This window comes from Manacus candei, unplaced genomic scaffold (assembly GCF_025592945.1).
Source record: "Manacus candei isolate 608988 ecotype Guabito, Panama unplaced genomic scaffold, ASM2559294v1 h1tg000027l, whole genome shotgun sequence".
NCBI classification, from domain to species: Eukaryota; Metazoa; Chordata; class Aves; order Passeriformes; family Pipridae; genus Manacus; species Manacus candei.
The window spans coordinates 231347-503749 of record NW_026138075.1 but is presented as its reverse complement, the minus strand read 5'-3'; the positions used below and the strand labels follow the sequence as shown (position 1 = coordinate 503749).

At 41.7% G+C, this 272403-nt stretch overlaps 2 protein-coding genes and 1 long non-coding RNA gene across 3 annotated transcripts; 2 read left to right on the top strand and 1 right to left on the bottom strand.

The window, feature by feature from the left end:
* Positions 1 to 28864: 28864 nt before the first annotated feature.
* On the bottom strand, positions 28865 to 151756 carry SVEP1 (sushi, von Willebrand factor type A, EGF and pentraxin domain containing 1). The gene is made up of 50 exons (XM_051789247.1): positions 151114 to 151756; positions 134899 to 135154; positions 133520 to 133696; positions 110312 to 110470; positions 109889 to 110068; positions 103880 to 104059; positions 99628 to 99825; positions 97068 to 97186; positions 95524 to 95653; positions 94752 to 94859; positions 94405 to 94536; positions 92917 to 93111; positions 91760 to 91881; positions 89695 to 89803; positions 87603 to 87791; positions 87059 to 87292; positions 86398 to 86559; positions 85541 to 85702; positions 84566 to 84727; positions 83890 to 83984; positions 82656 to 82752; positions 81938 to 82051; positions 80957 to 81070; positions 79939 to 80140; positions 78984 to 79141; positions 77646 to 77847; positions 76797 to 76972; positions 75362 to 75486; positions 70814 to 70937; positions 70112 to 70282; positions 67810 to 67983; positions 64703 to 64822; positions 63764 to 63940; positions 62890 to 62974; positions 62382 to 62573; positions 59892 to 60059; positions 57180 to 57852; positions 52987 to 55766; positions 51580 to 51805; positions 50310 to 50465; positions 48578 to 48641; positions 47715 to 47888; positions 46625 to 46798; positions 45996 to 46169; positions 45454 to 45630; positions 43779 to 43949; positions 38652 to 38747; positions 35869 to 35964; positions 33048 to 33141; positions 28865 to 31424 (listed from the first exon to the last, which is right to left on the bottom strand). The coding sequence occupies exons 1-50, from the start codon at positions 151630 to 151632 to the stop codon at positions 31394 to 31396; spliced, it is 11073 nt and encodes a 3690-aa protein (XP_051645207.1). The 5' UTR covers positions 151633 to 151756; the 3' UTR covers positions 28865 to 31393.
* Positions 39388 to 43768, top strand: LOC127471857 (uncharacterized). Its single transcript, XR_007904779.1, has 3 exons — positions 39388 to 40924; positions 41068 to 41163; positions 43425 to 43768. It is a non-coding gene; the product is annotated as an uncharacterized LOC127471857 (long non-coding RNA).
* A 47463-nt stretch (positions 151757 to 199219) lies between the features above and the next one.
* On the top strand, positions 199220 to 256486 carry MUSK (muscle associated receptor tyrosine kinase). Its single transcript, XM_051789260.1, has 17 exons — positions 199220 to 199403; positions 203410 to 203536; positions 206706 to 206857; positions 208267 to 208394; positions 208840 to 208981; positions 222691 to 222815; positions 226654 to 226813; positions 228343 to 228349; positions 231084 to 231350; positions 237325 to 237500; positions 237913 to 237936; positions 240858 to 240946; positions 241282 to 241441; positions 242672 to 242861; positions 243198 to 243389; positions 249736 to 249884; positions 251969 to 256486. The coding sequence occupies exons 1-17, from the start codon at positions 199307 to 199309 to the stop codon at positions 252643 to 252645; spliced, it is 2862 nt and encodes a 953-aa protein (XP_051645220.1). The 5' UTR covers positions 199220 to 199306; the 3' UTR covers positions 252646 to 256486.
* The last annotated feature ends 15917 nt before the right edge of the window (positions 256487 to 272403 follow it).

Sequence of the window (272403 nt, the reverse complement as noted above, 5' to 3'; positions counted from 1 at the left end):
GGAGCAGTTTCCCTTGCAGCCCATGGTGAAGACCTGCATGTCTGTCCCACTGTAGTCCATGGATTTGCCCCTGTAGCCCTGGAGACCTTGCAGTGGAGCAGGTGGATGCCCAAAAAAGCATCCACAGGCTGTGACCCTGTGGGAAGCCTGCACTGGAAGCAGGTTCCTGGCAGAGACATGAAGACCCATGGAGGTAGGACTCCATGCTGGAGCAGGTTTACTGGCAGGACTTGTGACCCTGTGAGGGACCCACGCTGGAGCAGTTCATGAAGAACTGCAGCCCGTGTGAGGGTCTCACACTGGAGAAGTTAATGGAGGACTGTCTCCTGTGGAAGGAACACTATGGTGGAGCAGGAAAAGGACTCCTCTCCCTGAGGAGGAAGCAGCAACAGAAAGAGTATGTGAGGAACTGACCATAACCCCCATTCCTTCTCTCTCTGTGCCACTGTGGGGTAGGAGGTAGAGAATCAATAATAAAATTAAATCTAGGAAGGAGAGAGGGGTAAGGGGAAGATGTTTTTTAGGATTTGTTTTGCCTCTGATTCTCCTACTCTGATTTTGATTAGTAATAAATTTCAGTAATTTCTCTGAGTCAAGTCTGTTTTGCCCATAATGGCAACTGATGAATGATCTATTCCTGTCCTTTTCTTGACTCATGAACCTTTTGTTGTACTTTCCCTCCCCTGTCCAGGTGAGGAGGGCAGTGATAGAGTGGTGTCATGGTTTGAGATAGCCCAAAATCCAATCCCCTAGCTCCATTCCCCCTCCCACATCTCAACCTAATGTGAGATGGGTTTTTCCAGACAAAACACACCAGACTCAAAGTGGGGGAAAGGGAATATATTACAATGACTATACAAATAAATACCATATCACATTATACACACGATCACAAACTATCTCTACCACGACATATAGTATTTACAGTGGACCAGATCTCTTCTCCCCTCCAAATAAAAGTCCAGGAGGGAAAGAAGGACAGATCCCTTCCAGTCTCTGAACAGCAGCATCTTCTGAGGCAGCAGTCTGTCTTCTTCTCCACATGCAGCAGCTGATAGCTGGATTTCTGCCAGCACTCACGAGGGAGGTATTCAAGCCTCTCTCGGCCCCATCGCCTCACAACCAAGGGGTCTTCCGTGGGCTTCGTAACCCCAGACAAGGTCGTATCACCACGTCATATCACGAAGACACAGGGGGGTCTTCGTGACGGTCTGGTATCTCCAGGAGACTCAGCTCCTTGCAGGGCCTCTGTGCCCTGTCTCTCAGGCTGCCACCGTGGCAGCAGTGCGAGGGGGGGGAGCCAAGGTCAACTCCCCCCGCATTCCTCTGGCCGTCCCGGTCCAGCTCCAGGACGCTCTGAGCTTCTCAGCTCCTCTCTCTCTCTGGTGCTGCATACTCCAAGGCTCCTCTAAAATAGGAGTCCATCTACTCCTCTTTTCTCAGAGGGATCTCAAAGGAGTTTTGGGGGGGCTGGTACAGTCTTACCCCCAGAACTCTGTCTCTCAGGCTGCTGGCTCTCTTTGTCTCGGCTCTCCTTCCAGGAGTCCTTTCTCTGGTGCTGCATGTTGCTTCTGCTGCTCCTTCAGTTCAGGTCTTATCTCTGGCTCTCTGCCACCGTTTCTCTGGTCAGTGCCGGCTGCTGCTCTGTGCCCATGAAGAAAACATCTCCCGACATAACTACAGGCACCTACCCCAGCTTTATGCTGTCCCAGGTCCCCGCAGCCCACCAGCCAGGGGCTGGGAGGCCCCAGAGGGCCCAAGGGGCTCAGAGCCCCTTCCTCGTGGCTCTACAACATGGCCACCACTCTTCAACAACCAAACTACAACTCATCTCTTCCAGTGAGCTTGTGAGATGTTTACATTTTTGCAGGAGCGCCCATTGGGCAGAACTTCAAAACTTCCAGGGGTTTCCACCCCTTGGGGTCTACCACTTTTCTTAGCCTCAGGGGGAAAACAAGATTCAAACCACGACAAGTGGCTTTTTTGGGCACCTGGTGTCCAGCCAAGGTGAACCCGCCACACTCTCTGAGTGGGATGACTCTTGGAGCTCACCAGCTCTCATTTGTGATTCTCAGAGGACCATTGCCAGAAGCTGACCTTGGGGCCTAGGCTGATACCCCCAACTCCTTGAGGCTAGACGCTTTGCCCGTGGAGAAAGGCAAAGGCATTTGATGTATTTCATTGAACTCGAGGGGAATTTTTAACAGGCATAGATACCTTTGTACATACTTCTATGCGTATGCATGCATGTTCACACAACCTACACCCTATAGGAAGTGTAGGTTGACTGTTGCCATCTCAGATCTACAGCTAAATTTCTGTTGTGCTTATAGTAAATACTATCGAATAATTTTTAAAGTATTAAATTAGTCAGTGATTAAGAGATGTTAAATCATTTAGATATAAACCATTCTAGGGCTGAGTTTGGACTCACTCACACCTATATTAAACCTGCTTTTCCAGATACCTTTGATGGTGATTTGTTAAGCACTCTAAATTACTGATTCATGACTATAAATTTTGAGTTTCTGTCTTATGTCCATTCAAAATGCTTCTGCCCTTTTCTCCCATGGCCTGTCTATCTTGGGCCCTCAGGACTGATATATTAGCAGAAGTGTGTCTGAGCTGCATGCACTTTTCTGTCAAGAGAGCCACGTCCAGGCCTGGAGAAGTTGAGACTCCAGTTACTCATTGGCACAGGTGAAAATAAGTGCCAATTAAATACAGAGACCATGAAAGGTTGCTGTGAAGCATATTTTGGAAAGAGTGTACCACCTTCCTGCAGTACAAGATGTGTCCACTTCCAATCCTGTAAAGTCTGTTTCCCCACTCTCAGACTTGCTTTTTCCTGATTTTTCCCCCCCAATTTCTTTTTCCTCATTTCTTTTCTGTTTCATGTGTTTGTCACAATTAAGAGATTTGCTCATGATGAGAAGGAGCCACCTCTCCAAGGTGTATACCTAGGTGGAAATTAAAACAGTGATAAAAGATCAGGCTTTGAAATAAGAAACTCCCAGCTAATCCTACATTATTTTCCTGGCAGATGGTCAGAAACCTTCTCCTATTTTTGATAATAAAACATGATGGCCTGTGTTTGATTTGGACTTGTTCAGCCCTCTTTATCAGCTGGCATGGATCTGGTGGCTTCAGTAGAACAGAGTTGTTTTCCAGAAACTAAGGATCCTTGCCAGAAGACCAAAGGAAAAGATGTGATTCATATTTGATATATATTGATATATATATTACCTGTTTAGTTGCTGTATACCACTAAACAAAAGGGTCAAATATTGGCAAATATAAAATAAAATAAATAAAACAAGTGCACATTGAACCCCCCCTTTCTTGTGCATATCTGTACCAGGAAATATCTCTACTGAGTAGGACCTAACTCTGATGTAACTTCCAGGACATGAAACAAGAACTGCATTAGTTTCCCAGTATATACTTCCAACAAACCTGAATCAGTGGGTATTTTGTGGTGTTTAGTATCTGAGTGTATCTGAGGTTTTGGTTGTGCATGAATCAAACATAGGAGAAGTTTGATTCCTTTTTCATTCTATAGCAAAGCTCAGTCGTTGGAGACTTTGGGAAGGGGAAGTAACCCATGGAAATGTCTCTTTCTTCACACCTTTACATCTCCTTTATACCCAAGTTGCTAAATGTTACATGCAGAAATCAGTTTGCTTATTAGTCTGACACTTGAAAGGCAGCTGATTGCAATCAATGGGACCACTTTACCTGGATAAGTTGGTGATATTTTAAGTTCTTACAGTCTGAGGAGATGGTCTTAGTAGTTTGTATTTTATGCTCTAGATCTAATGTTGTTGGACTTTATAAATAGAGGTGACTCAGTCTTTGTTTTCCAGCCTTTAACTAGTACCAAACTGACTTCAAAAGTACAGAACATTGTGTTGTTCATTCCTTTTGGAGTAGGTAGAATAAGTGGATTTGCCACAGTCAGAAGTAACAAGTCCAGCACTGCAGCACAGAAGCTGTGCTATTTTATCTGAGCACACTGTCTTCAGTCCGTAGACTTGTAAGAAGAGAAGAGCTGCAGGATGTCCTTGAATGTGGATGATTTGGGATGTGCTGCTCTGCTGCAATTAAAGTACAGCACTTATAAACCAGTCATTTCTCCGAAGTGTGTTTTCTTGATTTGCTCAGAGCTGAGAGCTGAACTTTATTTCCTCCCTAGAAGAGATATGATTGCAGCAGTTTATTGCTAAAGCCAGCTACTGAGACAGAGTCAGGAAGCTTCTTTAGACATGTGCTGTGCTTGCTAAAGGTAGAGGACCTTTTCAGATCTATGGTACTGCCAGTAAGGGGTTTTCTTTGTGAGCAATACACCAGAGTCCATACAAATGCTTGTCCTGCTTTTGGCTGGGGAAAACATCTTAGACCAAATCTTCCCAAGCTTTGGGGAACTTCAGAGTTTGCTTCTGAGTCCAGATGCTGCATTTCCCCCTGCATTTCCCCTTATCTGATCCTGTAGCCCCACAGGTGGCATGGCCTGACCTGCTCACGGTTTAGGGTTTGCTTCAAGATCAGAGAAGCTGCCTGTGAGTGAGACCCACATGGTGCTGAGGCCTGACTCACACTGGGGTGGCTTGCACAGCTGACACCATGAGCAGTAACCCTGGTTGCCTCTGCCAGAATCAGGGTTCCCGCTGCTGCTGGGCTGAGAACTGCAGCACAGTGCTCTTCCCCTTTGTCCTCCAGAACAGAAAATGCTGCTGCCTCCACGTGACCCCACCTTTTATCTGTTGTGTACTGTGCATTAGCAGGTCTCTGCCTGATCCTGCAGCAACAGCAGAACACAGTGCACCACAGCACCCCAGCACCAGGTGGTGCTCCCAGGGGTCTGGGTTGTTTGCCCAGTGCCCCCCGACGTCCTGCAAGGTGAGCAGAACCCAAACCTCCCCTCCAGCTATGGGATGCTTGGAGGGGAGCCTCCTTCTTCATGGAGGTGTAGCATAGCACAGTGATATACAGGCACAGAGAGACAAGGATGAAGTTGTTTTGTCTGTTTCCTCTGGAGCATCTATTTTATGTTCTTCTCTCCAGCATGCCTTCGCACCATATTCCCCAAGTTGTCTCTCTTCTTAAGAGACAGAGGGTATTTTTTGCAAATATGCATCAACCCCTTCCCCAAATCTTTGAACCCTTTTTACAGCCTTCGTATCTTAGGCATGAGAACAATTTTCAGCCAAACCACCCAGAGGGACTTGGTTCACATGAGATATTTCCACTCTGGGCATTGCTTTAATTGCTCTGCTGAAAGCCCATCATTGTGCTTTGAAGCAGGGCTGGAAAAATATCCATTAGTGACATTCTCAGCCTAACTGATGGTTGTTTTACTATTTTGTAGCCTTAGCTGTCTTTATGGCAGATGGTTATTAACCCCCAAGAGCTGAGACTCTGCTTTGCTTTCATCCTAAGAAGCAAGAGCAGTGTCTGGCTAATTCCCTGAAATGGATGGTTCTCTGCTTCTGCAGGCAGAGGGGCTCTGCTGGGTGCCTCTCTGCTACAGTTCAGCTCTCTAATCCTAGAGCACAAGCCAGCAGGTCATTCTGAGCCAGAAACCTTCATGTTCACCGGGAAATGAGCATTCCTTGCAAGAGGAAAAAGAATGCTAAAAGCCAATGTTACTTCTTGGCTAAAGATGGCTGTCAAATTCACACTAGATGAACAAAACACTGGTCTGGGAGAAACTGAGTAGTACATAGATAGGGACACAGACATCCTCTCCCATCCATCTCCATTTCTACACTTGAGCACACAAATCCACAAGCCTGGCCAGTGCAGATACAGTCCTGGCAGTTGCCTTAGCTGTTGTCTTACTTCCTACAAGCCTTGATTAAACATTATACCCTGCAATGCCCTATCAACTCAAAATCATCCCATAACCTGGATAAAACTACTTCATCCCTGTCAGTGACCTACCTGACAGGCTCATGGGTTCACCCTATGCCTTGTTGCTACCCAGAGGCAAGTGGCAAATCAGGGAAAACACAAACAAAATGCATTATGAGGAAAGATCATTTGACAATAGGTGATGGGGAAGTGCTCATAAAAGTTTGCATAGGAAAATCCTTGCTGCTCATTCACAGATGTCCAGGACATGTATGACTAGTATCCATGTGACAGTGCTGCCCATTTGCCCTTGAGGGGCAAAGGAGCCTCTCAGACATGGGGTGAAATCATTCAGGATGGCTCTCCAGCCTCTACCCGTTTCCCGCATCAGTAACCTCAGGTTTTTGGCTCCTGGGGAAATTGCTGTATTTGCAAGTTGAGTTTGCTCTTACCAAGAAGTAGCATATTCCTAGGACAATGCCCCAGATCTGAAAAAAGTGCCCTGGTACAAAATCTTTTGTGCTAGCTGGGCTTTGCAAAATCCTAGGCATCTGGCTCTATTCATACCCGACTTTTATACCAACTCAGCTTTATTGTCAGTGTAGTGGCACTCCTCCTTTGTCAACGAGTGAGATAAGGAGAGCTTGTGTAAACTCATAGAAACAATGTGCAGCACACGCCCATCTACCAGGCAGTCTGTGTATTCCCAACAGCCTTCCTGAGTTTGGCAATCTGTAAAACTACTGAGTGTTTGCTGTTTAAGTAATTTGATATCAGCAGAATTAAGAAATAGTCAAAGGATTGTGATTTTATCAGATGACTCAAAATTGGGAGTGTTTATTCCTTTCAAGCACCTTTACATCATCCTGACTCAGCAAAACAAGTCCAGTTCAACTTTTTTTTTTTTCCTCATTTAGCAAGTTTCCTGGGAATGTTAGCTATAATGAAAACCCCATGCTCCAGATCCTGACAGTCACGCTCAAGAAAGCTCCTGCTGCAGGCGAGACATTTTGTCCAGGTCTTGACATCAAAAAAGGGAGTCCCAGTTTGACAACAAGACTTGGCACAGAATTGTTAGGAGCCTCCTTGCACCAGTGTCGTGGTTTGGACTTTGTTTTCCCCCAGAGGCTAAGAAAAGTGGTAGACCCCAAGGGGTGGAAACCCCTGGAAGTTTTGAAGTTCTGCCCAATGGGCGCTCCTGCAAAAAATGTAAACATATCACAAGCTCACTGGAAGAGATGAGTTGTAGTTTGGTTGTTGAGGAGAGGTGGCCATGTTGTAGAGCCACGAGGAAGGGGCTCTGAGCCCCACAGGGGGGCTTTGGCCCCCAGCGGGGGCTGCTGGGACCTGGAACAGCATAAAGCTGGGCTGGGTGCCTGTGGTTATGCTGGGAGATGTTTTCTCCATGGGCGCAGAGCAGCAGCCGGCACTGACCAGAGAAACGGTGGCAGAGAGCCAGGAGATAAGGACCTGAACTGAAGGAGCAGCAGAAGCAACATGCAGCACCAGAGAAAGGACTCCTGGAAGGAGAGCCGAGGAGAAAGAGAGCCAGCAGCCTGAGAGACAAAGTTCTGGGGGTAAGACTGTACCAGATCCCCTAAAACTCCCTTGAGACCCCTCTTAGAGAAGAGGGACATGGACTCCTATTTTAGAGAGCAGTTTTGGACATGCAGCACCGGAGAGAGAGAGGAGCTGAGAAGCTCAAAAGATGTCCCGGAGCTAGACCGGGACGGCCAGATGGAATGCGGGGGGAGCTGACCTTGGCTCCCCCCCCTTGCACTGCTGCCACGGTGGCAGCCTGAGAGACAGGGCACAGAGGCCCTGCAAGGAGCTGAGTCTCCTGGAGATACCAGACCGTCACGAAGACCCCCCTGTGTCTTCATGATATGACGTGGTGATACGACCTTGTCTGGGGTTACGAAGCCCATGGAAGACCCCTTTGCCTGCATCAAGGGGGCCGAGGGAGCCTGGATACCTCCCTCGTGAGTGCTGGTAGAAATCCAGTTATCAGCTGCCGCATGTGAAGAAGACAGACTGCTGCCTCAGAAGATGCTGCTGCTTAAGGGCTGGAAGGGATCTGTCCTTCTTTCCCTCCTGGACTTTTATTTGGAGGGGAGAAGAGATCTGATCATTGTAAATACATATGTCATGGTAGAGATAGTTTGTGATCGTGTGTATCATGTGATATGGTATTTATTTGTACAGTCATTTTAATATATTCCCTTTCCCCCACTTTGAGTCTGGTGTGTTTTGTCTGGAAAAGCCCATCTCACATTAGGTTGAGATGTGGGAGGGGGAATGGAGCTAGGGAATTGGATTTTGGGGCTATCTCAAACCATGACAACCAGCAGCACATGCCCTATGCATAGGTGTGCCTCCATGCATGTCTGTTCACTGGATAACATACAGGGTATCCAGTATGTGGTGATGTGTGCCACAAATACCACTTTACTAGCACCATAGGAAGACCTCAGAGCTGGGACATTGGACTTAACAAGTTTTTTTTTCAATTGTCACAGCTGGCCATCATTTACTAGCAAAAGAATTTCTGATCTGTGGTGAGACATTTATTTTTGCCTTACTTTAAAGGCTCCTTGATAACAATTTATTCATTGTTTGTTTCTTCCCCTGTTGGGTCAACAATAAATTATTCAGACTCTTTTTATGTTGTGCCCCACCTGACATGAAGGTCAGGACCAGTGATATAAAATATGACAAGGTACCAGAGGAGTTTGCAACAGCCACAGGGAAGTACAGACCTGCAGAGAAATAAGGTTGGTCTTTCTCCCCCTTATTCTGGTTTTAACACCACTAAAATATCTTGTGACTGACAGCCTGAGAAATCAGCTCAGTTGTTAAAAAAAGCTCTTTTCTGAGGGCTTTAGGGTAAAGTGTTTGTATGCTGACACATGCAATCTTCAATCATCACATCCTTCAATCACACTGATTCTGTGGACACATCTCTCAGTCTAGGGGCCACCCTGCCCCATGTGCTGGGAGCTGGCTGCATTTAGGGTGTGGCAGGCAAATCTCTGGGTTTGTTGGAAGGTATTTTTCCCTAGAGTCCTTGCAACCTCAGGAGGGACCCCCTGAAGCATCTAGGGTTCTGGTACCAGCCTTTCTGGGTCATATGTTCTCATTTGCAGCACAGCAAGATGTACTCCTGATAACACCCACCAGGCCTGGGACATGAGGCTGTGAAGTCTCCAGGTCTGGGTTGTCTTTCTGAATTGCAGGCTTGGGAAGGCCAGGGCTCTTCAGCTAGGGATCTGTCCACATCCTTGTCTGACCACACCTATGTGTGTGTGTGTGTATGTGTATGGGCACAGGTATGTATGGCTGCATGCATGTAATCAAATTTACAGGAGAGGAAATGTAAAACTGAGCATGGTACTGGCTGGAGAGAGGCCAGGAAAGGCTTTTTAGACTCGAGCATCTCCTCTAGCACTGCATCAGTGTAACAGGGCTTCCTCACCTGGAAATCCAATTTGATTGTGAAAGGGAAAGAAAATGGCATTCAGAAACTGAATCCAGTACAAATCAAAAGAAAAGCTGATATCATCAGCAACCAGCGCAGAGCTGGAGTTAGGTAGGCTTGCTCTTTGATTAAGGCTCCTGAATGCATGATCAAAATCTCTGGCAAGCAGGATATAACAATGAGAAAGGCTCCTTAAATGCAGAGTCACAGAGTGATGGGAAAGCTATGAACGGAAAAGAGCTAAAGAATGGAAAATTACTCTGACTCAGAAGACAGAGGTGATCAGTTAATATTTTTGCTTATACTTGGGTCTTTGATGTCTTTTTCAGCAAAAGACAGGTATTTTCCATGCTGTCATGCACTAAGAGTATTACATAGGGTAATACAAAAGGCAAACAGGGAACAAGCATGAGATTGTTTTTGCTAAAAAAACTGTTTGGGGCTCCTTCATCCCTAGGAGTTCCTTGAAGGATACTTAAAACAGGGAGCCACACGAGTGACTTTGTATCTGCAGCAATCCTTTGCCTGAGGTTGGAGCACGGGGAAGGCCATGCTGAGCCAGACCAGAGGTCCAGCTACTGCAAGCTCTTATTGCCAGTGGTGTCGAGGGATTTTTGCAGACAGAGACATGCAATGATACCTCAGCAGGTCAGAATGGGGCCATGCTGGTGCTGGAGCCAGGAATGGGAGGCAGGAATACCTTTGCAGTTACAGCTATTTCTGTGAGTTTCTGTAGAACCTCGAGGTTGCTGTTGCAACAAAGTGGCAGCTGTGGAAATGATTTTTTCATTGCTCAGCTGGATTAGCTATTGCTGCTTCAGCTGTCATCCTGGAAGAGGCTGGATTCCCAGTACCGCCTAGCCAGCCGTGGTGTGCACCTCAGAGGCAGATGAAAAATCAGCTTAAATCAAGTCCTCCAAGTGCAGAATGAGATGAGTTTCATTGCTCTAACTGCTGCAGCCTGGCTGGCTTTCCCCTCCCCACATACCTGCAGCACCAAAGGCTTTAGCTGAAGACTAATTTATAACCCCAACCTCTCAAGATCCAACAGATGTGGGAGTGTGATACAGGATGGTTTGCCTGAGACTGCAGGCAGCAAACCTGCTGTTGACCACCCAGCTGAAATTCACTTCACAGTGGAGACTTGAAAGTCATGCAGCAGAGAGATACCAAAAGACCATCCCCCCCCAAAAAAAACCCCAAGAAAACATGAGAAATTAATTACAACCAAGAAGGACTCCATCTGATTGTTTTCACAACCAAAGTCACAGGGACTCAGCTTCTCCACCAAAGGCTCTAAGCCTTGTGCTGCTGGAGGTGTCTGCACACCACCCTCCTCCCATTGGTGCTCCCACTGCCTGGGATGGGGCAAGATAAGTCAACCCAAAGGTGCAGTTCAAGCCATGGCTTCACTTTAGGAAAAAAATATCTGCCCTGCCCCATGGAGAGGAGTTCTGTCTTTTGCAGGAGCTTTTCTGCATGAGGTTTTGGTGTGTGAGTACCCCCTTGCTTGGGGTTGAGTTGCTGACAACACCTGAAGTCCACTTCTTTTTTTTTTTAACTCCACTTGCCAACAAAGGACAATGCTTTTCAATGCCTTCAGACCAACTGTTGGGTCCCAATGGCCATATACATCAGGGAAGGAGAGCAGTGCCAGGATTTGTCCTTGCAGATGATCCCATCCACTTTTGGCAGGGGAACAGTAGTCCATCAGGGATGGGTGGTGATGCTGGAGTTTCTTGTACTGCTTGGTGGGCCTGTTGGTGGTGTCTGATTGGAGATGTCCAGCACCTTTGCTTTTAGTAGAAATTGAATATCCTTCTTGGCATTTTTATGCTTAAGGTGTCGTGACCCTTGTTGAGATGCCTAGGGGGGAACAGGGCCAATTCACTTGTGTTAGGAGGAAAGTGCCCCACATTATGAAAACTGGCAATGAAAACAATCTCTTTTCATGATATAGCCGCAAAACCAGGGCATTATACAAAATTGGGCATTGGGTAAACAGGGCATGCAAAAGGAAAGGTGGAACCTTTTGTTTCTCAATGTTTGGGATGCTTTTCAACATCATTCCCTTTTACTCAGTAAAAGATTCCCCAGGTTAAAGCCAAGATGGTGAACATTTCTCATTGCCCTTCTGTGATCCATATTCACCTGCATTTCTTGCTGTTCTGCTGCCAAAAAAAATAAGAAAGGCAAGTCTCTTCTCTTTTACAAACACCACTTTGTGCTAACTTCAAAGATACTTGATGGCACAAGAAATGGTTGCCATCACCATGGTTACACAATCTCAATATTTTCATGTAGTTACCTGGATATGTCTGCCCAGTATATCAACGTGTCATTACCCTTCAATGACAAATTCCTTATAAACCTGTGTCTCCTTACCCTACCTGTACATTCATGAGCTAACAAGGCAGTGCCTTTGTGTGAGTAAAACCAAGTTCTGAGAATCTCTATTTTTTTACAGCTGAATGGATTTTGGACATGTGCCTCTGCTGTGAATGCTTCTGAGCAACCCTTTCTCTGGCAGAGTGGTTTACAAAATTGGAAGACAACATCCCAGCTGCACTGTGCAGGTTAAATCCTTGGGTTAAATCCTTGTCACTGGGTTTAAACAAGACCATGTATTTGACCTGGCTGGTAGGGAGCAATTGCTGGCTGGCATCTCAGAAAAACATGGAGTGCACCCTGAGGGGCTTTATGGGAGAGTTCTGCCTTCCAATGGCTGGGCAGACTGGAGACAATGCTCTGAATGTTTTAAAAGAAACAAAGCTGCTTCTTTCCCAGGTGGATGGCCTTGATTATGCAACATCTCTCTAAATGCAGGGAGTGTTTTTAGGTAGACCTCAGCAGTGGCCAGCAGTCACAATCAGCTCAAACAACTGGATTAGAGCAGGGCCCCAGGCAGTGCAAGAGATGAATTAGCCTTGTATTTTAAAACCATTTCCTTTGAAGTATGAGTGGCTAAAAAATGCAGCTTGATAGGACAAACACTTTTTAAATGAGGCACAGAGTTATTTTTTGAAATGCGTCACCTCCACTGCTTTGTCACCAACAACAGGTCCAGAAGCTCAGTTAACAGCTTCATGAAGAGCTTTATCAGGCAAAACACAGAGCTACTTTAGAGCCCACAGCTTTTCTGTTGCTTTGACATCACTCCTGTTTGTAAGAAGCACTGACAAACTTCAATAATGGGAGGAGCTGTGCCGAAGCTCCTTGAAATGGGCAGATACAGGGTTCATCAAGATGCATCCCAGCCCTCACCACAAACTGGGCTTTGAGGATGCACCTTGATGCCTCTGGTGGTGGAGACTCTGAGGGAAAAGCATTCCCTGAAGGTCTCGGGCAGATGATGGGCATTTAGGATCCCATAACCTTTCCATGCTAGTACTGACATTTGTCAGGAAAAGGAAAAAAACAGAGCTTCCTATGGAGTCACAGCCTCCTTTGGACATCCACCTGCTCTGCAGGGCTACAGGATAATCTCTGCTCTGGCACCTGGAGCACCCCCTGCCCCTCCCTCTCTGCAGAGCTGTTCCTCTGAGATATTCTCACTCCTCTTTTCAGCTGCTGTTGAGCAGCGGTTTTTCCTCCTTCTATAATACGTTATCCCAGAGGTGCTACCACCATCACTAGTGGGCTTGGGCTTGGCCAGTGGCAGATCTGTGTTGGAGCCAACTGACATCAGCTCCATCAGACACAGGGGTAACTTCTGGCATATCCTTATAGAAGCCACCCTTGTAACCAGGCTGCTACCAAAAAGCTGGTCAAAAGAGAGGTAGATGAAGCTTTCTGTCCACTGGCTAAGACATTGCTGAATATGATGGTGGTGATGACCTGCTAAAAAGGGCATTCTGCAAATGTCTTACTCATCCCGCTTGACTACTTTGGTGGTACCACACAATTGAAGTGCTTTTGCCTGTCTGACAAATCCCAGAGCTATCCATTGAGTCTGGCATTCACATCCTGTCCTGCTCCATTAAAAGCATGTTGCACACAGTGCCTTCTCTTACAGAAATGCAGCAGCATGATGGTTTTGATCTTGCCCAGCTTGGTGTGGAAAGGCTAATTAATGAAACTCATACCTGCATCTTGTCTGAGGGAAAAAGTACCAGCAGGATATTTATGCATTGGGGGAGCATTGGTAAATTAATGTCTCTTACCAAACACACTTTTTTGGTAAAGACTGAGGTCTGCTTTTTGCAGCATCCTGTCCTTGCTGTATTGCCAGTGTAAGGCATTAGTTCTGGCACTCTCATTCTCATTAACAAAGCCAAATAGCTGAACTTTCCACTAGGTTGTCTTGTTTGCAGTTGGCCATTTAAATCAAACAGGAGCCAGATGAATGAAAATGGGAAGGTAGAGGTAAAGGCAATGTCTGGAGTTTACAACCTGCACATCCACATAAGCAGAGTTTGAAAGCAAAATATATGTTCATAGTATATGAACAGGTATGTGACACTTCTGAGGCTGTTTCATTATGCAATGCCTCAGGAAGATCCGAAACTTAAATTTGTGCTTTCTGTGCAATTTAGGGGTTCATGAGCATGCCAAGAAAAGACCAGATTGTTGCTGCTTATTAAAAGTATATTTTCCATATAGAAAATCAGTTTATAAGAAAAGAGTGGAAGCTCTTTCTCTTTCTTTTTTGTCTTATTTTCATGTTTACTCCATGCAAGGTTTCAGTACCACAGCATAAGCAGGTATACTGCCAGTCCCAGTAAATATATACAGTGCTAACTGCCCATGAGACTCAAAGAGGGAAAACAGGCAGCAACTTTTGGCACTGGATGGGCTAAATTGATTAATGTTGTATTTGCATCAGTTCATTTTGAGGTGCAGGCTGCATTTTTGATCTAGCTGTTAAACAGTAATAGCAACCAATGAGATCTCAGTCAAGAGGAGGAGAGGAAGAAACCACAGCTGTTAGACATTTACAGGTCATCACGACCTGACAAAATCAATCTTCAAACTATGCAAGACTTGGCTCAGTCAATCCCAGAACTATTTGTAATTACCACTGATTATTTGATGAAGGCAGGAAATGTAACAAAAACTTGAAAAGTGCATCATGGCACCTGGACAGCAGATTGTAATACACCAACCTGTAACAAGGTAAGAGGTGATGCTGACGTGCAGCAACAGGACACCTGGAACATGTCTTGGGACTGCCAAGGCTTTTTACAGCTTCTCCTATGAGGTTCTCCAGATCATTGTTTAAATGAGACTACTAGAAGGTGAGTGCAGACTTTGTTGACTGATTGCATCTGGTGCCAATGGTTTCTGGCCACACTGAAGAGATACTTCAAGCAAGGTTTGGATTGCTTCTTCCCCCCCCGCCCCAGTCTGATCCCAATTAGTATTTTTGTTATTGACCTGAATGCTGGACTGTGGCATGTGCTTCTGACATCTGCAGATGACGTCAACTGGGACACACTGCCCTGGAGCAGAGGGTAGGACTGAACATGATCTTGGCAAACTGGAAAAGTGGTTTGGTTAATAAAAGGAATTACTCTGAAAAAGAACAGGCACAAACACTTATTTGTGCAAACAATTAATTTGCATTCCTGCAGTATGTCTGGGAAACTTCTTTCCCCTTCTGATGGTTGACAAGCTGCTCCTGGGCACACGGAGCAGAAAAGGAAAAATATAAAACCCAAACTTATCAGCTCAGGACATGAAAACATGGTATGTCATCCTGCTCGTATGTGCTGACCAGAGATGTCCCAGAGGTGGCTGGGGCAGAGGAGGCAGGGGTCATGAGGGTGCCCGTTAGGAATCCTCATCCATGAAAATGGTAGACACAAGAATGCCTTTGGATGTCAAGTCCTTGGGTGCTGGGTAGCCCTGAAACCATCTGAACATATAGAGGTGGCCTTGGAGATGTTTGGATTTGGAGGCAAGCAGTGTGGAGGGGAAGAGCAGAGACGTTTCCCTTCTCCCTGTCTTGTTATCTCTCCTCCTCCTTCCTTTCGCCTTGTTTCTGTATGAATAAAATTAAGATAAACAGGAACCCAAACACTTGGGAGACCATAAACATGTGATAAAAATGTAGCAAACAGAGATTATTTTGGAAGTCTGCCATCCTCTCCACAGAGACCAGGGCACTGGGTAGGACTATGGGACTGGGGTGTCTTCCTCCTGTACTGTGCAGGGGCTTTGAGGCTCTTAAGCAGCAGCCTCCTGGGTACCGCTAAGAAAAAAAAACAAACCACAAACCAAAACCACTAGAAAGTGGAAAAGTATGTTTTACAGCTGCTTTTAAGGACAAGTTGGTATGTCCAAACCTGGGCTTGTGTGTTTTGAGCATGGCAGCCATGGAGACACACTATCGACACAGGCAACTGCCTGAGGTGGTGGGAGAGATGGAGCTGCAGACTGGCTTTAGCTTTCAGCTGGGGCTGGAAAATACTTTTCCCTCAGTGCAAGCCCCTGTGGAACCCATATTTTGGTGTGGATCTGGCTGTGCATGCTCGGCAAAGGTGTCTCATGTCCAAGGTCTGCAAGGAAACTGATGGTGGATGATGTGTTTGTCCAGGAGCACATCATGAGCCCAAAGCAGGGCTGGCAGGAGCCCCAGTTCAGCTCACTGGGCTGCATCATTGCCCTGAACAGCAATTGTTGAAGCACTTAGTTGGAATGCACAACTGCTGATACCACATGTATAAAGGCAAAATGCTCTGTTTGGACATGGTTGCTGGGGCTCCTGGGAAAAGAAAAGCAGAAGCAGGATAAAGGTAGGGGGAAAAAGACGAAAAACCTGTATGAGATGTTATAGAGAGCACAGAATCACAGAAAATGCCAAGTTGGAAGGGACCCACAAGGATCATCAAGTCCAGCTCCTGGCCCTGCACAGGATCATCCCCAAGAGTAACACCATGTGTCCAAGAGTATCATCCAAACACTTCTTGAACTCTGTAAGGCTTGGTGCTGTGACCACTTCCCTGGGGACCCTCTTCCAGAGCCCAACCACCCTCTGGGTGAAGAACCTCATTCTAATATCCAACCTAAACCTCCCCTGACGCAACTTCAGGCCATTCTCTTGGGTCCTGCCACTGGTCACCACAGAGAAGAGATCAGTGTCTGCCCCTTCTCTTTCCCTCACAAGGAATTTGTAACTGCAGTGAGGTCTCCTCTCAGTCTCTTCTTCTCCAGGCTGAACAGATCAAGTGCCCTCAGCTACTCCTCATGCAGCTTCCCCTCAAGGCCCTTCACCATCTTCATTGCCCTCCTTTGGACACTCTCCAATAGCTTAATATCTTTCTTATATTGTGGCACCCAAAACTGCACACAATATCCAGAGTGAGGCTACTCCAGTGCAGAGCAAAGCAGGACAATCCCCTCCCTTGACTGCCTGGTGATGCTTTGCCTGATGCTCCCCAGGATGTGGTTGTCCCTCCTGGCTGCCAGGGCACTGCTAACTCAGATTCAACTTGCCTTCAGCCAGGACCCCCAAGTCCCTTTTCACAGCACTGCTTTCCAGCATCTCATTCCCCAGACTGTATGTACATCTGGGGTTGCCCCATTCCAGATGCAGAATGCAGCACTTTTCCTTGTTAAACTTCATACAGTTGGTGATTGCCCAGCCCTTTAATGTCCAAGTCTCTCTGCAGGGCCTCCCTGCCTTTGAGGGAGTCAACAGCTCCTCCCAGTTTTGTTTTGTCTGCGAACTTGCTTAGTATCCCTTCCAGTCCTGTGTCCAAGTCATTTATGAAGAGGCTGAAGAGCACAGGGCCCCATATGGAGCCCTGTGGGGCCCCTCTAGTGACAGGTCACCGGTCTGATGTCACCCCACTCACTATCACCCTCTGTGCTCAACCCGTGAGCCAATTGCCCACTCAGCCCATGCTGTGTTTATCCAGCTGTGGGCTGGACAGTTTGCCCAGAAGGATCCTGTGAGACAGTATCAAAATCCTTACTGAAATCCAGAAAGATTCCATTAACTGGTTTCCCTTGATCAACTAGGTGATCCTTGTCATAAAAGGAAACCAGGTTTGGTAAGCAGGATTTTTCTCTCATGAAACTGTGCTGGCTGTGATCAATGACTGTCTTACAGGTGTTTTTCAACTTCCCAGAAAAATCTTCTCCATAACTGGAGGGTCAGGCCCAGAGAGTGGTGGTGAATGGTGCTGCATCCAGGTGGTGATCAGTCACTAGTGGTGTCCCCCGGGGATCAGTGTTGGGCCCAGTTCTGTTTAATATCTTTACTGATGATTTAGATGAGGAGATTGAGTCCACCATCAGCAAATTTGCAGATGACACCAAGCTGGGGGGGAGTGTTAATCAGCTGGAAGGCAGGAGGGCTCTGCAGAGGGACCTGGACAGGCTGGACAGTTGGGCTGATTCCAACAGGATGAGGTTCAACAAGGCCAGTGCCTGGTCCTGCACTTTGGCCACAACAACCCCCTGCAGCGCTACAGGCTGGGGGCAGAGTGGCTGGAGAGCAGCCAGGCAGAGAGGGACCTGGGAGTTTGGATTGACAGGAAGCTGAACATGAGCCAGCAGTGTGCCCAGGTGGCCAAGAAGGCCAATGGCATCCTGGCCTGGATCAGGAACAGTGTGGCCAGCAGGTCCAGGGAAGTGATTCTTCCCCTGTATTCAGCATTGATGAGGCCACACCTCGAGTGCTGTGTCCAGTTCAGGAAGGATATTGAGGTGCTGGAGCAGGTCCAGAGAAGAGCAACAAGGCTGGTGAAGGGACCTGAGCACAAGTCTATGAGGAGAGGCTGAAGAAGCTGGGGCTGTTCAGCCTGGAGAAGAGGAGGCTCAGGGGAGACCTCATCACTCTCTGCAACTCCCTGACAGGAGGTTGTAACCAGGTGGGAGTTGGTCTCTTCTCCCAGGCAACTATCAGTAAGACAAGAGGGCATGGTCTTAAGCTGTGCCAGGGGAGGTTTAGGTTAGATATTAGGAAGAAATTCTTTACAGAGAGGGTAATCAGACTGGATGTGGCACTTGGTGCCATGGTCTAGTAACCACAGTAGTGGATCAAGGGTTGGACTTGATGATCTTGGAGGTCCTTTCCAACCCGGCTGATTCTATGATTCTATGATTTACCAGGCACTGAAGTGAGACTGACAGGCCTGGATTTTCTGGGGTACTCCTTCTTGCCCTTCTTGAAAATCAGGATGACATTCACCAGCTTCCAGTTAGCTGGGACCTCCCCAGATTCCCAAGACCACTCAAAAATCATCAAGAGAGGTTTTGTGATGACATCAACCAGCTCTTTGAGGATTCTGATATGAATCCTATCAGGCCCCATAGAATTGCAGGGATCCAGCTGGAGCAGCAGATCCCACACAATTTCAGGGTCAATTGGGAGTTGATGATTCTGAGGAGAAAGGTACAGCCGCAGTTATGCACAGCACAGAGGAAGCCAAACTGTGTCTTGGGCATCCCCTTTATGTCTGCCACTTCAGCTTGGGCATGGACAGACCCAAGGTGGGAGGGTTTGGGGGCAAAGAGGGTTCTGTGGAGAGTGGCAGGGCACTGGCAGCAGTTTTGGACTCCCAGGAGAGTCGCTGTCCTACTGAGATTGAAGGTAGAGTCCAAGAATATGACCAGTTCATGGGAGAATTTTATTTGGACATATCAGTCAGATTGCATCAAATTCTGGCTGAAACATTACAGGGTTGGCAGGGAAACAGTTATCTTCATCTGACCTTTTTTGGTCAAGCTGGAGCAGTTACACTTGCTTTGCTCATATGTTAAAAGCAGTCCTTCCTCCCAAAGATGCTTTGAAGCAAGATCAGTGAAAAAGAAAAAAACAACAGCTAAATGAAAAAGACAATGGCTAAATGTCAGACAGTTTTCACCAAGAGCAGAGCAAAATTCCCTCAGAAAAGGATCCTCAAGAACTGTTTTACCCATGATAGCAAAGCTCTTCAGGGTCCCCTTTCATACGGGGAGGACCCAGCCCAGCCCTGGTGTTCCTCTTTTGGCCTCTCCAGGGTCAGCCACTAGGGCTGCAGGCAGAGAATGCTTCGGTGTCTGCCCTTGGGATGCTGGTTTGCTGGTACTCACCCCAAAACTGCAAGCAATGGGTGCACACCCAGGGGCACATGCAACTCAGCCTAGACTGCTGTAACTGCTAACTGCAGCCTAGCAGTTCCTTGGGGAACCTGTTTGCAAATGGTGCCTAGATGCAAGCACCATTTTCTGTGGTAGGGCAGAGGAACTTCTCACTGGACACCTCTTTTCTGCACTGGCATGGAAGCAGTGCTTTGCTCAGTGAGGATGCAGGGTCCAATAACTCCCTAAAAATATCCCATGAGCTAAGTGGGGGGCCCTCTGTTGTGGGGCCGCCAGGCTGGTCTGAGTCAAGAGCTGAACCCGTAGGCAAAATACAGGCTACTGGGACCCCAGATAGACAGGCTGTGTGGCTATGGAAAATATCAGCAGGGCTAAAAGTCTGTTCTCAGGCCTGCCACTCTCTCTCCTGAGGCAGGCAGTTAGAGGCAAGGGCGGCTGATGCCCAGTGTCTCCTCCCAGCAAGCAGGAATACACCAGGTCTCACCTGGATCTTTCCAGACAAGCCTGAACATCACAAAATAAACTTATGATGCAGCTGGCTTCGAGTTTAAGGGTATTTTTTGTTCCTCTGTCCCAACAGGCATCTTCTTCAGCAGTAGATATGCAGCTGCAGTACTTAACATCTGGTTGCATCAGTCTCACAAACTGATCTGGTGAGCAGTGCTGCTGACGCACTGGCTAATGAGCCGGAGGGAACCTGAAATCCTGCCACTTTCTAGAGAAACTTTGTGAGGACTCAGCAGCCCAGAGCCTGTCCTGTCTGTCAGTCTGCAGAGCTGCACCAGAGGAGGATCTGCAACCAATCGCAAAAAACAAATGTTAACCTGAAAGCTCAAACCCACTCCATCTCAAACCTCAGTTTTGTTATCCACTGCAGATCTTTTTTATTTCTCACTGCTGCCAGTTGTTTGCTGCTTTTATGGTCCTGGAAATCCCCTATATGACTGGACATGTGGCCCCCCCCGGGTTTCTCGTATACTCTGTCTGCCTTTGAGGCAGAGGTACGTGGTAGTGGTGACGTGGCATCTTCCCTCCTGCATCCTCAGACCTCCCAGCACACCTCTGAGTGCCCCAGCAGCCACTGAGTGCAAACTATGCTTGGCAGTCATGGGTTAGCAGCAGTACAGCCTGGGAGAAGAGCTGGAAAGTCCCAGATCCAGCCCAACTGTATCTCTCCATCTCCTCTGCATGGCTGGGCAGATTACCTGATGCCTGTGCTTTAGTTTCCCCATCTTCGTAGATGACATCAATACCTGCAAGTCTTGCTATGGAAATTAGTTACACGTGTCTGTGGGCTGCAAACAGGCCAAGTTCACGCCCACCTGTAGAGGATCTGACCTGTAATATTCAGGACAGCAGCCTAGCATCACATCAATTGACATCCATGCTTAGTGTTTGCATAAGAGGAGTGTCAAACCAAACCAGCTGCAGCAACACATCAGTTCCAGGAGGAACTGAGAGTGGCAGCAGTATCCATCCCATCTACCTACCATATCTAAGCAGGGATGGCAGAAGAGCTGGAGCTTCTTGCACCCTTATGTAAAAGCCCGAGCTGCTGTCCTGGCAGCCAACTCTGCCTCTGAGTGCAGGAGACTGAACAGTTCTGTAGCCCCACCATGGTACAACAGGATGTGACAAAGGACAAAGTATTGGTTTTGGAGGCCAACCCTGGATTTCAACATAACAGCCACATGCTATTTTGAGAAATAGGGGCCAGTGCAGTTTCCTGTCAGTCTGCAGAGGGACAACAGCTTTGTTGCCCTAGGGAGGCTCTTGACTTTCCCCACTAGACCCACTAGGTTGTCTGCTCAGGGTCCCATTTGCTCTGCTCCCCACCAGGTGAAAGCACCCCTGCTCCCTGCAGGTGGTGTGGCCTCACTTTTGGCCTTAAAACACCTCTCTGTGAGGCTGGTTGCACTGTGGACATAGGCACCCCAAATACAGATCCTCCAAAGTAGCTGAGACAACACAATGGGCATTGCTTCTCCACGATGTGGAGTAGTGCTGCCTCTGCAAGGGGTCTTACTGTGGGGCAGGGCAAGGCTGCAGGGCACTGGCTAATGTGGGTCTGGCTCAGTGGTTTGTAGCCCAGAAGATGCCCTGCCTGCACAGGCAGGGCACGACTAAACATCTCACCAATAGGCTTTTGATGCTTAAATTAGGAGAAGTCACTTTAACCATGGGCAGCTGATCTGGGTTGTGCCTTGCAGCCCCACTCTCCATCCATGCCTTGGTACAGAGCAGGAAGATGTGGAACTGGCAGGAGTTGCCACTACTTCCCCACACATGGCACCCCTGTGCACGTGTATGTGCATGAGGAAGGTATAGAATGTGATGGGGATATCAGCCATGAAGGTTTTCTAATAGCAGAGATTTTCTGGATTAAGTGCCATCCAAGTCACCTTATTTCCCCTTGGAAATTTTTGAGGTGTTGGACTATGTGGAAAATCCAGTTGTGCTCTTGTTGTCCTTTGACAGGTATTCACCCTGGCTGTTATTTCGTGCTCTGGCCTACTGATGCCTCAGATAGATCCTGATCCTTGATTTGATTTGAATTTCATTAAACGACACAGAAGGAAGGGCCTTTGCCCAACTGTGAACACTGATTACTGGGGATATCTGCAGCTGCTTTTGAGTCCAAAGACATCTGCTGGTGATGAGAACAGACCTGAGGGAGACAGGGCACCCAACCACATCTCAAATGTGACAGAGTCCTTTTCGGATCTGAAAAGGAGAGCCTGACTTGACACCTGTGAAGGCAAGTTCTAGTACCAGCCTGAACCTCCACCTGCACCTGAACAGAGAGCTTTGGCTGGAACTCAGGAGAAAAAGGAGAGTTTACGACCTTTGGAAGAAGGGGTAGGCAACTCTGAAGGATGACAAGGATGTCACGAGGTTATGCAGGGAGAAAATAGAATGGCCAAGGCCCAACTGCTACTGCTGTAAAAGACAATAAAATGTTTATATAACATATTGGCAACCAGAGGAGAGCTAAGGAGAATCTCAATACTTTATTGGATGCAGGGGAAATATAGGGACAAAAAATGAGGAAAAGGCTGAACCACTTCAGGTATTCTTTTCCTCGGTCTTTAATAGTAAGATCAGCTGTCCTCATGGTAGCTGAGCTGGAAGACAGGGATGTGGAGTAGAATGAAGCCTCTATAATTCGAGGGGAAATGGTTCCTAGTGGTGTTCCCCAGGGCTCAGTATTGGGCTCAGTCCTGTTCAAAGTCTTTATCGATGATCTGGATGAGAGGACCAAGTGCACCCTCAGTGGTCCATAAATGACACCAAGTTGGGTGGGAGAGTTGGTCTGCTGGAGGGCAGAAAGACTGTGCAGAGGGATCTGGACAGGTCGGATCAATGGGTTGAGGCCAGCTGTATGAGATTCAACAAGGCCAAATGCTGGGTCCTGCATTTGGGTCACAACAATCCCAGACAGCATTACAGGCTGGGGGAAGAGTGTCTGGAAAGCTGCCCAGTGGAAAAGGACCTTGGGGTGCTGGTTGACAGCAGCTGAATATGAGCCAGCAGTGTGCCCAGGTGGCCAAGAAGGCCAATCCTGGCCTGTATCAGCAATAGCATGGCCAGCAGGAAAGGGACTGTACTACTCTACTTGGCACTGGTGTGGCCATACCTTGAGTCCTGTGTGCAGTTCTAGGCCTACCACTTCAAGAAAGACATTCAGGAGCCTCTGTCCAGAGAAGAATGATGAAGGTGGGAAGGGGTCTAGAGCACAAGTCTTATCAGGTGCAGCCGAGGGAGCTGGGGTTGTTTAGCCTGGTGAAAAGGAGGCTCAGGGGAGACCATATCACTTTCTCCAACTATGTGAGAGGGGGTTGTACCCAGGTGGGGATCAGTCTCTGCTCCCAGGTAACAAGTGACAGGACAAGTGGAAATGACCTCAAGTTGCACCAGGGGATGTTTAGATTGGATATTCGAAAATTTTTTTCACAGACAGGGTTGCCAAGCACTGGATCAGGCTGCCCAGGGAAGTGGTGGAGTCACCATCCCTGAAGTATTTAAAAGACGTGTAAATGTGGCACTTGGTTTAGTGGTGGTCTTGGTAGTGCAAAGTTAACAACTGGACTCAAATATCTTAAAGCTATTTTCCATCTTAACAATCCTATGATTCTATGCTTCACTTTTGCTGCTCAGCTTTTATCTCTATTGCCCCAAGGCCCAATTATAGATCTTCTTGGCAATGTAGGTAGAGGGACAGGGCTCCTCCTTCTAATCCTCAGTGCTTAACTGCTTGATGGTTTTTTAAGTGCCAGTCCGTGTAACAAGTCATGCATCCCCAGCCAGACTGCATCCTCTACCACTTTTGCATTTTTTCATGAATACCCTGAAAGTCTGAAAAAACCCGGAAGCTTCTTGAAAGCAGAAATATAAGAAATCTACTGCTTTGAGCTCTCTGACTTTATGGTGTGTTTACCATGTCATATCATGTCTAGTTTTAAACTAACTGAACTGATGAAGTCCAGTGTTTTCTCAGAGAAAGCCCATCCCATATGCTTTTTGGTGCAATGGGATATCTGCTCTACTTATTTTCAATCCTTTTTTTTATATATCTCCACAGCCACACTCAGTGACTCCTCTCTGAAGTGTCCTCAGACACGGTATTTATACACAGCAGCCACTTGTGTCTGGCTTATGTAGTCTTACCAGGGATGAAATCAGGAGAACCCTATACTTTTAGAACATTTAGGCTGCAAAATCACACTCTGAGAAGGAGAGCTGGGCTGACCCTGTTGTGCTTTGCAATGTCATCCTTGGTGGCACAATCACGGTCTGCTTCCTCCTGCCTGGTTGTGTTTATCTTCCCTTATTTATCTGCTGTTTCAGAGTGTCATGATTCCAACCCTTGAGACATTCCTTATCCTCCCATGTGGACAGGAGCTGCCAGAAGTTGCTAGCTTCATATGCCAGCGTACACAGAACTGGCGGCAACATTATCTCACTGGTGCTAGCCAGAGAGAAATCATGACCTTGTGGCACCAAAACTGAGATTAAACAAAAATCACAGAAGCTCCGTTGTTGCATCCCCCTTGTGCTGTGGGCTGGTCTTTGTTTTGCTCTTCTCTCTCCTGCCTAGGACTCCGCCAGTGTTGCTTCTTCCCAAGCATGAAGCCCAAAGCAGGTGTGGGTGGGAATAGCCAGGACATCAGCCTGCCTTCACACTCACCTCACTCTCCAGGGGTACGTTAATTTTTTTTTACCTCAGGAAGAACTGACTTGTCATTTCTAACTTTAATTTCACATCACTTCCCTTTAATATGATTATCCTTCATGTAATTTATTCTCATAGGTGCTTATAGCACTTCCCTGAAATAAACAGATTAATGAGCTGTTTATCCCTTACACCAGATTGTTAACCAAGCTATTTAATAAAATCAAACCAGACATCTGGTCTGACTGGGTAGCCATCTCTTTTATCAGCCTTCTGCATTCAGCTGACAGCAAATATTCAGTGCCAGGCACTTAGCAGCATCTCACCAGTGTCTGTAGGGCAGACACAGTTTTTCACATTTATTATAATCCCATAATGACTAAGGCTGCAGTCCAGAAGAAAGCTTAAACTTGTTTTTAACTGCATAGGTGCAGCTAAGTACCCTTAATGGTTGTATGACATGACTATATACTTAAGTGCTTTCTAAACTGCAGCTTTATTGAGGTTTTGATCTACATAACTGGTCTACTCTGGCCTCCAGTTGGGAGGTCTGGAGACACACCATCTATAACGCTGCTGATGCCTTTGAGAACACACGCAGGATCACTCTTGAGGAGAAAAGACAACGCAGAAAGAATCGTGTCTTGCAGAATATACCATCTAAGGAGTCTTTCTGTTGTGCCTTTTGCAACTGGATGTGTCTATCTCGTATTTGCCTCTGTAGCCACCAACGCGTTTGTGACAAACGTGAGTTGTGCCCTTCCCAAAACTTTGTTCGCGAAGACTAGCCATGATGATTGAGGTTTCTCTTCTTGTCATACCACACAGTCTCCCATTTTGCCATCCCCTTTTTGCCAGCATGGAAAAACTTTCCCTTACTGGAATTCCCCTAATGCCCCATGCCAGGTGACACGGGTCTGGAGTCATGCCCAGGTTCTCCCTGGGCAGAGCTGCAAGGCTGTCCCTGTTCAACACTGCCAGTAATGACTGCAGGCACTTTTGCCCATATTCTACTCCCTGGGATGGACTATGGCCCTTCCTGGGCTCCCATGCCTGGTGCCTGGTGTTAGTGCCTGGCTCCACTCCTCTTCTACCAGAGCAGACATGCGGCAGCAGAGCCAGGATAAGGTCCAACTGAGAGGTTTTGGTTTTTGTAGAGCATGTTGTGAATCAACCTTTTGCTTGGGGAATCATTCATCTCCCTGGCTGAGCTGGGGATGGTCATGTAGCCTGGCTTTGGTGCTTTGTGTGGCTCGGAGGCTCCCAGCTGACATTAGAGCGCTCCAGGAACAGCCAAGGACAGTAATTCCCTTTATAATTCCCTTGGCACTGAGCAATATTTTGGACCTGCCTACTCTGCACAGAGGTAGATGGGATCTCTGCACATCGCTGGACTCCTGTGTCTTGTGTACCATCCCAGGACACTGCTCATGACATTGTCTATCAAGCTGCAGCCCCACGGACAATGCTGCACAAATCAGTTGTGAGCCACAGCAATGGGGCAGGTGCCCACTGGATGAACCCAGACTGCTGCAGAGCAGGGGGAGAAGGGAGCAGCATCTTCTTCCCAGCTACTGCAAGCCCATCTGGATGTGCCTCAGATCCATACTTTTAGTGTCTGCCTGGAAAATGCAGACACTCCCCCCCCTACAGCTGCAAACATAGCCTGTATCTGTAAAATGAAAAGGATGCCCAGGGAGTGCAAGAGGAAGGCAAGGCAAGGCAAGGCAAGGCAAGGTATGGCAGCAACAGCTGGAGGAGAGCTCAGCTCCTCAGGGCTGTTGCTGTGTGTTGCAGAGCCTGCCAGCCTGCCTGCACCATCAGTTGGACAGCTTCATCACCCCTCCCACTGTGCCTCCCTCCAAGCCAGTGAGGCTGCTGCTTTCATATCCAATGAATCCTGGTCAATTCTGAGTAAGCTGCCAGAAATCATGCCACTCCCAACTGTGAAGGAAGCACTATAGCCAGGACATTGAACACAAAGCAAAATAAACGGACTGTGCTGTGGAAGCAGTTAGGAGGGGAAAGGAGGTGAAGGCATGACTAAGAGCCAACTGGGAAAGCCCTGGGTTTGTTTGCAGAGCATAGATGAGCAGGGAGTGGCAGACTGCTGTGATTGTTCTTTACCACCTGGTTGCATAAGGACAGACTGATTTCCTGAGACTGCTGGGAAAAGCACAGTAAATCGTCATCAAGGAGAGAAGAGTGCTGAGTGGAGATGCAGGCTCAGTCCTTACCATGTTCCTGGCCTGCTAGGTAGTGCAGGACTGGAGCATCACAGTGACAACCTGTCCCTGCACAGCAGCCTCCTTTTCTGGCCTTTGCCATGAACACAAGCTCTGGGTGCAAACAGAACTGGTGCTGGTCTGGGCCGAATGACATTGTCATAGCTTCAAAGTTTCAGGAGATAGAGAACTTGAGTTTTCAGGAGAATCTGTTCAGCAGATGTTGGTTGCAAGTGAAAATTTGAAAGAGGAAGATTTACATTCAGCAAAAACTGGAAAGATTAAGGTGAGTGGTGGTCCACTGAGCTAGGAATGAGGTGTGCGAATGACACCTGCAGAACACCTACCATAAGTAAAGATGATAATCATGCTTAAATCTCATCTGTCTTTTTAAAATCTGTAGCACCTTAGTGGAGAAGGAGGGGCTCATTTCACCCATAAAATGGGAAGACTTGAAGTGACTTTCTTGTCATGACACAGCCTCTCCACTGGAAGAAACTCAAGTGTCTGTTTCATTAGACCATGCATGGTGCTTCTTGTAGCACAAAGTGGTCACGCTGTCCACCTACATGAGTGACATCTGGCAGGATGGACCAGCTTGCACTGAAGAACCACCTCAATCAGCTTATGAAGAGTATCAGCTTTTTTAGTGCTTCAGGCTCAGCAGGGAGAGGTGGCAAGCATGCAGACTTTGATATTGGTACTGGCGACACGTCTGCCTACAAAGCAAGGCTAATGGAAGTGCAGCCTGGCTCCTGGGAGAGGAGCTTGCCATAAATGGGACGGATACGTGAAGAAGTGCTCTGCATCACGCGCATGAATGGAAATAACCTTGGAGAACAGATCAATAATGGTACTGCATATTCTACCTGGCCTGCCTCTGGGTACTGCAATGCCCATCTCTCGCTGCAGGAAATGTGTGGTCAGGGTATGCTCTCCCAGAAAAGAATCTGCAGTGCGGTAAAAGCACCAGGGATCCTTTCTGCAGTGAGGATCCAAACTGCTCTAAAACAATTCAGAGATGCACAAACTGTCCTGTGCTGAGGTGCAAAAGAGATCACTGCTCAATCTGCTAAGGTAGAAAGGTAACTCCTCACAGTAACAATCGCTGGCACACATTAACCCTGTCCAGTGCCCCACTGTGAGATCAGAGCCAACACTCAAACCTTTTCCAATGTATTTCCAAGCAGAGAGACATAGGTGTCAGTAGACTCCCTTCAGCATTTTAGCTTGTTGAATTTTCATAACAAAGAGAACAGGGCCAGGGAAAGAGGCTGTTCTTACCACACCTCCTTTTAAATAAGGCAGTGCTCTGTATTTCTACAGCATGCACAAGATATGAGTCCACATGCAAAGGCAGCCCAGCTGTTCCCACTCGGGATTATCACCAGTATTTAAAGTACTGCAAATTTGAGATGTAAATTTCTATCTTTTCTATAAGATCCACATCAAGTTTCAGGGCTTCTTTAACAGCACTGTCTGTAACCTCACATCACCTTTTGGGCTGCTGGCTTTGAAACACTGACCGCCTTCTGCACTTCCAAGTCTCCACTGATGCCTGTGTATCAAAACATCAAAAGGCTTACAATATTACCTCCAAAAACTCCACACCCTAAATCTTTTGAGTATTATATCATATGCAGTCCTTGTTTGGAGGAGTGGTGTTTGAGTTACAAAGTTTTCTTTCTGCTACAGTACAAATTTACCTCATCTCTCCATGAATATGGTGCCCCCATAGCTTTAAAAATTCCAGTACTGGTGCAGTACAAAACAAGCCATATCTCCATCAACTGTAAGCAGTGAGCGAAGCAAGTATTAATCCATCTCTTTATGCCAGTGGTAAATTTGGCCCTTACAGGTTTTAAAATATGCCCTAGCAACAGATAGGATTTGAAAAATTAGCTGCCAAGTGCATTTTTATCTGAAGATCACATCTGGACTAATTCAGCACATCCTTTTAAGATTGCTGACAATTATTTTGTCTTTTCCCTTGAGTGGAGTTGCATTTCCTTGATACCTGGGCTTTGCCAGAAGGTCCTAAAGAGTAGGTTAATATTGTTGTTGTGAGGCATTAAGAAAAGAATGCAATGTTGTCTCCATATGGGTACTAAACAGGGTGCAACTTTATTTACAGTGTAAAGTGCATCACATGGAAGTTGTTTAAAACACACAACAAGCAGTGACATAAATGACAATACAGTACTGGGTAGGGAGGGGAAAGTATTCCAGCAAGTATCAAAACATCATCAATAACACTAATATAACAGCCTCTAGTTTCAGCTACTCTGTCCTAACACCACATCTCCTTATGAAACTTGTTGACTGGGTTGATCTCGGGACTCCATGTACTAGTCACTATTGTGAAGCTGGGGTGCTAAAAGCCATCCTGCAGCCCTAACTCTCCAACAATGTCCTGCCACCTCTAAGCTCTCTCCTCACCACTGCTGTTCTGCTCTGGAGATGACCAGGGCAGAGTCAGGGGACATACCAGAGAAACACACTGGAAAAGAGACAAAACCATGAGAATGACATATAAATAAAGATCTGCTTTTCTCACTTGTACACTCTTTCCCTTGAGAAGTCCTGTGTGGCTCACTGCAGCTTCCCTTCATCTGCTGTTAAGGCGGCAAGGAGTTTAAGGAACAAAGTGCCTACAAATGGTGGTGATTATGGGTTGAAATGCGGACATTACTTACTGAACACTAACTTCAGTTGAAGCTGTAAACATCGGTGGCTGTGGAGCTGGGAGACAGAAGATTTTTGCTACGTGCTAGCAGAGTCCACTAGAAAAAGAAGGTTGTAGGAGCTAAAAACACAACTCTTCAGCTGGTTGCAGCTCCCACTGAGAAGGAATCTACATTCACATTAATCTGATCCCCTAATGACTCCTATTCTTTCCTCTCTGTTTTTCTTTTAATTGGCTGAAAGCTCTTACTGGCTCACAAATTCACTTGTTTGTTTCTTCCCCATTTCTGGTGTTGGGCTAACAGCCATCAGTTATGTGTCAGTATTTACTAGAGCCCTGTTACTGTGAGCTCATTTTGGCGTAGTATCACTTTCCTGTATACAAGTTCATGCATAAAAGGAAGGTACATCTATAAAGGGGGGAGGAGTGGGGCAGTTGTGCACACTCTTATTCGGGGGGGGGTGGTAACTAAGCAGGAATGCTACAGAAGGTGAAATTTATTTCTCCTTTTTCTTTCCCAATGCTGACTGTAAGTTACACTTTTCTATTATTACTGGGAAAAATGGAGCTCCTGATGAATGACTCTCAGGTTCTGACTCTTAATGACTTCTTTCATAGATCAGACTTTTTGCTAACTGACAACAATTACCAAACATGTGACTTTGAAAAATGCATGTGATTTCTGCCTTGTAATTCCACCACCCTACTTAATCACAGGTAAATCTTAGCATCTCAGTTCAACAGAGCATGACTTAATGATGGCATTCAGGTGTGTGCTATCTTCAGATGCAATGGGATCAACAGTCTGAGAATAAGAAATCTGACAGCATGTGTGCTCTCAGTATTTCTCAGCCAGCTGAGCATTTGTGTGTACTCAAGAGAGGCCTTTTCCAGTTTTCTGAGGGTTCTGCATAACAAAAATACAGCCTTTTGGCAAGGAAATAGTGAAGTTTCACCTGTAAATGCAACTGGTGCCTTCTCCCTCCATCTTAAGGGCAGTCGAACTTTGGGACCCAAACCCCAGGTATTATTAAATCATTCACCTGGCAGATAGCTGCTAGATATGTACTTCATTACACAGGAAAGGGATGGTGGTTACAAGCCAGTGGTGAATCCCATGGCAAATGGAAAGTGCAAGTTTCAGTGGTCCACCTGCTTCCCACTGCTGGATCCTAGATTTTCCAGCTTTAGAGCTACACCTGAACTGCCTGTAGGCCAAAAAGCTTCAAAGGCTCTTGTTGGCTAGGCTTGGTCCATCTTTTGCTGAATGACATGATATTCTCTTGTCTCTTTTACATTTTACCAAAACATCTCAGGTAAAATTCATGCCGATGCCTCCCATTAAATAACTCTCCAACTAAGCTGATGTCACACAAAATACTTTACAAAATCTTCTTCTTACGCTCACCGGAAACTGTGGTTACAATATAGACTTCATCACATGTAGTTATAATTTATATCAACTTAACTTCAGAAACAGGCCCAATGCACAGTTTGGTGGCTCAGTTAGCCCTGTGTAACACTTCTTTACTGTTGAGTTGCTGGACAGTAGTATGCTTTGGCAGCTGGTAAACAGAATTGCCACATTCCGTTTAATCATAGTTGGCAGTATAAGACAGTTTAATTAGCTCACTGTATGTAAGAAATGGGAGGGACTTCACTTTACACAACCCTTCAGTGGACTGTAGGAATCTTTACATTTGTATGTGTATGTGTGTATGATGTCTGTGTAGCAGCATATATTTGATAATACTTTTGTAAATGAAAAATACAGAGGAGTTCTTTAAAAATTCAAAGGTATTGTAAAAACGTATCACAAAATAAAATACAAAACAAGGGAGATGGGGGTGGGGAAGGGAAGCAATGGACTTGATTTACAATGCATTAGATTCCAATGGTGCCTAGCCTGAAGAAAGATATCTGAATGTAGAACTGCTGCTCTGATGTTAAAAGGGATAGAATCCAGCCTTCCGTTTCCTGCATCAAAAAACCCAAACAAAATAAAATCAGTGCTGTACTGAACATACCAAACGAGATGATCAGTGAGGCACAAGAGGATGGTGTCTTAACTTATATCGGGGATTTGAGTGTCACAGCTTATTGAAAGGGGAAGAGACTGGGCATGGGAAACAGAGATATCTGACATTTAATTTAAGTCATGGCTCATCACAGGGTGGTTTAGAGCTAATCTTGTCCTGGATGCTGATAAAAGCTTTTAGCCCTTTTAGCTTTCCCTTACAAATCATACCTTGTTAACTTGCAACAGCAAATCTTTGCTCTCATGGCATTTACTCCTGTTCTGCCTGTATGGTTTTTGAGTCCTCAGAATGCTATCATACCCCATGAAGAGCCACAAGCAGATGAGGCCAAAGTTTAACAAATTATGAAACACATCTCAGTGCTTGTTTCTGTCCTAATTCCCTTCACTCATCTAGCTCTGTTTGGGAAACTTCCTCTCAGACAGCTCTTGAAGGGACAAGCTGCTAGACTGCAAACCTGCAGGACTAACGACCCTTCTTCTCTCAGACTTCACAATACTGCACAGAGCTATGGACTTGGACAAAAAACCCCAACAAAATGACAAAACAAGAAGAATCCAGTCTGGTAATAGCCTGAGCCTTTGCTTTGCCTCAGAAATAAAATCCATTATTTTCGGCTGCTATATCCACTGGATATGGGCTTCTCTGCTTCATGTCCTAAATGGAAATACTATTAAACTTCAGATGTGTACCTTTCAGTCTAAAGCTGGATACTATTTGTTGGCAATACATTTAAGTTGCTTCACTAAGGCACATATAAGCACAGCTGACAAATGAAAACTATTCATTTTGGACAATACAGTTACTCAAGCAAGCATCTCTTCTATAGCTTTAAGATAAACTGCATATCAGAGAGATAGGGAGGAACATCTGTCACTATCTGTCCAGAAAGAAGACTAGAAAAACATTACAATGTCACAGGCTTCGTCTGTCTCCTGGAGCAAAATATTAATATTCATCTGGTTCTTATTTAGCTCTCCAGAATAATGACCAATGTGCTCAGCAGCAGCCTGTGTGAGTTGAAGTATAAGCATTTTTGCTTGCACATGTTTCATGGCCTTAGCCCTGCCAGGTGATTAGAACTGGGACTTGCCTCAGGGGCACAGAGCTGTACTCTTTAGATGATTACATCACTAAACACTGGGTATAAGAAGACCTACTATTTATAACATCTGTTTGCATGACCCTAGTCCTAAACATGGACCCAGCTGAGGCACATACAGCTCAAAATGAACATTAGTAAACAGTAGGCCACCAAAATTTCCTGAAGAACGTTCTGTATTACATTTCAAAAACCCACTTACATTTATACTATGAAAAATCAGTCTCAACATTGTAGGTGTGCCTGTCTGCTTACAAGTAAACCTTTCTGGAAGGTTAGCAATTATTTTGCAGAGTACTTTCTAAGGTCTTTCCAGACTGCCCATAAATCATGAGCCATCTAAAGGTCACTGATTCACAGGATCTAGAGATGCTCAACATTAATAGCACATTCTTCATACTTAGAGTTCAGTAGGGTGTGATTCAGCCTACCTATGGGATAGTGCTCAGCAACACTTACCTAGAGCAGTCATGTCCGGTCCATGATGGGGGACAATAGCACCGATTTGGTCGTATGCACTTCCCACCATTTAAGCAAGGCAACTGGCAAACAGCTGCATACAAATACACACACACAAAGTTGCATTAATGAGCACTGAAAATCCATCTGACATTATTCTGTTAAGAACGGACTGCTCTCAAAACTGCAACATTAAACATTGGCTGTCAGTCTGTTGTGAAAGATGTTTTGCTCTGGAAAGGGCAGCCTTAGAAGAACACCTTTGCTGAATGTGATTTCACTACTTCCACTACTTTTCCTATCTGCTGGAGTGCATGACTTGGATGAAACAGACAGTGTATAATTTTACATTGGCTTAAAAATTCTGTTATTTTTGCTGCAAATTAAAGCAAAAAAAAAAGAATGCAAGTGGAAGCAGGAGGAGGGACTACAAGAGTCTGAAGATGAACAGGAGAATTTCTAGGAATAAAATGTCTTTTTTGAAAGGAATGTGACAGCTAAACAGCTGCCAGGGCAAGCAGATACTAGACATGGTAAAGAAGTATAGAAATAGACGGAATAAGTAGAAGAAGCTAAAGGTCAGAAAGTCTTTTGCAGATCACAGCACACAAGGAGTAAGACTTCACAAAATGGCACCTGCATGGAGACAAGGAAAGGAAGCAGAGAATGACAGTAAGTTCCTGAAAGACACTGGATAGCCCGAAGAGGTGATATTAGGTATTACAAGGCACTTGAATTAGAGACCAAACACTAGTCTGCCCTACAGGTCGTGCTGACCCAGCAGTGAAATGTCTGCACATGCTTTTGTGTGACAGTCAAACCCAAGGATACCAAGTAACCAAACAAAAGTCAAAGCTTCAAGTCTTCCTATCAATTTTGAGACTGAAAGATAAAGAAGCACACAATTTACAGAATAGATTTGGAGACTCACTTAACGAGGTCCTTCAAATGCAGTTTTTGTCTTGCACAAAAACTGAAAGAATTTTAAGCCAATAATGGCATATGTAGAGGACAATCCTAAAGATACCAGTGAGGACAAACGCAGGGTAATATTTTTGCTAGGAATATGCATCAGAAAACACTGATTAATACGGAATTACAGGAAATGGAAATGAGTAATCACAGGAATGCAAAAGGAGATAGAAATACAATACTCTAATTTCTCTGGGCCAAACAAGAACAGCGGTAGGAGGTTATAGAGATAGATCATGCCTATGCAGTTAAGTGCACCAAGCATGTCATGTTGAAAATTACTTCTGATTCTGGAATGAAGCATAGGATTGAAACATCTTTAGCTCTCATTTTATGCACATAATTATTCCTGTGAGACCATCAGTTAATCAAAATATTTCTCTGTTATGGCAAAATGTCAATACCAGTAGCTAAACCACGAATTGATTTAAAAATGTCATAAGCAGTGGTTATGAGCTTTTATGAATGGGCCTTGACGCAGATGCAGTTGTTCATTACAATTTTTCCTTCCGCTGCTGAAAAACAAGTCGAGCCTGAAGAGATCTGAATTGGTGACCCAAAAGCTAAGAAGCCATCTATCCTCCTTAAGCACCTATTATAGCTGCAAAGCTTGTGAAATATGAGAGGAAATGATGCATTATGTTCTAGGAAAGAGTCCCTTCAAAAGACAGTAGTTCAGAGTTAAAATGTTCACTTTGGAACTTTAATTTGCTGAAGGATAGTCGTGTTTGCAGTGCATCACACAGCTTACCCACCAGACTCACTGTTCTTACCCGTTAAACAAATAATACAAACATTCATTAACAGGCATTAATTCCTCCTCCAGCTCACCCTATCAGCCACTTCAAAGTCTTGCAGGAAAGCAAAACTAGGCTTTCATGTTAAGTCTCTGCTAAAAATCAGTTAAAGTGCACCTGGACGATAAAAATACAGTGAAGAAAATGTAAAATAATTTTTTGAGAAGAGCTAATATTTACTGATTTACTGGTGTTTTAGATTTAATAACGATTGAAAGACATTTCAGTGATCACTCAGTTGCTGAATTTTATGTCTGTTTTCACAGGCACAAATGTTTTAAAAACTGACACTTGTTCAGTCTTGATATGGAACCACATATTCCAAACTTGAGTTCAAATATTATCCATAATTGCAGTCAGCCTCATCTCACAGAAGCTGACTTGCTAGGGCACAAATCTGGACCCTAGAATCACTCCTCTCGCTACCCTTCACTATTTCGGTGTGTTCCATGCCCTTCAGACTTGGTTTAGGTGCAAGGAAGATCTCTAGTAAAATGCAGCACATGTTAAATTTGTTCAGAGAACTTAGATGATACCTAAAGTAAAGTACCTAGGTACCAAGTACCCATTAAACTGAACCACCCTCAAATCCTTGCTTTGCTGTGCTCTATTCCCTGGATCAGTACTCAGGCAATAAGTGGGAATCCACCAAACCAGACAGCTATGTGGTGAAAAACCTCTGTAGTATCTGCAGCTTGTCTGTGAGTTTAATGGTGACCTGTATGTGCTGAAGATGAAAATGAAATTCAAATACATTTTGGAATGGACAGTCTAGTTTTATTCTTTTTCTTGGAAATCCTCTGCTGTCTGCACTGCTTGTGAATGCTATCTGTCCTTTTTGGAAGCAAGATTTTCTGAGCATTTTAAAGAATCATCAGGGACTTCCTAGAAAGTAGTTTACAGCTGGGGACAGCAAATCCTCCAGGAATGTTATTGCAGGCCTGGGTTTTCCTGTAAGAAGCTTGGGAGTTCTGTAAGTCCTTAGTGAACTGTGCTAATTATTGCTAGTAGAGTTACAAAAAGCAAAAAAAAAACACGGTAAAAAGTTTTACCCATATGGCAGCGTGATCCAGTCCATCCAAGGGGGCAGTCACACTGGTAAGGGGCCACACAGCGACCTCCATTGAGACATGGCAGAATACATATTGCTAAGGAGAAGAGACAGAATTACCTCCCATGAAAATAAAGAACAAAGTGTTCGAGAAAACAACTTATGTTTAATTAGAGACTGTACTACCCCTCAAAGTGTTTGCATGCAGTATCAGTAGAGTTGAGCACGATCTACCCACAAGGCAGAAGTAAATATGTCTGGCATGGCAACCAGATATGAGAAAGAGTAATGACAAAGAAATGGACAGAGTGGGGAAATTGCTAGAGTCCTTCAGATGCTTCTAGGCTCTGTGTTCACAGGAAATGAGCCAGGGCTGTTTGCTTGTTTCTCTCTTGTAATATCCATAGACATTGCCCACTTCTGTGATGGTGGCAAACAAAATCAGTTAGGATTCTCTGGGCTCCCACAATGTAATATCCAAAACAAGTTAATCTATGCCTTGCCCACAGAAAAGCACTTGGTCTGGGCCAGTGAAAATGTGCTGAGACAGGTGACACCACAAGATCCCCAGGGAAAGATGGCTTTGACATAAGGCATTTTGGGTGAAACAGGCTATAGCTGGAAGCTCCAGGGAAAAAACAAAGTATATACCAAGCAGCTGATGGCCTCTGGACTGAGCACCAATCAAGCTATGCTGCTCCTGTGAGCACATCTGCAAAACTGTTCAATGTGTTTATGATTTAAGTACCTTCACAAAACTATCATCTCCAATACCCTAAATGAATGAAGTACTTGTGTGAAAATGCTCTACTAAGAGCAAGAGTTGAGCTGGGTCTCAAATTTGGATCCTTGAGTGGCACTTTCAGTAGAGTTTTATACTGGGAGGGTGGGTGGGAGCTGCAGAGCACTGATGCAGAGTTCTTCCTCTTCTGCTGCACAGCAGAGGACCAGCTGAGCAGATGCAGTCAGCCTGGACAAGAAAATAATAGCGAACTCCCATGGAGCTCACAGGACTAACCTGTATCACCGAGACATACTTGTATGAGTTATTAAACTAGTAGTGCTCTGTGTATTTTTTTAGAGTGGTCAGGACTCTCTCAGGAAGATTAATCTATCTTGTTTTCTGTGAAATTTACTGTGAATTACAAGATGACTGAATTCTGTCAGAACTCACTGTGGCCTTGTCCTAAGAGATCAGTGCTCAAAATCCCTTTGACTTCCAGAACTCAACACCAAAGACTAAACCTATCTTATCTGTTCACTGGTACACCTTGCTTGACAAGCAATGCTGCAAAATTGAGGTGGCACTAACCAGTTGTAGGAATTCTCTTCCCTTCTCTTAATTGCCCATGCCAAAGTAAAAACTAGAAGAGAGCTAGCACCTGTACCTGCATGAAGTGTGATGTTGGTTAATCAGCTGTCAAGGTCTGAGTTGGGACAACAGATCAAAATAACTGGGACAAAAAATTTGCCCTCTAGTCCTGGAGAATGCTTCAAGCATCACTACTGATGGTAAGCTAATAAACTCAATTGTGGGATACCAAACACAGTTTTGTCAGACAAGTCTCAATCCTCTTCTGCTGAAACTGAAACATGCAGGGCTGAGCTTGCATGTGTGGCTATGGTGATACTGACAGACAACACAGGCACAGAAAAAGAGGGGCTGTGTGAATGCACCACATAGCTGGAGTTTCTGTAACTGTAGAAAGACAAAACTTGGTGAACATCTTCTCCTCATTCTGTATCTACCTGTATCATATCATACCTGTATTTTGTGCCATGTGGAACTGACACTGCCACAGAGAAGACTTGAAAACTTCAGAGGCAGATTCAGAGGACCATTTTAAGATGTGATACATCTTAAATCCTTGAACCACATTCTTCTCCAAGAACTACACGAGAATCTGCACATGTTTTTGTAGGTCTCCATGTATACTCAGAGTCAGGGACAGTGACACCAACCCTGCTGCAGATGTTCTTAGATATGCTAAAGCTTTATGTCAGGGTCATACCAAATACTACACACAGTAAGGGTACTTTCCCTTTTTATCCACAGAGACCCATACCTTACTATATGTACAGCAATAAGGCTTCTAATGCAGCAGCTATGCCAACACGAAAGGGCTAAACCTCCCAAATTCCTTGTGCTAAGACCACCATGAAGAAAATGGGAAACATGGCTCAAACTGGTATTCCCAATGTCACTCAGGGAATCTTTGACAGAGCTAAGTCAGATTTTACTCTTTTAGCCAGAACAGATCCACTTCTCTAACCATGACATGAAAAGCCAGCCCAGAATTTGTAGGGTACAGGTACACAGACCAGGAAGGACAGTGTGGAAAAGGGGACATGTTGCATTATTTGAACATTAATGATCAGATTCAGAATCACAGACTGATAGAAAAAGAAGCCAAGAGAGTAATGCAGCAATCAGTAGAACACTCACATCTCTTTCATTCTTGTCCCTGTTCCCCAAAACTATCATGTATTGCTACTAAAAACAGACTTTGGAAAACTGAAGCAATCTGTTCTTCAACCATAGTGAAAGAGCACCCACAAACAAAATCACATCAATTAAAAAAGTGCTTATTTTGGTTTGGAGATGTCAAGGGATGGAAGCAAGCCACCAGTTTCTCTTTCTTTCATTTGTCAAGGAGAATATAGTAATGATTTTTCCGGTTTCGGCTCTTACGCCTTTATTTTTTTCCAGCTGGTTCACTGCACTGAATTCACTTGTCTTACCTACAACATCCTTAAAATTACACTTAGGGATGATATACGTACGCTCCTCACAGAGACGACCCATCCAGCCATCTGGGCACGAGCAGGCGTTTGGTCGCTCACAGACGCCACCATTCTGACACGGGAACCGGCAGACAGCTGAAAACAATACAATTTCACCACAAACGCAACACGGTGAATTAGAAGCTTAGTCATTCAGCATCTTGCACAGATCTTTGCAGTTGTAAAGCTTAGAGCAGAGCAAAACAAGTGCATTTGCATTTCCCAAAGAAGCATTATTTGATTTTGATTTCAAGGGCTACTTCTGTCTCTGTGTGTCTGATTAGGTACTGTAAGCCAGAGTGTGGGGACCACTGAGACAATCAAAAATTGTCCAAGACAAGAATGCAAACGTAGATGTTTTTAGCAAAATTGGGTGAATTACTTAGACAATGTTTCAAGGCTGATGCTACGCTTTATCTGCTTTCCCCACTAATCTTTGTAAAACAAGAAAAATATCCTATCTCATAAAAAACTATTACCCTCCTCTCCCCTCCCCCCATGCCTTCTAATTTAACTCTAGAATAGAATCACGCTTTCTTCTGACTTTGGTATGAAACACCAAGATAATGCTATCTGGCATAATATAAGGCTTGTTGAAAGTAAAATTAAACACTGTAGCAGAACAAGCAATTTTTATTGCACTATCATCCAGCATAATGAGAAGTGACCAAAACGGGTGCAGCAGTGGCACAGTAAGTGTTTAATGCTGGAACCCGAAGTGTGACTGCTTGGCTTGCATACCTATTAATAAGCACATGATCATAAAAGTGAGGAATCTGGGGTGGACTCCATCATGATAGCCTAGTAGGCTGCCTGGATGGAACAGACTTTGGACTTCATCATCTTTTCTATAACATTTCACCGTATCTTGGCTCACATATCCAGGGAAACCAGGACTACTTTACAAAATCAGGTGACAAGCTATGTACAAACATGTTAGACATAAAGATCATTGGAGGAAGTACAATCCTTTTTGTGCTGGTGTACATACTATGAAGATCAAAAACTGTGGCTTCAAGATGATGCTACAGAACAAATAAGTAATCAGACTGACATCTAATTAGTGGTAGTTATGAGCACAGAGTAATCTCAGGAAACTCAATCTGAACTGCTAATTGCATCATATCTTTAATTAGTTACTAGGTGAGCAAAATATGCATTTAGGCTTTGAGTGTTTCAGATCACGTTCAGTATTAGTATTAAATACAGACAGTGGATTAGCACACTGAAACACTGTTCAGATCTGAAATTCACACTGGAAAAAATGCAAATCTTCTCCTCATAGAGCCAAACTTGAGTTACTCTTGGACCTAAGCCATGCCAAGCTACAAGCTACATCTTGGATTTTGTTGAAATGAGGCCAAAGCTCTGCCATTTTACTTTTCAATCTCAAGAGCCTTCCCATCAAGTGTCAGCTGATAATGAGAATGGGAAGAGACCTTGGGCTCTGGTAGGTTAGCAGAAGTTGCAATATCTTAACGGTGATTTTGAAAATTTTTTTTGTAAAAATATCTATTACTACACAGACAGCTTGTCGCTGGGTGTTGACTAAAGCAGAATAATGTGCCAAACAGATTTCTTTTGTGCAATGAAACACCACTTAAAGCTTTGTGTGATCCACACCACTTAAACAATATCCCATGAATGTATAAAGGGTTATGAGATAAAAGATTTGTGTAGAAATTATATCCCACAATAAATGCAAAGCCCAGGAAAAACGGTCTCTAAAATGTATTTTCTCTCTCTGTCAATGGAGAAGATGCAAATATTCCAAGAGTTACAGAAACTGCTGTACAGAAATTTTTATGAATTACAGAAACTCCATGCCACTGCGCAATCCAGGATCTCAGGCAGAGATAGGCTATTCCTGGATTTCTGCTGAGGTCCTGGTTGTGAAACTGAATGAGACAGTATCATCCCTAGGTGTGCACTTGTTATACATCAATTAAGGCAAGCAGAGACTATTTGTCTGGACTATTTGTCTGTAGCTGTGGGGATTATTCTTAACTCGACAGACAAGACTAGAGAAAGGCACAGGACCGGAAGTTAAGCTGGGATCTCATTATCTTTTTTTTGGCTATTGTAAAAGCAAGCAGGGCAAATGCAGTCCTGATGTGCTGTGGAGAGAATAGGAACCATGAATTGTGACTTCAGTTACTGGCAGTAGATCTCACATCCATGGTATCAATCTTTTGAGATCTCCTTGTAAGTCCATGCCTGTGAGTTATCTTCACAGGACACAGAAGCATTGCACTGCTGCAAGACAAACATGGGTAAGAATGGGGAAAAAAGTTCTCTTATCTGTTCTCAGCTTTGCCAAAAAGATTCCCTGCAAGTTAACAATTTCCTCCAGGCCTCAGCTTCCCTCTCATAATGCTCTTGTTTGCTGATGGGGTATGAACTTTTTGGTTGGCAGCTCCACACTGACCACTCCTGGTCAGCAAGATGTTTGCAGAGGGCAAACAGACAAGACAGATTCTAGAGCACTTCAGAAAGAAAAAACTGGAGTCAGGTAAGCTGTGTGCATCTGTGCAGCCTGCTGAGTCCTGCAGGTATTTACAATCAGGAGATCCAGGCTAATACTTCCACCCCTGAAACTCAGATCAGAATCTGGCCTGCAACCTCTAACCAGTGGTGATTCAGGCAAGTGCAGCTGTGGTGAGAGCCTTTCCAAAGAAGTTAACGAAGTCTGCTTTTAATTATAATATTTATGTTAACTAACCTGTTCAACCAGGACAGAACATTCCAAGCAGGCTCAGGACACATTAATAATCAACTCATACAGCCATAAACAAGAAATGCAGCATGAGTCATTACAAAGAGCGCTTTCATGTTGCTTCTGATGTAGACCACAAAGGCTTGGGTCCTGTAGGACTTTTGTTAGGCAAATCACTCACATGAACTAAAAAGCAGTTGAAAGATTATTTTGCCATGTGTCATGAAAATGCAGGACAGTCCTCTCAGAAACACTTTTAGTTCTTTTTAGTTCCCCCCTTTAGTTCTTTTTAGTTCCCCTTTCAGGTGAAAAGAGGGGGCAAATTGTTATTCCCCTCCCTTAATACACAGGTTATTCTGCTTTGTTTTCCACCCTCATCTTCTATCCACCTCATCACTTTGTTTGAAATAATTTTCCCTAATACATATTTCTCTGAACAGCCCAAGTAGACTTCACACTACTGCAAACAGGACAATGCTTTGCAGATCAGCCCTTCTTGGTTGTTGATACCCACTGTCAAGAACCTCTCTTAGCACAAAATTACATTCCTTGGCATAACGTAGGTGGGTTCTGTGTAACTAATAGATATTAAATAAAAACAAAAAGTAATGCTGGCGATAATAAAGGGGCAGTTGAAGAATCTGAAGTGCCACAATCTTAAAGAGATAATATCCAAATAATTTTGCTAGTGAATTCTATCTTAGGCAGAGTAGCTATTATGCAGAGATCCCTTGAATTCTGTAGCCATCACAGTTTAGAAAGAAATTAAGACATACTTTTCAAACTTGACAAACTTTTAAAAAATGGCCTGGTGCTTTGAGAATGTAAATTTCTAACAGGACTTTTGGATACCTCATGACATCTGAAATAACTCTAGTGTTTTTACTGTAGATCTTCTCTACTTGGCTACTCAGTGGGTGATTCTTAATGGCAATGGCAAGCCCTGTTTACAAAAACAAGAGAAAACAGTTTTCCAGGAGCAGCTTCTCGATTCCTGAAATGTTCAGGAGTTACAAGCCCACTTCTTTGGCTCTGGGTCTCCTCAAAATGGTCTACTGATCAGTGATTTTTAGGCATAATCAGATACAGAATTTTAACAGAGTGCCTGCTTTCATAGGAGTAGGGCAACTCAATTAGCTTAGGTCTTAGCATTCATAACATTTTGCTGTCAGAATTTGTACAAAAAAAAAGAAACTGACGAGGGGTTCTTGATTAGTCAGGCTTAGCACAGTATAGAATCCTCCACCTCCAAAGGGCTTCTGACCTAAACAGAAAATCACTGAGGGAGGAAGAATTGTTGCTTCTATTTTGACATGGGGAGCTGAGACTTGCAGGAGGAGATACAAAACTGACAACTCGGATAATGGCTCCACTGTTCCCAGGTGAGGGTCCTGGAACCTTTTCTCTTCTGTGTGAGTTCTCAAGCCTAGAGAATGGGGCTTCTTGTGACTGGCTACTGATGTGTCCTAAGGTTTTTTGCTTTCTAAACAAAATACCTAAAGGTCAGTTTGCCATATGGTGGCTGTTCCCCAAAAAGACTCCATGGTGGAGCTAACTCATCAGCAGAAGGCTAGTCAAGCTTCTGATTTGGATATGGTAGATGGCAATATCTCTTCCACCAATGCCCTATAAGCCCGGAACCCTTTTGCTACACCTTCTCCATGGTTTTAAGTTAGTATTTGAATACGCTTATATCTATTTTTAAGTGTTGCGTTTATTGTCTCATATGTTTTGTGTTTGTTTCCCCCATTTTGTGTTCAAAACTTTTTATTTATTTGAATCTTCTGTACTGAAGAGTTAATTCTGTAACTTAAACAAGTGAATGTTTTAGCTCAATAGACCAAAAGATTACATATACCTGCTGGTATGTCAAGGGTAGACAGGCTAGACATTGTTTTTGGTATTTTGTTAAACTCATGGATTTTCTATCAGTACTTAGTGTGTATTATTTAGTGAGCTGTATCAATCTGTCTTCGTTTTATTGCAAATCAATTTTTAGAGCTGTCACACTTTAGTGAGGGACTAAGCACCCATTTGTTCTATTTTGTTTTCTGCAGTGCTTGATTTTTGACTGTGGAAAAACTGACTGGCAGCGCTTATCTGAAACAGCTCAGCTTGTCAAAAAGATGGCTGATTCTGTCATTTTCTTACAAATGATGACAGTATAAAAGATCCTCCCTCTGTGATACAATACTGTAGTGAAAGAAACTATAAGATTACCATGGACTAAGAGCAAAACTGTAGAAGCCCTCTCTCACTTGGAAATAAAGCAACAACCTGGACTTTAAATGCCCCGAGTGAAACTATGACTGCACTGAAACTAGCAAAAATTTCAATCTGATTTTTATTGCAGCTAAGCTCTGTGCTTACGGAAAGTTAAAATATGCTTCTATTCATTAAAAAAGGCTTACCTTTGCAGGTAGGTGGTGTTGTCCATGTTCCATTTTCTAAGCAAATGCTCCGCAGGGGCCCCTCCAGCATGTACCCACTGTAGCATGAATAGGTGATCATGTCTCCATACTGATAGAAGCTACCACGAATCAGAGCATTCTCTATGTGAGTTGGGGGACCGCAAGATATCTCTAAACAAAAGAAATAATCCACAGGTAGGTGAGCTGCAATGCCTACATGATACAGTTTCTAAACCTGGACACAATGCTGTCCAGGGCAGGAGCCAGAGACACACCTGTGATGATAAATCAGTAAAAGGGTGTCCAGGGACCTGGACAAACTCGAGAAGTGGGCCCATGACAACCCCATGAAGTTCAACAAGTCCAAGTGCAAAGCACTGCACGTGCTTTCCCTCACAGACCGAGAGAAGAAGTCATCAAGGGCAGTCTTGTGGAGAAGGACTTTGGGGTTCTCATGGATGAGAAGTTGGACATGAGCCAGCAGTGTGCACTTGCAGCCCAGAAAGCCAATTGTATCCCAGGCTGCATGACTAGAGGAGTGGCCAGCAGATCAAGGGAGGTGATTATCTCACTCTACTCTGGCCTTGTGAGACCCCATCTGGAGCAGAGTCCAGGTCTGGGGTCCTCAGCATAAGAAAGACATTGACTTCTTAGAGCGGGTCCAGAAGAGGGCCAAGAAGATGATGAGAGGGATGGACCATCTCTCCTATGAGGACAGGCTGAGGGTGCTGGGGTTATTCAGCATGGCTAAGAGAAGGCTTCAGAGAGACCTCATTGCAGCCTTCCCGTATCTTAAGGAATCATAAAAATCGAGGGAGAGGGACTTTCTGCAAATGCAGATAGATATGGGACAAGGGGCAACGCTTTAAAACTGAAAGAGGGCAGGTTTACATTAGATGTTAGGAAGAAATTATTTACTCAGAGGGTTGTGAAGCACTGCAACAAGTTGCCCTGAGAAGCTCTGGATGCCTCACCCCTGAAAGTGTTGAAGGCCAGGTTGCATGGGGCCCTGAGCAACCTGATCTAGTGAACAGCACCCTCGCTCACGGCAGGGGAGTTGGAACTAGATGATCATTAAGGTCCCTTCCAACACAGACCATTCTATGATTCCACAAATCTAAACAATATTGCCTGCAAGAAGCCAAAAGACTTTCAGACGTGCTTGCAAAAGGACACGATGTCTTCTGTCAGTATCAGTAAATAAAATAAAAGGCAGCACCTTCGCTACAACTCTTGTCTCGTCACTCATAATCTCCCAGGAATCATTCTTAGGATATTTATGGTATCCAACAACAAATCCTAGCTCCAGGGCTTGCAAAAGGTAAATTGAGAAGAAATTTACAGAAGGGCCTAGTAGATAGTAGGATGAATGCTCTTGGGGCACCAACCCACACAGATGTAGTCTGGATCCTTTTAAAGAAATAACTCTGTTGCAAAGAAAGAAAACATAACTCTTCCATAGAGCTTCTTAGGTAATCTTTATGTGCCTGGATCTCTCAGAGTGACTCATCTCTCAATAGGGCAATGGTAGACAAAAGCTTTTTCCAGAATGCCTGCATCTGGGTGGAGAGCTCTCCTGACAGGTCTGTGTTGCCAAGCTCCTGTGTGATACAGCTGTGGTCACAAACTCTCTGGAAAGTACCAACCCCTGCGGAACTGCATGTCTTGTACTTACTTTCACACTTAGCTGTTGCTGGAGTCCAGGTCTCATCAGCATTACAGGTGATCACAGACTGCCCTTTCAGCTGGTAGCCTTCCCTGCACCTGATGGATACATTCTGACCAACATAAAAATCCACCTCGGACAGAAGGGCATTCTCTGGGATTATGAAAGGCACAGGACAAGGGTTTGCTGTTCAAAGAAAGGGTGTGAGGGAAAAGGAGAAGGGAAGAAAAAGGGATGGAAGGAAGAGAACACTTCAGAACAGTTTCTGTGGATTTCAAAACCAAATCATATGAAAAGCAATAGAAATAGAAGGTGTTCCCTTTGTTCCTCTGCAAAAATGGGATGCACACCAACTAATCTCCCAATTTAGGCCCAACCTATTTTTTAAACTACAAGAATAAATGCTGCTCATGGCTGGTCCAGAACAAAATTACACTGCATTTCCACAAAGATCTGTAAAAGTTGCTTTGATTTACTGTCAGTTTAAAGGAAGAGTAGCCTGTAATGCTTACAAATGAAGACCCCTTTTCCATTACAAAGTGAACACATACGTTTACAGAGAGGTAAGGGATTACTCCATCTTCCATCTCTTGTGCACTCTGCTGCAGATTCTCCTTCCAAGCTGTATCCCCTCTCACAGAGATATGTTACTGTACTGCCAACTGTATTGTTTTCATAAATTGCCTTCCCGTTCATCAAGGAAACTGGAACTTTACATCTGGTCTCTGCAAAGACAGAGGTCTCATTAATTCAGCTTGACATTAGACCCGGATTTCCAACAATTCCTAAATTAGTCATACAATATGTTTAAAGCAGCCACAGACTAATAAGTCATGAAGAACATTAAGGGAGAGTTCAGTAGCCCAGGGAAGGAAATGCAGCCAAGCCAGAGAAGGAGCTCCTCCCAGTAATGGTGAAAAGCCGCAGCCTTATGTTTTTTCAGGTCAGTAAAATGTGTCAGTGATGGGGAAGAGAGGACACATTTATGACTTCATACAGGGTCAGTAGGGCAGAACATGTAAAATGTTCTTTCTTGATACTGACAGATAATCCAGAAACCCTACATTACAGAGTAGTTTCTAGAAACATAATCCCTGGATCATATGTTATGCATGAATAAGGGAGGAGCTGTTGCTTATCCCAGATCGGAATGCGCAAGGACATGAAACCGAACAGTTACCTTCACACAATGGCAAGGGTTTGCTCCAGCTCCCATTTGCAAGACATGTGATATTCTGGGGCCCAACAAGATGGTATCCGGAGTTGCACACGAAGGTTACATTACTTCTGTATGTGCTTCCTGTAGAAATGGCCTCTGCTTTTTCTATGGAAGGATGCAGCCCACAAGTAATTTCTAGGAGAGAAGAAAACTTTTGGGGTTTATACACACAATGAAGGCTATTCTGTCTGTCAGTTACACACTGTCTGACAGCTCTGTTCGCACACTGAATTGATGGAAAGGCAGGAAGCAAGAAGCTGTGAACTATTATGTGGAGAAGGGTTATACAATGCCTTCCCTGTTCTTTCTCCTGGGGTTCACATTGCAGACATATGAGAATGTGCCCAAATGTATCTGAAGGTGTTGCAAGCTCTGAGGTGTTCAATCCAACAGAGCTATGTGGAATATTTCTGAGTAGGCCAGATGCTGCATTTGCGGTCTCCTTTGCTCCCCTACAGTAGAAGATCATCTCAAGATGTGCTTAAGAAAAATGACATTAGTTAAGAAGGATCTTGACCCCTTGTCCCACACTGTGGAGACCAGGCAAATTCATCAAAGGTGAGAGAGAAGAATGCAAGGGATAGGACTATGATACCACCTTGAGAAGATGGAAAATCATTTATTTGTAAAGACTATAACTGGCATTTTATTTATAAGCTGTATGAAATAAGTAATAAATCCTTCTTTCCTTGTTCCCACAATTAGCCATCTTCTATTGCACAGTGAGCCAAGATTTGATCCTATGGAGCACAGTCGTGGTCTTCAGAAGTGGTCAGAATATATTAGCTTTGGCATGGCAGGGACAAGCATGATGTCCAAGGCTCCGCAGAATACTCCCACTCTACTGACCTGAGCACGACCCTATGCCATTTTAATGTGCCAGAAGGAGCTTCCTTCAGATCAGTGAGGAGCTGCCAATGATAACTTCTCTGCTGGCTTTTCTCCTGGCTCCTCCTTTTACAGCCCCCCCCTGCTGCAGGGGAAGACAGAGGAAGCCAGCCAAAGCACTCTTAAATTTCCTGGACATCATGTTGCGCTGCTTGCTACTTACGGATGCATATAGGGGCAGAAGGGTTCCACTTTTTGTCAACATGGCAAATCCTTCGGCTTGGTCCCTGTAGCTCAAAGCCAGGGTCACAGCTGTAAAAAACTTCACTGCCAAACAGGAACTCCTCTCCCTGAACAGATCCATTTTCTATCATGTCTGGGGGTCCACATGATACTCCTGTAATGTAAGCAATACTTTCCAATCAAACATAACATACATGGCCTGTCTTGTTCACAGCTTCTCCACAGGTTTTACTCTGAGAAATAGGGAAAGAGCACAGCAGTTGTCTGGTCATTGCCAGATATTTGATACTGAGTGGCAGAATAGAATCGTGCTTGGTGTTTCCAGTTCTTGCTGAACAGAAAATCTATTGTGGCTGTGCTGGCAGGAAGCCTCAAGGAACTGTTGCCACTTTCAGCCAACAGCTGAAGTCCATATAAACATTTACGTAGAAACTCCTATTTTGGCACTGCAGCCAGTGACATCTCACAGAAGTGAAGTACCTTTGAGAATTAATAGAGTTACACTTGAGGATGCTAAGTACCTGTGACTGCTGGCAACTAATGTGTTCAGAGGCCCTCAGTGACCCCAAAAATCATGATCTCAAGCATCAAAACTATTTGAACCTGGAAGCTGTCTGCAGAGCAGACAGCAGGAGCAAGGCAGAAAGGTGATTTCCTTCACACTACTACCTGCACATACCAGTAATTCTGCAACTCTTCCAGGTTGTTAACAGTGGTACTTACCACAAATTTTTAGGTAAATGCAGACAGTATGAGTTATAAAGCAAAACATGCATTAGTGTTTTCTGTTGTGTAATATCACCCTTGACCAACATTAAGTGATAAGACTCAGGTGGAACGTACTTCTGCACACCGGCACTGTGCCACTCCAAAGCTTGTCTTCCTGGCAAGTCCGTTCTGCATCACCCTGTGAAAGAAAAGAAAACACTCAAAGAACAGCTTTACTTAGTTAACTCTTTTCTCCCATCAAATTTAGTATCCAGCAAGGTGAGGAGGTTTTTCTCTTCACATGTAGCCCATGTAAAGAGAAAGTTAAATGCTACAGCTCAAGTCTACTTGGGTAGAACTTCCTGCAAAGTGATTCTAAATCAAACTTTTGTAGGACCAGTTAGTTTTCTTGTCCTTCTTCCTGAAGTATCATCTTTATTTGTCAGTTTTACCATTCTTGTTCCCAGGCATGTGGCATGATGACAAATTTTCTCCTTCCAGTAGTCACAGGAAATCTAATTAGCAATTTTTTCAACAACAGTACAAGCTCATGTTTTATAAATGTGATGTGATGATTTGAACACATCCCAAGCGCTCATTTGTTAAATTTGCCTATAAATGACATTATTTCTGTTGTTGTAAGACTACTGTTGTATGATATCACACCCAATGGATTTTGCTTCACAAAGGAAAAAACAGAACTTCTCTTAAACAGCAGGGAGACAGATTGACACTAGATGGCGAAACTGGAATAGAAAACTTGGAAGAACTTGCTACTGTATGAAAGTACAGGCTTATTACCTCCAAAAATTACTTGAAACAGCAACTCTACCTTTCTGTCCAAATACCAACACCTCCATCCCTAGGGATATTGCATATTTGGCAAGATAATGAAAAATAAATGCATTGTTAGCTAAGCATTCTCCAAATTCTTCTTATTCTTATACCAAGTGACTGAGTGAATTAAATTCTCAGTGAATTCACATGTGTGAAGTTCTCAATTTATTACTGGTGTTATGATAGTACAAAGGAAGCAATATCTTGCATTCTGCTTGGTGCTCACAAAACCAGTGTTAAGACCCGGCCTCTGTCCTAAGAACACCTCACCACCTCATGACTGCCATCACCTGGGGATGGTGGAGGTCATGCTCAGCATTTCTAAATTCACTGCAGCTTTTGAAAACACACCTGAGGCAGCTCTGAACTCGCTAGCCTGACTCCTGATACCAGGAAAGCAGTGCTCCTCCAAAGCTCAGGTACGGATAAAAGCCATAATAAAAACACTGGAAAGAACTTTGATTCATTCTCCATCAGGGAATAAAGCTGCCATTAAACAAACTGGAATCTCTTTGATATATCACTTTAATACTATCTAGCAATGTCATAGAACTGAGGGCAGTGGAGTTTATCAGGAGCTTTAAGTCTGAAAGGCACAATGCAGCAGACATAATGCTTATGAGATTATGAAATGGAAGGAAGAATGCAATCTCACTCTGTCCCGAGAACCAGGTAAATGGAGCAATACATGAGAAATTAACTCTTCCATCACTTATGGTCACAAGCATGTATAATGCTGTATTTGCAGAGGGCTTCTGTTAAAAAAAAAAGCCCAACACTGAAAGATATCTGCTGGACATGTATCCCTGAATAGGATTCTTATATTTGCTTCAATTATACTCTTAAGTCATTCAAGACCATTCCAGTCATACCAGGAGCATTCCACTGGCAATAACAAAACCAGCAGATATCCAGCTTCTGTGCCAGTTAAGGGAATACATCAATGAGGACCAGACAGTCCACAGCCATCATACAGGAACTGAAAATGACAACTACAGGTTTAAAGTGCTGGAGATTTGAGCTTACTTACCTGTAATTCATAGCCAGAGTCACATTTATAAAGAGACACATCTTTGTAATTGTATTTAGTGCCAACCACGAATCCATGCTCTGGAGACTCTGGGGTTCCACAGGACACAGGAATGCAGATATCATCAGAAAATGGTGGCACCCACATACCAGTCTCCTGAAAAATGAATGTAATGAGAATTGTAAAGGCCCCACTTTATATGCTTAAGTCATATATAAATGAAAATGAAAAATTATAGTAGAAGCATCCAATTGCCTTGGGTTACAGATGTGGTTAATGTAATTCTATCTATGAAATTCTTAATAAAACTCAGTAATTTAAATAACGCTTTTAAGATGTCAACATAGACTGGATCTTAACCTTGGCAGGAATGCTTAGCTTAAGACTTAAAAGACAGAAGGAACAAAAAGTAAAATGCGAAAAAGCAGCTTGGAAAAGCAAGTTCATTTGTACAAGGTCACCTAATTGCTCAGGGAACACATTAGGAGAAAGAAAACTACATCTGCCTGATTTCAAGTTTCGTATTTCTCTCCTGGCTGAACGTCTAACACCACGACTAAGTGCTTCAGCTGCCTTCCCTGACTTGCTAAGGGAAGTCTGATACCTAAATAAATACTTCTCAAAGATACCTAATCCTACTTCCAGAGATGTTTGAAACAAACAGATCTTCCCCAAAATAAGGGGAAAACCTTTCCTTGTGAAGTGCTTACTCTGCAAAAACACGCATGCTTAGCTTTTCTCATTTAAGCATACTTACTGACTTTAAAAGTCTATTTACAAGCTTAAGACAAAGTTGTCTGCAACTAATGTAACAAGAGATTAACAGTGGAACTGATGAGGATGTTTGTTCTTTAGCATACAGAGGATTCAAGTTTCTACAGGTGTGCAGTGGATTCAAATGTGTGTTGCCTGGTAGTCTGAACAAAAAGCTCTGTATACAATCCTCAAAATACATTAGAAATCTTGGATGTAATTTTTTAAAATCACAGACATGATTTAATGCCTGAAATGTGATAACACAAATGCTTTACAAGAGGACAGCATTAGCTTTTGATAGAAGAAGAAATCATTAATTTCTAGTTTTGAGGGTCTATACATAGAAAACTAATAATTGTTCTTACTGGGTAACAAGTAAGCATATTATATTTTACAGGATACGCTTTGAATTTTTTTGTTGTGTCCAATTAAAGGCCAAAAGGTTACTATGCTATAAGAAGGACTCCTAATTCAATAATGCCATCAAAATAAAACAGTGCTCAAAAACCTATACCTTGCATGTAGATGTGCTTGCTCCCACCAGAACATAGCCTTCTACACATGACAAAGTGATGCTTGTGTTCACAGTGAAGTTGTTCCCAAGTACCATCACATTAGTGATATTTCCTGGGAGGGGACACTTCCTGGGCCAACAGGAAATACTTTGAGGAGACCACTGTCCATCTTCCTGGCAAATGCATACATCCACCTCTGTCACCATTGTGTAGCCTTCCAGGCATCTGCAACACAGCATGAAGACTTGACCACAGAGACACAGCTAGGAATGAGCTAACCCATAAATTAGAAAGTCAGGACAGTAATTTTTCAGCATTAGTTGTTAATAAGCATACCTTGAGATTTCTCTACTATTTCAAGGTAAGCCTGTAAGGACCATGTCTGTACTGGGTTCATTCTGTTGCAAGAGCTGGAGACTTTAGACTTCATCTCCGGTTGCTTCATGCTGCTGCAGCATCACAATGGGAAGTGAGCCTGTGGCTTTAGTGCTTGAAGGGTACTGAATGCCTTAGTACAGCTCCTACACTGCCCCTCCTTTTGCATGGAGAGTCTTTGGTGAGCTAAACAGTATGTGGGAACACCATGTAATTCTAAAGATGATCTCACTTTTTTCCAAGAACAAACCAAGCCTCAGGCCATTTATTTAGACATTTAAGGCTGATTTGTTCTATTCCACATGGTGTTTTACCAAGAGCTATCACAAGTGGGTTCACTTGTAGAATGGCAGTGACAAGTAACCCATTCACCTTGTCAAAGCTTCATAGAAATAACTGATACTGTTAAATTCATCCACTTGCCATCTCCTAGTTCTGTCCCATTCCATTATTTGCTTTTTCTGTCAGAAAACCATCTTTCTTCTGATAAGGCATTCCTCCTGTTGGAGGAAAGAGCTCTGCAGCATACACACTTCAGGACATTAACCAAAAAACCCTCACTCTTGTATCTGACAAAGGACTGCTGACAGCAGTATCTGACTTACTGACAGCACAGTGTTGCAGCAGAGAAAATGGGACAAGAGAGAGATGAGCCCATGTGTATTACAACAGGCACCTGAAACAGATGGAAAGCATGAATACAGTGCCAAAAGGGGAGAAAAATTGCATACCCTGCTGGCTGTTGCTGTTACCTGCTAACAAAACCTGTATGTTGAGACCAGTGTTTCAGAGGAGAAGATGAGGAAAGCAAATGGGAAATTAAAGTCAGTGGAGAAGTGCGGCTCAACAGGCTGAAATACCTTTCTGGAGTTTTCACAAGTCATCCAAATAATATTTCATAGAGTGCATGGGAACATGAGATTTGTCAATCTGAGCATGTGAAAACTGGCACTAACTGAGGATACATTAACCTTTCATCTTCATTCCTTCAGCGACTTTTTATGAAAACAGAATAGCAGCATCATGCTTACCTGTACTGGACCTTACTCCCATAGGTGTAAGTGTTCCCAAGAATCTCTGCATTTGGGACAGGTGGTGGTGGGCCACAACTTAACAGCTCACAGCTCGGGTATGGCTTCTTCCATACACCAGTCTCCACACAAGTCAGTTCCGGACTCCCCTTCATGATAAAACCTGTCAAGCAGGTATAGATGATGGTGTTCTCATCTTCAGAGCTGCTCCCATTGATAAATGTGTTGGGGATGACGGGTGGAGAGCCGCAGGAAATCTGCCCACAGCGAGGAAACCCAGAACTCCACTTGCCAGGTGCCTCACAGGTGACTTCTGAAGGCCCCAGCAGTTTGAAGCCCTCCAGGCATTGAAACTGAGCACTTATCCCACAGCTGAAATCTGTACCAAGAACGACCCCATTCTGAATCTGTGGTGTAGGACACAGGCAGGGTAGGCAAGATGGAAGGCTCCCACTCCAGGAACCATTGGACAGACATTGCCGTAAAGGATTGCCATGCAGCTCATAACTGGGGAAGCACACATACTGGACAAACTGCCCATAGGTAAAGCCTGAGCCATTCAGAAAGCCATGGGAGATGTCTTCAGGGGGTCCACAAATAACCGGTTCACAATGTGGAGCTTCTGAATTCCAAGTACCATCACTCTGGCAGGTAAGCGTAGACACTCCTTGCAGGCTATATCCTTCATTGCAGCGATAGTGCACTTCTTTCTTAAAGCTAAAATCTGAGCCAATAGTTCTTCCATTGGGAAGAGGCAGGAGCATGGGGCAGGTTACAGCTCTGCAAACTGGAGTGATTCCACTCCAGCTTCCATTTGCAAGGCAGACTCTACTCCTGTCCCCATCTAACAGGAAACCTTCATTGCAGCTATACTCTGTGTGTTTCTGGAATGTGTACTCCTCTCCAGTCACCTGACCATTTTCCAAAACTGGTGGTGGGCTGCAGGAAACAGGAATGCAGATCGGTTCATTGCCATCCCATTTCTGGTTCTCTAGGCATCTCCTCTCTGTGGGGCCATTTAACTGGTAACCAGGATCACACTCATAGTAGACAACACTACCATATGTGTAGTTTCCCCCTCTTATCTTCCCGTTCATGAGCTGGGCGGGTGAATTGCACGCGATTGCTTTGCAGTAAGGAGCAGTGTTACTCCACTGCCGACTTGGCAAACACAGTCGTGTGTCAGAGCCAATGAGTGTGAATCCTGGCCTACAGCTGTATTGCACGGCACTGCCGAGCGTGTTCTCAGTGACATGTAAAAAACCATTCTCTGGGGGTGACAACAAGGTGCACTCTATTGAAACACAGGCGGGGGCAGTACCGTTCCAAGCCCCATCTTCTTGGCAAGCTAGAACAGGGTTTCCTAGCAGCTCGTAGCCAGAGTAACATGTGTATAAAATGACAGTTCCAAATAAGAAAGTGGTGAGCTGCATTGCACTGTCCTCCTTCAAGGAACTTCGGAAGTCTTTCAAATTGTCGGCCAACAACGTAAGAGAAAGGGAGGGACTCTCTGTGACACCCTCCTGGTCAGAACGTCTTTCCCCATGTTTCAGCTGCACGTACTCCCCAAAGTCAATGTGAGGAGGCAGGCCACAGTCTGTTGGAAGGCAGGCTGGTGTGGAGCTAGACCAGCCCGATTCTTCACAAGTCTGCATGGCAAGGCCAGACAGCTGGAAGCCTGGCACACAGCTGTAAATGACCATGGCCCCGTAGCTATAATCTGCACCCTCCACAAAACCATTCTCAATGGGCTGAGGGGGTTGGCAACTTATGGCTTTGCAAGAGGGAACCTCTGTACTCCACTCTCCTGTTTCTAGGCACCTCAGCGTTTCCTCCCCTTGGAGCTGGAAACCTCTGTCACAGAAATACCTAACCGTCTGCCCGTAATGGAAGTTTGTGAATGAATATTTGCCATTGAGGATCTTCTTAGGCCTTGGGCATTGAATAGGTTTGCAAACTGGCCTTCCTCCAAGCCACTGTCCATCTTCTCCGCAGAGGACAGTTGTGTTCCCTAGCAATTCAAAGCCTGGTTTACATGTATAGAGGGCTGTGCTTAGGAAGGTGAGGCCCTGCACATCAACTATGCCGTTCTGAATTTCTTCTGGCTGGGGGCACTCCACAGGAATACATTCTGGCAAAGGCAAGCTCCATGAGCCATCAGCCTGGCATCTGATGGTGGACTCACCCTTCAGTAAAAACCCATCCACACAGATGTATTTCACAGTGCTACCAAAATGAAGGGATGAAGTCAAGGGGTCACCAAAGGGGATATAGGGAGGTGCAGAACACTGTACAACCTTGCAGAAGGGGAAGGAATCATTCCACTGCTGGGAGGGCAAGCATTTTAGTACAGAGGAGCCATGCAAAACATAACCTTCCTTGCAGGAGAACTGTACAACACCAACTTGGTAGGTCACTTCCCTCAAGACCAGCTGATTTTCTGTCAAGGGTGGTTCTGGACATTTTGTTGGCACACACTTGGGGCTTCGCTTTTTGCTCCATTTCCCAGACTTCTGACATGTCCAGGAAACATCTCCAATCAGCTCATAGCCTTCATCACAGAAAAACTCCACTTTGGAGCCCATATCAAAAGTTTCTCCCTTGGAGTAGCCATGCTGGATGGGTGGTGGTTTTCCACAGCTGAGGGGAGCACAGTAAGGAGGTGACTCACTGTACCACTGCCGATTTGCTTGGCAGATAAACACTGAGCTCCCAACCATCTGGTAACCAGACTCACACTGATAATTTGCCTGATTCTCAAAGAAGTGTCCAGTTGTTTCCTGTAAAACAGACAAGACAGGGACACATCTGAAACGAAGATATACGATTAGGGCAAATCAGGAGACTGATTTAATTTCTTGTGTTCTCCTGGTCTAGCTTCTAGCTGAATCCTTGGCAGCCGTAAAGGATGTCTGAAAAGGAATGAAGGCAAATAACTGACAAAGAATGTCTCACCTCAAATGATGCACTCTGCTGTCAGGAAATCTGAGAGCACTACCAGAAGAAAACAGAAAATTCAAGGCTTAAAAAGCAAAAGCTAGAAAATAATTCCCCTGCTTTCTCCCTTCCTGACCCATGAAGCCAAAAAATGCGTGGACAGGAAGATGGAAAAGAAATGGGTCAGGAGAAGCTGCCATGAAATGGCCTATTGTTGTCATGATTCTTTAGCTTACAGCTGTACCTAAGGTTGGAGCCCTCAACTGTACAGCTACAAGGAGATGTTTATAAATGCCATACACGCAGGTGCAGGGCCTTGAGCAGGCAACTGAGAAGCACCTCAAAGATGCAGGCTGAGCTCTGACTGAGGTATTAAAAAATTTCTCTAATTGTAAAAAAATATATGAAGGAGTGATCCTACATAAGGAAGACAAAACAGAATGATATGCATTAATTAGAGGACATATCTCTGTGAGAGTCTGAACAGAAATTGTTGCTATGACTACTGGGAACCCACATAGGAACTGGGATGCCAATTGCTCCCCTTCCAACTTTTAGCAAATCTGGTAGTTAGATTTAAAGAAGGATGAGGGATGGTCAGTAGAAAAATGATTAAAAAATTCAAAGTTCAATCTTTATAATAGTGTTTTTGATCTTCCTTACCACAATATTATCCTTGTACATCAAAGCAAAACACAGGTTAAGCAGTTGTTACTGGTTTGGGCTGCCACAAGGAGATTTTTTACTTCAGGCTTTGTTGCAATGTAATTTGATAAGGAAAGGGAAATTCTGACTTCAGTAAAGAAGTATTCTCACACTGAAAGATGAGAAATCCCAAGGTGATTTACCTATTGCAAATCAGACTTTTTTTCCTAGCAGTTAAAAGAGCAAGGCTTGTGAACTGGCAACAGTTCAAGTGCCTCTAGAAGGTACTGGAAAGCTATCTGTGAACCAAATAAATGAAGAATAAGACATTAAGGAAATCAATTGAATGTCACAGGGCATCTTGAGTCTCCTAACTGAAATCCCACTTTATTACAGGAAATGTCATGGAAGTCTCCATGCTTTTCAGATATGATTCTGCCGCAAATCCACCCACTTTCCCCTGTTTTTATTCCATTCATTCATGTGCTTTCTCAATTTTATAATGAGAGTAAAACAGAAAAAAGAAAACCTCAACAGCAGCAGTTGTGAAAGTGTATTCAGTGTATTCAGTTTGCCATGGTACCAGGCAGATGAAAAAACTCATTCTGTACCTTAATAAAGCCATTCTCAAGCTGTGGTGGTTCTCCACAGGACACTGGGTGGCATGTGGGCAAAGTGCCACTCCAGTTGCCAGTGGCCTCACAGGTCCGCTTCTTCTCTCCCTTGATGTAGAACCCCTTGTTGCAGCTGTAAGCCACCACTGCTCCAAAACTGTAGTTGGACCCACTGGCATAACCATTGGTAATGTGGGGAGGCTCTCCGCAACGAACGGGGATGCACTGGATGCTCAAAGGAGAAGGATTCCACTGGCCCCCTCGAAGGCATTCGATCTTCGCCGAAGTGTTCAGAACAAAGCCTTCCATGCACTTGAAGCTCACGATGGAGCCAGCTGCAAACTTGGCTTTACTAATGGATTCTAGGATGCTATATGAGACGGTGGATGGCTTTTCACAGAAATCAGCTATGCAGTGGGGCATGTCCCTGCCCTCTGGAGGCACCCACTTCCCTTCTGCATTGCAGAGCAGCTGAGAGTTGTCAGCCAGGCTGTAACCATCCAAGCAGAAGTAATAAGCTATGTCACCAAAGAGACGGTGGCCACTCTCTGGTGATGCATTTTCCACATGGGGTGGTTCATCACAGGATACTGCCAAGCACTGCTGGTGGCTCACACTCCACTTGCCGCTGGCTAAGCACTCTATGGTTGCAGGGCCAACTAGTGTGTAACTGTGGATAGGAAGTCAAAAAGACAAACATTGTCAAACACTACTTACGGTTTCCTGAAGCCCCTGCAGTATGAGCTTGTTTGCTAGCACCTCAGAAGAACAGGAGCCTTTAAAAAAGCTATGATCAACTTCAAAAGGAAAATCTTAAAACCCACATATCTATGAGTGAGATATCACAACGATGGATATCCTGGCACATCTTGTATATACTGCTTCTCTCTCATCTGTCCATATGATTACCATTTCTGAACTTCCATTTGGGTTGGAACTGCCATAAAAACCCTAGCATTGTGCTGCAACAGTCCATACAATCCTCAAAGAAATAATCCTACCAAGAAATTACTTCTGTTTAGCAAAACTGAATGGAGAAGAAAGAGATCAAAAGCCCATAAAGGCCTTTTGGGTTCCTGTACCAGCCCTATCAATCTATTATCACACTTGTCAGCAAAGAGAAGCCCTTCAGTGAGTTACCCAGAGATACTCTTTCCAATAATACACAAGGGAATTGCATAATAGCTTCTTCCTAAAAACTCTCTGTAAAAATTGTAATAAAAGTTAATTAAAAAATTAATGCTGAGTAGAAAAAACCTCATCTTTTACAATGAAATTCTATTACATGAATACTGTTAGTGTAGTAGTTCTCTAATCTGTCTCTGGGATGCAGTGACAGGCCTTACTCCATGTTCCTCATCAGAGCATTTAAAACTGTTGCTTAAACGTGCACCAGGCAATAGTGTAGTACCTTTGACAGCTATTTCCTTTAGTTTTGAGATCTCTGTGGTGTGCTTTCACAGAAAGCAAAGAAACAATAACTACTGTAATGCTCCCAGTGACTTTCCAACTGCAGGTTGGAAACTAGTTGTTCAGATTTTGGTGGCAACATCTGTAAAAGCAGTTTGTCTTGTTTGCAGGATTTGTTTTCCACACCTCATGACTGTACTCCAGAAAAAGAGCCTACTATATGCCAATGTTTAATATGATCCACTGTCACAGACAGACAGCTGTGATAGTCTTTAAACGCTGCTATCCTATCCCATTTAAAATGCTTCCACACGAAAGAGAAGCAGCTTTTAAAACCACAGTACGGGCTAGAAAACAGAATAAGGATACTTTGCTTCAATTATCACAGAATATTCTGAGTTGGAAGGGACCCACAAGGATCATCGTATCTAACTCTTAAGTGAATGGCCCATACAGGGATTGAACCCACAACCTTGGTGTCATTAACACCATGCTCTAACCAACTGAGCTAATCTCAGGGTACATGTTTCAAATAATACTGCAAAGCAAATTTATAAGAAAAATGCTGGCTTGTCAATATAACCTTTAACACCAAGAAGGAGTAGAAAATCCTCCAGTCACTTCAGGCTTAAAAAGTTCTGCATACGTGATCTGCCTTTGAGGCAGAGCAGTTTCAGGAAATTCAGTGGAACTGCTCACAAGCCGTAAAGATAACCACGTACAAAGGTTCTTGCAAGATCAGAGTCCAGCAATACATTCATCCTCAATAGCATCAAAATTGAGCCTCATCATTGATGATATGGTCTGAAAAGGTCACTGCACCGAGTAGACAGAAATAAATGAAAAACAGTGCACCTCAATAAACAAGGAGTCATAATTTTAAGGAAGCAGAATTTTAGAACACCACAACAAATAGTTGTTAAACTGCACCACTGCACCAAACAGTGGTCTTACAGCCTAATGAGACATAAGGGACTTGTTATGATCAGGGCCTTGGGTTTACTGAAGAAGTACTAGTTCTGTAGTAACTCCAAGGAAAAGAGCTTCCTAGTGAATTGATCTATCATTCCCCATGACCACTCTCCATTTTCCTCTTCCAGAGTGTATTCAGCTACCCTGAAACAACTTTAAAAAAATCATACCAACTTGACAGCCCTCAAAAAAAATCTCCATCACATTTAACTTCCAGAAAGTTAAGACAGAAGTAGTAAAAATGAATTAGTGTGCGGTTATACAGGATTTGTGAAACAGTGCACCAGTTCTCCTCGTCCCGACTCTTAGTAGTGCTAATCTACATACCCTTCCTTACACGTGTAAGAGACCGTGTTTCCGAAAGTAAAGTTGTCTCCGTTGATGACCGCATCTTTGATGGCAGGAGGGGATCCACAAGACACAATGTTGCAAGCTGGTGGTGTGCTGTTCCAGTTCCCTGAAGATGCACAGACAAGTACAGAAGGTCCCTGAAGGCTGAGACACAAAGATCATTATTAAGGCTGCCATTCCATTCCAAGTGAGGAACAGAGAGCAAGAGAGGTGTTTTGCTTCCTGGCCCCAGTGAAACCAAGGAGTCTCTCTCACTGACTTCAGCAGAGGCCAGAATCTCACCCTCTGTTTATGAAAAAGCACTCTGACGCTTTAAAAAAAAAGCTTGTCTCCAGATTACTTTGAAGAGAAAGCTGGTGGATTTCATGTGGGCCATCAATGCTCTGTGCAGACATACATAAGTCTTGCTGTAGCCTTCCCCATCTTTGAGCACAAAAGAAATAAATATTTGTTTTATCCGAAAAATTTACTTGTATGCCATCAGCACCATGCCAGGCTTTAAACTTACAACTAGGCCTCCATCTGAGACCCTGTTCACTCAAGGACTTATATCACTATCTTCACCCAGAAAACCATAAGAAATTCTCCAGCTCAGATTTGTTCAAAAAAACCCAAACCTTCAGGAGGTAAAGGATTTTGCTTGAGTGAATGGCCACAACATTTGAAGTTGATAGTCTTTTTTTGTTTCCTTAGCTGAGGAAATAGCAATGCATTGGTTCAAGAGGTGTGATACAGTTGTCTGAACAGAGGTGTGCAACACCACTCTGAGATGTCCTGGGTGAAATCCTTGGCCTCCAACTGCTATGTCAGCTGGCTATGGGTTCCTCATAGGTCCCACATCATACTAGGGAGCCCTTCACAGGAGTGTCTGATTCCCTACAGCTTGGTCTCAAATGGTATTAGACCCCCATGTTTAGTTGACTGAAATCACAGAATCACAGAATATGCTGAGTTAGAAGGGCTCCCTTCTAACATAACTTAACCAACTCTTAACCCTGCAAAGGACCACCCCAAGAGTCACACCATGTACCTGACGTATCATCCAAACAATTCTTGAACTCTGTCAGGCTTGGTGCTGTGACCACTTCCCTGGGGAGCCTCTTCCAGGGCTCAACCACCCTCTGGGTGAAGAACCCTTTTCCAATATCCTATCCTATCCAACACTGACACAACTTCAGGCCATTCCCTCGGGTTCTGTCACTGGCCACCACTGAGAAGAGATCAGTGCCTGTGCCTCTTCTTCCCCTCATGAGGAAGCTGTAAACTGTGATGAGGTCTCCTTTCAGTCTCCTCTTCTCCAGGATGAACAGTTAATGGAAAAGAGCAACACTGACCTGTGTGACCCTTACAGCTTTGGCATAGGCCCTTGTCAGGGAAGTGGGCTCTGCCTACCTGTGGCAATATGTTTAAGACTGAAAACACCTAAGAGGTGCAGGAAGGAAGAGACATACAGAAATAACGCATAAGACAGACACTGTCTGGGAGGGCTTCCTCTGGAATGGTGACCACAGTAGAGAAGACCTCTCTCATCAAGCTGTGTTAGACAAGTAAAGGAAAAGAGTCAAAACTGATGTGGTATTTTCTTCCTATATGTCCACAGTCCACAGTCAAAAAACCTCTTTCGTATTGTTAAAAACACTGCCTGGTTTAGAGGGATACACATAAGCTCACAATGTGAATCTATGACAACACTACACTCAACTGCAGCTGAGGTATCCATTTGTTTTAACATGATTAAAACATTTGCTGAAAGAACACACCTCACCTACCTGCCTGCATCAGGACAAGGAAATGTTTGCAGCAGGAAAGCACAGAAAAAATCAAACCTAAACAGGTTTGTGTGAGACCACTTTTGTCAGGGTGTATCTGCTAGAGGTACAAGAAGATATCAGGGGAGGCAGAAACCCATACTTAAGAGTTACATCCTTGGATATAGCATTACTGTATTAATTTTTAATTGCAGCATATTAAAAAAGTGTTTCCAATATAACTGCTTACAAATGTAAAACAGAATAAAAGCCTAGAATAAATGACTACTACTATGAGTTCAAGGAGTGAATTAGCTTCCAGAAGGTTCCTTCATAAAAGGCATTGTAAAAGAATATCAAAAATAATATTGGATGTGCACTACAGCTGTAGGAGTATGACGATCTTTAAAGACAAATGAGAACTTTCAAGAGTTATGACAACTATTTTTCTGAATATTCAAAATATTTTTCTGAGTTTGATGATAAAATGTAAGCATCCCATATATATGCATATAGCAATTCCTGAGTGACTTTTCTGAATTGCACCAATTCGGGATAAAATACAGAAAGTACCTTCAAGATATAAAGAAGTCTTTTTCAATTCTGTTTTAGTATTTTATCTTCCTGAGCAATTCCAGTTTTGTCTCTCTCAGACATAAGATAGAGCTTCTTGCAAGCATGCTGCCTGAATATGGCTCAGGAATGTTCCTGCATTTACCTGTATCCATTGTCACAGGTGTATGACACAGAGGAAAGGTAGGTTGTGCCACTGAGAATGTATTTTCCATTGCTGATATCCTGGGGACTAGGGCACGTCACCATTTCACAGGAGGGGGGAGGATGATTCCAAACGCCACTAGCAAGGCACAGAATTTCCTTCTCGCCCACTAAGTTGTACCCATCATTGCATCTGAGTTAGGAAAAAAAAAAGTGCTATCAAACACAGAGCCTTTTATGCACAACATTATCAGTCATTCCTTTTCTCTCTTCATCCACACCTGCATAAACCGCCTTGCTCCACAGGACATAGAAAAGTAGTACTAGAGTAAACATTTAGCTCTGCTAATGAACAGGCACAGCTATAACCAAATGTCTTTCTATTACTTTAATCCCATCTTGCTCCTCTCCTTCATTTTGATCCTTCTCTCAATTCAGCCATACTCGTATTTGCTGCCACATTCTCAATCAGTTATTAACACAGCACTTCAAACATAGTGAATTCCTACCTGTACACCACTTTACTGTGGTATGTAAAATTTGAGCCGAAAATGGCACTGTTCTCTGGAATAACTGGAGCACCACAGGAGATAGCTTTAAAAAGATGGGAATACAAGAGAGGTTGATACAATACAAATACAAAAGAACAGAAAATCAGGATCTGCTTTGTTTTCCATAAGTAGGTTTGAAGAGGGGTAAAGCCCTAGGCAACACTGAGTTCTTGATTAAGCTATAAACAACATTTAGGACTCTTTATCTGACTTCACCTTACTGAGAGATTGAACTAATTGGAAGCAGCTAGTTATAACTGCTTTACAAATCATATGCTTGACTCTCAAGAGGACTCCATATCCCCCCCTCTCTATTGACAAAGTAACCAATTGGGTTTGTTTGTTTTTTTTTTTTTTGACATAGTGTCTGTCACCTCTTCATTTTACCCTATTGCTTTACCTCATTTATTCTGGTTTTCTAAAAAAACAATTTCTGCAATTACACCATGAATATGTACATGCACCATCCTGTCCTTTCTGAATGCTTTTTATCCACTGAAAAAGAGGTAATGATCTTTAAGTCATTAAGTTCCCTCAAGTTCCTTGAAAATGGGAGGCTGGGTGGAGAAGAAATACACTTTTAACGCTTGCATTAAAATGAGTCTATAACTTTGTCACAATGGTGAATCTGCATAAGAGAGTACCACTACAAATATGACAACTGTGCTTACACCTCTTAAGACAACAGAGACTTCAACACTGAGACCCCGATCCCCTAAGACAGGGTTTCTCATAAGCTGCCATGGTCTCTAAAGGCTCTACACAACTACTTTCCCTCTTCCATCTTTCTAAAGAGTCACATTACAATATGCATTCTCCCCAGGAACTACACCTTCACAATATGGTATTGGGTGGCTCCACTCTCCGGACTCCAGGCATGTAAGTTTTGTCACTCCTGTCAGCTGAAATCCTTCTTTGCAGGAAAATGTTACTTCACTGCCAACACTGTGAGTGTCCCCATATAAATGGCCATGCTCCGGATTTCCTGGATTATGGCACTTTATTGGTTCTGCGGAAGAGAGAAACTATGATTAATATAACTAAGTGTCAGGTTTTATAAACAAATTGCAGGAGATATCCTTGGGAATTTTCTAAAAGTAGGAAGGCAAAGCGCATGGAAAACACTCATAAGTAGTTTACAGCCTTACCAGCTTTTCTCTGTTCTATATGTAAGTGACAAACACTGAAGACTCATGCAAGTAAGCTGATCTTGACATGGAAGAGCCCTCTGTAACTCAGTTTACATTCACTGTTAGAAGCAAACACATCTCACAGCAATTTTTCCCTCTGCGAGGGGAAGCCCATTTCAGCATGTCCATTTCTAAACAAGAAATCAGCTCAGCTACCTTTTACTTCAACCCATGCTACTGTCTTGTTGTCTTCATCCAAATTATCTTGTTTAATATTTTCACAAGCAGCTCTAGACCTACTCAGATGCCTGTATTAAAACATTTCTTCACTGCACAGGTCTGCTCTTGAGAAGTGACATAATGTGGCCTTCCCAAGTCTCGTGCTCCATGAGCAAGAACATTTAGCAGGTGTGTATGTCTTGGAGCAGAATCCCAGTGACATCTCTGTCTGTATGGAGAGATGAGTTCTCAAAAAAACAAAAGGAGACACTTCATCACAGCCTCATCCAGCACAAAGTGACCTGGACATGAGAGCATGTCCTAGACATCAACTACTGGCAACTGTCTTCCATAGCGGGAGGCAGGATACTGGCCTATACAGAACCTTGGAAAGGTTAGCCTGACGTTTTTCTTTCCCATACCTGCACACTTTTTACCATCTCCTGTGTAAGGAGGGATGCAAGTGCAAATATAGGATCCATTTGTGTTGAGACAAGATGCGTGCTCGTCGCAGTCTGATCCAACAGCGCATTCATCAACATCTAAAGAAAACCCCAAAACAAACCCACAACAAAAAAGATGTGTGTTATTTGTAATAAGTATTTGCTTTAAATTTGTCTCACTATCAAAAGGAATTAATTTAGTATAATTAAAAATCATTCATACTGCAATCACATTTTTTTATCCATTGGTAAAAAGATTTAATATTTAAATAAATATTTATAACTTACTATAGTTACATTATAACTTTAATTATAACTTACTATACAGTATCATCAAACATGACAACATCAAAGATAAAACTTATTAACTTTCAGTAAGCACTTCCACAAAAAGTATCTAGTTTCCAAACTGCAAAAGAACAGGTATTGTAACTATTGTTACTAGTAGTCTGGACAGACACTATGAGGGAGGATTTCTGCATTAAACACTTGCTTGGGAAATCCTGTATATATCAACATTCTGAACAGAAAATATTAGAGCTCCATCTTTGCTGAAGGGCATTGCATTAGACTAGGCATAAGAAGTGCCTGCAGTTGCCAGAAAAGTTAAAATGAGTTCAAAATATATTAGTTATTATAAATAATTATTTACATGATAGTAGTGCCTAAAAATGACAATTGATGATTAATGATCCATGTGGTTTGATATGGTACAGAAAAAAAAACCAAATCAAAACAAAACCAACAACCAAAAAAACCCTCTCTCCAGAATACCTCATATCAGCTTTTGATCTTAACTGTAAAGAAAGGTCCTTAGTATGTAAACTATGTAAACATTGGGTCAACATTGCAAAGAGTCAGTTTCAAAGTATCTAACTGAAAAGTGCTGGCAACAGGGATTACTGTTTATATATATTAGACTGTTAGAACAATTCTTCATCTACGTGACCTGCTAGAGGACACCTGTTGATATAAGTATACCATGCAGACATACAGCCCGGGTTCTTTGCCAATTTGCAGCAAAAACAGGCAACTTGGTTAAAAAAGTGGCACAACTGCTGAATTGGTGTGTTTATTCTTTACTGCTGAATGAATCTGACCAGCATGAAAAGAGCACAACAATGTTCTGAAAAGAAAAGGAGTTTCTTTCTGACATGCAGGATGACAACTGCACATTAATATCAATTGCCAATTACACAAGCACCAGGAGAATGCAAAGTGCTACCACAGCAGAACTGGAATGACTGCTTCTTCTGTAATGTCTTCTAAGGCAATGAAGTAGAAATACACTGTGAATCAGACCCATAACAGAGCAAAAGGAACGCTCCAGGGCATAGGTGTACTAGGCTTCGTTAGCACCTGCCTGAAGTGTGAATCAGAAGGGTAAAAGAGTGGATCAGGGTGCCAAAGCCACTCTTGTTTTCATTTTCTCATTATGCTTTATGAGAGACAAGGCAAGCTGGAAGGTGGGGCACAGGCCTTTTCCTTCTGAACATGCTGCCTCCTACTGTATAGAGGCTGAACTATTCTGACAGCCTTGTGGCACCTGATCTGAACTTGCTCTTCTTTAGGCCCTGGGATAAAGTGAAAAGGAGAAAAGCAGAGAGGAACAACAGTCTGGATGATCTGTTTGCAAGTTCTGAAGGAGTGCCAGTGGACAGGATGCTATGAAACCAGATGGAACCTACTCTAAAGTGAATTTTGACAGAATAAACCCTGTTGACATTTTTCTTTCTCTTGTCAAGACTGAAAAAATTAGGTGCTATACCTATACAGAATTAAGTCAAATCAAACACACATTTGATTTTTTACTGTGGTTTTTCACACAGACTTTTACTGTGCAACTCCCATCTCAGGCATGACTAAGACAGCAGCAATTCAAGCACAACTAGCTAGAGGATTCCAGCAAGGATGTGCTGGAGACATGGCCCTGCAAGACCAGTGACACCAAATCCACTGTACACAGTACCATGCCAGTCTGTCTCACCTTTCAGCTTGTGCCACTGCACCTGGTACGTCAGACCCGGCTCACCAGCAGGTTAAGTTACAGAGTGGCAACTATGTGACCTGTGTCCATGAGGGCACTCCCAGCCCTCTCAATGCTGCAGCTGCTTCCTGACAGGCGTGTGTGACTGACCGAAAAACCCCCACAATGGAAAGAAGGCTCAGAGGACTTCAGCAAAGGTGATCTGCCCATGAAGCTCAGGGACTAAGGGGACAGGAAGGTGGCCTTTCTTTTAGCTAAACAGCTATCATCAGTTGAGTGCATCAACTGGTGGTGTAAGTGCTTCTCCTTGAGACCATGAAAAGAGAGTGACTGTCTTCCTGAGTCAGCCAGATATGCATTGCGGGGGCAACTGAATATGCGGCTCAGGTCAACATGAAATGTAAATGCCAGACAACTAGCAATGAGCTTGAATTGACTTTAACCCACACATTCATTCCCAGCTACTGGTGATGTGCAATGTCATGATAGTGAATATATTATAGAGCTTGATAGTGGGAAACACACTGGAATTGTGACTGAACTGTGTATTGCAATTACTGTATTATGTCAAGCGTAACTTGCATTTATTTCCATTATGTTATACAGTACATTTAGTATCACTCCCTTTAATCACAAATCCTATCATCAACTATCCTAGTATCAACTATCTTCAAGTGAGTAAATTTGATACTAAATACTACAACTTCCATATGTGAAACATCTAAAAGAACCTGTTCAAAGAGCACGGGACACTGACAACATGCTGAAGCATGGTGAAATGCACAGGTCAGAAGCACAGAATGCAAGGACTGCAAGATCCGTAAGGAGAGAGGCTAGGAGTGCAGGGCTGGCTTACTAAGTATATATTTCATACATGTAGGGTATGTGGCATACAAAAGGATGGACAAAGGTGTCAGAATACAGTTTTGGTTTCACATAATGCTGAGCATGGCATTTCAGAAAAGTCAGTATTTTGGAGTATGATTCTGTGACTCTGGTAAGTCTTCACAATTTCAGAATGAATTCCCACTCAAACCTAATGGCACAGGAGAAGTGTAAGATCATCACTGCATGCAGCCAAATGTATGGCACATCTCACCAAGGCAAGATGGCGAAATGCTGTTCCAGCTTCCATTATCCAGGCACAACATTCTGGAGTCACCCAACAAATAGTAGCCACTGTTGCAGTGATAGGTAACAGTACTGCCAGCAAAAAAGTCCTCAGCTGAATAAAATCCGTTTTCTAAAGTTGGAGGCACTCCACAGCTGATTCCTGCAACACGAGGGAAAAGAGAGCACAGATATTAGCACAGTAAACACAGATCAACTTCAGAATAATTCCACATGAGAGCCACTGCTGGATTTTTTTCTCTGTAGCTATGGAATCCCATTGGCAAGAGGCCCCAGTCCTTTCCTGAGGTAGCTAATTGGTTCCAAGTCTGGTGGAGGGTCTTGTTTTGTGGGCACTTGTCAATAAGAGACTTAGCAGGACTCTTTAGCTCCTGCTAAGAGAGTTTTGATAGCTCTGGAGGAAACATTTGTGACTGAGGTCTGAGCAGATGCTGTTCAGATATAGGACAGTTCTAATAGTCATTGATGGTTGGTGAGTTTTAAGGGAAAATGAAAAGTAAGTTAGCCTTCATGGAGATTGCTGTTATTTCCCTTCATTGAAAAGCAAGCTTAGTGTTACTGTGTCCGAAAGTTGCAAAAGTAGCTATCAGTAGGTGAGAGGTTACAGTACTGGCCTGAGACCAGGTAATCCATGAACGATGGAGAGACTGGAACTGACCTCACATACAACCCTCGGCATCACTTTGATTGACTATAGTAAATAAGCCCTTCTGATCTCAGTTGTGCCAGCAGAAGACACTCCCGTACCTGCCTGCCAGAGGCTGCTACTTGTTCTAGCAGAGTTGCTGCTATGCATCCCAATTGAGATGATAGAATTTATTCCAACAGCTACACTACTCATCTTTGTAACTAAATGGATTATAGTAACTTGTTGTTCCCTAGCTGTGTGCAAAGACACTGTGAATAATTTAAAGCCCGTGGTAATGGAAGCCAAGTGCTTGCTGCAGAGGAATAGAGCTGAAAAGCCTGTAATGAAGATGGGCTGTCAGGAATCTGTGGTTTTGGGAGCCTTTGGTAGCAGGAAGAGGAGAAGGATCCTGGTGGGTGAAGACAGTGATTACACTGAGCCTGATTTAGTCAGTACTTTTTCAGTACCACACAGTCCACCATAAAGCCTGTAGTTGCTTGTGAAGGAAATAGGTATCTTCAACCAACTTTCATTCATCAGGTACTTGTGGAAAGGAAAGGCTGAAAGGAAAGGCCAGTGGGTGAGTCTGGCCTTCATTCCCTCAGCATGTTTGTGGCATGTCAACCCCCTGAGCTCAACTGTCTGCCCCAATACAGAGAAAACAGAAACACTAACAGGATTCTGGTGGCTTGGCCTTGATCACACACCAAGAAAGTGCAAAGCTGTCTCTGCCAGTGAACTTTCCTTCTGCCCAGCAGGACTTGTTTTTGGGTAAATCCTCACAGGCACACTATTCTTTATGCAGAACATGAGAAAGAGCATGGACTTGTGCTATAAACAACTGAATAAAGAAGAAGACATTAAAATCACATCAAATTTAGATCAAACTAATTTAAAGGCCTTTTTAACAGATTTGATGATTTTCTCCAAACCGTGTATAAATTCTGGGATCATGCAATACCTACTTCTAGAGGTAATTTATTATTCTGCTGAAATGAAAAATGTAATCAGGTGCAACACATGCAACTGCAGTCACAAGTGCAGTCACAGCAGAGGAGAACCAAGGGAAAGGAGAAGACAGGAGCAGGAACCATAGAATCAAAAGAAACTTGGCAAACTGAATGCACACAGCCCAGTTCCTTAGAAGAAATACTGTAAGTCCTGGAGTACTTCTAAGTCTGCTGCCTTTACAGAAATGAGTTCATAACATACTAAAGTCAAGGCTTCTACTTCAAATCAGATATTCTCAGTGAGATTTAAAAATTCCATAGAAATTCTAGCACTTCCTGTGCATCTTCCACATCCTGATGCCACTGGGGAGGAAAGCTGTGAGTACCAGACTGCTGATGCAAATGCACTCATTTCTGTCCTGAGCATTAGAAATTGACTGAAAAACATGTATGAATCTGATTGTGATATAGCTTCTGCTCAGTAAAACATGAGTTTAGTTTTAAGCATATATGTATATGATGTAACATGGATGATTCAACATGTATATATATGTACATATATGTATGTATACATATATATATGTATATGATGTAACATGGATAGCTGCAGAAATAAACAGGCCATGAATAATGACAGGGTCTAAATAAAAGTTAGGGTTACTTAATCCTGTCAACCCACTGAGACAACTCACTTTCACAGCGGGGAAAAGGCCGTGTCCACTGTCCCAGGTTAAGGCAGTATTGAACAGAGTTTCCCACTATTTGGAAGCCTGGATCACAGGAAAGGCTCACTTTTGACCCTGGCTTTAAATCAGCAGAAGAGGCCCGCAGATGTGGTATGGATCCTTGCAAAGATGGACAGTCTGTGGATAAAATATATGCATACAGTGAGAGATACAGATATGTGCTGAATGAATAAATTTGTTATCTGATTGTTTGATCCTGTATAAGTTTATCAAGGAAAGAGCTCTGGGAAGTATTAGGCATGCTACATTCTGCTTGGGTCCAAAGGGTTTTGGGTATCATCAACATTCAACATCAGAAAAGGAATCTGCAGGAAAAGAAGGGAGGAGGCAGTAGGTATTTTAATATAATCCAATTATTTTTAGAATAAAAGGCATGAAAAACTTTTTTTCTGACCCAACACCATCTTCACTCTTTCCTCATCTCAATTCAGGAAGCAATAAATCTCCATCAGAGATTTCAATGAACTTTTGTTACAAAACCCTGGAATTTGAGGAATGAAAAACTGCATGTTCTAACTGTCAAATTATCAAAGTAATTTATTGAAGGCTAGGGCAAAGGCTTCAAGCTAGCATACTGGACGTCTTTTATAGAAGAGTCTTATAATATTGTTTGGAAAAAGAAAGGGTTCTAGGAAGTAAAGTTCTAACCAGCACAAAATATACTCTTGTAATCTATCTTCACTCTTCCAACAACTCCTGGCAGGAAATCTGGCCAGGCTAGTACATTTCCTTTTTGCAGTTCTTCTGGACAGGATGTAGCCAGAGATTTTACCTATGGATTTAAAACAGTTGATTAGGTGATGTTTAAGGACAGCATAGCAAAGAAAAGTAAAAAAATATTCCTTTCATGTGTGCATGCAACACTAGAACAAATCATGAGTAATGCTCATCCTTTCTAGCACAAGAGGTTCCTGGCTGAAGTACTTATTATTCGTACTTATAAGCCATCCAGCTGTGGCCATACTGAGTCACTACCTTAAGCACTACTTGACATACGAGCAAGGAATGCAACTCAGTTCTTGAGACACAATTGCATCTGTTAGCGTAAAAGAAAAACACGTCTACGTCACAGAAACAGACAGATATGAGAATGCAACCTGAAGAGAACACTTATCTATTTGAAGGAAAATGTCAAATAGGAGCCAAAAGGAACTTAATGGGAAGATATCCATTCTGAAGACTCTGCTAGCACTGCACCACGTTTAAGGAACAGAAACACAAAAAGGAACAGCTTGATAAAGTAATTTGTTGTTTCCAAATTTTGTGAATTGAATGCATTAGGCTCTCTAAAATACTGCAGGCAAGGCCTGCTCACACCTAACGGCAGCACTGGCACTGACTTCAATCAAAGCATAACAGGGCCATAACTAACCAGGAACTATATAGGCAAACTAAGGCTAGGAGAAGAAAAAGAACATCCTGTTAAGCAGATTAATATCTTGAGAGATGTGGTCATATGCTTCGATGGAAAAGTTTTCCATTTAAAACAGAACTCCTTCAATGGCACCACAAGGGGTTTCTTTTGCATTCTTATTACAAGAAACTGAAATGTTAATGGGAATTCTTCAGCTGTTTCATTACTATATTTTGATGAAAACAAAAAAAAAACTAGTAAGGTAAAAATATTTCTACTTCACAGTGACTCTGATAATCTATTAAACATAGTAACATCATTATATTTCTATTTGGCCACCAACAGAAGAAACTTGGGGACTACAATCCCAGGTGGCACAGCACTTTAAAATTATTCAGAAACTAGTTTAAGCTATATGCAATAGTAAAAACATGCAGAGAGACTCCTAATGTTGGGATGTCATAGAAATATTCCATAGTAGTCCCTCAAAAAGAACTCAGGTGTCCAAACTCCAACATTTATAAAATAGAAGGCTGTTTAGTTCCATTGTATGCTCAGGGAGATTTTTGCTACATAGAAGTATTTTAAAACTGCAAATGAAAGACCAGGGCTTGGAATTCACTCTGCATTGCCTTTGTTCAGTGTAACTTCAGGAACAGAAAGGAAAAATAGCCCCATAAGGTTACTGGGACTACGGTGTATGTATTACTGGCACAGTGCTTCCCATTATGTTTCTTCCTAACAGGGCAGACACAGTCATACCTCAGCTAAGGAACTGCTGAAAAAACCCCATACATGCCCTGAGGAAGAAAAATGTGCACTGAAGGGATAATTAAGAATTTCCTCTTCTTTTAAAATATCAAAGAGAGAAGTGGTCTACGGAGAAGAGATGGTTATTCAGTTAAGAGAACACATTACTAATTAGGCTACTGAGAATACTTCCTTCTCTTTGGCTCTTTTCCCCTGGAAGGTCGTTCCTGTAACTTTCTGGCAGGGAGAAAGGAATGTTTCCCTCAATAGTGTGAAAAAATGAATTAAGAAGAGCAAAGATGAGCAGTCCAGTGGACTGTGTATATCTCAGCACAGCCAGGCTACTCAGACAATATATGCAGCATGGCTTCAGGGCATAGCCAGCTGGTTAGAAAGCACAGATGTGCTCAGTTCAGTTGGGAAACTGCCTTTCTCAGATGGGTGACTGGCTTCTGTCAAGTTTCCAGTGGATGAAATCAACTACCAAGAATAATGGGCTATACTGTCTATCCTTGTGAAAAAGGACGGTAAATCATGAACTTCAGAGTGATTTGTTCTCGTGTTGCCCCTACTCTGAACTCAGTGAGGTAGATCAGACTCTTCTAGAGCTAGCATAGCTGGAGAAGAAACCAATGTGCTCTGTTTATTCTGAGGCCATTTCAAAGATCTCACTACAGCCATATGTGCTGATGGAAACCACTTAAGCCAAGGGCTGCAAACAAACTGCAAGGAATCCACATGGAAAAATTTACAGCATGGGAAAAGCAAGTCTGGGAATCAGCCCTTCCAAGGCATATGATGGAGGGCCAGAAAGGACCTTACAGTCCCCTATAGACAAACCGTGTTTCTATTTCTGTCTATTCAACAACAAAACAACCAGACTGCTGGTTTACCCATAAAGAATTAATGTGCTAGTGGATGAGCAACTCATGACACAATGGTGGTGCTACTGGATGAGCAACAAAATTACACAATGAAAAATCTTAACGACTGGATTCCGCCTCCACTTCATTCATTAGGCAACATACTGTCACCCTGCTTTCCCTTATGACTGAAAATAGGAAGGTAAGACTTAGTGAACAGTTCCAGCTGACCAGAATAAAACTGATGATAACAGATAATGATAGTGATTTACTATCCCAATCTCTGAAATGAATGAGGTAAAAATTTTATAGGAAGTTTATTTGGCTCGGCTTCCTGTTTGGTGTCACATCTGTCTTTTTAGATGAGTAATATGGATAACATAAATGAAGGGCAGGATTTTCTTTCTCATCCTAACTGTATTGCATCTGAAGCAAATGGGAATTTAATCAAGTCTGTCATTAAAGACAGGTGACTACTGAGAAAGTCTCAGAAAATCATACTTAAAACTCTTCACTGGTGTGTCCTGTAAAGTCACATGTATGCTTATCAGCTTCAAAACTGCTGGTGAACTTAAAGACCTGACTTGGCAATGCAACAGTTGGTGACCCCAAAAGCAAAGCACGTAGAAGATGGTAGGGTAGTTCTGAACTTAGCAGAGAGTCAAAGTAGCAAAGAAAAAGAGAGAAAAAGAGAGGAGACATCTGGATGCTGGAAGCCGAGATTCTGCTTTACTTCTGTTTTCTGTTCACGTTATTATTTCTTGTTTGGAGCACGGATAACAAAGAGCTATAAACCACCAAATAGTGGTAAAACCTTTAAAAAAACACCAGGAGAAGAGCAAAACCTTTTTAATCAAAGATCCTTCTCCCAAGAAATGCCTCCAACTTCGAACGCTAGTCCTTGCTGTTCAAGTGTTATCAACAGTTTAACACCCCTGACCTTCAGGACTGAGATACTAATGACCAGGAAGTGGTGATGGAGCACACTGCCATCAGGTTTGCACGTAATATCAAACTGAGAGGCCCAGCCAGCTCAAGGACAGAGTTGCATCTGTAGGGACTTTGACAGGTTGGAGTAAAGGGCCAATCCAGACTTTAGGAAATTCAACAACAAAAAATGGGAAGGAAAAACCTCTGAACAATATAGGCTGGGGAAAGACAAGAGCAGGAGCAGCTCTGTGGAAAAGGACTTAGGGCCTCTGGCAGACAGTGAGCTGAGAACTGGCCAGCTGTGGACCAACAGTATGCTTGGCTGTGTGAACGTGGTTACAATCAGAAAACCAAGAAAGTGATTATTCCTTCTCAGTACTTATTAGACCACATTTGGAGTACTACATTACATTTTGGGCTCTGCACTGCAAGAAAGCCATGGATGGGATGGAACATTTGCTCTGTGAGGGGAGGCTAGTTCAGCCTAGAGCAGAAACTGCTGTGGAGACACCTCACAGCAACCCCTCCCCGTACACAGAGAAAGGTAATCAGGTCAGATAGATTAGAGTCAGGCTCTTCACAGCAGTGCAGTGTGGGAAACAACCAGCACTCATAAATGCAAGTGAGAGGTGCCAACTAGATATAAAGAAACAAATCCCACTATGGGGAAAACTGAACACTGAAGCTTATCTCCCAGAAAAGTTGAGGGATAACTGTCCTTGCAGACATCTTTTGATCTATACTAATTTCTTAACTCAGTGGAAGTTTAGTGCTGCCATGCCTTTATTTTTGGTACCTGAATAAATGTAGCCCAGTATTCAGTTATCCTGCCCATTCAGACTTTCCTGGTACTAAATAGCTCAGATTTTTAGTGTCTAATAAATAATAGTGTCTAATGCACTGACAGAAATTCTGATGTCTCCCCTCTGAAGTTTTACCACTGCCTTCACAAAGCAGGATTAGGGAACTGTAATCTGTAAAACAAGCACTTAGCTTGTTTCATTAAGTTTTTCTCTCTCTTCTAGCAGGACTGTTGGATTTTGTGCATGTCTTGCTTTCTGTTTCAAAGCCACATACTACAGAAAGGCTCAGTCAAAATAGAAGGCAACTCAGATCTAGTTTTGCTCAAAGCTACTCTACTTACTACACTAATCTTACTACTCTAAGGCAGAGTTCCATCTGGTCCCCACTGACTTCTGTGGGTGCAGGGGTCTATCCAATATGCTAACTTGCAATGCTTTTTCAAATATTCACCCACACTCAGGGCCCTGAACTCGAACACTGCGGTTAAGGGTTTACCTGCTGTGGAGAAAGTACATGGTCCCAAATGTTGAGCTGGCTGATAGAGCCCACAAAAGATTCGGCTGGGTTGAATCCTTCTCCTTTCTGATCTTGCTCTTGACCCAGTACAAGTGCACCACCACCTAAATTCAGAATTTAAACAGGGATAGGAAATGAAGACTTATAGCAGGGATCTCACAGGAAGATTAAAAACTAAGCAAAACAAACTTTTGCTACTCTGTATTACTAGGATTTTGCAATGAAGAAGACCAGCCACCTTCAACAAACTCTCTCAGCAAACCTCTGGGAAGCCTTATACTAGACTGAGGAAAGTGAATATAATTTGGAAGTGACTCTGAAATACATGTGAGAGCAGAAACTTCCCATGGCTGCTTTGGGAAAGATACTGGCTCTAAGACAGCATTTCTAGCTCAGCATTTGAAACATACTACACAGCAATGCAAAATGCAGTTTGGAGCAGGTGGGGGCATACTTTACAGTGCTACCTTGCACTTTCTGCTTTGAACAAAAACTTACAAATCATACAGATCAAATGCGATTACATGCCCTCAGAAGCACACTAGTGATTAGACAGTCAGCGCTCTGACATGACACACAAGCTATATTTCCTCTCCTCGACCAGTAGCATGTGGACATGCATTTTGTATATCGTAGGGAATGTGGACATGGTCAAAAAGTAACAGAGACAGCACACTTCCTCAGGTATTGTCTCTGAAGATAATGCCAATGTAATTGTGAAGGACAAGAGGAAGTATAAGGTACATGGACAAAATGCTTCAATATTTTATTTTTTATTTGAATATGGATAGTTTTTTGAAACTATATGTAAATTTGGGTGGTGGCAGCATGCAAACACTATGAAAACAAAATCTCTTTGCAACCATAGGATGCCAGGCCTTCTACAGCTCTTCAATGCTGAAGGTACTCCTTTTCATGTCTTCTGATATTACCATAAAGACCACTGACCACAAGAAACAATAAAATAGCAAAACTGCCTTGATAGGAAAAAATGCAAACATAACTTTAAATAGATGTGTGAAAGGAACAGGAGAAGGCAAAATTGAATAACTCTGCACACACATTTGTAAGGGAGATTCCAGTTAAATTGAATTTTACTGTGTGAGAAACTTTTTCTCACAAAGCCACTCCAGAACCAGCTCAGCACAGGTTCCTCTGTGGACTAAACTCTGTCATCCATAAAACAAGTCACCTACTAGTTTACCCTAGAAATGTGCACTTTGTCTTCAGTGATGCTCAGTGAGGGGAACTGTCCTCACAGACAAGAACAGCAAACATGAGCCCTGCATAAATGCTGAAAATGTGAAGATATAAAAAACCCCACCAAAATAAACATTTTCTTGCAAGCATGGCAAATTCTGCAACAAAAAAAGAATGAAGGCAACAGATCTGCTATAATATAAATAAAGCATACCAGGGATTTTTGATCCAACAGAGAGTCCACTGCCTCCATCGGACAGTTTTCCATCGATGTACACCTTCCATGCCCCGTCCCTGCATGTCCATGTGACCGCAATGTGATGCCAGTTACCATCATTCACTGAAGGACAGTCTGTTATCTTCTCTTTCCCATTCACATAAAGAACCCAGCTGCATGGAAGGCAGATGAAGGCATACTCAGTTGCATGCAGCAACTTTAAAAGCATGGTCTGTCTCACATGACTCAAAGAAATGTTAGTTGCCTAACAAGGTAACTGAGTCTATACCATATAAGAAATCTCTCTTGAAAGATCATCGTACAAGATATCTCTGTCTCAGAGGACTTGGAAGGTATGGTTACCACACGTAAAGCGTGATGATATAAGTAATGCGCTTTTGTACCAAATACTAAGACTCAAGTCATGGCTGCACAGTGGATTATTGAACCATCTGGTTGAGTTTGGAGTCATGCTACAAGTCATACTCTGCTTTTGTACAAATACAAGTCATGCTCAGAGTCATGCTACAAGTACTCTGAGTGTTGAGCTCCAATTCAATCCATTAATTGTCTCAATGAGTCATTTAAATATGATGTGAATGTAGTTCAGACAAAAGAATATCATGTTTTCTGAATTCACTGCTTTCTCACCATTAGTCTTCTATTGGACAAAAAGTAAAGGAAACAAAGTGAGGAGAAAAACAAAATAAAGAGACAACTTCAGCTATGGAGTTTGGATGCAGATTTTTCTACGCCAAAGTAGGCAAAGCTGATATTCAGACTTCTGTATTTTCTTTATCAATTCAAGACATCTGTAAGATACAGAAAAGCAGAAATGTGATTTACCCATTGTAATCAGTCAGAAGAAATGCATTATCACTTCCATTCTCCACTGCATAAGAAATGGGAGTCCCATAGTTTGTGGTGTCAGTGGATTTCATCCAGAATGTACAGGTGATGTCACCAAGAGATGGTAAAACACCATCAAGCATGACGTATCCATAGATACCAGAGACTTCAAAATCAAGATTGAAACCAGAGGACTGTTCTGCAACAGACAAAGAGTTTTCAGAGCAACATTCCTGCAAATCTGGAAAGATAATCAAATGGAGTCTAAGAAAACGCAATAAAATGGAACACAGTCCATCTACAAAAACTATTCACTTTAAATTGATCAGAGCTAGAAAGAATGTTTGGCAGTCTAACATCAGCCAGCATACAGAGCTTTCCAAGGCTAGAAAACACAGTGTTTGAAGATAAACAACTGGAAAAGAAGCTGACTATCTAACAATGAACATGAAACTTGCTTTCCTCTATCAAAGAAATGACACATTCCACTACCATCCAATAACCTAAAGAGATCAGCTGGTTCCATTTAATTCATGAGAGTCAAGATTCAAAAAAAAAAAAAAATCCAACAAAACAACCCAAGATTTTTCCTGTTCTGAACTTACTGGAACAGCACTTTCTGCTGCTGTTCAGTGCAGAGTGACACCCTTTACAAGGATGCTACATGTAAAAGCTGTCAAGTGGAGCTCTACTGAAAGTTGGGTGTTAAACTCTGACATAGGATGGCAGCTGTAAATGACCTGAGTGTCCTCTACTATCTCCGTAAAATCAACATGGCTTCTTCCACTTTTGTTTAAAGACTCACCAGCAACTATTATAACTATTTATAATTTTCATGGCGTGGCTAGAAGACAAATGGATTTGAGCTTTGTAGTTCAAATGCCTCCGGCATCCCCCAGGAAGTTTCACTAGGTGTGACCCATTTTGTCTAACCACAGGGAATTTTTTGCCTATAGGGAACTTGATGCCTTTGGGACTTCTAAAGCTAAAACTACCACACACTAACTCTGTGATGCAAAGCCCTACACAAAATACAAGAATCAGAAAGAGATAATTAACTCAGATATACACAGCAAATACAAATTAAATTTGACGGACCTACTGGGTATTAAAATGATAAAGCCAAGCCTTAGAAAAGAGAAATGACACTGCACACATGCTGTTACTTGTCTGCAATTACACTTAACACTGCAGTCACACAGGCTTCACTCAGCCCCTCAGTCCCACCATCTTAGCTGCTTTTTGGGGGAAGCTGTATGAAATCAGCCCAGCCAGTGCAAGTCTTGTGCAGAGACTTAGTCAAGCCACCTTTGTCTGAGACTTAGTCCTTTGTACCTGTTTCACACCTGCTGCCTGTAAAGCCAGGGGGACATTTACAAACGTACGAGTTCAAGGCATCCACACAGGTGGCTTGGTTTAAGCAGGGACTGGAGTCACAGTCGTTGATGTTCACTTCACAGTTCACTCCTGTGTACCCTGTCACACACAGACACCTACAGAGGAAGAGAAGCACACTTCAAAGGTGGCAGCCATCATAACAAGGAATTCTGGCCATGAGGCCAGATCTGCCAATGGGAGTGGCATATAATGAAAAAAAAATCAACCAGTATTTGACTTTTCAGGTAGATACACAAGGCAGTATAAAAGGGCACCGAAACCTCCGCTACTTTGAAAACCAAGGCGCTTAAAAAGCACCAAAACTTCTGGGGATATGGGGAGGGAAAGAGTTACTTAACCCAGACATTAACAGCTGGACCACCTATCTATACAGTGATCTAGGATATGACACTGCTATTGGTATTTGCCACTTCTGATCTGAGTTCAGGTGCCCTAAAACATAAAAATAAATATTTGGAAGTTACCATTGGTGTTTGTACTTTAACCTGTATAGTCTTAACATGTACAGGTCTTCCCAAGCTATAGAAATGTAGTATTACCAGATACACAACTGGTCATCTGGTCATCACCTATTATTCTCATGGAAAGCAAAATAAGCCCTTGAAGTTTAGGAACGTGGAATTCTTTTGGAAGATCAATATTAAAACCATGCAGTCCTATCATGCTCACATTCCAAACTCTGTATATTTTCTTTGCCGTCTACCTTGGAATTTTTTAAGAGTGAGGACACTATGATATATTTTCTTGTCTTTTAAAATCTCTTTTAGTATTCATAAGTGGACCACTTATATTGGATCAGGCTACCAAAAAGCTTGCTGAAATCTAAGAAGTCTGAACCACCACAATCTGTCTGACTTTCCACATTGTATTACATTAATCATCTGTTTTTCACCTGAAGCTGTTGATACCATCTCTGCATGTAGCTCCATTCCTACAGGGTCTGCTGAGACACTCATCAATGTTTCTTTCACACAAGACACCAGTAAAACCTGGGAGGCACTTGCAGGAGAAACTCCCAACTCGATCTTCACAAATAGCCCTATTAAGACATGGGTTTGAAAGGCATTCATTGACCTCCATTTCACAGTGAGCACCTGAGAAAAAAAGAATAAAGTGATAGCTTTGGTTTGAATCAATTTAAGAAAGAAAATTACTAAGCCATCTCTCATTTTCAAGGACTGTTAAGTGGACATAGAAGAATTCCAGAACTATCTTTGCAGTTATAGAAATTAACACATAGCAAATTGTCAGGAATTTAAATGTATCTTGACCATTACGTGAGTAATTTGAGCTGAATTAGAAAATCACCTGAAGAATTATTTGGAGCAACTAAATCTGCTACAGAAGATATTTGGCGGAAACATTAACTCTAAGGAGAGATGTGAAGGCCAGAATTCTGGGATTTCTGATGTGAAAGAAGCTCTATGTTACAATGACTGAAGAATGAAGAAACTGAGCTCTTTGGCAACATGATAACAGATACATGTATTTGCTACAGGAATGTATGAAAGCAGAAGGAAGCCAAGTATGGGGATTGGGAGTAGTTTTAATACAGACCATCTTGTCTATTGTTATAATATTTTTCTTTTAAAGTAAAATTAAAACCAACAATTAGAACCCATGTGAATGTCCTTATTCTTTCCTAAACATCTCACATCACGTTCACGGCAAAATCAGTAATAGAAGACCCAGCACTTAGTAAATCCTTCTGAAGCCACTTTTACACTACAGAAACTCTGACAGATTAGATGGACGTAAGGAATCTAGTACATCCATATCAACATATTTTATATATATATATATAAAATAAATATATTGCTATATAGCAATGAGATGGAAATAGTTTGGGCAGGGTAGGAAGACGTTTTATCAGAAAGAGCAAAGGCTGATTTAAACAAAACAAGGTGTACCTGTGAATCCTTTTGCACAAGTGCAGTGGTAACTGTTCTTGCCATCAACACAGTGGGCTCCATTCAAACACGGACTGGAGCTACATTCATTTATGTCTTCCTCACACAAGAGACCTTCAAACAGCAAGGATTACAAGGCATGATCAAGACATAGTCACTGTCTGCATGCTGCAGTGACTGGATGTGGAAAACAGAACAACACCATACTGCTGGCATAACAAAGGCCACTGAGAGCAGATGAAAAAATTCCATCATTGACTGCTTTACTGCAAACACCTACAGAGATTCTCTGTGTTATTTAGATGCTGGGATGCGAAAGAGGCAAAGTCCATGGTATGTCTTTATAAAGTTTAAAAAACAATCCAGCTGGTGCTGCTGTTAATAAATATATAGCCATAAACGTGGACAATGAGGGAGACTATTTCTGGTGGAAAACAGAAAGCCTTTTTTTTTTTCAATCACACAAAATTATCTCCTTGATAGTTTATTTCAAGATTTAAAAAATTAGGTGCTGTTTTGGCAAAGTACTCAAGCATATTAGTTTCACCATAGATTTCAATACCTTCAATGTGCATGCAGATGACAGTTAAAAACACTGAGAAAAAATATAAGCAAAAGCCCCCTCACTTATTCATAGGAAGCAGTAAAGCAACTGCAAAAATGTTTTGTCTAGTCAGGCCACACTCAGTCTCACAAGCACTTTCCCTGTGAGTGTTAACTATCTCTCTAAATTTTATTCCTTTTTTCAGACCTAAAATGCCACAAAAGAGAAGCATACATACATCCCCCCCCAGCCTCAAATGCTCATCCTTTTATTTCAAAATCTATTCACATGCAGTAGAACCTTACTCTAACCTGTAGATCAGATTGTTTTCCTGTTATAATTCCATGGGTGTGGAATTATACAGCACTTGTGTTTTGTGTTATCTACGTGGCACAGAAACAATGCCTGTTCGAAGAAAAGCTATGAAGTGAAATTACCTGAATAACCTGGTTGACAATGGCAAACAAAGGTCCCAATGCCATCTTTACACATTCCATTGTTTCGACAAGGAGATGATTTACACTCATCAACTTGTGTTTCACATTTCAAGCCTAGAACACAAAATAAAGGATTCAGAATAGGGAGGCAAAATTTGAAATTGTTCAGAAACGGAGATGTCATGACTACTTAATGTTTATTATCTTCTTATTAGTTTGTGTTTTAACAGACCCGAGGAAAAATGTTATTAGAAAGGTGTGATGCATGTTTGGCAACAGATTGATCAGTTCCAGAGAGTGGCACTTAATATCTATCACAAGTAGGCTTGATAACAGCCGAATTATGAGACATCTGTTTGCTTTGAAGAAACTGGGAAGCCAACACCAAAAAGAAGTAGAGGCACAGTACAAGTACAAGTGGAGATTTCCATCTAGAGTGCAAATTTCCAGCTTTTGTTAATCACAAATATTGGCAAGTGATAGGATTTTCAAATGCACTAACTCCATTCAAAGAAATCCCATTCAAAATCATTTCTGCTAAATACAAGATAATTCAGCAAGAACATGAAGAAGTATTTACTTTCTTAATACGTATTCTAAATATATGATGGACATTCCAATTTGTTAGGCTATATTGAAATGTTTTGCTCCTTTACACTTGCTCATGTTAAAGGCATTGAGACATATTAGGTACTCCACCTGCTTCTCAATTTTTTACCTGTATATCCAAGTGGGCATATGCAGATATATCCACTTCCCAGTTGCTTGCATGTCCCATTATTGTGGCATGGTTCCAGAAAACATTCATGAAAGACCTGCCAGAGGCATGAATGATATAATTACAGCAAAGGTGGCACAAAATTAAACTGTACACCCTATAGTCACTTTGGAAAGATGGGATAAAAAAGTCACCAGCATTAACTTCTAGTTCTTCCTCTTTGTCTCTGCAGCACACCAACTATTCTTTTTTATTCATACAGAAAAATGCCACACATCTGAAACATTCTTTTAAAATTACCTTTTAACCAGCAAAATGTGACTGTCACAGTTATTTCCTCATAACTTTCTTAGCTATGATTCTTAATATTTTATGTTAAGATATCCTTTATTTGTGAATTCTCCACTTTGCCTCCTTTGACATCAGCTAGTCACTTCCTGCTACTGACCATCAGGTCAGCTGGCACAGAACTTCACTGTGTGGCATTATTTCTTCTATTGTAGCAAACCTGAATGCATCAAAACCCTTGAATAAATGATCAACTAAAACCACAGGAGATAAGTTTGTCATCTGTCCCTATGTTATATAATGGTTCAGGCCAAACTTATCATGAGTCAACTTTGCTCCTGTTTACACAATATCCCAGTTTTAGACTCAATCAAAGCAGCCTTGTCAAGGGTTACACACTGGGGGTGAGATGGTGGGAGGCATCTCTGGTAAACATTGTCATTAGAGTAGTTTCACACAAGGATTTGCCTGTGTTTCAAAAGGGGTACTCACAGTAGAAGGGAGCTCTCTGTTTGCCTCCTCTCAAGTGTATGTTAGTATATAACTCAAGACTTTACAACTGAGATTTAGATGATTGGTAGCAGTTTCTGGAATTCAGCATATGGAAGACCTCAGATGATTGAGTATAGTCAATCTACTTTTTATATATTGGCTGAACGTCTTCTGTGTAGTTTACAAGTGTAATAAATATTTCACTCATCAGGTAAAGGCTTTAATTCCAAAATTAAATACTGTCAACAGCTGATGCCACCTCCCCTGTTCAATGAAAGTATTGCTATGATTATGAAGAGAGTTTGAGTGTTCCCCCCTAAACCACTGCTTCCATCTCTTCAGGAAATATTGTCAGCAAAACAATGACATTAGAAAAGGTCTTAGTCATTCACTGCTGCATAAAGCACTTTTTCTTTCATTTGAGATAGTACTGATAAATAACACTTGTCCTTACCTGACTGCTGACTTTGTACTGTTTGCTGATATTTTCTGGAAAGGCTGGTACCATCATTACACTTTCCTCAGCTGCTGAAAAAGTAGAGCCAAAACCTAAAGAAGAAAGATATGAAAGTACTGTTAATGACACTGCAGGGCAAGGTCCCTATTCCATGAGGGCATTATAACTGCATGTTAGAAATGCATCTAAAGGTATGCTGCAAAAAGTGAATTTGTGGGAATAAAAAGCAAACTTTACAGTACTGTTACACAAATTCGTATTTGTAAGGACATACATTTCTAAAACATATATGTGTTTATATATAAACACATGTGTGTACATATGAAAAAAATTATATGTTTTATAAACAGATACATGCATGTATACAGATATTAGTGTATATTTATATATATCTCTACAGCATATACATATATATATATATACACAGCGTACACATACACTCACTCTCTGCATATGTATACTCTGTTTATTGAGCCTGGGTATGATTCACACAGTCACTCCTGTGACTGTAAGGCCACATCAGTAGGCAGAACCAGTTGTGAACTTCACTGGTTGGAATCAAAGGTCTACTTTTGTGAAGAGAGTAAGTGGGATGCTTTCTGTTAAGACCACTGATGGCTCTCCTTATATTATCCCTTTATTCACTTTATCCAGCAGAGATAATTTGGCTTACTTGAACAATCTGTGATGGATCTGGCACCAATGACAGTAGTTGTTCCATAAAAGGGGCAAGACAAGCAGTAGGACTTTCCTGGGTCTGGTTGATAGTAGTCTCTGGGACAAGGGTGGCAAGGTGTCAAACCTGTACGAGAGAACTCGCCTGCAAGACATGGTACTGCAAGAAAAAAAGGCCAATTTTTTGAGTGATCTGATCTCTTGCATCTCCACCCTACCTTCCCTCACCTCTTTTTGATCACTTTCCCCCCCTCATAGTCCCTCCTTAAACTTAAAAGGAACAGGATGAAACCTGCCAGGAAATGCCTATTTAAATTCTTCTGTGAGGTGACATGTCTTTCGCAAAGGACTATGGATATATCAGGGAAGTATTTAATTCTACTACTTTTGCTGCTCTGGGGGCAGCTTTCAAATGGAACTTCCTTTCTCTTTTATCTCTCACACCTCTTTTAATTTTTTTCCTTTGAGAAGGAGTAATGATGAAGAAAAGGTTTTTTTGTACCATCAATCCCTGCAGATTATTTACCCTGGGAATCCTTCTGGCGAAGCTTGTCCAAAACAGATGATGAGAATTTCTTGGAAAGCATTATGGAACAAACTCTGTTAAAATTCAGTATTTTTTACAGAAAATGTGAAAGCTGTTCCAGAAATAACAGTGACAAATATCATTCCCTTTCTCTTCTGTAAGGAAGAAGGTTTTATTTTCATTTAGGTACCCATCATGTATCTCATTTTATTTATCTTTAGATAAGAGTCCACTTTGGAAATCAGGAGGAGGGCAACTGAAATTATCAGGGTATCAGGAAATGACCTATCATTTTGCTGGGAAATGTTGCTTGGTCCACACTCAACCACAAGAGGAATTCAATCTCAGGCAGATGTATTGAATTACATTAGCTGATGTTCAAACAACAACTTGGAAATTTTTAGTATTTAGTTTAAAAAAAGTCTCATTGCTCCTTTTGTTACAAACCTCCACAAGCTGAGACATCTACTGCGCCTCTTTTTACTGTTGATGTGTTTTCTGGGCAAGAGATACAATTCCTGGATCCAAATGCCGGCTGATATGTTCCAAGTGGACATGTTTCACAGGTCTCAAGACCATTAGATGAATACGTTCCCTGCTTGCACTGAGCTGCAAGGCAGAAGAATTTGGAAATATTAAGCAAATCTCCAACATGGTTTCCGATCTCTGAAAATAATGCTGAAATCACACTACATGTCACAAGGACTTTTATTTCTGGAGTTTACTCTACTCTGAAGGACTTCATGGGTACAAAGAGCAAAAAAAAAAGACAATTGTGGTAAGCTACTGATAGTGCATTTGTGAATTATTAACCAGTGAATTCTCCTCCAATCAGCTTCACAGATAATCTACTGCAACTCATTTCAATCAAAAAAATTAATGATAAGACAACAAAAAGGAAATAAAACTACCAACTTCTTTTTCAGAACAAGTCACGGAGAGATAATGGTTCTGAGTTGTTCAATGCCTCAGCACTGTAGTGGAGTGGGGCTGGCAATGACAAAAATGATATTATTTTAAGTTTATTAGTCACTGCAAAATGGGATCACATTCTCAGAAATGAAAGACAGAAATGAAGCAAATCTTCAAGGGCCAACTCTTCTTAAAACATCTACTCAGGCATCCTGCAAGCTACAGCAGTGGTGAAAACTTGGATTTTTCTCTATACATGTGCACCAAGGTACAATTAGGAATGCTCCTCATTTCACACCAGTATGAAGTACCCCCGTACTTCCACCATGGGGATCAAAAGGATATCACCAAGCGTTCAGAAGTGGCTGTCTGAATAAGACAAAAGTTCTCACCTTTGCATTCAGAGATGCTCCTAGAGTGTAGATACTCAGTATAGCTACCAGATGGACAACTTTTGCATTCCAGCTGCCCTTCCTCATCTTGGTAGGATCCAGTCCAGCAGCTTTCACAGGTAAGATGCTCCAGGGAGTAATAGGTACCCAAAGGGCAGTTGACTGTAATGTTGGAAACATAAGTTTCCTTCAGAGTGAAAAATCTTGCCCCTGGAAGTTCCCATTTAGTCAAACTGTTTATATGAAATGTGACTCTGTTCCTCAGCAGATGGGGTATCTCTCCGGAACACTGCAAAAATTTAACTATGCACAGGAAATGGAATCCAATTCCCTATCTTAGCTACGCATCACTCACAAGACTAACAGGGTTGAAAGACGGCATACCAAGCTCTGTTTTCTGTGTGTGACCAAGCATGGATATGCCTGATTTCCCCATGGGAGTGGAATCCTGGGTACAAAAGCATCCTTTTTTCCACAGGCCTTAGTTAGGAACATAAACATTCTCTGGAAGTCAAACTGTGCAAAGCATTTTTGCAGTTTATTGTTATGAGAGACACAATCTCTGGACTGTGTCAAATCATAACCCTCTGCAAACATCCTCTAAAACCTTGCTTTGCAAAAAGATTCCAAATACATGTAAGAAACAAGTCATCTGGCTTACCACACATTCTCCCTCTCAGCACAGAACCAGGCCTGCAGAAAAGAAAGGCCTTCTCCGTCTCCAGTGAGTTGGTGTCAGCTACAATGAGTTCAGATGCAAATTGAAAAGAATACATGGGTTCCTTATGGAGAGTTCTATTCAGCCTGTTCGTGATTGTTTCCAGAGTTTTAAGGAGCCGTCTCTGGTTTTCCAGTTCCAATGTATCATTCCTTTCATCAGGCAGTGGCACGCTAGCTGGAATATAAACAGCAAACACGAAAACACACAGATTTTACAGTCAGCACTTCCACTGTACTCTGGAATATATCGAGGGCATCACTCAAGCTTGTCAGTGGAAAGTGGAAAGCACAAAGCCCTCCATGAATATGAGGCTGTGATCTTTCCCTCAAGCAGAAAGTCTGTGATGAAATGGGGCTATGACTGTGTCCAGAAAACTGTCATCTGCATCTTCACCAGGCTTCTGTGAACTGAAGAAGTTTTACTGAATGTATTGAAACACTATTTTTAAAAAGGAAGCGGAGGACAATATTTTCACTTCTCTCACCTGTGATATTAAATATTAACTTGATTTTTTGGTCAGTCAGTGGAACATTCAGCTTATGCCTTTTGATGCGAGCAGGTGCTGCTTTTACGGAGGCAGAGAGATGCTTGGATAAGTCTTCTTCTTGTGCTGCATCAACAAAATCACCATACGAATAATCCAGGTGGTTTGCTGTCCCCCAGCCAGCTGGTCCTGTGGGACATTAAGAAAGAACAAAAAGAGAAACAACATCATGTGGAAAATAAATACCTCTACTGATTCCTAAAATACAACCCCAAGAGAATGGGGTCTGTTTGAAACTTCAGATGATGACTGTTGACTTTGTCTCCTCACAAGTGCCTATTGTACCCTCATTTTGACTAATAAAAAGGAAAAACCAATCTCATTCCTAACTGATATGGTAGAGATCTTTGTGCAGTTAGCCAAGCTTTAGAGAAATAGTTACAAAAGTTACATATTGCAATTCTTTCTTCCTCTGTCTTGCATTCACTCTCACCTGCCAGCAACATCTTAAACAATTCCATACTGCTCTTTCTTCCTCTTCCTGCTTAATTACAGACAGCACAGCCTATGCCATGTCTCCTTTGCATCTTCTCACAACTCCTGAACAGTTGTAACATTGTCTGGCCTCTCAAAAAAGGCATCACCTTATGTGCTCATTACCTCCAGACAGGCATTTTCTGTTATACAGAGAGCCAAATTCAGCCCCTGTATAATATCCTTCACCTGCAACATGCTTTAAATCAGAAACAAACAATTCTTTCTGTGTATAATCTACTTCTTCATATTGACTAATTGTAGAGAGGCACGGTCTATTTCATTGATCTAGTTTATTTTTAGAAAACATAAACATAGGAAAAAAAATCTGCCAATTACCTCTTAGCAGTGAACTAAATTTGGCTTAATTTACAGTGAAAACTAGGACAAGTTGACCCCACAACTTTGAGGGTAATACTGTATGAGTATTCCACAACTAATTTTCTAAACTGCTGTCTCTTATGACCTGAGGAGACAGGTTCTCCTGTCCTGCCTCCCCAGTGTAAATCATGACAAATTCCTGAAAAACAGCAACAATGTTACTCTGGTAAGAGGTTGAAATGAACCAGAAGAGAATAGGACCCCACATTCCATGTCCTTAACACTGTTTCTTCCAAATGCCCTTACAGGTTAGTTCCAGCTGTCATCAGTATTCGTCCTTACTCTGATGACAACTGCAGACTCAACATCCAGCCCTGCCCCACGTCTGAACACAAACAAATGTGCTCTCAGACTGAGTGAAGCATGTCTAAAAGGTGAGCACAAGCAGGAAACTCTACCAACTAACTCCACTATAAACCTGCAAAAGAAACACAGTCCTGTGACAGAGTACACATTGTGATGTGGACCTGACAAAATGCCTTCTGCTCAGATAGGTACTATAAGTTACCCATTTTCAGCTTTTCTGCTCTGAGCACCCCCATGGGACTCAGAAAGGCCAAGGACAACAGCAGTACAACATGGACACTAACCAGTTTGAAAATGGACTGAAAATGACAACTTACTTGTCATAAAACAATCACTGCCACAAGACACAAGGACTGTCACTCTCTTCACTCTGATATAGCTGCAGTCATGGTGCAAAACCTGCCCTTGCACACAGGATGTAATTTCACAATTACTGGGCAAACTTAAGGTTGTATAACTTTACACAGTGAGGGTTCTGTGCAGATTCAAACCAGCATCATAGATGTTCCTCATTTTCATAACAATCTCCAAAACAATTTATTGTACCTTTTCTGTCTTTTGGTTTGAAACTGCACATTTTTAAAAAGTTTCTTTCTTGTAGGCTAACCAAGCAGGTTTCTAAGACTCTGTGTGTGTGTCCTTCTCTCCCCTCCCCACCATGAGGCACCTCAGCAAACCTCTACACTGTATAGCAAGCAGCATCAATACCAGACATCAGTTACAGGATATTTTTATAAAACCCACGATATAATTGCTTATTACATTACAAGTGCCACAGTTATTTTAAAAAAGTATCTTGTAGAAGACATTTTTGCAGGAATTATGCTGTATTAAACCTGGATGGCTATAAATCTATGGAATCCATAATTACCAATGGCAAACCCATTTTCATAATCGTAATTATATTCCAAGCAATGTTTCTGTGTCTGATCTTCCAATCTGCAGTCAATATCATCAACGTCATTACAGAATGATGGGACCTTCCAAGATAAAGAAGAATAACATTAAAAAACATAAAACCACATAGCCCTCTCCACTAACTTAAAAAAAATTAGTTACAATGTAAAGCACTGCTTCTGCCACTGACACCAGATTTCCCCTTTCATGTCTCTTACAACCTTGGTAAGGTCAGTTGAAAGAAGCATGTTCTATTGATAAAACTGGGAAATAAGAGGGCAACTTGCAGGTGTGCAAACTTTTTGTTATAGGAGATCTTTTATTTTTAAGAGATGTCAATTCAGTTAACCACTCTTGCATGTGAAATCCCAGAATACAGAAATAAATTCAGGCTTGTTTCTCCCTACAAAAGATGACAGGTGAGCTCACGTGTTTAAAAGCATCTGTGGTTTTTCCAACTATGTTACTTGTAATTGTGTCATGTTGACAACAATGCTGGGACTTTTTTCTAGCTTTCAATCTTATTTCTTCATGTCCACCTCTCCCTATCCATGGAAAAGGACCCATGCACCAAAAAACCTCAGAGGACAGAGAAAATAATCTCAGGAGGACAGAAATCACAAAACAGAAAACTCAATAGAAACCTTTGTGGTATCATTTATTTCTTCCCTCCATAAAAGCAGTGGAGATTAGAAATGAATAGATGACTGCATGACTTTTGATAAAGTATGTATTTCTTGCTTTTTCCAGAAAGGTTTGAAGCAAGTTGGCCCTAGGCCATGTTTTGAAATTGTTCTGTTTTTTCCATATCAACTTTCATTGGAAAGATGGCTCCTGCCCATTCCTTCCCCCCCTTTCAGATCTCTGCTAGAGTTTCAAATTCTTGAGAATAGGAATAAGCATATTCAAAACAGCCTTTTTGAATGTTTTCCCAGGCTGTTGCATTTTGATGTAATTGCTTGGAAGCTCACTATGTATTTTTTCCTTTTTATTTTCTACTTCCCAATAGTAACTGTCTAAGTACTGGAAACTGGTTGTATTGGGCTCTTAGGGGAAAGAAACAGAAATTAAACCAGTCAAGATTTCTCTACTGGAAGAGAATAAACCTGAAGCAAGGCAGGAGATTAACAGACATTTAGGTCCAAGCATCAGACATTGTCTGACGTGTTATGTAAGGTTCCAGCCATTTGACAGGGGTTACTGGCATATATTCCAAAATTGAAGGAATTTGCCAATTAGCTGTATGTGCTAACAATGTTTTTTAGTTACAAGGAAAGCTTTTATTTGCATATGAGCCATGTTCTGCAAAAAGCCCGTGTTCTCTACTGGAACAATGCTGTCACACTTGGCCTGGACACCCACTCCTGAGACCACAACTAAAAGTTCTGCTGTTTCTGCTTTTCAGCTGAGGACAGATTTGTGGTTTAAGAAGGGAGATTGTGATATTGAAGTGGAAAGCAAGAGACATGGTAGAGAAGTAACATGGTACCTCTTCAAATTCAGGGCCATGCAGCTCTGAATGACAAGACTGAGAACTCGTAACCTCAAGAAACCCAAGCAAATCACTACTACTGGATTTAAGTGCCTGGACATACACACCAAATGTGGAATTATCCATTTGTATATGTATGTTCATTCACATTATATGGATATATATCACACATATGCTATATAAAATGCATTTATTTTACTATCACATCCAACTTTCAAAAACAACACTGAGGTTAGGGGACAACTGACTGGGGTTTTCAAAACTGCACAGGTTCTATTTGGAAGCCTACTGAAAATCTACCTGCAGATCCCTAAGCTACTTGGACATATATGCTGTCCCATATAATTCCACACTGAAGACTAAGCTGAATTACATTAAAATGCCAGGGAATCATCTTTATTTTTAAAGATGACTTGTCATCATCTGAAAAAGCACAGATCTCATTTATGAGTTACTTTCCTTGTACAAAATCAGTTAACTGGAAAAAATAACAATTATGTATATTTTTTAAGAAGTATATAAAGGGAAGGAGTATTTACTAACCTACCATTTTACCAAGTGCACTCTGGAATGCGTCAGTAAATCTGTTTAGAAGATTGTTGTCATCACATCGTGTTGCTTTGTAGAGCATCTCAAAGGATTTGAACCCATGGTTTGCAAAACGATTTACTGAAAAATTTTGGAGAAATAAATTTTTACTGATCAGTGCAAAAGCTTTATAACCAAAATCAAGATAATTCAGGCTGAAACTGGAATACAATAAGGTAAGAAGCACTGTCTTTAAATCAGCAGCCTAAGTGGATCACTCATATCTCAGCCAATGCAGTTAATACAACCCTTTGGCAGGCATCAAATTTACTGGAAAAGCTAGAAGACATTAAAAGAAAGGTCATTTATGTACTTCAGCATTTTCTTAAGGGAAGAAACCTGTAAGCTGTCAACAAACTCCATACTTACTTTTTACTGAGAGAGAAGCAATAAATATTAAAACTCTTATTACTAATGCTGCTAGGCTAAATATAGAAAATTATCAGCCAGAATTCAATCAGAGTTAAGTTCCTAAGTGTCCAAGTTACAGATTTTGAATTGATAAATAGCTCTGAAACATAACTCTTGCTTGTTCACAGCTGAAACACTGTTCTTTTTTTGCTGAAACCAAGAAATCAACTTTGATGGAAATGGATGCAACATGGTACCAAGACTGGTTTCCAATGTAATTCTAATATATTCATCTTAAAAATATCACCAAAGGTGGAAAATTCCACAGCTGAAGTTTTGATGTGTCCAGCTCAAAGAAAACACATGAACTCTTCTGATCCGGTGGTAATTAGATATGTAAATAGAGCGCACACTATACATTTGGATCAATAAGTTGCAAATACTCTGGTTATTCTTACTGAAAAGACTCTGTTAGTGTTTGTAAAAAAACTGTTTCAATTAACCTGTCTGCTTTGCGTCTTTGCTGTTTTGTGATTCCTAGGATTCAAATTCACTGCTATACTTGGGTTTCAGACAGCTTCTGAAGTAACACATTTACAGACTTCCAAGCATTATTTCATAATATTTGTAACAATTCAGAGGCAGTGGACGGACATTTGTTATAATGAAATAGAAGTCAAAATTTCTAAAACATTTTTATTTACTTTATCATTAAACATAGTGTTTGGTGAGTTGCAGATTTATTTTAGTAACAGTAAGACTTACAAGAGCAGCTAGGCCACTCTGGAGAGTAGGGTGGCTTCCAGAGACCATCTTCATATGCACAATAGTAGTTTTCACTTGATCCTTCTGAAAAGCTGTAACCCTCTGCGCAGTGCAATGTGCAATTAACTCCTGCTTCATCTGATGTGCATATAAAATCCCCATTCACAGGCTCAAAGGATATTTCACAGGGAGAACCTGTAAACAATGCAAAGATTTATATATTGATGAATGTGGTGAAATATGTGATCCTGCAGGAAAATGGCACTGAGAGGGTTTCCAAAAGTACCTAGTATTAACCTGATCTTGCCTCTGTTGAAGTATTATTTGTTACTTCCACAAAGTCAGGATCAGGCTACTGCTAAATAATTCTCAAATTCTGCCACTGGAATTTGAAATCCAGAAACACAGAGACGGTAAAAAAAGTTGTGATACATATGAGAAACTATTTACTAAAATAACATGAAATGTTAATCTAAATTTTAACATGAATTACATACAATGAATTCTAGTAAACTAAATTACATCTTGAATTCTGAAACTAAACATTATCCATCCTGCACCATTGCAACAACACATGAACTTGTCAAAATAATCTTAGGGGGAACTGACTATTCAATTTTTTGCTTATATTTCCTACTGTGAAGGAGGTTGTGAACATCTGAAAACATTATGTGACAAATACTGAACCACAAAAAGTCTAAGGTGGTATAGAACCTGAAATAATGCCAATTCTAAGCACTGGTTTGTTCTTTCTAAGATTTAGAGCAAACCAGAGACTAGCACATCAATTTGCAACTTATGGTTTCTAAAAGCTATAACCAAAATGCCAGTCTGCATGATTTTAAATTCTCTCTTCACTAACTGATCTTTTTATACAGATATCCAGCTGAGACAAAAACTAGAAAGTAGAATTTTCATCCTTAATACTTTATCTACCAAATTATTGTTTGGACTTTAAAGAAGAAAGTGAACTGTGAGGAAAATATGTCTACACAGCACACAAAATGCAGTAGTATATCTATAGGTACAGACAGATTCTAAAATCCAAAGAATGTTCTATTATCTGCTACAATACTTGTAGGTGACTAAAGAAAATTTGGCAGAAAGTTTTCCTTTTTAATTACAGATTTGAAACAAGACTGGAGTAACTACGTATTAATACAGCTCACATGGTATCTGTCATATAAAAAAAGAAAAAAAATCCATTTCTATAAGTTTTACTGTTTAATGAATCGTAATTTTAATGCTTTTACATTCAAATTTGAATTTATAAGGCCAAATTCACTATTGTGCTGTTTCAGTCTTAGACAATTTATTTGTTGATACTAACAAATATCCTGACTGCCTTCAAGTGACTCCAATATAAAATGGAAATAACTAAATGAAAAAGTGGAGACTAAATGAAAAAGTGGAGCATTCCTGCATCCTTTATGATATTCAATTAGATCAATGACATACGGTCTTGAGCAGGAGATGAAGACAACAAACCTTTGATGACAATGTGGATCTCACATGTCCTGTTATTTCCAGAAGGATCCACGGCTGTGTACTGAACTGTTGTTTCTCCTTTGGGAAAGAGATCTCCAGGTGCATGACTCCTAGTGACAGTCAATGGACCACCTAGAAGAGTCAAAAGACAATCTAAAACATCAGTAAGTAAAAAAGGGTTACTGACACCCAATCTTGATGAACGGAAAAGCAAACGGCAACACATCTTCAAAATTAAGTGTTCTTGAAAATAAATAAATAAAAGAAACATAAAAAAATCTCAAACAAGTGAACAGGTTCTCTAGCCTTCTACTGTTGCATGCTTGTTTTGGGGTGCACTATCTCACCTGAATTGTCTGAAAATTCTGGTTCTTCCCATGTTGCTGGGTAATCATTCTCTGCTGCTTGCATGGGTGGTGGAGATCTGCATCTGTCAACTACAGGAGGTTCTACATCTGCAGAATTTGAAAGGATGGTATGACATTAGCTTACAGAACTACTGCCAAACTCAAATGGCATCTATCATCAGAAGAAGTTAGGTAAGTAGCAGTTTTAAGCTCATATCAGAAGATAAAATAAAGGTGCACACCTGGAAGCTTCTGCAATTGGAAGATGCTGAGTGAATGGACAAGACTAATTCCTCTACTGAACTCATGGTTTCTGCAGTGTTTGCTTTCTACAGAGCAAACCTTGGACTACCTGCAGGACTGCTGAATAACACAACTGTCTGATAGAAACACTTTAGCAATGATTTGCATCAGCAGCGTGTGCAAACCTTGGAAATCCTGTTGGAGTATTTCAAGAATTAAATACAGATATATGATGAAGGCAGTAAGTGACAATACAATAAAGCATTTAATATACTAGTGTGAGGAGAAATCTTTACATTCAGAATGAATGGCAGAATGAAACACAACCCAAACCAAACATTGTGAGCAACGACTGCACACTATGCAAACAGTGACCGAAGATCAGCAAAGGATTTGCGGAGATGATAACGCTCCTGGGCTTATGACTGTGCATATAAGGGCCACAGTGACTCCCAGTCTCTTTCTGCACTAATCAGAAGGTTTCAAACATGACAGGCAGATTTCCTCATTGACTTTTAACAGCACTTACCAATAACCTTGACACTGAACGTACAGCTTGCCTCATTGCCCGACTTATCAGTTGCTGTGTAAGTAATGTCAACTTTGCCAATTGGGAGAAGAAATGGTGGTATGAAAGCTGGGGTAACACGAACTGAGACCTGTTACAGGAAAACAGGTGTTATTTAAAAACCAAAGCTGGTTACTAATCATGATATTCATGTTTTGAAAAATTGACAGAATAGTATCCTTCAATGTTAAGCCTACTCATTCTTAATACAAATAGCCTCTGAAAGTAATGAGGATGGACTTTGCAACAGAGTACTCTATGCCCTTTCTTAAGTCTGCCTTCTGTATAGCAACAGGAATTTACTCAGTCAGGATTTGGACCCTGACCTGCTGCAGTTTACAGCAGTGTGCATTAAAAAACTTTGTTTGCCTAATTGCACTGAACACAAACTACATCAACTCAGAACCAGTCTGCAGTTCAGTTCTCCAGCTGCAAGGGCAGCAGACCTGGGAAATTAGTGGAGGAGACAATTGTGGGCTATAAGTACTTACATATCCAGTTTTGATCTAAATACGTGTATGAGTCATTAGCCCACAGATGCTTCAATATGTTCTGGCACAGCAAAGGAACTTTACATTTGGAGTAAATGACACATATACTGTCTGTGGTTTTTTCATATGGCTTAGAATGTCTTAAGGAATTTGTCTTTAAAAGAAATGGTTTCACGTGTAAAACAGCAGTTAGTTCACCTGACAGCCACGATTTTGACAAACTTCTTACAACTAAGAGCTAAGGCACTTGACTTCTACATTTCAAAGAATGACTCTGTACCAGCAGACCTACAGTACCTGACCATGACTATGCTACAGAAAAAGAAAGTGTGAACTTAAATTTACTGGGACAGCTCAACTTCTTAGTGCAAAAAACTCCTGTGTTTGCAGTAAATTAAAAGCACACATAGACTCATTGTCCCTCTGCTGACTACTGATAAAGCATTCAGTTGCTGTAAATGGATCATGTCTGAGCCTGTAAGAAATGTTACTCTTTATGAAACAGCTCTGGAGCAAGTTTTCCTTGTAACTCCATTTCCAGATCTCTGATACCCATAGTAGCCAAAGGCCCACTTCTGAACTTGCACAGGAAAATGAGGTTTCTCTTTCTCACTCAGAAAGCTGAAATGAGTTTTTACTTATCACACTGTGTACTTGTTAACCTTTTAGATTAATGAACTGGTTTGCTTCTTTCTGAGAAGAGTTTATTAAACTTCTTGACATTCTAAGCGTTCATTTTTAAAGCAGATGTCTCCATCTTGTAAACAAGGGCACATTCTTTCTTTTGACCACATAAATTAACCATATGAGGTTTTATGCACTGAAATTCCATGCAGTGTCCTGTACCTCATAATTCCAATCAAGACAGAAAATGCTAAATTTTTAAGATACAAACTTTCTAGCAGGTTTTTTTTCTACTCCTGTTTATCAGAACAAAGAAATTCTAGTGAATCATAAAATTAATTGAAATCAGAAAGACTGCCTCCAGTCAAACAGATACAGATTTTAACTTGCCTCATCTCCAGAGTTATCCTCAGCTGTTGGTACCTGCCAGCTGATATTAGCAGAGTTATGATGTTCCAGAGTCACAGTCTCAATATTGTCTGGACAGTGGATCCGAGGCGCTTCAATATCTGACCCAGAAAAAGACAAAATAGTTTTATATGCGGGATCACAGAAGTAAAATGTCTGTAATGGTTAGACTGAAACTTGTTAAAACCACTGTTTTTCATACTGCCCGGAATATAAATGTACGTATTTTTGCAAACTTCCTATCTCTGCCCCTTCTTAATTCTTGCCTATTGGCTCCTACCTCAATAGTAAATTTTCCTGGGGAAAGGACTTATTTTTGTTGTATTTTTTCACATCACTGAGCACAATGAGACTTACTCTTACACAGAATCAAAAAACAAGGAATAAATAAGAGTTAATTTGTTTCTTTTATTATTCATCCCTTCCTTCTCTATCCTTTCACTGTTCACACACATGACACATACATACAAAAATACTTGCTTCAGGTAATCGGTGACTCAAAAAAACTCTTAAGTATTTGTGACATGATATACATACTATGAACAAGACATTAGTGACTCAAATTCTCTGGAGCATGGTGTGGAACTGACTCGAAAGAACCAATGGCAAGAATTTGGGCAGCAGCTGGAAATGCTCCTTAATAAACTCCTGTTATATGGCATTATGTAGGACAAATGGAGTCTTCTGGTGACAGGTGACAATGCTGGATGGTTTCGAAGGAGTGGTGATACAATATGGGTAACCTCACCACCAACATCTAAGCCTCAAGTTTCTCTGACAAATTCAAAGTACTTCTTCAGTTTCCTGGCACAGGGCCTCCCAAAACATTTGTGGTCAGGTTATTTCATTGCTGTAGTGCTGCTTGATAAATGGTTTCTAGACCCATGAGACAAGGACACATTTGGCTCTGAACTCATCTATGCCCAATAGACTTTAAAACAACTCAGAACTGATATCACTTACACTTTTATTACTAAATAATTCCAGTAAAGACATAACTCAGGCAATTAAATTCCATAGTTAAGAATGCAAAGCAATAAATACAAGTGATTTTGTCTTCCTCTGAACTGATTCAGATGAAAGTTTTATTACAAATGCACTCTTATAAGTAACTAGCAGTTATGGTTCACACTCCCTTGACCACAGCCTCCAGGCTGGGGCAAATTCCATCTAAAAGTGAAATTCTGTAAAAAGACTAATAATAAATAAATCATAAAGAAAATGGCTACTTTGAACTGGCCAACTATGTTGGCAGCAAAACAGAGAAAGATAATAACAAGAATGAAAGCAATTGAAATGCAACTGTTCATTTTTACTAAAAAAGAATAACCTTCATAGTTTCTCAGTGCCTCCTACTTCATTCATTGGCTTTATTCATTGGTAATATGTAAAAACTTGAACCCAAGCCATGCTGCTTTACCTTTATCTGAACACTTCAGCTTGTAATCTTATGCTAGGATCCCATCAAATATTAAAAGCTGTGGTTTGGCACAGGTTTACACAAAAGATTCAGAAAAACAATGTGGTACATCACAGAGTGGAAAATAGTACGTTTAAAGAGGGGGATAAAATCTTCCTGGCCTTTATAGGGAAAAAAAGCCTCAGTTTCTGTAGTGACCTGGCATGATGACTGCTATAACTGTTTTCTGTACTGTTCTTTCACCCAGTGGCTGTCGAGGTCCTCAGCCGGAAGAGAAAATAATAATTCTAGGAGAACAACATTTCAGGAAGAGGTGAATACCATATTCCCTGACAAACTGCACTTCTGGTTTTATTCTGCTATAATCCAAAACCGGAATCCTTCCAATCCAGTTGTGCATGTGTGAAAGGGAATAAACAGCCTAACATTTCTAAAAGAGGTGGGTAAACATGGCAGAATCATTCCAAAATGCATGTAACCATCTTCAACCTATCTTTATACTCCCTGCTCAACCAATACACTTGTGTCAGCCAATACACTTGTGTTAGACAATTTTGGCCTTAACTCTTGTGCACCGTGGCTTGGGACATGTCAACATGTCAACATGTCAACAAGACAACTGAAATGAACATTCCTCTATAGTCTATCAGCCAGGGTTTACAAGGTGTTCACAGTTTTGCTCTGACTAGAGGGTTTACATAAACTTGTGCTAAACCAGTAGTAATATTATTATCACTGTTATTTTACTAGAAGTGTGGGTTCCACTTTGACTATTTTTAAGCTAAGAGCTTTTACTTCTACTTTGAAATTTGAAACTTCCCTGCAGATCAGGCCTTTTATCAGGCAGCTTCCCAACAATGGACTCATGAGATGGATCCCAGAAAAGGCAGCTGATGATGAGCACTATAAGGTGACACTTGAGTGACCTCTGAACTCCACATTTTTGTTACAAACTACAATTAAATCTGACAGCCAAGCTATAGAGGTACAGACAACACTTGTTATACACTGTTTAAATCACACTTTCCCCAGTTCAAACCTGTCCTCACTCAGTTATCTGCTGTGTGCTTCCTTTCAATTCTGCACACGTGTACACAGACATGATTTTGTGCTGGTCTCTACCTTTACACAGAGCCTCCTGGATGTTTGCACTCCATCTCCCAAATGAAATGCACCTTAGTTCTTCTCTAGCTCCAGACAAGATGAATCCTTGGGGACAGCTCAGCCGGCACACAGTCCCAGAAACAGCAGGCTCCAGCCCACATCTGGGAGGGAGAACTGTCACACCTGCTGGTTTCTGGAGGATGGGACAACGCTTTTCTGCAAAAGAACAGTAGGACATGACTTGTAACTCACACAAAGTACACAATCAAAAAAATCTGCAAATAAAGTCATACGGAAACTTAGCGGGAACACAAAATACACAGTCTTTTTAAGTCTGTACGTGTATGAGTGCATCAAAACAGTAAGACCCAACAAAACTTTTTACTCCAGCGTTGACTGAAGTAAACAGCACCTGGGATATTAGTTCCTCTGTTTTCTTGCTCATGCTCTTCACTGGAAGAGAAACATGGTATTTTTCATGTAGATCCACTATATGTTACCCTCTGGGTTTGGTTTTTTTTTCCTTTTTCCCTGCATTCCCTTGCCTTCTATGAAAACCAGATCATAGCAAGACTGAGGGAATGTATCTGCAGCTTTCTACAGCTTCTGCATTCTATCTTGAAATAAGAATGAGGGAAGAAAGACACCCTGCCGTGAACTCTCTACAGGTTCTCTCTATAATCAGGAAGGGCTGATGGTTCCTTAAAGGTTTAAAATGGAAGTTTCATTCTTGAGGTTTAATTCTTCATTCATACTGTGTGACATCATTTTTTCTTCAAACACGGAGGCATTAACAAAGAGGGCAAAATGAATGCAGTTCATAGACTTTCAGCAGTGTTTCTTACAATGCATAGTAGACAAACACACAAGAAGAATTCTCCATTATTCAGAGTCAATGACAAGACTTGTAACTCTTTATAGCTTGTCAGTGAAGAGAGCAGACCAAGGGCACACAAAAAACAACTCAACCCAGCTATACAGAAGGGAAGCTCTGCTCATCTCTTACCAATGGTTTAATGACAGAGAAGTGATTCACATTCAAAACACCTCCCTCCCCTCCCCTCCCCTTCCCTTCCCTCCCTCCCCTCCTCTGTTCTCCCATTCTGTCCCCTCCCCTCCCTCTCTCTCCTCTCCTTTCCCAAAATATGTAGCAAGTAACTGAAAACTGGTTCTTCTGCATGAAACAAAATTTAAAGATTGGAAGAGTTCTATGTAATTCCTGAAATTTAAACCCTCAATACTGAAATTGTGTTTAAAGTCCAAGCAATTAAAAACTGCGCTTCTTTTTAATAGGGTGTAAAGGTCACAAATGATAACATATTTGTCCAGTTCAGGCAGACACTGTCGGCTCTGCAAGGTGGAACAACTTCACGAGAAAAACAAAAAAAACCCAACAAACCCTATCTTTTGGTTGCTTACCACAGGAAGGTAACTGACAAATGGCAAAAAGATCACAAATTAGAAAAGCAGTATTTGAAAGCACACGCTAGAAGTATTAAAATGTATACTACTCAGGGAACTAGTACAAGAAACTCTGTGAAAGGTGTAAGCATGAAAACCAGAGGAAACTGCAGCTCTTTGGGAAGAAATAACAGTCCTATCTCTTGCTTGAGACACCTCCAGGTACACTAGCAAAATCCTAGTACAGCACAATCCTGAAACGATTGATAAACATTCAGGATAAACTTTAGTAAATCTAGCCCAAGGGAATCTCTTTTAAGTGGGGCAGGTTTTTACCAGAAAAACAACTGTAATAGTGTTGTTTAGCTTTTCTATCTGTGCTCAATTCCAAAATTTGATCGAGCTGAGCCAGAAGTCTGGAATTAATGAGAAGCAGAGTGATATCCAAGATATTAGTCATATTGATAGGGAATTAATAAAGAGAAAAGTACTTCTAAGGAGAGACAAGAATCTGTTTTCACCTGCAACCACCCGTGATGAAACAAAACACTGTATTATAAGTCTTAACATCAAAAGAAACTTCAATATTGCGACAAATAAGAAGGTTACAAAGTAAATCATGCCTCTTTCCTTCAATTGCTTTGCAGGCACTGTTTCAGGGTAAAAAATTGGCCAGCTTCAATTAGAAGTGTGGGGCAGTAATTCTTTCAACGCTAGGTGGCATCAACACTCTGGATGCCATCTGTATTTTTACTTCACTAAACATTGAACAAAGCAAACAGAACAGCATCTTGCAAAATTCACTAATTTTAACATGATGGATATTCAATTTCTGCCAATGGGAAGGAAACACAAGAACATGACTGTGGATTTTTTTTCTCCAGATTGGACAAATGACAAAGCTTCCCTTTTCAGCAGATATTTTGTTTGTCAGCCACCTATAATATATGTAGCCTACTCAATAGTAGCTCATTGCTAACAGTAATTTTAATGACAAAGACAAAAATTTAAAACATATGTAATATCCATACTTGCTGAACTAGCTTCTAGTCTCTTGGAAAAAGATGCATGAGAACAGACTTCACAGAAGTGACTGTAAACAATCCAGGCAATGTTATGGTACAGTGTCAATTATGGCTACAGATGGCTGTGGTACAGTCTCAGTGAATAACTTGCAAATATGGCAAACTTTGCAGAGAGGAGAAGTCAAACTGAAAGGCATTCAGAAAACGAGCTAGAGTACCCTGAAGTCCAAGAAATTTGGTTCAAGATAACAGACTGAAGGCAATTCCATTTCATTTTTCTAACAGAAAGATCTGAAATTAATAAATTATCAATTACAAAGGCCTAAATACAGCAGTATTTCTGGTACCCTTTATGTAGCAGATGATAATAGGAGCTGTTCAGACTAAAAATAAACAGACAAACCTCCATGATAACGGTGATCATTCAGAAAATGAGTATAAAGAGTAATTTTTGAGGAGGACACAATATTAGCCCTCTGATTTGCATCCTTCCCTGAATAAAACTCCACACATTACTATTGAACCAGAATCTCAGCAAGCTTGTCCTAAACACCAGTCACAAGAAGAAGCAGAGGAGATGCTTTCCAGCTAACACTCTTCCCTCTGTGACAATCAAAAGTAACTTTTATACTAGACTTTTAGACTCAGCAAAAAAAAGATATTTCCATGTGTAATCCAGGAATGGAGGCGATATTGCGTGGTGTGAACAAATCTCCTGATACAAAGTAGAGATGGATTTTATTAATCAAAATGCTAAGCTAGGAAGGATGAATTCAACTGATGAATACAGTTAATCTTCCAATTATAATATTCCAACAGGATTTCAGGGTCCCTTCCTTTTGAAGTTAATTGAAGTTTTTCCACTGACTTTAACAGAAGAAAGATTAGGATCTCTTAAAAAACTGTCTTGATAAATTAATTCTTGTGGATTATTTTCATCATTTTAAAGAATGTGCCTACAGTTAGAAATTTATTCTTGCCTAGTGCAAAGTCCACATTTTTGAAACTGAAAAAAAAGTAAAAAATTAGGCACAATTCAAGCGAAGTCATCCTCCCAGCATCACATTTACTGGACCCAGGTGACATATACTACACCTACTACACCCTGACTAGTCAGTACCAGATCACCTTCTGAATTACTGCACTTCGAGCCTGTGCCTTTTTTTTTTTTTTGTCTACCCTTGAAGGTGTTTCAACTGTATTTCATCATCTTACTTTTCTAAGTTAATTTAATACCTGTCCCTAGTCTAAATGTGTACTTCTGCCTACAGTCCTTTATTTCTGGAACAGCAATATGTGCTTACCTACCCCTGCACAACTGGTGTGACCTCTGAATCCTGACTTATAGGTGCTTAGTTCCTAACTTGTCTAAACTCTTACTTCCTGCTGGGAGTTCAGCAGAAGTGACAACCGCCTCACCTTTACTCTGCATTCACAGTGTCTAGCTAACACAAATCAGTCCTTGCTTGGAGATCAACTTCAGCTTTAAGGTGGTAACTCAAACCCCCGTTTGTTCACATTTAATCCACAGTATAAACCTACAATTCATGTGTTTCCTGCAACACCATGTGTGATAGTGCCTTTACACTAACCAAATACAACAACAACAACCTTTCAGTTATCACCAGTCCATGTTGGATTTAAATGATAATCTGTCCACTTTCTCCATTTACAAATTCCTTTGTCCTTCCCCAACTTCAAAGACCTGCATAAAACATCCATAAACAAATTCTCCTTCCTATCTCAGCTTCACCAGTTATCAAAAAATGGAGAATTTCTCACCCATGACAGCACATCAGAAAAGGCTGCACTCCGACATGAACAGAGTCAGATCAGATACCTACCCACACACTTTGGCTCCTTTGAATCCCACTGTGAGGTTCCCTGGCAGGTGAGTTTGCTGTTTCCTTCAATTTCATAGCCTTCATTGCAGGTCACAAAACATACTGTCTTGTAAGAGATATCAGCTGTTGAACAATTGATGTGTCCGTTTTCAGGAGACCGAAGTCTGGGACATGTTCGAACTGCAAAGAGAAAAAACCCACCAGTTCACTCTGCAGCACTGAGAATTACTGGAGTTACACTAGTTTGCCCAGGTTTTTATGGGTGGGAAAGTACTGGCTTGTACACTAGTTACAGTAGTTTGTAAAAATTTAGGGAATAGAGCTAGAACAGAGTGGATTTTTTTCAAAGGTTTGATGCCTTCCTCTTCCTGGAACAGTCTTACGTAGAATATATGAGATTTGGCACACATCTCCAAGCTCATCAGAGTTCTGACATAAGTCCAGTCTAACAAACCAAGTGTGCACCTGGAACACAGTGTGTGACCTGTGCTAGTAATGTCTATGAGCCTTCAAAATGGGACAGCTGCAATCAAATGGAATCCTGTGGAAAAGTCTGTGTCTTTGGAAGTTTCTAGTCTCCAACAATGTCTGAGAGTTCTTTGGGGGATTTCCATCTGGCAGGCTGGTATGGGCTGACTGCACACCAGGGAAGAAACTAAGAGCCTATTAACAGGTCGGATGACAGTGTCCCAGTGCCCAGGAACATTCTCAGGCACTCCAGGAGTGTTTTTATAGACACAGACACATGTAAGTCTCTGCAAATCAGAGGAGAAGACATTCATCATGCTGGAGGACACAGAAAGAGGAAGAAGGAATACAAACCATTTATATACACCAGGTCCATAAGAGATGAAAAGGAACAAATCAGGCTGTTGCTGAGACGGAAGAGACCCTTCCAGGTGTTGAGCACAGGGACAGTCCTGTCTGCTGCTCAGCACAGAAGCTTTTCTCCTGTAATGTCTTGCAAACACTGAAAGTAGTGTGATGCCAAGAAGAATGGAGTCCTGTGCAGTATGTATGTGCAGAAAAGGAATGTGATCCTCAGGTTGTCTTATGCGTTTACTACTGAATTCTGATGCTGCCATTTAGCACAAAGCTACACTGTAGTTAAGATTGATGACAAAACAGCTGAATGACTGTAGTAAGAAAAAAGTAGTACAGGTATGACCTAGACTTACGTTCTTTGTTTCAGTGTCATAATCTAAACCTCCTTCCTTTGCACCGCCTCCTTCTTTTCATCTAGGATCTCATATTCCAGCATTTGTCCCCTTGCTCCCTGCTGGACAAGACTCTGAGCTACACACCCTGCCTGGCCCTTGGGTCCCTCAGACAACTAAGCTGTTGGGCCTGACTATGTGATGATGATACATCAATAGTCAGCTACTGATTTTCCAAAATGAGTAGGAAACTCTAGTTGAAAACTCTGCTTTCAGCTGAAGTTGGTAGATACTGCTCAGTATGTTCAGAAATTATTGAAGGGAGAAAAACATACAAGGGTAAACTGTGTGACTGCTCAAAATATAGCCAAGAAGACTGCAGTTCCCTAAACTCACAGAATCCCAGAATGGTTGAGGCTGGGAGGGACCACTGGAGCACATCTAGTCTGATCTCCCTGCTCTACCAGGGTCATCCTAGAACACGTCGTACAGGATTTTTTCCAGACAGCTTTTGAAGATCTCCAGTGAGGGAGACTGCACAATCTCTCTGGGCAGCCTGTTACAGTGCTCAGGTCATACTCACAGTAAACATATTCTTCCTCATACTCAGGTGGAACTTTCTGAGCATCAGTTTCTTCCCATTGCCTCTTGTCCTATTGCTTGGCACCACCGAGAAGAACCTGACTCCATCCTCTTCAGACACTTATACACTTTAACAAGATGCCCTCTCAGTCTTCTCCAGGTTAAACAGGTCCAGCTCCCTCAGCCTCTCATCTCTTCCTCACAAGAGGAACTCTGTTCTCACTTGATTGTTTTCCACAGCTTCTACTGACCTTGCTGGCAGGAGGGCAAGCTCAAGTGATGGGTGGTTTCAGAGAGCTGGATAACTTCCCTGCTGTGATTTGGGAAGCTGATTTTACCAATTAACCCATTCTTGCTGCTATCAGGCAGGAGGCAAAACATTATCTCTATGCACCCAAAGGTAAGCCACCTTGGCAACCTCTCCTCTACCCAGTAATTATTTACTCTGCACACTGATGAAACAGAACAATGCCTACAAGTGGACACGACTGCACACCCTCAAAAATAATAAATGGGCATGTAGCCTGAGTGCTCCTTCAAATGAGAGCCAGCTGTATAAATGTCAGTAACTACATCGTAGTTTTAGTAGCCTTTGAAAGCTACAAACAATACACACTAAATAATGTTTCTTCTGAAAACAGCTGTGGTGGCACCTGAGTGTAAAAAAAGTCCATAGCAAAACCTATAGGATATAGGATAAGAAAGAAGGGAAAAAAGCCATTCAGATGCACCCAGTATATCTTTACATTACCATGGTCTCGTGTTTACTCATGTTAACTCTCTTAAAGTACTACTACTTTTGTGCTTGCACATACCTGGGCATCCTCTAGGGAGTGTGTTTAAGAGTTAAAAAAAGGTCTTAAAATGTCCATCTTGTGAGAGGCACTCTGAGCTTCAGAGAAGCTTCATAACATGCTGTATCTTAACTTTGGTAGAGGGTGCAAGAAAAACATTTTTACATGCTTTACACACAAGAAAGCATGCTTTCTCTTTTAAAGTTCCTACAGAAGTCTTTAATACCCAATCTGCAGCAAAAAGAAGCAAATGCTACCAAACTCTACTACTGAGGAAGCCTGAATGAATTAAGAGCACTGAGGAGGCTCTTGGCAATGTTAATGTACCTACAGAGAAGGCATTGCCTTCCACCACCTGGGAAGTCTAGCCATTTCTTCTGGAAGAGCTGTAGTGCTCTTGCCTCCTCAGTCGTTTCAATGTTCATGCTTACTCAGTGCCTCAGCACGGCTCTGGCAGAAACCTGTAACTGAGCCCACCTTGGTAATGCTTCCAGGCACTAAACACCAACCCATCCTCTTATCAACAAGACATTTTCCACGACCAAGGAATATTCTCATAAAGGCAGTGGAAACAACAAAAACAATAACAGTATATTTTGTTTGCTTTGGGTTTTCTCCTGATACATTTTTCTGGATTAAATACACGCTTTGTAGTTTTTTTCATGGGTCACCCATAATGACATGACTGCATTAATCAGTTTCCAATAGCCCAGCAGATTTTAGCTAGCAGAAGAACTGAGGAGTATTTAATGTCAAAATCCAAAGCACCGTAAAGGGATTTTCCTTCACTCTCCCTTCCTAATTTATGTGATAAAATACTCCTGGGATTAACAAGACAGCTATAAACTGTGCCTTTGATCTTGGTCCCTTTCATAGTCTGAGTGAATCAAGACTAGCAGATCCAGCACATGTAACAGTGGGATTTCTTAATTTTTTTTTTCAATTGGAAGTCTTCAGTATGATGGACAACGACATACAAAAAGCAAAAATATATCCTTTCAGTGCTTCAAAGGATATTAACTCAATATCAAGACAGGATCTCAATGCAGTCTTTCCTCTTCCCCCATCTTCCAAATTCCTTATTAAAGGAAGATCACCAACACCAAATAGGTGAATTTCGTGAAATGCTCCATCAAGATTTTCAAGTATTAGAATCTTCCACTTCTCTGTAGAAAATAAGATGAAGGATCCTTTCTTTGTGGCTGACTGCAGCTTTCCCCAGATTTTTTGTTACACACATATTGTCTGACAGAAACTTTGACAGGTGGGTGCTCTTTCCCAGTATCCCAGTCTACCTGAAGTAGTATGCATCTTCAGTTTATGTTTGGACTGCTAGAAAGTCCACAGCTCTAAGTCCTTCTCAAGACATCCTCATGGTACTGGACAACAATTTATTTTCTATTGAAAGCTTCTCCTACCTGCCTTCTGCCACTGGAAGCTAAAAGGGAAAACTAAGTTTTCTAGGATTATCTGAAGAAGAGTTCTAAAATCGAAGTAGAAGTGAACTACTACAGGAAGAATGTCCTGAGAAACTGTTCTCTAGATATGATCTCCCCTTTTAGAACCATGACTTGCTGTATCTTTAAGGGCTGCTGTGTTTGCTGTACTGGCATGAAGTGCTAATGCCTCCAAGGATCTACCCTGCCTTTTTCCCCAAACACAAGGCCAGGGCAAGAGTTACAGAATGTGCTGATGACTTTGTATTTACTAGCTTCCTGTGCAGCATGCTAATGTCAAGTGTATTCAAGTCAAGTTAAAAATGCTGAACTACATCCTGTAGCTGTTGAGGACATAAGGGCTGCTATCTGTTTTTTTCAGGGTCTCCTTGGAAAACATACCAGACAAATATACATATATGGGATTGTAGCTTCTGTTCTAAATCATCAAGAACCCAACCTCAGGCAGACACAAGTGACCCTACGGTATGTATTACTTTGCATAGCATCCTCCACCACATTAGACATAACATGCATGTAGGAAAATCTGACATAATATTATTGCAAATCCATCCAAATATTTCATACTATCTCCCATACAACCCAAAACTTGTCATCAACAGACCTAGGCACATTCCCACACAAGGACATAACATGTCATGTTCTAGGAATAACACCGCTAACCGAACTAAAACCTAAAACTGCCAATTTTCGCATAAAATTCCCATCAATACGAGGAACGCCACAGGACCTAGAATCCATGGCCCATGGACCACTCACCACTTAACCTTGCTCTATGTACCAACCAAGAAGTGCTGGGTTATTTATTAGTCGTACTCCTCACGAGAAACCAGCAACCCGGCGTTAGTAATGTCCATCATGTCCAGCTTCAGGTGTATTCTTTCCCTCTCCACCAATAACCCACTCTCATAACTTGCTCTTTGTCGCCTCTGGTTCCTCGGTCAGGGCCATAACTTGCTTAATTTTCCTAAACTTGCGCTCCGTTACTAATGGTTGGGGATGCTCGGCCAATTTGGACCTCGTGATCGCGGCATTTTCCCTCTTCTAAACTTTTGGGTTTTTTTTTTTGAGTAGATCTCAATAAGCCCTTCAGAGTGCTCCGCCAGGGGGCTCCCATATATGGTTGACATGTACCCCTTATGGTCGGCGAGCGGTTTTCTCACTTTCGCGTGAAAATTAATGATATGGTTTCCAAGTGTGCTATTCGGTCTCATACTGTTGTACTGATGCACCGTCACATGCTGTTGGCTTGGTTTTTCCATTACGTCTCTCATCAAGTTGCAGTTTAATTAATGCACGCCAGACAAAACAAAACTCTGTTCCTATCAGAAAATTTAGAAATAATGTTTCTCAGGATGTTCTTTCCCATGTCTTCTCCCTTTCACACCTTCTGTTTATTTCTTTTATAGCTGACATTGTTTTATACTGAAGGTATACTTCAGTATAAAACTTCTAAGATACTGTCAATTGTTCCCTAGTGAAACTCCACTCAAAATTCTTTGGAAAACTATGCTCAAGGTTGCAGATTTCCTATTGTTTGTAAGAAAAGAAACTGTAAGAAAACAAAATGGAATTCTTCTATGCCTAATGTCTCCCAATGCTATTCTATGCCAAGAGTCTGGTGGATGTTCTAAAACAGCCACGTGGCAAGGTCTAAATATGGTTACATATTTAAACACTTACTAGGTTCACTGGGTTTACATAATGTAGATACAAAATTCGTAGAAATTAAGTGGAGAGAGGTGAAGAGGGGTGTAAGGAAGGAGAATGTAGATTCACTTGCAAAAGATTGTCTGCCTAGTAAATCCTGCTCCGCATTTTCTATTGTAGATGTCCTTCTTCCATTTTAGGAAGGAGGGGAAATGGAGTGATTGGAGTGGGATTTTACATATGGAACTTTCTTTCACCCAAGTGGTAACAGGATCAGATCTGCGCGCCCAACTAGTGAGTAAAGAAAACCACTGTTAAGAACAAACTAAACCAACAGAAAAATACCTTTCAAACACATGACATCCATACCTCTACAAGTAGCTTCTGATCCAGACCACTGGCCATTTGGCTGACAAAGTCGGATGCTGCTTCCCACGAGATCAAATCCTGCTTTGCATCGGATCCCACACGCAGCATTGAAGTAATTGTTGCAGACATTCTGGACAAAGTAACCATTTTCCGGGGGCTTCAGTTCAGGGCAGTGAACAACTAAACAATTAAACAACCACAACAGTGTTATGATACCAGCCGGAATGCAACAGGCTACTGAAGGAAAAGAATCTTTTAAAATTTCTAACTCAAACTGTGGCTTGGTATTGTTGCTGTTTTGGAATGACACAGGGAATTTGCAATTTGACATGTCCTTCACAGTGCAAAACCACATAATGAAATTGTCCCAGCATTGCACCTGTGCATTCCAGGACTATTCTGTTCCTGAATGGCAACACTTACCTTCACAGGTTTGTCCTACAGCACGATATCCCTCCTGGCATGTACAATCCTCAATGGAGGTACTTCCTGGTGGAGAAGTATGATTCTCATCGGGACATGAGATGCAAGTGCCAATTCCACCTGGTGAACCTTCAGGCTTGTATGTTCCTGGTGGACAAGCTTTGAGCAAAACAAAACATGGTATAAAGGAGTTCAGGATATTAACCTTTCACCTAGCATATTTTTTCAGGTGTGTTCATATTTTTTCAGGTGTGTTGCTTTATGGTTTTACATTACTTTTTTCCTTCCTAATATATCCAGTGTCACTCAGGATAGAAGCATTTTCCACTTAAAGTAGTGCAGAGTTCTTAAAAGGTGTGATCTAATGCCTACCAGACTTGGTGGACTTCTCTACAGTGACTCTCTGGGGACTGATATTAAGTCCATGACTAATCACCTTGAAAAGAAACTCAAGTCTCAGAAGACACACCAGATTTTCACTGACAAAACCTGTGCAGACCTCATGAAGACATTCTTGATTTAGAAGTGTAAGAAATTAGTTCAGACTAAATCCTTGCCATTCAAGACTACACAGAAGTGTAATGCATACAGATTGGTAGTAACGAGCTAACATAAGCCAGCAAAACTTCCCTGCCTTTGATTTACACATTATGATTATATATGATCTATATACTATATGTGCTAAAATGCATGAGGCACAAACAACGAAGCAATTAATCAAAGCAACTGCTCCCTGAAGCTTTTGCACTCATTTATGTTGCATTTCATATTTTTAATTTTGTGCACCTACACACACAAGCCTTAAAAAAATTCAGGAGATGTCTTCAAAGGCAGAGATTTGGTGAAATAGGATCTTTTTGCTCTCTGCCTTGAATTCTACTCTTCAGGAAATAACCACAATTATTTTAATCCATTTCACAAGGATGATATGTGAAATACGGGAGTGACTAATCAACAGGTACTGCTAAAGCAAAGTTTTGATTGATCAGATTACCACTTGAAACAGAACTCAAGGACACTTGTGCTAAAAAACCTAATTCCTAATGAAAAGTTCAGAAAATATTCTGAGAAAGTTACATAATATTAACACTGAAACACAGCCAAAAAAGCTCTCCATTAATTTCACTGTCAACAAAATGGCCACACTTTCTCTTGCAGACTGCAAGTCAGGCTGTCATATTCTCCCCTCACTACAATCAGTTTGTATCATTTAATGTAGCTCTGAATGGTATAAAGAATGTTACAACCACAAACACCCTCAAGTGCCTTCCTCCTTACATAATTAGGTGTGCCCTGCTTCTGGACCTACTCTCTCCTATTGAGCTATATTTTCTGCATTTTGGAGATTCTGTCAGCATCAGTCTCTTCTTGGTAGTTATTAGACCAGCTCTGTCTGTTTTGCAAGTTAGGTGCTAAGATACTCTGACTCTGTCATGAGAGAATTTATTTTTATAAGCCAAATTTTATGGAATATACCTCAAAAAAATCTGCCCATATTAAGAGCTGGCACTCTTTCCAGAAGAATTACGATTCTTTTCCAAAGAAAATACTTTTGTTCACTTTTCAGAAAACTTTGCAGATTTATTTTGAAAAAAGCAACTGAGTGGCTTATTGTTAAGAGGCAATTTTGTGTGCTGTAAATTGAATTCACAAATTTGTATTTTAAACACAGTTTTAAGAAGACAATGAAAATGCCTATGCAGTAAAGGATATAAATACAAAACAAAGTATATAAGGAAGGAAGTAGGGAAGAAAAATCCAATCAAATTTATCTGGGAATTTGTCATTTTGTTTTGGGACTTTCAGAAAAGCATTTGGAAAAAAAATCCCATTCCTATAATTCACCTGCTCTTCCCACGCAAGACATTCCTCTCGGTCTGTTACTGCTTCTTTCATCTCTTCTGCGTAGAAACTCCCACCTTGGACATTACATCTCTCTGAAATATTCTTTCATGCTTCAGATGATCACCTCCAAAATGGCAAAGTATCAGAGGTATTACTCTGAAATCTCTGAAACACTTCCATATGGCACTTCATGGAAGTCTCTGTGCATCCTTTTTAAAACTGTATGCAGCACAAAGTGATGAAGTGCATCCAAAAGGATACAGGAAAGAGTGAAAATTAAGCATCACAGGGGACCTGCTGTATGACAAAGCTGCCCTCCATATGCCAGTTGAAGTAAATTAGTCTCTTCTGTTCCTTGTGTGGCATATAAAATGACATCTAAACTGTGTTTCATTCCAAAAAAACCCACACCACAAACCAACAAATCCCCAACCTAACTTCTCTCTTTCTTGCAACCTCAGCTTAGATAAAGAAGCAGCAGCAATTTTCTGCTTCTGTTTCGAGAGCTCTGGTATGAAAATAATCACCCATTTTCTGATGTGAGCATTTTTAACAATAAACCCAGTAATTTGCTTAGGGCTTTGAATCAGTTTGGCTTTGAAGAAAATTATTAATTCTGAAATCACACTTACAATTTGCTCTTTCCACTGAAGCAGCAGGAGGTAAATAACACTGTTAACATGGTTATTAATGTCTATACTGAGAAAAACATGTTTTCCCAAATGTCTTGATTCTTTTTGAATGCTTCAAATGCTTATCACTGTCGTTACAGGAAGTTGAGCTATATTCTATCTCAGCTTTTTATGTAGAATTTCCTTCAAGTCTGAGTCCCTGAACTGCTCATTGATCCCACATATTCCCTAGACATATTCAACTACAAAACTCCATATGAGTTACATTCAGAATTTTCACAAGAAAACAAACACTAGGTTACAGAGCTATTTTCAAGTGTGTGAGACTACACAGTCTATCCTGTTATGCCAAAGAGATGGTTTAAGAATGGAGCATAAGCATGCTGTGAATTTCCATCACAGTCACAAAGGTTAGCCTGGCCAGAGATCATGTTAAAACAATCCAAAATCAGTTGTGGATGAGCAGAGCTTCGGCCATCTGCTCTGAACTGTCCATACTCGACCCAGCTAGACTGCAGACCCATCCTCTCCTGCTCCAGAGAGCAATACAGCATGGCCCAAGTCTACACACAGTGATGCATTCCAAGCTAAGCAAGAGATCGAGGGGCAAGGACATTTGAGGAGTACATGTGGCTCCGTCCATGACTGATCGTACAGGTGTCTCTCTGGGCTTTCCTCCAAGAATCAAGCAATGTCAAATTTTTGTTGCATTCTAGTCCACCAGTATGCACCCACTAACTCTACACAGTCAAAAACTGACTGTAGGGAGGCACCATATTCTCCAGTGCTAATCTGTAAAAATAATTTAAACTTTCTTTTCAAGGTTTGATTCTCCTTTCCAACAACATCATGGTACAAGAAGCCTCAAAACAGTGTGTGAATGAACCCCAGTGTAAATAAGCACCAATCTGGCACTCTCAAGAGTGACAAAAAAGGCAAGAATTTAAAAAATGGGGAAAAAAATTTAACAGTATTAGCTTTAAACAGAAAGGAAACTTATGTGCTCATCTCCATACATGATTTGCTCAACAAAAGATTTAACTACTTTCTATATCTGAACCATGTTGTTCTTTGTCCAGAAGCAAAGGGAGGGGCAAGGAAATTCTTTTTGTTCAATATAATTCTCCTCTTGAGAATAGTGAATGCTGACTTACACCAGAGGGTTACTTCCTCATTACAGGATATCTGGAAGCAGGGATTAGTGTGCTAACTCAAACAAGCACAAGGCCCAAACTCTCCAAGTATACAAAGACAGCGCACATTGAAGTTGTCACCAATAACAATCTGCTTTCATAAAATGGTAGCTAATCAACACTTCACATGCAGATTCTATTATCTGTGGTAATGACAGTGCAATAACCTTCTGACCAGAAATGATAATGAAATAACACATGCTTACTTCAGCATGCCTCCTGCATTTTCCTCCTCAGTTATGTTCTCCTAGGAATACAACTAACTGAAAAACTCTAAGAAAATCCAACATGTGTCTTCTGGTTTTGAACATTAATGGGCTTCATGACACCTTAGGCCACCAGTGGAACACACTTCCTTACCTATGCATAAGTTGCACATAGAAAAGAAATCACTAGAAAGGAAATATGACATGGGTTTGCAGAAAACAAAGACCCATGGGCAGACTTAAAAACATTTCAGTCAACTAACTGTATTGACAGCATAACTATATGTCAAGATGTTGCTTCAAGGTGAACAATGAACACGGAATGATAGGGAAGTCCACTAAAAAATTAAAAGACAGACTTATAAATTCAGTAGGAATCCTGCCCTGCCTGCCTACAATAAGGAAACATCTGACATTTTAATCTTCACACATGAAGAATTTAACATGGTAAAAGTGACAACACAAACAAAGGTATATTTCAGAGATTCACCAAACAATTATTACCCAGTCTGGCTTTTTTAAAACTGCAAATACCAAAGCCAGTGGCAAAGCTAAGTCAACCAGTATTGAACCCCCATGATAGCAATAAAGACTCCAGTCTGGATTTAAATAGTTGGAGATCATGTGTCAAAGGATTCTACTCTGTGATACAGGATACAATTCTTCCTCTGAAGGTACAAGTACAAATTTTAGGATAAACAATGCTGCCTTAAAAATGTAAGACTTTTAAAATCCTGGGAGAGCAGGCAAACTCAATTTCCTCTCCAACTACACTAGCGCACTAAGTCACTGAAATGGAATTATTCTTCAATTATCCCAGTGTTAAGAGAGAGGAGAGTCAAACTCCATGTATTTCAAAGATTAATTTGAGGGATTTTGTATTTTCTTCAATGCATAATTTCTCCCACTAACTACATTTACTAAGTAATCCCTGACACGAGCCGTTTTTTCCACACTTTATGCTAATGAAGGATCCGATTAAGAGTTTATCTTTTGCGGGATACAGCAGGAATCAGCGAGGCAATATTCTGCTCTCTCCTGCAGCGACCTGAGCTCTATTCATACACAGTTACTCTGATGACTGTAGTCTGTAATTCTCATTTTTCCCCATAAGTGCAAAGCCTAAATGAAATGACACCTTGATGCAAATCACAAATAGTCTTTATAACTTAGCCTCCAAACTTCTGAGGAAAGAGGAAAGAAAGCCTAGTTTTCCATTTAATCAAACTGGTTTTATGCTATGGTAATTACTTTTATGACACTGATTACATGCATACATATTCAACAGATCTATCCCAGAATCAGAGTATTCCATGGACACCTGTTCTTACTTCGTTTGCTGTTGTTCACAAAAAATGATGCAACTCATAGGTTACAGAATTTCTAAGTGATGAGCACTGGATGTTTGTATTCAATTATTTCCCTGTTTCCTTAGTTTTTGTTACTGGACATAAAGAGACAGGAGATTTTTGGTTGTGTAAATCTTTGACCTGACATATACTGCCTTGTATTTTTATTCATTTATTGGAAGTTATGTAGAAGATCCACAACCAAAACATCAAGCTAACTCACATTTATGTCCTTGGGGGAGAATCGTAGTCTGAAGCTGTGGGGTCTGTACCCCACTGCCTTACTTCATCTAAGAATCTTATGGCTTGGCAACAGCAAAAAAACCCCCACCAAAAACCCAAACAAAACCCCCAAACCCACAAAAAAACCTCCCCAAAAAACAACCAAAAACCCTGAAAATTAGAAAATATGTCAGCCTGACCTTCATGTGCGTGAAACAAGTGCTCTGGTAGCTGTATCTGCCATTAGTCATGTTTTACATTTGCCACAATGAATATATGCTTTACAAGAATAAGGCAAGCTATCACGGGGAAAATGGAGATCCCTGTTCCACACCACGCAGCCACAGACTTTCACACCTGCTGCTGCAGAAGATGAGTCTGGCATGTCCTCTAGTACTAGCATGCAGTACTGCTCGAACTTCCCTCCTGTCTCCAAAAATCATCCTGCTGCTGCTTCATTGTTCCTTTGTGTATGGCCTCTGCAAGGGAAGATGAATAACACGGGACACATACTGACAGAAGCCATGACTGCACGATAGTCCCCAGTCCTCTGCCATCTCCATGTATTTCACAGGGATATCTCTTGGCTGTTGTTCTAACTATTTTACGAGCCACCCCTGGCTTAGGCTAGCAGAAAAACAGGCCTCTGAAATATATCTTACTGGACCTACACATGAAGGCCTGCTTCTCAAAGACTTTTGGGTCTCTATCCTAGACACCACCTCCAGAAACTACAGCTATTGTTGTCACATTTCATTATCTGGGAAGGTGGTTTTACTTAAGATCTTCTATATGGTAGGTTTGTCAGGTTTGCCACATTCTGCACATGAAATGCCTTTAGGAAGCTAAGGAGAAAGAAATCTAAACCTTTGGCAGATACTGTAATTCACCATTCTGCAAAATGTACATTTGCAAAATGTACGATGCTATAAAAAAAACCCAAAACAACAACGCAGGAGCATGCTATGATTACAAAAATACGCAAGGAAGTGGCTTTAGCTAAACATTTGACATGTGTGACTTGTACAAAGACTGTGAAGGAAAATGAGTAGCTTGTGTTTACGTGTACGGATCAGGGAAAGATTTCTGCTAAGTCTCAGCATGTTCTCCAACTCTTTAATATCTCCTGTTATCCCCAGCATGTGCTCTGCATTAATTTCAGACAGCATTGAACCTGCTCACTCATCTGCTCTTTGTCAGTATTCCTTAAGCATCCTTCTCACAGCAACATGATTAACAATTTTACAAGTTAGATGTCGTCTCTGTTCCCATTAGATGTGTTTTAATCCATCTCTTTATTAGATTTACAAATTTCCTCTCAACCAGGGACAGCAGTCTGAAACAACTCAGAAGTTTAGGTACTTCTATATATGATATATAGGGAGGGGTTCATTCAAACCCTTTAATTGAGTTTACAGACATTCAAACTGCAATATTCCAATACCAAGTAGAATTTGCAGAATTTGCAAGGACACTACCTCTAGATCTCTAAGCACTTTAAACAGTCATAACAAACTGAAACTCTTTCCTCTGAAAAGAAGAAAAAGCTTACTCCTGATAAAAATAAGGATCTTGGGTCCTCTCCCATGGGGCAGAAGAATTGTAAAGTAGCCTGGAAGGAGATGCAGTCCCTTGGGTGAACATCCTGTCCCAGTACCACAAGCATCCGCAATGTGGAGAACAATCTGCCTGCTTGAAGAATGGTAAGCCCAAGAGCTACCACTGCTTGTAAAAGTTAGGAAGCCTACATGGACATTCTCCACAGGGAGGTCCGGCTGTGAGCCACAACTGTGCTGAGCATCCCCGGGTAGGCCTGGGGCCAGCACATTCAGAAAGGATTACTGCAAAGCTATGATTCTGACTGTAAAATATCCTCTTCGGTCACAGCAGTACTGAGAATTTATAGAAAATCCATTTATGCCCAGTTTTAAGACTCTTTTTTAAAAAGCAGACCAACTATTACCCATTGGAAGCATGGTGAGTGCCTTAAACAGATTCATACTTGAGCCACACTTGCACTGTAAGGACACAGAGCTGTTAGATGTATTTTAAATGTTTTACAATGATAGAAACAAAGACTACTATATATGCATTTACAGAAGGTACCATCTCGTTTTGTTTCAAAGCATGTGGCTTACTCAAGAATAGAAAAGGAAAATCCTGATTCCATGCATGGTATCGTAACTTTAGAAGAAGCCTACCCATGTTTCATTCAAGCTACATGTTCACAAGACAGATCCTGACAACTTGTGCAATATATATATATACACAGAAATGGCATTCATGTATTGAAATGAAGCTCTTTTTGTTTAAGTCTTAGTGGCATTTTAGACAGTTCACAGGTTTGCTGTTTGCACAGACATAAAATCCAGCCTTGGTGATATATTTGGTGGGGATACCCAAAGCAAACATATACATGCCTATCAGCTGAGGGTATCAGCTCATGCCAGCATTTTTGATTTTTAGAGCTTGAATACTGATTTCTGTCCTCATCTTACTCAGTATTTCTAAAAGTACAAAACAAATTTCAAAACTACAAAAAGGTCTTTCTGGGAAACTAATTCAGTTAACTGTGTAAAGTTTGCTATGCAAATAGAGATTATTTATGAATTTACTTATGTGCAAATGAAGGTTTTGTGTTTAAAACCTCACATACAATTGGACCCTTACTTAAAAGGGAAAATAAATTCTGAAAATGCTTTGCTCAGAGCAGCACTACTATATAGTAGGCTCCTCTGGGCATGGCGTTTATCATGATCACAGGCACACATTCCTCAGCAAACCCTGATCACTGCTGATATGATAGCCCATGCTACACTATTCCAAGAGTTCTGTGTAGCTTCCTGCTATTTAGGAAATACTGGTTCTTGAACAACTCCTAATGTACTGCACCCAGAGGAATCCGGACAGAAGTGAGAATCTACTCCACTGCCCGTGACTCTTGGGACATGCTGAAATCACAACACAGCCAGCAATTGCTCAGTATAGCCCACTCTTTCTTCCAGAAGCAGGGAGTAAGAGGCTCATGTTACAGCTAACTCTACACATCACCTTCTCCTGGGATTCCTCAATTTAAACAAAATAAGGGACTGGGGTTTAGAAGTCGGCAAAGCATGCACCCGAAACTTCACAGCACTGGGAGGTTTATGCAGTGAAGAACGTGCCTGGTGGTTCAAGATTCATTTCTGCTGTGTTCACCAATTCAGCAACTTGAATAGTTTTGTGTTCAGTGATTCTTGGGACTTAATGTAACTAAAAATTACTCTCTGATCAAACTGAATGACCAAACTGGTTTTCCTGAGAGCAGGAAGTTGTGGGAGGAATCCTGGAGTAGTTGAGAGATTCCATATCCTCAGATTTTCCCCTTCTCATTCAGGCAAAAATTGTGAATTTTCTCTCTGGTAAAATATTAATAGAGCCCTGTATGTTCCTGAATCCTTTTACTAGTCTAATGTGAAATGCTCCCTTTCTGCTGTTGCCTCCAACACCCATTCCTTGCAGCTGCTGGTTCATATGATCATGGAGATAAAAAACCCCCAACAAACCAGATACCTATTTCTGCCTCTTTTCTCTGCAGATCAGAGCAGCTCCCGTTGCTTAATCACAGATGGGGAATGCAGCAAGTAAAAGTTATTATAAACAGGAAAGTGAAGCCATTTCTGCCAGACCCTTAATAAACTGTCACTACTGCATTAGGTGCCAAACTTGGCCTGTTTTCCACATCCCTTATTTTTATCATCAAATATACTTTTCAACAACACTGATTATATGTCTATTAAGTAACATTTCTGAGCACTGAAGATATACCACATGACTGTGCAGATGGAGAACATATGTCACTATTTCCATGTTTATTTACTTAGTAGCCCAGGGTAGGAAACACAGCTTTTGGTTAACTTAAGATGGCTGAAGCACATGCAGTGGCTCAGGTCCATAACCAGGCAATAAAAAGTGGTGGTTTTGCCAATTATTTTTTTTAGATATTGTGAAACTAGCCCAGTTATCCCTGTGTAGAGTTCAGCAAACTGTTGTAATCTTGATGTTATAGTTTCTGCTTAATTCTTGGAATCACTCCTGATACCCATGATTTACTGTGAAAAATGCCATAAATCCCATTCTCCATTCCTCAAGCAAAACTCTTATGGAAATTGATGGGGTCCTCTGAATTATTTTAATATTATCTAAATATGTAGATCAAAAAAAGGTCTTGTTTGTGGAACGCAAGAGCACTGAGATAACTAAATCATTATGCTCGCTATTAACTGCTCAAGAAACATTTGGAAAAATGACTGCTTCTCACTTCATTTTCCCCATTTTGCCTTGCCCTCCCCTCTCATTTCTTTGCAAGATACAAAGGAAGTCCTTAAGAACATATCTGACTCTTTCTAAGGCAATGTGTGCTGCAAGGAAAAGGGTCACCTCAGATCTGAATTGAAGAAATGGTTTTTGAGTACTAAGTCTTGTGACTGCCAACAAAGTGAATTTCACCACTGCGAAAACTATATTAAAAAAGCTGAAGATAAAAAAGATTATGTTGCAGTATTTCAATCGAACACACACCCTGAGACCTTAGTCTTCAGATCTCAGACTGCAGACCACAGAAGCTTCCTTCTGTGAAGAACTTTCATTAAAACATTTCTGAACAATACTTTTGCATCCCCCACTAGACAGCCAAAAACCTGGTCTCCATCCCTTCTGCAAAGGCCTGATTTTCTGCAATGCACGAGTTCTCCTATAAAGAAGGAATCCCTGGGTAGCAAGTCATGTGTTTCTAAGGCCCCTTCTTGTTGTCAGTATTGACCAAATGTGCTAAAGTAGCAACCTGTAACATCCAAGGTCTTTACTGAGGGGCAGCTGTTTAAATTAGAATGAAATACCCCACTGCTGTTGTCAGAAAGGGAGGAGGAAAACAGCAGAGCGAGATTGTCTCAAGAACTGTCAGGGGCTCAACCTCTCTGCACATCTAAGTGAAACTTTGCTGTGGGCCCTACTTCTCCATCCTCTTCTCAGCTTCAAAGGTAATTTTTCCACCTTTAAGAGGCAGAATCACTTGTTCTCTTTCTAAAGGGCAGCAAGATTCTTTGCATGTTTAGGGAGATAAAAGGTCTGCCACACTTCTGGTCCTACCCTCTCCTTTAATTGCATGCCCTTTTTCTAAGCTCTTTTGTCATAAATAAGACCATCTACGTCTGCAGAGATGGAGAATAAGAAGGAGGGAACACTCTTAACTGCAATCTGAAGCAAAAAGGAAAAACAAAGGTAAGCAGCAATAATTATTAAATCACTGCTTAACAGAATCAAGGCTTAACCCAAGGTGATTATTAAACCACAGATATTTAGCTAGAAAATCTATTTCTAAACAGTACTTGATTCCAATTAGGTAGTTATCACAAGATAATTAATTCTGTCTAAAAGTATCCCAGTTTTTCATGAGTTGGAGCCAAGTTCTTGGCTAGTTGCTTTTGCAGACTGTGAACCAGTGAGGGATGCAAGTGACAAATTATAAACTCTCTGATGTAGGAATGTATGAGGCACTGCACTTTCTATTTCAATGTAGGAGGCCTCCCAAAATTACTTTAAAAGTAATGAGAATAAATCAATCTCTAACATCATTTGGGGTGAAATTTAAGATGTTACAGACAGCTTTTGGGAGCATTGCATTCACAGACCTTCAACTTACTACCTTTAGTAGTTGTCTGTGCTTCATCCTTGAAGAAAAAACCAGACAAGTAACAGCTGTAATCCATCACCTCCATCTGTTACAGGGGAGGGATAGGTAGTTGAAAAGAAACAAGGGAACAAGACAGCAATAAGGAGCTTCTCACATGCTCTCAGGGTGCAAAGTTGCCTTCTTGACTGTGACAGAGTGGAAAATTCCCAGGCAGCACCTGAAGAAATCCTGGTGAAGGTGAAGTGCTATCAAGAGAGTGAAGACAACAGAATCCTGGAGGCTAGCAGAGCATGAGACCTCATTTTTCAGCTGGAATTGAGGGCCAGGCAAACCACATTCGTGGGGCCACAGTGTAGCTTAGTACTGCATCTAGGCCAAACTCCTCTGGCACCTAGTCTAGGAGAGCCATTATCATGGATGAGCTTCGGGTCTCTCACTACAAGAAGGACACTGAGGAGCTAGTGTAATGAAGGGTAATGAAGATGGAAAAGGCTCTGGAGCACAAGTGTTATGAGGAGCATCTGAGAGAGCTTGGGGGTGTTTAGCCTCGAGAAAAGGAGGTTTGGAAGGAACCTTATCACTCTCTACAGCTACCTGAAAGGAAGCTGTAGTGAAGTGGGGGTTAGTCTCTTTTTCTAGGTTGCAAGTGAGAGGGCAAAAGGAAAAGGCCTGAAGTGGCACGAGGGGAGGTTTAGGTTGGATATTATGAAAATTTTTTCACCAAAAGGAACAGGCTGCCCAGGCAAGTGGCGGAGTCATCAAACCCAGAAGTATTTAAAAGATATGTAGACATGGTACTTAGGGAAATGGTTTAGTGCTGGACTTGGCAGTGCTATGTTAATTGTCAGAATTTTGTTATCTTAATGGTCTTATCTGATCTGAATGGTTTTATGATTTTATGAGTACTGAAAAGGAGTATCACCGCTAAGTAGTGAAAAGGTAGAAAAGAAGGTAAACCTCAGCTACTGTTACATTAAAGAGATACTGCCACAGGGTGCCTCAGTGTCTGAGGCTGGTATGGTCCTTCTCAGTCCAATTTTTTGTGATCACATTACTTCTGTTCTCATGGGTTTGGACTGTGGACACAAGGTGGGCTACTGGTCCACCTAAAAAGCTACACATGAATACAGCCTGGCTACTGCCATTGCTGAAATCAAGTCACTAATGAAGACCAAGTGCCCTTGCCTTTGTGTATTCCTGTGCCATGACCTAACCTGCATCTCTGTGCTGCTACTGTGACAGTTCTTTGAAGTGTTTTTGGCCAATCAGGAAGAATATGAATGCACACAGAAGTACCATGTTTTAAAAATGGTGTTGCATTTCATAAGGCATTGCATTTTGAATTTCCATTCAGAAATAACAGAAGAAAAAAATATATGTTTTACTCCTGTACAATTCACAGTTCAAGTGAAGAGATTTGCAAGTGACAGCATATTCTGATTCTCACAAAGTTGAGGCAAAGGCTTAGACTGTCAAAAGAGGGAAATTCAACATTTGCATTTCATGCGATATTCTTTGCCAAGCTTACAGCAGCAATAGGGCTAAAGGACTAGAGTATATTCAGGTACACATACTAATGTCTCTATGAGACAGACAATAATAGAAGTCTAAAAGAAACACCACCTTCACTACATGTAGCTCTTCTGTTGTATAACCATGAAGCTTGTCAAGCATTCCTTATGTTCTGTGTTGACGCCATGACTTCTCAGAATACGGCTACTCAGCCCCCCGCCCCCCTCCTTGTATTTAGAAAAACTTAGTCCTATGAACTGAGTTACCTGAGTGACTTTTGAAGCACTTCATATTCCTGCAAGAAAACTCCTCTTCATACCTGCTGTCTTGAGACTCATGGTACTGCTGTGTCACACAGGAAACAGATCCAGAAGATTTAAACAGTTATCTCCTGCATTTAAAATTACTAGAGCTCCTCCAAACTGGACTGGACCAGAAAACTTGTATTTCCTGTCTCTATCTTGATACAGTTTTAAATATTACTTATGTGTACTTTCAAATGAAGAGTTTTTTTTTAGGGGAATATAGAGAGAATGTAGCAAGCACTTTTCTACCATAAAACTAAAAACTGGAGCTGAAGTGAAGACTGACAATAGTCATAGAAATGTTATACTCTTAACTAATCTGTGAAGATCTAACCAAAAAACAGGCTAGAATTAATGGCAATAGCCTGTGGAAAAAGACATGCAGCTTTAGTAGCCACAGTGTAGAAAAGTTCTTGTATTTTATCTTCCGGCAATTTTGTTTGAGAAACAAACTATATGCCACAAGGACATGGAAACTTTGTATGGGTATTTACTAGCATTTACAAGGGAGCACTCTTTCTTTGAACTTTTTGGGGCAAAACTCCACTTTTTTTTTTTTAGCTATCCTCAGAATGTTTCTTTTGATGCCATGGAAAAAAAAAACAACCCAGCAGATTTTTGTAATGGTCAGGAGAAGGAGCCAGATCTTAGGTTGTTACAATGGGTGCAGCTCTGTGTAGAATCAGTCACACAGATGGAGATTTTTGCTATTCCTCTATGCTTTACACTGCTAAAAACCTGCAATTTAGTGCTTAATTTTACTGGGTTTTGTTTCAAATCTGTCAGGTCCAAATTATATCTAATGACACGACTAAAATTAGGCTAGATGTTTAACTACGTTATACACACTTAGAAAAATAAATGTTCCTCAACTCCCCACCCACCCCAAGGTCCATTAATTCTTCCCGCTCTCGCCGACTAAAATACTTCCTATTCAATAAATTTCAGGCTAGGGAGAAAAAAATGAACTTCTCAAACTGTATTGGAAGAGTGAGTTGCTGTTCTGGCTTTGTTTTGCATGGTAACAAATTAAACTCTAGGGTTTTGGCCTGAAGAGGTTCCCATTTATGTGCACAGTCCTGATTCTCTTTTCATCAAAACACGAATAGAACCAGGAGAAGCCAATTTCCTGTTCGATGAAACTGATCTGTGCTGCTGCCTTCTCATTCCCAAGGGACCAGACCACACTCTGCTATGCAATTAGTATTGTTTCTGGGAGAGAAGTTTTTAGAGCGATAGAAGAAAAGAAGGCTGCTTACAAGACAGTCAACCAAAGTGCTCCATTCTGGCTGTTGAGTACTTGGCAGATATATTAAGCTTATAACAGAATATCTGAAACTCACATGACCTAATTCTGCTCTAAGTTCAGCAGGTTTTTGACCCGTATTCATCAAGGTGTTTTTTCCAACATACTCTTCTTGCTGCCCACTGCCTTTGCTCAAGTGGTACCAGAACCTGAAGTACTTCTGGACCCCTGCAGCTGAAGAAACAGAGGATGTGCACAGCAGGAGGGAGTGAGGAGCACAGCTGCAGAAGACAGAGAGGGTTCCTCCTTGAAGTGAAGCGATTCGAGGAACCTGCCAGACAGTTTTCCACAGAGCGCCCAGAGATGTCAGTGGGACAGGGCTGCACAGAAGAGGCAACAGAAAAGCCATCTCAACCCTTCTCACTATCGTGTTTTATTTTCTTATGATGGTGGTAGCCAAGAGGACAAAAGGTAGTGGAAGGACCACGTCTATTGCCTTTTGGGTACATAACCCTTGAAAGGCTTTGCTTAGGTCAAAATCTGCAAACAAATCTCTTATGTAACTACAGGTTTTGACCCAATGAGCTTTGTGCACCTTTGCTTCTATATTTTCTTCTCCCACTCAGTGAAACCACGAAAAATAACAAAAATAACCTCTGAACATTTGCAAATGATGCAAATTGCATTTTATACAAAATAGTTCTTTCATATTGGGAGAAAAGTAGAAGATTTTGTTTAAAATGTTGAAAGGAACAGAACTCATTCTTACAGAGAAAGCACTCCGCAAATACTCACTGGCCTGGGTAGAGTGAATTTCACAGCATAAGTCCAGACAAGGATTTAAAACAAAATGAAAATATTCCTAAACTCCATGTTAAATTCAAAATTGATTCTGAGAGTTAAGAGTCAAATTTGTCTAAGTGACAAAAACATTGCGTATAATCCATCAAAATCCAAATGCAGAGACACAGGAGATGCCTGATTTTATCACATTAAGAGCATTATGCTCCAGTCTAGTTAAACAAATCAACTTTGACATGACTTTGGGAGCAACTTTATGAGCTAGAAATCCTGATACCTATTCACAATCTCACATGTACAGGCACTAACACTAAACATTACAAGTTAATTGTACAGTAAGTTACATCCTGGCAATGACATAAGTAGTTACAGGTGAAGCTTTGGAGCCTTAGAGAGCCACTATGGACAAAACAGTTAATTAAAACAAGTTCTAAGTTTCTTAATCTCTCTCCTCCCTTCAAAAATTAACACTCTTTGCTATATACTGCTATATTGTTTCATCTCCGATGCACTCTTTCATGGATTTTTTTTTTTCACTAAGACAAGAGCTACTTAAAAGCTCACAGAATGCTAAGATGTCTGCTTTTAACTTGTGAGAGAGCACAAATTCAGGAACAACACATGTGCATGCATGTCTGTGAAAACATCCTGGCTATATGTTTCTGACAAGGTAGAGAAGGCAAGATGTCACCAAGGGATCCACTGAGGTAAAAAAAGAATGTTGCAGTAGAAAGACTTTCATTAAGGGATTCAATGGACAACTATTCCAATAAGTGCCTGGTATGATGCAAGTCCCAATCCTGAAACAGATTTTCAAATCTGCAAGACCATCAAAGGCTTATCAAAGGCCCTTGATCACAGAGTCACAGAATATGCTGAGTTGGAAGGGACCCACAAGGATCATCGAGTCCAACTCCTAACTCCTGCACAGGACAATCCCCAAGAGTCACACCATGTGCCTGAGAGTACCATCCAAGTGCTTCTTGAACTCTGTCAGGCTTGGTGCTGTGATCACTTCCCTGGGGATCCTGTTCCAGTGCTCAGTCACGCTGTGCATGAAGAACCTTTTTCTTATATCCAACCTGAACCTTCCCTGACACAGCTTCAGGCCATTCCCTTGGATCCTTGGGTTAAAATGGTGTGAGCTTAAACTGTTTAAAAATCAATGATAATTGGCTGAGGAACATTTCAAGCAGTTAAAGAAGGCGTGTTCAGCATAAACTTTGTAAACTATCCCCTCTCCCATGACTGCACAGCTGAAAATGTTTTCAAATCATGTAAAATTTGAATGAAGGTAAGGGAACCTGCTTTTTATCCTGTCAGGAGTCTCAGGGAAAAGCCCAGGCTTAACACTAAAGGTTTTACAGGCATTTGACCAAAGGCTAAACCTAGCTGGTGCTGCATTTACACCTGGAGCCTTCTTCATTAGGATGACTGCATGTAATGTTTGCATTGTGGCCAAAGAACAGCTTGGGTGCTCCATAGAGAGCCTAAGTCTGACTGGCACAGAAAGCTGGAGGCTATTTCTATGTCATGTCTATTTCTAATCAGAGGCCTGTTTCAGCTCCTCTTAAGCCCTGCAAATGGTTGATTTTTCTCCCCAAATTGCACATACGTACTTTGTCTGGAAGATTTATTTCATGACATTCTGAGGAGACCAGGACAAGTCACTTCCAAGATAAGGAAAAAAGGGTAACTTGTGCATCACAAACCTATTTCCCAAAGAGCTCTGTATTTTTTACAAAAGAACAAAAGTTTGGGCATAGAAATTTATTTTCTAAAGCCTCAGATGACATCTCGTTTGAAAGGATGGGATGTTTTTCAATACCTTGTACAGACGTAAAACTACACCTCGGCTTTTCTGGTCTGCATATATCATAATTGAACCTTCACCTTACAGCTTAATTTTTAAAGAATTTCCTCAGAAATGGTGCATGAATGCAGATAAAACCTTTGTGTTGATACTTTTTTGTTGTTGTTGTTTTTGTTTGTTTGTTTGTTTGTTTTTTAGTTTTTGTGTGTTTTCTCCACTACAGTTAGGTTTAAAATTCAAAGGAAACAAGTGACATGTACAGGGTTACAAAAATATATACCATAGAAACTTTGTTACCCATATTAGCTATCATGTTACTTACAATTTTTGCTTTTGCAACAGAAAATGTATTTAAATTGATACACAAGGCCTGCTGAAGGGCGAAAAGTGAGTCACTTGGTTCCAAGGACCAGAACTCATTAAACCTATTGGAAATTCTGTTCCACTTCAACTGGCTTATCAAAGCTATGGATATGGTTAAAAACCACCAGAAGCTTCGTGTGCCATTTGTTTGTGAAAACACTTTTACCAAATTAACTAAGAAAAGCTTCTTCTTTAGAATTTTGCAGGCACAGCCCTTGGGGTTAGATATCAGAACTTTGACGTTTTTATTATGGTTTGCAGAGCTGAGTGTCTGACTCTAGAGTTTGTTAAAGATTTTAACTAATGGACTGGATCTGGATTTAAATTCCACCTTGGAAATTATGGGGTTCACATTATCTTAAACAGAGCGACAATCCTCCAAGAAAACAAATGAAAGCCCTCAAGAAAATCTGCATGATCTGTCCCACCTGACTTGTGAGTATTTCAATTCCAAAAGAAAGAAAATAAAATTCCAACCTCATCAGTTTTTTTTTCCTGGAAAAAACCCACTTGTTTTGCTGCTGTTTCTCTTCGCAGGCTTCTCAGAAGAAGAGCAGATCATAGAGGTTTTATACTACCACAAGAAACACTTTAGTAATTGACAAACCCGTTATCACTTCATACACACCATGCCTTAGGAACATTTTGGTATCACTCTATGGGTACAAGGTCATAAGGCTTGAAGGACTCAGCAAAAGAAGCTTCCACCCTCATCTTCATAAAGCACATTGTAAAGGTGGGAAATTACATGCTTTTAAATTATCAAACCAAAGGAATTCTTCTCTATGGTGTGCTTCATTTTGAAAAATCTTGCAGCATCCAAATAATTTTTTCCCTCTCCCTTTGCTTTGCTTCCTACAGCAACAAGTAGGAGAACCTCTACCTGAATTTCCAAAAGCAAAGCAGGAAATACTGGGCTTCAGGGAACAAATTCTTGAGAAATCAGATTTAAATGTAAAAAATCTGGAAGACCATGTCTGCATGCTTCTAGATGTATTTATTTTACACACAAAATACTTGTAAAAGCCGTTTTCTTCAGTCTTTGTGAAAACATTAATTATTAATGGTTTTGCATTATTAAGTCTTGAAAAGATTTTTAAAAATATAATTAACCTACTAAATTTCCATACCCTTGTGTATAGCACTTGTTTTTTATATTCACCTTTCTCATCCACTTGTCTTCCAGCACTTTCAGTGGAAAAGCAGATCGATTTACATTTCTCCCGTAATCACCTATTATGTTACTGCAGAGTTTAATCACAAAAGGATACCCTCACCAGAAAAACACATTTACATTTCTTCTGTATTTAACCATCATAATGTTATACTCAAACTGTTACCCATAAAGAGTCACAAGATTTATAAGAAAGAGAAAAAAAAAATACATAGAATGGCAGTAAGGAATATTTTTACTAGTATTAATTAGATATTGATTCACCATTGCTTAGTCATGAGTAGTTTGCATCCTTCCTCTTGGTTTAGATCCCTCCTCCTTACATGACAGCCAATCATTTTTTCACAACAGAACCTCTGCATATTGTCACAGAGAAGAAGTCACTCAACAGAAGCCCTAACAAAAGAAGACTAAATTTGGGAGTATAATTTTTAAAAAACAAATAAATTACAAATCAAAGAGTAAAGTATAGAAAATTATCTCATCTTCCAAAGGGTTACAGAAATGGGTTCCTGATTAGAGAGCTGTTCAATAAAAGGAGAGAATCACTGACTGACAGATGTTGTACACAGAAAAAGGTCTCTCCAATAAAGCCTTTCTGTCCCTACAGTAGGTGACTCTAACCCCCAAGTCTTTCCAAACTGATCAGGTTTTGTAAGCATTACATTAATGCTTCATTAAGCATGTACATCCAAACTTCCTTTCTCAGCTGTAATCCAAGTTTTTCTAACTTATCCTCTTTAAAAATTTTATTTGCTTTCTTCTTTTCGTTTATCAAGATCTGCAGGTTTATGTGACACAAAACAACACAGTAGTAGTAGCCATTTAACTTTTTCCTCAAAGGCTCCTTTTTCAATTTGTCAGTTTTCAACTGCTGCAGGTCTCACAAGGAGCCTTCTTGGAGTGACAGCTAAGTTAGAACTGAAGAGTATTTTTCTGATTTATAAATTAAAAGCAAAGGAGAAAAGAGGAATCAGAACAAACTTCTGCCAAGTTTTAAGATGCAGAATCAATGACTGAAAGCATTAAATAGCATTGCTTTGTGAGAGAGCAAGAACCTAAGTTCTAAGAGCTTAAAAATCTGCAGTTCTGTGAACTAATTCAAACCTTCAGATTCAAAGGCAAATTTAGCCTGAAATCTTACGATGTCTGGAAACATTTTGTACACTTTCTTTTTCACAGTCCTTTTCTTGCTTTCTTTTCACTCCCTGTCTATGGGAATCTCAAAGTGCTGTTGGTGGTTCTCCTCCAGATTCATTCTAGGCACCTACTGAAGAATACAGGTATGTTATTACATGTCTTGTTAAGTATGGATCCCTTCGGACTTGGAGGGATCTCGTAAACTCAGTGAAAATTTCCAAGTACTGTCTGGTAAGTTCAAGATGGTTGGCAAAGCTTCATTAAGCCAGTAACTCCTACAAGATAGCTAAAGAAACACCTCCCATAAAGAAATATTGAGAAAGGGTGATTCAGCCTCCTGTGGGGTAGAAGCTCCTCTCAAAAGGAAGGGAGGAAACAGACAGCATGGCAGAAGAGATGTTTACTTTTCTTGGACTAGGCTCTTGGAATCACCACTGGAAGTAAAGTTCTTTCTGTGTGACTAAGAAAAAAACTGCTAGTAATATACTAAACACAATTTTTTTTTCTAACTCGAAAGCTATCCAATTTATGAACAGCGGGGTTTGTTTTGCATTCTTAATGGGAACAATCCTGAAAATCTCATGGAAGAAATGCTCTGCTGAAAATTGGGTCCACAATACAAGAAACCAGAAAATGCAAATCTCCCCTGCCTTGCTGGACCTACATTTTCTCAGTTCAAAGTCTTTTCAGTGAATGTGTTCTGAATCAAAATTTGTAAAAAAAAAAAAAAGTAAAGTCTTCATATTATTTCAGGTTTTGTTGGAAAGGTTCTTTACAGATCTAAACCATGTGGTGTTTTGAAGAAAAAACTGTTGCCCTAGTGGTTGTGCATATGATGACTGATATGCTGCATATTCCTAAATAAAAGCCTAAGCAGCCTATTAAATACTCATACCTATGATGAAATTCTACATTTCAATAATTATAGCCAAACAGTGAACCAAATATAAACAAAAGAACAAAAAACCAGCCTAGATTACATGGAATTAATTTACTAGTTCTGCTCCGTGAACTACACATCATCTTCATGGATACAGAAAATGGAGTCTACATGTTATATAAAAGAAACTAGTAGTTATAATACAACAATTTCCTAATCTCTCCAGTACCTGTGGCTGGGCTTAGGAGTAATTGATGAGATGAACATGATGGGTATCATCCTTTATTTGCATCATCTTGTATCTTAAAACAGAACTTTACCAGAAGAGTCTTGCCAAAAAAACCCCACAGCCTGTGAAAAGACTGTGTTAAAAACATATATCCTAATCTTCTATGACAGAGAAGAAGATACAAATAGAGATCTGGACATTTGTTTTATTCTTCTATAAAAGGTGCAGTTACCTTGAACAGGTCACCTTTTTACTGGTGAAATGGAAGACACAATCTTAGTGAAACTCACGAAATTTATTTTTGCTGATTTCTGAATTTTTCTTTGGTTGTCTAGTTTGAAACTCAATATTTGTAATCAAGGAAAAGAAGGAGAAGCAAAAGTGAAGAGTATTGAAGAAGAGGTGTTCATGTACTTTACAATACTCGGGACCGATCACAATACTGCCTCCCTTCTTCCTCTCTCTCTCTTCCTCTGCCACAATTGTCACAGACATCTCTGGCCACATGAGGCTCCTAGTGTGGGCCAAGAAGCTTTTGTCTGGTTTGCTTTTTGAAATAGAAAACAGTCAGTCTGTTCCTCCTCCTGTGGCACATCATGAACATTATTACAAAGAACAGGAGGAGGGCACTGAAGCCAACTTCTACTTTTCGGTACTAAGCATGTGGTTATTTTATTTTATAGAAGCTTCCTAGAGAGTAATTTTTGGTAGTTATGAATTTTTATTATGACGATTTTTGCATGTTCCTCTGATGCCTCATATTTAAAACCAGAGTGGTATAATGCAGAAGACAAGTGCATACAGAAAATAGTCACAGAAAATAAACAAAATATCAAAAATAACAGATAAATATAGCAAAAATAGCAAAAATAACAGCAGAAGAACAATTTCCCATCTCAATGAAAACTGTTTAAAAAAAGTCTTACTGTATTAAACAAACATAGGCTAGTGGACTATCTGCATGTTTAACCAAACAAAAGCTAAAAGTAGCTCAATTAAAATTGAAGTCCTGTTATTGTAAACTTGCCACAAGTCCTCTTGCACATTATACAGTGAAGAAAAGTTAAGATGCATTCTTAAGATTCCTTATGTTTTACAAGCCAACAGCTTTACAAACCCACAGCTATGCTCAGCTGTGAAATGTTAAAAAAAAAAAAAGGTTGGAATCCTTTTCAGAATAAAAGATTTCAAAATAGGCCATTTTTCCTTCAAAGAACACATACTGTACTTTTTTTTATCTGTCTTGAAGAATACAGCAGTTGAACAGAGCAGACATGAAGAACAGGTTTGAGTTACTCAGGTCAAATTCCCCCTAAAATACATGTATGCAACTTCAATTACTTTCACATACACAGCAGATGGCTGCAATCATCTAATACAACCCCCTTCTACAAACTTATTTCAGAAGCACCTGCCAAAGAAGTAAAAATGCAACTTTTGTCTGCAGCTGCAAAGCATCCCTTTAAAGACATCTGAGTTTTACCATTTTTGGTAGTGCTTGAAAGGTGTGCTCACCCCATCAAAAGAGTCTTTTTGATGGCCCATTATTTTTAGGAATAGCTCAAACCAATATTTAGTGACACAAGCTACTGACAGAGGCAGAAATGCTGTATCTATTTTTTTCAATAGATTACTAGGGCACCTGAGATGAAGGAAATTGACTTTAATGACAAATGAAAAAAATACTATGAAAATTTGATTTAAAATAAATTAGATTTACAACTGAAAATAAGCAAAACGGAATAGTCTTTGTTAAGAGTTAATTGAGCACACAAGGAAGCTGCACCCACTTACATAAAATATGATTCTGATGCCATGTGCCAGTGCTGACATCAATTCTGAACTACATTCCTCTACAGATGCTGCACTCAAACCTCAGTGAATTCCTGCCTGCCTATAGAACAAAGGAAAGGTGTTCCAGAAGCACTAAGTGAATTAGAATGTGTTAATTGGCAGGGAATATAATATAATACAATACTTCAGCAAATAACTGTAAAGTGCTGTCATTTTAACCGTAGACTTTGAATGCATACTATTAAAAGGACATTTCCAAAAAGTAGTAACAAAAACAATCTCACCAAAATGTGATGACAAGTTTCTCTTTAGTGACCCAAATGCTTTCTTCCTCTTTAGTAATTGAAAGTCAACATGAGGGAATTAAAGCATATTTACTTGACTGTTAAGTTTTGCCAAGAATTTATCCTGCAAAGATCCAGATATATAGCCCCTCTGCAAACAGGGAAGTTTATGAAAGCTCAAAATGTGATCAGAAAAATTCATGAAGGAAATAGGTACTATGAGCAAAATACATTACCTGAGACTTGGTAAACTCCTAGTAACAAATTTCTGATGTGCTGCGTTTTAAGGAAGTTTTACTTTGTCAGAACATTTCCCTGATTCTTACCTCTTTCCTGTGCATCTCTTTGAGCTGTTGTTGAAGACAAGGTATGAGGTGGGTTTAACTGCTAGAGCTGTTCTGTGTCTTCAGTCAGAGAGTCTTCCAGACTTGGATGCATTCTGATCCAGGTTCATATCCATAATCCCAAACAAATCTTTTCACTCTCAACTGGATTAGCCATGTATTCAGGGCATACAGAGAAACCCAAATACTGAGACATGAGACTCACCTGTGCATTCATGTTGTAGTCCTTTCCCATAGTACCCTTTTTCACATATACACTCAAACTGGCCAGTGTGAGTACCACATTTACAGCTTGCCATGATGTCGCAGCAGTTTTCGTTTGCCTCACAGAGATAGGAACAATGCGATATATCTTCTTGGATATAGCTGCCAGAGGGTAGGTCTGAAATAGTATTAACTTATTAACAAAAAATTCAAACAGAAGTTCTCACACAAGCGTCATACTATGCCACTAGTGGAATGTTTGTTAAAAACCCTAAGTTCCAGTTCTAAGCAGTAGTGACATCAGTGTGAAGCAGAGCCTTGCTATGCTCAAAATGTAATAAAGAAAATAAATTGGTGTCCTTGTTCTGGAAAAAGGCTCACTGAAATCCACAGTGCACTCAAATTTTTTCACTTGGCTTCATTTGAGTCTAACACTGCCAGAATGCAGTCTCACTCCCAACAGAAGCTGTTGAGACAGCTTTTCCCAGCTTTGGTGGATGCCAGATTTGGCATCAGAAGAGTATTTGGTCATGGCACGTGTAACCAGTTGGTCATACCATAAAAAAACCCAAGTCCTTCTTCTGGCACATTCACATAGACCAGTCCAACCTCACCGGGAACAAACAGGATAGCAGTAACGCACCAGAAAGGCAGTAAAGCCCTGCTTATTTAAAAGCCACGTGTTTTTAAAAATTGTAGCAAATTCATGCAAATGGCTAGTCTAAGGCATGAAAATGCATCTCTAAGCCTCAGTCAAGCCTTGCAAACAAATGTTTCATTGTGTGTTCTCGCTTGTCTAAACCTACTCTATTTTTCAGGAAGAATTTTTTTTTTCTAGAATATAGCAGATTAAAAGAGGGTAAAACCACAGTCCAAACTCATTCTATCGCTTGCACTTGCCAGTTTTACTGAATGTATAAGGTCATAAAAACAAATTGTATTTACTCTTACACAGAGAGTTTTAAATCAGTTCTGAGCAGACTAAATTTTGTTGTTATATAAGATACCGAAAGGTATTATGTCTAGTCCAGAAGTGTATACTAGGTGCCTCTTTAGGGCAATCATGTAAGGTTCATCCATTCCAGCACAAGCTACATTGGGCTAAGAATACAGTCTGTTCTTCATGGACAAAATGAAGAGCTGAATGGATGTAAATATGTATATATATCAATGAGGAGAATTTTGCTCACATTTTGTTTATGATGAGTTAGTCAAATAAAATTTATCCTTTTAATGGAGGAACAAACACCTCTGCTAGAATGTACGAGGAAACAAAAGGGAATCAACACTACATGACATGTAAATGCAAGACACTACTAGAGATCTTTCTATTCAGACCCCTCTGCTCTCTGTAGATTTCTGATGTTAGTACATTAATACCTTCATGAAGAGCTCTGCGCGCCAGAGCTTCAAACTCAGTAAAACTGTGAAGAAGGTAACAATGATCTTCTTTTGGGTGGGATGCCATATCATTCAGTTCTCGGATATTCCCCTGCCATATCCCAAAGGTGAAGATCTCCACTCCAAATTCACGCAAGGATGCTGCAATGGGCCTTGGGTCTCCCCCATTGGAATATCCATCCGTAATGAGAAATATCACTTTTGTGGAATTTCCACGGGCATGCCGCAATATTTGCTGGAAGAGAAAATGAAATTGCACATCTCAGCAAAGAGTTAACAGTGGTTGATCTGTACACTACTTCCCTCATGATGTGACTCCTTTTATTTGAATTATACAGATAAATTAGGCCCTTGCAAGATCTCCCACTATAACAAAGGTGAACCAGCTGCCAGCAGAGCCTGTGGTTAAAGAAGGCAAACCACTAATTTACAATGCAGTCACAGTCTGCAAAATCACAGAAATCACAACACCATCTGAAATGAGACACTTTTTACATTGACTGATAGTCACCTATGAATCAGACAGCAATGATTCTGACCAGTGCTTTAGCAACTTTGTTGTCTTCTGCTTAAACAGGTAATCCAAACATTGAAAATCTAGTGCAAGACCCAAAATATGATCTAACATATTTTAACATAATCTTACGTTTCGATCCACTAAATTATAAACCACACTTCTGATTTATTCTTAGTCTTTTCCCAACAACCATCTGGACAGTTGGTTATTTTAACCCCAGCACAGCACTTCCCATCATTCCTGTTGAATTGTCCTTTTCTCCCTTACAATGGTTTTCTAGCATCACTTCAGACTGTCCATTATGGCATCAAAACTGCCTGCAGTCCCTTCCACCCTGCTGCCACGTACAGATTAAGGATCATTCTTTCTAATACTTCACACAAAACACTTGTGACACTACTCAGTAGCGCCTGAGTGAGAACAAACGCCACAGATTCCTGCCCATTTCATCCCTCCAGTCTGACAGTGCACTGCTAATTACTCTCTAAGTACATTTGGTTTTGGATGACAGGCAGAGTGCCTCCAAAAATGCAATGTTGACATGCCAAGGACTAGAAACCATGCAGTTACCATGCTGATTAGCCACTGTCTGTCAGAGTCTGAGTAAATATGGGACCACTACCAATCTCCTACTGGTGGTCAGGTGCTGATTGCAGCCCTAAGGCAAAGGATTGTGAAGGTGTACTTTCTCCTTCCTTTGTGAACTTCTGTAGAAGGAATTAGATTCTGACCTCCAGTTTGGTAGCAGGCAAATAACTACCATGTTTATTTCAAAAATAGATCGTACCATGCTACAATCAATACAAAAGACCACATTTGATAGACCTATGAATGATAGTCCAAAAATCATGTTGTTGCATGATGAGTAGGTAAATGTATTTAAGCCACCCTTAACAAACACAAATTCCAAAAATGGAGGTGATCTGAGTTGAGTAGTTTTATTACAAAATCTTAAAGTAAAACTTATGAAGTAAAATCATCTGCCTTTGAGCTCAAACAAAAGCATACAGTCTAGGTGAGTCTAAATAACCTGCAGAGTTTTTATATCCCTTCTCAGTAAGGCAGGCCAGGACAATTTGATTTCAGGACCATTTGATTTTGATTTGTCAGTTCACTGATTTCAGGTAGATACTACACAAAAACAAGTACACAGACCGCAAATCAAAGCATATACCATTGACACTGTGGTCTGAGAGACTGCCAAGCAATGTTTTGCTGTTGGACTTGATTTTGTTACTGCTTCTATGCAAAACCCACAGGGAGTGAAACCAAATTCTCTTGGACAAAAATACCCTTCACAAATCAAACCTATTGTTCCTCATATTGTTTAAGTCGTAAGTGGAAAACCAGAATGAAGTGAAAAAGTAGAATGAAGTAGAAAGCTAGAATGAAAAGAATCAGGAAGAAAAAAGACAAGACAAAAGACAACACAAAGACAAATAGGAACAAAAGTACAAATGCCTTTTTTTAAAAATGGATTGTAAAATTGATGCTATAAGACAAGGGACATTGCAGGCAGAGAGGGTAGTGCTATTTATAATTAACATATAATTAACATATTTAACATTAACTGTGTTATTTTAAAATAGAATATAAGCAACTTAAACTTCTATCCAACTTCTTAAGTATTCAGGATGGAATTCTCCACTCAGGATGTTTCTCTCACGCTGTTTCAGTGAAAAGGGCTTTTTTTTGAAAAACAAGATGAAAAAAACATATGTTCCATCCATACTTCTTTGATTTTGGCAACCACAGCATATCTGAGCTTTGAAGAAAGAACTTTCAATCTGCAAATCACATAATAAAGGTGGAAAAGTACGCCCCAAATACACTCAAGTTGTGGAATATGTGTAACTGAGGAAAACCCACAACTTACACAGGACTAAGACACATAACAGAGACTGCCAGTGCAATTCTGAAGATCCCATCTACCAGCAGCTTGCTCTAGCAGCATGCCATTTCAACTCGTGATTATGTCATAACATGCACAGAAAGGGGAACAAAGCTTAATTTTGGAAGGATGTAGCTTTGCAATTTCTGTAGTGTCTGTTTCCCTGTGCATAACACAAAGGTGCACAGACTTTGCAGGTGAAGGTAGTGGATGGCATTACACATTGCCCTAGTTCTTCAGCAATTGATACTCAGATAGTAATCAAACTTCCATGTTTTCCATAAATACAGAAACATGTTTGCATGAACAATGAACCAACTAGCTTGTGCCTCAGTAGTCTAGCCAGGACAACAGAGATCTCATAAATGATTTAATTCTGCTTAGTAAATTACCAGGGATCTCTGTTTTACAAAATTAGACTGCGAAAAATGTCCTCTGAAACTGCTGAAACACAAACTCTCCATGTCTTTCTATGCGATCAAGAAAGTTCCTGATCCCATGAACAAATGCTTACCAAGCCCTCTTAAAAGATGAGGGTTTGAGTAAGTGGGAAGCATCAGTAAAAGACCATTTTTGAGGAGAAAATGACCATTTCTGAGGGGAAAATACACCTTAGCTACATGACTTTCAAACAAGGCAAGCAGCAAACAGCTTTTTGTTCTCTGCATCTCAAAGGGCAATTACCTCTTCAGGACAGCACTTCTGTCACACACAGACACAAACTGAGCTAACAGGTAAAAGAGCATGAGGCTGTCTTCCTGCTACATGAAGACTTGAATATTCAGGCATCAGGGGATCTGAATAGAGAAACAGACAGACAAACAGACAAGATTGCTACATATTGCCCCTAGAAATCAAAACAAAACAAAACAAAACAAAACAAAACCACTGAACAGCTTGGCACTCATGTCTTGCAGCTGTAACTCTAGATACAGAATCCCCGCTGTATAACAGCAGAGGGAAATAACAAGGGAAGGAAAAAAACATTCAGCACGGGGTGGAGGGGAGACCAAAATCTATTTTTAAATAATTTGTGTATGTCTGCTGGTCAGGTTAGTGTTTTGTTCCTTTTTGTGAAAGCACAGTGACACAGGTCACCATCCAGAGCTGCTGACAATCCAGGTATCACTCCACATTACCTCTTCTCTCCAATATTTGTGTGGCATTTCAGACAATTTTTGTTTCCTCTAACCCTGACTCACATTCCTCTATTCTGAGAAACCTCTCTCCTTTCCTTTCCAGAAAGTGGTTTTGAAAGCTGTTCTTTTCCCCAACAGAAATATCATATATTTTTAAATGTGTGTTCACTTAACCCCTAAACTTACGAACACACACAGAGATCATTCCACGTATTTCACCAGTTCCTGCCAACTTCATGGACTGTATCTATATAAAGATGACTTTTTTTCATGACAAGGCTTTGCAGTCCCTTCATAAATCGTCATGCTCTTCAATAAATACAGTTTAAAAGCCCACTAAATGGTACCAGGAATTTAAAAGGATCCTGAGAACCTGTTTCTTTGGTATGAATATCCACATCTGCTTTTGATTTATTGTCAAATGAAACTGAGCACAAGCTATAACTCAAAATACAGTGCTGAATGACGTTTAATTGAGAACACAGACCATTTGGTCAATGTTGTAAATTAATAAGGGGTAAGTACAAACAAAACAAACCAATTAGTACTCTTGATGATTGACAAGAAATGCATGGCGTCACTAGAAATATCTAGTCTTTTACCGTTTTAGTAACTATTTTCTTGTCTACACTTCTTTTACAGGAGTGATAGATCAGTCAGTTTCAGTAAACCTTCCAGATCTTAACTAAAACATTCTTTTCACATTAGCAAAAAGTTATTACCATCTGTATTGTGTTCAGTGTCTGTTTAGTGTGCACAAATATCTGACAGACTTGCCCAATTTTTTGTGCCAATAACACCCCTTAGAATTAAAAAATGAAGCCTTGTGCAACGAAAGAGTTGTCGTACAAAATCCTCCTCTAGAAATTCACTACTGTAAGGGAAGTTAAATCCCATTAGTAAAGTCAAAAAAACAGCTAAACCTCTAAATTTAGTGGTTTTAACATTAATATGGAGTTTGTAATATAAAATTATGAGGCAAGAAGCATCCAAGGGCAAAGACTCCTTCAGTCGCTTGACAGACACAGCAAGGATGTTGTCAAAGGTTCTTTGTTACTGCCTCAATTACCTCATCTGCATCCAGTATGTAAACATATAATCTTGGGTCTGATCCCTGTCCTTACTCTGTGGTTTGCTTTTAAAGAAGATTCTGACCATACAGAACTGGCTATTAATAAATCTGTCTAGAGGAAAACAAACTGAAATGAGTTAACCTCTCTCACTTTACAAACTAAGCCTTAGGTAATGTTAGACAGCTCCAGGATCCTTGCTAGGAGAAGCTTGCCTTAAAAGGCTTAAGTTGGAACCCAGCCCTCAAAATAACATTATCCAAGCATTCACCTTGTAGGAAATACACTACCTAAGGGAATGTTTTTTTGTTATAGGTCAGGAAGAACCACCACTGCATCTCAGAAGCAAAACAGAAAGCCCTCCACTAAAGAGCCATTCAGCTCCACTATACCAGTTGACCACTTACACTGAATTTCTTTTCACTCTAGGAATAACATAAAACTTACAGTCTAAGGGATGATTTCTGAATAGAATGAGATTATTCCTTTTTCCCAGAGGATCGCTTATTCACTATAAAAGGAATAATTCCCATTTCATAATATAACAGAATTTAACTATATGTAATACAACATATTCACTATTAAGCACAGCATAGATTTGACATAGATAGTCATCTGAATATTAAAACAGTATGTCTTAATTTATCACGGATGGCTTCAGAAGCAGACCTGCATGTCATTCACAAAGGAAATGGCAATGCTAAATCTCTTTGCAATGCTCAACCTTTGTTTCAAAGTTTCTTTGCTTTCATCCTTCCTGCAGGTAAAAAGACCCAAATCTGGCAGAAAATTTCATACAAATAAATATTCTATAAACAAAAGAATAATGAGTACTGGAATCAACCATAGCTTTTGGTGGAGATGAGGCACTTATCACTGAATCCAGAGCAACCCTAAGGAACCTGGTCACTCACAAGAGCAATGCAAAGCCAGGGGGGGACAAGTACAGTTCCCCTTCATCATGATACAAATACTGTTATTCCCTTACATAAAAGAGCTAGCTATACCTCTTGTACTCCCTCTGTAAAACAGCGAAGTTCTGATTTTACTACCTTTTCTTTTGGTCACTGAACACTGCTATTTTCACTCTTCCAATCAAATGAACTAAAAGATATTCCACAGTCAGAGGTTTCCAAGCTTTTACTACTTTCTTCTGCACTGCTACACAAGCTCTAGAGCGAGTCTAGTGCTGTTACCTAGACAGAAAAAAAAATTAACTAATTTTAAAGCTTTCATTAGATATTTCCCTAGCAAAAAATGCACTCATAATTCAGAGAAAAGATGTATCTATAGAAATAACCTGGATATTTAAATAGTTCTATGAGTAACTGCAAAGTATCATCTCAGTAAATCTTACAACTTTGTCAGACACCCCCAATCTTTGGATGAAAGCACACAGATAAAAAGGCCAGGTATGCTCATGGCCAGGACATGTAGAGACATGCCATCTAAGGAAGGACTGACAGATCTAGAATTGTTCAGATGAAGAAAAGAAGGCAAAATGTACATATCCATGCATATATATAAATACTTGAATTAGATACATAAATATATATATAATTTATGTACATAAATATTCCATATACATAGACCCATGTATATATATAAATACTTAATGAGTGGGGGAGTAAAGAAGATGTATAAAGAATTCTGATAGCATGAGGCAAAAAGCCCAAATTTAAAGACCAAAATTCCACTTGAAGAGACCTGGACAAATCAGAGGACTGGGCAATCACCAACCATATGAAGTTGAACAAGGGAAAGTGCTGGATTCTGCACCTGGGATGGGGCAACACTGGATGTTCGTATGGACTGGGGAATGAGATGCTGGAAAGCAACTTCATGGAAAGGGACCTGGGGGTCCTGGTCAATGAAAAGTTGAATCTTAGTCAGCAGTGCCCTGGCAGCCAGGAGGGACAACCATGTCCTGGGGGGCATCAGGCAAAGCATCACCAGCCACTCGAGGGAGGGGATTGTCCTGCTCTGCTCGGCACTGGGGCAGCCTCACCTTGAATATTGTGTGCAGTTTGGGGTGCCACAATATAAGAAAGATATTAAGCTATTGGAGAGAATCCAAAGGAGAGCAATGAAGATGGTAAAGGGCCTTGAGGGGAAACCGTATGAAGAGTGGCTGAGGGCACTTAGTGTGTTCAGCCTGGAGAAGAGGAGACCTCATTGCAGTTACAACTTCCTCTTCAAGGGAAGAGAAGGGGCAGGCACTGATCTCTTCTCTGTGGTGACCAGTGACAGGACCTGAGGGAACGGCCTGAAGTTGTGTGAGGGGAGGTTTAGGTTGGAGATTAGAAAGAGGTCCTTCACTTCTACCACCAAAGGGTGGTTGGACACTGGAACAGGCTCCCCAGGGGAGTGGTCAAACAGCAGTGGTCAGCACCAAGACTGACAGTTCAAGAAGCGTTTGGATGATACTCTTGGGCACATGGTGTGACCCTTGGGCATGGTCCTGTGCAGGGTTAAGAGTTCGACTTGATGATCCTTGTAGGTCCCTTCCAACTCAGCATATTCTGAGATTCTGTGATTCTATGAAAAAACACTTTTACTACAAGGGCGATCAACCATTGAAACAAGTTTCCCAGAGAGTTTATAGGATCTCCATCCCCAGAAATACTCAAAACCCAACTTGGACACAGTCCTGAGCAACCTAAAGAAAAAAACAAATAACTCAAAATCACCACTGGCTTTGCAAAAAGGAACTACTACATAGAATTTTGGCTTACACAGTTGTGTGAGGACTGTTGGATCTGGCGACTTGAAATTGTGTGGCTTGTAGTTTTGAGCCCTGAACTAGAAAGAACCGAATGTGCCTAATTTCCAGAAAACAACTAACATACATATCCTTCACTCTCTATCATTCTGAGGTCTTCTAAACAGGACATTAAAAGACAAAGCATGTTATGTACATAGCCATTTTCTAAGGTCTTGGTGCTATACAACCTTCTAACAACTTTATCATGACTTCCAAAAATTGCTGGAGGCCCTTATATGCTGCTATGTTGTGTGCCATATTCAAAATATCATCTTGCTAATAGATCTCAGTTTGATTTGAAAAACTAAAAACCCTAGTTTTCTTTGTCTGCGAGTAATTTCCATCATTAAAGTAACAAAGCTGTGACTTGATTTCTCCAGTACTGCTCCAGTCTTCTGCTAATAATAAAAACAAGGACTCAAAAATATTTTACTGAATATGTAATTGATCTCCATGTATTTTCAGACCAAGCATTCACAACACTATTGACTAGTGCATCTGCCAAATATTTGTCTCTTTTGTGTTTGCTTTAAACATTTATTATTTTAAAAAAAGCAGGGGGGAAAAAAGAGCTGAACAGCAAAATCAATTCCAAAAGGACAAACACAGTTCATAACCTTGCCCATCTACTGCCGACTGCCACTGCTCAATTATCTTCTGAATATATATATATTTTATATATATGAATATTTTTTTTTTGCTCCAGGACTGCTAGAATTGAGCAACATTAACAAAGATTATCATTGCTAAGAATTGTCCCAGACCAAGTGGGTGTTGGGGAGTGTCTGGGAGATAAATAAGAGCCCCTGATTACCTGTTTATAATGTATATATCCAGCAGAGCACCACGCCACTGAATGCTAAAGCTTTTTACAGACTGCTGCTCATGTCTTACTGATTGAAGTTACCAGTGAGACTCTGAACCAAAGGGAGCATCATAATTTTAACAAAAGCCTTTGTTTTGAATTGTGTTAACATCATAGAGAAGTAAGTTGCTCCAAGATTTGAACAGGTTCCTGGTCATATAAAGAGCCTACCTGTTGCTAAAGGCAATAGTGCTTTTAATTTCTGCACCTGGAAAAGTCAGAAAACTCTGACCACCACAAACATTTTGTCTCACTGCAAAATCTGAATTAAAAATTCCAGTAACACGTGGAATGGGAGGACAAAGGATAAAATATGTATCATAGAACATGCAAAATAAATTTCATATGGAATATTAACACTGAAGCTCGTGTTAGGAACTACTGCTAAACATGATGTGTTTTGGTGTAAACACCTCTCGTAAGACTAGGAAATTCATTAAAAATAAACCAACTTATTTTGTCCTAACTTCTTCAAAATTTTAATGCTGGGAATTTATTTCCTTCTCTCGGAACAAACCACTCTGTAGCTTTTCTGGTTTGTCTTCGTATCTCTGGAGCAAAGCACATGCTAGGACTGATTTCTCTGTGAAGATGCTAATTTTAAGGACTGCGGATCAGAAGGTACTTATATAATCAGACCCTCCGGCAAAGGTCCTGAGACAACAACAAAAAATGGTTTTATACTGAAAAGGAATCTCTATTCCTGAAACATTTAGGGTGATGTCATCCAGATACCACAGCTGTGAAAGATTTAATTTGTTGTGCAGCTAGTTCTGATATTGTATCAGTGAGATTTGTGTTAATTCCTGCAGCAATATCCCTAGTTTCTCGCTTCTGCCTCTGTATGTTACACTGGAAACTGGCTAAAGGCTTTGAAGTACCATACTGTAAATACAGAGTGTCCCTTCTAAGGCAGGTCTGTCTTGGCAGATATGCAACACAGTGGATGCTGGTACTCATAATTACAGCTGTCATCCTGAAAAGCTTCCAGAATGGATTACTTTCTTTAAGTGTCATATTAGTTTGCCTAGCTTTCAGGTTCATACACTTTTTAAACTTCTACAGAAGAGTGTGGGGCTGTGGCTGCACAAGAAAAACCAACCTTACTTTACTAGCATCTCTGAATACTGCTGATCAAACTTACAGCAGTGCAACGAGCGATAAACAATATGCCACAATAAGCACCCAGAAATCAACGAACAACAAGAGAACAGTAATGTTTGTGGGCTGATTTGCCATTCTCAAAGTTACATGAGCAAATTCCTTGGCCAGGAGCTGTGCAAAAGTATAAGCATAGATGGTAACTTGAATGCTGACAAGCTAGGTTTTAATAAGCCATGAATTTTGCATGAAAGTAGCCTAAATCACTCCATCGGATAACAATTCTTTTTATACAATATTTTGCATTATCCCTAGTACTAGCATGAAAATACTGTTGCAGTATGTTCAAAAGTATAAAGCCCATGTTGTGGAGGGGCAGTACAGAACATTAAAGGGAACTGGCAAGCGACTATTTCAAGCCATGAAAAACAATGCTTTAAAAAGCAATGAAGAACAGAACACTCACTAGTATTTTTTGCCTTTTATTCATCAGAACTACCAAGTGTACTGCTTCTAGGGATATCAGAGAAAGAAGAACATGAAAAAATAGTGAGGTTAAGCAGGCGGTTAATTCAGAGTATAGAGTAAGATGGTGTATCAATGCATTTGCAGCTTCCTACATACTCAGTGGAGAGGGTAGCACCAGAATAAAGGGCTTCAGCACACCTAATGCAGAACTGCCATATAGAGGCACTACACATGGAGATGACCCTACCAGTGGTCTCTACTGGAGTACAGACTCACTTCAGTCTGTGCCTGAAGCCAGGCTGTCTCCCTTTACTACCTCATACTTATAAACTCAATTCGCCTCAATGAAGAGATGAGGCTGAAGGATATGTACCAGAATCCTTCAGTGCTTCTTATAAGGCACATATTTTAGCATTTTAAAAACAAACTGCACTTAAGTTAAAGGGAAGATAATAAGTGACTAATCTGCTAAACACCAGACTTCCAAATCACAACTTCCTCTTAGACCCAAATTTAAGACACAATTTTGGAAGCATAAACAGATCAATTTCCAAAAAACAGGTTTTCAACCTAAGAAAATATTAATCCTGATTAGCCAGCCCCAGACATGATGCTAAGCAGAGCACTTTTTGCCTGTCCTGGCCAAAAAGTCAGAGAAAAAATTACTTAATAATTTCTTAAGGCAGCCACGTTTCAGGCCAGGTCCAAACACAATGAACAATGTGCAGATGTGTACCTTGCCTCTGACCCTGATGCATTAATCTTGTGAACAAATCTCATGCAAGGTTGTAGTAAGCAGGACTAGTACTTTTCACAAACACTACACTGATTAAAAGTGGTGATTTAGATTTGACACTAGTGATGGCTGACATGAACTCTACTTTCAATTTGACCAGTAATCCCTACCTCATAGCTCTGCAATTTCAGAGGTGACCACAGAGGTAAACCAGGCTGGCTTCATTTTTTTCCACTGTATCTTTAATACAGATTGTCAAGGCCATATTAAAACTTAGAGAGCCCCAATGCTGTCATCTAATCAGTTAGCTCTAAATGACCTAAGATATTTAGAGCATGATGCCAAAGATCATCAGTCTAGAATCTGCTGCTCTCTTGTTATCAGCTGCTCGTTTTGCAGAGGTTATAGGAATAAAAACCCATAAACACATTCTTGATAAACACACAACATACATGATTCTGAATGTTCATCTTCTCAGTGAGGGCACCATTTTTTTAAAACAAAAAAACCTTGAACCATGCACATGGTAAGAACGGCTTAATGAGAGGAAAGTCCTGCTTGTCAAACCTGATTTCCATCTATGACAAGGTAACCCACTCAGTTGATCAAGGGAAGCCAGTTGATGTAATCTTTTTGGAATTCAGTAAAGCTTTTGATATTGTCTCTCATGGGATCCTACTGGACAAAATGTACAGCACACAGTTGGATAAACACAACATGGGCTGGGTGAGCAATTGGCTCAGGAGTGGAATACAGAAGGTGATAGTGAATGGGGTAACATCAGACTGGTGACTTGTCACTAGTGGGGTTCTGCAGGGCCCCATCTTGGGCCTTGTGCTCTTCAACATCTTCATAAATGGCTTGGATGCAGGACTGCAAGGAATACTAAGCAAGTTTGCAGACAAAACAAAACTGGGAGGAGATGTTGATTCCCTCAAAGGCAGGGAGGCCCTGCAGAGAGACCAGGACAAGTCAAAGGACTGGGCAATCACCAACCATATGAAGTTCAACAAGGAGAGGTGATGGATTCTGCACCTGGGATGGGCCATCCCGGATGTTCATACAGACTGGGGAATGAGAGGCTGGAAAGCAGTGCCACGGAAAGGGACTTGGGGTTCCTGATCAATGGTAAGTTGAATCTGAGTCAGCAGTGCCCTGGCAGCCAGGAGGGACAACTGTGTCCTGGGGGCATCAGGCAAAGCGTTACCAGCTGGTCAAGGGAGGGGATTGTCCCACTCTGCTCTGACCTGGGGAGGCCTCACCTTGAATATTGTGTGCAGTTTTGGGCACTGCAACATAAGAAAGATATTAAACTACTGGAGTGTCCACAGGAGGGCAATGAAGATGGTGAAGGCCCTTGAGAGGAAGCCATATGAGAAGGAGCTTAGGGCACTTGGCTGTTCAGCCTGGATAAGAGGAGACTGAGGGGAGACCTCATTGCAGCTACAACTTCTTCTTGAGGGGAAGAGAAGGGGCAGGCACTGATCTCTTCTCTGTGGTGACCAGTGACAGAACCTGAAGGAACGGCCTGAAGTTTGTGAGGGGAGGTTTAGGTTGGATATTAGAAAGAGGTTCTTCACCCAAAGGGTGGTTGGACACTGGAACAGGCTCCCTGGGGAAGTGGTCACAGCACCAAGCCAGACAATTCAAGATGATATTCGATGATACTCTTGGGCACATGGTGTGACTCCTGGGAATGGGTGCAGGGTCAGGGATTGGACTCGATGATTCATGTGGGTCCCTTCCAATGTGGCATATTCTGTGATTCTGTGAAAAGATTTTCAATTTCCTTTGTGTCAACTAATTGGTTTTTTTTAATTTGGAAATGAGATTCTGAATCTGCAAATGCGCTGAAATTAAAAGCTAATTTTCCTAGTGGGCGACAATACTGCATCTTGTACTTTCACGATTTTGACATACCGAAGAAACAGAGACACCATTACTTATTTAAACAAGCACTAAATAAGCATTATAACTGTTTATTCTCAATTGATATGTGCTTACATTCTTTTGAGGGGCTTTTTAAAATGTTTTTTAATTGGACAACAACAGTACACTGGATTTGACATGCTGGTTGGCTGTTTGTCATGATCCACATTAGATTCAAAACCAGATTTCAGGGACCATATACTCAGAAAACGTGCCACCTTATTCTGTAGGTGCTGTGACAAACCTTCCGCTTTCATATACCACTGAATAGAGTGATGGTGAAATACAAAAGCAAGAAGACTTTTTAATGCGACAATTATTATACTAACACAGAATGACTCCCAAAGCCTCCCTCAGCTACCACTTTGCCAGATTGTTTAGAAAAATTGGCTTGTCTAAGGCTGGCTGAGTGGTATCTATGACTTCTGCTCAATAGCAGTGCATACCTACAACTTCCAGCTCAGTTTTGAAGAGAAATGCTTCCCATTTTACTTCCACTGAAAGATAGAAACAAGTCTGTCCTCTTAGAAGCAGATGTTATTTTGTCAAAAGTTTGCAATGTGGAGTAGCCCACAAAACCCAGTGAAGCTTCAGGATGTTTAAACTGTTCATCAATAAAGATGGCACATCAGTGCTGGCATATATGTAACTGTGAGTCTTGGCTGTTAAGACAACAACACCCCATCAAACTTCCAACATCGTATGATGACCCCCCCATTTCTATTTCAGAACTCATCTGGCAACAAATGCACATCCTTCCCATGAGGCACAGTGAGTGATGATAGCAGTGGTTATCTCTTAGGATCAGAAGCTCCAATACAGGTGCCTACAGCTCAGAAATTCAGAAGTTATGACTACTAAGATATTTGGGTTTTATATGTATTCTTTAGTCTTCAGCACCAATGCTTACTCAAACCTGTTTGTATTTTCAATTCTGCTTTGGTTCTTTCTCTCTGTCACAACACCTCTGTAGCTCTCCATAATGCAATAAGCAATCTGCTTAACATAAGCTGCATGTAGTTTGTGCTGTCCCATGAACTTATGCTGTGAAAAACTGAAGCCAGAGAGTTTTGCATGAGTGAGCTCAGTTTCTTCCCCTTTCTTAGATGGTTTGCATGTGCCTTAAAAGAAAGACTGATGAACATAAGCACTTGCTGGCTCAAGTGTGGCATGAAATTCCCAAACAAGGTATCAAACCCAAACATTGACACCACCTGGATCAGCCCTCTGGATCAAGGTGGTATCTCCTGCCACTGTCTCTTGTGGTACATCCAGCATATTTCTGTAAACATCACAGAATTTATCTTCAATCTGCTGGGTAGGAATGTCAAAGTGGGGCACAAGTGTTAAAAATAAGCATGGACAGCTCTGACAAAACAGAGAAACTCTGCTCTGTGAAGCACCTTTGGAGAGGATGCAAAACTACAGCGCCAAGGAGAACTTATGTTTTCAAAGAAGATGGACATTACGTGGTTGCACAGCAGTTTGTCAAACTGAGCAGCTCTGGTTTTAGGATGGTGTTAAATGAATGGTTTTGCTGCCACGGGTTCTGAGACCTGCTGAGCAATTGCTATGTAAATCTTGCTCCTGTTCACTGGTGTTCCCAGGTCCAACTCTAACCAGCCTGATGACTTTGCAGAATTATCTCTCTCCCCCCACAATAGTTTCCGTAGAACTGTCACAGGCATGAATTAATCACTTTATCTCTAACAATCAAGAGTGCTGCATGACAATTTAAGTGCTGGGATTATTCTAACTGTGCACTTTGCTTCATAGTCTGTTACTAGAACACATAACTGATACTATTTTGGGGACTCCATAATGCTTCACAGAGACTTTTGAGTTTGGAAAAGAAGCAGAGAATTCTGGTCAGAAGTAGAAGAAACCCCATATTAAAGTGTAACATAAGAAAAAAAAGTGACATTTTAGAAAAGTGAAAGAAGAAATAATTACAGTTGTACCAAAATACAGTTAAAAGACAGCAGTGTAAGAGTCCAGAGGGAACAACAGTTTTGTTAGACTTTAAACAGAGATCTTCCAATAGCAGTATTTTAAGCTTAGAACAGTCATTTTCAGAAAAGTGTCTAGAAAAGAGAGTGTTTCCTGAAGATGTTAATTTGTCTGACATGAAGAAATCATACTGAACAAAACCACAGTACAGTATCTTTAATCAAGAGCCAGCAAGCAGACTGGAATTTAACCTTGTCATTCTATTGCAGTTCTCCCTGTCACCATGTGAATATTTTTCTTCCCACATTCTTATAAGTAAAATGACAGTCATGCTGTTGCAGCCACAAAGTTTAGCTGGGCTCACGAAACTAAATTGCAGGTTTCTGAAGGGAATTTTTGTTTATTTCACTTTAAAGATATCATTAGTCAAGATTTTGTATCAAGAAAACAGATGGTATTTCTTAAGCTCACATTTTGTTTGTAACCATTATTTTTAACTTGTATCATTTAACCATTTCACACAACACCTCTGATGTGGATCTATATTGAAACATGACTTCAAGTGGGAGATCTAATACAGGGATGTGTTTTCCTAAAACAGGTTTGACTTGTGCAGCTCTGAGCACATTAGACAATTGCTTTCTCCTGCCAAATGTGAAGAAGAGAATAAGCTTTGCCAATTTCACATGCCCAGCAGTGATGCACCTCTTGCAGTCTCACTCCTCAACTCTGTATGAGAATGCATAAGATGTTTCAAGACAAGTACACCCAATGCTCAGCTACACAACACTACCAGAAATTAGACGCAAAAACCCCAGAAAACGAGAGTTGCTTTGGGGGTTCCTCCTGCACCCACAGGGCAATGACAAGGAGCAGCCTGGTAAAAAAGTTTCCAGAGTGGACTAGCCGTCCATGAACCATCTACTGGGAAGCCTCCTCAGCGTGATCAAGTGTGAATACATGCCCAGGAGCTGTCTAAAGCAAAGTTCTGCCATGATCTGTATGACAACACTAGAGATGATTGTGTTCCAGGGTCTGAAAATGTTCCTGGACATGCTTCTATTTACTGGTATAATATACACACTTAAGGGCATCTTTGTCAGTCATCAGTAATTAAAGCAGTCTCCTGGCGACAGTATTTGGTATCTCTGACTGCTGATAGCTATTGGGTACCCAAGTCCCACCACCATAAAACAAGGCAGACGTTTCAGATGCCAGAGTTGTCTCATATATATCACTTCTGAAATAGAGACATGGGCTCCATGCCCCTTCAAAGAGTCAATTTCGCACATTTTTTTGCAAGGGCAGCAGAAAATATGGGAATCGCAGGTCGGCAGCACAGGAAGATAATGACTAATTGCCTTGACCAGACTATTCCCGTCCCAACTACACCACTCCACACCCTATCATACAGCCCTATATCCCTTTGACGCTGAACACCGTCGCACGGCACGGAGACACACTCGCACACACGCACTGCCCAGCACACCACACCCCGAGCCGTCACACCCCAACACCCCGAGCGCTCCTGCGCCGCACACCGAGCCGCGCTTCCCCTCGCTGCCGAGACGTCCCCTTGCCACAGCGCACCGCACCTGACGGCACCACCGCTCGCTCCTCACCTCACCCTCACCGCACCGCTCAACACACGTCCCACCGCGCTCCTCACCGCGCTCCTCGCCACACCGCACCCCCGCACGCCCCCGCACCGCGGTGCCAGGACCCCCGCGCAGGGCACAGCTCCCGCCCGCCGCCCCGTCTCACCGCCGCCTGCTGGAAGGCGCCCTTGGTGTAGGTGCCTCCGCCGCGGTAGGCGATGGCGGGGATCTCGCGTCCCAGCAGAGCGCACTTGTGCTGCTGCGGCCGCCGCCGGGAGATGTAATCCACGCGTGGCACCACGTTGCTGCGCGAGGAGAAGGTGACGATGGCGACGCGCGTGGCCGCGGGCACCACGGGGAAGTCGGAGAGCAGCTTCTTGACGAAGCGCAGCTCGCTGAGGAAGTTGGCCGGCCCGACGCTCGACGACTCGTCCACCAGGAAGACCAGCTCCAGCCGCCCGCTGCGCGCCCGCAGCCGCCGCACCTGGCGCTTGAAGGCGCGTCCCAGCTTCTCCACTTTGCTCTCCGTCGTATCGGGCAGCGCCGGCGCCGGCAGCGCGGGTGACGCCAAAGTCGGGGCGCGGGAGAGGGCGCCCGGCGGGCCGCCCGCCCGGCCCTGCGGCACCGACGGCGACAGCGACAGCGACAGCCCCCCCCAGCAGCAGAGAGCCACCAGGGTCCACATGGCGGGGCGGCGGGCGCGGGGACACGCCGGCAGCCGCGGGAGGAGAGCGGCTGGTCGCCCCCTGACGCCCCACCTCCTCTCTGCTCGGAGGGGCGGCCGGCCTGTCCCTCTTTCCCTGCCTCCCTTCCTCCCTCCCCGCCTGCCCCCGCAGGTATCCGCGCCCTTTAATCCCCCCGCGGGCCTCCCCCGCGGCTGAGGCGCTGCCCCTCGCACGCCCCCCTCTCGGTTGCCCCCCCCCCGCGCCTTTCGGTAACGTTTTTCCCCGTCCCTCCCCGCCTCCCGCCGCCTCGTCCCGCCCCGATGGGTCCCACACGGCTGTCGGGGGCCAGCCCGGCAGCTGGCGGTCATTGGAAACGCGGCGAGCCGAAGCGAAGCGGTGCCCGGCTTCCGAGAAGCGGGGGATGGGGGGGAAAAGGGGGGCGAAAAGGCAGGACCCCCCCGAAAAGAGAGGAGCGCCTTTTCCGCTTCCCCGCCGCGCGGGCTGTAGCTGCTGCTCGCGGGTACGGAGCAAGGGCTTGCACTGACACGTGCTGAATTAATCGTGGTTAATTTAGTCCTTTGTTTTGCGCGGAGGATGCGCCTGCGGCTGGGAGGTTTGAAGGGTCCGAATGCTCTGGTCCCGCTCCTGGCTGTCACAGTTTCACTCTCTTGTTCACTTCAACCATGTGTGGACTCAGTTTTCCAACCTTCAAGATGTACCTACAATACTTTATTGATGTATGTCTCAGCGAAGTGTCGGCGAAGTGTTTGGGTACAGAGGGGTGTGTTTCCACAAGGGTGTGTGCATGAAAGGTAGGGACAGCGCTTGCATATGTACATCAATATGTGTACATAAATATATAGAGAGATATACATGGATGTAGCAACAGTGACAATAACTTGGGCTTGTTATGAAAAATTCCTTATAGCCACGTGTGAGATTACAAACCATTTCTTGGAAATTTCTTCCTGTGTTGTCTTGCTGTCTGTGAATCACTTTGGAAGAGAGAAATGTTCCCGAAGAGACCTCCTGCCCAAACTCAGGACCCACTATTCCTTCAGCCAACCTCGCTACAGATTTAATTCTCTAGACTGTTATGAGGCAAGAACTTTGGTTTATTTTAGCCCTTAGTTTAGTATAAAACAGTTTTCTACCTAATCAACTCCATTTCCAGGAGTAACTCAGTCTCAGAAACATTCCCCTGGGATAGATCAGCCATGTAAACATGTTGATTGCAACTCTTCACCTTTAGTTGGTATTTTTCCTTCCTTTATACATTTTCTACTCCTCTCTCCTTTAGTTTACTTTTGTTGACATATCACAGTGCTATGGAATACACAGGTACATTAGTACATTTGCAAGTCAAACCCCACGTTTACATGTAATGGAATTATTTACTCTTTATTCACTGGGGCTCCCAGTGGTGGAAAATTGATCCAATACTGTCCTTTTGACTTTCCAGCAATACTCAAGTTTGGCTGCAAATGACAGGAGACTAAGTGACAGAAGATATTTAATTAGGGAAATGATGCATCTGATATGTGGATCCAACATTATTTTTTTACTTTATGTAGTAGTCCAAGTGCTTCACAAAATTCTGTTTCTTCTGCAGTAAGTATACTTCTGCGACTTAGTGCTTGAAGAGAAGATACCAATCAGACACTCTTACAGAGTCAAATGTGAAGAGTAGTTCTGGTACTGAAGGTTGAATAGCTGGTGGACAGACCAGTTTCTGCTAATGTTATAGTGAAATAAAGGATATAACATCACAGTTGGGCTACTCCGCAAACTTTTTGTTTCGGACAGGTAGCTGAAAATTGCTACAACCACCAAAATTCTCAGAAAGTTGATTTGCATCGTTGGTCTTTGGAAGATTAAAGAAATGATGCTGTAGTTGCATCCACTCTGGTCTGAGTCACACTACTAGTACACCTTCTTCTGCACTGTACTGGGCTATAGATCATGTTGGTCTTTGCACAAAGCAGAATGAAAGAATGGAAAAGTATAGCCAAGAGGAGTCTGGTTTCTGCAAGGTGCTCCTAACTAATGCTGCTGCTGCTGCTGCTGCTGCTGCTGCTACTCCTGAGTTTTCAGATTGTAAAAAGTACTTTTCTCTAGACTGGTTTAGTTTGTTGGGAAACTAACTTCTAGTTCTGTTGTTTTCTACATGTTTACATAAAGCCAGATTCATATTTCTAAATGCCACACATTTTAGGACTCAGAAGCAAAGCAAAGGAAAATGTATTAGAAATATTTTTAGCAAAGGAATGACAGTTAATATCAAAGGCCAGCTTTCATATGCACCTCCTGTACTGCCAATATGCAATCAGAGGTGACTAACTGTGAGAACAGAGCAGTTGATGTCAGTCTTAGTGATCTCATCAAAATTATGAATGCAAAAGATAACAGGGCAATTATAAATTAATCCTCAATACATGTACAATTTGTGAAAATGTGTATTCTCCTAGGTCATGCAGCTCCTGCAGTCATGCTACACAGAAGCTCTTACTGGTGTAAATAAAAGCTTCATCTGTATGTGTACAGGGCAGCAGAATGAAGTCATCAGTGTGAGATGTAAATATATTTGTCGCACAGGGAGTTCACAGTAGAAAAGGAGTAAATAGGTGAACAGCTAAGTTCTGACTGTGTATGCAAGACTGAGGCTCTAGCATGGTACTGATGTGAAGCAAAATCCAGGAAAATTTGAATGGTGAGGAGAAATTTCCTTTCAGTCCCTGAGTAATTAGCATGAAAAAAACTTTGAAAAGAATCGGTGACCTGTATATAGTGAATAACTCTTCTCATATGTTTTCCCCTGTACATAACACAGGTAACTGTCTTTACATTCATTGACATTCAATCTAGTTGTGCAGAGAGGAGATAGTAAAGCATTACAAGACACTCTGAGAAGGCAGTATCAACATCTGTAGTAAGCACGATCTAATGGTATGAGGGAGAGTGAGGGCAGCCAAAGTATTCGAGTGTGTTCCTGATGTGATTTAAGAAAACTATAGAAAAATGTCTGGTATTAACTTAAAAGCTTGAATTCATCCAGTGAAATCCTCAAGAAGGAATTTTTTCCACGAGGTTGTTCTTGCAAGAGAAAAAAACCGCCTTGCAATTGGTGGAGGTTGTGTGTGTGTGTTTGTGTAAACAGCAAGCATTCTGTTCACTATATGTTCACTAAGCTTTTCTGAAAGCAGCATTTCCAGGGGAAATCTCTGTTGTAATGAAATTGCCTTCTCCAAGCCTGCCTGCCAGCTCTTTACAAATCCTTTCCATGTTGGTGCGCTTAAGCCCTCTTCTTTTGATGGTCTTTTCCCTGTTGTATTCATGCATATTATTTGTGCTTTGGTTCATACTTATCTGTAGCAGATGGGAAAATGGAGAGCAGAAGGAGTTTTTCCCACTTTAAGTGTCCCTGACGGTCAAAATATCTGCCCTGGGCTTCATTATTTGAACAGAAAATGCAGGTTTCATGTGGCTTTTGACGACAGTGTGCATAAGAAGGTGATGCTGGACTGCGACTATTCCATTACAAACCAGCAGGTAACAAAAAAACGTTAGATCTTGTGAATAAACTGCCTTTGTCATGTGGCAGAAGAGGGCTGACTGGTCTTAAGGAAAGCTTGAGAGCAGCACTTAAGCTGCTTCTACAATCACATTACTGTATCTCTCTAATTGTCTTATTAAAATCCACAGACTTCATGAATTCCAGTAATTCTTTACTGTCTCCCCACAAGATCATATGGTTGTTTAATACCACCCTGCTTACTAAACAAAAGGGAAATCTTTACCCCCAGTTAAAAACCCTTCTGCAAACAAACAGTCTGAGGATTGCTGTCCTTTAGCCAAATAGCTTTTTGCTTGAATTACTCAATGAAACATGGCCAAGCATCTTTCCAAATATGGAGAAGAAAAGCAATGTATTCCTCCCCCTTTGTGTTCCCCCAAATACAGCTGTACAGAACACATCCTTGTACTCAACCCACACAGTATTTGTGCCTGCAGAGACAACACCGCAATATCACATACCCTACAATTTTTGAAGGAATGCAGGTAATTTTTGTTTTTACAGTAAGGATGTTCTGTTAGCAACTTCTTGCCACAGCAGAAACAGCCACAACTGGAATGTCTTCTCTGTGTTCTTAAGTTTCTGCAGAAAGCTTTCAGCATTCTAAATTTTAGCTAGAGATAAAATGACAGCTTAAGAACACAAGTCAGAACCTGATGTTACTTAAGCTGCTTCTAAGACTCTCTTTGTGCTCAAGTCCACAGTGTTGATTTGGGGAAACCTTACACAATACGTAGCTAGCAGAGCTAGCCTTTCTTTGCTTTCAGCCATTGCCAGAGTACAGGATTACTTGGTGCTGTCCACTTCCCTTTGCAGATTTCAGTGGGGGGTGTTTAAGGCTCTGTAGAAAGAGCAAAGCTTTCAGGAACAGTATTTACAGAGTAGGAGTAGAAATATTTCCAGTCTCAGAAAATGACCCCTGAAATTGGCCACAGGGGAGTGATTGATGCAGTATCAGAAAAGTGCCAGTCCCTGGTAGCTTATGTCCAGTCTTGGTGGCTTAAGTGAAAGCAGCAGAGCTGTTCTAGGAAAGGGGGAGAAAGAAGGGAAATTACTTCTTCCTCTTTCCTCCTGTGCCTTTTAGGAGGAAGGGCAGAAAGAACAGGTCCAGCTCCTGAGTTCTGGAGCGTGTGTTCTCTCCTCACAGCTGAGAACCTTCACTGTAGTGTGTTACCTGCTTGCAGCTCTAACTACGCTTTTCATTCACTGCCCCCAAACTATGACAAAGACCAGGCAAGTCTGCAGTCGTGTCGCAAAGCAGAGTCTGCTGTGGGGAGCTCCCTACGTTAAAATATGTTGCTTCGACACATTGCCTCAGGAGTTTCTGACCATTAATTTATTTTTTTTTTTCTTTCTAAGTAGCAATAGTGAAAGGAGCATGGAGGAGGGATCAGGATGCATTATACATTCAGCGTTGAGGAACCAAAGCTAGGCTATTAAGATCTTATTCATAAAAACTGAGTGGATTTTTTTTTTTCGCAGTTTTAGGCCTCAGCTCTTGGCTTAAGCAGAACATGAAGAAACATACTGAAGAAACAAAGAATTTTCTGTAAATATAAGAATACTCTTAAAAAAGAGGAAAAAAAAGAGAGTAGTCTCTTAGATTATAATTTGTTTTACTTTTAAAAACTGGGATAGATACTTCACAATCCTTTTGAGTATCAGTAATTCACTGGCTTTAATTATTTTAAGATAAATTTTTCAGTAATAGAAACTTGAAGTTCAGATTTCCCACATAAACATGGTTTAAGCACAAAACAAATTGAGAGCAGTCACTTTTGATTTATACATGCAAATCCCATTGACACCTCTGGGAGTTCTGACACACACTGAATAGAATACATGGCCCTTAAATGAGAGCAAAATATCTGTCCACATGACTTTGGAAAAAGATTATTACGTAGGAGGAGAAGAGTCAGTCTGCCAAAAGTTTCTTCTTTCAGGCAGAGGTCTAGGCGTTTTAGACTTCAGCAGAGCAAACAAGCATTTGAATGAGCCAAGTTATAGGTTATTAGTTCAAGCTTTAAAAAAAGAAAAACAAGATTCATATTGCTTCTTAGTATTCAGACAGTTTAGTCATAAGAATTTTGTCTTTACTGGTGGACAAGCCCAGTGCACAATAAGAATATCATATGACTAGCTTCCAAGATTAAAAAAAAGGTAGGCAAAATCAAAACATCTGCTGGTCTCCGTCTGCACAGCAGATGTTGACTATACTTCTAAGTTAAGCTCATCAGAGTTCATAAGCACAAAGTCAGTCTGTCTTTGGCCTAGTACACTGTACATTCATGCTAAAGTGAGTATATTTTGTCATAGTCTACACCCTGAAGTATGTGCTGTATGATTTTTGTAAAGATCTAGGCAGACAGTGAATATTGGAAAAATGTGGAAGATGTCTTTGATCATAAAAGAGAGGTTCATATTCAAGGTAACTGGAGACTTTGCAGGCTCTAGTGTGACAGGACAAGATACAAACAAGGTCTGTAGGGTGAAGCCTGTTTATGGCATTTTTTGCTCCTTAATAGGCTGGCACAATTAAAAAATATGTTTGGTAGACAAGCTATTTCAGGTTGCTTTTTCAAAACATGCTGTGTACTGTAGTACTGAAATACAAAAGCCCCATCAGTCTTTCACTCTGCTTCCTTACATTGCATAGTTACTGCTCACTGCACATATGTGTTTCACAAGACATTCTGCACTAACTCAGCAAAGCAGGATGGTTCTCTGGAGAATGAGAATAAATTTCTGAACCCTCTTCGCTATATCAAATGGGACCCAAAGAATCTAAGAAATGGTCTTCACAAGGATGTTTGGAAAGTGCTTTTCTGAATGAGGACTTCAGTAATTTCCAGAGCCACTGCAGTTTTAAAGAGTCAAGGAAAGAAGGTTTGGGGCATGTGGAGCAGATCTTTTTTATTGCAACAGAAACTCACTAGCAGGAGAAATGTGACTTTTCTCTGTGGATAAGAAAGGACTCCAGTCTCCAAGGATACAGTTTCCTCATTAAAATTCATACAACTTTTAGTGTCATGTATGAATATAACATATTTTAGATGTGTATTTAGGATATTATGATGAAAATACTGGTCTCAGACAAGAAATTATCTTCATCCTGGAAGAGATAACTGAAAAGAGGTGTGACAGGCAAAAGAGTAGGATAGATAGTATGTTATGAGGAAAAACAGAGGTGATGCACAGAGAGAGACTTCACTGTTGTTTCTAATAAAAAAATACATGTCATTAAGTGAAAATGTCAGGGGCCTCTTTCAAAAGGAGATGCTTCACACATTGGTGTGCCCTTGAGCAGTTGAACTCAAGCTATATAATAATGCAGTGTATACTACAAGTTTGTGTGCAAAAAACCTGTGGAATAAAAATCCTTCCAGTGCCAGTTTCTCCAACATAGTACAAAGGTATCTCTTCCATCTCTGAAAATTTGGAGTGGTCTATCACAGATTTTAAGACAGTATTAACTACGCTTGCCTAGCTTTAAACTTTTTCCTAAAATGTTTTAGTTAAAAAGAAGATTGAAACCTAGATCCTTAGTCTAGTCTGGTATGGCTCATATTATATTCATATAAACTCATTCTTCCTATGTCTGAGAGTTCGTATACATGTTACAAAAAATATTATTTTGCAATTAAGCCAACCCAGGACTGAAGACATGAAAAATGGAAGTGCTTTCAGAGTTACTGTGATACACATCTAGGACAAAGAGCTCTTCAAAACACAGTGCCAAGAGAAAGAAAATATACAAGGTTGGGGAGAGAACATGCTATTTTTTCACCAACAGAAAAAAGTATGAATTCCTTAGCTAACTTCAGGGACAGCAGAAATAATTAACACTGAGCTCAGGATGTTAAAATGGGAGCAGGCAAACACTGAAATGAGAACTAGAGCAGTAGAAAGGTCCAGTTACCTCTTTTACACATAAATGAGGACAGCATTGGGGCATTCTAGCCAGCAGTCATGTCACAATACCGGGACAGCTGGAAGAGTGTCAACCTTTATCCTGTCCTCTTCCAGACATCTGCTGCATCTTTTCTCTACTAACAGCAGGTACACTCAGCACCCCAAGAGCTTACAAACCCTTATTTGAAGTCACGCACACAACTATGCCATGTCCCCTTCATCAGCCCATCAGAAGATAAAGCAAACATAAAGGAGGATGTACTGGGTTTTGTGTTTGGCTCCCTCGCCCACTTGAAATCACATAAAAGTCTATGTGTTTGCAGCAGTTAAACTAAAAAAGTGTTTGGAGTAAGCTTAGTTCTTCTTTTAGCAGTCTGACCTCTTTGGTTCACGTGGCTTTTTTTCTGGTTGAAGGGACATTCAGGTTATATCCTATTGTTAACAGTCCAAAGTGTCTCCTTTCCTGTGTGGTTAACAAAGGCTAGATAAATACTAAAATTTCAGCAAAACAGAATAAAACATCAGGGAACTCAAACTGAGACTGAGTGTTCTGGGTCTAATTCTTCTGTGCATATTCAAGCATAATTCATCCTTATTACTGATGGAAATTTTGTCATAGTAAGGTCTAAGAAAGACCCCAAAATTTGGACTGACTCTGGAAATCAGTGAAACCAAGGAGACATGGCAGTTGACACCATTTCATAAGCCCAGATTTGAGTCTGAAGCTAATCACCTAAATGTTATACCTGTATTTTGTTGCATAGAGGAAAGAATTGTCTTTCTGTCTTCACATACATGTGTCCACGTAAGTGATTGGCCCCAAGTCTCTCCGCCTGGTGCATGAAGATGCATCAGTATGATGAGCTATATGCTTTGTGTACTCTGGTCTCTGTACAGTAATTGTGTCTGGAACTATATCTTGCTATTTACCTTTTCCGTGGTCTTATACTTATCTACATGTCACAAAGATTTCCTGCATATGTGTCAGCAGATCAGTATTGCATGACCATAGAGGAAGAAGGAGTTAGATGAATCTAGTTCAGTCAACATATGCTCTCACTTCTATTGTTTTTGATGTTTGCCATTTTATGAACTTTCTCAAGAAGTTAAGTATGATCCTCAGCTGAAATAAAAGGATGATTATGACCAGAAAAAACATTAGTCAAGTTAATTACTATCTCTTTACAAAGTGTATGGTAGAAGATGAGTTACACAGTTTTTGTCAAGGGGCAACTTATTCTAAAAACTCACGTAATACTATGAAAAAGTTGCTGTATGTGTCAGTACTGTCACTACTTACTAACAAGTTGTGGGCAAAAAGATGTAGAATAAATTTATTGTGTGTTGTACAAAGCCTATTTTTGACATAAACAGGAATAAATGATTTTTTTCTCTACTGAAATTAACTGAGGTGTGCAAGAATTAAGTCATGTTGAAAAGTCATATCTAGTTAACTCAGTGGTACTACTCCTTCATTTTATAAAGCTACTCTACTTATGTGTACGTTTGTGCTCTGTTCTTGTTCCAGACACAGGTAATTGAAACTATGTTTTAAAGAAAGTATGATTTCATTTTGGCCTTCAGTCCCATGTTGATTGAAGTTCTCGTGATTAAACTTTTTTACTGTGCATTAAAACACAAAGTTTTTGGATAGAGTTGGTCTAAGGATTCTCCTGCTGTGATGTAGTCTCTGTCATCACTGAAGAAAAAGGCCTTCTCTGTACCGAGTGCTGTGGGCAAGGAAAGAAGTGCTTAGGGAGGGAAGAGCTTTGGGTGAGGGTAGCTAGCAGAGCAGACCTTCATTCTGCTTCAACAATGTCTTATTCTCAGACATTCCAGGTTACAGAGCTGTCATCAGGGCCATGCACTAAATAGCACTGCATGAGCAGGCTCAGCTTCAATTAGCATCTATTGCTTTTTGCAGCACTCTTCATCATTGAGGATGCTACAACCCCATTTTCTAGATGAGTTATAATAGCCTGGTGGGTCCTAGAGGAAGTCTTATGGCTCTTGGACCTTTAAGAGAATCAATCAACTTCAAGTTTGCTTAGATCAAGCCTCTTAAAAATTATATGAGTTGAAGATTTAAGCACACATTTTTACCAGAAACATGGGATGGAATCACTTAGGGCAGTGTGGAGAAGTTATCCAATAAGTTATAAATCATGCCTATTCACATGTTGGGAGGGAAATTCCAGGGCTTTTTAACAGCCGTTAGGTAGGAACTGAAGGTCTTGAATCATGAGTTGTATGTAGAGACACTTTGGTACTGTTTTGTTATTTTCTGTCCTGCCCATTGGTGGTTTCAACTCTCCTTCCAAAGTTAGCATTTGCATTTTCCCTCCTCATCATTTGAATGTACACACAAAACATATGCTCTTGATTTTCCTCCCTCTTTTGAACGTATCAGTGCAATACTGTGATATCAGTGTTTAGTAACCAGGTTGTATTCCAATCCTTCAGATAGCTCCTTCAGGTCTCCAAATAGCAGATGGCACCTCCATAGGCTTCTACATTGATTCTGAATTCTAAGTTGGAATAGACACACACTGTTCTTACATATACACCAGGAAAATGGGGACAATTTCTGTTCATATCTTTAAGACACCATTATGCACAGAATGAACCAACAAAATGACAGAATTCCATGTTAGATACAATCCCTAGAATGTCTTCCAGCAAAAGTGTCATAAGAGCACATAATTGGTTTGAAAACTCTCTTTGTGAATGAAAGCAATGGCTTCTTTCACCCCAGCTTAAACTATCTTTTACACTCTAAGTTTCTTGTTTATAAACATTAACTTTTCCTATTTATTTGCAATTGATTATGCACACTTGCAAAATCATTCTACAAGGAACACATTTTTTACTTTCCAGATATACAAGAATTGCTTCTCTTTTTGTTGCTTTGTTGTTTTGTTTGTGCATGTGCAAGTGTCGGCCCATGGGTTCACACTAGTTTGATAGAGCTAGTTAAGGTGTTTACAGGTTGTATCATATCACATCACTTAAAAAGGAAAGAGTAAGACTTTTAGAGGCAATTTTATTACTGGATGATAGTAGTGGGGGCCACATAGTCTTCGGTCCATCTTCAAGAATGGACAGGCTCCGAGCAGTGGCTGTCCCTGCCCTTCCAAATAAACAGAATATGTTAACTCTTCAAAGATAATTGACAATGTCAGTACCCATAGCAACTAGACTGTAATTAGTCACCTTAAAGCACACCAGCTTCACTAGGATCCAAACATAAAATGATACTTTTTCCTTAAAGATCACCTTTTTCCTCTGCTTCTATGTGCTAGGTCCATGCTAGCAGAAGCTTACTTTCTTTTTCTCTGGTCACTGTTCATGAGAATTGTAACTTTCAAGTAGACATGGCAATTGGGATAAAAAAATTTGCAAGAAATCTTACTTAAAATTAGAGGAAGAAAGAAACAGGAATGTGGTGCTTCTTACCACAATCACTGAAAAAAAAAATATCTTTCTTCTTATTTAGGTAATAAGGCCTTCAAGAACTATAAAAAGTCAAAGCATCTTGTTGCATTGAAGGGTTTTCCGTTTTTCATGAGCAGGAGTTTTACAGATTTACATATTCCACTCGTAAAAATAAACTGATTAGGAGTGTAATATTATTGTATTTTAAAAAATTAGATGGTGTGTCTCCAGACCTCCCGATTGGAGGCCAGAGTAGACCAGTTATGTTGATCAATATGGCCAAGGCTGAGATGTTGTTTCAGGGAGAAAAAATACAGTATATTACAAATCCACATTGTTTATTACAACTTGGGAAAGTGTTAATGTTAGAAAATGAAGCATAGAGTACATTCACATGTTTTTTTTGAAGTTCCCTGTACTTGTTAAACGCTGAAAAAAAGTTTATGTGGAAAAGAGGGAAGAGGAAGCCTAATGTTGCATGAAATCTATAAACAAGTTTTACTACTGTGGTGTCCTTAAAAAAGTAATTAGTTATGCTACTGTGTGTGTTTCTTAAACTCCCATAGATTTATGAACACCAAAATTATCAATTTCTCTTCTTTACTTTGTGTTGTCCTATGCAAGCTCAAGTTCACAGCTGCAAGAGTTGCCAGCATGCCTACAGAAAGTCATAAAGAAATTGATATTCATACATGCATTTAATGCTCCTGTCCAGATATGTAATCCTGGGCAGGAAAGACATACATGATAAAAAAACTTGAAATTGAAGCCAAGTTCAACGACAGCTAAAATTCACTCTGAAGTCATTAAACAGTTGGATTTAGAGGAGTACAACATTTAATTCAAAAAGTAAAGTTTGCAGAACTGAAATGGAGATAATAACGGAAATTGCTTTTTGTCCTTAATTAAAGGGTACAAAAATACAAAAATGTTTTTTTCCACAAAAGGGTACTGTGAGGTTTAAAACCTGCTAATTTCTTATACCAAATTTTTTTAATTTATTATCAGTTGCATATGTTACAAACCAGCAAGCAAGAACCTTCTAAATTAACAAATATAACTAGGGTTTTCCCCCCTCCATTAAATGGAAAGAAGAAAGTTTTTTGTCTTCATTTCATCCCTTCCCCTTCTTTGTTTACTTTTACTTATTTCTCCTGCAAGCATGTGTAAGAGTATACAGTAAGGGCACGTTTTTCTGCAGTGTTAAAACTCCAGTGTAACCCCCCCCCAGACAACTGCTCAGAAAGACCCAGAGTAGAAAAGGGATGATGAACTCTTGGAAAGCTGGGAGGAGTAAGGGAAACAGTTGCTCTTATGTGTAGAGGCTAGTTTTCTTACTCCAGATGATAGGAAAGAAGGGAGGGTTCTTTTCTAGTTTTAAAGGCTAGGGTCAGCTATTCGTTTTGGTGTTGAATATACTGTTATGTGTGCACATGATTACTACTAGTGGACTTTGCCATAGCATGCGGTGGAGCTGGAGGTGCTTTCTTATGTAAACACTGAAAAGAAAGAACAGGAAATGAAGTATCTATTAGAAAAATAAATAATAGAGCATTTCATCCTCTTCCAGCATCTTTGGCACAACTGCCTGTCTCAAGCCATCTCCCCAGAGTACAGATGGAGTGAAGTGTACTGTCCACTGCTATACCTATGAGGAAGGTGTGACATTTCCCCTGCAATCTATCATTACCTCACCTTATAACCTCAGGGTGAAGATGGACCTGTTGATGACTCTAGATTGTTGCTTCTTAAGGATAGCCAAATATGGGAGGCCTGGGAGGCCTAAAAGGCCTAAAAGGTTAAGATAAAGAGCATGAGGGCAGCTGGAAAGTAGAGGGGCTAGGGATTGCTATTTTCAATGACGTTAGCCTAATCATGGAGGGCACAAAGGCAAAAAAGCCCCATAACCCACTGCACTAAGCTTAAGCAAAGTCAGATCAATTGCAAATAAAGACAGATGAACTTTATCTGAACAAAACAAGGAGGGATTTGAAACTTATCTAGATATGTGGGATTTTGATGATAGAGCATGGCTTTTCTCATGGGCATAATTTATTTTAATTATCCTACACATGGAATAAGAGGATGCTTTGGACAGAAGGAATTTTGTTCAGACATCTTGTCCTAATTAAGAGTGCATTGACATTTTATATTTGAATTCTGTCACTAGCATGCACATGACCTTGGAAAGTCAAAATGATTGTTGTTTCATTAAACAATCTTTAACAGTCACATGAAGCAAAATGGGAAAGCTCATTTATTTTTCTGGGCTTTGAATATACAAAGATTTGACCACTTACACATTAAAATGCTAAGATCACTGTGCAAGTATGCCTAAAAACTTTAACTTCCTTAGCCTGGGTTGTTAAATAGTCTGCATAGTTGTGGCAAAAGGTTAAATGGCAAGATGATAAGTTCATCAGCAAAAGTTCTGGCATCCTATGAGTGAGTATGCAGAACATACAAAATGTGCTCCTACACTATGAGAACAAATAAAAGCAGCATGTGCATGTGTCTTTCTGGAAGGCTTATGGCTCTGCTCTTCTGACATGGTTTTTCTGCATGCTCTCCTCACCATGGGATTTTTTTTTTAATCTATTTTCAAGAGAAACAGGAAGAATTGTATTCAGGCAATAAATGTAGGACTTAGAAAAGACTAAGAAATATAACAAAAAAAATTATATCCTAGAAAAGTTATCCAGAGTGTTTCTATTGTCACCTTTGCCTTTGGGCCGGGGCTTGCGTGGTGGAACCTTCAGGTTCTGTCAGATCCACAAAGTGACACTTGGTTTAAAGCTGATAGACCCACTAGATGTACCCAAAGGCTTTCAAAACGTCCTCATTTAACAAAACATGAGTTTGGATAAAGTCTTACCTACAGTTTGAGAGGATTCTTGAGTTGAACGTGAGAGTTTTGCTGCTGAGAGGTGGAGAACTGTGTCTGGGGAGATCCATTTTATTATGATTCTGTCTCCTGAAAACATTGGAAGAGCTTTGTTTTTCCTTTAGCACACATTGAAAACAAGTTTTGAAACCTTGAGAGCTGTTGTGAAACAGTCATTTTCTGGCAAGCTCTGCTGCTTTTGCCTTCCAAATGTTTTAAAGTTTGTATTGTGTCTAGAACACCTTTTTTTTCAGAGAGCCATGGGAAACATGCAATCTCTGACTGCTACCTTAATCCTATATTTAAGACCACTTGAAAAGTTTTAGGGATACATTCAAGTTGCAAAAGTGGTTACTCAGAGGCTGGGAAAAAACGCAGCTGGCTTGTCTTTTTGACTCTTCGGACAAAAGTGCTTGCACTAAGTGAGACAGGAGTTATCATGAATAAGGAGTGCTGACATAATTGGTCTTGCTACATACGTGCACACACTGGATTAGTCTGAATTAAAGCTATGCCTCTCACTTGGCTAGCTACTCCATACAAATATTGCTGGATTCTTTAATTAGACCAACAAATATTCATAGTAGCTTACCAAACACTTGACAAGCATATATGTTGATAGAAACAGGGGCTTGCAGGTCTATTGGCTTCATGCTATTCTTCTGATTTTATTTATAAACTCAGTGAAGGTGCAGCATTATGTGGATGTACAGAGTCCTTTAAAGTCAGCTTAAGCTGAACATCAGATTTATTGTCTTACACCCAAATGCCAAACACAGTGTGGCTAAGTAAACATTTGCTACTTATTTAAGAAGCATCAGACTTCATCTCCAGATTGGAAAAGGGATCAGGTGTTTTTTTTCTCCCGTGAAGTTTTTTAAAAAAAGAAAATCCATCAGAAATAGAAGAGACATAAGGAGAAAGCATTTCATTGTCATTCCATGAATCCATGAATTTTTCAATAATTGGTGCAAACAGGTGCATATCTAATGCTACTTGCTACTTAGATAAGCTCCATCATGCAAAATAATGTACCCACCAGTGCAACTCTCCCTGGTATGAGTAGAAAGACGACAGTATTCAACATTTGAGAACATGGCCCCCATTTCCATATGTTTATGTGATATGAAACCTGAAAAGTGCATTTTCATAATGTATTTTCCACACTTTATTTACAGAATAAATGCTAATTCTGGGGCCAAAGTAGAACTGCTACTTCTGAGCATGCCTTGACACACACATCCTTCAAACTTGCTACACTTCTTTTTCCCAATAATCTCAATTTTGATTGCAGATTGAAAAGATGGAATAACATCCACTGCAGCTGACAGAGCTTTTGCAGAGTGTTTGTTTTATGATGGTACATCTCTTTTTGGCTGAGCTATTTGTCTTTTTCCTGCTCACTTAGGAGCCTCATGAGTCCACTGACTCCAAAGAGACAATACAGGAAATTGCATGTATCAGTTTATTATTCTGAGCTGTTTGTTTAGTTATGTGAGGCTTTCACTATCTCTAACATTCCAGAGCAGCCTTACTTTGAGGACCATGCAGACACTAGTTATCAAATAGGTGAAATGAAGCTGTCTGTTCTGCTCTTTTGCCTGAAATACATCTGAAAGAGTCAAGACAAGGTGAAACAGTTGCATTGCAGGTTAGAAGACCAGTGTTATTTGTTAAAGCTGAATTTATAAAGGCAACGAACCAGAAAATTTATAACATTTTTGTTCATAGGGTGGAGTCAGTTTAGTAGGATGGATGTAGAATTGGACTGCAGTGTACGCTGCAGACAGCATTTCTAAGTAGAAGAGTGAAGAAATGAGCTTGAGCTGCAGAAGAAGACTCCCAGATTTGTATTTTTATTTCAAACATAATTTCCATTTGCTTTCTGTTGTTGTGGTCCACATGGAGGTCCAATCCAAATGAGGGGAAAGAGAGCCCTCTGTGCATTTTTGTGACAGTATTCTTGCAGTTCATGAATTTCAAATTCCTGTATATGTTGTGGGGAAAAATAAGAAAGGAATCCTTTCAGTTTCCTCTCATAGCTACAGAGAGAAAACAGAGTAAATAAATTACAGTCTTATATAACCCTGTTATGTAGCCACATCAATATTCTTATATGCCTGTTTTCTTGCCTCATCTCAGAGTCAAACAAAACAATAGAACAAAAAAGTCATCATATATGTGAAATAACTCTTGCTCCTGGGAACACAATGATTGAGAATGCAACTATATAAAGTAGAAGTGTAGAAGATGGAGAATTAGTACAGCTAATAATTCAAGGGCTAAAGATAACAGACTGGAAATGTGAGGCAGCCAATTTAAACCAACAAAATTATGTTCTTTCCCCCCCTTTTTTTTACCTCTTCTCTGCTATACACACTACAGAAGTTAGATTCTGAAAATCATCAGGATGTAACATCATGGAGGACAGTGATAAAAGTGGGTTAAAATAGGTCCAATAGGTTCAAGGAAGAGAACTACGTATGGCTATTAAACTCTACTGAATTCAGTACTTCATGTCTAAACTTAGAAGGACAAGAAGGAGAAGAAGGAAGAGAAGAAGGAGAAGGTGAAGGAGAAGGTGAAGAAGGAGAAGGTGAAGGAGAAGGACAAGAAGAAGAAAGAGAGAAGGAGAAGGAGAAGGAGAAGGAGAAGGAGAAGGAGAAGGAGAAGGAGAAGGAGAAGGAGAAGGAGAAGGAGAAGGAGAAGGAGAAGGAGAAGGAGAAGGAGAAGGAGAAGGAGAAGGAGAAGGAGAAGGAGAAGGAGAAGGAGAAGGAGAAGGAGAAGGAGAAGGAGAAGGAGAAGGAGAAGGAGAAGGAGAAGGAGAAGGAGAAGGAGAAGGAGAAGGAGAAGGAGAAGGAGAAGGAGAAGGAGAAGGAGAAGGAGAAGGAGAAGGAGAAGGAGAAGGAGAAGGAGAAGGAGAAGGAGAAGGAGAAAACAAAGGGGGTTTAACTGGTCCTGTCGTAAGCTTTTCTTAAACTCTCATTAGTGACTGCTTTTGGAAATGGTTGCTACTCAAAGCAGCATTTGGCCTCATCCAGCATAGCAATTTTTGCTTATTTTGGAAATGCATTTTAGAACTGGTCACTCAAAGTCTTTTCAAAATCTTTTACTGGCTTTTACAAGAACACATTGAAACCCCTTGTTTAAGTGGCCAACAGTCTGTGGTTCTAAAGAGATCAATTTATGTGTGTGGAGACAGCAAAGGGAACAGCACACACAGAAGTTATGGACTCAGCTAAAGCCAGCTTACTCTAGGAATGCAGAGGAGAAAACTAATTCTCTGCTGTTTACATAACTGGAATGTTTCCCTGCTTGTAAGCAGGTCAGTACTTTTAGCACAGCTGTTCGACAGTGGAAAGTCTTGTTTCATTCAGGTGCCTCAAAGTACAATAAACGTGATAGAGTAGCTTTACAGTTTATCATAAAACAAGCCACTTACTAATGCAGCAAGACATGTTCTGTTGTAAGCCATATCTAGCTTGTCACTGCAGAAGTTGTGTTCTTGAGTGTGTTTGTGCATCCTGCTAACCTGGACAGAATCAACAAGAACAGAGCATTGTGCATATCTGAGAGCTGAAAGTCTGTTTCCCACCCATCTTAAAGACACACAGGGAAGGAAAGCTTACTCCCAGGGGCGTTGTTTAAGCATGATTGTTAGGTCAGAGCCTTGGAATAGCAGACAGACCTGGATGTACCACCCAAGAGATGGGATAGCCTGAGAGGCCTGTACAGACAGCAGAAGAAATTTGGAACTGACGGTGGAGGAACCCCATCCAGCTTCCAAAAATAATGCAGAACAAGCCTCACTATACTAACTTATAAAGGATTTGTACAGAGTTTATACAAGCTCATGGTAACTTGAAATTGTAATTGTACGTGTTTGCAGGGGCATTTCTTAATCTGTTTCCCTTCGCTCCCACTTGGTTACAAAAAAATTCTTAAAGAAGCTTTCTGTGCAAGTGAGGAACAATGCAAAGTGCATGTAAAGCAGATATTCAGCATCCATTTTGATGAGATGAATTCTTACATATGCAATCCAGAGAACATTTCTGTTATGGTAGCTCTTATTTATGCTAATGCTTGCATCAGATAAGTTGATGCACATGCTTAGAGTGTACATTCATACTAAAAGCTTGTCTGGATCACAGCCATGTTACTTGGCTTAGAGATTTTGAGGTGCAGAGAACAAACAGATTTTCACCATACTAGTGACAGTTAAATCATAAAATGTCTTTGCAGAGAATTAGCTCTTTCTGTCAAACTGACAAGGATTTTTTAGACAAAGCATTATCAGTGCAAAGGCAGAGGATGGCTGTGCAAAATCCTCTAGATTTCTAAGACCATGATACAGTTAATCCCCAGTGTTTCTGTCTTAGTGTGTTGGTTTATGAAGTTTCCTTGTTCCTTTCTCTGAAATAGAGGAGTTAGGCAGGTAGGGAGGAGACCACACAGTGACAATAATGTCCCCCCAGTGGGAATCACGTGGAGAAAAGCTTTTGTCTCCTGTAATTCATTCTCATACAGACCTCTGTCACATAAAAAGTGCATGGGGAGATGAAAAAGCAACGGTGATTGCCTAAGATATATGTAACCCACAGGGGAGACAAAGGGCTTCCTGAGCACTGCTTTGGCTGTTCATGTGAAAGCATCTGAGATCACTCAACATGCCAGTTTTCTCTTCTTATGCTTACAGTTAAAAAATACTATTTATGCTTCCCATTTGTCAACAGTTTTTCCGGGAACTCAAAGAAGGTGGTTCACTTTCGCTTGAGTTCTTCACTTTTTGCAGCTGTGTGAATTGGAGCACCAAGAAGTCATGTATTTTGGTCAAGCTCAAAAAGACTTTGCGCAACATCAAGAATTGTCAGCTGAAAATCTTCACAGTTATAACCAGTTCCTGAAAGTTACAGTACTGACTATGTGACTTGGACAGATATGGATCTAACTCCTTATGAAGTACATGGAAGGCCAAGGACAAATCAGGTATTTTAACTTTAGTGTAAACACATTTGACTTAGATGTCTTGAGAAAAGAAGAGAGGAAACAAAAGCTGTGTTTCAGAGTGCATTTATTTTTTGTGACATAACTGTAAGTAAGTGTGGTAAGAAGAAAACCTTATTTAATCTGTAAGGGCAGAAAAAATATCACCAATTTATATCGAACAGATCCCTGTAGAAAAGGAGGTGTTGACAGGATGAGAGACTGAGGACAGCTTCTTCTAGAGTCCAACTGCCCCATGAAGGCTGCATTAAAGCCTGTAACAGTTTTGAGATCCTGGAATTTACCACAATTAATTTCATCTCATGTACCACTCCCTAGTCCACTAGTCTGGCTTCGTGCAGCCTCCCAAATTCATATATTTTGCCATTCAAGCTTAATTTCTTTCAGTCCTAAGCTGTGTGCCACCAGCCTGGGCTGAAATAAGATTCTTGCATTATTTCTGTTTTGAGTCTTTCATCAGTGCAAGAACACCTACACAGATGAGAATTCTGCACAACAAAGCCTTCTCCATACTCTGGCCATATGACTGCACCCATGGGAGAGCAGTAGGAGAGACCATGGGTTAAGATGGAGACTTGGCGAAGTGTGTTCTATTTTTCAGCTGTTGTACTGACACAGGATTCCTGATGGAGCTATTGGCAGGCTGTTTCTTGCACTCAATCTGTGTGTCACTTAGCAAGCAGAGGAGAACAAGTCTGACTTTTCAGTTGAGTTGCTTATGATTAATTCAGACAGATTTGACAGCAAAAAGTAAACAGCATTTGGCAGAAATTACTTTCAATGAGAGTGTCATTAAGAAAGTCACAGAGGATGTGCGCACAATTTCCCTCCCTCTCATTTTTTCCCCAATGACTACAACATGAAAGATGACAATTTAGGTTTGTTTTCCTAAAATTATGAGCCCCGTTGCTACCACTTCATAGATTTACCAGAAGAGTCACTTTAGCTTCCAGCTAAATGGAGCAGAATTTTGGACATCTGCCCTACTTGACTGCAGCAGACATATGCTGGAAATAGACCACCAAACTCTGATATTAGGATACCCTAGATAATGTCTCATGCAGAAGAAAATAGGATGATAGAAGAGATCTGGGACTTCAGGCTAACACTGGAAATCTGCTGCCACCCAGGCTTGAATATCTTTTTGAGTAGGTGGGTAGTCATTTGGGCTCATAAACATGTTGTTGTTTATGCAAAATACTTCACTTAGAGTACCCTTAGTATAAGATGGAAGACTAGGGTTTGGATGTGAATGGATGAGCAGAAACAGTGCTTCAACTAAATTTATAGTTAAAATTAAAAATGTATTTTTTCCCTTCTAACAGCAATAGCCCCTTTTCCCTGGAGAGGCTGCAGCATCATCTAGTGGAAACTGACCACAACTATTCAGGTCATGGTTGCATGATTCAGTTGCTGAACATCAACTAATGCCCATAGCACTTTTTTTTTTTTTTTTTTTTTTACATGGTGGAGAAAATATCCCCCTTCCTCCAGGGAGAAAAGGTTACCTCGGAAGGACTTGGTCCAGCCAAGCCACACACAGACTGGTGTAGTAGCTGCTAGATCAGCTGAGTGTCTCCATCCTGGGTGGTCCTCTCCTTCTGCAGGGCTGTTCCTAGACATTCCCAAATGAAGCCTGCAAAAGCAGCATGCCAGTGCACCTATGAACACTGTGGTTCTCTATCTTTATGCCAATGAGTAGGAACTGATTTAGGTGCATTGAAGTTCTTGGGAGACATCCATGGCTTTCTCCTTTGCTTACTTTCTTACTTTCTTGACAAGAACCATTTTGGTTCTAGCTGGGAAGCCTTCCAACACCATCAATGCCGAGAAAGAAAACAAGTCTGCACTGCTGTGAAGAAGCAGGCACCTTTGGTCCTGCAAGTGCTCACAAATAAGCAGCAACTGTGCAAAGCTGTGCAAACTGCATCCCGGAAACTAGCATTCTAGCAACTGCTTTCTGTAGAGGCAACTCTGAAAAGTGTAGAAGACAGGGTACTATTTCAGTGATTTTGCTCTTGAAACTAGAAGATCAGAGAATGGTGACTGCTATTGCAAGTGGGTGTGAAGAGTTAGTCTGGTCTTCCCACTAAATCTGTGCCCCAATGCACACTTCTTGCCATGCAAGGGTGACAACCTAAAGTCTTCTGGTGGGGATTTCAGTACCAATTTTCTGTGCTGTCTTTCAAAAGAATAAAGACAGTAAATAACATTTACTGTTTCAGGAGGTTAATATCTCTTGTGGATCAAGAGAACAAATGCAGGGCAAGGTGAGGTGGGGTGTCTGTACGAGCTCAGCATTGCAACCCAGGAGCAGCCGCTGCAGCAAAGCAAACTGCTACCCTCTGGTGATGCTCTGGAGAAACTGCTGGCAGATCGCAAGCAATAGCAGTTTCTTGCACAGTCCTAGTACAAATGCTCTCTTAAAATACGATCCAAACCTGAAAAAGACCAATTTCTATGATTGCCCGTCTGATTCTGCTGAACACGGCATGCTTGCAATGCCTGATGAAGATTGATTAAAACTAGGGAGTCGGTCAGAGCTGTGCTTTATAGTATACTTGGGAAAACAAACAAACAAAAAAAAGGAACTTGTAAGATATTATTGCATGTTCTATGATTTTTTTTTTTTGGTCAGAGACAGATATGAGAAAAGTTTAAAATTATGGAGGCTACAAATATTCAAATATTTACATACTATAGATGACATTCGAAGCTGCTCTAGTGCCCAAGGGCTCTGAGCAGAATCTGAGCAACTACCAGTCACTGAGATCATTAAACATTTTTTATACCAACCACAAGTGATTTAAAATAAGCAGCACAAATGAAGCAAAGGAAGTAAAAAAACCCAAACAGCTAGTCACTTCTACTTGCTGGCATAATCTTATATGTCCTCATAGTTTACCTCAGGGTAAAGTGATGCACTGCAGAGTAGGCAACAAGAAGTGGCATTTCCCCATGAAGTTTTTTCAAGCAATATTAGTCTGTTTTGAGACTGCAAGAAAATAGATGTTTGAAAGCATGAGCTATCAAATTGTGCCATTTCAACACTTAAAATTATGTTTATCCAAAGGGAATCTGACTCCATAAATATTCAGTTTCATTTAAAGATCAATAATAATTTGTTTTTGTTTCAGCCCAATAATACTCTTTCTTTCTTTGAGACTTCTTCCTCTCCATTTTGGGATGGTAGAAGAATAAACAGTCTTGTCAGCTGAAGATACAGGAAAATATTTTGTCCTTCTTTTTTCTTGCCCTGTCTTCTGTCTGCCTGGTTGCAGCGTCTGTTATCACCTCCATTACAGCTAAACCGCAGGAAATGGTCCTGCATTTGGGGCCCTGGTAGATGCATGTGCAGAGTTATCCATCAGAATTGTTGGTGTCACAACATTTCAGGTGAAGGAACAGAGAATTATGCTGAAAGCGATGAGGACAAAATCTAGTTATGAACGGCTTTGAAGGGCTGATCCAAAATCCATTGATAGATATTTTCCCAGTCCCAATTTTGTATGTCTTCTGTTTTCTGCTCTTGTTTTTCCCTTGTCAGGGACTTTATGAGTTGAAACAACATTTTGCAGTAACTTTACTTTGATCCCTTCCCTCACAGGCCTTTGAGATCAATTAGTGAGGGATGAGAAACTAAATTACAGAGTGGGGAGAGCACCTCAGAGATCTGAGAGTGGCCAAACCTGCAGGGTAGACTCTCCACCTGGCTGTGTGCTCCACTCACTAGAAGCTTATTTCTGGCCAGAGCTGACAGGTTGACATTTGCTTGTTGCTTCCTCTGTCACAAAGTCTGCCTGCCATCCAGATCAAAGGAGCCCACATGGCAACGTTTGCTGTGGGTGGCCGTGCACCCTGCCAGAGCCTCTTCTTGTGGACATCATTAAGGTTCAGCCAAACTGGGGTGAAAAGCCAGCAGGAGGGGCTGGCATGGATTTTATGACGCGTTATAAATGCAGATTGTAAACAGTGAAGTCTCACATGTTTTTAAGGGAAACCTTCCTGCCCTCTAAAGGTTGCTCGCGTTTCTCCAAGCCTGCAAGCTCTTATGCTCTTAGGAGGACCCATTCCAAAATAACTAAAATGCAGCAGACCCAGCATGAGCTGAGGCATTGCACAAGTCTGACTTAGAGTAAAACACTCTCCGCAGCTCCTGAAAGGCTGGTATTGAGAGCAATGCACCCTAAGCATTTATAGGAGCGACCAGAAGTAGAGTCTCCAGCCTTTTCCTCTGGGGTAAATACTTTGAGCTTTGGAATACTCTTTTCAGGGGAAACAGGCAATGTCCTCTGGCTAGTGAAAGAAGTAACTACCCATTCAATGCATATGAAAACTGGAATAGTCTCCCTCACAAAATCCCTGGTTTGGTTTGTGTTTTGTTAGGGTTGTTCTTTTTTTTTCAGGAAGCACTGAAGTGAGCAACACTTCTTCTCCTGTTGTACTACACTATATAACCCTTCTGCCTCATGTAGTTTGCCTCCTGCATCATATTCCCAACAGTAACAAGGGTGTCTCAGAGGGAATTTAAGTTGCAGTGTAACAGGCATCACTACAGGGATATGGATGGCAATTACAGCCTGAGCCTCAGACTAAACCTTACACCTAATTATCCACGAAGGCTACCTTGGCTCTAGGCAAAACATTCTTGCATGTTTTGATGGCCAAAGATGAATACTGGGCCTGCTCCTCAGCACATTGACTGGTGCCAGTGTATTCATAGAATTGATTAGACATTATATGAAAAAGGAAGAAAGAAGTCATGCTGAATCAAAACAGAAATTAGTCTAGATAATTTGTCCAAAAGAGACATCAATATGATTCTTTTAAGGGAAAGGAAAAACTGTCCCTCTAAAGAAAGACTATAAGGGACAGAACTTTCCTCTGTCTCATCAGTTCTTTGCATGCTGAGATGGTCCCCTTCCTAACATGGTTATCCTCCTCCTGTCTCAAGCTGAGAGAGGGTTTAGAAACGTGAGCCTGTATCTAGATGAGCATGTTTTGACTTTATATGTTTTGAAGGCTACTTTCCCAGGGGCCAGTGATGGAGGCCAGCCAGGGAAGGGGAAGGGCAGTTGCCTGTGCAGCAGTTTGCAGTTTGCATAGGGCACACAGACCCATGAGGGATTCACTGTGCCCCGCGGTGAGGGGCTGTAGGCTCCCTGGGCTTTGCCTTTGCCAAGTGCTTCTGTTCAGCCAGAAGGTCCATATGTGAACACAGTAGCTATTTTTATATGTAGTGTGCATGCATAATATATGGCTGTTTTGTGAACACCAGTTTTCACTGCTTGGCAGAGGTAGAAATTGATGACATAATCTGTACTGGTGTTAAAAGCATTCCTGTTTCTTGTTTCCCCTTCTTCCTGTGAGTACCACTTTCATGGAAAAAAGGTCTTTTTCCGTGAAACCCATAAGAGAAAACTTGTATGCCTGAGTTGGAGTAGCTCCATGACAAATTAATAGTCTCCTATTCATGTCCTGGTCTATTCCCTTTCATGACAGCTTCCACTGTGCTGTTTTGGCTCTCCTGATTGACATGAGAGTTCATCTCCTGCCAAGGGGTGAGGAAAGGCAAGTCTGGCCATGCCTATGGGACTCCTTCCTGGGATCACTGCTCAGTGAAAATGCCCTTCTCAGCACTACATCTAGGAAAGGGTCAGCAGCAACCCAGGGTTTATAATCTCCAAAGTTTACTTTTTGCACAGCCTTTTAGCAAGGCCTTTGTTTTCAGGTCTTTGGTGAAAAACCCTTCACTGAGCTGCCTGCAGTACAGCCTCAAAATCACTTCCACTGTCCTCCTCAGCCCTCCACAACGTCCCAGCTCTGCTTATTTCTGGCTTTGTGGAGGGAGCAGATATGACCATGTTGGTATTCTGTCATTCTCCACAAGCCTCTAGCATCACTGCAACTCTAAGAGGGACAACAATCCCCACTCACACACACAGGAGAAGAAGATCAAAGACCAACTTCCAAATTTTCTTGAAACAGATTAGTTAACTGAAGTTAGATGCAAGAATATTTTCCACTGTATCCTTCACCAGACAGGTGGCGAATATGCCTTGGTGAGCTCAGACTCAGCCTCTGCTCTAGGTTTTTTATATCTTGTGCAGAATGGCTGGGAACTAGCTACATGAACATGACTTACCCCTATATGCAGAGAGGGTGTGTGTGTGTTTGTTTGTTTATTCTTGGGTATTTGTTTGTGTTTTTGATGCTTTGTTTTTGTTTTGGTTTTGGGGTTTTTGTTTTTATAATAACATTTCTCACTTTCTTCTCACTTACAGTAAATTGTTGCATAACAGGATTTCATTGGCTAGAATCACAGAAAATGTACCCAAGTCAGACATGCTTAGAAAGTTTAGCACTAAGTAATGTTTTCCTAAGACACTGAGTGTATTTACTGATCAAAAAAAGCAATACAACACACCAGCTGAAAAATCTGGACATTTTTCTTATCAGAAAAGCGATTAAAGATCAGTAAGAGTTCTGCTGTGAGGAATGGAGAAGGAAAAACAAGGATAAAACATCAGGCCATTCTTCCTCCAGTATGTTTGAATGAAATATTTCAGGTGTTCATAGTCAGGAGGTTTGTTTTTGCTTAAAGCCTCCCCAAACCAAAACCACAATAAAAATTGCATGTACATACTAAACACATACTTTGTTAGAACTCCTTGTCTGGAAAAGTTGAGATTTTTAGTGACAAAACAGATTATTTGTGGCCTGAATGTCACATGTTACTCAGCTGTCCTTATTCTTGATTTAGCCAACATTTGAAAATGCTCTCTGGCATAACCAGAACTGATCTTCTAGGCATGCAAGATCACATCAGTGGTCTAGGACAGTGCATGTGTAAGTGCCCCTGCAGAGGTCGGGGGAGTCACACTGAGTCAGCATCCCCCAGACAATCACTTCACCTACCTCTATCTGAAGACAGTGCAGTAGAGGGTGGAAGCAGATTTGAATCTTATCTTTACTGGCTCTGCCAGAAACTGACTTCCTGAACCGCACTGCTTCAGAGTCTGTTTGGCCACTTTAGCAACAGCTGTTTTAAAAACAAACCTTCTGCTTTTCAACTTTAGCATCTAATTTTTTTCTCCACTTGTGGCCTCTTTTCCTACATTCAGCCAAAACAATGCAACTTATGTAAAAATATTAGACTATCCCTTGCAGAAACTTTGTTTCTGTTTATGAACTGATCACAGTTTCAGGCTCAACCACGAGATGTCACCATGCTCACAAAGAACAAACTACTGGAGATGGTATTAAGCTGTGCTGGACACTTTAAGGAATAGATGCTTATTTCCACCTAAGAACTTAATATTTAGATTATATAATTTCCATATATGACATGGCTTAGGAGAGGGATTCCTCCTGGGCAATTAAAATTGTTCAATATTCACATGGGAAAGCTACTAGCACCAGTGTTTTACTCACAGATAAAGTCAGGCAGCAGCCATCTATTTCTAAAATATAACAGTTTTCCTGCCCTCCATAGCTTATAGTCTATGAAAGGGCTCTAAGTAAAGAGAAACCAGAAGAAGAGATGAAAATCAGGGCTGGTGTTTACTGAAAATGCTCATGGCATCTAGGTTGCTGAGTACACCTGTGTCAGATTTTATTGATGGAGTACTGTTAACATTTGACAAGTCTTTTGTGCCTTTGATTTAATGATCTCCATGGAATTGCTCATGGACAGACACTCCTCGGCTCATAAATCAGTGCTTCTAACAAGCAAAGCAAGTATGCAAAAGAAGCCAAGAAGTAATGGTCACAAAGAACAAGCTGCCTGCTTAAAGACAGTTTGAGGAAGCAATAGGGATGATCTCAGACCTTATTTATATCTTAGGCGGTCCTCCCATTCTCTCCCACCCAGGAGAACATTTACTAAGTCGATAAGATAAAAGTGACAAAGAAGACTTAGTTATTTGCCTCATCAACTTGTAAGAGAGCTTTCCTTGACTTGAATCACACATTGGACAGCTTTCTGTTGTCATTCAATGACAGCATCTATACACCCACGAAAAAGTAAAGCCCTTCTGAAAAACAGATGTCTCAAGAGCTTTAGATACTGTCTCAGGCTGAATGTGCTCTGCTCTATTGCTTCAGTCTATAAGGGTGGCAAAACCTCTCTGTAGCTGAAGGAGGCAAGATGATGTATTCCTGAATAATGTATTAGGAGCCAAATCCTGTTTGTTGTTTTAAAGCTCTTTGTTGTAGTTCATACCAAGTCAATAGAAACAATCTGTGACCTACAAAAAGAATTTAGGTTTTCTCATTTTACTTAGTTGAGTAAATCTTCATGTGTTATGGAAGTACACTCTTGGTTTCCATTGGCTCTGCAGCATAGCATTGAATCTGTGACAAGTCCAGATGCCAACATGCAACATTTACTGAAAGAGATTTGTAGCTTTCCTCACTTCTTCTGTGTATTATTTTGACTAGTGATGTGATCTGTTTATTTAGGAAAATGTGTGTGGGTGTGTGCAGTGAAAGTCATGGGTCAAGAGACTGAAGATTGGAGAGACGGAAGAAAAGATAAGAAACAGCCAGGACATGATGTCTATCAGTCTTGCTCAGTAAATATGAGAAAATGCCCTTCAGGTCTTAATTTGTGGGTACTGTGAAAACTGTGGGTAACATGCTGGCATGATGGTCATGCTTTTCTCAGGCAGTGGTTAGAGAAACTTGGTGCAGTTTTGGGAACAAGCTCTCAAGTCCAATAATTTTCCAGAAGAACTGAATTAAGTGAAATGGCTACTGGGATAGAAATTAGTCATGCCAACCCCTTCTAGCCCCTAAGATGATCGGCTGTTTGTCATGTACTAGTCAGTGTTTTCCTTCTCAGGTCCTTTTCTGATAAGACTGTTCTGCCTGAAGCAAGAGAGACCCTTGTTGTAGACCAATACACCATGTAGGCTGTCAATGTTCTGTTTCTTCTCAACTTTCAAATACGCATCTCTGTTGCTGTAATGCTTAAAACCAGACAACCATGGTGAAATGAAGAAAGTGGTGCAGTTTACTCGTGTCATGAGAGGGGTATTGTGTTGCTTCAGAACTTGCAGAATATGCATCAGGGTCACAGAAAGCAATTTGAAAGGAGATTCACAACAGGATTTGGTTTCAAGAGCTGAAGTTTCACCTGAAATAATAGAGTTGGCAGACAGAAAGCCCACTGTTGTTTCCTCTGTGTATTGTCAAAGCACATCCTGGCATAATAAAACATTAAAGTGTTAAAATACGTTTGAAGTATTTGAAAAGACGTCAAGCATTTTCTATGTCCTCAGGTCCTTTCATGGCTGGATGCTTATGCCGAATGTGCAAGCTGCTACGAGAGCATAGGGGAGCTGTCATCTTCTCAAGGATGCTCAGGCCATGGAGCCACGCACCAGCCTGGGCAAAGAGAGCAGGCGGAGGTGTGCTGTGGACTCAGATCTTGCTCTTCAGGTACAAGGCAGGAAAACTATTGGCTAAGATTCCTCATCAGTCACAGAAAGTAGACATACTTTCCCAGGGACAAAGCTGGATCCCTGCACATGTGGACAAGCGCCTTAGGCTTCCTCAGACCTCACTGCTGGAGTCTGTTTTCAAGAAAAGTTGTTTTTCATTTTGAGTCTAATTTCTTCCAGCTTTTCTGACTGCATCACTTTCAGACATTGAAACATCACAAACTCCCCCAAAGTACACTCCTCTAACTTACAACAAATTCAAGTTTCAGTAAAGGCTAAATTTAATTTATAAAGTAAAAATCCCTCAACAATGGAGAAAGGCCTCTTCAAGCTCTGAAAATGAGAAAAAGCTTTTCAGTAAAAACAGTTTAGCATGAGCACTCCTACTTACTCACTTGAGAGAGTTTGGAAGCAGATATGGAGAGTGCCAGATGAAGTCAGCTACGTTTGCAGCTGTCTCAGTCATAATCCACATTGGAAAATGCAGGTTATGCCACCAGCTAGAAACTGAACAGACTGCTGCAGTCTGGGTGTATTGAAGAAAGGGGTGAACATATTTGCAGACAATGGCAAAATGGTTGCACAAATAGAAGAATTTCATGTTCTAACAGGCAAAGAAAAAGTGAAGAGGAATTTCCTTTTTAAAACTCTCTGTCTCAGGATCTACCTATTTTCTCCTGCTGGAATTTTTAGAATAAAGGCCCTTATGTGGAAAGTCGGTCAAAGACTTTTCTTGAAACTGTGAGTTTCCTAAATTCAAGGCAGAAAAACTTAACAGACATTAGAAACCAGTTCTTCAGACGAAGAACTAAACCAACAAACCCTTGGAAGACTTCATTAACTCGTGGAAAAAATGAAATAGGAAAGGACCTCTGGCTGTGTAACCCCCTGCATGAAGCAGGACCGATTACTGTGTGCCTTGTGACATCAAAATGTTAGTATTTTTAGGGCTGAAGATCCTGCAACATCTCCAAGCCCTTCTTCCAGTGACTGACCACCCTCATGGTGAAAAACTTTTCCTAATAAGTAAACCAGAATTACCCTTTTTGCAAATCATGTCCTCTTGCCTCTTGTGCACTACGTAATGACCGTACATAAGGTCCATCCTTCTCCTTCTCTTCTCCAGACTGAACCAGTCCAGCACCCTCTGCCTTCCCTCATATGCCTTATGCTCCAGCCCTAATAGCTGCAAGGACCTTCTGTGGTCACCAGGTAGAATATGCACCTTCTTGTTTATTCTTTATATGGTCTCACTGTATTCTAGTTTATTGTCAAGAAGCCTTTGAATCACAAGAAGGAATGAAGATCTGCTGCTGGCTGCCAAGGGGACCACATGGGCTCCATACACTGCCATGATGGCAGGTGAGTTTGGGCAGGGACAGCTGGCTGTGCTGTGAATTGACAGGAGACATGACTTTTACACCACAAAGTCCCCAGAAGCAAATTTCTTTGTGAAGACTGTGAGAATATACTTTTTCAAAGGCTGAAGGAACCCAGAGCTGCTATGTGACTTTCAGAGATGCCTTCTCCAGGGCCTCAGTTTTCACACAACTGTTCCATTACCTAAGCAAAACAACATTTAAAATGCCTTGACCACGGAGAAGGCAGCATGTACAAGGATGTTCAAGCATGTTTTTGGTTTATTAGTTTTATTCTAGACACTAGAGCAGATGAAGAGGAGAAACTTTATAGTAAAGAAAGAGACCTACAGCAGTGACAAATTAATTTCCATCCTGTCATGACTCATGAGACAGCTCTACAATAACATTAACAAAATGTCAGTTAAAGCAGTAGTAATGATTTCCATTGCTAATACTGACTCTGGCTTAACAACATTTACAGGCTTTGTTACACTGTCATAAAATAAACAGTAATATAGAAACAAACCAGATTCTCTGCTTTTGAAAGAATGGACTTTTTCCCCGTCTGTGCCCTTGACAGGATCATGCCCTGTGAAGGAAATCAGAGATGGAGGCATGAAAACAGTTATGAAAAATTCCAGTGACTACTTGCACAAGGCTTTCAGCATCATTATATTGTGTCAGAAAGGCTGTGGTCATGTTTTGCCAGGAACGACACAGACAGAGACTGCAGGAATAGGACCCATCCAGTCCAAGTCAACTCTGCAGTTTATCCTGTGTGCTTTTAAAACGGTGGACTGGGAGGAACTGGTGTCCCAACAGTCAAGATTTTCTTTTTCCTGTTAGACATGTCAAACTGTGTTATTTTTTTCACAGTTTTTTTTTTTGTGCTATCAATGGCCTGGCCTTCAGCCATGAGGAACAGCATTATCTGCCACAACCTGTGGATGGATTTTCTTGTGGTTTCAAACTAGAGTGTTCAGGATCATTCAATTGAAAAACCAAACAGACCATGCCCTGTCAAAGAAATTGCCGTAGGAAAAGAGACTTTCTTAATGAAATTTCATGATAATGACCATTTCCGAGACAAAAAGGCCCCAGGCCTATTATCTTAATAGTTTTGATTTAATCCTTGTATCATGGATGCCCAGTATTATCCAGTTGCCAGATACTGGTTTCTTGGAGTACTGATGGGTCTTAAGACCACATGTTCAAAATAAAGATTTATGACACGCACCCGACTGTATGTAATTTCACATCACTGAACAATATTTCTTGAGGGCTGTGATCCACAACAAGGAACGAAAACATGACCAAGTCTGAGTGTTCCCCATGAAATGGCTTCAACCAGCTCAAGCTTGAGTCTTTTAGAAATGAATGTCTTACTCTGTAGGAGTTTAATAGTAAATAATGTCCAAGGCCTCGTGCGATCTTTTTAGTGGAGGGTGTATGCAAAGGAAGCAGATAATTCTGTGTCTTTAGACAGCACAGGGGCTCAGGAGGGAACTCACACAACAATGGTTCTTTCTGGAGATAGGCAGAATTTTCCTTCCAGAAAGACTTTACAGCACAATTTAATTTCTTACCTGCTTTTGACTTGATTGTAGCTTCCCAAGCTCATCTTCAACTTTTCTTAAAATGGTCTCTAGCTCAGTAACTTGCACATGCCCAATGTATTGCTCCTCTGAGGAATAGGACTTTTTAAATTGATCCTATGAGGAATATATTGCTCCTCTGTCCCTGGAAATTCAGATGCTCTGACTCATACTCTTTCTTGTTGAAAGAGTGAGCTCACTGGAGGTAAATAAGGTGCACAATTTCAGATATATACCTGAAGTTCTGTCTAATTGTGGTGCACAGAGTGAGTCTCTTTAGGCTTTGCACTTGCCATTGCCAGGGACTATGGTTTAAAACCAGTCAACAGGGGATGCTGTGTTTTGTACAAAGTGAGGGTATTTTTCAGATCAGCAAATGGGCACTGCACCACATTACCCCATTCATGTCGCCTTTCCTCAAACCTGAAACCACTCTGCAGATGTTTTAGTAGTCCAAACACAGTTGGATTTAAACTACTATAAATAGAAGCATAATTAAATCAAAGCAAGATTATCCATGACCTATTCCTCTGAATTACCAGTACTTTTAATATAATAGAGGCTTTGTATTCTAAAAATCTCATGGGAATTAGTCCCAGAATGCATTTTTCTTTTTAGTGCCTTACTTTTTTTTCTTAGTGTTTGGAAAGGTTTAACTTGGCAGTGTTCTATGATCCATATTAAATGACTTTTAAAATGTGATAGCTTTTAGATAAAATCAGGCACTTAACACAGCATTAAAGAATGGTTATCTGAAGATTGAATAAGAATCCAACTTAAAATCAGGAGTCTTTCCTTACATTTTTGTTCATTGCCAGTTTTTTATATGAGATTCTGTAGGATCAATATTTGATGCACAGAAAAATTTACATAGGAAAAGCTTTTGTAGATGACTCCAAACTGTAATTCAAAGTCTTTTGAAATTAATGTATATCTCTGCAAAGAAGTGGAACAGATCTTTGTAATCCACTTCCAAACAACAACTTATATATTTTATTATTGTTAGAACTGCTACTTTACTTTTTTAATATGTTTGTAATGCATATAAACTTCAAAATAAAGGGGCATAACTACAACAAATCTTTTGGCACCTTGGCAGATCTTTTAGAACTATCCCTTTGTTATTATGCTCCCATTTGCTCATTATGAATGCTGTGTTTGTGATATAGCTCCTCCTATGCTGAGTACCACTGTAAAGCTTCATGCCCTTAATGTCCACACTGCTGGGGGAAAGGTGTCTTTTGGAAGACCCTGTAAGAGGCACCAGCCATGCTCATTGGCTCCCAGGTCACCAGTTACCTACAACAGGGCGAAAATATACTAGACCTCTTCATTGCTGTTCTGGTGTCCCACCCAGAACAGTCTGAGCCTTGTGCCCCGTGTTTATGCTGTCTCGTGGTGCTTGGTACCACTAGGGAAATGCTCCCACACTTTCAGCCACAACAGTCAGGGATTTTCTGGCTAGGTTTCTTTTCCCACACTCTCAGTCTAGTGCTAAAATGTCTGCTCACAAGGTAACTTACAGGACAGCGGCTAATAAGCAGAGAAGCTATTATTATGGCAAGATTTAATTACTACCTCTTGAACTGGTTGCACAGTCACTTGGCTGCTGGTGATGCCCAGTGATTCATGTGGATGCTTACAGATTAATGCCTCCATTCTGAAGCAAGGAGTTAAAGAGCATTCCTGAGACAGCAGGCTGGAAGCAGACTCAGACAGCCAGCACAAGGATGGTGAAAAAGCCACAGGATGTATTGTAGGTTGTGTCCTAACAGACTTTCTGTTGACTTCAAGCACCCTTGATTGGTCCTTAGTTTCTCAGTTTGAGATTCCCAGGTTATGCTTTTTAGCTTGTATGCCACAAACATGATCCTCTGAACTTTTGCTGAGAAGAAATTAAGCTGCTTATTTTTGCAGTGGTGTTCAGAGTGGGTTTCTGACCTCTCCAAGTGTAGGCAGCATATGGAAATATGTGATGTGCAGCCACTCAGTGTGAAAGTCTGGATGAGCCTGCTTGGGTTGCAGAAATGCCATTCCCAAACAGAGCAGATAGGTTGGTTGCATCTGCTGATGATACTGGGGTAAACACACCAAGTATCATTCAGCCAGATATCACCAAGCATTAATTCTTTTCATTAGCACAATGCCCTTCATCTGAGACCTTCTTCCAGTCCACTGAGTGCCTTCATCTTTCAAGGCTAAAATCAGCTTCTCCCCACACCCCTGGTCAACTCCATATCCTTCAGGTTTCTTCCCCTTCTCTGTCTGCTGTGAACGGGCTTGTTTCTCATTTTCTTTCATTACTGTTGGCTGTGATGATTCCTTCCTTACATATACAACACACATAAAAATTGTGCTAAGCCACACTATTTCAGCTCTGGTTACATGTCCCTCTTCCTTTCCCCCAGTGCTGAGGTTGAGGCCCAGTAGTTGTAGAATGGAGGCAAAGGAATGCTGTCCCATCCCAGGCGGACATCAGTGAAGGCTGTGCGTAGTCACAGGAAGGTAGTACAGCCTCAGAGAGAACACCAAAGTCATTGCCACAAAACAGCAGGTCTTCATTAGTCCTTGCACCTAACTCTTAGTCTCTTACCTAACTGAATGTTAGGTATGAGACAGCCTAAATCCTGCTATGCTGGAGGACCAGGTTGATGTATGTAAGTTCTTGACTGGCACACAAGAAGGATCACAGACCTTTTATCAAGCCTTGTGGGAGCTTGAACTGGGGCAAAGTGATGCCTCTGAGCTCAAAGACAGAAGAGAGTCTAGACATTACCACAGTTGCTCAAACAGCAGCTGCACAGAAAGGATTGCATAATTCTGTGCTTCTGAGAGGCAGGGAGCAGCCAATGAGGATTGCCTCAGCACAGAGTGCTATACTGGCAGCACCTTTGCTTTTAAAGGACGGTGATGAGGAAGAGCCTCATTCCTTTTCTTAGCAAGTGCATGTGTTGCTCTGTGTAATGGAGCCATGGCAGATGAAGCATTACTTGGCAAAGAAATTGTGATGGAGCATGTTTGCTGGAAATGTTGATAAAATCTTTCTGAAAAACATGCTGTAAATTTTGTGTGATATAGGGCAACAAACCAGGGGTGGGATTATAGTTACTGTGTTCCAGAAAAAAACCCCAACAAAGCAGGTGGAGGATATGACATTCAGGGTAAGTCCATGTTTCTGGAATTGTTTCTAAATATGGAATTGTCCCCAGTCAAATATGGGAAGTGTTTCTCCCCAGGTAAAGTGCATGATAAGATCCTTAAAGACTTGGGAACCCACCCCAGATCCATCCTCAGAATTCAGAGATGCTTCTTGCTGCTGTAGGGATGTGATTGTTTTCACCCTAGGCCTTCCTGGAGACCAGCTTGTAACCAGGAATGGACTAGAAAAGTGACAAAGGAAGTATTCCATGCTATTCCTTTCCGTAACACAACATATAAAAAGGCGCAGATAAGAGAGTTCGCTCTCTTCTCTCTTCCGGTGGCTGAAGGTGACAGGTCTCTCCATAGACAGGCTTTGCTTAAATAGGCCAGGGCCTGCTACTCAGACCTGCTGTTATCTCTGGTCTCTCCGGGAGGCGTGGGAGAGTTGGCTGCTGCCTCACACAGCTCTGCTGTCCCGCTCAGGGAAATATTTAATTCGCTTTTATATTTATTCATTAGCTCTCTATTAACGGGTGTATTTAGGAGATATTTGGGTTTTTTTGTTTCTTTTTATCCCTGTTTTCCACCTCCCTTTTCCCTTTTTCCCCCTCGGGCATTCTCTGTTGTGTATAATATATTCAAATTGTAGATATAATTGTAAATATATGTTATATATATATATTTGATATAATCCCATTTTGTTCGAACTTCTTTTGTTTTTTTTTCCCATGGTTCATTTTTTTTTCCTTGCCTGGGGAGAGTGGGAGGGGGTAGGAGACAGCTTGGACTTGGCAGGAGTGCCAGGCCAAACTGATACAAGGGAGAAAATTCATGCAGCCAAAGCTCAGTTGGAGTTGGTGGTGCCAGAAATGTGGGGGACAAAAAAGGAGTTTTTTCAACTCCAGTATAGAAATATACCTGTTCCAGGATGAAGATGGTCACCACACAAATGGGGACAGAATAAGGCAGAAGGGTTTAACTCTGTCTTTGCCTCTGTCTTCAACATGGATGATGGATCAAGGGCATCTCAGTGCCCTGAACTGGAGAACCGTAACTGTGAGAATGATAAACTCCCTGTTGACCCTGAAATTGTACAAGATCTGCTGCTCCAGCTGGATCCCTACAATTCTATACGTCCTGATGGGGTTCATCCCAGAATTCTCTAAGAGCTAGCTGATGTCATTGCAAACCCCCTCTCTATGATTTTTGAGCTGTCTTGGCAATCCAGAGAAGTCCCATCTGACTGGAAGTTGATGAATGTTGTCCTGATTTTCAAGAAGGACAAGAAGGAGGACCCCAGAAACTCTAGACCTGTCAGTCTGTTAGTCCCTTCAGTGCCTGGTAAGTGATGGAGAAGATTATTCTGGAAGGTATTGAAAAACCCTGAAAGACAATGCAGTTGTTGACCAGAGCCAACACAGCTCCATGAGGGTAAAGTCCTGCTTGTCAAACCTGATTTCCATCTATGACAAGGTAACCCACCCAGTTGATCAAGGAAAGCCAGTTGATGTAATCTTTTTGGAATTCAGTAAAGCTTTTGATATTGTCTCTCATGGGATCCTACTGGACAAAATGTACAGAACACAGCTGGATAAACACAACATGGGCTGGGTGAGCAATTGGCTCAGGAGTGGAATACAGAAGGTGATAGTGAATGGGGTAACATCAGACTGGTGACCTGTCACTAGTGGGGTTCTGCAGGGCCCCATCTTGGGCCTTGTGCTCTTCAACATCTTCATAAATAGCTTGGATGCAGGACCAAGTTTGCAGATGATCCAAAAGTAAGAGGAGCTGTTGACTCCCTCGAAGGCAGGGAGGCCCTGCAGGGAAACATCGACAAATTAGAGGACTGGGCAATCACCAACCATATGAAGTTCAACATGGGAAAGTGCTGGATTCTACACCTGGGACGGGCCAAGCCCACGGCCAACCCCTGGATGTACGTACAGACTGGGGAATGAGATGCTGGAAAGCAACTCCATGGAAAGGGACCTGGGGGTTCTGGTTGATGGCAAGTTGAATCTGAGTCAGCAGTACCCTGGCAGCCAGGAGGGCCAACCATGTCCTGGGGGCATCAGGCAAAGCATCACCAGCTGGTGGAGGGAGGGGATTGTCCCGCTCTGCTCTGACCTGGGGCAGCCTCACCTTGAATATTGTGTGCAGTTTTGGATGCCACAATATAAGAAAGATATTAAGCTATTAGAGTGTCCAAAGGAGGGCAATGAAGATGGTGAAGGGCCTTGAGAGGAAGCCGTATGAGGAGCAGCTGAGGACACTTGGTGTGTTCATCCTGGATAAGAGGAGACTGAGAGGAGACCTCATTGCAGTTACAGCTTCCTCTTGAGGGGAAGAGGAGAGGCAGGCACTGGTCTCTTCTCTGTGGTAAACTTTGACAGGACCCCAAGGAGTGGTCTGAAGTTGTGTCAGGGGTGGTTTAGGTTGGATATTAGAAAGAGGTTCTTCACACAGAGGGTGGTTGGGCACTGGAACAGGCTCCCCAGGGAAGTGGTCACAGCACCAAACCTGACAGAGTTCAGTAAGCATTTGGATGATACTCTTGAGCACATGGTGTGACTCTTGTGCAGGGCTAAGAATTGGACTTGATGATCCTTGTGAGTCCTTTCCAACTCAGGATATTCTCTTATTCTGTGAATCTGACTCTGTGAGTTATAAAAGTGTCAGAAGCTGAGATTTTTTCTGGTTTTTGAACCAAACTTTATGCCCCTTTAAAAATCAAGTTGTTAGCAATAAATAAATGTATTTTAGCCAAATCTAATGCTATATGAATGTCACCACAATGCGATACACAGGGGACAAGTTTTAGAGAAATACGGTGCATTTATTGAAATACAATGGGAGACATTCTCCCTAAGCAAAGCCTCTGAAACCTCAGAATGTCCTTTGAAATGCTATGCTTTGTTCTGCTAGTTCATTTGTCACTGCATAAGTGTGTTCCTCAGGGGCTTTTCTTTTTTCCTATTCAGAGAGACTTTTTCCATGGACTGAAACAGAACAATCGTGTGATTTCTGACAGCCACCATCGAAAAACTGCAGCCTGGAAAAATTATATCTATGAATGACTTCACCAGAGAACACTACTCCTGTGGATGTGGGTTCTTGAACCACCTTCCAAACCTATGGCAGGGCTACACAAGTTAGTTTAGCTCCAGCATTTTCAGCAGTTGGAATTTTATCACATTATCTGGTGTTCTGTTTAATGCTTCAGCCCCTAGGGCTGTTAGGTTATGTAAGAATCTCTGCTTTTATTACAAAATACAGTTCAATTTCCAGTTTTTCCAGAAGAATTTAAAATTGTGACCATTAATAGTGCAGACAATGCAAGGTTACTAACCCCCCCAAGCTATTATGTTTAAGCCAACTATGATTTTTTTTAAGGCCTGACTCATGATTTCTGAATGCCTGAGGGACACTAGTGTATTCTCAAAAGTATATTTTTCGGCTTTTCAGCTTGATTTCTTATTTCCTCAGCCTGACAGAATTGCCTAATTCAGGGATTTTTGTTTCTCTGAATGTTTTGAACAGTGTAGCTCTGTAATGCATTTCTGACATGCCAGAAGCAAGCCCCCAGGAGCCTCTGTCATGCATCTGTCACTGGAGGTGCCTTAACAAATGTGCTACCACACATTTACAGTTTCAAAATCATACATGTTAAAAAAAAAAAATCCCAGAAAACAAAAATCCAGAAACCAAATTGGTCGCTGCTGTAAAGCACCCATATATGCACCTTGACTCTATGTGCAACCTTTCTGTGTGCTTTTGTGGCTTCATAGGTATGAGTGATTCCTCCTTTTTCTGGCCTAGTGTCTAGGGAGATGAAATAGTACATTACTCAGTAGCATGCTTTCCTCCCACTCAGGGAACTTCTGGAAGAAATGCATCCCATGTTGTGTGACCCCTGACAATGCTAGTGAGTGATGTTGCCTCTTACACAACCGTGCAATGCTTTCCTTGCTCATAGGAGGAAAAGGAGAGAACTGAGTGGGAAGAAGACAATGCCTCCACCAAAGTGTGGGTGAGTTATTGTGCTATAGCTCTGAGCTGAAGGTGATAGGCAGCAGTGTTTGAGAGGAGTTTACTGGAACAAGCATATTGGATGGGACCAGCATCCCCGTCTGGCACTGGTGACAACAGCTCCTGGAGCTAGGGCTGTGATCTCTACAGAGAGCTGTACATAATTGCTTAATAAGTGCCCAATTCCGCTGGGTGTGGAAAGGAAAGTGACTGTCGTTTGTGAAGGGCTGTCCTGGGTACTCCTGCTGGTGTGAAAAGCACACTGGTATGAATGGGGAGAACAGCTCTGGGGTTCATGTAAACTGAAGAAAAGCCTAACACCCAGATATCCCAAAGACATTTTTTTTGTCTGGACATAAAGTTTAGCCTTTCCTTGCTGGGAAAAGGGCAAGGGGCTCCCTGACTTTGGGACATTGTAGCTCCATATATACCTGTAGATCGCACAGCAGGACATGTTCCCAGTGCTAGAAGCTCCAAGTCCATACTACTGAGTGGCTTATTTGGCACACTTTTGGGCCATGTTAAAACAATTCTCAAGGGTGGCTTGCATTTTAGAATGGGGCCTCACCAACAGGCTATTGGAAGGCTGTCCACCTCGTGTGGATCAGTAGTACAGATGTAGACTGGTGGTGGTGGTTGCTGTTATAGAGCCTTCTCACTTCGTCTAGGTCCGGTGAAAAGAAACTACATTTTGCTTCACGCATGGCACACTATAAAAGATTCAGACTTTTAACAGAAACTTCATATTCAAAATGCAAAATCTGGCTCCTGGCCTGATTTGGTTTAAAGTAGGAAGATACATTGAAGTTTTAATTTAGATTCTACACAGTCTCTGTGACATAAGTCTTCACGGAGACTTGATTTAAAATGTATTCAAGGGCTAAACCACTTCTTTTTCAGCTGGAGGTAGGGCATGGGAGAGCAGAGTGTTCACAGAGAATAAAAATGGCATAGAGAAACTCTGATGCACAGATAAGACAAAAAGCTGAAGTCTCAGTGATGTTAATCAAATATATAAAGTTCTCAAGCAAGGGCAAACTGGCATAGCTCCACTATTGCCAAGGGAATGATAGTAGTTTACACTGGTGGGAAGTTTGCAGGCATTTTGTTGAAATTCAAGTCCATTTTGGTTTTTTTGTCTTCCATCTTCAACTTTCTTATCAGCACAAGTAGGAATTGGGCCCCTGGTGTCAGAGAAAGTGGGATTTTGAGCCCCTGTGAAGAGAGTAGTGAGTCTTCGTGCATACCTTGTTGGCATATCCCATGACCCCAGGTGGCCGGGAAAGAGTCATGGATTTGGAATGTGATGATCTATCCCTTGCTGGAGGGCGGGGAGGGCCCTAGGGCACAGATGATTGCACCGTGTGGAGCTGTGTGGCCTGTCCAAGCAGCATGGATGGCTCTGCAGTTTGGCAGAACCTAATCTGCAACCACACAAGGATCTTGCCATGGGAAAGACCCTGCTTCCTCTAGATGTGCCGTCAGGCACTGCTCAGCAGCTGCAGTGCATTAAACATGGTGTTGGGAAGGGGGAATTCCAGCTTTGCTGCATGCCTGCTGCAGTGGTCAGAGGAGATGAATTTGACCCAGTGAATTTTTTATTTGTCTGGATGCTCCAGAGTTGCTGCTGCTACTTACAGGAAAAAGGTGAATATTATGAAAATGCTCCAGACAAAAGCTTTCCATGGAGGCACTGACTGGAAGAACTGACTGATCGAGTTGTAAGCTATTTTGGGGACCAAAGCTCGATGCTGTTTGTGAAGTGATTTCTAGGACAGAGTGAAATCTTGGCCACTACTACAAGGATGCTTACTACTCCTGGGGAACTTCTAAACTCATACAGGTTTCCCTAACACTAACTTCTCTCCCAATGACCACCTGCCTACAGCAAATCTGCCACTGGTGGGGGAAGAAGGTCCAAGTAGAAATGTGCTGAAGAAGTGACCAGAAACCCCCTCTCCACCTGGGTTGGGATGGAGGAGGTGGAGGGGAGAAAGGAGCCTCACCCGGGCAAATGTTCCCCTTTGCCTGTCCTCTGGGAACAGCATGTCAGGCAGAGAAGGTGTGTAGAGGAGAAGTCACTGATCCTTGGCAGGTCCTTGGCTCTTAGAAAGGGCTCTAAGCCTACCTGCTGAGCGTCAGCTTCTTGCAGAGTTATCCAGGGTAGCTTCTACCCTGTCCGATATTCAAGTGAAAGTGTTTTGGTTTAGTTGACTAGAAGGCAATTTCAGCTTAGGTGCAAACCCTTGATCCCCATCTTTATTATCTTCTGACCAACTGTACAGCTGAAGCACAATTACTTAATTATTTAATTAATAACAATTAATTAATTACTCACATGGCATTAAATGACAGAAGCACATCATGCTGGCCACACATTTGGGCTGTAGGGGCAGGCCTACAAAGTGCACAAATTGCCCTTATTTCAAACATGTTTAATGGTGCTACATCAACAACAGGCAGGGACAGGGCCATCGGCCCAAGTCCACAGAAGTTAAAGGACTAATCCTGTGCATATGCTGGTATTTTCACAGAATCAGAGAATATGCTGAATTGGAAGGGACTCACAAGGGACTCCTCGAGTCCAACTCCAGGACCTGCATGGGATCATTCCCAAGAGTCACACCATATGCTCAAGAGTATTGTCCAAACACTTACTGAACTCTGTCAGGCTTGGTGCTGTGACCACTTCCCTGGGGAGCCTGTTCCAGTGCCCAACCACCCTTTGGTGGTAGAAGTGAAGAACCTTTTTCTAATATCCAACCTAAACCACCCCTGACACAACTTCAGACCACTCCCTGGGGTCCTGTCAAAGTTTACCACAGAGAAGAGACCAGTGCCTGCCTCTCCTCTTCCCCTCAAGAGGAAGTTGTAACTACAGTGAGGTCTCCTCTCAGTCTCCTCTTCTTCAGGCTGAACACACCAAGTGCCCTCAGCTGCTCCTCATATGGCTTCCCCTCAAGGCCCTTCACCATCTTCATTGCCCTCCTTTGGACACTCTCCAATAGCTTAATATATCTTTTTTATATTGTGCCACAATATTCAAGGTCTGTCCCACCCCAGTGCAGAGCAGAGTGGGACAATCCCCTCCTTCACTGGCTGGCGATGCTTTGCCTGATGCCCCCTAGGACATGGTTGTCTCTCCTGGCTGCCAGGGCACTGCTGACTCAGATTCAACTTGCCATTGACCAGGACCCCCAGATCCCTTTCCATGGAGTTGCTTTCCAGCCTCGCATTCCTCAGTTCTGTACAAACATCCAGGGTTGGCCCGTCCCAGGTGTAGAATCCAGCACTTTCCCATGTTGAACTTCATAGAGTTGGTGATTGCCCAGTCCTCTAATTTGTCGATGTTTCCCTGCAGGGCCTCCCTGCCTTTGAGGGAGTCAACAGCTCCTCTTACTTTTGGATCATCTGCAAACTTGGTCCTGCATCCAAGCTATTTATGAAGATGTTGAAGAGCACAAGGCCCAAGATGGGGCCCTGCAGAACCCCACTAGTGACAGGTCACCAGTTTGAGCATAACATCTCATACCTGTCATAAATGCTGCCTATTATGCGGAAACTGCAGAATTTTCTTCTCATTGTCTAGTTTTGTCCCCTAGGCTCATCAAGCACATGCAAAATCCCATACCTATCCCTCTTTTGTAACATCTTAGGGCTCCTGAACTCCCTCCTCTCATTCTGAGTGCCCCACAGGCTTTTTTTGCAGGGCTGCAGAAGCTTCACAGGGACACAGAACGCTGCTGTGGTTCTTGCAGAAAGCAGAAGTCTGCAGTCCCCCTGCAGCTGATGCAGGGGCCCATATTCCATGGGGAGCTGTGCATTGCTAAGGACATTTCCTTGAGGTTTGTGTCTTTGGTTCTCCTCCCATTTCTTGCCTCATGTTATCTGGGTACATATCACTATTGCAGTGCTTTGCTTTTAAGTGTGCTGAGTGTGTTGAATGCATCTTTTGGATAAAGATCCGCCACTCGATTAAGGAGACATACGCATACATGCTATGCTAGTTGTGGTGCTTCCAAATAATACACAACAGCTTTTAAATAGCAGCCAATGTGACTCCTTTAGCAGGTAGATATTGGGATGGTCCAATACACTATAGCCAAGAATTGCTCATTAAGTGAAGTTCGCACTGGGACCAAATCTCTGCAGTGCAAGAGTCTCTCCTGTAGAAATGACTGGGATGTCACCAAGGATTATGGCTTCAAATGAGCAGCAGGTGAACTCTAAGAAATAAAGATCACAGGCAACCTTCTGCTCTCAGTTACACTCCATTGACGTCAGTGGGGTGGCCTGGGGTTAACTCAGAGCAGAATTTAATTCCTCATTTTTAAAGAGTGTAGCCAAAGCCCCCCAAAATGCTTTTCAGCATATGGTACAGTGTCTAAAAACGTCACCAGCTACTCCTCAGCTGCATATGCTGCGAAGTTCTTCTTTCTATCACGGCAACAGAAAAAAAAGCTATCTTGTCTGGAAAAGGCTCGTGGAGCTGTTTCACATGTCGCAGCACGCTGCTCATGGTTTAATGAAATGAAAGGGGATAGGATGCCCCTGGGACTTGGGTGTTGCACACCTCCTGCAGCCACTCATGGCAATCCGCCATCAGCTGGCAGGATGCGGCAGCTCCATTTCAGGTGTCTAGTTCCACTGGCAGACATGCTATTGCATGGGTGCAGGTACTTTTGAAACTTGAGTGTTTCCTCATATCACACCCATATGTTGTAACACCTCTTGGATCCCATTTGGCTGCAGAGAGGTGCTGTGAGTTTCAGAGATGCCATAGTGATGGAAGGAAAAGGTAGTTACAGGACTGTGATTCTATGATCACTCAGGACAGTTGATTTCCACACTATGTACAGGACCACAAACCTTCACTTGAAACCAGTTGTGCTGGAAGCTGTACGTTTGAAACCAAATTGGTTGGCTGCTTGTGGCATGCCTATAAACTCCTGCTTCTTGGCTTTTGCTACTCCACAATCTAAAACAACAAACAAGATCAACAAATAATGACAGGCAAAAATCGAAAATTGCGCATTTTTCAATCTGACACGAGATATCACTGTACATATATTTATTTCATTGTGCTTTTCCTTGGTTTTATTTGTGGTTGTTTTAAAGAGGTGTTGGCAATAATTAAAATATTACTCACAGGAGTTCTCTTATTAAATAGCCAGAATTTACTGCGTAGTGATTGTGTTTGTGCAGTAACCACAAGTATTACTGTTGAATCAAGATGAAGTTGAATTTACTTCTTGTTGAGAGTGAGATTTTACAAGATGCAGTATTTTGGGATCAAAATCAATGGGATATATTAAATCTCTAATGCATTGCTGTCCTGAAGCACTTCTTTGTTTCTGCAAGAAGGAATTCTGTAGGGAGATGTTCTCCTTCATGCAGTTCCCATGGCCTGGGAATCCCCACCAAGTCCCTCCTTCCCCCTATTCCCTGGGGGGTTAAGCCAGGGTTATGCTATAACTGTTTCTAAACGCAGGTCTTGTTTCTCACTTGCTGGGTTGCTGTACCATGTGATGGAGAGCAGGTTTTCTGTGTCAGCAGTCATCCTGGCCCCACAGATTGCACTCTTCTGATGGCAAGCAGAGGATGAAAGACTGAAATCAGAGGCTGAAGAAAAAGGGTTTTACTTTCCTGTGGCATCCATTTTTGGGCAAACAGGGGCATCTCCGGCTCAGCCCAGCTCAGCACTGTCACAGCATTATCTTCTCATGGAGGAGAGGATTATTGAAGGTGGGATCTTTCTCCTTGTTGTGGTGTGGGACTGGATAATGTGGGCAACAAGCTGAAATAGGAGGTAGGTCTCCCATCAGAGAAATTAATTCTATATATTATGAAATAACTTCATTCAATGTGCCCTCTGTGTTATATACACTGTGCAGAGTCAGCTAGATGCATGACAAGGGATCTTCCTCATTCATTACAGTATTTACACCATTATACTACAGTAATTACATCTCATAACACTACAAAATTTTGCCCCACCACAAAATATAGCACAGCAGCTTAGATTGTCCTTAGTCAGTACTGTCAGATCTTATGAGATGAAAAATTACAGGAAACTTTACAGCAAGATGATAGCAAGAAATAAATGCAAATTTTAGGTTTCCCAATTGCCACAAAATCTCAAGAGAGAAAGGGAGGACCATTTTAGATTCAGACATCAGAGCTCAGTAAGTGTTGAAATATTAGTAGGAGATCAGAGACTGGTCCAGATGGCTGAGGGTAGAGGCCAAGCCAAATGTGCCTTAAACCCTCCAATTTAAACACAGTAAGTGGGGCTTTGGGATGGGTCTGTGTTTCTTAAAAGACTATAGAGAAAAACCCAAACTTCATTTAAAAACCCAAAACACTAAACATAAAAGCCTCAAGTGCAGGGTAAAGAACAGCAGCAGCACAGCTTATTTCTTTACATGTTACAATGAGAACAGCATTCCCTCTTCTGACACAAGCAACAATAACTTACTGGCTGTATGTGTGTTGCAGGTTGAGTTAAACCTCTTGGAGCCAGTGACTGTAACAGCTGCTTCCACTCAGGATCCCTGTAAAGAAGTGATTTATAATGTGTAATAAAAGAGCTAAAATTACATTTATCTCCTCCCCTAGTGCTGGCATGCATTGTCAAAGGTGCTCTTTCGTGACATACAAAGGAGCTTGTGCTGCCTTTAGGTACTGTTGGCGAAGTGGGCGGGGTGGATTGGGAGCACTGGTGTGCCCATAACCCTATGGCAACGTGACCTGGATTCATTTCTGTGTAAGAAGCCTGTGTGCAGCCCCAAGTGGTCAGTGGTTTTCACTGTCAAATGTTTTGTGAGGATGCCTGTATCTGAGAGGCCAGCAGCTTTGAGGAGGAAAGCAGTAACGCATGCAGGGACGTGTGGGTGCATGCATTTCAGGGAAAGACCACACAGTACATGCTTTTGGGCTCACTAATGGCTGGAAGTATGCGTGGAGCCATGATATGGGAGCTTGGGATTTGAAGACTACTTGTCTTTTGTGTCTGTATACATCTGCTACCTTAGCAGGTAAGGGTGCGCTCTTTTTCTGACTTGCCTTCAGCAAGGCACAAACAATCTAGGAGGTACTTGAAAGCATTGATGATAACTTTCTGATACAAGAGGCGGAGGAGCTAGCAACAGAGGGTGTGCTGTTGGATCTCATACCAAACCTTTGAATGGTCGTGGTGACCAGGAGAGGTGTCTGAGGACTGGAAGAAAGCAAATGTCACTCTGTCATAGGGCAAGTAAGAGGATCCAGGGAACTGCCAAACAGTCAGCCTCACCTCAATCTGAAGTCTGGCAGGTAAATGCTTTCCAAGAACCACCCAGATTGTTTGTGCCTTGCTGAAGGCAACTCAGGAAAAAGAGCGCACCCTTACGTGTTAGGGTAAGTAGATATGTACAGACACAAAAAACAAGTGGTCTTCAGATCTCAAGCTCCCATGTTACAGCTCCAAGCCTACTTCCAGCCAGCAGAGAGCCCGAAAGTGTGTACTATGTGGTCTTTTCCTGAAAAGCATGCACCCACATGTCCCTGCATGCCCTAACCTCAGGCCCCGTGCACCCTTGCTGCTTCCCTCCTCAAAGCTGCTGGCCTCTCAGATACAGGCAGCCTCGAAAAACTCGAGAATTTTACCCTAAAAGACCAAGTTGCATTTCTATGGACCAGATTAATTGATTATATGTGGACTTGAACAAAAGAAATATTTGTAAGTTCAGCCATGAATCAGGATTTCTCTGTTGCTTGGTAGGATTACTGTTGTTTCATTGTTGTCTTTTGTTTTCTTTGTTGTCATTGCTAGTTCCAGTATTCCTGGAATATCTTTGACATCTTCTGTGAGTGTTTTGGGCTTTATTCATGGCATGTCCCCACAGTAACACTGCCATTATCAAGCCATGCCAAATCATAGGGATTCACACACTCATAGTGCTGGCCAGTTTTACTCCATTTACTCCTCAGAAGAAGCACTGCTGAACTATGTATGTTCATGGCAGAAGTGACTGCTAAGAAGTGAAATGAAGAATTTCAGCACATAAACAAAATTCCAGAGATCTCAAAGTACCTTTTACTGTGGTATGTTATGATTGTGCATTCCCTTTCCTCAAACCATGTAATTTAGCGTAAAGCTGTCATCCACTCTGCTGATAACATGATGAAATCTATTTGGAATCATGTTCAATGAGCATTGGTTCTTTCCAGCTTGATTATTCACCTTTTTCTCTTCTGCTCATGCAGATGTTGCCCCCACATCAACCTTTCCACAGTGGTAAGCCCCTTTGCAAACATTTTTCATATAAATACGTGTGCTGGAAAAGCAGGCAGTACAAATTACTTGATATTTTGGAATAAGAATATGACATGTAAACCACTGTATTAGGATGGGGCAAGACAAAGTGAGTCAGGAGATATGCTTGACTCTAATACTCCTCTAAATCTTCCTAGAAAATGAGAACTGCTTTTTAGTCTTTCACCCTAGGCAGAGACCCGGTGGTTAATAAGATATTTCTGAAGATTAGTATCAATGTCCAACAGTCATTTTTCCCTACAGTAATGCCTTTACCCATATCCAGCTCCCCTGGGCTGCTGCTGCTGTTGAAATGGAATGGTCCTTTTCTCCTATGCTATAAATTTCACTTCTGCTGTGGGTATTTATGGCATCTCTTTCCAGGATAAGGCTATAAGGCTTTGTTTTTTTCAGTATGCTGCCCTGGTTCTCAAACACTGATAACCTTTTTGCAAAGAAAGGCACTTTCAGCCACCAATGCCAACCTCTCCTGCTCCAGCAAATGCATCTGTTAAGAAAAGAAATGCTATCAGCAGGACAACAGGTGGCATATTGCAGCCAATCTTAAAAGGTTATAATAAGAGGGAGTGTATGTGAGAGAGAGAGGAGAAAAAATGGAAAAGAGGGTGACTAAGCTGAAGGAAAATCTAGGGGCAAGCTTTTTTTCCACTACTGCACTTACATGGTGCTGGAATGAAGGCCTGCTGACGTTGCAGCACTGGGGTAGGGTACTGCCCTGGAAATGCATTTGCCCATTGTACTGCTCTCTGTTTGCTTAGAAGGAATTCAGAAGGGATTTGCTTTCTCTTGTTTCATGAGCCCCATGCTTTCACACTGACCAAAGTGGATATGCACCAGTTGGCCACGTCCATCATCACCGCTGGGTGGGAGAATTCCTGATTATACTTAGATCCCTCAGACCCCACTCTGTCACTAGCAGAGAAGCTCTGCTTGAGCACTGCTTCCGAAATGCAGCCGGCTGGGAGGTCCACACGCCTCGTCTGAAGGAGCCGGATGCCTTCTGGATCAAACATGAATGACTTGCTGAAGGTGCCCCTGGTGCACGTCCTCACCCTGGCAGCCCTCAGCTTGGCTGAGACACTCCTGAAAGGTTTGCTTGGTGGGGCTTTTGCCCTGGTCTTCTTCTTCTGTCACTTGCTGAAAGAGGTTTTCCAAAGAGGGGGGTGTCTCTGGTAATGGCAGGGTGGTGCTGTAATTTTTCCAAAAAAGACAAAAATGCTCTGCTTTAAGTGGTCACTTCACTGCTTTTAGAAGGATAGCAGTGAAAATATTCTGGAATTGAAGGTTCTTTGTCTATGAAGATCACGTAGTCCATTGTAATGGGCAGAGGGATCTTTGGGTTCAGCCTGGGTGGGATGTGTATTTCTCATGTTAAAGGAAGCTCAGAAGAGTTAAGGGCTGATAGTACCTATTGCTGCAGAGCCCAAGACTTGTGATATTTGGCATGTCTGTGTACGCTAATAGGTACATAAAACTTCAAAAGAAGTAAATAGCTATTATGTCTTTACAAAGTGTATGTATATAAATACAAACATGCATTGTTTGTATAGGATATAATATAGAAGTTATTATACCTTCTTCCTATCTTATGTGCACACACACATATGGACACATGCACACATATTTTTAGCCAGCAAAAGAACTGGACAAAAAAATCTGCTTAGGAAACTCTCTGAGGTACTAGTTGCAACCATGGTCTTCTGGACGTACCATCTGATAATGGTTTGGGCAGCAATTTTCGCTGCACAATGATTGTCCAAAGCCATTCAACGCATACTAGAAACATTGCAGCTTCAGGAAAGCAAAACAAAATCTTATTCACATGTTAGGTAAACATTGCGGCTCTTGCAAGGCTGTGCTTTTATAATTGTTAGTCAGATTATTCTCAAAATGGAAAAAAAAAAAGTGGTATCTCCTTCATAAAAACCTTTTGAAATAAAAATGTTAATATTTTCCTAAGGCACTAAAATAAGTGAGTGAACCCTAGTCTTTTTGAATGCTGTGGTAAGGCAGGATTTGAGGAGCAAGAAAAACAAAGGGGACAAGGATACCATTTTTTTTTCCTGGTGTCACAGAACAATGAACAGGCACATATCCTATTCTAGAACATCGCATCAGGTGGATGAATTGGCTTGTTCCCCGAGAGAAGCTGAGAGGTGACTGTAGTCCAGTTGCCCTATAGAGGTCTTGCAGCATTAGCTGGAAACACAGCTGAGCGGTTTTTGATCAGAGGAACTGCAATTTCTCTAGGTGTCTGCAATTTTGCAGGAGGGACTGGCTCTGCTTTCTGCATTATTTTGTTTGCCTGGCTTGTCTGGTTTCAAAAGTGTGAATCCAGATCCAAAGCCAAGCAATCTGAAAGCTTCTGGTGGGCTGGGGATAGGAGGGGATTTGCTTTCTCGTAGTCCCGTGACCAGCCTTGGGTCATTTTGCTATCTCGGGAAACTACAGCTGACACCCAGAGAAAGGGCACCTGTGTGGATTTACACATATGTAAGTTAATTGATTTTCAGTATTACTTAAAGCCACAGGGTTGCCTTAAAAATGTCAGAAAACCCAAAGGGCTACTCATGGAAAAGATTGGCTTCATTTCTATATGCTGATAGATATGTCTGTACACTGTTTGGATTTTATTTTCCCGTGTTAAAATCTGGTAGCATAGGCATCCCAAGTTTTGAGAGTTTTGAGTGCTTTCTGAAGAAAACATGAACTGACTGCAACACCTGAGCGGTTTGGATGGCTTTTAGAAGCAAAAGCAAGCAGCATCTCAGCCATTTTGGGCCTCTGTTGCAGCCTCACAACAAAATGGCATCATTGCTCGCTGTCTCCACTTGATTTTAACATCACAAAGGTAAAAAACAGCATATGAGGAAATACCACGTCACTGTTGCTGTCACAGCTGCTCTTTGAGGATTCAGAATTTGGGGAGGCAGCTGTAAAGAAGTTCCTTCTCTTTTTACCATTGTGCTGTTGGTTTGGGCAGTATCGTCCGTAACTAAGAGGCTTACAGACTTCTGAGCTGTATGCTGGCTTTTGGGAGGTGCCAGATGAGACCAAGTGTAGGCAATATTCTGTCATGCACTGAATTAAAGACACACCATAAAAGTATTTAACTGTTTCTAGATAATTTATTAATAGGTAAAGCTGACAGGTCTTGTTTGCCCAAAAGAATAAGTTACTGTAGTTACGCATATTGACTCTTGGTACAAATGTAGCTTTATTCCTTGTGAGAATGGCTGTGCTTATGCAGACAACAGTTATAAAACTAGTTGCTTTGAATTATCATTACTGTAAAAATTTACATTTCTCAGTGTTAGAAGCATCCTTCCGGAGACCAAGGCATGCGGACAACAGCAATAAAAACATACTATATGAAATTAAATTGCAAAACTCCAGGGTTAATGCCATCAAAAGACAATAAACTCTGTCAAAACCCAGCAATATCCCTTTTGAAGTAGTCACGATAGCCATCAGTGGGGGTTATTCTTCTAAGACAACCTTCAGTAGCAGGAAAACTTAGGCTTTATGGAAATCTTCCATTTGGTTTCACTGGCATAGAATTTATCTGGGGTGCAATACAGAGATTGTTTCTATCTAATGTAACCCAAAACGACCCAATACACTGAAGAGTGATACAATTTGAAGCAGTGATCTTAAACAATGAGTGTGTCATGGACTTGTTTTAATTAATTTTTCTTTAATATAATGTTTAGTACTACCTTAGCTATAGTTTTGAGATTTATGTGAGTACAGTCATTACTGGTGATCAATGATGGAACTTGAAGTTATAAAATATGGAAATATTATTGATGCAGATTTGTTCTAATAAAATGTCAAAAGTGTTTAGATTTTTACATAAACCTGATAGTGGAAGCTGTTTCTTTCTTCCTCTAGCTTTATTCCGGCAGAACTCCAAAGACATTCTAATTTTGACTCCCATGTAAAAAGCATTGAGGTGTAGACTTTCTATTATTCTCAGTCACTGAAATCTGAGTGTCTTCTATTTTTCCCCTTTCTTAGGAGGGAGGGGTAAATTTGTTATAATTTATTTTTTTCCTGAATTTAAACTTTAGTATACTAAGGAGGGCCAGCAGATAAACAGCAGTTGGTATTGTCCTGCGAAAACACAAACAGTATGCCACATACTGTTACAGTCAGAGAGGAATAAGAAGACTCCTGTATCCATTATGAATTTTCAAGGTGGTGTTTAGGAATATGGTATGAAATTAGTTTATCTCAGCACAATAATCAATGAAATTCAGTCCAACAAGTATGGGTGTGTGTCCCTTGCAGCCATAGATTAAAAGTTATTCAAGTGTCTTTGGAGACAGTGGCTGCAATGCATATCATGTGCAGGGAAAGTGATTCACTAGGCTTATGCTTTAATCCCTTCCAGCTATGATTCAAGTCTTTTACTGGAGTGACAGCAAGTGTTCCTAAAGGTGCATTCGAGTATTACAACAGGTATGATAACAGGTCTGATAATAAGCATCAGACATAGCTATCAGACTTCTAACTCTTGTGCTACTTGTATAGAAGAAGTGAGAAAAAGAGAACATGTACTAGTAATGACACAAATCTGAAGGACCCTAATGACTGTGTGAGCCTGGCTTTGAAAAATATAGTGCTATATAATAGGTTTGGTGTTTGAAAAAAAAAAAGATAAATAGTTGAGTGGAACAAATCCTGTAATAATGATGAAGAAGTCCAAATCTCATGCATCATGAAATAATAAAGAAGCACTCTGCCCACTCTGGGGGAAGATCAGCTTGGCTTCAATTGGTGTGCTGCTTCTTGCACTTCCAGGCTACACAATGCCAGGGGGGCAACCTGGCACGGGGATAGCCTCATCTATGTTCTTGCAGTATGCCACCTAGTGCTGTGAACCTTGGGGGAGAGGAGGGTTAGAAACAGGATCCATAGGGCTTGTTGGAGCTTGTTTTGCTCTGCTTTGCACCCTGTGGAGAGATCACAAAGCAAAATGCCATTGAGTGACCCTGCAGGGACGGCTGCCTCCACCAAAGGGGTCTGGCAGTCTATGTGCCTTTCTCCAGGAGTCACCATAAGGCTTTCTCATTTTCTCTTCCTTCACACAGCTCCCTTAATCACCACTCCTTTGGAAACAGTGGATGCCCTGGTAGAGGACGTGGCCAAGTTTGTCTGTGTAGTGGAGTCGTACCCTGAGCCGGAGATTACGTGGACACGCAACAGCATTCCCATCAGGTAGGGAGCAGCCCCAATCTGCTCCAGTATCTTCTGCCAAAACTGGCAGTGCTTTCCTCTGTGATAAAGGAGATATTTGGAATTATAAAAATAGGTCTGTGGCAGGGAAGAGGGTGAGTGGCTGTAATTATATAGGAATCTGTGTTCCTTACAGAATGATAAGAGCAACTTCACAAACTTGAGCTTGAAGACTGTTGGTTTCTGCTACAAGCTATGCAAGAATTTTCTTTCTAGCTTTAGGCTGTTCAATCCACTCTGTTCCTCAGTTTATGAGTTTATGAGGTGGGAGGATGCTGTATAATATTTAAAAGAAACTTTGCAAGACTTGTTGCCTATCTCAGTGTTCTTGGGAACTTTGTGTGGAAGGGGTCACGCTATGCTATTCTTGTTTACTTCTAGTTCTGGATCTGACTCTAGGAAAGTGGCTTCTCATTGTTACACTTTCAAATGCTAACCACCAGGCATGAGGATGCAGATGAAGGTGGTAGCCTTGGAAGTGTCTTATGGAAGTTGCTATCATTGCTTTTGTTCTGTTGCCATTGACGGGCTTCTACAAAGTAAATTGTACTTGATCTTCCAGCTCTGAAATCACGTTACATCTACCACATGCCTTCACATGTTTCTTATTCTAGATTGCTGTTAGTGACTTCCTCTGTAAAGGAAAATTACAGACTCCCTTTCTTGGTTAATGCCTGTTCTCTACAAGAGATGTCCATGTTAGGCAGATGGTCACCTGAAGCATGGTTCTCACTGTTGTGGTCAGGCATCCAAAGAGTCTTTGAACCATTGGCTTGGGAAACTCCAAATAAGTCAGTGGTAGCAGGAGGTAAATAATTTTAAAATAGGAGGAAAGCAGAAACTTACACATATGCATGCTAGCCTTCAGAAATCAGTTTTTTTCACTGCCTGCAACCTCAGCAAAACCCTGGGCTTAATCCTCTGACCCTGGCTTTGTTGCAACATGGAGGTCTGAACTTCCATGGATGTTATTGCCAAATCAGGTCATGTTTCTCCCAATCCCTTCCCCATCAGTGACACCATGACTGAAAATCAAATCTGGGAGAGGACGTCATTCATGCAGGGCCGTGTCTTTCTCTCCCCAGATCTTTAAAATGGTCACTCTCTATGTGTTCTAAGATAATATGAAAACCAGACCATTTCACACCACCATCCCCACTTCTAGAAGCCCAGTATACCTTTCTAAAAGCCATCCCATTCTGTCTCTGAGATAGAGTGCCTTTTCCACAACATTGACCAAAAAGGAAAATACAGGTAAAAACATCTCTGCTGGTAAGGTCAGAGAGCTCAGGTGCTTCATTCCTTTACTAAGGCTTTTGGAACAACATTAATATCAGCAACCATTTCACTTTCACAAAGCTCTGTGGCATTAATATTCAGTACTGCTGGGTACAAAAGCTCAGACCAAAGACAGGGAAATGGATAAGCTGAATATATTTCTGCTACTTTCTAAGAACTCAAATGAAAATATTTGCAGAATGAAAAAGGATCAAATCAGTGGGCTTTTTTCTCTGAATAAACCTCCATATAAATATATTTCTGTGCCTCTGTGTATATATCAAACTTCAAAGGGCCTAGTTATTGCAAGCAATTAATATCAGTTATTTTATTTACAGGATTTTCTTCTCTTGCCAAGTCTCAGCATCCTGAACAGGCAGCTAGGCTAACCTTCAAAACAGAACAGTGTGTAAACTTTCAACTTCGATGGGAATAGGGCCAGGACAGAGACTGCTGTCAGCACTAGTATTCTAGATGTGCCTTTTCTTTTGGCATCAAAACTTGTGCAAGGAGACCAGTAGGTGCCCTGTGCTTACTGAAAAACCAGGGCTGTCCACAATAAGCCTTTCTCAGGGAAAGAAGGGTATAGAGTTAGCACATCTTTTACACTGTGGATGAGTTCATGGCACTTTTTCCTCCCATGGTGAAAAAGAGGAGTGAGATATAAGACTGAAAGGCAAAAGGCTGTTGAAAGGAAATATGTGCTTGTCAATGTCACGTTCAGATTACTCAGTGACTACACTACAATTTCTAACAGTAAAAGAACAAAACAGGACATATTTAGGTGTCAGATATTTGTGATAGCTTGGAAGACAATCCTTAGGACAGAACTGTTCTGCTACTGTTCATCAGAATCAAAGTCCAGGTGCATGAAAATGCTTCCAAAAATCATCTATGACGGTGTGAAAATCAAACATAAAGGAATTTACGAAATGCTGTGCAAATGTTTTTTACTGAACTTTTCTTATATTTTTCCAGTTTTGTAATGAAAATCAAGAGTTCAATCCTCTGACTTCTCATCACCTTTCTGCTTTTCCCTTACTCTCACCCACACCCCACCCCACTCCTCTCCCTCCCCATGCCCCCCCTATTATGTTCACATACAGAATTGGTCTTTGCTCCACATATTTTGTTACAATATTCTACATCTTTATTGTTCCAGCTTCAGGGCTTCTCTTATCTTCTCTGAAGTGTCCAGGTTAAATCCTGCTTTGTTAAAACTATAGCTCTCCTTGAATCCTCTAACCTTGAGAATGCTTCATCACATTTCTTTGCTTGTTTCATTTTGGTTTTTTGCTTGTTGGTTTGCGTTTTTTCCAAAAAAATAGACAAAACTGCTCATGGATACAGGTATAAAAATACATGGTTTTTTGTTTGTGTCTATTTTCCCAACAGTATAAATCTTTGTGTAACTTTATCTGTTCAGTGAAAAAAGCTTTCCTTTTTATTCTGCAGAAGGTTTCTTTAAACAACTTCAGCCAGTTCTACTTCCTATATAAGCAGTCCTTCCTTTGCATTGCACAATTACAGCTAACAGGACCCAGCTGGAAAAGATTATTTGTGCTCATGCCTGTCCTTAGCCAGTCAGAAACCAAAATATGATACCTATTTACTTAACCGATATTTGGATGGAGGAAGAATTGCCGCTACACCAGTGGCAGTCAGGAGCTGCACGGTCTAGTGAGAATCCAAGTGAATCTTAAAGCCCAGCTCAACATTTTCAGCACCTTTCCTTCCCCCTGCAGGTTGAAAATAAAAGGTAAAGCTTACTGCCATTTGTAGCAGTGTCAGTCGTCTGTAGATTCAAATGCAGCTCCCCTTCTCTGTCCCTTGTTGTTCTCCCAGCCCTGACGATCTGTGCTGTACCCTGCAGGCTGTTCGACACGCGGTACAGCATACAGAGGAACGGGCAGCTCCTGACCATTCTGAGCGTTGAGGACAGTGATGATGGGGTGTACTGCTGCACAGCAGATAACGGGGTTGGAGCAGCTGCACAGAGCTGTGGGGCTCTCCAAGTGAAAATGCGTAAGTGGGAATGCAATTTCTTCCTGACACCATGTGAGTATTTAATTGAAAGCCCGAGCAGACCCCCAGGTATGGCCCCTGATGATCTCTGTTCAGGGCAGACCCATGTTCTTGTGAGCCTGGGTGCAGCCCTTTAAGGCAGTGACACAGCATATTGGGTCATATCTTAACTTAATGCTGTTCTGATTATTCACTTTGAGTAACACACACTTGTGCCAGGATCAGGGTATAAATCCCAATACTTTGAAGAATGCCTTTTGTGCAAACGCCATAAAAGAGGTACAATTTGATAAATTAGACCTCCATGGCAATATTGCATAACTCCCTTGTGAATATTAAATGTAAAATTTCACTAAGCAGATTTCTGCCTGAGGATGGCAAAAGCGAGTAAATGATGTTCAGGTGCTCTCAGTAGTAGTGTGGAATGGTCTGGAGCACCATGAGGTAAATGTCATAATCTTACATAGAAGGCAAAGTACTTAGTCTTGCAAAGGGCAATGTAGGTTCTGAACTTGGTGAAGCTGAACTCATATGACTGCAGTTGCTAACACAAACACTTTAAAGGGCAGCAGAGGTATAGTCTGGCTAAAGCGTCTATTTGTGGGAAAGGATTTGTTTGTGCTAATGATCATGACCCTCCAGGTCTGGTAATTCTGGAGTTCTACAGCACCCCAGTCACTGGCGGGTGGGGGCTGGAAGGTGATGCTCTCTTGAAGCTTGTTTTTCTGCTGGTTCAGTATCACGCAAGGGAGTCAAAATGTCAGGTCTCCCAAAATACTGAGATGACAATCTTTTTTACTCCCTGCTCAGAGTAAGCTAGGCCATATGGTTCCTTGGGCAAAATAAATTTAAATTTATCCATTATTACCTTTAGGGAGTTTGATTGCTTTTTTCTTTAAAGATCATTTCTTCTTTTAACTAGCACAGTTATAAATCCTTCCATTCGGGATATTAATTGAGTTTACGTGCCTTTCTTGTTGAGCTAGAGGCAAGCCTGGGTTAAAACTGTTTCAAAATCAATTCAATCCAGATCTGAGCTTTCATACAAGACAGTGTTTACACAGTGAAGAATGTCAAAACCTGGAATGCAAACATTCTTCAATACTGGAAATACTCTTATCTGAATTTGGATTTTAGCCCAGGCCTTAATTCAAATGACCATCAAACTCCACTCAGGAAAACAAATAACCCATGTAAGTTAACTGCTTTTGCATCCATAAACTGAAACTTAATGCTGTGCTGAAGAAAGTTCTTTCTTTCCAGGGCAGTTCATGATGAAGTAAGACTGCTCTACCTTTCAGTAATATAGAGAAAAAGCATAAAATTTTTTGATGTAATTTCTGAATTTGTCTTGTTCTAGTATCTCTTAGCTTCATTTCAACTTTAATTTTGGACTTTTAAAATTTTAGGACCCAAAATAACCCGACCACCTGTAAATGTGGAAATAATAGAAGGCTTAAAGGCTGTTCTTCCATGCACTACAATGGGGAATCCAAAACCTTCTGTTTCATGGGTCAAAGGAGAAACAGTTGTAAAGGTGAGTAGAGAATGATTTTTAAGTAGTGAAAATTATTTCTTAAAGGTATTGTGTTAAATATTATCATCAGTTATAGTATTTGTAAATTTTAGTTGCTAGAAAGCAAGCATTGGAAAATCCAGGGTTCATCTCTCTGGATATCTGTATCTTGTATTTTATGTCCTTATTACACTAATCGTGGACAAATGCTGATGAAAGCACTTGTGAGTGTTCTCATAAATAAGAGCTCTTTTGAAGCTATAATTCAGAAATCTGCAAAAACAGGGATGGGTGAGTTTGTCATGACAACGCTGAGCAGGGAGAGCTGGCCCCAAACCCTTCAGTTGTAGGACAACACAAATAATGTTCATGCATGTAAGCCCAATCTTTGTAAACGGATGTTTGGTGTTGCTTGTGTGCAGCCTGCATGTAGAAGCCTCACCTCAATTGCTTCTTCCTCTGGCAGGAGACTGCTCGCATTGCTGTCCTCGATTCAGGGAATTTAAGGATACACAATGTTCAGAGAGAAGATGCAGGACAGTATCGCTGTGTAGCCAAGAACAGTCTGGGCACAGCCTATTCGAAACCCGCAACTGTTGTAGTGGAAGGTGAGTAACCCTTGCACCAGGCTCCAGCTCCACGTGCCAGCTCCTCGTCATACCTGGTTAACTTGAATTAACCTGAAGTATTACACTGATGTTAACAAAAACATCTTGGGGGGGAGGAGAGAGGAGAGGACAGGTTCGGACAGGTTCGGAGAGGAGAGGAGAGGAGAAGGGGGAGAGAGAGAGAGAGAGAGAGAGAGAGAGAGAGAGAGAGAGAGAGAGAGAGAGAGAGAGAGAGAGAGAGAAAGAGAGAGAGCTTTCCTCATTGTGGACTTGAACATTTTCTGCACGCTAAACTGAACACCAGATTGATTTTTCAGTTTCCGGTCTTTATGCTCTCAGTGTCTATCTTTTATGTAGAGAAGATTTTTGCTTTGTGGTATAAATCATCAACAGTTTTAGAGTGCTGAGATCTGTGGACTGCTGGAGAACCCAATCATAGGCAACAAGGCATTCTATCTTCCTGAATCCTCTAAGAGAATTTCAGTTGTGTAAGGGTTTGTAGAGTGGGTGGAGGAATGACTGATTCAGTATATGAATTAATTTTTATTTCTGATTCAGAATGACCACACTCTGGAAAGTGCAGAAGGGTTTCCATTTGCCTAGTAAGCTTCAAAAGATTGTTGTGGGTTACATTTGGCCTGGGTGCAATCTCATTGCTAAGAGGAACATTGACACCTGGGAGCAGGATCAGGTATATTAGATCCAACTACAAATTACTGTAGGTCTGCTGTTTCCCTAAAGAATGCATTAATTTTCCAGGTGGATTTTTTTCCCCTTCTCTTTTTAATATTTATACATATAGATTTTGAGTCTGTCAGAAATTCCTTAAATAGCTTTAAATCTGGAAGATAGCTATTCTTAGTCTAGATTCAGAGCCATGTTTATCCCAGGATAAGAGTGATGAGGCAAAATGAAAACAGTTGGATCTTGATGTGAACAGCTTGGGTTTTTGCCCCATCACTGAGGCAATGGGCAGAGGCTTATCAAGGGTTAAACTGTAAATGGCAAATACTTCGTGCCATGCACACAAACAGCCCTCTCTGGGCCTCAGGCACTGAGATTTTATTACTCCAGACCTACCAGAGCCAGTCAGGGAACCTAAAAGCAGCCCGGAATTGCACCAAAAATCCAGGTTGCTAGGTAGATATCTTCTTTTGTCCCCATCTGCAGAATTATGCAGTGGCCTGCTCATTCAAGGAATGGTAAAATAATCCACTAATATCCTACTTGAAAAGGAGAGCATATGAATGCTCTTTTTAAAATGAGGAAGATTAATTCCTAATTAATCAATGGGAGCTCAATGCTCCCACACAAGCTATGCCCTCATATTCCCTGCATGTGTTGGGTGAACAAAGAAATGCTGTTCTTCAGGCTCACCTTTATTTCTCTGGTAGAACACTTATATAATATATCTAATGTCAGGCTGTCACCCAAACTAGACTGATGTATGCCTGGTTTACAGTTTTAGCTTCCAAAATCCAAAGCTATTATATCTGACTGCAACTTGTTGTGTATTCAAATCCCTTCCTCTCATGGTACTTTAGATTAATTCTCATGGATCTTTAGCATGCATACATATGTATACATATACCTGTGTACACATGCAGGTACACACACACACACACACATACACATCACCCTCACATAACTCTTTTATTATTACTTTTAGTATCCCTCTCCTCCTGTCTCTCCTACTCCCTTAGTAGCAGCATTTTAAAATAACTCCAAGTAAATAATATTCTAAAATTACTCAAAGCAGGAAAACTACACTCCAGTAGTAGTGTTTGAGCACACACTGTGTTCACAAAACTTGTGAAAATTGCTGTTCATTGCTTCTCTAATAATACTACAATATTTTTCCTTAAATCTTGGTGCTAGTATTCACTGGAGTCACCACTCTGCACAGTGTGGCTTAATATTAAAATAAAATTACTAAGCATGGCTGGATAACTATGAATATTTAATTCCAAGGCCAATGCTCATTCAAAGAGCGGTGCAAATATTTATACCTAGCTGAATCTAGATCATGCAGAACCTGATTTCTGTTGTGAGCTTTCCTTTTAATGGGTCCAACATCAGTCCTGTGTGATGTCCCACCCTTAAGGGGAAGGGAGCACCCAAGATTCATAGGTCCTCGTTGAAAGGAATGACAACATTCAGAGAGTTTGGAAATTTGTTTGTTAATTCCTGACCTCCTACGTAAGCACACTGCAGTGGATTTTGGATAAAGGGGTGGGATGAAAGGGAAAGTAGTGAGAGAGAGAGGTGGATTTAAGAGTGGAAGAGAGAAAGAAGTCACTATGAAGTGCTTCTCCACTAGTGCTCTGGTTTACAGCTCTGCAGAAGCCGTATAATTGTGTTGGGTTGCATTTTCCCCATTTGATTTCTTTAGTTACAACCCACTCAAATTATGAAAAAAAGGACTAGTAAAAGTACTTGCATGAAGCAGAATTGCAATAGGCAGAAACAAGCCTTCTCCACACTACTCTGCAAAGTGAAACAAATAAGCAACGATCAGTCTGCTGGGTCAGTTAAAATTAGTGTGTGAATGTGACTTGTTCTTGCTTGTACATCCAGAGAGGTCTACAAAAGGTAATATATGCACTGAGATAAAGGAACGATATTGTAATCTTGGCTGTTTGCCAAGAAATGTGTTTTTAATTTCCTGGAGGCCATATTTCTGACCTGCAGTTTTGTATTAATTTTCTATTACCTTAAGGATTTTGCTAACTAGATGTTTAATCGCTACTTTATCAGTTTGGATAATGTACACTTCTTCTAACTGTAGAAGAGCATTTAATACTCAATGAAATAGCACATTGCCAAAGGATTTCTAAAAATTTCCTGTTGGTTGCTGTACTGATGCCCAAAATGAATCTCTGGCTGAAGGATTCCTGGATGAATCCAAGATTCAGGACTACGGTAGAAGAGAAGCATTTGCTGGCTTACCTGGCTTACCTTCAGACACAGATGTCTGAAGGCTGAAGTTTATTTACAAGATGTTGGCTGAGATGGCTAAGATGTTCCATCCAGTTTCACCTGAAGATCACTCCTTTAGAAATAAATATGAGAACAGCTATTGCCTTTAGTAGTGTTGAGAGTTGTCCTCAAGTGCAGAAATTCCCATTGATGTCAGTGAAAATTCAGGGCAGGGTAAAGACTTTTCAGCTGTGCCAAGAATGTATTTTTTAGACATTGTCTGAGCATTTGAAATCTGTAGTGTTTGCAAGACCTTTGTCTGTTTTTTCTTCATGCATAGGCTGTAGAACAGGGGGAATTTTGATTTTCATTGGTATTTTCAGCGACATTGATCCAGTCCACTAATAGGACCAGTTTCATAAAAGCTGTGCATGAGCTCCTCAGGTTCAGCTTCTGGGCCTTCTGCCTTAAACTATACACCCTCTGTAGTCCCCAAGGTTTGAAGTGTATCACAATGATATTCTTCATATGCATTGTGTATGAATTATAGGATATTAAAAGACTAAATTTAAAGCCATGAGCTCTTTCCTGGTGAGAGGTATGGGAACATTCCAGTTAAGAGCATGCTTGTCACTCAGACACAGAGAGAAGCTGCCTGGTATTTTTTTTTTCTTAATATGCAAAATAAATTCCACTGGATGGTTTTGCTTTAATCTCTTGCTATCTTTTCCAGATGTTGTGCTTATAACAAGTATTCAAAGTATATGTAGTTCCTGCATCAAATAGGAAGTATCTACTGAAGAACAATCATAAACCAGTAAATTTTGTGATGATTTACAGGCTTCATTGCTTGATGTGCTTTGTTTTTGCTTTGTTTTGGAGAATGTTTCCTTCTCTCCTTGGGAGAAGGAAAGTGCCATCTTGTGAATTAGTAGAATGGGTTCCTCTCTTATATGTTCTTCATTCTTCAAAATAAAAAAGTCACAAAGGAAATTGGAAAATTGATCATGAATTTCTTACCATTTAGACGTAACAACTGTTAAAAAATGAGACATAAAGCCATGAACCACACGTTTCATCCTTAGCCTTATTTTTAGCTTCAGCTATGGAAAGAGCATTTTCTGGAAACTGATGGAGTTATTGTCATTGAAATGTACAAAGGGTTGTGATGGATTGGGCACTAATACAGTTGAAGGCCGAATGTTCTTCCTAGAGGTGTCCTTCCAATCCAACAGAAGCATGTGTGTGGCAGTCCTCTGATGCAGGAAGACAGTGTGAATAGTCTACTGGGACTTTGTGTGCAATAGATTTTTCTTTATCGAAGGATGAAGAACAACCTTCCTGTTGTGCCTTTTTAGGTGTTGTACGCAGCTAGTGAAACCTTTGAATTCCCAGTTTGCCCAGTGAGGCATTTTTAACGTTGAAAAAGAAAGAAAAAAGGAATAAATACGTGAACCGTAATGTTAAAGGAAAGGGTACACGGATAGTCCTGTTGGTTGTGTACAGAGTTAGATGAACCTCCATCTTGTGACTTGTGTGAAACTGAGTTTGATCTTCAGCCTGTGGCACCAGAGAATGGTGGAATTCAGGAGTTTTGGACTATAGAGTGTGATAAGGTTTAGCTTTGAAGCCACCACTTTACAGAACCGTGTCTAGAAATTAGCAATTACAAATCTGTAAGGAAACAAATAAATTAACCAGGACAAGTGCTGGAAGATCCAGTATGTTTAACAAGAAACGAATGGGATTCTTCATGGATTTAATAACATTTTTTGATCAAATCTTCTCTGCAATTTCTAACAATCGGAATGGGGTCAGCTGGTGCTAGTGATCCTTTCTTTATCCAGTCAGTTTCATTCACCTTTTTGCTGAAGTGTAGCTGTTCCATTTGATCCTGTGTTATTATGTGACAGCACACAAAGCAATCAAATCAAAACAAGCATAGAAGCAATGTTCCCCACACTCCCCTGACTAGATATTTGATTTTACATTCCAACTCTGATAGATTTGAAGTCTTTTCCTGCCCAGACTTTATTGCTTATTACTAGCTACTAAAATAATACCCTGCCACAGGCCACAAAAATGTTCCCCTATAAGCCACTTCTGAGAACTGCCTTAGCCTTAAAAATAGGAAGGTTTTCCTCGGAGGATCATTCCTACAGAAGGAAGGATCTGCCAGATTTGATTTAGATTTTTGATTTTTTAAAAACAATTTTGTCTAATTCTTGTGTTAGTGAGGAGACAGCAATAAGGTTGACAATAGAAAGCAATGCCATTGGTGTTTAGTTAACTGACTATCACATAAAGTGTAAAGCACTAGCTTCCTTCATCTGGTTTTTGGACCTTTATGTAGTCTTGGGACAAATTTGCACCATAGATAAATCAACAGACTAGAAAGTCACACCCCAATTCAAGTAACAGGAATGAAAGTATGTATTTAGTGCAGGTAATCTATCAATTTGGATGGCCCACAATTTAGAGATGGTCTCTATTTCAAATGAAAGCTGACTCCTGATGTGCCATCCAGAATGGTTTTTACAGTTTTGTGTCAACTTGTCTGTACTTGGCATAGACTATGTAGGAAAGAGAGATACCAAGAGACCACCAAAGCAGCCCGTCAGCACTGTGACCCTGACTCTTGCTGCATTTCCTGTAGATTAAATATCAAGGTGAAATCAGAATTTTTATCTATGCCATCTTCTGAGGTAGGATGTTTTGGGTGAGGTGAATTGCCAAATAGCAGACTGGCAAGGAAGTTTGTAGATCTTCATTTAAGTATTGAGTGAAATTTCCTCATGGAAATTCTGATGTCAACACTGAGGAAGAGTCTTTGGCTCTGCTGTGAATAGAGGAAGAAACTCTGGGACAGGAAAGCCTTCCCTATCTGCATTGATGCTGGCGTATGTACCTGCAGGCTGTGTCCTACAACAGTAAATGGTGAATGCTGCAGTTTGCTGTTAAAAATTACAAGGGGTTTTGGGGGAGGCATCATTACAGGGAAAGAACAAGCATGCCTGTAATTACACCAAGGTATTTGACTGGCATCAGCAGGGTGGCATGGGTGTAACTGAAAGCCTAGAATATCTCATTAAATCTTCTCCTACCTACGGCATTCACCATAGTCATCCCAAGGATCTCAGATGCCACAGATACAACCATATCCCTAATTACAGGGTAACAGGGCAAGCTGCAGGAGAAAGAAAACAGCCCCAGACCTTTGGCAAATGAACAAACAAGCGTGAAATATTCAATTTACTCCTGAGTCTTGCTCTGCTGTGACACTGACAGGAGGTGCATGCTGCCTTTGAGTAAATGTCACAGGGTGGCCTCCTGCATTGAAGAGGTGCAGTGCAGGCCTCCTGGGAGCATGAATCTTCTGAGAAGGCATAAGCACACAATTCTTCTTTAAGAAGCATTTGAGTCTAATATTTCCTTTTGCAAAAAACTTTTACCTCTAACAAAGGGTTTGGAAAAGCACTTAAAAAATATATGAAGTTCTTACATCATTGCATGAGTTGTGGTTTTAAGGAAAAAAAATAAATATGGCAGATAAAATTCTTCTTTGTTTTAAACTGTTGGCTAGCTGGGAAGCATGTGCTTCCCGCACAGCAACAAAGAGAGTAGAGGATAAGGGGGCTAGAGCAAACTGAGATAAGTATCCTGAAGTGACTGCAGCCCCAGGCAGCTCCTCACAAAAAGCGCATATCCAACAGGGAGCTGAGAATTTGGAAAAAGATGGATCTCTGAGGTAGGAGGGGCTAGTTGAGTTTTCAGCACTGAAAATCAAGCATGCCTGATGGGTAAGGTGAGCAGGGAACAGGCTAATTGCTGTCACGCAAAACAAAAAACATCCTAGCAGGTACTGCTAGCAGCACTTTAAAGCAGATGAAAGGAAGTACTTTTCATATGGCATGGAATTAGATTTACGGTACTGCTATTAGCCTTTGGTGGAGACCAGATGTCAGGATACTGCAAGACTTATCTCATTTTTGGGTATCCCAGAGATTCCCATAATGGCCTGCTCAATTCCTGAGAGTAAGAGAGGGAGAGAGAGACTTGTGTATAGCTGTGGATATCTCAGTACCTGCAGACAGACTGGTAGCCTTGGCAGCAGTCATGGTGGGTTGTGATCACAAATGGAACAAGTAAAGGAGTTGCTCCTTGACTCAGGAGGCTGGGAACTTCCTTTCCAATTTCACATACAGTAACGGGTAATGTCAGAGTTAAATGGCACACGATATGTCTCTGTACTGTAGAAGAGACATGGGGAGGCTTAAAAGGGTCTTTCCTTCAAAGAAATGAAATACATATATAAGACCAGTACTGACATGAAAAGAATTTCCTTGTTCATTTCCTTGGGAAGTAATTTGAACATGCTATCCTCACTTGTCCTTGAATCTGGTGTTTGCTCTGTATATAGAGATGAACACTTGTAAAGAACAGGTTTTATATAGTTACACAGGATATAAGCTATCTAGTTACATTTTACTCCTGGTTATTATATCGTTGCATATTTGAGATGTCTCCTTTTAGGATTCCAGAGACATCTACATGCAATGTAAAGTCTTTCACAGCTGAGAAGTTAATGACTGCTGTGTTTAACATGAGTCCTTCTGCTGATGCAAATTGTCCCACCATCCATAAATCTGGGAGTTCATCCTAGAATAAAGTTACCTTGAAAACTTATTGCCTTGCTAAGAAAAACTTTCTTGATATTAGACACTAGAGCTTTGAATCTGAAGGGATATGCTTCAGGATGGAGATGATATGCTTTGCTCTGTTTCCCTTCCACAGGGATCTTAAATTGTCCCTGCTGTCTCACAGCCTCAGGCTCCAGGTTGAGTACCTATGTATTGTGTGCAGGCTGGTCTGTGCTGCATGATGTATTAAGGACTACTACAAGCCCCAGGCCAACCATATCATGTATCAGGAGCCAGAAGAGCTTGGAAATTTTGAGATTTTGTACAAAATGTGGATATTTCAGATGCATTGGAAGGTTATCCTCACAGGTAACCATGATAACAGGGTGAGGGGCAAGTGAGCGATGAAGTATACTGCTTGCTTACAGCTCTTCCTCAGCTTGCTCTTTTGGGGCCCATACCTAATAATGCTGTTCCTTGAGAAATACAGTGGTTGTGTGCATTTCCTATTGCATTTGTACATTTCTTTTTCTTTTGATAACTTGTATACAGACGGTTCTCTAGCAATAAGCATGTTTGGACATGGACTAAATAAAAATAGGTAAGTAATTTGACAGAGATAAGTGGAAGTGTCTTATATCAACTTTTCCTGAGCCATTTTGCTCCTCTTTATGTTTACTTGGTAGACTTGCAGAAAAGATAAATATTGCCCTTTTGGTAAGAAATTGTTGGAGATCAAAGTGAAACTGACCTCACGGTTATCTTGGGATTTAACTATTAACCTGTCAGTTTTGGAAGTGGTAAGCCATGTGCAGAGCCTGCTGCTGCTGCTGAGAGAGGAGTTGTTAACCACCCTTACTGAAGAATTTCTTTGTTCACCAAGCTGGGATTTGGTCCTGTCATGTCAGCTGCAGAGACTGTGCCTTGCTTGTTCAGCCCTGGCTCTTGGAATGTGACTAGCTGCTGCACAGCTTGGCATGGCTGTCTCTGTGACCTCTGATCCATGAACAGGGTGTGTGGCCTGTTCTTGACCCTGGCATTTCAAGAATTTTTTTGATTTTACACAGGTTATTTCATGGCAGAAAACACAAATGCCTTGGCTTTCTATGCGCTTAAAAACGTATTTGTCAGACTTTCCCTCATCTCTCACCGGTGGGAAGGAAATGGTAGCCCCTCTACTTGTTACCTTTCCTTGACTACCTAGTTTAGACTTGTCAGGAAGTGTGAATGGATATGAAATGAATGAATCTGAACAGGGATTTAGACAACTGGACTTTTCATTGGCAAAAGACTACGATCATAGTGACACAAGTTCATGGTTCTTCAGAGCATATAGGGGCAAGCATAAATGATTTTTTATGGATTAGTAAGCAAAGTCCCAGGCCATAGAACATTATCCTCTGTAGAGAGGTCATTTCCATCTCTCATGCTTCAAACTATGAAAGAGCTAAGGGAACACTGGCAAACACAAACAAAAAAATGCTTGCAGTTTTGCTCCTAAGTGCTTACATATGAATTTTGCACAGTGCGAAGTCTTTACCAGGGTATTTATACCAGGAAAGTTTCTGAGACAATACATAGCTTATTGCTGCAGCAATGTAGACACGTGGGAGCTCAACATGGCACCAGCTGTACCAGAGGAAAATGTGAGAGAATTTGCCTTTATCCATCGTGTTTTGCAGCTTAGCTGGAAAAAAAAAAGAAAGCATGAGACCTGGTTGCAGTCACCCAAAAGGCCATTTTTCATTATATAAAGAAACACTGGGGAAAGGGGAGCAGGCTGAGATATCAGATCTGGCAGTATGGACAAATTGGGTCTGGCTGACAGGTAAGGGCATGCTTGGGCTGTGGTGGGAAGGGAGTGTGCACCTACTGTAGCCAGGTGGTTGCCAACGCAAGTTTAGCTCCTGGTGGTCTTATCTTGATTTAGACTGTCAGGGATGCTTTACTCTGTACCAGGACTAACAACAAATTCTTGGACATGAACACACGTGGATGTTGACAAGCTGGGTTAATTCATGTCCATGAGTAAGTACTGCTCATGTTCTCTGAAAGCTGGGGTTTACCAAAGCCATGGTAGGCTTTGTATAAATACAACCTGCCCCACACCCCAAAACAAGTGTTTGAATGGTCCTGACACTCTGGGCGTCACTTTGTACTTTCCCAAAAGCAGCAGCATGGCCCCAGGCCACCTAGGCGGCTGTCTGGCTGTGACTTACCCAATCCAATCTGCTTTAACAAAAAACCAGGCCTTATCCAGACAGAGGGCAGGCATCTGGCAGGATTGCAGGATCAGGCCCCAAACCCGGGAAATGAAACACAGCTCAGTTAAAGGCAATGGGAAAACAAAGTCACCTGGAAAGAGTTAGCCATTCAAAGTGGGGGCAGGGGAGAGAGGGGCCAGGGGAAGGGGTGCTGCTTTAATCTTTTCATGATATAAAAATTTTGTGACTGAATTAAAGCCCTACTGTTTGGACTGGATGATGTTATGCAATTCTCAGAAACAAGAGCAGCTGGCTGCGGTACAGATACCTCCTAGCAAGCCCTGCAGTGCACAGCACATCATTTACCGGGGCTGTAAAAGAAAGGACGTTTATTAAGGGGCTTGGGAGTGAAATTTGACATGCTGGCTTGGCTTTTAGCTGACTGGATTTCATTTACAGCTCCTGTTTTATTTTCTGCTTAAATAAATAAATAAATAAATGAAGCCCTCTTTGCCTGCCTTTCCTAACTGCTTTTTGGCATGCCTTTGGGTAAATCCAGTGCTGAGAGCCTGGGGGTCTTGATGTGAATGTTGCTAACCTTGTGACAATGTGGCTAAGCAGGCAAAGGTCCTGCCAAAATCCACATTCAGGAGGATCCAGAAAAGGAGTACAAGTAATGGAGTCAAAAATCACCTGGCTATTGGGAATTTTCACTCTGAGGAAAAAATGAGAACAAAACAATGTCCTGAGCCCACCAAATAATGTGAATTTTACAAACATTTATTACTATTTCCTGATCCTTCCTCTTCCTGCCTTTTACCCGCCTCTTCCTACCAGCTGCACCATCAGAGTTGCTATTTCTTCCTTGCCTTTGGCTCTTTCTTTCTTTGTGTAATTCAGTGGAGAGAAAAAAAAGTAGAAATCAGAGTTTTGGGGGCTGTGTTCTGTCATTTAACCGCAGGACAGATCTCCTTGCTGATGCAGTTGCCAAAATGGACCCTGAGCTTATCCTGGGGTCTTGCCCTGTTTTGCACTGGTGGAAGGTGACACTGGCTGCTCTTACACAACCTGTCCTGGCTTTCCCACAGCACCTAAGTCTGACAACAGTGGCAGTGCATTGATCATTCACCCATAGGTGATGTGGCTGAGAAATAGTTGATGCTATTATTTTTAATACTGTTTTCCAAAGTCATTAAGAAAATTCCCTTTAGAAAATATGCCTCTGGGCATGTCAATGAGCTGTCACTGTTGGGATCTGGGGAGTCCAGCCATTGTCTCAGGAAATTTCTCATTTAAAAATAAAATAATGTAACCCCTCCCCCGAGGTTATTGCAATAAAAGTATCTACAGCTAAGTACTTAGGCTAAATAGCTAAACTTTAAGTAAAATACTTTTTTAAAATATGCAAATATAAGTACTTGAAATGTTAAGGATTTACATCTGTAACTTCAGTTCTGAAGGTCCTGAAAGTAAACTTGGTGGCACAAGGGATAGCAGCAGTTTCAATTCCTCCACACTTTGGAAATAACACTTTGGAAATCACCTTATTTCCTTATAGGCCAAATTTTATTTAGCCATTCCTCCACGCAGTACTTCCCACAAGAAACATGTGAATGTTTAGCAGCTGTTACTGGATTTTTTTATCCCTGTATCTGGTGTTTTAAGGTTGAATAGCCTGGCCCTTTGCCTTCCCTATGCTGGCAGACAACTCTCAGGCCAGCAGTGTGCTAGGCTACTAAAGGAAGTGCTGTGATCAGTGCTAGTGGGAGGACCTTGGGAAGTGGGATGCAGCTTTCTGGCCTCTCCATAGGCGCGATGCCATGCGCAAGCTGGACCAGCCACGGCACTCACTGTGGCTTTGCATGCTGCCTGTGCTATTGTCATTTTCAAAAAGTGTGGTTTTTTTTATTCCTGGTTTAAAGATCCTAGCAAATCTTGGGAGAACAGCTAGTACAGGGGAGGACATATGTGCCAGCATGACTGAGTGCTGGTAGTTAGTCACTTTGTATTAACTAAGCTGGGCATGATCTGAGCAGCAGAGTCATCACGTGGGCAGGATCCCAACATGGCACTGAGCAGCATGAGAAAAACACCAAGGGCTGCATTCCACTCTGGGATCTAACGTGCTGGCTTCAGCAGAAGCCATGAGAATGTAACTACTGCCAGGGGATAGGCCCAAAGTTTAGTATTTCTCCAAATGAAGTATAAAAGTAATTACGAGCTTGGCCTGTAACACTCGGGTCTGAATTCATAACCATCTGGTGCTAATGGCCTGAAGAAAAACTTCAGGCAAAGGTTTCATTTTACTTAATATCTGTCAGAAAAGTCCCTGGGCAGTGACTGCAGCTTTACTCATTAGTGATGGAGGTTCATAGCTGCTGTCTCGCTGAGGTGTAGTAGGGTGCAGAAGCCTGATGCTGCTCTGCTTTGACTTTAAGGAAAAGGCACTGAGCACAGAAAGTGATGCTGCTTGGAACACACAGAAGAATTAACAAACTCAATATAATGTTTATCCTCCCCCCATTTTCACTTCAATGACATTAAATTTAATCTTCCTAAAATAAACCCTGCCCAGGAGTCTACTGAATGACTGTGCTCCTGAGAAGAAAAGGTTTGCATGCTGAAATTAACTCTCAGTGTTACCTATCCATGAGGAAAAGCTGGTTTTAGGCTCTTTGTTAAAACAAATCTCAATCCCATTCCAGGTCAGAACTGGGTGAAAGGACTATGTGGAAAGCATATATTTTTTCATTCCAACTGAAATTTTGCAAAGCCTTCCTGTCCCAAATATTGGAGTCAGATGTTCTATTTCTGAATAGGGCAGACAGAGACATGGAAGACTGTGACTTGATCAGATATGTTGATAACATACTGATAGAAAAAGTAGCAAACAAGATATCAGGCTTGTCTGACAATTCCAAGAGAAATTCCTCTGCCTACTAAAGTTTCTGTTGGAGACTTTTAGTCATTGCTGTGCAGTCCAGAAGGTGTTACTCACTAAGCATGAGAAATTGGAGTAAGAAATGGCAGAGCTATTCAACTTGCTTCTGTATAGACATTATGGCATCTCTATTAAAAACTTTGGGTCAAAACTCAAATGTTCCAGGTGGGAAATATCTTTTCTCTGCTTTCCTCTATGTGGTCCAAGTACAGCAGCTTGTGAAGACCATCAGAATTGTGATTCTGGATTGAAGTAGGTTTTCAGCAAAAGTACTTCAGTTGTTATTTCCACCCCACCAAAGAAAAAAATAAAATTTCTTGAAGACAGGAGAGTGCTTGTCTTTAAACTGCCCAGTAATCCTATTGCCACAAAAGAAGCAATAGCGGTAGAAATGAGAAGTCACTTTAAAAATCTACTTTCCTACTGTAATCTCAGCTTCTTTAAGTCTTTGCCAGCCATTCCTCCTTAACTCGATGTTAGACTCTCTCCCCTAAGGGCAGCTTGTCACGGCAATGAAAATGTTGCTGTTTGCCCAATCCATGGCAAGTCCTAATCACTGTGATCAGACTGAGGAGTTTGTCTGACCCTTAACCTTCATGGTGTGCCATCACACCGGTGGTCTTCCTTGATGGTTTTGAGCAAATTTTACAGGAGGTCACCCTTGGCAGGGCAGCATGGTAACTTTGGGTATTTGCTGTAAGCTGGTCCATTTGCATGCTCCTGATGAGTTTGCCCTTGGTTTTCTTGCACATTACCCCCTCTACATCGAATCGATGTAGAAATTTCCAGAGGTAAAATTTTGGTCTGTAATGTAACCACTCTGGTCACTTTCTTTCTCCTCCTCATCCCTCTCCCAAAACTCACTGGGAAGCCTGTGCTATTCTTTTCTTTTACTCATGGAGCTGTGGCTTATATCAAGACACACTGGAGAGGGAGCTCCCCCATGCCAGCACCAGCCTCAGCTTTACATTACTGTTCAACTAGCACCTTTCTCTTCTCTTGCAGTGTTTGCCAGAATCTTGAAGGCTCCCGAATCCCAAAATATCACCTTTGGTTCTGTGGTGACCTTGCGGTGCACAGTGGTCGGTCTTCCAGTCCCTACTGTCACCTGGCTGGAAAATGGGAAAGCTGTAAGTGCCTCTTTTTCATGCTTTTGGCCCTGGAGCACTGCTAGCAGACAGAAGCACAGCCCAGGGATTAAAATGCAGGGCTGGGAGCCAGCACCAGTGGTTTCTATTCCTGCCTTACTTAGCACCTTGTTGTGCAATCTGGTTGAGTCCACCTCACCTCTCTGCTCCAGCTTTCTCTTCTGAAAAACACAAAAACACTCTCCCCCTTCTTCAGGGTGTTGCATGAGCGAATTTTTTAGGATCTGGAAACCCCAGGCTGCAGGGTGGTTTAGACACTCTCAACCTTCCTCCAAGCCAGGGTTTCTAGGACTTTATTGTGGGTTTAAGTGTTTCTGCAGCTATCTTCCCTTTCCGTTTTTCTAGTGTGGTAACAAATATATGGCAAAATTGCTTATTTGACAAAATAACAAAACCCAAGGAGTTAGACAGGGCCAACTGTTTTAAGGTAAAATACCCATGTTTCCACAGCATACTTGCAGAAGAGAATAGACCTGAATTTTCTAGACTGACCTAGGTGACGCAATGAAGTATGTCACCAATTTGTTCCTGTCTAGAAGCGTGTCATCAAGAAAGACACACTCCTTCAGTGGCAGGCACCAAGAGATGCAAAACCACTATATCTCACAGGAAATTGTTCTGTGATTTAATGATCCTGACCATTTAAAATAGGTGCTTGCTTTGAATTTGTATGGCTTTCATGCCTGTGTGTAGACTATTGCAATGTTTTCACTTCAGCTGAACTGAAGAGTTGCTTGACACCCAATAGTGCCTCTGCAGGAGTGAGCAGTGCACCACAGTCACAGCAGCTCTGCTGCCTGAGCCTGCCATGGGCTTCCTCTAGTCTTCTTATGAGTGGGGTGACCATGCTTTATACTCTCTGTGGTCTTTCAACAGCTTTTTAAGCATGTGAGCCCCAGGGTGTGATGCTGTGGAGGCATGTGGAGCATCCGGTGACTACAGGCTGGCAATTTTCATCCACCCTTTCTCACTGACCTCATGTCCTTCTGACCACAGGCTGACCATGACCATTCATGACTTGCTTGTCAAACAGAACCAATAAATCCTCTTATTCAAGTTCCTTACTTCAGGGGCCTATCACTATCCTGGTCTGTATCCCTTCTTTCCACATATTAAAATATATTATTAAGGCCCCTGGGCTACTCAGCAGGCTGTCTTGCCTTCCTTACCTCCTCTAAACTTTATGATGTGCTCCAGTCTGATTAGGGCTAATATTCCCTCAAGGTTGGTAGGGAGAACAGCAAAGGGATCAGATCAGCCTCTGCAGAGAACTGTGGATCCTCAGTGGTTTCTGACATGGTTTTTGACAGAAGTTAATTTGAGACAAGTGCAAGTGTTTATTTGACTTCTTTCCCATTGGGATTGAAACCTGTTGCAGGGGTTTGGGGTACTTAGCAGGGGCAGAGTATTTCCAGAGCACAGACCTGTGCTCTGCCCAGATCCCTGTGTGTGGATCCCTGTGTGTGACATGATGTTCGACCCCTGCCTGGGGCCACTGTCTGGCTTGTCATATCTGCTCTGCCCCATCCCTGCTCTGGAAAGCATAGCCCAGTCTCAGGAGGGTAGTGGTCCAAATTACCTCATTTTAAATATGGCAAGGAGGCCTTAATGAGAGACTGTTTCTGGGAAAGTCAGCAGGAAGTGGGTGGACTGTCGATCGTGCATTTGAAGGCTGGTTCACAACAGTAGTGAGTCATCAGAAGATGCAGCATTCCTGTGGCATTATGGTCTCTGAACACTGACCTGTAATTGTCCTGAGGCTTAAAGAATGGGATTCTTGCTGAGCTTATTGAACTGCCCTTGAAGAGAAGGATGGAAACTCCTCTGTGCAGCAGCTGCCTTGCCTACCTAAATAGAAATACAATTCATTTTCCTCCTGCTACACACCACAGGGCATCATGGGCCTTGTAATTTGGTTTTTCATACTCCAAAGAATAAATGAAGCAGGTGTGAAGATGTGAAGAAGTCTCTGGTTTGGTGGTGGCTGAGGGGGTATTTTAAGGGCTAAAAAGAGACCTGCTAGGAACAAAATCTCAGGAGATGTATTTGAAAAGGGAAGGGAATCAATTAACACAAGGGGATATCTTGAGGTTCCTGGTAGAGAAAACCACAGCTGGCCGGTGTGGAAATCCTAGGCACCACTACCCCACATGTTCACCTGTGATTTTCCATGGTACATGCTGCTCATACTGCTTGCAGTTACCTGAGCAACCTCTTCCTTCTGTGTCCAAGCTGTAATAAAAAATCCCAGTTCTCTGTGCTCACCAGGCACAGTTCAATGCTGCCAGACATGGTACACCCAAGGCCTGAAGATCAAGAAGTGAGAGAAGACTGGATTAGCAAAAGCTGCCTGGGGCAAGCAGCCACAAATCCCAGTTGGATGCTGGGAGGCAGGAGCAGCCTGTAAGAAATTCCCCTTTTCTACTGGGAAGGTATCCCTTCCAAATAATTCAGCACATTATTTTAGTGCTGAATGGTTTCTGGAGAGAAAAGGATTCTAAAACTAAATCTGACCAGAACTGTAATAAAAGAAAATTGTGGAAAAATATCCCCTGAGCTTCCATGCACTTGAACGGACTTCACAATGTAAGGGCAAAAATATCCCTGGCCCCTGTATTAACACAGTGACTGGCATACCTGGTGCAACACTTGCAGACTGTTCTGGTCTGATTATTTACTGATTTCTTCCCATACACATTCTCTTACCACAATTCCAAGTTGAACTTGAGTGAGGCAAAGCAAATATTTTCTTCTCAGCATTTTCTTTTTAGAGAAGATCCAATCTGCTTACAAAAGATGTGATACAGCACTGATGTGTTCCTTCTTGTTTTTTCAATTATAGCTGTTAATACATATGGGTATTTCATCTCATTGAAACATCTCATTGAAAGCACATTTCTACTAACCCTCTGGGAGGTCAGATTGATATCTCTGTCTTCTCAATTAGACACATAGGTAGAGTGCTTTGCTGGGATGGGTCCAGGGAGACAATTATCACTGTTCTTAGAGTCAGGTCACACCTCTGGGATCCACAGTCAACCATATCTCACTTGAATTACATTTGATGCTTCCTCTCAGTATGAAGATTAAAGCAGGCAATGCTGCTCCTTCCTATTGCTCTTGCAAGGTTGATGTACCATGCCCTCCTACTTTAATGAATTCCATATGAGCAGGAAAGACTTGATAAAATCAAGCCCAACTGGCCAAAATTAGCAGACTCCAAGCTCATTTACCTGGGAATTTCTGATCTGGCCAAAATCACCACATTTGCAGCCCCTTCCATATTTCAGTTGTGAGATAAAAAAAATCTACCAGCTATTTGTTGGAGCTATAGCACTTTCTTTGGTCATGACTGCTTTGAAAGTGTGGCAGTGGTTATATTAATCCAGAATCAATGACTTCCAAACTATTTTCTTTTCTTCCTCTGTATAGCGGATGTCCACAAAGTCACCTTGTCCCCTTCCTTGCTAAGGCATGAAAAGGCAAACAATCTACTACAAGAAGTCCTGGAGTAATTAGCCAGATAAACTACATGAGCCAAATTGCAACTGTGGCCCTCTGGAACTGACAAATAATTGCAAAAATATTGCGGAAGTGTGAAATAGGAGACCTTTAACATTTACTTTTGTCTGTGAAGTCAGCTGCTATGAAAGGACGAAAGTAACCCCAGCAGCTTTAGCTCTCTGCCACCTTCATCTATATGCCACATCTTTCTCTGCTAATTTAAATGCTTGTGGCTGTACCTCTTAGATTTTACCTTAGTTTGCTTGTTTGCCCCTTTGTTGGAAATATCACTGCAATGGGCTTTTCACTCTTTTAGGTTTCTGCAGGGTCTATAATGGAAAGTGTCAAGGACAGAGTGGTTGATTCCAGACTGCAGGTGTACGTCACCCGACCTGGCCTGTTCACTTGCCTTGCCACGAACAAACACAGCAAAACTTTTGGAGCTGCAAAAGCAGCAGCAACCATCAGCATTTCAGGTAGGTAGGGAGAGAAGGGGTGATTAATTTTTTACTCTTGCAATCACAGTCTTACCTTTTCTGCTGGGAGAGAAGAAAGGGGCGTGAAGTACTCTGGAGGAAGAGGGAAAGCCTTGGAAAGCTGATGGCGTGCGGGGGCTTAAATTTGAGTACAAGTGCATCCCCCACCAGGCTATTTCCTCATATATTCTTACACTTTGGAGACTGCCACAGCTGTCATTTCCTGAATGTTTGATGCTGTCTTGTACTTTGTGTCCCAGAAGTGCACTTGGTAAATTCATCCATGTGAAGGAAGTCGTGGCCATGACCCAGCATTGGTATCACCTAACAGCAAAGTGAAAATAGCTTTGAACAGTTTAGCTTCACAGGGGATTGCATCCAGAGAGCAGGGAGGTTGCTGTCAGAGTAGTATCCCACCCTGTCTGGAGTAATCTCTGCTTCCAGAGACATCTCCTAAATGTGAAAAAGATGTTCCAAAGGGAAGAAATGCCAAAGGTCAGAGCTAGCTAGCAACATTTGGCACACAGAGAAAAAGGTGGCATCTTGTGCCTTCCCTCTTTGGACAGTCAGGGAGGTATAGTTAGAGGAAAGAGCAATCCCACAGAACATGGGATGATAGCCCTGGTCCTGCTTTTAACCAGGCATGCACCTGTTCTTCTCTCTGTGCCTTAGCTGCTGCTTTGTTGAAAAAATAACCATGCTCTTTCTTACACTGGGCATTGAAACCTAGCAGCAAGCTCTGCCTTGTAAGAGACTCAGCACTTGATGCTGTATTTCACAACTTCCGTACTTTTTGTATTTTTCAACTGTATCTTTTTGTATTTTTCAACTTCTGCTTTTAGCCCAGGCAAGTCTCTGTCCCACAAGTGCAGTGGGGAGGGCAGGTGCTTTGGGCTGGTGGGAGGGGTTGCGCTGCTCTCCTCTGGGCTGTCTGTGTTTAGCAGGAGGGGAACAGTTGCCTAGACCTGATCAGGAGTCTGCCTTAGCCTTGTTCCATCTCACAAGAGTCCCAGGGCAGAGGTGTCCCGGTCCTTGGCTGGCACAGCCCAGCTCCCTGTGGCACTGGCAAGCTGGAGGCACCGTCATGTGACAGTGCTGCATCTCCAGCCCTAGTTTCTCTTGCCTGTTACAGCTGCTGCCTGAAGTAATGAGTACATGGGTGGTTTAAACAGAGGGTACTACCTGCTAGTTATGTAGGACCCAAAGGATCAGGGTAAAAATGTGAGTTTAGGGTGTAACAGTCCAATTCAGCTGGCACTGAGTCAACAATGCACTTCCTCCTCCTCATTCCTTCTCTCTTTACAGCATCCAGTGTTGCCCCACATTTCTTCCCCACAAGAAGGTACAAAAAAAAGGACAGAATTTAGGTGCATTCTTTTTCAGACAGCTTATGGTTCTCAGACAGATTTCCTATCATGGAAATGCCAACTTACACATCTCAGAGGGAGCAATGAAGTGTCACTGATATCTTTTCCATTTCTTCTTTCTCCTGGTTCATCACAATTCCTGGATTTGGTGCTTCTTGGCAGAGTGGAGGTAAGAATGACTTTCTGTGGCTTTGTGGAAGTTTTTTCTGGACCAGGGAGAAGAGAAATGATGAACCAAGGGGATTTGGTTAGTTTGGCTTAAATAAAGGGAGAGGGTTTTAGTATGCCAGTCACGCAGAAGAGGTTCACCTGAAGGGTACACTGAGCTCCTTTATAGAGGCATAATTGGAGACTGAGCTCAGGTAGATAAGAATGATTTTGTATCAAGCAAGTGGTGGGTCACACAACAGTAAGGGTGTTTGAAATATAGTAGTGGGTAGAATATTTTGTAGTAAATTCTGTTCACAGTTACAGACCCACAACTTCACTTGACCTTATAAACTTACATGGCAAAGCTTAACTGCAAGTTAAACTCCTGCGTATACACAGTCAGTAAATGTAATTTGGTTTGGTGATGACCAGGTTAGGGCAAGAGAAGTTTAAATTTGTTCCAAGCAGTTATGAACGGTCAAGCCACTTATGTGTGATGGGAAATGCACCTCTGCGTAATATTTTTTGAACAATTTAGCTGGATTTTTGTTTTTACCATATTTACCATGCTGCACTGGCAGATCACTCTGGAAGGAAAAGAGAGGATTAGCTTGGGAGGTGGGCTGGGGGCTTCTGGCCCTCAGAGAAATCAGCATGGCCCGAGAAAGTCTGAGTAGATGGCTTTGCCAGTCTGCTGACACAGGCCCCCTGCAAAGGCCATCGTCTCCATTCCAGGGGCTTGCTAGATTGATTCAGGAAGTCTGTAAGTAATTAAGTGACCACCAATGATGATGGCAGACCTATGCCTTACACCTGCACCTGTAAGTGCTCAAACGCTGAGCCTTTCAGTCCCACAGATGTTCTCAACACTCACTGCACGAAATTCCCTTTCTGTGACAAGGCAATGTGAGAAACACGTTGTTGCTACTTCTCCATTGCAACTTGGTCTGTGTCTCCTTGAATGTTTTAGAAAATCAAGGAATCACAGCCTAAGCACTGAGGGCTGTTGTCAGGCAGCTTCTGCAGCCCACTGAAGTCAGCAGCACAGCAGCCTCATACACACCTGCCCCTGCTTTTGCCTCTTGGACACAGGAAGGTAGCAACTTTCAGATTAAGCACAATGGGTATGATTGGGAAAATGTAAACAACATGAACCCTGAATGCCACAAACAGTTCTCTCAGGGTGCTGGGGGCATTGCATCGCTTTGGGGCAACATGCTGTACACCAGGGTGATGTCTTGGGCTGTGAGACTGGTGCAGCATGCTGGGGGACACCTGCGTCACATGAAGGCATGTCCATGGAGCCTGGGATGATACAGGGTGTCACAGCATCACTGCCATTTTGGTAATATCTCAAGGGGTTGGTTCCTTTATTTTTTAGCCAATGCGAAATAGAAAAAAGTATAATTTAAAAAAAATTCACATGAAACCCAAAATATAGCAGCTGAAACAGGGCCAGGGAGTGTCATCTGCAAAGAGCAGCATTTGAAAAGGAGAAATGTGAGCATACTGTGTAATTCCTTGTCCATGTATGTCCAGCTTTCTGAAATAAAAACAGCAAGAAAACCCAGAGTTAACAATGGGTGATTATTTCGACAGGGGAAAGAAATACAAGGCAAAGATACAAATAGCTCTGTTGACTGCTCCAAATGGTTGGCATGTTGTGAATTGAACTCCCTGACCCCAGTTACACTGACCAAATGAGCAATGGGGACAGCTGCACCCCGCCCTCCTCCCTTCCCAATTTGGCCATCCCCCACGCACAGGGAGTCTGTTATCCCAGGTTTCCCTCCCATGCCAAGGACACTGCATCCCACGGGCTGCCTAGGCAGAGGGCATCTCCTCACCCGCAGACCTTGCTGCTGTTGGGTGACTGTGGAAGCTACAGCTACAGCTGACCTGTGCACTTCCCTTGCCCTGCTGCTCCATTTTCATGGCTGTGGGGAAGAGGGGAGGGATCTCCTAGATGCAAAAATCACAGGAAAGAAATAAATGGCCCTCAAATGAGCTGGGCCTAGTGTGCTTTTTATTGCTCTTGCATAGCTTTGTCTCTGTCCTTTGTGGCAGGAGTTTGCAATGTGGGAGATATGGTTAGGAGAGGAGAAGATGGACCTTGCAGGGAAGAACCAGGAAGAAAAATTCAGAGACTTGTGCCTTCCTCCTCTCTGTGTCTCCCACCTAAACACGTGTGGAAGTGAGGCAGGGTCAGGAGGGGTGCAGTAGCTGAGGAGGGGCAGGCAGGAATTTGATCTGATCTTGTGAAAAATTTCCTGGCACATGTTGTATTGGACTTTTCTGGCTCTTGCTCATCAAGTCCATCCTAAATTAAACAGTTGTTAGACGGCAGAGCAAAAAACACTGAGTTATAACAGGGCTGCAAAAGAAGCATGGCTGATGCCTACTGCAGGGAAAATAAAATGGTTTCCCATAGGGCCTAGGGAGAAGGTGAGGGGCCATGCTAGGCCACGGTTGTGTTTGATTTCTCAGTCTTTTGCCCGCTTATAAAGTTCAAAATACTTGGCAAGATCCTCACTCCTGGAACTCACTAGGGCTCACACCAGGGTACTTTGCAGAATTTTCATTTTTGGACTATATTAGCTCATTTTAGTGATTTTAACTGTCTGCTATCTCCTCTGCCCTCTGTTAGCCTTATACATTCTACTTTATTCAGAAACAGAGCCTAGGCATTGTGAGCCTACAGCTATTTAGAGCTGTGAGCTTACTCTATGTGTGTATTCTCTTGTCCTCAACAGCAAGCTGTACAAGGGTGATGCAGGTTACTGCAGCACTTACAGAGGTGAGGTGTGCAGTGCTATCTTGGCGAAGAATGCTCTTGTTTTCTTCAACTCCTCCTATGCTGACCCAGAGGAGACCCAAGAGCTGCTTGTGCACACTGCCTGGACTGAACTGAAAATGGTGAGTTCATTCTGCCAACCGGCTGCTGAGTCTCTGCTGTGTAACTACATCTTCCAGGAGTGCAATCCCTCCGGAGCTGGGCCAGCTCCAAAACCAGTGTGCAGGTAAATGAAGAAAAAAATGCTCATATTTCACTTTCATTTCATGGGGATGTGTAGGCAGCTGTGGAGTGGTGAGGGACTGACCAGGCTTGCAGTAGCATTAAGTGAAGTTAGGCCCTCTAGGTTTGCATAGGTTTTCCCTTTGCTCTCTTCTCTGTACACCCAGAGATGACTGATTCAGCTCTGTCTGTGCTCATTGCTAGGGTACAGACCGAATTCCAGGCCCAGACCTTTGTATTATATCAGGCATTTAGTGGACAGTGTTGAAAAGAAGTATCCATTTGAATGACACAGTTTGTTTAAATAGTTAACATATTGTTATCAGTTAAATCTTCCTATGTCAGTCTGTACTTACTATTACTATCAACAGTAATTGCTTATTTGGAACTTTGACTAAATACAGCCCCAGAGTATGCAATAAATCTGGCCAAGGCAATCATTTAGCACTTTGCACTAAGACAAAGATGGAACAAAAAAAGACAACACCAGAGATACTGACACTGTAATTGTACCTGCTAAACCAAAACTCCAATCTGGCTCTTACATCCTTCCATATGCAGAGAAATGTCCATTGAAACTGGGCTGACAGGGACCCTGAGGAGTCCAAAGCATCTCTCACTAATCCACTGCTGACAGATATTAGTGCACACATCCCAGTGGTAGAGACACTGCTCCCTCCCCATGCAACCTTCTGAGCAGTCCTTCCCTCATTCCTTGTCCTCCCGCCACGGCCATGGAGGCGAGTTTCTTCCTTTCCTCTTTGCAGTGAGATTTTAAATCTTCCCATTTCTCTGACTAGAAAAACCATTTTTTTCCAAGCTCTGCACATAGCTCTTGCTTTTCTGGCTAGGTCCAAGTTCTGTTACTGTTGACTATAATGGAGTTACGATTGCTTGGTGCTTCTTGCCGAGGACAGCCCCTCATAGATATATCAGGATGAAGCTTTCTTTTTTTCCTAGCATATTCACCCCCTGGAGGACTAGTCATTACCCATTTCACATTTGGGCAACTGACATCCTTGCCCAAAGTGCAGTGCTTTGTTCTCATCTTCCTTGAAACGCTTTTTAAAAATTTATTCAGATCTCTGTTTGTCGGAAGAGCAGCCACAACTCTACTGTCTCAACTAAAATACAAGTCTTCTGTGCAGATATGGCAAGCACAGTGCCAGCTGGACTTGGGTTAGATATGGTCTACTGACAGTCATTTTTCCAGTTATGTAGGGGCTTTTCAGGGCAATAGCAGCACTTTGTTTTTGTAATCTGGATTTTACCGGTTGCTCCTCCTTTAAGGTCTCTAAAACAAAGGCACAGAGGAAAAGCCCAGTATGCAGCTTGACTATACATTCAGTTTTCTATTTGGTATCTATGATGTTCAATATTCCACCATCAACAGAGTGGTGGCATATATGCTACAAAAAAAATTGTATGTGCAAGTATCCACAGATAATCATGCAGCCAAGTACTGAAACTTGCTTTTTACTGGCAGACTTCTCCCTGCCACCTCATTATTCTCCTCTTTGTCACTGTGCCCTTAAGTACATGATCTCTGTGCCTTTTTTCAAGATGTGTGTCAGTATTTATATTTCAGCCACACATGTACAGCACATTTGTCAGCTAGGGATTTTGCACAGTGCTCCACAAAGCATTGCAGTTAGATCAGGGCCTTGCTTCATTTACTTCTACTCAAACGTGGCCCTGTAGGACCAGAACTCATGGTAAGTGACTGAAGGCTTGCAATTCTGGGGCAGTTCTAAAGTCAGAGTGACATAAATCAACATAAATCTGCACTTGATCTTGAGCTAACAGGTACAGCATTTGCAAATATGTCTAAATGTTAATGGATTTGCCTGGCATCATCCTTCTTCAAATCCATGAGTCAGTGCTGGGTTTTTTTTGATTATTACCCCCTCCCCCCTGCTCCTCCCCCACCTCCCCCCCCCAATTTTAATGCAGCTTTCTTCATAACAAAAGCCCTGTAACAGCATCCTTTCCAATTCTTGTTCCCAGAGCACATCAGCTGGACAGCAGTTCTTCCAAAGCCCTAGCCCAATACTCCTTTTGAAAACTCAGACATCTAATATGTACTTCTGAACAGCTGAGAGAGGTCTGGGGGCTCTTTAACACATCTCATGTGGTCTTGGTTACTTTCCAATTATCTTGATTACTTTTTACCGACAACTTTATACCTCTCTGCAGACACTGGCTAGACTACACAAGTTTTCAGCTGAAATACTTCATGAGTAAAAATTTAACCATCTCAGAGGTAGGAGAATTCTCCTAGTTTTTGAGGGATATATTCCCCTTGACATATTTTCATGTAGTTTTGTCTTATTATTTATTCTCTGCAACAGTTTTTCTCACTCCATGTCATATTTTTTTAATGTTCATTTTGGTTTGGGAGCTATCTAGCAAGAATAACAACTGATAGACTAAGTAAAGCTTTTATAAAATGATCAGGGAATAAAACAATATGAAATGAAACAGAAAAAAGCAACATGGGAAAAGTTTCACTTCACGTAAGTTAAGATGTAAGTTGATTAAAATGAGAGTTTTTAAGAAAAGTGATGTCTCATTTCATAATTCTTGATTACGTCTGCCTTTTGCCACTGGCTGCTATTGTGACAGCAAAAGAAACATCCTCAGTTTCTATTTCAATCACTGCTGATATGAAGGGACAAGGCTGCAGGGAATTGTCTTTTGTTGGAAAATGTCTCACTTTGTTTGGGCCTAAGTGTCCCCACCTCCTCTTAAATAGTCTCTTGTGGTCCCTAAAAACACTACTGCCACACTTGTTCTCTTCTACCATTACTGTTCTTTGTCCATCTGTCATTTACATGACATGAAACTTCTAATAATAATCTGAAGTTATCTTTGCATATGATCTCATCAAGCTCTCCCTGCTCAGCATTAAGCGTTACAACAATGGTATGAACCCAGCTAGAGGAGACTGATCATCACTCCCTCTGGCTGCCTTACCATGCATCCAGGGTGGGTCTGTGGTAAAGATAACATTCCTTTAATGTGGGGGCAGACAACATTGCAGAGGAAGGGTCTTTTGTGTTTTGCAGTTGAATAAAGGGCTTATTTAAGGATGCTCTGGCTCCAGGAGTGAACAGAGCTAATTCAACCCAGATCTCCCAAGTCTCAGCAAATGCAAGTTTTTCTCATTTCCCTATCTAAGCATTTCTTTACTTCAGAAGGTCATTCCTGTTCCACATGTTGTGTAACATAAAAAAGATAAATTATACCATCTGGCTGCATTCTGGTTTCCATGAAGTGAGGAAGGAATAAACCAGCACTGGCTAAAACCAAGCAAAGAGCAGCTGAGCTTTGATGGCTTCAGCCTGCAGACTTGAAGGGCATCCACTAGTGTTGCAGAAAAGCTGTTGCCCTGGTAGAATTCCCAATGACCTGCATCCTTCAAGTCCTTTAGAGTATTTGGAGTGTTGATAGTTATTTCCAAATGTCATGGCCATCTGCTCTTGCCAAACCTTTGTATAATTAATCAGATTGCATCAGGTGATGAATTTGGCTAAATCCTTCCCCATGGACCCCAACAATACCTTTCTGAATCACTGTGTGATGGTTGGAAAAGTTATGGATCTGTTAAGGACTTCAGCTGAACTCAGTAAAAGTAACCTCTGCACAGAGCTGGTTTTTTCAACTCAAACTCTCAAGAATAACTGCATAAATAAGCAAATAAGTGATAAATTGACCAATACAACAAGTCCACAAACTTTATAGTACAGTGTCCTTTTTCCTTTCCTTTCCTTCCTTTCCTTCCTTTCCTTTCCTTTCCTTTCCTTTCCTTTCCTTTCCTTTCTTTCCTTTCCTTTCCTTTCCTTTCCTTTCCTTTCCTTTCCTTTCCTTTCCTTTCCTTTCCTTTCCTTTCCTTTCCTTTCCTTTTCCTTTCCTTTCCTTTCCTTTCCTTTCCTTTCCTTTCCTTTCCTTTCCCTTTCCTTTCCTTTCCTTTCCTTTCCTTTCCTTTCCTTTCCTTTTCCTTTCCTTTCCTTTCCTTTCCTTTCCTTTCCTTTCCTTTCCTTTCCTTTCCTTTCCTTTCCTTTCCTTTCCTTTCCTTTCCTTTCCTTTCCTTTCCTTTCCTTTCCTTTCCTTTCCTTCCTTTCTCCTTTCCCTTCCTTTCTCCTTTCCCTTCCTTTCTCCTTTCCCTTCCTTTCTCCTTTCCCTTCCTTTCTCCTTTCCCTTCCTTTCTCCTTTCCCTTCCTTTCTCCTTTCCCTTCCTTTCTCCTTTCCCTTCCTTTCTCCTTTCCCTTCCTTTCTCCTTTCCCTTCCTTTCTCCTTTCCCTTCCTTTCTCCTTTCCCTTCCTTTCTCCTTTCCCTTCCTTTCTCCTTTCCCTTCCTTTCTCCTTTCCCTTCCTTTCTCCTTTCCCTTCCTTTCTCCTTTCCCTTCCTTTCTCCTTTCCCTTCCTTTCTCCTTTCCCTTCCTTTCTCCTTTCCCTTCCTTTCTCCTTTCCCTTCCTTTCTCCTTTCCCTTCCTTTCTCCTTTCCCTTCCTTTCTCCTTTCCCTTCCTTTCTCCTTTCCCTTCCTTTCTCCTTTCCCTTCCTTTCTCCTTTCCCTTCCTTTCTCCTTTCCCTTCCTTTCTCCTTTCCCTTCCTTTCTCCTTTCCCTTCCTTTCTCCTTTCCCTTCCTTTCTCCTTTCCCTTCCTTTCTCCTTTCCCTTCCTTTCTCCTTTCCCTTCCTTTCTCCTTTCCCTTCCTTTCTCCTTTCCCTTCCTTTCTCCTTTCCCTTCCTTTCTCCTTTCCCTTCCTTTCTCCTTTCCCTTCCTTTCTTCTCCTTTCCCTTCCTTTCTCCTTTCCCTTCCTTTCTCCTTTCCCTTCCTTTCTCCTTTCCCTTCCTTTCTCCTTTCCCTTCCTTTCTCCTTTCCCTTCCTTTCTCCTTTCCCTTCCTTTCTCCTTTCCCTTCCTTTCTCCTTTCCCTTCCTTTCTCCTTTCCCTTCCCAAACCTTCCCAAACCTTCCCTTCCCTTTCTTCCCTAGAGCAGATATTTTTGCCTTGTCCTTCATCGCAAAGACTTTCTCATGTAAGGCCCATTTAAACATCCAAAGCACTTCTTGTCAGTGGATGTTTCACATTGTTATGTGGTAGGTAATACATAGACAAGTCTCTTTTTTGCATTCTAAAGCTTTTGCTGCAGAGAGCTGACACAGAAAAAAGAGAAAGTTGTCTGTGGAGAAAAGAAGATAATCAAATGAGTGATTCTGTGACATTAAAAATACAGGCAAATATTTAATTTAAGACAATTAAGAATTGCAGCTCATTTCTTGCTTTTAATAGATGACATGTTAATTTAGAAAAGACAGGTGAGATTTTCAAAATGTACTGAAAATTTCAAACTTCAGACATGTGAGAGGCTATTTGCAGGAGCATGTAATGACAGGACAAGGGGGAATGTCTTCAAACTGAAAGAGAGTAGGTTTGGATTAGGTATAATGTAGAATTCTTCATTGAAAGTGTGGTGAGGCACTGGAAGAGGTTTCCCAGAAAAGTTGTGGATGCCTCATCCCTGGAAGCATCCAAGGCCAGGTTGGATGGGGCTTAGAGTAACCTGGTCTAGTGTAAGGTGTCCCTGCCTATGGCAGGGGGGTTGAAACTAAATTATTTTTGAGGTGTCTTCCAACCCAAGTCATTCTATGATTCTCTGATGTTTACTAGTAGACAACATCAAAAAATCTGTATGAAAAGATGAGAATGAACTCCTCACAGACTGTGATGTTAGTTGTGTCTTGAGCATAACCCCGATTTATTAAAAATGTGGTTTTGTTTGTTTCCTAAAGGAAGCTCTTACATTTCATACAGTTTCCTTTATGGTTTATGAGCCAGACAGACTGGCTTTAAAGATGTGTGACTCTATTAATGGATTTCTGTCAGCCTGCATAACCCCTGCATATCCCAGCTAAGTGCAGCTATTGTTATCAAGCTATTGACTGCTGTATTTCACTGTTTTTTGCAAAATAATGTAGAGAGAATTGCCTTGCTGTAAAGGATCTCTACTGCTTTAAGGAATGGCTCTCAATGGAGGAAAACTCTCAGAAGGGGATTTACAAGCCAGGGCTGATGTTGCTCACTCTTCCTGAATGCAACAGACTGCCCAGCCTGCATGAGGACCCCAGCTCCTGCACCCACATCCCTTTCTTTGGTAAGGTGGCACATGCTGCCCATTGTCCAGAGACCTGTGTTCTTGGTAAGGGAGGAGGGAAGGATGAGATCCATAACTTGCAGCTAAAGTAAAAGCTAATGATGGGTACCGTCCTGTCAGCATCTGTGCATGGAATTGTGGCAGCTGCATTGGGTGATTTTCTGTCTCACCCAACTGGGGTGTGGGAGAAATCTCTCAAGTAAATAAAACCTGGATCCTTATTGAGAAGATCATAACAATTTCATAAAACAGTCTTAATGATGGCAAAATTGCCATTCAGGTGCCTTTGCAAAGAAACAAGTTGTTTAAACACTGCTAGGGTGAGAACTTTTTCCTATAACTCCTAAGTAAGCATCCACTTATACTACATCCTAGACAATCCCTCCTTACATCTTGTCTTTTCTTTTTACAGATTTTAAGAAGGAGAATATAACCAGTAAGTAGACTGCTCCAGGTTCTGTATTTTTAAAGGTGGACATGATATTCTTCATTGAATATGCAGTTTGCACAGTAATTTTGTGTTTTTCTCTGGCCTGGCTGGCTGAATTTGGGTGATTACCAGGGAATGCCTGAGTTACCACATCCAAGGCACGGGGAAACACATTTCCAGCTCTTCAGAGTCTGGGGGAAATACGTGCTGGTAACTTTTGAAGATGGTGGGAGTGGAATGGTGCTTTTAGGTGGTACATTCCGCTTCAGCTGTTTCCTTTTCTCTCTACCACTTGTTTCTAGTTCTGCTTTACCCATATTTGGTATTTCTGATACTGCTGCTGAGGTTATCCTAGCCTTATATGCTGCTACACACTGGGTTACCTATGTCAGGCTGGCCTTGCAAGACCTTAATACCCAAAAGATCCCAGCACTTTTCTCAAATTATCTCTGAAGTCTGGCTCACTTTCCTCAAATTACCTCTGAATTCTGGCTGTTTCTCATGCAACCTCCCTATGACCAATGGTAAGACCAAGACATCTCCTGTGGTGCTGCTATGACTTCTGTTAGCCTCTCACCCTGCTGCTGGTCATGGCTGGAACACTCACATCTAGCTCTTCCACAGACACACAACTGCAGTTTCAAGCTCAGCCACTGAAGTTGTCTCACTGGAAAGAAAAGAAGAGTCTCTCCATCAGTGCTGCCTAGTGCCTACAGCCTTCAGGTGTAGCCATCCCCTCCCTGACGCAAGGACCTCAAGACAGCAGTGCCAGCCAATGAGTGGTGCATTCATGGGGTGGTTTCAGACTCCCCTGAGATGTTTGCAACTTCAGAACATAGTTTCTGTGTTCTGTGTAAAGGCATGACCTTTCTGTTCAGCTTTCACAGCATTTTCCCAGAGAGGCATTGCACAGATGTGCACTATTCAGTCACGAATCAGGAAGACAGTAACATTTTAGTAATATTGCCCCCTCTTTTTTACTTTAGAGCCTCTGTTGTGTGCACAAGGGTTTGGGAAACATGAACCAAACTGTCTTCTAGCTTGCCATCAAATTATTCATTGTAAGTCAGGTGGACCACCTTTATTATTCTCCCCTGTCCTCATTGTAGAAAGACAATCTATGAAAGCATCTGCATTTTCCAGAGTACAAAGGACTTAGGGTTGCTTCCTTAGTGGTGTTGTTAACCCTAAAACTCTCCACATTGATCCTCTAGGGTGTCACACATATTTATTTCAGATCTTTGCAGAAATCTTTTTCATATTCATCATGAGGCATGTTCCAGGCATTGCTTTCTTTTCCTTTGAATGAGAGACATGTAAAATTCTGGGCTCAGGCACACAAGTATGTACCAGGGCAGCTTAACAAGATTTTACACCTTTGCTGAGCTATGTTATGTGGGGGATGCTAGGTTGTTGCAGATGTGAGCCATAAATGTTATTTACATATCAGTCAAAGAAGTCCATGTTAGAGCATTTTACTTTGTATTTGTGATGGGTTTAAGTGCTCTTGTGAAGTACACAGTAATTTCTATACTGGGATGTTTGGATGTCTTGGGTTACAGGAACTTGATCCTTTGTTTAAGATCACTCACCTGGAGCAAACTATTTAATGGTGGTTTTTCTACCTACTCATGTGTAGTGCCTGATGTCTGCTGAAACTTCAGAAAACTAAGGATCTATAACAAAATATAACTGCAATCCTGAGTGCAGTGGGTAATGCAAAAAGAAAAGAGCAGATAGTCATCATAGTGCATGGACTATAGTCCTCCTACAGGAGAAACAGGATAATCTGCAGGGATAAATTAAAACACACAGCCTTGCCTCAAATTTGGATGAAAACTTATAAAGAGTTTACATGATACTGAAAAATACTTGCTTAAAAATCATTATTTTAGAATACATCAGTTTTCCTCTTGCTTTTCTTTTTTTTTTTTTCCTGAGCTGCAAGTTTATGACCATAATAGAAAATAAAATTATGACAACAGTATTTGCTGGCTTGTTAGTTTGTCTAACAAGGTTAACAATGCAGTGGACCCTAATGCATGCTGTCAATCAGAATGCTGGCCCCTGCTCAGCCGAGTTTACAAAAGATTATCTACCATGTGTTGAATTGTTTAAGGCTGCATCTCCTATGCTGTCCTCCTGGTTCCTAGATTATGCCAGCATGCAGTAAACTCTCCTATGAAGACAGGTGGTGTCTACATTTATCCATATTCCTGTATTAAAATCCTCTCAAGATTTTCTGCTAATTTTTCTGCAGCCGGAACAAGCCTTGTGTATGGAAAGTGAACTATACATTCTTTATTAGAAATAACATTGTTTTTATACTGATACTATTCTTTGAGATCATAGTTGCCTTCAGTGTATGGTTTCCACATATGCTGGAAACCACAGGCTGTCTCCAAATATTCAAAGAGGACAAGCACTGTACAGAAGCAGGAGAAGGGATACCACCATGGGACTTTATGTATCCCAGCCCTCTGCTATCTACAAGAGTAACATGGGCATACTCCCATTAGTAGTCTCCCTCTAAGAGTGTAGGCTGTGAATCATGGAACTGGTGCTGCAATTTGCCTTCTGCCTTGGTTTGGCATGGGTGGGTTCAGTGTGGTTCTGCCTGCACTTTCTGTGTGGAAGTGCTGTGCATGAGGTAGTCGCAGCTCAGCCATTACAGGCATATCTGAAAGAGCTCCTGTTCTCTCTTTGAAGTTTTACCAGATTTGATCTTATGCATTGAGCTCAAAATCCGTTTAAGTGTAAACAAGAGGCTAAGCAGTGCCGAGCCTGCAGTTGTCTTGTCCTGTTATGTGCTTTAGATCTGATGCTAATTTTCACATGCTCTAATGTAAGGACATGAAATTTATTCTTGTGAGTCCTTGATCCAATGTTTTTGTTTTGTTTTGTTTTGTTTTGTTTTTCCCTCCCAGGGACTTGCTACAGTGGCAATGGCCAGTTTTACCAGGGCTGGGCCAACATCACGGCCTCTGGCATTCCCTGCCAGAAGTGGAGTGACCAGGTGCGCACTGGTGTGACATCCACCAAACTGAGAGCTGTGCTCAAGGTCTGCTTTTCCAACATGTTTCCCAGAGCCAGGCAGCCCAGTCTCAGTGGAAGGGCTGAGCAGGGGACAGGTTGCCTTCATTCTTGAGTTCACTGGTGTTTCACAATCGCATCATGTTTCAATCTGCATGTTCCCCTTCCTGTGCCAAGATGCATTCTCTGTCATTCTGTCAGGCTATCTCAAGAAAAGTTCTGCCTGTCTTCACTCACTGTTTTATTTTCTTGTGTTTTACTAATAACTGCATGAAAAAATATCCTTAAACACTAATCCAATTTTCTTCCTCCCCCAAGGCTCCCCACTTGCACAGGAGGACTCCTCAGGTTTTTCCTGAGCTGTCTGATGCTGAGAATTACTGTCGCAACCCAGGAGGTGAGAATGAACGTCCCTGGTGCTACACAAGAGACCCAGCCGTGACCTGGGAATACTGCAGTGTGCCTCCCTGTGGAGATGGTAGGCAACTCAAATCTATGATTTCTGCCACTGTGGTTGTTTTGGGGCCACAAGAGGTGTTTGCATCCTGAGTATACCAACCTGTTCCTCCTTCTGGATTCAGCTAGTTCTGGGTCTCTTCAATGATTCACTCAGCATTTTTGACCAGAAGGTATAATGTGCCCCTAAAGAGTGGAAAATGAAGACAGGCAAATTGAACACCTTACCTTAGATTATATAAATGCCAAAGGATGGAATAAAATTTCCTGTGGTATTCTGAAAAATGGATTTGCCACACTGTGTTTTGAAGGTAGGGTTTTGGGCTATTTTTCAAAGTTGTTTTATTTTGGGTGATTTTTTTTCAATAATATAAAAACCAATTTTAACTAAAAAAAAAAATTTTCAAAAGATGGAAACATCTTTTCTCTCCGATGTTGAAACTAAATGTTTCTGTTATTTCTTGTCCAAACAACAGAATAATTTTTGAAAAATATTTTGTCCGAGATTCACAGTTTCTGGATCTCAGTGCTTGGAAATAAGACAATTTTTCTTGCACAGAGAACAGGGGTTTCATGGACATAAGTGAACACAGGTAATTTTCAGTTTAGCTGGCCTTAAAAAGAAGAGTTTAAATTTCTTTCTGTTCTCAATCACTGCATATACAGAGTACCATTTTCTAGAATGTCTCAGAAAGTACTCAGCAGGTAGTTATGTGATTTTTTCCCCTAAGGATAAAGCCAAGTGTGTTTTCCATATTTGCCCCATAAAGACACTGAGATGTAAATTGTTAGAGGCAAGAGGATACTTCAGGAAAGTATCACTGTGTACTTACTTGGTCTTACACTCCTCCCTGCAGATTCCTTTTAGGACACATGATACATTGTGGTTCACATTGTAGACCATTGATCTTTCCCAGTGCAGACATAACTATATTTGAATACTGTTGAGGCCATCAAATGTGATCTCCCATCTGTAACTCTTGCAATCATTCCATACCAAAACTGTGTTCCCAGTTGAATGAGAACTGCGTCTTGCTCTTTACCAGATCCTGGATTTTCACATTTGGCAAGCACAAGTGTGTTTTGGTTCCTGTAAGCCAGGCTTCCATAGTATTGTTCTCTCATGCAGTCATTTGGATGTATCTGTAGTGTCAGTAATTCCCAGGACATCAGGTTGACTCCATAAATTCCTCTTAGAGAAAGCTCTGTAAACCAGCAGAGGTATAACCCTCTGATTTTGTTTGCGTTACAGCATTGTTGTCACTAGGAACAAGAAAACCAAATGGAGAGACTCTAAATCTTCCCCCTTCTCCTCCCTTTTCCCCTACGTACTCCATGACTGTCATCATCTCGATTATCTCCAGCTTTGCTCTGGTTGTGATCTTCGGCATTGTCACCCTGGTTTGCTGCCGTCACCGAAAGCAGTGGAAATCCAAAAAAAGGTAAAGCTTGAGAATTAATTCAATGCAAGAAATGATGCTTTGAAAGAGGGCTTGCCTGTTTCTGAGAGCAAAGTCCTGCAAATGCCTGGTAGGGGGGAGTAGCCCTCTCTTTGCCTGTGGCAGCCCATGCAAGTTCTGGCAAACTCCTGTGCCAGAGCTGAAGGTGGCCCCGTGACTGGGAACACAGCATGACACATTGCTGCAAGGCTCTTGCAGTAGCCCTGCTGTGCCTTCCTTTTCCATCCTGGAAGAAATAAGCCCAGGAGGAGAGGCAGCTAATTATGTTCTGGTTGAAGGCTGTGCAGACACTGACCGAAAACCACTCCCTTGTTTCAGAGAGTCTGAGACACCAACGCTCACCACTCTGCCCTCTGAACTACTTCTGGACCGGCTGCACCCCAACCCAATGTACCAGCGCATGCCCCTTCTCCTCAATCCAAAATTGCTTAGCCTGGAGTATCCCAGGAACAATATAGAATATGTGAGAGATATTGGGGAAGGAGCATTTGGGAGAGTCTTCCAAGCCAGGTAAGCAGTCTCTGTGTGAGTTCTCTTTATCTGGAGGTATCTCTGAAAAATTGGCACTGGAAATCACTCATTCATCCATTCTTTCACTCAAACCAAGATCAAATGCATGTGTACCAAATAGTACACTCAGGTTTGAATAATTGTTTCCATTGTCCTCTGCTACCTGTTGATATTTGTTGAACTTTTGTCACAAATTACTCTTTTGTTCTATTCTCTAGTAGATGTAATGCTTCACACACATACCAAAGTGTAATGTAAAAGTTTAGCTAAATTTATCATCATTGTTTTTGCCGAGTATTGCCTGTGACATGTGACCTATTGTGAAATTTTTGCATTTCCCAGTATTTGCAAGCTGTGTGTGGTGACCTCCATTGTAACACCAACACTGGACAGTAATTACCACAGAAGGCAATGTGTCATGCTACAGTTCAGTCCTAACCGAGTTTCACTTTGATTCAGTGACAAAGCCAAAACAACCCAAAAAATCCCCTAAAAAACAACCCAACCTAGGCCAATAGAGTTTTTTTTGTGTGTGTCTATGGTGTCCCAATCTTAAGGGGAAGGGCAGACCTAAGATTTGTAGATGCTTGTGGCTGAAAGGAACAACAAAAGTCAGAGGGGTCCACAAAAGCTTACAAATTTTTATGAGTTAATTACATACCTGGCATGGAAATTGGTATGTTATAGTCCCTAACCTTTTATATAAGCACACAGTAGAGGGTTTTGAATAAAGGGGTAGCGTGAAAAGGAAGTGAGATAAAGAGATATGGATTAAAGAGGGGAAGAGAGAAAGAAAGGAAGAAAGGAAGAAAGAGACATCACCAGCCCTGACTCCAGCATCATTTCAGCTGATGGGATGTTTAGGGTCTTAGGGTACATGCACACAGGATCTTTAGTGTTACCTTTTTATAGATAAGTTTTCCTGCCCTGTAGATAAATTTCTTACTTTTATGCAAATAAGTTAGCATGCACAGTCTGTTCTTCCAGAACTTCTTTCTTCTTCTTTCTTCTTCTTCTTTCTTCTGGAAACAGGTCAGAGAGCTTTAGGGGCCTTGGATGGTCTTGATCCCACACTACAGTCCATGTCTGCTTCTTGACCTCATTCCTATGCCTGTGCTGTATGGTGTTGTGCTTCTATCCAGGAGCCAGAACAAGGATGTTTGTCCCAGAAAAATGCTGTCCTAGCTCCATATGGCACCCTTCTCCAGCCACAACAGCTTGGTTGGCTCCATAGCCATCTGGCTATTGTTGTTTGAGACATATAAATTAATCCTCTTATCTTCTTGTCTTCTAAAGGGTCCGCTTTAATTATTCACTTTTCATTTTTGGAAGTTGCAGCCATTGTTACCTGTTTTAAATTTGAAGCATTAGTTGAAATTCCAGTTCTGTTAAGTCTCATGGGAGGTGAGATCGTGTACTTCTTGAAATGTGAAAAATCTTTAACTGACAAACCTAAAGATGAACCCAATCCTTCCTAGACTAAGGTGGATGGAAGGTGTCTTGACAGTCTTGACAGAATCCATAATTTCTTCAGGACAATCTTTGGACTGGTTTCCTCATGACGTCTCATCTCCAAATTCCTACAAGCAAGTGTAGAGACTGTCTAATTTCATGCTTACTCAGGACAGTCCTTTACAGTTAACAAGTAGGGGATGTGGCTGATTTTGTAGCTGTATTTGGAGTAGTCTACGATGACCTCAAAAAAACCCAGGGAAATATCGGAATCCCACCATGGGTCAAGATGTGCCTGGTGAAACTGCTTCTGTTGACTTCAAAGACAAAGGCCTCTTCTTGCAAAAAGCAATCATAATGCAGATATTTTTAATGTTTATAGTTATGCTGTTAGAGTATCTTCTAGGAAATGAGCTATGCTCAGGTTAAATGTGTTGCAGCTGGGAAAAAGTTTCAATAGCTGTGATGGATTTATTTTTCTAATGAAGGGGTAAATTATTTCTAATGGAAGAAATGCAAGCATACTTTTGTTTAATACAGAGTGAGCTAAAAATAACAAAGTTCAAAGGGCATGCAGTGGGAAAGTCACAGATGCTTAGCCTGTGATTGATTGTTAGCCTGGATGGCTGAATGCATCTGAGTTTGAAACAAGAACAAAACTGTAGAAACTACACAACAGCTGTGGGGCACTGCACACCAGCTGGTGCAGGGGCACAGGGCAGCTCTTGTTCCAGCCTCAGCACAGTGCTTGGGGTGCCTTGCGATGCACCACCTTCCTGTTCATGTGGCAGGAGTCTTCATCATGCTGTGATGTGCAAGCAGGGCAGACGGTCTTCCTGCCAAGCGCCACTTTGGACCTGCACTGGGAGCTTTAATGTGATACAAGCACTGCTCAGACTGAGCTGGAAATGACTCTCGTGGACATCAAGCAGGACCTCTCAAAGGGCATTCAAATGTTGCTAAAGTGCTGGGTTAAGCAAATGCTAAAGTAGTGTAGGAACCTTTTATGTGGATTTTATCCACCCCAGAGCTGCAATTTCTTTTAATTAAACCTTTTTGTTATTGATGGTGGAAACTGACAGGAAAAGAGATGGGGTGAAAAATAAAGCATCAGATGTTATCCAGCATTTGCCAAGTGGAGAGTACCATACCCTGAGAAACATTTGCCCTCTGTGGCTCAAGAAAGGAGCCACAGAAATATTGCTTCTCAGGAAATTCCTTATTTTTATTAATATTTCTATCAAAAGTTTTTCCATGGCCTTATGATTACTTATAATTATTTTAATTCCTTATAATAAGCCATTGGTATTTCTGTGCATCTCTGATGAATCAGTGCAGACTGCTGATCCAGTAGCACAAGCTGCGTATCCTTACAGGTTACTGAAGCTATCACAACTCAAACTGTTGCCTTCCCATCTCAGAAGGATAAAATGTACTTTCCTACGTGTGTTAAATGGTCATCTCGAGCTAAGTTTAGCAATACTCTTACTTCTCCTGCTCTCATGTTTCTCCCTCTCCTGTAAACACAGCTCTGCACACAGTGCCAGCAATGCCTTTGCCAGTTGGCTTGCTGTGAGTTCTGATTCAGTGTTTACTCACTCCTGGGTCAAGCAACATGTTAGGACAGGAAGTGTCTGGCTATCATTTACTAGCTTCTCCTGAAAGGCTGCTGTCTTCACCAGGAACGGCTTTACACTGGAAAGGATGAGGAAGTAACCATGCTTAAAAAAAAAATTAAGGACTCAGCTCAGGTCAGTTCCAACTGGGTCCTGGACTCTGCATCTGGGAGGACCACACTGGCTGCATAAGCCACCAGAGCACCAGATTTACACAGTTCAGTGCAGACCAGCATGCAAGTTTTCTGCCAGAGCTGGAGCTGTATTGTCCAGGCTAACACCACAGGCCAGGATTGCCTAAAAGCCTGGATGCTGAGCTAGTAGGCTAGTAGATGTCCACTGCAAAGTTATAGCTCGTTGTTCCTGCAAGAGACAAAGCAGGTCTCTAAGGTTGGATTTTCTTGGCAGACGTCTCCTGGTGTTCTCTCCATCTGTAAAGGGTGTTTCTTTGACCTGATGTCTCAAATACAGCTGAAAAACAGTGGGGATGTTAATTTAAAAAAAAACAACAAAACAAAACACCAGAAAAACCATCAAAACAAACAAAAAAACCCCCTTACAAAAACCCAACCAATGAACCAACCAAAAACCCCAAGAAAACAACATTGATAAAAACAAATAAAAAACTCCTTCAAACCCAACAACAAAAACAAACCCCAATAAAACAACATCGATAAAAACAAATAAAAAACTCCTCCAAACCCAACAACAACAACAAACCCCAATCAAACAAAAAAACCAACCGAAAAACAGAAAAAAAGAATGACAAAATGAGCCCCTGCCAGTTCAGAGCACTCTCCTTTCCACATACAAATTTAACCAAAGGATAGGGAAAAGGTGGGTCTCCACCAGACTCAGTAGATGTTAATTGTATCATTTAATGATCTAACAGAAGTTACCCAGCTGTGCTGCCAAGGAAGATGTGGACAGGAGTCAATCTCAAATTCAGGTTCAAACTACTCATTTCTTTTCATGCTCTGGAAAGAAAACCTGACTTGGAACTTAAGTCAGGCACCCTCTGTAGGTAGGCTCAGGGTGAAATTCCTAACTGCACCACTGGTTAGTTCTTTGAATGGTAGGTACCTAAAAACCAAATGCTGCCACTGGTGCATAAATCCATTGATGGTGAAGCAGTCAAGGAATGTCCACAAACAGTGGACATTCCTCCTCAGAATTTAACTGCAAGAAAGGAAACCCAAGATAATTTCTTTGGTTGCTTCCCTAGTTCTAGAAGAAAATGAACCTATTTTTTTCTCTAGAGGAGAATTTACCTATTTTTTAGAAAACACTTCACTTTCTGGACCTCCACCTGAATTCTCCTGGTGCAGAGGCAGCAGCTTCCCATTGCTCTCCTGCAGATGTGTCCCAGCTGTTTGTGCAAAGACTGACTTTTGGGCACCAAATGGGCCAACTTTGATAGTGGTCTGCCAAGAGTTCAGACAGTTCCTGTGTCTGCCAGATCAGCGTGAGTTTCCCAGGTCTGCTAAGAACTGGGCTGAATTAGCATGAGATACCAAGGGTGAAATTTTTTGCTGTTGCCTGAAGGCCAAATAAAAGACTTTGTGCAGCTTAATCTCACTTAGTTATATTTAGGTTAGTTTACACTACAGGATTCAGTGAAGCTGGTTGGGTGTACATAAGCCTGGAGCGAGTTTCTCTGTTCAAAGCTTGCAAGACCAAACTGTGCCTGCCCCTGCTTTGGCACTGCACTGGGTCTGCTAGTCAGTGATGGGTGGTAATCTATGAGACTGTTTGGAAGAGATGAAAGCCCTCCTATTTTTACTGGACACTGCTGCCACCATGGGAAAAAAAAGGAAGACATTTTGCCACAATGGAGGCAGTAGCAGACAAGTGTGGAGTCTGATCCTCTGCTCTGGCATGCCAGACCTCCTTGCCTGAGTTTTTCAGCTGTGATCAGCCACCTGTGAGATTCCTTTCTGAAGGGCCCCCTGCCATCCACTGACATTTGACATTTCCAGCATCCAAGTACAACTGTTGCAACTGCCATATGTATGAAGTAAATGACAATGAAACTGGAAGTTTGCTTTGGAAATTGGAGTCTCCTCTTGGTGCTACTGAGCAGTAAAATGACCTGGCATTTGAGCAATGGGAGGGAAGTCGGGCTGGTGTAGTAACATGACACATAAATGGACATTATTTTCCATGGGCTCTTGCTGGCTACCAGTAAGGAATGTGTTTTATCTTCAGGGCCCCTGGGAAGAGTTTGCGTGGGCAACAAAATGTGCATTTGATGTTCGATTCATGTTTGAAAAGTAGAAAGTTACTCTTCTTTGGCAACAGCTACACCTAAATCTTTGGCAAGCCCATCTAACTAATCTTGAGGGTACAGTGACTTGTGGGTAAGAAAACAAGACTATGATTGCTCTAAGTCAGGAAGCTCTGTTTCCTGTGAATTTGTGTCTATAAGCTCTAGCTGAAGATTCACCAGTATCACACCATGTGTGTATTTGCACATTACCTTGTTCTTCAGACAGGGCACAGATATGCTTTGTCCCTTCTGTCCTGTCACACATTTCCACAAAACTTGCAGGAGTATAACTATTTTCTATAGACCTCAGCTACACCACATTAAGTTCAGCTGAAATTAGCTAATGGGTTTATAACTTGTTGAATTACAGGGACAGATATCACACACACACACACACACACACTAGTGACAAAAGGCTGTTTTCCTTGCAAAACCAGGGGGACATACTTACTGTAATTGTTACTTTCACTTTAATAGTAGGTGGATGTACCAAAGTCACCACTGTGCCAGGTAGGAGAAAGGAGACTATTTCATCAATTTTATATAAAATAGGTTTATTTTTAACTCTGGTAAGTTCAGTCATTACACCCCAAAAGTGAATTGTCTGGACTGAAGAGTCCATCCTGTCCTCTATAAACTTTAGGGTGTGACCTCCAACCTAGGGAGAGGTTGTTGCTTAACAGTGTGTTACTTATTTATGTCTTTACCAGTCACAGTAATGAGTCTGTAAGCAGAAATAATAGTAATCAAAAAAAGTTAAACTGGATTTAGTCCCCTTTGAACTAAATGATATGTCTCTCTAATATGCAATGCAGACACGCCCAAATGGTGAGGATAGTATTTAATATTCCTTTAGTTGGTGCTGGGGCCTTCCCCCTTATTTTTAAAAATTCTTTTCTTTTCTTTTTTTTTTTTTCTGTCAGTGCATCCTTTTGCATCAGAAACAGAACCTGCATTTAGAGTGTATGCATTCACCACTGATGCTTTCCTCTTTTTCATCTCCTTGCAGGGCCCCAGGGTTGCTGCCCTATGAGCCTTTCACAATGGTGGCAGTAAAAATGCTGAAGGAGGAAGCATCTGCAGACATGCAGGCCGACTTTCAGAGGGAAGCAGCTCTCATGGCAGAGTTTGACAATCCAAATATTGTCAAGCTTTTAGGTATCTCAGTGAGGCACCCATGTACAGGGTGCCACCTTCTGCAAATCTGCTGTGGGGCTATTGGTGGTGCAAGTGACTGGAGCTAAATGCAAGTGGTAGTGCAGGAGAAAATTCCTCCTGCAAAGACCTGACGTTTTCTATGTGCCATTGTATGCTCTGCTAAATTGTCCACCAAAATGAGGCTCAAAATGTGGATCTGATGCTGCTATCTTAACAGGATGGTGCATCACATTAAACTCTCCTCATGCTGCATTTAGTATTCTGTTGGTGATCTTGCTGCTTAGCTCTGCTTCCACTTCAATAACATTGACATAGATGTCTTACAGTGAAGACATGAACTTCCTGGAACTGTGATTTATTTTGTGGGTACTTAAAAAACACAGGCACCAGTCTTGTTAGCTTTATGGGTCCCATACTATTGTGATGTCTGAACATTCACCACCATTAAAAAAACAGAATTAAACAAATGAACAAAAAAAGCCAACCACAAAAATGGTCCTTTCCCCTTCCCCTTTTCCTTCCCCTTCCCTTTCCCTTCTCATCTGAAAGGAACCTTGCTTTATTGTTTTCTTTTAGAAAGTCTTGATGTTGCAGCTTGGCAAATATGGCATTCTTCTGTGAAGAAAACTGTGGACCAAATTTTCTTTCAGTAAATTGCCATTTTTGTTGGAAGTAGATGCTACTGGCCACCTTCACCTGGCAATCCTGCTCTAAGTTGTTGTATGCAGATCTCATACCTGTGAGCAAGTAGCTGAGATCTTAATTTATTTCAGTAATTTTGAATTAGATTTGAAATAGATAAACCACAGTTTTGGGAAATCTGGGTTGATACAGGTAGTTGGGCTACAGAAAAAAAAAGTCAGGAAATGCCTCAAACTCAAATAAACTTTGTGTTTATTGTCAACACGTTTTAGGTCAAGAAAGGGCAAAGGTACAGGAACAAACTTGTGTCACATTATGGGGCTGTGGAGAAAACAGCCACATTGTTGAAGGCCGCTTAGATGGTAAATCTCTCACATACACTTCTCACGCTTGTCAGATCCTGATTTCATCGCATTGGGAATAGATATCTATTTATCTTCAAAGATATAAATGTTATGCTATCAGCCAGAATTTCTGATTTCAAAGTAAGTTGAATAACCAGTTGCTAAGTGATGGCCTTAAGAAAGCAAAACACATACATTTTAAATGTTGGCTTTTGCTCATTGGCAATTTAATGAGAAGCACACAAATATTTTTACCATATCACTGTATTCTCAGTAACGCTGATGGAAGTGTGGTCTTCTACTGAAACTGGCCTACCAATAAAGCTCATGTAAAACCAAGCATGTGCCCTTCAGTGGGACTAGGTTCTGCATCTATCAGATACGAAAAAAGACTCCTTTCTGATGTCTGCTTTTTCTTTGTCTTTCTTTAATTTTTGAGTCTCTTTCATGCCAAAAGTAATTTCTGCAACTGACATTTTTTCCATGAGCTATTTAAAAAAAAGAGAAAAATCCAGAAGAGATTGTAGTGGAAGTTTCTTTGCATTTCACTGAATCCTTGAACATGCCTCTTGTGATTACTTTTGAAGTCTTTCTGCATATGTATTGCATCTATGTGTTAGTATTAGTACTAATTATAATAATTAGTACAATAATGACAACAAATAAAGGAATTAAAAAATAACATGATTAAAACTATAAAGGTTACTTCTTGAAAATATGCCCTTTCAGTTGCACCTGGGAAGAGGAAATATTTCTGTTAATGCTAACTTAAGCACGATCTGGCTCTTAATTAAACATAGCTCCAAAAGTGTATATTTTTCCTGGGATGTCCAGACAAATCAGTCAAGTGCATGATTGGTTAACATTTCCCACAGAGTTCAGCATTAGACCCCTTGTGAAGGAGATTCAAAGAGAGAGCATGCATGATGGATGCACGCAGACTTGATGGTATTTGCATGGTTGCCTTTTTTTCCTGGCTCTTCATGCACTGTTGAAAGTCTCCCTTTCGTGTAAGCATTTTTGGACCTTTTGGGTTTTGCACAGCGAAACTCTCTTTGCTACCCAAGTGACCTGTGTGGTGTATCTATCCTCTTCCAGGTGTGTGTGCTGTTGGGAAACCGATGTGCCTGCTGTTCGAGTACATGGCCTATGGGGATCTAAATGAGTACCTGCGTGACCGCTCGCCCCGCAACCTCTGCAGCCTGGTACACAGCAGTCTGGACACAAGGATTCGCCTCCCTAACCCCTTGGCACTGTGCTGCACCAGCCAGCTCTGCATTGCCAAGCAGGTTGCTGCTGGCATGGCATACCTCTCTGAGCGCAAATTTGTGCACCGAGATTTGGCCACCAGGAACTGTCTGGTGGGGGAGAACATGGTGGTCAAAATTGCCGATTTTGGTCTTTCAAGGAACATGTATTCAGCTGACTATTACAAAGCAAACGAGAATGACGCCATCCCCATCCGCTGGATGCCCCCCGAGTCCATTTTCTACAACCGCTACACCACAGAGTCTGATGTGTGGGCCTATGGAGTGGTGCTGTGGGAGATCTTCTCCTATGGCATGCAGCCCTACTATGGGATGGCCCATGAAGAGGTCATCTACTATGTGAGGGATGGGAATGTCCTCTCCTGCCCAGACAATTGTCCCCTGGAGCTCTACAACCTGATGCGTCTCTGCTGGAGCAAGCTGCCTGCCGACCGGCCGAGCTTTGCTAGCATCCACCGCATCTTGGAGCGCATGTACGAGAGGGCTGTGGCCAACATGTCGGTCTGAGGGGTGTGTTTGCTTGCACTTTCTTCCTTGTCTCCTGTGTCAAACTATCCAGAGTGACTTGGACCAGCCCATGAGCTCCTGAGTGATGGTGGCTTCACACAAATCCCACTTCAGGGGAAAAGAAACAGCTCGTTCCTCTACCAAGCAAGAGGTGAACTGCTTCCCCTTAGGCACCTCCCTGGGTGGGACTGTCCAAAACAACAGGGCTGACCTCTGGCCACCAAGCCAAGACTCCTTACGTTGGTGAAGGTGTACCTATATTAAGCATTTCCAGGAGCACAGAGTTCCCCAGGAAAGCCAACCAATGTTTCAATGGTGACACTTCCCTTCCTAGTGGGTCTGTCCATGTCTTTCTGCATTTATGCTCTGGGCTTTTGCCTTTTTCTTCCCTTCCTCATATGTTTTCAAGTATGGTTTAAAAAAAGATTGCAGAATTCAATCTTATTTTGGGGATATGTTTATTATTTTATTTTTGCATACTGTTTACTATTTTGTTTTTGCATACTTATCCTTTTCCAGAAAAAGGACGTTTCTGAAGCCATAGACCCCTTTCTTCTTCCTTTTAGCTTTCACCTTCTCGCATGACAATAGCACTCATAGAGCCAAAACAGGAGCCTGCAGAACCACTGGCAGCCACCTGCATCTCATATTACACAGATGGGCAAACTCCTGTCAAGCATAAATCCTTCCATTTTCAAAAGTGGGAATCCGCAGTGAGGTTCATTTAATCTTTGTTAAGGTCTCACCCAAAAGCTTTCCTTAAGCATTACATCCCATCTTTCTTGCCTTCCTCTGCAACAACGAGGCCATTTGATGCTAAGGGAGAAATTCATCCCAAAGACCTGGTCCTGCACCTCATATGTGTCTGATGTGTATTTGTTTGCCTCTACAGGCAGTATGGTCCTCAATGTGCAAAAAGCATGGAGCAATGCAGGCCCTCTTGCAGAAATGTGGCAGATTATGTAGTTTCTCTCCTTTTCCTTTTCAATCTTTGCCTTCTATTTGTGGTTTTCCTTTCCTGACAGCAGCACCTAAGTCCCACTACAGTGTTTGCTGGACACCCTTCCTGTGCTACAGCTTAGAGACACAGAAATAAGGAAGGTGGACATCTGTCATTAATGGTCTTCAGAGACAACCAGCCAGTTAGGAGAAGATGGAAAAAATGGGAGTTCACACTCCACCCAAGAAGTTTTGCAGACTGTTCATCTGCAGGGCAAAGATGAGACTGACTCAGTTATACATAGTCTGCAGCCAACCTCCAAATGCCAAATGTTGTTTCTTTGCTAAAAGTTCTTCAAATTGTAATTCATACTTTAGTGCCAGAGAAAATTGTATTCCTCTGAGTACAGGTTTTACCCTTTAGCTCCTTGAGGAGTGAAGAGCAGTTGTCCCAGAGTCTCATTGCTGATACAAAATAAAGCCCAAGGCAGGGATGTGCATTATGACTGCAGAGCAGGAGCACCATTGAATAAGAGTTTAGTGTGGCTTCTGTAACGGTGACATGCTGTTTGAGTCTATCCAAAAAGCAGTGCAGAGCAGCCATCTCTGGGATTACCCACAGTTAGCCTTGGTTTCTGAAAGGTGAGCTTAAAAATCTTTGCTAACTATTATTAGCAACAAAACTGGAAAGAATGTAGCCTCCTCTACTGCTCTCCTGGTTGTTTCCTTCTTTTTTACCCCTTCTAAATAACCATATTCGTGCTGGTTGTGGCCACAAGAGCATAAGTTTAATATTTTCAGACCACTGGTGTCAATTTCACTCAGAGCAAAGACCTTGCAAATACCCAAGACAGTGGGAAGAAAGAGGACGTTTGGGCTGCAAAATACTGATGTGCTAAAAGAGCCTGGATGTTTGCACAGTGAACAGAAAATGACCAGTGCTGTCTTACTCATTTAGCAGTCCTACCATCATGCTACTGTGACAAAACAGTTTACTGAGGTTTGGATGGTAAAAACAAATAATCTCGAAGACACCTAAGCCCTAGGTTTAAATAAAATAGTACTGGAGTTCATTATGTAGCTCCTGTTGTCACAGTATGACCACCTCACAGTGCTCAGCATTAAATTCTGTTAGGCTGTATTAGCTACCTTTCTGTCCTCCCCATTCCGAGGAGGAAGGAGTGAGGAGGCAGGTCTGGAGGGATGGGGGCTGAGTGGCATCCCCAGCTGAGTGGGGGTGCCTGCAGCATCTGCCAAGCTGAGACCTAGTTTGCAGCCCAGCATCTGCTCCATCTCTGTAAGGAAGGGTGCACATTAGAGATCCTTTCAGTGCTTGAGATGAGCAGACATTCAGTCACTCTCTTCAGAGAGGGCAGGGTCAGATCTTGTGTGTGGATCATGGTGTGAGTCCAGGTACCTAGGACCTTCTCCTGATCTGGAACGATTCTTGCACTAAGCAAAGGGCATGGTAACAGGTTGCAAAACCTGCACCACGTGCTAATGTATACAAACACAGCCTTCTGCAGCATGTAGGACAGCCTGCCTTTCTGCCTTCTACAATCTCAGTGCTGACTTCAATCATTCACTCTGTTTCTCCCAGTGAGAGGACTTTGAAACCATAATCACAGTTGTCTTCTTGTTAGATTCTGTAATGTCACATGCTTGGAAGTTTCCCTCACCTTCTTTGTAAAAAAAGGACTCACACAAATGTGGAAGGATAGTCCTTTTCATCATATTTTCCTAAGCCCAAACCCTTATCACAGTGATCCCATATTCAGAACAATAGTGGAAAATTTGGTTTTCCTCATCCAGCATTCCAGCCTTTGCATTATAAGCAGGCACAGAAGTGTGTGATAGTCAGTGACTGCAGGTCAGGATGAAAAATGCTCCCTGCATTGCAAGAGGAAAGAGATTAAGACAGTCTGAGAGGCTCTCAGCAACATGCTCTCCAAGAATGGTAACTGTTTCTGCGTGCCAATCCAGCAGGAGGTTTAGCACCTAAACGGTGGTGTCCTTTGAGGATTAAATGATGGGCAGAACTTCTGCTGCCTTGGCATGTAGCTGGATTTTACTGTTTCCTCCTGCTGTACATTTTTTAGCTTGCTAAAAGCTGGAGGTTGAACTGCTTTCATGATATGCCCTCTTTCACAAATATTTTTTCTTCTCCTTTTGTTTAAGATTTCTCCTGTCTTCATTGTGTGTTATACAGTGGGCTACTCTGGATTCTTCCAGACTTTCTGTACCACTATCACATAACACAAATAATTTTGAATGAGAGTAAACAAAGGGATTAGGGGAGAGTAGAAGAGAAAGGAAAATCTGTTACTCAAACAGTTGTTTGGAAGTAAAAATATTTTGCTTCTATAATTTAGATTTATAATTCATGCAGATAAAGAGAATGAACCAAATATGGACATTTTTGTGTTAATTCTTAAACATGCTTGTGCTGCAGCGTAGAGCACTTTTCTACATCTAGCCCTGCCAGGACTGGCCCAAAAAAATATGAAATGCTTCATGAATTTGCATGTTACTCTTGTTCAAGGGCCATGCCAATATACTAATTTAAAATGAACGTTTTTGGTGCTTCGGTTCCCATTCTCACTGATGCCAGAGGGAGCCTTGCAGTCAGTGGCACTTGATGAGAACCCCGAGAAGAAGAGGATTTGCAGCCCATTTGAGGTACCCATTCCCTCTGCAAGTGTGTTTGCAACACATACACATACACATATACAGCTTGTCTCATTTCCCCAAGGGTACATACTAGTTACTATTCTGTAATTGTATGTTATACATTTTATGAATAATTGCTTTGAAAGACGTCCCCAGCAGAGATGAACATTTCTCATCTCAACTTGTGTAACTCATGTGTGCAATATTTTATAAAATAAAGAGGTATCAAAAAGGATAATACTAATTCTGTTCTCTCTGTTCTCTACCTCCTTCAGCATGGTTTTGTTTTGCTTTGTTTTGTTTTCTGAAAATGGATGCATTTAATTTTATTAAAATATCCTTGTTATAGCTTTAATATCACAGTGATTATACTTCAGACACTTGCAGTAATAAGTCAACTTCTGTGTGCTCAAAGGCATGTTGTTTCAATGGGTTAAACTGTGTGCTGTAGGAACACATTAAGAGACTTCACATTCTGAGAAGCCTGATGAAGGGAGAAAGGGAAAGGAGGACGTTTTTACAGCAATGTGAGTTGGAGTCCCTTGACTACTTTCCCTATGTGAAAGATGTCTCACATAGGTGGGAATGACATATGCTTCCCTCCCAATATCTGCTGATATTTGTGCCTGGACTCTGATCTCACACCTAAGTGTGCAGGGAATTAAAATGTGATATAAAGTCAAAAGGGAATTGAGTTTGTTCTCTGTAGAAAACAGCTAAGAAGAGTTTCCTACTGATGAGTTTATTGAAAAGGTATATTCTGCAAGTGATTCTCTCAAAGATGAACTCACTCACTAAGCCTATGGGAATTCTAAATATTTTAAAATTAATTGCAGATATTTAACAATCAGAAATGAAGAATAAACCCAAAGTTTCCGACTACAGTTAGCCAGGCAAACCATGAAGTAGTCTTCCTTTTTTAGTTTTTCCAAATACATTATAAAGTGTTTTCTGCAAATCTTCTTACTAGAAATCCTAGAAAAAAAGTGTTTTGTAAATTTTGTCCTCTCTGAGAAAGTCAATACTTAACTAGGAAAAGAGTTACTTCTTTACCCTTTCAGTCATATTGAATGATATTAGAAGGGTTGACTGTTACATGCCAAGCTTTTTCAAGGCACAAGGAGAAGTGGTACCCTCATTTCCCATCAGAAAATGAAGTGGTTTTTGAGTCTGTAGAGAAACATTTTTTTAGCCTGGCTAACAGTTTGATCCTATGATAGAACCTGTTGTCTTCAGCAGTACCATCTCTGCCAGGCTTCCCTCCCTCGTAACCCCCTCTAAGGTCACCTAAACCAGACAGCACAAGTGGACTCAGTGCCATGAGTCACCCTGAATATTTTGGGTAATTCAGTGGTAGTATCAGCTGTCCTGCATGAAGCAATGAGAGTAATATGTGGCTGGGAGGAGCAGAAGCACATAATAGATAATTTCATTTTCTTTGGCTTGTATTTGTGATTTTGTGAATGCATATCCTTACGTTTGTGTATATGTGTATGGGAACAGGTAGGGTGAGGAAACATGCTTTGTGTGGAGGGTGAAAGAGGTTTCAGTCAGCCTTTCAGTCAGCAAAGCCCTCGTCTTTTTCAAAACATTCAATGATTTCCAGTCAGTTTAAAATTTCTCATCTTCAGCTGGATATAATGACATCTCACTTCCTCAAAGGAAATTTGAGGTCCTAAGAGGCCTTTAGGAAGTTTACGGTGATGTCGGAGTTGCTGCCCCTCTCTGCTGCTGGTATGGAGATCTAAAGTAATGTGAAGTAGTTTTTCATATTTCATAAAGAAATATGAGGCTTCCAGTGGTATTAAAATACAGGACTAGGATATTTTTCTTATTAATGAGAAGTGAAAAAACAGAGAAAAAATCCTGTTAATTTACCAACTCCACCAAAGACACAGAACCTGTTGTAATGATATCATGGATATTTTATAAGTTTCTCAAACTTAGGAGAGAAATTATACGCTCAGTCACTGAAAAATCTTTAGAAACTCCCCTTTTATACAGTCTTTCTGTATGTAGCCAAGTGTATTCCCTAGAGGCATCTCTCCATATTATGGTACAGAGGTAACTGTGAAAAGGGTAATATCTGAGAAGTTCAAAGCTGCCCTTAAAACCAGTACCTACAGTTTTCTTCAGTGCAGGAGGTCATAGCCCTTAGCAAAGGTCAAACTTTATACCACTAACATATTTCTGTGCTAACCCAGCATTTCGTAATGTCCCACAAATTTGGTATTAAGTAAATAAGAATTCCATCAGCAACTGATAGACAGAATGTTTTATGACAGATTAGGACCATCATGTTATCAATTAATTAATTGATTATATTTATTGAAGAAATATTTTTCTTCTGTCTGCTGGGATGCTTTAAATCTCATGCCATTTGTAGGCCAGTGTGTTTACTTTGACTCTGAGATAACCACACTATACATTTCTACTGGGCATGAGTGAACACCCTCAGGCACTTGTATGTTTATCTGCCCTACCCCATGGCTCTTATGTAAAAGAGATGTTACAGTTTGGGAGTTTGTATAGGCTAGAAAACTATTATGTAAACAAGCAACTTAATGGAAAAGGGGATCTGTGCAGAAATGACGAGTGCCAGATGAATGAATGGGGGTTATTCACCCCCTGGGTGTTGAGCTCATGCCGTGCTAAATTTAACTTCTTATTTAAAGTGATGCTAACTTCATAGCAGTGACACTGAAGAACAGGAGGGCTTTGGTTATTGTGAAGATGGGGAACTTCCTGTGGCTGGTTGGGAGAAGATGGAGTAACACAGGATCACTGCATGGAAAGTGCAGCAAGGAGAGGGTCACTCCTTAACAGAGAAACATGCTGCTTTCCTGGGGGATGCAATACCAGGCAGACTCAGTCCCACACTGAAGTCCCTCAGATTTTATTGGGATTTACTTCCAGTGCCTTTGTTATTTTTTCTTCTGTTCTGGAACTAACCTTCTCCCTTAATACTCCAAGACCATGAACTCCTCATGCCTTCTACTCTTCTCAAGGCAAGCAGCATGACAACTCCGCTCCCCTTCCTTTCCTCCCAGTACTGCACCACTTTCATCTGATCAGAGTCCAGATCAGCATCTGTCTGTGCAGCAGGGCAGCACCAACAAACATGACGCATGTTTCCACGACTCTTACAGTGGTGAAAAGGTGTTGGCTGTGTGCCCCCTGCACAGATCAGCGCTATCCCTACCTGTGGTGGGTACCTGACCTGCAATACAGGCTGGGAGGCTGCATCTTGTTTAGAAAGAGCTCCTGGAGAGGACTGTACAAAATGTTCACATCAAAACCTCCAACAATGAAAGGCCACCTGGGTTTGGGTGTCATTACCTGCCTTGATGAGTTTTGTTAAGAGGATCTGCATGCCGCTAGGCTGCTGTTCGGCTACATTTCAAGAGAAACTGCTCTGATTTATAGCTTGGTGTCAGTAGCACGTCTCAGTCCAACAGCTGTGGACTGGCAGGGGAATGGACAAGATGACTTGGTATCAGTATGTCTTACATGTGAGATCTTCTAGTCAACAGTAAAGCATGCTAATGATCTGTCCTCTCATTAATCTCAGATGTGAAAAATTGTGAAATACTGTCTGGGTACCAGGTGGCACCTGTCTAGAGAAAGCAATAAAATTTTTGGCCAATCTATTTTACTGTTTAACACACCACATACAAACACAACACTATGATACTTATACACTGTGCTGAGGATTGTTGTCTCTTTTGCAAACAGCATGCACTATTACCTTGAGTGCACAAGACAAGCCAGGATTTGGCTTGCATGAGATAAACCCTGTCAATGAGAGGGACACACTGCTTATTCGGAAACATACTCTGACTCAGCAAGACTTGCACAAATATTTTTCTTGGACAACTACCATGCAATCAAGTAGCTGCTACTACACATTTGCCCTTTTATGCCAATCCAGACAAAGGATTATCTGTTAGCAAGAAAATTTTAAAAATAAATTGGGATGAAATGTTAGATTAAAATCTTAAAAGTAATATGAAAGTATCTCTGTCTACAATAAAAATATGCACAGTTCATCCTTTTGGGACTCTGAGATCCTGTTTGACTTCACTGGCAATCCTCCTAACTTTACTCAGAGTTTAGTGGGGCTGATAATTATTCACTGCTTCTGCCAACAGTGGAATGAAGGGGCTTCCAATGAACTTAACGACAAGGACACAAAAAATCATGCACAGGGCACAGTTATATGCACGTGAGGCTACAGTTGCCAAAAGTATGAACAAGTTTAAAGCAAAAAAAGAATACAAAACAGAGATTAGACATATTCACACAGGAGGTGTTTGCCAATTTTCATTAAATTTGATGGTTTCAATGCTTCGCAGTTTTCTAGAACATTTTAGAGAAACACAGAAGAAAAAAACATACTTTATGGATGTAGATGTGACCTGAACTGGTGCTTTTCTTCAAATATCTGCTGGTGACAGTTGGAGTCAAGATACTAATTATCTGTCCTTCTGATGCCTGGTTTACTGTTGCTTTTGTGACATTCCTTTGCAAAAGGGCCTGGATTGTAAAATCTGGACTCATATCGCAGATGTCTCTTACCTGAAGGATAATTGTTTGGTCTGATTTTGGCGCTTGCATGTAACTGGATGAAAAAGTGTTCAATTGCTGTTTTCATGTACTGTGTTTTAATGTGTCTTGGATAATGTTATAATGCCTTCTGAACCAAAACCTGAGCATCCTTCAATGGGTAAATGCCATATGTGCATCCGTAGGGCTGAAAGGATTAGGAAAAAACTCTTCATGGTGTAACTTGAGGTGTTGCTATCCACTGGTTTGTGTCAATGACTTTTGAAGTCTTCAACACTTTTCCAGCTGACAAAGGTGCAGCAGTGCTAAACATTGCAGGGAAATAACTGGAAGGTGTAACGAAAAATAGACCAGAGGATACAGAGCAAGGAACCAAGCACATCTGCAGAGACAGTTGCTAGAGGCCGAGACTGAAGCCCTGTATATTACCTGCACTTTAACTTGGGACTCTGACCCTGCGATCCTACTCTGCCAGCTGGGATTACACACAGCCATTTTCCAAGCTAAAATCAAGAAAACATACATTTGTAGCCCTCATCTCTGAGCAAGCCATAGGGAAATGTTTGCTGAAAGCTGAATGCACACATCACAAGATTCTGAAGTCCATCTGTGTCCCTAAGGCTACCCTTGCATTGAACTGATTTGGTGCACCAACATTTCAGTATCACATAATATTCTTTACGTAGATTTGGCAATGCCACAGCTTGTGAAACACCAACACAGTATCAGCAGCGGCACTTTTTAGCAAGTGCTGTTTCCATTCAGTCACTAGAAGTTCTCAGTCCCCTAGATTCAAATAATTGAGGCCAAATGCGATTCTTTCAGTTCCAAACCCTGAAACCATCCACCTAAGCAACTGGCTGTGTTGTCTCCCCTGGGCCAGCGTTTTTCCAAGGAAACCCGTGATTCATCTGCAGATGGCTCCCTGGATCAGCAGGCAGCTCCACCCACAGCCAAGAAAACCAGTAATCCCAGGGCTTGCTGCCCCAGCAAGGACATGAACCCCAGTGCTGGCATGAATTCTGCATTTGCAGAAGCTTCTTGCTGTTTGTTTTGGGCTCAGTGCTTGGCTGGTTGGTAGGATGGAGCAGGACTTGTGGAGCATACCATTCACCATGGTGCAAATCCATGTTGCAGAGGCACTGTGATACTGCAGGACAACATCTGCAAGGCACCCCAGGACGGGTGTGACTGCTTTTGGGAAGGCTTTTCTCTCCTTCTGAGGAACACAATTTGTCCTAGCCAAGCAGCAGCAAGTGTGTTGATGCTGTTACCAAGTAACAGACATGGTGGGAAATAGCAGGGATCATTTCCTGAGCCGCCCCATTTCCTGGGGAAGGAAAAATGGGGCAGAAATATGAGACTCATCCTTCACCCTTCCCCTGCGTAGTTAGTGCTGCTTGCTGGCCCTTGAATTTGAACTTCCCTTTTTTTTGGCACCAGCAGGAGAATTTGGCTTGCTCAGAACATGCTTGAAAATGCCACGCTCGCTGTTGACAGCAAGGTTTTCGTAATGTCAATGATTATGCAAGGCAAAGATTTATAACATCTATGCTGCTGTGAATCCAGGCAGTTTTGATCACATAACACAGCTTTTTGAGTTGCTGCACGTTCATACTGGAGTTACATAAGAACGACCTTTACTTGATCTCCCCCAGAAGCTCCTCACGTGTAATTAGAGATCTTCTGGTGGCAAATTTATGATTGTTTCCAAATAGTTTGGCAAATTCCAGATATAGAAAGTTCTGGTAAGCTGAGACTCCAAATAGTCCGATGATGCCCAAGGAACTATATCTCCTGGGAGATATAGAGTTTTGGCGGCAGATGGACACCTCTTTCCCCTTGCTTCAGAGGTACATTCATAAAGAAGAGCCTCCTGGTATCTGCTGACTGGCTGAATTAATAGGTTACAGCAAACTCTGGGGAAGTGCCCTTCCTAGAAGGTTTGTCTTCTTTAAAATTAAATAACGTGATTTGATAAGGCCAAAATGCAGCAATTTGCCACCTACCCCAGAACAAATTTGCACTGTTAGTCTCCCCAGTCAAAGTGACACGACAGCACTGGAAGTTCCCTGCCTCCTAGTGCTTGTGACACAGCATTGATCAGTACAAGGGGAGGAGGGCAAATGGGGAAAACAAAGACCTTACTAGGTCAGGTCTTTGTCATCTAAACCTGCAGTGGTGGGAAGGGGCATGCTGTAACTCATGGCTCCAATCAGGTAAACCATCAGCCCCAGAACTTAGTTAAATTAGATGTATAATGCCAGCCCCATGGGAGACCCAGAAGACAACAGGTGCTGGGGCCATTGAGATCACAGAATCGTTAAAGTTGCAAAAGACCTTTAAGATCATTGAGTCCAACTTCTCTTACCCTTAGTTTTACCTAGCACATCTCCAGCCTGAACAAGCAAGTGGTCTTAGAGCCATGGTGACTTGTTCTGCAATGTTCATTGAAGCCTAGTTTTGTCTAAAAACCATTTTCCTAATTCTGTCCAAACAAAGGCATCAAACATACACCCACAGTAGCATAACGGAAATTTTGTGAGACCCACCACAGCTAACTCATAAATAATAAAGGTTCATACAAAATGAGATAGTCTGCCTGTTGGCGAGCAAAGAGAGAATCTACTCCTATTGTGAATGGATTGGGATCAAGCTAGTAATTAATCCCAAGTGTGTATTTTGTATGAGCTGCTGAGAGCTGCTGTGGGGCCAATAGGTGAGAATACTTAACAGAGCTTGCCCTAAGGGTGTGTGCAGTTTATCCCTCTCTGAGTACAAAAGTTCAGTGTTTGACAGAGACTTGCCCATAAACACCCAACTAGAAACAAAAAACCTACTACAGGAAAGGATAGTTCTCTGAAAGAGGTTCAACCATGTTCTTCAACCTACTTTGGATTTGTTTTTTTTTAATTACTAGTCCTCATGATCTTGGGTTAAATGTAAACAAAAATAGCTCATGTGTCATTAAAACTACCTGTTATACCATTATATATCTGGGGTCTGATCCAGTTTTCATTCTTTTCAAACTGACCAATTCCCATTGACGTCAGTTAGGAGGTGGCTACACTTTACAGCAAACTGTAATTGAGTTAAACATGTTCAGAAGGCAATGAAGAGTGCCATAATGTCTGCTTTGCTCTGATGTTGGTATCCTTGGGGATGCAAGACAACAAATTTTCTGGAAGAAATTATTTCACAGAGAAACAGGTCCTCTGATGGGCTCCTTCTTCCATGAATAAACAAACTTCTTCCACAGAGGTACTATAAAATCAGTATTTGGAAAACTGTCTTGGAGGAAGAGGGTGAGGATATCTGTTGCTTTCTTTCATTCTAATATATATAATTTTACTGACTATTCCCTAGCTTTCTCTGACAAAGCAGTGACAAATCAGTGTAGGTGTCCTAGGGCACAAAGCGTTGTTTTTTGATGAATATTGGACAAAATTAATACTGCTGCAGAGTTGGAAGTGGTTTGGATCACACAAGTTTCAGCGTCGTTAACAGCGGAGAGAGAAGAGCAGTGGGGGGCATCTCACACTGATTGCTCAAAATATTCACAGTCCTTACTAACGGAGACCTTCTCCTCTCTCCTCTTTTCAGATCCTGAGAAAACAGGGCAGTAACTCACAGGACTCAGTGCTTCTTTGAGTCAGGCTGCTTTGCTCTCCACCCTTTCATCATAACAGCAAATTGAGGACAAAATAAGGCTAAGCATTGCACTCAGTAGCATTGTGGTTTGTGGAGGCTGAGATATGAGTAGTTACTAGCTCTTGGCTGCCTATAAAGCTAAAGGCTGCATCTTTATCAGAGGGAAGCACAGAAAGTTAGAAACTCACAGACATAAGAAAAAATCGAAACAGAAATCTATGTACATGGAATTACGAAATATCAGGAAGAAGTAAGTTTCTCTCCCCCAAAAAACCGAGTGGAGCTATAAGTGCTGAGCTCCGTGGCTTGTGCAGTGTCATGGGAAGAGGTCACATACAAGAGACAGCTACACAGGTGTAAAAAGTAAAGGGCTGGGAAAGTGATAACAGGTTTGTGGATTTCAGATGCTTTGGCAGGGGTGTGTATTCTTTGGGGGATACTGGTCTGCCAAAATATGATGCACACTCAAATCACAGCCACAGAATATGCTGCCACAAGGGAGACGACGGCATAGAATATTTTTCTGGGAGGAGAATGAAATCAGAAGAGCCAGAAAAGCAAAAGTCAGGAGGATGATATGACTGAAGGTCATTTACCAGTTCCTTCAGTTCAGTTCTCCTTGCACTCCCTGTTAGGAAGACAAAACTGACTCTTGGCTAGCTGATACCACTTCCAGGAGGGGAATCATAAAGGTTTACAGCTTTCATTTCATTCTTTGTTTCTGGATCACGTTTTTCTCTGCCAGCACACTTCGTGTATCTTAGTGTGTTCTCTGAAGCTTGAAGCAATGTCTGCCAAATCAAGCAGGCTCAGGCCACACGCAACATCTATGGGCTCTAAAAACAACAGCCGTTGCATTTCAGGGCACGGAATCAGCGCATAAATATTTACAAGTCTGTCAGTTACAGAGATGTGGAACCATTAGCAAGACTGTTCTGATCAGAATAAGGGAGATGGGACTTCACCATGCCTGACTAATCTAGTCTGCCCATCAAAACCATTTATGAGCAAAAGAAATGCAGTTTTCCTCCCTCTGCTTCACAAATAAAGTAAGAGCATACATTGGAGGATGGTTGCAAAACCCAGTACTGCTCAAAATGTGACCCTCGAGGCTGTGTTTTTGAATCCCTATTTAAGCATCCCTCTTTTTTAGAAAGACTAAGTAACTTCTTCCCCTAGCCTCATGTGTTTTAGGAAATCAAGCATGAATACATCACTTAATCATGACCCAGAGTCCCAGGTCACACAGTGCTGGCCAGTGCCAACAGGAGAGAACTAAAGTTCCCTCCAGTGTCCTGACTTGCTGCCCTGCTTCCTAATGAGGAGACACAGCCATGCAGAGGATCTGCCGCAGGGACAAATGCTGCTCTTGCCCTTCCTTGGTAGGGAGGTCCAGGGACTTATCAGCGAGGTGCGTTTTCTGTGGGTAAAGGCTCTGATCTCCCTTGGAGCTACTGCTGCTGGGTCACATCTGCAGGTACTAAATTAAGCCTCTGAATGCTACGCCACCCTTTGCAGAAACAGAAATTTGCTGCTGCAGGCTGGATGCCACATGGGACACTCTGATGTCCAGCGAGATGAGACTAGATGACAGATGTGCCTGGTGTTTCCAGAGTGTCTGATGCAACAGGAATGGAGGCATCCAATACAAAATCTGAAATTTTTGCCAAAGATGACAATAATGTACCTGATGCTGCCCCTGCTGTCTACCCCTGAGGCTACTCATAAAGGGCAAGGCATTTGCAGCTCTGTTATCCTAGCAGATGCTGCAGAGGTGAACATCTGCGGGACCAAATCATAACATAGCTGAAGTAACATCACAGAATCCCCATGGTATCAAACTATCCATCCTGGGTGTGAGTCCTGTGGGCATGACAGTCCCTCGCTTCAGCCACTGAAATCTTCTGTTCCAAAACTGTGTGCACACTCTGTTTGCTCTGATCTGGCAGTAAGTTATGGAGACTCCTAATGACTGCTCTGTGTGTGGTCAGGAGTCTCCAAGAGAAAATGGAGGATGCTGAATAATGAAACAGACTCCAGCATGTTCTTTTCACATGTCTTTTTGCCGTATCCTATAAAATACAAATGGTGGGGTACTAGAGACTACAAATCTGATAACTAATTCTGGAGAAAAATATAAAAGTGGAAAAAATAATGGAAAACAGTTATGATAAAAAACGCTTAAATATTTTGCAAAAATCAATACCTGAGTAGGAGAGGACCTAGTAGTGCATTACTCTTTTTTGGTGAGAGACAGAGAAAAAAATACCACCAGTTTTGGTGGGACTCAGTCTTCTGAAATACAGAACAGCAGGTCTCTCTCCAGAGTCTACTGGTTTGCAGTGTTCTTGCAGTGGCAGAGAAATATAAAACCATACGTGTGAAATATGTATGTCTGAGAAAATTTCTAAAAAGCCATGGTGAATGCAACAGGTATTTTGCAAAAATAAGAACTATCTGTCAGCAAGATATGCACTTTCTCCAAGACACAGAGCCTAATTTCACTAAGTGCTTTTCTAAAAGGAAGAAAAAGGCTTATAAGTAAATGACTTAATCAGGTCTTTATATTATGCTTCAAAATATCACCTTTTCCTTATAACTGGCCTCAATTCTACTGCTCTCCCCTCACTCAGAAAAACACATAAATGCATGTTTAATTTCAACCATGTGCTCAGATGTTTTGCTGGAGCTTTACAGAGCCTTAACCCACTGATAGAAGTTGAACTTTGCAGGCACTGCTGTGGCCCCCCAGCACTTGGGAAGCCAGCAAATCTTTCCCCACAGCATTTTGCAGATCTAGGAATTCACTCTATTCCCCATGGGAATCTCTCCACATTTAAGGGATCAAGCTCTTTGATTTTTTAAAATTTATTTTAATTTTTAAAAATTATTTTAATTTATTAAAGAGGGATCTTTTTAATAGAAAGCGGGAGTTGAAATGTGACTCTCTGCCCATTTTGTTCCTGAGCACTCCAAGAAAGCTTTCGTGTATCCTTTGATGAGATCTTTTCCTTTTCCCTCAGGGAAGCAGTAGGTCCATAAACCTGTTGGTGATATTATGTCCCTGGACTTTGCAAATGTTTCCTTGCTGACCAGTTGGAGGACGAAATGACCACTATAGGGGGAACACAAAAGTTTCAAAGGACACTTGTGTGCCAGGAGGTGCAATATATATTCTACTTAAGGCTGTATTGGTAACCAGGTTACTTATTATTAGAGAATACAAGAAAGACTTGATAGAGGTAAGAGTCCTTAGAGGACAACCTGGAGTCACTCAAGCCTTATGCCTTCATTCTGCATCAGTAATGTGCACTGACTTTCTAAAAAAGAATAAACCCCCAAAATAACAGGTCTTCAGCCAGTGCTTTTCTCCTAATTAAATGTACAGAGTACAGAGGCATTGTAGGATTTGTTTAAAAAATATGAGCTCCAAAGGCCTGTCCTGTGTTTCTGAAACATGTTTCCATTACAGGTCATCGTCTGTGTGTATGTAACTTACACTCTGTCCCACTTTGTCAGCAGGCAAAAACTCAGGAAGATACATGCCCCCAGCCTACACTTCCATTCCCATGTACCTGATAAAGGTCTTCCCAACTCCTTTTTTCAGTGAGCATGCATGGAAATTTCCAGCTCAGGTCTGGCTGGCTACAGGTGGGAGAGAAACTCTCACCTAAAGACATGATCTTTCTACATTTTTTAGAGCAAAAAAGAAGTGGCTCTCCTTAGCCAGCGTGTAAAGCACTGGAGCTCCTGCAGGCAGCACTGACAGAAGAACAAGGTCTTGCAATCCTTGTTTGGCATGTCCCATCTGTGGCCAAGTGGTGGCTGTGATGCAAGAGAAGGGTCACAGCCTTTTTGACTTGACATGACTCAAACAATGGGGACAATGTCTTTTGAGTAGAGGAAGTACATCTCCCAGAGGGGAACACATATTGTGTTTCATGCCACAGAAGACGGAAGCTGTTAGTAAGCTTTGTCTGTGAAGCTGTTCATGTTTGCAGGCCTGGATGCCCACTGTTCCTCAGCTCTAGCCACTGGCCAAGGGAGACTAAGAAATAAGCAATTAAAAAATATTGTCAGACTGAATTTTCCAGTGCTTGTGTAAAACAATGTGGTCATCTGAAAAGAAAACACGGTCTGATTCCTGGCAGAAGATGTTAAGGACATTGGAGGATTGAACTTGTGCTGAGCCAAAAGAAATCCCAAGGGGCAACAATAAGTCAGCAACCTCCATGCTAAACAAGAGATTCCTTCAAATTATTCACTTCTGTAGTGTTGCTGCTTTTGTGTCAAGGTCCTGAAGAAAGCGTTTTCTCAGTGACCAGAGGGCAGAAAGTTCTGCAAAAGTAACAGACACCTCTTCACCTCTCACGGTGTTCTGGACCACACACTACTGAAAGTGATGGGCATGCCTCCAAAGAGAAGAGAGGAAAGCTCTAGCAATGCTGCTAGCTACAAACTTAAAAAATGTGCAGCTTATTACCTCAAGAAAACAGCAGCAAATGCCCTCACTGCAAGCTGCAGAGGCTGCCCCAAGCTAGTACTCTACGAGAACTGTCTGCTACTCCACAACAAACCCCAGAAATACGAGGGCAAAGGCAGTCTGTCCATAAGCAAGCCCATGAAGGTATGAGTTGTGTCAGGGAGACTCTTGTATCTTACTCTGCAGACTACCACGGAGGTGCCCTTGATGCAGAAAAGTGCAATGAACTCAGTTTAAAAACACATATTGGGGCTTTCAGGGCAGCTTGCAAAACCTGACCACTTAGCTCTCTGCAGGCTACAGGGGACCTGATTGAACAGGGATTACTTGGGGTAGAGCACAAAACAAGTGAAAGTAACCAAAGTAAGCTCCTCACCTAGTTTCAAACACAGAGGTCCAGTTCATTCAGTTTCAGATTACAATTTCGGCAAATGCTGATGTTTAAGTCTGAGTCTGGACATGTGCTCTGAACCTCTCTGTAGCTGATAGGGAAATACTGGAAAAATTCCAGAATACATGAAATAAGGACAAGCAGGAGGCAAGAGTGTCCTAAAGGCATTGCTTTAAACTATTAATAGCTTTTAATGCAATGCCGTAACTTGTGGAAGTCTGGGTCTAGAATTACTTCTGAGCTTTGATACCAAAGCAATGCATTCAGTCACGGGTCTTCAAAAAATATTGTGTGTAACAAGCATGGTCATCGTTGCTCAGAGGTTGCGTCACTCCTTAAAACTCTGACATAACTACAGATGCAGTTGCACATGCTTTTGATGCCGAGTTTCACACCACAGGGTGTTAGTGTCTCAATATATTCCCTCACTCATTTCTTGAATGTCTCATGGTATGCATAAACTGTTACAAAACAATTCATTACACACAAAAATCTATGTCAAAAAACCCCTATCAATATGAAATTACAAAATGCTGAAGAAAGAAGTTGCCAAAGATTAAAAAAAATCTGGCATAACTACTTTGGGATACAACAGAAAAAGCACAGGAGTATGCAATTATTTTCTTATCAGATGATTAGGTGAATCAGAAATGATATTAAGTTCATGTCAAACTTAAACATTATATATGATTTTAAAAGATGTAACAAGGTCACATGCTCAAAGGCAACTTGAATTGCTGGGTTCATATTGAATGACCATGTTAAAATGAAGCATATGTGAAAAGCAGAAACCATGACAGAAATCCTTAGGGCTACCGCTGAAAAGCCTGAAAGGCTGCAACACTGTTCTTTCCAGAAATGCACAGAAATGACTGTGCCTGATCTCTGGTATGTGTATAATTTCTGGCTTCATCCAAACTAGGAGTATTACAGAGAGCTACTCTTTCAGTTTATTTCATTCCACCAATTAAGAACAATTTCTAAAATATTTTGAGTATTTTTTGATCCTGAATGTAGTGCAGATTTGGAGATGCTGAAAATATTGTTGCAATGCCAGAAGGGTCCTTATTTCAGCAAAAGGGGTTGGTCCAGACCTGACTTTAAGGTCTTTGAGCCCAATCCTTTTGCCATTTAAAAAGAAAGCATCTTTTTTTTTTTTTTTGTCAAGTGCAAAGCAGCGCCAAGATAGGTGAAAAATAGCAGAGTAAGTTCCTGGTGAAAATGGAAAATGGCTGCAAGTCTGTGTACACATGAAAAATGAATATCTTCCTTTTTTCCTTCTCTGCCTCTTGCCTGAGGCCAAAATAATGCAATGATCCAACTGACAGGTGGATCCCTGCTCTGTCTTACAGTGGCAAAAAACAGATATCATTATCCAGATGGTCTGACTAAAATGATAAGACAACCAGGGACAGTTTTTGAAGACTGTGTTACAAAATAATCAAATTAATGTGTTAAACACCCTGAGAAAATTCAGAACTGGCCAACTTCACACAGGAACTTAGCACATGTTCTTCAGTGCAAAAAAAAAAAGAAGAAAAAAATAGAAAGAAATACACATACATACCCATGAAAGCCAGCACCTTTATTGCCATGTGTCTACATTGCACCAAGTCATTATGGGAACGAGTCACAGCCACTGTTCTGCTCCTTCAGCTTTGCACTGGGCTTTCTCCTGCACGGTGCAAGAATGAAACAAGAGAGGGAAAGAAAAATCCAGAGATAAAAGCAAAGAGAGGTGAGATATGGAAAATTAATGAAGCAAAAGATGCTGAAAGGCCAAATAGCGGGACTGTGCTATTCCACTGGGCAAATGGCTCAGGATCTCCATTATGTTATTACAAGCAGATCACATGCAAAGGTGGGATCATCCATCCTGGGCAGCCCACTGCTGCATACTCTTTGGCATTTTGTGTAAAGGGTTTTTTTTTACTCCTCATTAGGTTTCCTCCTTTTGCTGGCGTAGATCAGTTTCTGACTGCAAGAGGAAACATGCTAGTACAAGGCATTAACCATGGTGCGAGCTAGATCTCTGCCCAAAAGATTTAGAAAGTGGCTCGTTGGCAAAGTCCCAGCTTTCACAAGATGCAGGTCACACCAGGCAACAGGCTGAACCATTTGCCTGCTGATGCAGATACATTTGAATGGAGCAGCATATATTGGGAAAGAGGAGAGAGGAGAGAAGGCACTATTCCAAGTTCTCCAAGCCCTGAAAACCTATACTAAGAAAAATCTAACTGGCAAAAAAAAACTCCCCAAAAAAACCAAAAATAAAACCAAACCAATCCAAACCAAAATATAGCAAAACCCAACATGGAAGTTAATGGTCTCGTATATCCCATGATTTCCAGGTGCTGGTCCATTAAAAGCTCGTGGACTGAAGGGTGACATGTGATCACTTGGGGCTGCAGGAATTGGACAGGGACAATGTGAAGCCAACATGTCAGAGGCTCAATTTTCAAGGTTGGGATGCACAAACTGCCCAGTTGTGGATCATGAGTGACACATAGTGGAGGGATTCATGAGCAGAGAGGGGATGAAAAGTAGGGTGCAGCTGAAAAAAACCAAAACAGTGCCATGCTGTATGCAGAACTTGAGAAAAGCCATGGTGTGCAGCTGTGGGACCACTCCACAGCAATGCCCCCACCCAGTGCTCCTGGGCTTTTATGAAAGGGACTATAAACAAAGCGGAAGTAAACAGAAGGAAAGAAAACTCAACACCTTTCTCAAGAGAAATTTAACTAAGAAAAAGCAATATGGCAAAACAGGAACTCCTCTCTTCAGCCTACAGCTGATCACAAGTTGGGGGAAAAGCCCTTCTTTTTCATGCTCCCCAAAAAGCAAGAACACTCCTCCCCCCAGTTTTCAACCCTCATACCAACATTTGCTGTTAACCCCTCCCTTGTCACAGTGAGTCTCTGAAGGTCATCCCTGTCCAGCTGCATCCTTGGTACTTTGCTGTGGTAGTTCAGGATGGTTAGTCCTTAAAAAATTGTAGTGTACCCAACTGTGTGGAAAAAAATTTGGAAACTAGTTTACTCCGAAACACCTCTTCATG

Coding starts and splice junctions, on each gene's coding strand:
- MUSK (XM_051789260.1), top strand. CDS start 199,307: ATGCCTTCTGGATCAAACATGAATGACTTGCTGAAGGTGCCCCTGGTG. Junction 203,537..206,705: donor CGCAACAGCATTCCCATCAG/GTAGGGAGCAGC, acceptor TGTACCCTGCAG/GCTGTTCGACACGCGGTACA. Junction 206,858..208,266: donor GGCTCTCCAAGTGAAAATGC/GTAAGTGGGAAT, acceptor TTAAAATTTTAG/GACCCAAAATAACCCGACCA.
- SVEP1 (XM_051789247.1), bottom strand. CDS start 151,632: ATGTGGACCCTGGTGGCTCTCTGCTGCTGGGGGGGGCTGTCGCTGTCG. Junction 97,187..99,627: donor CCAGGAGGCTCTGTGTAAAG/GTAGAGACCAGC, acceptor TTTCTGGGTCAG/ATATTGAAGCGCCTCGGATC. Junction 33,142..35,868: donor TGGATCACGCTGCCATATGG/GTAAAACTTTTT, acceptor ATTTGTATGCAG/CTGTTTGCCAGTTGCCTTGC.